Here is a 242,290-nt window from a genome sequence, read left to right on the forward strand (position 1 = left end):
ACTGTCATTTCTCTTTGCTTATTTGAGCTATTCTTACCATAATATGGACTTGGTCTTTTACCAAATAGGGACATCTTCTGTATACAACCCCTACCTTGTCACAACACAAGTGATTGCCTCAAATGCATTAAGAAGGAAATAAATTCCACAAATTAACCTTTAACAAGGCACACCTGTTAATTGATATGCATTCCAGGTGACTTCCTCATGAAGCTGGTTGAGATAATGCCAAGCGTGTGCAAAGCTGTCGGAACCAGAAGCACACGCATTTCACTACACTCGCATTAACATCTGCTAACCATGTGCATGTGACAATTACAATTTGATTTGATTTGAAGCTGACATCAAGGCAAAGGGTGGCTACTTTGAAGAATCTCAAATATAAAATGTTTTGATTTGTTTAACACGTTTGTTTACTACATGATTCCATGTGTTATTTCATTGTTTTGATGTCTTCACTATTATTCTACAATGTAGGTGTGTCCAAACGTTTGACTGGTACTGTACCTATCCCGCCTGCTGTGTAGTTAACAAGGTAGCTAGCACCAAGTGTCCTTCACTAATACCAAATGAACACATTGCTTAAAAATGGTCCAATATAAGTATAAAGAGGGGTTCTTCCAGATGCAGGAATGCCCCGGATATCCCTTCTCTGTCTTGCTACTACAGAGAAGAGTACGGTGGAGACTGGACTCTCAATTAATTGCCCTCATCCTCATTGCCCTCATCCGTCAGATGCACTCCACCCCTACGGTACATCCCAGGGACACACTGCTTCGGCTGGTGGATTGTGTTCCCTGAAATGCGTACACCAGCTATTTTTTATTTTTTTATTTAACTTGGCAAGTCAGTTCAGAGCAATTTCTTATTTATAATGACGGCCTACCCCGGCCAAACCCTAACCCAGTGCTGTCCCCTTGGTCCCAATTGATTTCCACCAAGGTGGATGACGAGGATGTCAGGGGGAGAAGTAGCACAGGCCCTCTGCTGGCGCAGAGCCACCTAATGTGACAGTAATGTGCATTATGTAAATAGTTAATGGCTAGGCTACATGTTCACTATTTGTGTATTTTCCAGGAGCTTGATAAATTGTCTTGTTAAAATATATCTTACAACAACAACAAAAAATATTCCAGATTGGTTGGTTTACTCCAGATTGGCTTAAATGGGTTTCTGATTTTTCAGCTGTTAATATATATATATATATATATATATATATATATATATATTTTTTTTTTTAAATACTAATAACTGCATTATTTCTGTTGCCATTTGTTTTACTTGACTTGTATTGCTGTGTTATGCTGTATCACAATGTTGTATAATAATGTTACATAATCACCTTCCGGTGTTCAAACCAAGGAAATGGAAAGTTTTGAATGCTAGGCAAACTGCATACACATTGTTTGAAGTACAAAAGACCAACATAAAGTTGAAGTCGGAAGTTTACACCTTTAAACCTGCATGACGGCTGTGTGGTCCCATGGTGTTTATACTTGCGTACTACTGTTTGTACAGATGAACGTGGTACCTTCATGTGTTTGGAAATTGCTCCCAAGGATGAACCAGACTTGTGGAGGTCTGCAAAAATTCCTGAGGTCTTGGCTGATTTCTTTTGATTTTCCCATGATGGGTGTTTTGGCACTAAGTTTGAAGGTAGGCCTTGAAATACATCCACAGGTACACCCCCAATTGACTCAAATGATGTCAATTAGCCTATCAGAAGCTTCTAAATCCATTACATACTTTTCTGGAATTTTCCAAGCTGTTTAAGGGCACAGTCAACTTAGTGTATGTAAACTTCTGACCCACTGGAATTGTGATACAGCGAGTTATAAGTGAAATAATCTTTCTGTAAACAATTGTTGGAAAAATGACTTGTGTGTCATGCACAAAGTAGATGTCCTAACCAAATTGCCAAACTATAGTTTGTTAACAAGACATTGGTGGAGTGGTTGAAAAACTTGCGACTTCAACTGTAACAACTGTAGTAGGTCAAAGCTCTATGCTGGCATTGTGGTGCTCATGTGGATTTCCTTTCTTTGTCGGCTTCAGACCAACGGCTATCTTTCACTTACATTTTCTTTTTCGTTTTTAATGATGGTAACATCTTAGTTGTCTTTCTGGTGTAATGTATCACATTCCCCAAATACCTTTAAGGCTTGAAAATTATGCAATGTATGCATTGAATTAAATTGTCATATATAAATAGAAAAAGTGCACCAATATTTTAGCCCACATCGTGCCAGGGTGAACATGTTTGCTGGGAAGTCTCTATCAGTGAAATAAAACAGGAAAGGATGTACAGTGCTTTCAGAAAGTATTCATACCCCTTGAGTTATTCTACATTTTGTTGTATTACAGCCTGAATTCAACATGGATTACTGTCACGCCCTGGTCAAAGTATTTTGTGTTTATTTTTATGTATTTGGTCAGGCCAGGGTGTGGCATGGGGTTTTTGTAATTGTGGTGTGTTTGTCTTGGGGTTTTGGTGGTGGTATTGGGATTGTAGCTTAATGGGTTGTCTAGCAAGGTCTATGGCTGTCTGGAGTGGTTCTCAATCAGAGGCAGGTGCTTATCGTTGTCTCTGATTGGGAACCATATTTAGGCAGCCATATTCTTTGAGTTTGTCGTGGGTGATTGTCCTTAGTGTCCTATGTGTACTCGTTGTTAGTTTGCACCAGATAGGCTGTTTCGGTTTCGTTTATTGTTTTTTTGTAAGTTCGTGTTTCTTTGGTATATTAAACATGGATCGCAATCGACACGCTGCAGTTTGGTCCGACTCTCTTTCATCACCACTAGAAAACCGTTACAGAATCACCCACCACCAACGGACCAAGCGGCGTGTCAACAGGCAGGAGCAGCCGAAAAAGGAGATGCTCACCAAGGATTTCTGGTCATGGGAGGAGATCTTCGACGGGAGAGGACCCTGGGCTAAACCAGGGGAGTGTAGCCGCCCAAAGGAGCAACAGGAGAAGAGGCAACAGAGGCAGCAGCAGCAGGAGCAGCAGCAGCTACAGTGGGAGAGGTTGCACCACCTGGAGTTATGGACATGGGAGGAGGAATTGGACGGTAAAGGACCCTGGAATGAGCCTGAGATTATTGTCGCCCCAAAGCCGAGCTGGAGGCAGCAAAAGCAGAGAGGCGGCATTATGAGGAGCTAGCACGGCAGAGCGGATGGAAGCCCGAGAGTCAGCCCCAAAATTTCTTGGGGGCTTACAGGGAGTATGGCTATGCCAGGTAGGAGACCTGCGCAAACTCCCTGTGCTTACCGGGGGCTGGAGAGACCGGGCAGGCACCGTGTTATGCTGTGGAGCGCACGGTGTCTCCAGTGCGGGTGCACAGCCCGGTTCGGTATATTCCAGCTCCGCGTATCGGCCGGGCTAGATTGAGCGTCGAGCCAAATGCCATGAAGCCGGCTCTACGCATCTGGTCCCCAGTGCGTCTCCTTGGGCCGGCTTACATGGTACCAGCCTTGCGCTCGGTGTCTCCGGTTCGCCTGCATAGCCCAGTGCAGGCTATTCCACCTCGCCGCACTGGCAGGGCAACCGGGAGCATTCAACCAGGTAAGGTTGGGCAGGCTCGGTGCTCAAGAGCCCCAGTGCGCCTGCACAGTCCGGTCTATCCAGTACAACCTCCACACCCCAGCCCTCCGGTAGCAGCTCCCCGCACCAGGCTTCCTGTGCGTGTCCTCGATCCAGTACCACCAGTTCCAGCACCACGCACCAGGCCTTCAGTGTGTCCCGCCTGTTTAGCGCAGCCAGCGCTTTTCTCCTCTCCTGCGCTGCTGGAGTCTCCCGCCTGTTTAGCGCAGCCAGAGCCTTCCTCCTCTACAGCGCTGCCGGAGCCTCCCGCCTGTTTAGCGCAGCCAGAGCCTTTCTCCTCTCCTGCGCTGCCGGAGTCTCCCGCCTGTTTAGCGCAGCCAGAGCCTTCCTCCGACACAGCGCTGCAGGAGTCTCCCGCCTGTTCAGCGCAGCCAGAGCTGCCAGTCTGCATGAAGCAGCCAGAGCTGTCAGTCTGCATGGAGCAGTCAGAGCTGTCAGTCTGCATGGAGCAGCCAGAGCTGTCAGTCTGCATGAAGCAGCCAGTCTACATGGAGCAGCCAGAGCTGTCAGTCTACATGAAGCAGCCCGAGCTGCCAGTCTGCATGAAGCAGCCAGTCTACATGGAGCAGCCAGAGCTGTCAGTCCGCATGGAGCAGCCAGAGCTGTCAGTCCGCATGGAGCAGCCAGAGCTGTCAGTCTGCATGGAGCAGCCAGAGCTGTCAGTCCGCATGGAGCAGCCAGAGCTGTCAGTCTACATGAAGCAGCCCGAGCTGCCAGTCTGCATGAAGCAGCCAGTCTACATAGAGCAGCCAGAGCTGCCAGTCTGCATGAAGCAGCCAGAGCTGTCAGTCTGCATGGAGCAGTCAGAGCTGTCAGTCTGCATGGAGGAGCCAGAGCTGTCAGTCTACAGGAAGCAGCCCGAGCTGCCAGTCTGCATGAAGCAGTCAGTCCGCATGGAGCAGCCAGAGCTGTCAGTCCGCATGGAGCAGCCAGAGCTGTCAGTCTACATGAAGCAGCCCGAGCTGTCAGTCTGCATGAAGCAGCCAGTCTACATGGAGCAGCCAGAGCTGTCAGTCTGCATGAAGCAGCCAGAGCTGTCAGTCTGCATGGAGCAGCCAGTCTGCATGGAGCAGCCAGTCTGCACGGAGCTGTCAGTCTGCACGGAGCTGTCAGTCTGCACGGAGCTGTCAGTCTGTAAGGAGCTGCCAGTCTGCAAGGAGCTGCCAGTCAGCACGGAGCCGCCAGAGCGGTCAGTCTGTAAGAAGCCGCCAGAGCTGTCAGCCTATATGGAGCAGCTAGTGCCGCCAGTCTGCCCAGCGCCGCCAGTGCCCCCAGTCTGCCCAGCATCGCCAGTCTGCCCAGCATCGCCATCAGTCTGCCCAGCATCGCCAGTCTGCCCAGCATCGCCAGTCTGCCCAGCATCGCCAGTCTGCCCAGCATCGCCAGTCTGCCCAGCACCGCCAGTCTGCCCAGCGTCGTCAGTCTGCCCAGCGTCGTCAGTCTGCCCAGCACCGCCAGTCTGCCCAGCACCGCCAGTCTGCCCAGCGTCGCCAGTCTGCCCGGCGCCGCCAGTCTGCCCGGCGCCGCCAGTCTGCCCGGCGCCGCCGGTCTGCCCAGCATCGCCAGTCTGCCAGACTCTTCCAGATCTGCCAGTCAGCCAGACTCTTCCAGATCTGCCAGTCAGCCAGACTCTTCCAGATCTGCCAGTCAACCAGACTCTTCCAGATCTGCCAGTCAACCAGACTCTTCCAGATCTGCCAGTCAACCAGACTCTTCCAGATCTGCCAGTCAACCAGACTCTTCCAGATCTGCCAGTCAACCAGACTCTTCCAGATCTGCCAGTCAACCAGACTCTTCCAGATCTGCCAGTCAGCCAGGATCTGCCAGTCAGCCAGGATCTGCTGAAACCACCAGCCAGCCAGGAGCTGGTAGAGATATCTACCTGCCTGAGCTTCCTCTCACTCCTGAGCTTCCTCTCACTCCTGAGCTTCCTCTCACTCCTGAGCTTCCTCTCACTCCTGAGCTTTCTCTCACTCCTGAGCTTTCTCTCACTCCTGAGCTTTCTCTCACTCCCGAGCTTCCCCTCAGTCCCGAGCTGCCTCGGTCCCGAGCTGTCCTTCAGTCCCGATCTGTTCCTCAGTCCAGTGGGGTTCTGGGTGAGGACTACTAGGCCATGGTCGGCGGCGAGGGTGGACTATCCAGGGACGAAGGGAGAGGGGACTAAGACATTAAAGGAGTGGGGTCCACGTCCCGCGCCGGAGCCGCCACCATGGACAGACGCCCACCCGGACCCTCCCTATTGTTTTGAGGTGCGTTCGGGAGTCCGCACCTTAGGGGGGGGGTTCTGTCACGCCCTGGTCAAAGTATTTTGTGTTTATTTTTATGTATTTGGTCAGGCCAGGGTGTGGCATGGGGTTTTTGTAATTGTGGTGTGTTTGTCTTGGGGTTTTGGTGGTGGTATTGGGATTGTAGCTTAATGGGTTGTCTAGCAAGGTCTATGGCTGTCTGGAGTGGTTCTCAATCAGAGGCAGGTGCTTATCGTTGTCTCTGATTGGGAACCATATTTAGGCAGCCATATTCTTTGAGTTTGTCGTGGGTGATTGTCCTTAGTGTCCTATGTGTACTCGTTGTTAGTTTGCACCAGATAGGCTGTTTCGGTTTCGTTTATTGTTTTTTTGTAAGTTCGTGTTTCTTTGGTATATTAAACATGGATCGCAATCGACACGCTGCAGTTTGGTCCGACTCTCTTTCATCACCACTAGAAAACCGTTACAATTACATTTATTTTTCTCTCACCCATCTGCATACAATAATTCCCCATAATGACAACGTGAAAACATGTTTGTAGACATTTTTGCCAATGTAATTAATAATTAAATACAGAAATATCTCATTTACATAGGTATTTACACTCCTGAGTCAATACATGTTAGAATCACCTTTGGCAGTGATTACAGCTGTGAGTCTTTCTGGGTACGTCTCTTTGCACACCTGGATTGTACAGTATTTGCACATTATTATAATAAAAATTATTCAAGCTCTGTCAAGTTGATTGTTGATCAAACTGGCTGGACAGCCATTTTCAAGTCTTGCCATAGATTTTCAAGACGATTTAGGTCAAAACTGTAACCAGGCCACTCAGGAACATTCATTGTTGTCTTGGTAAGCAACTATGGTGTATATTTGGCCTTGTGTCTCAGGTTATTGTCCTGCTGAAAGGAGAATTTGTCTCCCAGTGTCTTTTGGCAAGCAGACTGAACCAAGTTATACTCTAGGATTTTGCCTGTGCTCTATTCCATTTTTTTTTCATCCTAAAAAACTCCCTGGTCCTTGGCGATGACAAGCATACTCATAACATGATGCAGCCACCACCGTGCTTAACAATATGAAGAGTGGTACTCAGTGATGTGTTGTGTTGGATTTGCCCCAAACATCATGCTTTGTATTCAGGACATAAAGTTAATTGCTTTGCCACATTTTTTGCAGTTGTTCTTTAGTGCCTTATTGCAAACAGGATGCATGCTTCTTTATTTTCACTGTGTCATTTAGGTTTGTATTGTGGGGTAACTACAATGTTCTCCTATCACAGCCATTAAACTCTGTAACTGTTTTAAAGTCACCATTGGCCTCATGCTGAAATCCCTAATTGGTTTCCTTCCTCTCTGGCAACTTAGGTTAGGAAGGACACCTATATCTTTGTAGTGACTGGGTGCATTGATACACCATCCAAAGTGTAATTAATAACTTTACAATGCTGAAAGGAATATTCCATGTCGGTTTTTATTTCTTTTTTACCCATCTACCAATAAGTGCCCCTCTTTGCGAGGCATTGGAAACACTCCCTGGTCATTGTGGTTGAGTCTGTGTTTGAAATTCACTGCTCGACTGAGGGATCTTAAAGATATTTGTAAGTGTGTGGTACAGAGAGAGGTAATCATTAAAAAATCATGTTAATCACTATTGTTGCACGTAGAGTGAGTCCATGCAACTTATTATGTGAATTGTTTAGCACATTTTACTCCTGAACTTACTTAGGCTTGCTATACCAAAGGGATGATATACTTACTGACTCAAGACATTAGAGCTTTTCATTTTTAATTATTAAAAAAAACACACAAAAAACATAATTCCACTTTGACATTATGGGGTATTGTGTGTAGGCCAATGACAAAAATTCTCAATTTAATCCATTTTAAATTCAGGCTATAACAGAACAAAAAAAAGAAAGAGAGAGAAAGAGAGAGAGAAAATCATGAGAAAACAAAAAGATAATTACTTTGACACAAATAAACAGAGCAAACTAGAATGCCATTTGGCCCTAAACAGAGAGTGCACAGTGGCAGAATACCTGACCACTGTGACTGAAATGAAGGAAATCTTTGACTATGTACAGACTCAGTGAGCACAACCTCTTGAGTAGGGCTCCTGAGTGGCGCAGTGCTCTTAGGCACTCCTTCTCAGTGCTTGAGGTGTCACTACAGACACCCTGGATCGATTCCAGGCTGTATCACAACCGGATGTGATTGGGAGTCCCATAGGGCGGCACACAATTGGCCCAGCCTCCTCTGGGTTTGGCCGGTGGAGGCTGTCATTGTAAGTAAGAGTTTGTTCTTAACTGTTTTAGTTAAATTAGAACATTTTAAAACCCTTGTGATTGAGAGAGGCAGACCTGGCTCTCTAGAGAAGACAGTCTGTGTGCACACTGCTCAGAAAATGAGGTGGAAACTGAGCTGCACTTCCTAACCTCCTGCCAATTGTATGACCATAGAGACACATATTCCCCTCAGATTACACAGACCCTCAAAGAATTCGAAAACAAATCGAATTTTGATAAACTCCCATATCTAGTGGGTGAAATGCCACAGCAGCAATATTTGTGACCTGTTGCCCCAAGAAAAGGGCAACCAGTGAAGAACAAACACCATTCGTAAATACAACCTATATTTATGTTTATTTATTTTCCCTTTTGTACTTTAACTATTTTTACAACATTGTATATAGACATCTTTTGGATCTTGTGAGTGTTATGTTTACTGTTAATTTTTAATAGTTTTTTACTTTGGTTTATCATCTATTTCACTTGCTATGACAATGTAAACATGTTTCCCATGCCAATAAAGCCCTTACATTGAAGTTGAATTGAGAGAGGAAGGGGGAGGGACAGACGGAGTGATGTGGTCGGGGCAGTGAAGAGGCCTAAGGGAGGATGTCAAGGAAGCCAATAGTTTCACGGCTGTCGAATGACGAGGACCAAAGCACAGCGTGGTAAGCGTACATTTTCCTTTTATTAGAAATGACGGCGACAAAAACAATAAACAATACAAAAACAACCGTGAAGCTTAAGGGCTATGTGCCACAAACAAAGTTAACTTCCCACACTGAAAGGAGGGAAAGGGCTACCTAAGTATGGTTCATGGACAACGATAAACAGTTGTATGGACAACGATAGACAGCTGTCCCTGATTGAGAACCATACCCGGCCAAACATAGAAATACAAAATCACAGAAAACAAAAACATAGAATGCCCACCCCAAATCACACCCTGACCAAATCAAATAGAGACATAAAAAGGCTCTCTAAGGTCAGGGTGTGACAAATAGTATGTTCTCACGCTCTGCCCAAAGGGGTGCTGTTTGTAACTTATTTCATTTCAGGAAAATAAAATGAACATTGATTCCAATACTTTTCTTCTACCGCTCTGTGTCTCTGTGTCTGTCGCTCTCTCGCTCTGTTTCATTGTCTCTGTCTCTCTTTCCCACTCCGTCTCTCAATCTCTCTCTCTATCTGTCTCTCTCTCTCTATTCCCCCTTTGGCCTCTTATGTTCTTCCCTCACTCTCCTCTCTCTCCCCTCCCTGTGAGGAAAGCCTCAGCGTGTGTATGTCGAGACAATGCCAGATCTGATCTTACGTCATCTACACTCCTAACATTCGTGTCGTAATTATAATTAATAGTTTGCATTTTGTGAATCATTGTTTACTGAATGAACATTCAGGTCATAGAGAAGGGATGTCTTCAGGTACAGCATCTGCCAGAGTACTTTTATTATCACTGTAAACTGCCAATGAGCCTTAGCATTAAACCTGTTTCAAATGCCAATAAAGCCCTTAACTTGAAATGACATTGAATTGACAGCCTAGAGAGAGATTGTATGAGTAAGCATCAATAGAGATTGTATCTGTGAGAGATGATCATCTGATTGTTGTTTTATGACCCTCTCCATCTGTCTCTCAAGAGTAAAGCTGTGAGAGAATCAGCAGAAATGGCTTGACACATCACGACTCTCCCTCTAATGGTGATAGTGTCAGAGTCGTGTGTATAGGTGGCAGGGAAGTCTGGCACAGGAGAGTCTAACGGAGTGTAAATGGAGTCTTTTAATATAAGTCCACTTAACATGCTCCAAACACTAAATACGTACATACATAAACGAACATGGGTACGAGGACCCATCGCGCACCTATACAACAAAAAACAACACTTGACATAAAACAATCTCTGATAAAGACATGAGGGGAAACAGAGGGTAAAATACACAACAGGTAATGAATGGGATTGAAAATAGGTGTGTGGGAAGACAAGACAAAACCAATGGAAAATGAAAAATGGCTCAATGATGGCTATAAGGCCGGTGACGTCGACCGCCGAGCACCGCCCGAACAAGGAGAGGCAACTGAAGGTACTGAAGGCCCCTCGCCCGACGTCTCGAATCCAAAATGGATCGAACAGAGTACGCCGGGAGCCCCTCGGTGTCTAGAGGAGGCAGAGGAACATCACGTACTTCAGCCTCCTGGAGCGGGCCAGCCACCTTCGGCCTGAGGAGAGACACATGGAACGAGGGGTTAATACGGTAATTAGTGGGCAGTAGTAATCTATAACATACCTCGTTCACTCTCCTCAGGACTTTAAACGGCCCCACAAACCCGCGGACCAAGCTTCCGGCAGAGCAGGCGGAGGGGCCGGTTTCGGTCTGCGCCAATTTTCTGGCTCCTTATGGCGCGCTGAAGGTGGACGTGGGCTGCCTCCCAGGTTTCCTCAGCGCGCCGAAATCAATTGTCCATCACAGGAGCCTCGGTCTGACTCTGATGCCAAGGAGCCAGAACCGGCTGATATCCTAATACACATTGAAAAGGAGTAAGGTTAGTGGAGGAGTGACGTAGCGAGTTCTGGGCCATCTCTGCCCAGGGCACGAACTTCGCCCACTCCCCCTGCCGGTCCTGGCAATAAGACCGCAGAAACCTACCCACATCCTGGTTAACTCTCTCCACCTGCCCATTACTCTCGGGGGGGAAAACCTGAGGTAAGACTAACCGAGATCCACAGATGTTCCATGAACGCCTTCCAGACCCTTGATGTGAACTGGGGACCCCGATCAGACACTATATCCTCAGGCACCCCATAGTGCCGGAAAACGTGTGTAAACAGGGCCTCTGCCGTTTGTAAGGCCGTAGGGAGACCGGGCAAAGGGAGGAGACGACAGGACTTCAAAAACCGATCCACAACGACCAGGATCGTGGTGTAAACCCGTGAAGGTGGAAGATCAGTCAAAAAATCCACCAACAGGTGCGACCACGGCCGTTGAGGAACGGGTAGGAAGGTTGTAGCTTACCTCTGGGCGGGTGTCTAGGAGCCTTGCACTGGGCACACACCGAGCAGGAGGAAACATAAATCCTCACGTCCTTAGCTAAAGTGGGCCACCAGTACCTCCCATCAAGACAGCGCATCGTCCAACCTATCCCAGGATGACCAGAGGAGGGTGACGTGTGAGCCCAATAGATCAATCGGTCGCGGACAGCCGACAGAACGTACAGACGACCAGCTGGACACTCAGGAGGAGAGGGCTCTGCACGTGACGCCCGCTCAATGTCCGCTCAATGTCCGCGTCCACACTACTGGCGCCACCAAACACAAAATTGGGAGTATGGGAGTAGGATCCATGGATCGCTCCTCTGTGTCATACAGCCGAGACAATGCCTCTGCCTTAACGGTCTGGGAGCCTGGTCTGTAAGAAAGAGTAAACACAAAACGAGTGAAAAACATGGCCCACCTTGCCTGGCGAGGATTCAGTCTCTTCGCCTGCCGGATGTACTCCAGATTGCGGTGGTCAGTCCAGATGAGAAAAGGGTGTTTAGCCCCCTCAAGCCAATGCCTCCACGCCTTCAAGGCTTTTACAACAGCTAACAGCTCCCAGTCCCCCACATCATAGTTTCGCTCCGCCGGGCTGAGCTTCTTCGAAAATAAAGCACAGGGGCGAAATTTCAGTGGCGTACCCGAACGCTGAGAGAGCACTGCTCCTATCCCAGCTTCGGATGCGTCCAACTCCATTATGAATGGCAAAGAGAGATCCGGATGAGCCAACACAGGAACCGAGGTAAACAGTCTTCAGGTGTCCAAAAGCCCTGTACGCCTCAGCCGACCACTGCAAGCGCACCGGGTCCCCCTTTAGCAGTGAGGTAATGGGTGCAGCAACCTGACCAAAACCTTGGATAAACCTCTGGTAGTAATTGGCAAACCCTAAAAAACACTGCACCTCCTTAACCGTGGTTGGAGTCGGCCAATTACGCACGGCTGCAATGCATTCGCTCTCCATTTCCACTCCTGAAGTGGGAATCCGATGCCCTAGGAAGGAGATTGTTGGAAGAAAAAGCATTTCTCAGCCTTGACATATAGATCATGCTCCAACAGGCAACCAAGCACCCTGCGCACCAGGGACACATGCTCGGCGCGTGTAGCGGAGTACAACAGAATATCATCGATATACACCACTACACCTTGCCCGTGCAGGTCCCTGAAGATCTCATCTACAAATGATTGGAAGACTGATGGAGCATTCATCAACCCATATGGCGTGACAAGGTACTCATAATGACCTGAGGTGTTGCTAAATGCTGTCTTCCACTCGTCACCCTTCCAAATACGCACACCAGATTGCACGCACTCCTGAGATCCAATTTTGTGAAGAAGCGTGCCCCGTGCCCGTATCTATCAGAGGTAGCGGGTAACTATATTTCACTGTGATTTTATTTAGACCTCGATAATCAATGCACGGGCGTAAACCGCCATCCTTCTTTTTCACAAAAACGAAACTCGAAGAGACGGGTGAAATGAATGGCTGAATGTACCCCTGATGCAGAGATTCAGAGACATATGTCTCCATTGCCACCGTCTCCGCTTGTGACAGGGGATACACATGACTCCTGGGATATGCAGCATCTACCAGGAGATCTATCGCACCCCGTCGATGGGGTGGTAATTGAGTCGCCTTCTTTTTACAGAAGGCGAGAGCCAAATCGGCATATTCGGGGGGAATGCGCACGGTGGAGACCTGGTCTGGACTTTCCACCGTAGTAGCACCAACGGAAAACCCCTAAACACCTACCTGAGCACTCTCGCGACCACCCCGTGAGAGCCCTCTGTGGCCAAGCAACAGTGGGGTTATGACAAGCTAACCAGGGTAGGCCTAGCACCACAGAATACGCAGGAGAATCAATAAGGAAAAGACTCATCTTCTCCTTGTGACCCTCCTGTGTTATCATACACAAAGGTGAGGTTACCTCCCTGATAAACCCTGACCCTAATGGTCGACTATCTAAGGCATGAATAGGGAAAGGCATATCCACAGAAACAATAGGGATCCCAAAACTAGGAGCTAAATTTTGATTAATGAAATTCCCAGCCGCGCCTGAATCTACTAGCGCCTTATACTGGGAATACTGACAAACATTGGTGCAACAGAGGGTTCTGGATGAGAATGGGGCCTACTCACCTGGGGTGATGCCAGAGTGTCCTGCCTGCCTTCTCTATTCCCAGAGGAACCAACCCGGCACCGACCAGCAGTGTGCTCTCTGCGACCATAGATGGTGCTCCAGCGGGAACCCCCTCCGGTCTCCCTGCGCACCATCCCTCCCAATTCCATAGGTTCTGGAGAGAGGGTGCGGGAGGATGGAACAACCAGATCCCGATCTAGACGTCCACAAGTAGCCAGCATGTTGTCCAGCCTGATGGACATGTCCACCAGCTGGTCAAAGGTGAGGGTGGTGTCTCTACAGGCCAGCTCCCGACGGACGTCCTCGCGTAGACTACAACGGTAATGGTCGATCAGGGCCCTGTCGCTCCATCCAGCGCCGGCAGCCAGGGTCTTAAACTCCAGAGCAAACTCCTGTGCACTCCTTGTCTCCTGCCTCAGATGGTAGAGGCGCTCACCCGCCGCTCTGCCTTCGGTTGGGTGGTCGAATACTGTCCTGAAATGGCGGGTGAACTCCTCAAAATGGTCCAACGCCGCATCCTCCTCTCTACACACAGCGCTGGCCCACTCCAGGGCTTTCCCGGTGAGGCATGAGACGAGGGCGCAACTCTTCTCACGGTCCGATCGTACTGGGGAGAACGTGGCCAGATACAAGTTCAGTTTAAGAGGAAAACCCTGGCAGCCGGCAGTATCTCCGTTGTATCCCGTGGGTAGGGATAAATGGATCTTGTTAGGTTCAGGAGGGGGAAAAGCGTTCAAGGGAGATTCCGGTTGTGGTGGTGGAGGTGGCGCTGGAGAAACTCCCTGTCTCGCCCAGCAATCCATATTCTGGACAATGCGATCCATGACGGCGCTCAAACTGTCAATCTCCTCCGCTTGTTCCCGGACACGTTCCTCCACCTCCATGAGCGAAGTGTCTTCTCCTGCTGACTTCATATTTTTGATCAGAGATTCTGTCAGAGTCGTGTGTATAGGTGGCAGGGAAGTCAGACGCAGGAGAGTCAAACGGATTGTAAATGGAGTCTTTTAATATAAGTCCACTTAACATGCTCCAAACACTAAATACGTACATACATAAACGAACATGGGTACGAGGACCCATCGCGCACCTATACAACAAAAAACAACACTTGACATAAAACAATCTCTGATAAAGACATGAGGGGAAACAGAGGGTAAAATACACAACAGGTAATGAATGGGATTGAAAACAGGTGTGTGGGAAGACAAGACAAAACCAATGGAAAATGAAAAATGGATCAATGATGGCTAGAAGGCGGGTGACGTCGACCGAACAAGGAGAGGCAACGACTTCGGCAGAAGTCGTGACAGATAGATTGAGTATGAGCGCCCTTTAAACATAATAACATACAAAATAACTTTTACAGATGCACCATTGAGAGAATCCTGTCGGTCTGTATCACCGCCTGGTACCGCAACTGCACCACCCGCAACCGCAGGGTACTTCAGAAGGAGTGGTGGTCTGCCCAACGCGTCACTGGGGGCACACTGCTTGCCCTCCAGGACAGCTACAGCACCCGATGCCACAGGAAGGCCAAAAAGATAATCGAGGACGTCAACCACCCGATCCACGGCCTGTTCACCCCGCTATCATCCAGAGGGCGAGGTCAGTACAGGTGCATCAAAGCTGGGATCAAGAGACTGAAAAACAGATTCTATCTCAAGGCCATCAGACTGTTAAACAACCATCACTAGCCGGCCTCCAACCAGTACCATGCCCTGAACTTAGTCACAATGCCATTCTCCTACATAAATCCACTGAAAGACAGCCTCAGACAACACACACACATGCACACACACACACACACACACACGCACACACACACACGCACACACACATGCACACACGCACACACAAACACACAAACACACACACACACACACACACACACACACACACACACACACACACACACACACACACACACACACACAACCCCAATGAGTATTAAATCTCAGTCATAATAGCAGAGACAGCCATTACCAATAGATTTAATGGAGCTCTTTAGTGCTGGGTTAAGTCAGTTGGCACAGAAGGGTTTATAGTCAAACCCACGACAAAAAGACGTGGTTTGTTCTCACACACGGGGCTTGCAGTGCCCTACACCTCACGTGCAAAGCCACAAAGAGTTGGCAATGGCACAGGCACTGCATGACACGGCATCAGGGCATCAGGGCTCATTTACCAGTAATGTGTTTGGTGTTTTTTGCCTAGCCGTTGCCAATCTTTACTGTGTAGGCAATCGGTTTTGCTCTCATTGTCTGTTGTTCCTCCTTTCTATCCACTTTCTTTCTCTGTCATGTTCATTGTTTTGTGTGTTATTTTGTTTTTGAAAACTATAACAGATTTTCAAAATAGATTGACTTAATTGCCTGGGCCTGAATGGGCCTAAAGGCCCTCATCTCCAGGAGAGAAAAATATGAAATAATTGAATGAAAGTGAGAGATAGATGAAGGAGCCAGTTGGTGCGTCACTCTGTGTCATTGTCTCAAGTGAGTAACCATCCAGAAACCACATTTAGGTAATGACTGGGGCACTTAGAAAACATCACTGGTGTCCATGACACTGCTCTCATTTGAAAACAGTAATAAGATCAGGAACATTGTTTCTTTGTCATTGACATTGGATTGTTTTCTCTTTCTCGGTAAAAGACAAGGGAAAGACGTTGAAACCCACAGAGGCAGAGGGGAGGGAATAAGATTATAGCTTGGTTTGTAGAGAATTACAAGGACCACTGACTGCTGTAGTCTGTATCTTGTCTTCCATTCATCCTAGAGGGGAAAATAACACTCCTGGGCAGGAAAGCTAACATGCCCTCTCTGAGTATTCGGCCATCTTCAGAGCTGAAATACTCAAACAGAAGCTACCACATACAGTTTCAGTAAAGTCCAGTGGTAAAAGTATGTTTGTTGACACGTTCCATAATGTCCATTGTGGGAAAGGGTTAGATCAAATCAAATCAAATGTTATTTGTCACATGCACCGAATACAACAGATGTAGACCTTACCGTGAAATGCTTACTTACAAGCCCTTAACCAACAGTGCAGTTCAAGAAGAGTTAAGAAAATATTTACCAAATAAACTAAAGTAAAAAATTATAAAAAAATTAACACAATAAAATAACAATAACGAGGCTATATTCAGGGGGTACCAGTACCGAATCAGTGTGCGAGGGTACAGGTTAGTCGAGGTAATTTGTACATGTAGGTAGGGGTGAAGTGACTATCCATAGATAATAAACAGTGAGTAGCAGCAGTGTAAAAACAAATGGAGGGTGGGGGGTCAATGTAAATAGTCCGGTGGCCATTTGATTAATAGTTCAGCAGTCTTATGGCTTGGGGGTGGAAGCCGTTAAGGAGTCTTTTGGTCCTAGACTTGGCGCTTCGGTACCGCTTGCCATGCGGTAGCAGAGAAAACAATCTATGACTTAGGTGACTGGAGTCTCTGACAATTTTGGGGGCTTTCCTCTGACACCTCCTATTATATAGGTCCTGGATGGCAGGAAGCTTGGCCCCAGTGATGTACTGGCTTCACCCTGCGGATGCCCTCAGTAGCGCCTTACGGTCAGATGCCAAGCATTTGCCATAGCAGGCGGCGATGCAAATGGTCAGGATGCTCTCAATGGTGAGAGAGAGAGGGGTGGGCGGGATTAGGAAAGAGAGTGAAAAGAGAGCGATAACTAAATAATGAACACCAAATAATGCATGCAGAGCAGAATGCATGCAGAGCCATCACATCAGCAATATTTGTGACCTGTTGCCACAAGAAAAGGGCAACCAGTGAAGAACAAACACCATTGTAAATACAACGTATATTTACGTTTATTTATTTTCCCCTTTTGTTCTTTAACTATTTGCACATCATTGCAACACTGTATATAGACATAATATGACATAATGGAACTTTTGTGAGTGTAATGTTTACTGCTACATTGGTATTGTTTATTTCACTTTTGTTTATTATCTATTTCAATTGATTTAGCAATGTAAACACATGTTTCCCATTCCAATAAAGCCCCTTAAATTGATATTGAATTGAGAGAGAGAAGCTGGCAGAAGTGATAAGGAAAGAGAGCGAGATAAGGAGAAGGGGGTTTGATAAGGAGAGGGGGTTGATAAGGAGAGGGGGTTGATAAGGAGAGGGGGTTGATAAGGAGAGGGGGTTGATAAGGAGAGGGGGTTGATAAGGAAAATATAGAGAAAAGGCAAAGAGGAAAGGAAGGGAAAGGGGGATAACTAGTCAGATGTACAACTGAATGTATTCAACTGAAATGTGTCTTTCACATTTAACCCAACCCCTCTGAATCAGAGAGGTGCGGGGAAGGGGGGGATACCTAGTCAGTTGTACAACTGAATGTATTCAACTGAAATGTGTCTTTCACATTTATCCCAACCCCTCTGAATCAGAGAGGTGCGGGGAAGGGGGGATACCTAGTCAGATGTACAACTGAATGTATTCAACTGAAATGTGTCTTTCACATTTAACCCAACCCCTCTGAATCAGAGAGGTGCGGGGAAGGGGGATACCTAGTCAGTTGTACAACTGAATGTATTCAACTGAAATGTGTCTTTCACATTTATCCCAACCCCTCTGAATCAGAGAGGTGCGGGGAAGGGGGGGATACCTAGTCAGTTGTACAACTGAATGTATTAAACTGAAATGTGTCTTTCACATTTAACCCAACCCCTCTGAATCAGAGAGGTGCGGGGAAGGGGGGATACCTAGTCAGTTGTACAACTGAATGTATTAAACTGAAATGTGTCTTTCACATTTAACCCAACCCCTCTGAATCAGAGAGGTGCGGGGAAGGGGGGATACCTAGTCAGTTGTACAACTGAATGTATTAAACTGAAATGTGTCTTTCACATTTAACCCAACCCCTCTGAATCAGAGAGGTGCGGGGAAGGGGGATACCTAGTCAGTTGTACAACTGAATGTATTCAACTGAAATGTGTCTTTCACATTTAACCCAACCCCTCTGAATCAGAGAGGTGCGGGGAAGGGGGGGATACCTAGTCAGTTGTACAACTGAATGTATTAAACTGAAATGTGTCTTTCACATTTAACCCAACCCCTCTGAATCAGAGAGGTGCGGGGGGGGGGGGTCAGTTGTACAACTGAATGTATTAAACTGAAATGTGTCTTTCACATTTAACCCAACCCCTCTGAATCAGAGAGGTGCGGGGAAGGGGGGATACCTAGTCAGTTGTACAACTGAATGTATTCAACTGAAATGTGTCTTTCACATTTAACCCAACCCCTCTGAATCAGAGAGGTGCGGGGGGGGGGGGTCAGTTGTACAACTGAATGTATTAAACTGAAATGTGTCTTTCACATTTAACCCAACCCCTCTGAATCAGAGAGGTGCGGGGAAGGGGGATACCTAGTCAGTTGTACAACTGAATGTATTCAACTGAAATGTGTCTTTCACATTTATCCCAACCCCTCTGAATCAGAGAGGTGCGGGGAAGGGGGGATACCTAGTCAGTTGTACAACTGAATGTATTCAACTGAAATGTGTCTTTCACATTTATCCCAACCCCTCTGAATCAGAGAGGTGCGGGGAAGGGGGGGATACCTAGTCAGTTGTACAACTGAATGTATTCAACTGAAATGTGTCTTTCACATTTAACCCAACCCCTCTGAATCAGAGAGGTGCGGGGAAGGGGGGGATACCTAGTCAGTTGTACAACTGAATGTATTAAACTGAAATGTGTCTTTCACATTTAACCCAACCCCTCTGAATCAGAGAGGTGCGGGGAAGGGGGATACCTAGTCAGTTGTACAACTGAATGTATTCAACTGAAATGTGTCTTTCACATTTAACCCAACCCCTCTGAATCAGAGAGGTGCGGGGAAGGGGGGGATACCTAGTCAGTTGTACAACTGAATGTATTAAACTGAAATGTGTCTTTCACATTTAACCCAACCCCTCTGAATCAGAGAGGTGCGGGGAGGGGGATACCTAGTCAGATGTACAACTGAATGTATTAAACTGAAATGTGTCTTTCACATTTAACCCAACCCCTCTGAATCAGAGAGGTGCGGGGAAGGGGGGGATACCTAGTCAGTTGTACAACTGAATGTATTCAACTGAAATGTGTCTTTCACATTTAACCCAACCCCTCTGAATCAGAGAGGTACGGGGAAGGGGGGATACCTAGTTAGTTGTACAACTGAATGTATTCAACTGAAATGTGTCTTTCACATTTAACCCAACCCCTCTGAATCAGAGAGGTGCGGGGAAGGGGGGGATACCTAGTCAGTTGTACAACTGAATGTATTCAACTGAAATGTGTCTTTCACATTTAATCCAACCCCCTGAATCAGAGAGGTGCGGGGAAGGGGGGGATACCTAGTCAGTTGTACAACTGAATGTATTCAACTGAAATGTGTCTTTCACATTTAACCCAACCCCTCTGAATCAGAGAGGTGCGGGGAAGGGGGGATAACTAGTCAGTTGTACAGCTGAATGTATTCAACTGAAATGTGTCTTTCACATTTAACCCAACCCCTCTGAATCATAGAGGTGCGGGGAAGGGGGGATACCTAGTCAATTGTACAACTGAATGTATTCAACTGAAATGTGTCTTTCACATTTATCCCAACCCCTCTGAATCAGAGAGGTGCAGGGGGCTGTCTGAATCGACATCCAAGTCCTTGGCACCCGGGGAACAGTGGGTTAACTGCTAGTGGTAGGAACAACACGTTGCATGGGCCTAGGGATTTTGTGAATGAAGGAGATTGAGTCATATCATCATCTTGAATCATTGATGGTGATAGTAAAAATATTCAGATTTAAACTGTGGCGGTTTATGAATGAAACACCTCAGGCCACAGAAGAACATTGAAATGTATTATTATGTTTACATGTTATTACCTTGTTGGTACTAGCCTAACATTCATGTCATAATTATAATTAATAGTTTGCATTTTGAGAATCATTGTTTACTGAATGAACATTCAGGTCATAGAGAAGGGATGTCTTCAGGTACAGCATGTGCCAGAGTACTTTTATTATCACTGTAAACTGCCAATGAGCCTTAGCATTAAAACTGTTTCAAATGCCAATAAAGCCCTTAACTTGAAATGACATTGAATTGACAGCCTAGAGAGAGATTGTATGAGTAAGCATCAATAGAGATTGTATCTGTGAGAGATGATAATCTGATTGTTGTTTTATGACCCTCTCCATCTGTCTCTCAAAAGTAAAGCTGTGAGAGAATCAGCAGAAATGGCATGACACATCACGACTCTCCCTCTGATGGTGATAGATTGAGTATGAGGGCCCTTTAAACAAAATCACTTTTACAGATGCACCATTGAGAGAATCCTGTCGGGCTGTATCACCGCCTGGTACTGCAACTGCACCGCCCGCATCCGCAGGGTGAAGTCAGTACAGGTGCATCAAAGCTGGGATCGAGAGACTGAAAAATAGCTTCTATCTCAAGGCCATCAGACTGTTAAATACCCATCACTAGCCAGCCTCCACCCAGTACCATGCCCTGAAACTAGTCACTGTCACTAGCCGGCTACCACCTGGTTACTCTACCCTGCACCTTAGAGGCTGCTGCCCTATGTACATAGACATGGAATCACTGGTCACTTTAATAATGTTTACATACAGTTTTACTATTTTCATATGTATATACTGCATTCTACTGTATTCTAATCAATGCTACTCTGACAATGCCTGTCCTAATATTCATATATTTCTTAATTCCATTATTTTACTTTTAGATTTGTATGTATTGTTGTGAATTGTTAGATACTACTGCACTGTTGGAGCTAGGAACACAAGCATTTAGCTACACCTGCAATAACATCGGCTAAATATGTGTATACGACCAATACAATTTGATTTGAACAATGAACACAACACAGGGAAAGGGGGAACAACAGACAATGAGAGCAAAATCAGTTATCTACACAATAAAGATTGGAAACTGCTAGGCAAAAAACACAAATACATTACTGGCAATTGAGCACTTATGACAAGTGTCATGCCAGTGAGTGAGTGAGAGAGAGAGAGAGAGAGAGAGAGAGAGAGAGAGAGAGGGAGAGAGAGAGAGGGAGAGAGAGAGAGAGAGAGAGAGAGAGAGAGAGAGAGAGAGAGAGAGAGAAATACACTTTTGGCCAGGCTTCCTTGGTGTACAGGTTTCTGGCTCAGGTGTTGGCTGCAGTCCCTAAATGCACTAAACACCTCTTCCCCCTCAGAAGGCTGAAAAGATTTGGCATGGGCCCCAGGTCCTCAAACAATTCTACAGCTGCACCATTGAGAGCACCTTGACTGGCTGCATCACCACTTGGTATGGCAACTGTTTGGCATCCGACCGCAAGGCACTACAGAGGGTAGTGCATACGGCCCAGTACATCACTGGGGTCTAGCTCTCTGGCATCCAGAACCTCTGTACCAGGTGGTGTCAGAGGGAAGGCCTTAAACATTGTCAAAGACTCCAGCCACCCAAGTTATAGACTGTTCTCTCTGCTACTGCACGACAAGCGGTACCGATGCACCATGTCTGGAACCAACAGGACCCTGAACAGCTTCTACCCAAAGCTATAAGACTGCTAAATAGTTAGTTAAATAGTTAACCATTCGCTACCCGGAATATCTGCATTGACCCTTTTTGCACAAATCTCTTTTGACTCATCACATACGCTGCTGTTACTGTTTATTTTTATTTGATTTATTTAACTTGCACATATCTACCTCAATTACCTCGTACCCCCCTGCACATCAAATCAAATCAAATGTATTTGTCACATACACATGGTTAGCAGATGTTAATGCAAGTGTAGCGAAATGCTTGTGCTTCTAGTTCCGACCGTGCAGTAATATCTAACAAGTAATATAACCTAACAATTTCACAACAACTACCTTATACACACAAGTGTAAAGGAATGAATACGAATATGTATATAAAAATATATGAATGAGTGATGCCCGAACGGCACAGGCAAGATGCAGTAGATGGTATGGAGTACAATATATACATATGAGATGAGTAATGTAGGGTATGTAAGCATTATATAAAGTGGCTAGTGATAAATCGATTTCATCAATGTTAGTGGTGGCTGTTTAACAGTCTGATGGCCTTGAGATAGAAGCTGTTTTTCAGTCTCTCGGTCCCCGCTTTGATGCACCTGTACTGACTTCGCCTTCTAGCGGGGTGAACAGGCAGTGGCTCGGGTGGTTGTTGTCCTTGATGATCTTTTTGGCCTTCCTGTGACATCGGGTGGTGTAGGTGTCCTGGAGGGCAGGTAGTTTGCCCCCGGTGATGTGTTGTGCAGACCTCACTACCCTCTGGAGAGCCTTACGGTTGTGGGCGGTGCAGTTTCCATACCAGGCGGTGAGACAGCCCGACAGGATGCTCTCGATTGTTTGGTTTGTGAGTGTTTTTGGTGACACGGATTCAGTACTGGTACTCCCTGTATAAGTGTATTTATTCCTTGTGTTATTATTGTTCTATTATTTCTACTATTTCTCTTTTCTTTCTCTATGCATTGTTGGGAAAGGCCCATAAGTAAGCATTTCACTGTTATTCTACACCTATTGTTTACAAAGCATGTGACAAATAACATTTGATTTGAAATGGCTATGGTGTACTTAGCAATGTGGCCCCCGTAGAGCATCATTAATGCAACCTCATGACTACCAAACCCTCTCAACAACCTGTACTGACTTAACACTGAAGCTCTCTCACAGAGCAGGGGTGTGATGGAGGGAGAGCGAGAGAACAAGCGAGACAGACAGACAGACAGACAGACAGACAGACAGACAGACAGACAGACAGACAGACAGACAGACAGACAGACAGACAGACAGACAGACAGACAGACAGACAGACAGACAGACAGACAGACAGACAGACAGACAGACAGACAGACAGACAGACAGACAGACAGACATGGATAGAGACAGACATGGATGGAGGGATAGGGGGGTTGAGGGAGAGAGTGGTGGAGAGGGAAGGGGAAAGACAGACAGAGGATATTGCATGATTCAGTATTCAACTAATTGACCATTAGAATAAATGACCATGAGTCTTCCTGTAATTTGTGATCGGCCAGTTCTGCGGAGCATCAACAAAAACAACAACAGTGGTGGCTGGCAGACCGCCACAGTAACAACAACACCATACGGACAGGCCGAGACCATGACTTCATTAACGGTCCTTAGTTGTCATTAGTTGCTAATGCCATGGTGATGAGTCTTGAGACCCTGGGCTGGGGACTGGTGGTGATGAGTGTTGAGTCCCTGGGATGGTGGTCTTGAGTGTTGAGTCCCTGGGCTGGGGGCTGGTGGTGATGAGTGTTGAGTCCCTGGGATGGTGGTGTTGAGTTTTGAGTCCCTGGGCTGGGGGCTGGTGGTGATGAGTGTTGAGTCCCTGGGATGGTGGTCTTGAGTGTTGAGTCCCTGGGCTGGGGGCTGGTGGTGATGAGTGTTGAGTCCCTGGGATGGTGGTGTTGAGTGGTGAGTCCCTGGGCTGGTGGTGTGAGTCCCTGGGCTGGGGGCTGGTGGTGGTGAGGGTTGAGCTCCAGTGCTAATTGCTAGTGGTTATGGGTGTGTATAGCTCCTGTCTCCTGAAGTTTGCGCTCGTTCACTACTTTCCACAAATCGAAAAGGCAAGTGTTAGTGGGGGTTTCCCCCATATCTCTCATACCAGTCATTTCCTTTCAAATCAATGAAGGGAAGTGAATAAGTGAGAACAATAGGATGGAGAGATAATTGGGACATAGCTGCCCATATGAGCTGCCCACTGAGACAGCTCTTACTGGGGACTTGTTTGCATTGTTGGCCCTAGACTGTACCCCCTAGTGTTGGAAAGGTCAGCTGAGTTTAGCAAACATCACTGCAAACATAGGCAGCAACATCGATTTGTTGACATCCTATTGATTAATTGAAGTCAAAACAAAGGAGCAGATTCACTCTCTATTTCTCTCTGGCTGCCAGTATTTCTCTCTTCCGTTTCTCTCTTCACTACTGATACCTCCTTCTCTTTCATCTGCTCATTCTCTCTCTCCTCTCTGTATTCTCTCTTCCTCTCCTCCACTTCTTCTCTCTCTCCTCTCTGTATTCTCTCTTCCTCTCCTCCACTTCTTCTCTCTCTCCTCTCTGTATTCTCTCTTCCTCTCCTCCACTTCTTCTCTCTCTCCTCTCTGTATTCTCTCTTCCTCTCCTCCACTTCTTCTCTCTCTCCTCTCTGTATTCTCTCTTCCTCTCCTCCACTTCTTCTCTCTCTCCTCTCTGTATTCTCTCTTCCTCTCCTCCACTTCTTCTCTCTCTCCTCTCTGTATTCTCTCTTCCTCTCCTCCACTTCTTCTCTCTCTCCTCTCCGTATTCTCTCTTCCTCTCCTCCACTTCTTCTCTCTCTCCTCTCTGTATTCTCTCTTCCTCTCCTCCACTTCTTCTCTCTCTCCTCTCCGTATTCTCTCTTCCTCTCCTCCACTTCTTCTCTCTCTCCTCTCTGTATTCTCTCTTCCTCTCCTCCACTTCTTCTCTCTCTCCTCTCTGTATTCTCTCTTCCTCTCCTCCACTTCTTCTCTCTCTCCTCTCCGTATTCTCTCTTCCTCTCCTCCACTTCTTCTCTCTCTCCTCTCTGTATTCTCTCTTCCTCTCCTCCACTTCTTCTCTCTCTCCTCTCCGTATTCTCTCTTCCTCTCCTCCACTTCTTCTCTCTCTCCTCTCTGTATTCTCTCTTCCTCTCCTCCACTTCTTCTCTCTCTCCTCTCTGTATTCTCTCTTCCTCTCCTCCACTTCTTCTCTCTCTCCTCTCTGTATTCTCTCTTCCTCTCCTCCACTTCTTCTCTCTCTCCTCTCTGTATTCTCTCTTCCTCTCCTCCACTTCTTCTCTCTCTCCTCTCTGTATTCTCTCTTCCTCTCCTCCACTTCTTCTCTCTCTCCTCTCTGTATTCTCTCTTCCTCTCCTCCACTTCTTCTCTCTCTCCTCTCCGTATTCTCTCTTCCTCTCCTCCACTTCTTCTCTCTCTCCTCTCTGTATTCTCTCTTCCTCTCCTCCACTTCTTCTCTCTCTCCTCTCCGTATTCTCTCTTCCTCTCCTCCACTTCTTCTCTCTCTCCTCTCTGTATTCTCTCTTCCTCTCCTCCACTTCTTCTCTCTCTCCTCTCTGTATTCTCTCTTCCTCTCCTCCACTTCTTCTCTCTCTCCTCTCTGTATTCTCTCTTCCTCTCCTCCACTTCTTCTCTCTCTCCTCTCTGTATTCTCTCTTCCTCTCCTCCACTTCTTCTCTCTCTCCTCTCTGTATTCTCTCTTCCTCTCCTCCACTTCTTCTCTCTCTCCTCTCTGTATTCTCTCTTCCTCTCCTCCACTTCTTCTCTCTCTCCTCTCTGTATTCTCTCTTCCTCTCCTCCACTTTTTCTCTCTCTCCTCTCTGTATTCTCTCTTCCTCTCCTCCACTTCTTCTCTCTCTCCTCTCTGTATTCTCTCTTCCTCTCCTCCACTTCTTCTCTCTCTCCTCTCTGTATTCTCTCTTCCTCTCCTCCACTTCTTCTCTCTCTCCTCTCTGTATTCTCTCTTCCTCTCCTCCACTTCTTCTCTCTCTCCTCTCCGTATTCTCTCTTCCTCTCCTCCACTTTTTTCTCTCTCTCCTCTCTGTATTCTCTCTTCCTCTCCTCCACTTCTTCTCTCTCTCCTCTCTGTATTCTCTCTTCCTCTCCTCCACTTCTTCTCTCTCTCCTCTCTGTATTCTCTCTTCCTCTCCTCCACTTCTTCTCTCTCTCCTCTCTGTATTCTCTCTTCCTCTCCTCCACTTCTTCTCTCTCTCCTCTCCGTATTCTCTCTTCCTCTCCTCCACTTCTTCTCTCTCTCCTCTCTGTATTCTCTCTTCCTCTCCTCCACTTCTTCTCTCTCTCCTCTCTGTATTCTCTCTTCCTCTCCTCCACTTCTTCTCTCTCTCCTCTCCGTATTCTCTCTTCCTCTCCTCCACTTCTTCTCTCTCTCCTCTCTGTATTCTCTCTTCCTCTCCTCCACTTCTTCTCTCTCTCCTCTCCGTATTCTCTCTTCCTCTCCTCCACTTCTTCTCTCTCTCCTCTCTGTATTCTCTCTTCCTCTCCTCCACTTCTTCTCTCTCTCCTCTCTGTATTCTCTCTTCCTCTCCTCCACTTCTTCTCTCTCTCCTCTCTGTATTCTCTCTTCCTCTCCTCCACTTCTTCTCTCTCTCCTCTCCGTATTCTCTCTTCCTCTCCTCCACTTCTTCTCTCTCTCCTCTCTGTATTCTCTCTTCCTCTCCTCCACTTCTTCTCTCTCTCCTCTCTGTATTCTCTCTTCCTCTCCTCCACTTCTTCTCTCTCTCCTCTCTGTATTCTCTCTTCCTCTCTCCTCCACTTCTTCTCTCTCTCCTCTCTGTATTCTCTCTTCCTCTCCTCCACTTCTTCTCTCTCTCCTCTCTGTATTCTCTCTTCCTCTCCTCCACTTCTTCTCTCTCCCCTCTCTGTATTCTCTCTTCCTCTCCTCCACTTCTTCTCTCTCTCCTCTCCGTATTCTCTCTTCCTCTCCTCCACTTCTTCTCTCTCTCCTCTCTGTATTCTCTCTTCCTCTCCTCCACTTCTTCTCTCTCTCCTCTCCGTATTCTCTCTTCCTCTCCTCCACTTCTTCTCTCTCTCCTCTCTGTATTCTCTCTTCCTCTCCTCCACTTCTTCTCTCTCTCCTCTCTGTATTCTCTCTTCCTCTCCTCCACTTCTTCTCTCTCTCCTCTCTGTATTCTCTCTTCCTCTCCTCCACTTCTTCTCTCTCTCCTCTCTGTATTCTCTCTTCCTCTCCTCCACTTCTTCTCTCTCTCCTCTCTGTATTCTCTCTTCCTCTCCTCCACTTCTTCTCTCTCTCTCCTCTCTGTATTCTCTCTTCCTCTCCTCCACGTTTTCTCTCTCTCCTCTCTGTATTCTCTCTTCCTCTCCTCCACTTCTTCTCTCTCTAATCTCTGTATTCTCTCTTCCTCTCCTCCACTTCTTCTCTCTCTCCTCTCTGTATTCTCTCTTCCTCTCCTCCACTTCTTCTCTCTCTCCTCTCTGTATTCTCTCTTCCTCTCCTCCACTTCTTCTCTCTCTCCTCTCCGTATTCTCTCTTCCTCTCCTCCACTTTTTCTCTCTCTCCTCTCTGTATTCTCTCTTCCTCTCCTCCACTTCTTCTCTCTCTCCTCTCTGTATTCTCTCTTCCTCTCCTCCACTTCTTCTCTCTCTCCTCTCTGTATTCTCTCTTCCTCTCCTCCACTTCTTCTCTCTCTCCTCTCTGTATTCTCTCTTCCTCTCCTCCACTTCTTCTCTCTCTCCTCTCTGTATTCTCTCTTCCTCTCCTCCACTTCTTCTCTCTCTCCTCTCCGTATTCTCTCTTCCTCTCCTCCACTTCTTCTCTCTCTCCTCTCTGTATTCTCTCTTCCTCTCCTCCACTTCTTCTCTCTCTCCTCTCTGTATTCTCTCTTCCTCTCCTCCACTTCTTCTCTCTCTCCTCTCTGTATTCTCTCTTCCTCTCCTCCACTTCTTCTCTCTCTCCTCTCCGTATTCTCTCTTCCTCTCCTCCACTTCTTCTCTCTCTCCTCTCTGTATTCTCTCTTCCTCTCCTCCACTTCTTCTCTCTCTCCTCTCTGTATTCTCTCTTCCTCTCCTCCACTTCTTCTCTCTCTCCTCTCTGTATTCTCTCTTCCTCTCCTCCACTTCTTCTCTCTCTCCTCTCTGTATTCTCTCTTCCTCTCCTCCACTTCTTCTCTCTCTCCTCTCTGTATTCTCTCTTCCTCTCCTCCACTTCTTCTCTCTCTCCTCTCTGTATTCTCTCTTCCTCTCCTCCACGTTTTCTCTCTCTCCTCTCTGTATTCTCTCTTCCTCTCCTCCACTTCTTCTCTCTCTAATCTCTGTATTCTCTCTTCCTCTCCTCCACTTCTTCTCTCTCTCCTCTCTGTATTCTCTCTTCCTCTCCTCCACTTCTTCTCTCTCTCCTCTCTGTATTCTCTCTTCCTCTCCTCCACTTCTTCTCTCTCTCCTCTCCGTATTCTCTCTTCCTCTCCTCCACTTTTTTCTCTCTCTCCTCTCTGTATTCTCTCTTCCTCTCCTCCACTTCTTCTCTCTCTCCTCTCTGTATTCTCTCTTCCTCTCCTCCACTTCTTCTCTCTCTCCTCTCTGTATTCTCTCTTCCTCTCCTCCACTTCTTCTCTCTCTCCTCTCTGTATTCTCTCTTCCTCTCCTCCACTTCTTCTCTCTCTCCTCTCTGTATTCTCTCTTCCTCTCCTCCACTTCTTCTCTCTCTCCTCTCTGTATTCTCTCTTCCTCTCCTCCACTTCTTCTCTCTCTCCTCTCCGTATTCTCTCTTCCTCTCCTCCACTTCTTCTCTCTCTCCTCTCTGTATTCTCTCTTCCTCTCCTCCACTTCTTCTCTCTCTCCTCTCTGTATTCTCTCTTCCTCTCCTCCACTTCTTCTCTCTCTCCTCTCTGTATTCTCTCTTCCTCTCCTCCACTTCTTCTCTCTCTCCTCTCTGTATTCTCTCTTCCTCTCCTCCACTTCTTCTCTCTCTCCTCTCTGTATTCTCTCTTCCTCTCCTCCACTTCTTCTCTCTCTCCTCTCTGTATTCTCTCTTCCTCTCCTCCACTTCTTCTCTCTCTCCTCTCCGTATTCTCTCTTCCTCTCCTCCACTTCTTCTCTCTCTCCTCTCTGTATTCTCTCTTCCTCTCCTCCACTTCTTCTCTCTCTCCTCTCTGTATTCTCTCTTCCTCTCCTCCACTTCTTCTCTCTCTCCTCTCCGTATTCTCTCTTCCTCTCCTCCACTTCTTCTCTCTCTCCTCTCTGTATTCTCTCTTCCTCTCCTCCACTTCTTCTCTCTCTCCTCTCTGTATTCTCTCTCTTCCTCTCCTCCACTTCTTCTCTCTCTCCTCTCCGTATTCTCTCTTCCTCTCCTCCACTTCTTCTCTCTCTCCTCTCTGTATTCTCTCTTCCTCTCCTCCACTTCTTCTCTCTCTCCTCTCCGTATTCTCTCTTCCTCTCCTCCACTTCTTCTCTCTCTCCTCTCTGTATTCTCTCTTCCTCTCCTCCACTTCTTCTCTCTCTCCTCTCTGTATTCTCTCTTCCTCTCCTCCACTTCTTCTCTCTCTCCTCTCTGTATTCTCTCTTCCTCTCCTCCACTTCTTCTCTCTCTCCTCTCTGTATTCTCTCTTCCTCTCCTCCACTTCTTCTCTCTCTCCTCTCTGTATTCTCTCTCTTCCTATCAAGGTATCAGGTTGATTTGGCCCGTCTCATGGTTCCGCCATCCTAATGAATCTGTGTTATATTTACCTTTACCCCGGCTGTTCTGTTTCTGTATCAGTGGAGAGCTTTTCCCTCCCTGTTTCTACTGTTGTAATGAAAGATTCACAAGTCTAAAATGTGCCGTTTTGTCACAGAAAACAATGCCACATATGTCTCAAGTTTTGAGGGAGCGTGCAATTGGCATGCTGACTGAAGGAATGTCCACCAGACCTGTTGCCAGAGAATTTATTGTTCATTTCTCTTCCATAAGTCGTTTTAGAAAATTGGGCAGTACTACCAACCAGCCTCAAACCGCAGACCACGTGTAACCATGACAACCCAGGACCTCCACATACGACATCTTCACCTGAGGGATCATCTGAGACCAGCCACCCAGACAGCTGATGAAACTGAGGAGTATTTCTGTCTGTAATAAAGACCTTTTTGTGGGGAAAAACTCATTCTGATTGGCTGGGCCTGGCTCCCAGGCCCACCCCTGGCTGTGCCCCTGCTCAGTTATGTAAAATCCATAGATTAGGATCCAATGAATTTCTTTCAATTGACTGATTTCCTTAAATTAACTATAAGTCAGTAAAATTGTTGAAATTGTTGCATATTGCATTTATATTTTTGTCCACTATATATTGTCCCTGGATCAACCAATCAGCAGGTACTAGCTTAGTTACTAAAGCAGGTGCTATTTTGTCCCAGATAGAACAATGTCAAATAAAATAAAAACAATCGTATGACACAGCACATTCTGAGGCCTCGGTTTGCTACTCACCAACTGCTTAGTCAGGATCTTCACAGAGCCACTGTCTTCACAGAGCCAGGGTCTTCACACAGTCCGGCCAGTGGACAAATAGACAGGCTTGACGAGTCTGGAGAGTAAAGTAGATTTTGAGTAGTATTGATATTCAGGACAGCCAGCTGAGAGTGAAGGAAGATATGTCCCAGAGCAGGAGATGTTTGGGAGGTTTTTGTTTACGGCCTAAAAGGTGTGTAATACAACATGTGTGTAGTTCTGTTTTTGAACATATCCCCGCTTCCTCGCAGGTCGCTGGGCAAACGTACAGTTATTCTGGGAGAGAGGGACAGGAATACACACCAATCATCTGGACTGACACTGGCATGCCAGGAGGGGATGGGGGGATTTAATGGTGACTGAAAGCCAGCTCACACACACACACACACACACACACACACACACACACACACACACACACACACACACACACACACACACACACACACACACACACACACACACACACACACACACACACACACACACACACACACACACACACACACACACACACACACACACACACACACACACACACACACACACACACACAACCCCCCTACAGTTGGTCAGAATGGCAAACGTGCCAGCTTAGCAACCTGGCACCTTGGCTGCTACTGCCCTCTCCCCACCCTACCCCACCCTACCCTGGCTCATATGAGAGAGTGTTGGATAGATAGGGGGGGTTGTGTACGGGAGTTCAGGGTGGGTGGTTGGTGGTGAGCCCTAACACTCCTCTGTCCTATTGGGAGAGTGGTCACAGTAACAACAGTGTCATCTGTAGAGACATCTGTTGCTGGCCCAGAGCCCTGTTAAACTCAGCTCACCTCTCCAGTACCAGGGGGGCCAGGCAATGACTGCAAACAACACCCCCTGCCCTGAGGCCTGGGGATACTGTTTTATTTATATAATACATTTTTTTATTATTGTCTTGTTACTTATTTACAAGAAGTATAACAGCATAATTGCATTAACTTGGTTCCAGGATATGTACAGTACTGCAGCAGTGTTCAGGCTATCCCATAGTAGTCCCTACCTTTCTCAATAAAAATGATATTGTACATTAAAATAATAAAATGATGCTGAAAATGTTTCATAAGTTAATATACTTCAGTTCATTTATTTAATTCAGAGAAGATAAAAGTTCCGACAGTAGGACAACATGCAGTAACGGCACTGTACTTAATGTTCTTCAAATCTAAATCAGTCATAACCAAACATCCCCAATAACAGAAAAAGGTCCCACTAACAGCTGTTCATTTTATTTGAGAATTGTGGCAAAAGAAAATCATGAGCCAATTTCCGATAAACGTAGATGAAAGTGACTATTACTGTTAATGCCATTTATTATTGTTATTTTTCTTCTTGGCAGATGTAACTCCTCTAATCCTGTGCCATGCCTGTGAACAGACTACCAGCCAATGTGTGCCCTCCTATTCTTAGGCTTCCAGGAAGGTATCTAGCTGCAGTACACTTGGTCTTGGACCTGCAGCAGCAGCATTTTCCAATTATCACTTTCACATTTTAGGTTCTGAATCATAAGTTTATCATTCATGAATTCCCTGTAAACCGCAGACCAATCTTACTGGAAGAGATGCTATGGCAGGTTACGGTCACAAACATGGTTACAAAAAGGTTCATGTTTCCAAACGGGAGAGTTTGGACACTAAGGACCATCATGCTGAGAGAGAGACGACAGGATGGTCAGAATGTTTACAACAACACACTAACAACATCCCCGTAGATTTAGCAGACATGAGTCAGGCTCATGGTCTCGGGGTGAGGTAGCCTGTCACTTAAAAATCAGTGTCACCCTTGGCCCAAGAGTAAATTCCCTCTTGTTCAAGATGTTGTTTTTTCCTGTGGAAGGTCACGGTTCAGATCCTAGACATGCTCTTGTCTAGTCCCTACTTCCCAACAACCAGGCTCAACCATTTCTAACAGACACACTTCAGAAAGGAGTGTTTAATTGACTGGGTTCTCAGAAATACTGTGTCTCAATCTGCCCGAGTGCCAATTCTATGTTAGAAGCAGGGAGAGCTGAACCATGAGCAAATCAAATGAAAAAGTCCTCAGTGGCAGAGCAAGGAGAAGAAAAGACAAAAACCTCCAGTCTCCACAATGTCAATAACAAATGTAATTAAATTATCTGTAGTCTCTCACGACACACACTTATCTATTCAACTTAATTAAATGACCATAGGCCTTTGCTCAGGTGAGTGTGATTCGATTCAAGATGCTGAGTTGAAAACCTCTTAGATGTAAAGTCCCATTTGGGGGACCTGCGTGGTTCTGGTACCGGTTTCTGACCAACATTTTTGCATATAAATTGATCTGTGGACACTGTAGATTGAAATGGCTTGCATTGAGTGATAGTCCTGGTTTCCACGGATACAAAGTATACTGAAAAACAGCTTCTATCTCAAGGCCATCAAACGGTTTCCACCCGGTTACGTAACCCTGCACCTTAGAGGCTGCTGCCCTATGTACATAGACTTGGAATCACTGGCAACTTGAATAATGGAACACCAGTCACTTTAATAATGTTGACACATTTTTGCTTTACTCATCTCATATGTATATACTGTATTCTATTCTACTGTATTTTAATCTATGACACTGACATTGCTCATCCTCATATTTATATATTCCTTAATTCCGTTATTTTACTTTTAGGTTGTGTGTATTGTTGTGAATTGTTAGATATTACTTCACTGTTGGAGCTAGAAACACAAGCATTTCGCTGCACCCACAATAATATCTGCTAAACGTGTATGTGACAAATAAAAAGTGATTTGATTTGATTATTTTCTGAGCCTGTGTAGGATGTGAAATCTGCAACCAGCTGGGATGTCCCTCCTACAATTTCCTTCGCTCTTCCGACTGTCCATCAACTCCTGGCTGAACCCTACAGCCACTGACAAAGTACATATCTGCAATCCTTACATTGTAGCGCGGAAGGGGAGAGTGGTTTCATCACAGTAGCACATTCAGAGATCCATTTATAGACATTCATCTAAAATAATTCATAGATTTTAAGAAAGAAATACTTTCTGTTTGTCATAAAGTTGACTGACAAGATTAATATGAGATGAAAGGCAAGTTCAGGAAGCCACGCTAGAGCTCTGTGAGACGTTCACAGCAATGGGGGCAGACATTTTGTTCAAGCGAGACCTTTTTCTGTAATACTAAACACACAAATATGTATTTTACAGTTATAAGGAAGGTGAAATCTATTTTTACCAGAAAGGTGAGATTTTAATCTTTCTTTGTGTATGCAGCATTATTAGTTATTCGTTATGGCCCTCTCCTGATAAATAATTACTTTTGGGGATTATGTAGATTGTATATAGTGACATTAAACTGGTTAATGATCATCAAAAATGAATGAAGTTGACTCTAAAACCTTCTAAAGTTCTAACTTAGTACTCTGAGCTACCAGAGCTAGTAGTCGTACTAGCAGCAGCAGTAATGGCAGCACATTTTTTAAATTTAACTAGGCAAGTCAGTTAAGAACAAATTCTTATTTACAATGACGGCATACCCTGGTCAAACCCGGGCGAGGCTGGGCCAATTGTGTGCCTGCCCTATGGGACTCCCAATCATGTCCGGATGTGATTCAGCCAGGATTTGAACCAGGGACTGTGACACCTCTTGCACTGAGATGCAGTGCCTTAGACCTCTGCGCCCAATCAGTGCTAGTAGAACACTTTACGTCCTGCACAGAGCTTGGAAAGGAAGTGTTTGGTGCCCAAGACTAGTCTAGCAATGGCTCTATAACTTTATAATATTTTTTTGTATTTTCAACCCTTTTTTTCTCCCCAATTGGTAGTAGTTATAGTCTTGTTTCGTCGCTGCAACTCCCGTACAGACTCGGGAGAAGCAAAGGTCGAGAGCCAAGCGTCCTTCGAAACACAACCCAACCGCACTGCTTCTTGACACAGTGCCCATCCAACCCGGAAGCCAGCCGCACCAATGTGTCGGAGGAAACACCGTACACCTGGCGACCGTGTCAGCGTGCACTGCGCCCGGCCCAACACAGGAGTCAATAGTGTGCGATGAGACAAGGATATCCCTGCCGGCCAAACCCTCTCCAAACCCGGACAACGCTGGGCCAATTGTGCGCCGCCCCATGGGCCTCCCGGGTGCGGCCTGCTGCGACAGAGCCTGGACTCAAACCCAGAATCTCTAGTGGCACAGTTAGTACTGCGATGCAGTGCCTTAGATCACTGCGCCACCCGGGAGGCCAACTTTACAATATTCTAACTTAGTGTTCTGAGCTGAATGAATAAATAAGAAGTTGAAACCCATAACAGTAACAGTTGTTAATTGCATTGGAGGGTTTAGGGAAGGCACTTTAACTATGGGATGGTTGAGATTAACACTGCTAGAAGAACTAGCAGAGAACAAAATAAGCTCTTATTCAAAAGCAAAAGCATATTACAATCACGTAGGACTTGGATAGTTTAATTTTTTTAAGTACACAACACTCTGTTTAGCCAAATCTTTCCTTCGAAGTACGAATACGAATACATAATGTCTTTCCTTCGAAGTACGAATACATAATGTCTTTCCTTCGAAGTACGAATACGAATACATAATGTCATTCCTTCGAAGTACGAATACATAATGTCTTTCCTTCGAAGTACGAATACATAATGTCATTCCTTCGAAGTACGAATACATAATGTCTTTCCTTCGAAGTACGAATACATAATGTCTTTCCTTCGAAGTACGAATACATAATGTCTTTCCTTCGAAGTACGAATACATAATGTCTTTCCTTCGAAGTACGAATACATAATGTCTTTCCTTCGAAGTACGAATACATAATGTCTTTCCTTTACGAATACGAATACATAATGTCGAATACGAATACATAATGTCTTTCCTTCGAAGTACGAATACGAATACATAATGTCTTTCCTTCGAAGTACGAATACATAATGTCATTCCTTCGAAGTACGAATACGAATACATAATGTCTTTCCTTCGAAGTACGAATACGAATACATAATGTCTTTCCTTCGAAGTACGAATACATAATGTCATTCCTTCGAAGTACGAATACATAATGTCATTCCTTCGAAGTACGAATACATAATGTCATTCCTTCGAAGTACGAATACATAATGTCATTCCTTCGAAGTACGAATACATAATGTCATTCCTTCGAAGTACGAATACATAATGTCATTCCTTCGAAGTACGAATACATAATGTCATTCCTTCGAAGTACGAATACATAATGTCTTTCCTTCGAATAATACGAATACGAATACATAATGTCTTTCCTTCGAATGTACGAATACGAATACATAATGTCTTTCCTTCGAAGTACGAATACGAATACATAATGTCATTCCTTCGAAGTACGAATACATAATGTCATTCCTTCGAAGTACGAATACATAATGTCTTTCCTTCGAAGTACGAATACATAATGTCTTTCCTTCGAAGTACGAATACGAATACATAATGTCTTTCCTTCGAAGTACGAATACATAATGTCTTTCCTTCGAAGTACGAATACATAATGTCTTTCCTTCGAAGTACGAATACGAATACATAATGTCTTTCCTTCGAAGTACGAATACGAATACATAATGTCTTTCCTTCGAAGTACGAATACATAATGTCTTTCCTTCGAAGTACGAATACATAATGTCTTTCCTTCGAAGTACGAATACGAATACATAATGTCTTTCCTTCGAAGTACGAATACGAATACATAATGTCTTTCCTTCGAAGTACGAATACGAATACATAATGTCTTTCCTTCGAAGTACGAATACGAATACATAATGTCTTTCCTTCGAATACATAATGTACGAATACATAATGTCTTTCCTTCGAAGTACGAATACATAATGTCTTTCCTTCGAAGTACGAATACATAATGTCTTTCCTTGAAGTACGAATACATAATGTCTTTCCTTCAAGTACGAATACATAATGTCTTTCCTTCGAAGTACGAATACATAATGTCTTTCCTTGAGAAGTACGAATACGAATACATAATGTCTTTCCTTGAAGTACGAATACGAATACATAATGTCTTTCCTTCGAAGTACGAATACATAATGTCTTTCCTTCGAAGTACGAATACATAATGTCTTTCCTTCGAAGTACGAATACGAATACATAATGTCTTTCCTTCGAAGTACGAATACATAATGTCTTTCCTTCGAAGTACGAATACATAATGTCTTTCCTTCGAAGTACGAATACATAATGTCTTTCCTTCGAAGTACGAATACATAATGTCTTTCCTTCGAAGTACGAATACATAATGTCTTTCCTTCGAAGTACGAATACGAATACATAATGTCTTTCCTTCGAAGTACGAATACGAATACATAATGTCTTTCCTTCGAAGTACGAATACGAATACATAATGTCTTTCCTTCGAAGTACGAATACGAATACATAATGTCTTTCCTTCGAAGTACGAATACATAATGTCTTTCCTTCGAAGTACGAATACATAATGTCTTTCCTTCGAAGTACGAATACATAATGTCTTTCCTTCGAAGTACGAATACGAATACATAATGTCATTCCTTCGAAGTACGAATACGAATACATAATGTCATTCCTTCGAAGTACGAATACGAATACATAATGTCATTCCTTTGAAGTACGAATACATAATGTACTCAAGTACCATGCAATACATGTAGGATCTTAATTTGAACACCCTGTTGCAGGATAACTTTGATTGTATTTTAGGTTTAAAAAGGCTTCTGAAGTTTGTAATTTCCATTTTGAAATTTCAGATTGATCAACCCCTACAAAAATGGCCATTGATTAGAATCCACATAATAATTCACATTTCCTGTCTCTGCAGGATTATTTTCCTGCTGTAGGAAACTGGCTCAAATTAAGATCCTACATCAGTATATGTCCTAAAATACTAGACTAAATGACTTCTGGAGGTATGGAAATATGTCAATACGACCCTATCATTCTATCAAAATCTTGTTTCCGCCACCAATCAGAGTTCTCTGGTACTATGGTACTACCTCTGGTACTACTATTAAATACTGTCATTAAAAGCCCATTTACAAACAACCTTGAGAATGTAATTTCCATGACTGTGATTTCTGCACTCATAAAGTCCCTAATGGCCTGCACACGTGTCCACATAGAGGCTTTATGATGCCGGTGGATTTGAATCATCATTTACTGAGCAGTCGGGGTCGTGGTTATGATGGGAAAATAGTCACGCAGGGAGCGGGCCAGATGTGTAGAAGAATCCAACCATAGAGTACTTACACAGCCAAGAAACTCCTCCACAGCTCACCAAAGTGCTCTTCTGCTTCCAAACCCATAATATATCATTATATCCATATAATAAGACACTTCATTGACTGGATATGGTTTTAAATGTGTTTACTCTGTACACAGAATGAAGTGTACCACTGTGAATTAATTACTAAGCGTTGCATTAGTAGTTCATTGTAGCTCTGGTGACCATTAGCAGTAGTTACTTTTCATGTTCAAGGATGAGGAGCTATCGGAGGAGACCAAATGTCCAGGAAAGAGAACAATGGACATAGAAAATGAAGTACAAAGTGTCAGATAGTGAGTGGAAATAGTTGCTTGACAGCAAACAGAGTGAAAGGACAGGGTGAAACTGAAATGATCCATTGAAAATGTTAAGGCCACTTGAGAGCATATTGACAGTCGTTTCCCTTCCCACTTACTCTCTGTCTCTGACACACACAAACTCACCTGTATTTTCTGAAAAAATAATGAGCAAAGCAAATATTCAAAATATTAACAGAGCCAACCGTGGAAGGAGGTAATGCAGGGGAAAAACTCAGGCAGGGTCTGAGACTTCATTTTACCCCAGTCACAGGCACAACACTGATTGATGCAGTGATTGAACCACAGTCTCTGGTGGGGAGCAGCATACAGTGCATTCAGAAAGTATTCAGACCCCTTGACTTTTTCCACCTTCAATTGTTTTCCCCCCCTCATCAATCTACTCACAATACGCAATAATGACAAAGCAAAAACAGGTTTTTAGAAATGTTTGCACATTTCACATTTACATAAGTATTCAGACCCTTTACTCAGTACTATGTTGAAGCACCTTTGGCAGCAATTATAGCTTTGAGTGTTCTTGGGTAAGACGCTACAAGCTTGGCACATGTCACGAATATTACCGAAGGTGACTCCCCTTCTTGTTCGGGTGGCGCTCGGCGGTCGTCGTCGCCGGTCTACTAGCTATCACCAATCCTTTGTTCTGTGTTCATTTGGTTTTGTCTAATTGCTATCACCTGTTTCTTGTTTGGTTGTTAGGGGGGGATTATTTAAATTTGTTCAGCCCGCTTCTGTTTCGTGCGGGCTTGTTAGTCTGTTTTGTGTTAGAGTGTATTTTGTTTGCATTTTGGGTTTCGCGCTGTCCGTTAATATTTCTGTTCATTTGTTTTCCTACTTTTGTTCATGTTATTTTTCCTGGACATTAAAGCGTGTTTTTCCCCACATCCTTTTGCTCTCTGCGCCTGACTCCACACCTCTTCACTCATTGCACGTTACAGCACACCTGTATTTGGGGAGATTCTCCCATTTTTCTCTGCAGATCAAGCTCTGTCAGGCTGGATGGGGAGCGTCGCTGCACAGCTATTTTCAGGTCTCTCCAGAGACGTTTGATCAGGTTCAAGTCTGGGCTCTGGCTGGGCCAATGAAGGACATTCTGAGACTTGTCCTGAAGCCACTCCTGCATTGTCTTGACTGTGTGCTTAGGGTCGTTGTCCTGTTGGAAGGTGAACCTTCGCCTCAGTCTGAGGCGCTGAGCACTCTGGAGCAGGTTTTCATCAAGGATCTCTCTGTACTTTGCTCCGTTCATCTTTCCCTCAATCCTGAATAGTCTCTCAGTCCCTGTCGCTGAAAAACATCCCCTCAGCATGATGCTGCCACCACGCTTCACCGTAGGGATGGTGCCAGGTTTCCCCCAGAAGTGACGCTTGGCATTCAGGCTAAAGTGTTCAACCATGGTTTCATCAGTTCAGAGGATCTTGTTTCGCATGGTCTAAGAGTCCTTTAGGTGCCTTTTGGCAAGTAGCCTGTCATGTGCCTTTTACTGAGGAGTGGCTTGAGTCTGGCTACTCTACCATAAAGGCCTGATTGTTGGAGTGCTGCAGAGATGGTTGTTCTTCTGGAAGGTTATCCCATCTCCACAGAGGAACTCTGTTGCTCTGTCAGTGTGACCATCAGGTTCTTGGTCACCTCCCTGAACAAGGCCCTTCTCCCCCGATTGGTCAGTTTGGCCGGGCGGCCTGCTCTAGGAAGAGTCTTGGTGGCTCCAAACTTCTTCAATTTAAGAATGATGGAGGCCATTGTGTTCTTGGGGACCTTCAATGCTGCAGAAATATTTTGGTACCCTTCCCCAGATCTGTGCCTTGACACAATCATGTCTCGGAGATCTGCGGACAATTGGTTTTTGCTCTGACATGCATTGTCAACTGTGGGATCTTATATAGCCAGGAGTGTGCCTTTCAAAATCATGCCCAATCAATTGAATTTACCACAGGTGGAACCCAATCAAGGGTTGGGGTCTCATAGCAAAGAGGATGAAATAAATCTAAATCAAATGTTATCTGTCACATGCGCGGAATACAACAGGAGTAGTTTCACCTTACAGTGAAATGCTTACTTACAAGCCCTTAGCATACAATGCAGTTTTAAGAAAAATACCTAAAAAAAATTTAAAAAGTAACAAATAATTAAAGAGCAGCAGTAAAATAACAATAGCGAGGCTATATACAGGGGGTTCTGGTACAGAGTCAATGTGCGGGGGCACCGGTTAGTCGAGGTAATTGAGGTAATATGTACATGTAAGTAGAGTTATTAAGTGACTCTGCATAGACAATAACAGAGAGTAGGAGCAGTGTAAAAGGGAGGGGCAATGCAAATAGTCTGGGTAGCCATTTGATTAGATGTTCAGGAGTCTTATGGCCTGGGGATAGAAGCTGTTGAGAGGCCTGTTGGACCTAGACTTGGCGCTTTGGTACCGCTTGCCGTGCGGTAGCAGAGAGAACAGTCTACGACTAGGGTGGCTGGGTCTTCCTCTAACACCGCCTGGTATAGAGGTCCTGGATGGCAGGAAACTTGGTTCCAGTGAAGTACTGGGCAGTACACACTACACTCTGTAGTGCCTTGCGGTCGGAGGCCAAGCAGTTGCCATACCAGGCAGTGATGCGACCCATCAGGATGCTCTTGGTGGTGCAGCTGTAGAACCTTATGAGGATCTGAGGACCCATGCCAAATCTTTTCAGTCTCCTGAGGGGGAATAGGTTTTGTCGTGTCCTCTTCATGTCTATCTTGGTGTGCTAAGATCATGTTTGTTGGTGACGTGGACACCAAGGAACTTGAAGCTCTCAACCTGCTCCACTACAGCCCTGATGATGAGAATGTGGGCATGTTCGGTCCTCCTTTTTCTGTAGTCCACAATCATCTCCTTTGTCTTGATCATGTTGAGGGAGAGGTTGTTGTCCTGGCACGACACGGCCAGGTCTCAGACCTCCTCCCTTATAGGCTGACTGATCGTTGTCGGTGATCAGGCCTACCACTGTGTTATCAGCGAACTTAATGATGGTGTGGAATCGTGCAGTCATGAGTGAACAGGGAGTACAGGAGGGGACTGAGCACACGTTGAGGATCAGCGTGGCAGATGTGTTGTTACCCACCCTTACCACCTGGGGGTCCAGGATCCAGTTGCAGAGGGAGGTGTTTAGTCCCAGGGTCCTTAGCTTTTCATCCGGACGTGAAAATACTTTCCCCTGTCCCCAAGAAGTTAATGATGAGCTTTGAGGGCACTATGGCGTTGAATGCTGAGTTGTAGTCAATGAATAGCATTCTCACATAGGTGTTCTTTTTGTCCGTGTGTGAAAGGTGAGTGTGGAGTGCAAAAGCGATTGCATCATCTGTAGGTCTGTTGGGGCGGTATGCAAATTGGAGTGGGTCTACGGTTTCTGGGATAATGGTGTTGATGTCAGCCATGACCTGCCTTTCAAAGCACTTCATGGCTACAGATGTGAGTGCTACGTGTCGGTAGTCATTTAGGCAGGTAACATTAGTGCACTTGGGCACAGGGACTATGGTGGTATGCTTGAAACATGTTGGTATTACAGACTCAGACAGGGAGAGGTTGAAAATGTCAGTGAAGACACTTGCCAGTTGGTCAGTTCATGCTCAGAGTACACGTCCTGGTAATCCGTCTGGCCCTGTGGCCTTGTGAATGTTGACCTGTTTAAAGGTCTTCCTCACATCGGCTGTGGAGAGCGTGATCACACAGTTGTCAGGAGCCCGTGTAGTACAATTCGATATTAGTCCTGTATTGACACTTTGCCTGTTTGATGGTTCATTGTAGGGCAATTCAAGATTTCTTACATGCCTTCGGTTTAGAGTCCCGCTCCTTGAAAGTGGCAGCTCTACCCTTTAGCTCAGTGCGGATGTTGCCTGTAATCCATGGCTTCTGGTTGGGTATGTACGTACGGTCACTGTGGGGACAACATCATTGATGCACTTATTTATGAAGCCAGTGACTGATGTGGTGTACTCCTCAATGCCATTGGAAGAATCCTAGAAAATATTCCAGTCTGTGCTAGCAAAACAGTCCTGTAGCTTAGCAACTGCTTCATCTGACCACTTATTTATTGACCGAATCACTGTTGCTTCCTGCTTTAATTTTTGCTTGTAAGCAAGAATCAGGAGGATAGAATTATTTTCAGATTTGCCAAATGGAGGGCGAGGGAGAGCTTTGTATGAGTCTCTGTGTGTGGAGTAAAGGTGGTCTAGAGCTTTTTTCCCCCTCTGGTTGCACATTTAACATGCTGGTAGAATTTAGGTAAAACGGGTTTAAGTTTCCCTGCATTAAAGTCCCCGGCCACTAGGAGTGCCACCTCTGGGTGAACATATTCCTGTTTGCTTTTTGCCGTATACAGCTCATTGAGTGTGGTCTTAGTGCCAGCATTGGTTTGTGGTGGTAAATAGACAGCTATGAAGAATATATATGGAAACTCTCTGGGTAGATAGTGTGGAATGCAGCTTACCATGAGATACTCTTCCTCAGGCGAGCAAAACCTCGAGACTTCCATAGATATCATGAACCAGCTGTTGTTTACAAATATACATAAACCGCCACCCCTTGTCTTATCAGAGGCTGCTGTTCTATCCTGCATATACAGTGTATAACCTGCTGGCTGTATGTTATTCATGTCGTCGTTCAGCCACGACTTGGTTAAACATAAGATATTACAGTTTTTAATGTCCCGTTTGTAGGATATACGTGATTGTAGTTTGTCCACTTTATTATCTAGTGATTGTACGTTGGCCAATAGTACCAATGGCAAAGGCAGATTAGCCACTCGTCGCCGGATCCTCACAAGGCACCCCGATCTCCTTCTGCGAAAACCTTCGTCTCATGTGATTGAAGGGGATGAGGGCCTGTTCGGGTGTCTGGAGTAAATCCCTCTCGTCTGACTCGTTAAAGAAAAATTATTTGTCCAGTTCAAGGTGAGTAATCACTGTTCTGAAGTCCAGAAGCTATTTTCGGTCATAAGAGACGGTAGCAGCAACATTATGTACAAAATAAGCTACAAACAATGCGAAAAACCAAACAAAATAGCGAGGTTGGTTAAGAGCCAATAAAACGTCAGTCATCCCCTCCGGCGCCATCTTTGTGTTCTTATGTAAATAAGGTGTTTATTTTATATATTTTATAAATGTGCCCAAATTTCTAAAAACCTGTTTTTGCTTTGTCATTATCGGGTATTGTGTGTAGATCGATGAGGATTTTGTTTTTATTTAATAAATGTTATATTAAGGCTGTAACAAAACAAAATGTGGAATAAGTCAAGGGTTCTGAATACTTTCTGAATGCGACTGTCCAGGAGTGATACCACTAGACCACAACCCAGGCTTTGTACTGGCCCAATTCTTTTATGTGTGGATTCACTCTGATTTTCTTTTTTGCAAAACGTTATTCAAGCTACTGACGGAGTAAAGTCAATGGACAGATTGTGCAAATCCATTTCTAAATGCAAAACCATGCAGTGAGGTAAGTCCAAACACCTGTGCCTGTTTAGCCTTGTTAGCTTGAGATGCGCTCTCTCTCGTTCTCTCTCTCACAAACGCACTGCTACCTGTGGGGATGGACTGAGTCGCATAAGATGGGATCCAGCAGGAGTTCCTATGCCCTCTGCTCCTCTGATCTCATCGCTCAGTGGAGATATTATGTCTTTAGACTGAGAAATCATCTTTGCAATGTGTAACAACACCAGGGACTCAACTAGGAACATTTGGACAGACAGTGAAGGACAGGACACGGATTGGCCTTTTTTATTTTGGAAAGTCAGTTGAGAACCAATTCTTATTTACAATGACGGCCTACTCCGGCCAAACCCTAACCCGGACGACACTGGGCCAATTGTGCACCGCTCTACGGGACTCCCAATCATGGCCGGTTATGATCCAGCCTGGAATCGAACCAGGCTCTGTAGTGATGCCTCAATCTAGCACTGAGATGCAGTGCCTTAGACCGCTGCTCCACTCAGCTTTATGCCTCACAACTACAGAGTTTAGTTAGCTTCTTAGCTAGCTGTAAATATTTGTGCGTCTAACGTTCTCACTCATCATTATTCACAATTCATTCAGGGTTATCTGTAATCATGGTAGCATCGACATTAATGTAGAAATGTTTAGAAACATAGTCTATTCTTACAATAAAAGGGATTCCAAACTACAATACTTACATTCATTTTTATCGGGCACAAAATGATCTGAAACACAGACAAAACTCATCAGCAAATGCATCCAACAAGTTTGTAGAGACCCAAACTTGACATAATCATTGTGTGCTAGGAATATGGGACCGAATACACCACCTTCGACTACTTTAATACACATACATATTCATTTGTCCCAATACTTTTGGTCCCCTAAAATGGAGGGACTATACACAAAAAGTGCTTTACAAAAAGTGCTGTGAATCTCAACGGTTCACCCAATATGGATGAAAATACCCTCAAATGAAAGCTGACAATGTGCACTTTAACCTCATTGTTATTGTCAAATCCAAAGTGCTGCAGTACAGAGCCAAAACAACAACAAAAATGGTCAGTGTCCCAATACTGTTGGAGTGCACTCTAGGTAGGGGTAAAGTGACTAGGCAGCCTTTATCCATCTGATACTTTGTTTACTAAGCCTACTTGGTACCGCATGCGCAGTTGTGTCGGTATTTTAAGCTAAACTGATCTTCAGTATTTTTGTTTGTATGCATGAATAACTAGGCTACTAGTTATTCATGCACTAGTTATTATTCACTAGTTATTCATGCACAGCATTTAGGCTTGCATTATTTAAGTAAGACAGCTGTGTATGTGCGGCTGCCTTCACCTAGGGTAATTCACCAATTACAAACAGCCTATCTATCTTGTAGCCTATATTAATGGCCAAAACAGCCTTGCTTTAGTGTGGTGTGTGCTGTCCATTGTGATAATACAGAGCAGCGGAGATAGGCTACTTCATAAGCACTCTATCCATGGTCTCGGAGTCTCTGCATTTGAACTTTATGTTAATTGTGGTATAGTCTGAAGTAAGCAGAATTCAATATAATTCCAAGGCAAGAACCCACCAAAATGTATCCCCCTCAATGATTTCAACTGCCCCCTTAGTCACTTTATCCTGGCACCAGGACTGATGCAATACACAGGCTTACACAACCTTCACACAGGGCCTCTCTCCTCTGCCTGAGGATTTCTCTAAATGACTTACGCAGGCTCTGATAATGTTAATATCCATAACACTGCGCAGTGTGCTCCGGCATTGTCTAATGACGTGCTTGGTCACCATGGATCATCATTAGATCAAGATGCTATAGATCAGTGTCAGACTTAACCTCATATTTTTGTTCTCTCTGCGTGCGTAAGAATCCTTTATGACTACTGTAATGTCCCTTAGTACCTCCCCTACTACGCATCCACACTGGCACAGAGCCTCATCCGCTCTAATATGTGATTACCTGCAGCTGTGAGTGTATGTGTGTGTGTCTGTCTGTCTGTGTGTGTCTGTCTGTGTGTGTGTCTGTACGTGTGTGTGTCTGTACGTGTGTGTGTGTCTGTCTGTGTGTGTGTCTGTACGTGTGTGTGTCTGTACCTGTGTGTGTGTCTGTCTGTGTGTGTGTCTGTACGTGTGTGTGTCTGTACCTGTGTGTGTGTCTGTCTGTGTGTGTGTCTGTACGCGTGTGTGTCTGTACGTGTGTGTGTGTCTGTCTGTGTGTGTGTCTGTACGTGTGTGTGTCTGTACGTGTGTGTGTGTCTGTCTGTGTGTGTGTCTGTCTGTGTGTGTGTCTGTACCTGTGTGTGTGTCTGTCTGTGTGTGTGTCTGTACGCGTGTGTGTCTGTACGTGTGTGTGTGTGTGTCTGTCTGTGTGTGTGTCTGTACGTGTGTGTGTCTGTACGTGTGTGTGTGTGTATGTCTGTGTGTGTGTCTGTACGTGTGTGTGTCTGTACGTGTGTGTGTGTCTGTCTGTGTGTGTGTCTGTCTGTGTGTGTGTCTGTACGTGTGTGTGTGTCTGTGTGTATGTGTGTACGTGTGTGTGTGTATGTCTGTGTGTGTGTCTGTACGTGTGTGTGTCTGTACGTGTGTGTGTCTGTCTGTGTGTGTGTCTGTGTGTGTGTGTCTGTACGTGTGTGTGTGTCTGTGTGTATGTGTGTACGTGTGTGTGTGTGTGTACGTTCGTACGTGCAAGCATGCGCAAGCGTGTGTGTGCATAGGTGGCAGGACAGAAACTCAGAATGCAACCTATTAGATTAGAATCTTGCTCGATGGTGTAGGTTGTCATGACATTAGGTCGTCGTGACAAATAAGATGTCACACTGGGCAGAAGATATCATCAATCATCAGAGATTCCCCCTCCGGAAGTACATCAGGTGTGTGGAGGGGGTGAGAAATAAGACTAGGATCTGTACCCACAGCGCACGGTAAATCACATCTGGAAGTGGTGTCCTTCATTTACAACTCCCTTGTTTCTCATCTTCACTAATCACAAAATATGGGATATTTTTCATGGGTATCAGGCTGTCCTTGGTTGACAGCACAGCGTAGAAACCTCACCTATACATTCATATCAGATCAGTTACTTTAAGGAGAGACATGGTAGGAGGTTGGAACATCAAATTAATGAAGCCATAGAGGTCCATACATTCACAGCATCAGTCATATCGACACATTCACAGCATCAGTCATCAGTCATATCGACACGTTCACAGCATCAGTCATATAGACACGTTCACAGCATCAGTCATATCGACACGTTCACAGCATCAGTCATATCGACACGTTCACAGCATCAGTCATATCGACACGTTCACAGCATCAGTCATATCGACACGTTCACAGCATCAGTCATATCGACACGTTCACAGCATCAGTCATATCGACACGTTCACAGCATCAGTCATATAAACACATTCACAGCATCAGTCATATCGACACATTCACAGCATCAGTCATATCGACACATTCACAGCATCAGTCATATCGACACATTCACAGCGACACATTCACAGCATCAGTCATATCGACACATTCACAGCATCAGTCTTAACGACACATTCACAGCATCAGTCATATAAACACATTCACAGCATCAGTCATATAAACACATTCACAGCATCAGTCATATCGACACATTCACAGCATCAGTCATATAGACACATTCACAGCATCAGTCATATAGACACATTCACAGCATCAGTCATATAGACACATTCACAGCATCAGTCATATAGACACATTCACATCATCAGTCATATAGACACGCTATTATTCTAAGCGACTTACTTTAATGAGATCATACTATACATTTTATTCTTACTGGTCCCCAGTTGGAATTGAACCCACAACCTTGGTGTTGCCAGCACCATACTCTACCAACTGATCCACACGAAACCCTCAGGCAGGACAAGAAGATGGAAGAGGGTGCTCTAAACTGGCCTGCCACTGTCCTCTAGTGGTGAGCATGAATAGCTTTACTCCTTCCCAGAGCCATTGACTGTTTTTACTACAGGTATCAGACGAAAGGAAACGCCAACATAAAGTGTCTTAGTAGGACAACACCCCCAGCCAGAAGAGAGTCACTGCACCTTGGCAGTGTCTGGAACTCTATTGGAGGGATGCAACGCCGTTCTTACACGGGAAATTCCATCATTTGGTGTTTTGTTGATGGTGGTGGGAACCTCTGTCTCAGGCGCCGCTCCAGAATCTGCCATACGTGTTCAATAGCGGAGGTGAATATGGTGGCCCCCATGTACTTACCACAAATTCCTGATTTTGCTAAGTTCTCTGTATTGTACAGTGGTCTCCGTTAATCTTTTCTTGTATGGTTATTAGCATTGTTTACATGGTCTCAATTTTTGCTTCAAGACACCGCCAATTTGGAAAACTGAAAAAGTTTGTTGTGGATAGTGCTACAACAATGACGTCATATCTGAATTGTGCCATCTTTATGCGTGTTCACCGTTGGGTTGAGATCTGGTGACTGAGACAGCAACGGCATATGGTTTACATCTTTTTCCTGCTATTCAAACTATTCAGTGACCATTTATGCCCTGTGGACGGGGTCTTCGTCATCCTATGGGGGCATAACCATGGTAGCCAAAATAATGGCCTGCCCAGCATTTTTATACCCTATGACCCTACTCATGACAGGATGTTAATTGCTTAATTAACTCAGTAACCACACCATGTGTAGAAGCACCAGCTTTCAATACACTTTGTATCCCTCATTTAGTAAAGTGTTTCCATTATTTTGGCAGTTAGCTGTACATCAATGGCTCCCAGCTCCAGTCCTCCAGTACCTCTAACTGCACACATATTTTTGTTGTAGCCCCAGACAAACACTCTTGATTCAACTCATCAAAGGCTTGATGATTAGTTGACTAGTTGAATCAGGTATGCTTGCCCAGGGCTACAATGATAATGTGTACTGTTGGGGGGGGGGACACTGCTGAACAGGATGGTAATAAATGGTTCTGCTCCTTCTGACTTACACAGACTAATCATATTTCTTTAGTCTTTACAAATCTGATTTCTACATAACACACAGTAATGTCCTCATCACCTACAGCTCTTTAACATAGTAGAACCCTTCCACGATGCCATTGGCTAGATTGTGCCACTAAGAACGAAGACAGACACAGATGACGTTTGTTTGTTGTTTCTGACTTTCATCTTCTCTATTTATTTGTGCATTGCACTTATCACTTTATCAAGGGTAAACAGAACCCAGAAAGAGAAACACAGAAACCACAGGAGGTTGGTGGCACCTTAATTGGGGAGGACAGGCTCATGGTAATGGTTGGAGTGGAATAAGTGGAATGGTATCAAATACATCAAACACATGGTTTCCATGGTTTCCATGTGGTTGATACCATTCCATCTGCTCCGTTTCAGCCATTGTTATGAGCCTTCCTCCCCTCAGCAGCCTCCACTGACAGAAACGGTTTACATTTTTAGTAGTAATACTTTTACAGCCGACAAGCAAACACATACAGTAGTTGTATCCAAATCGTATCACATCCTCACGTACAACAGTTTCAACAACACTCATCCACTATATAGAGAGAGGTTAGCATTTTAACATTGCCCTAAGTTAGCAGATAGACAAGAGACTTCAGTCAGCTAGGGAGCTTATAGGGGTTCTCTCTCTCTCTCTCACACACACACACACACACACACACACACACACACACACACACACACAGTACATACATACTACACAGCCACAGCTTCTGCCATTGGTATAGTCACCAGAGAAAGCAGAGAATACAGTGGACAGACAGTCTCTTTAGTTATATACTGGTCAGTCAGTGCTCACGTTAGTCCACAACTCAGGTGTGGCCTTTTCACAGAGGAAAGGGTTGACAACAGAGTAGGCTGGTCCTCCTATAGCTCTTCCCACCAGCCTCCTCTGGTTGACATCATCAGTATGCAGGGGATAAAACCGGGCTAATGGTTGTATCAGATGAAATAGATGTGCCAGTCTACCAAATGTATTGTTTTACACAGATAAGGGTTAGAGGGGGCCTATATTAGGATCTCACAAGCTTGATAGTGGTCCAAAACACTCAAGTATAGTAATGTGTTATGGAATGATGTGCCTCCATGTGTAGCAATATAAAGTCAGTCCTGTAGTCCTTCCACTAGGTCTCCCCGTCAGTGAATGCAAAAAAGATATGCTTCAAACTAATGTAAATATAAAAGCCCTCATCAATGACAGGTTGCCTTTGATCAATCAGAATTTCATTTCAAATATTTGTCATGATTTAAAAGTAAACACTTTAGAGGATACAGCAAAGGATGAATAAGACAATACACCACCTGCATGTTACTAAACACTACCCGCAATAAAATGAAAGATTCTTCATTGGGAGGGACTGAATCATCTGAAATGAGTCAATAAATGAACATAATACAAAGTAAAACTGCACATAACAATGATGAAGCTTCAGCAGTTTAGTTGTTAGATAAGTACAGCAGTGTGATAGGGGATACTTTCTCCGATATGGATAATATCCTTTACACACGGGTTCTTTCAGACTGTAGACACTACATTTACAGGAGAAATTAGGGTTAAGTGCCTTGCTCAAGGGCACATCAACAGATTTTTTTACCTAGTCAGCTCAGGGATTTGAACCAGCAACCTTCCGGTTACTAGCACAACATGCTTAGCCACAAGGCTACCTGCCGCCCACTAGCAAGTGACTGTAAAGATGAGTGAGTACTGTATGTTTAAAGCTGGAATCCATAGCGGTCAAACTGCCATGTCTGTTTGTGATATTACAAAGACGTTACTTCGGACATGATTGCACACTCGGACATGATTACACACTCGATAGAACAGCAGAGTTTTTTAAAACCAAGATGCTAGATGCTGGATATCTCTCTCTCTGAACTCCTCTCCTCTTTTCATAACAAATGTGCCTGGGGCGACCGGTGGCGCTGTTTCACCTAATGTGGATTCCAGCTTTAAGACTGGTAATAGACTGCAGCTGAGTTTACTCTCTGTGTTAAAGCTAAACACATTTTGCACCTTTCTGAGACTGAGGGCAAGAAAACACAAGAACCAACCACCGTAGGTAGTAAAGGTGGTGGTGCAACAACGAATATCCTGCCTACCTTCACCTACTATCTGTATGTCAAGTTGAGTCTCCAGGTTGTTGTCAGAACGTAAACATGTTACCCCCTGGCTTGCAAATGTCTTGTTGTCTCCTAGAACTCTCCTGTGGAGTTCTGTGGAAGCACATTGATCTAAATTGGTCATTCAAATGACATAGATAACAGTAGCTTTTCCATGAAGATAGACAACTCAGGTGGAAACTCTGTGAGATCGCTCTATACAAATTATTTGACATGGTATTTCTGAGATCACTGTGGTGTATAGACCTTACAGTCAGTGGTACAGTGCCTAATTGAATAGGCCATCCACTCCCAACACTGACTCTAGATCTTCACTTCAAAGTCACACAGGTGACTGTGACAGGAACACTGTGGTAATGCTACTGTGTGTAAAACATTGTCATCGTCTTGACAGGTGCCTGACAGGAACACTGTGTTAATGCTACTGTGTGTAAAACATTGTCATCATCTTGACAGGTGACTGACAGGAACACTGTGTTAATGCTACTGTGTGTAAAACATTGGCATCGTCTTGACAGGTGCCTGACAGGAACACTGTGTTAATGCTACTGTGTGTAAAACATTGTCATCATCTTGACAGGTGACTGACAGGAACACTGTGTTAATGCTACTGTGTGTAAAACATTGGCATCGTCTTGCTCTATATAGCACCTGGCTAACAACACTGTGACCACAGGTATGTCATTATCACCTATGTCAGGTGTTAGGTGGACAGTATCACTCTGGCGATGTCTCCATAGACAGCTGGATGACTGCATTAATTGGTTCAGGACTCTTTGCTTGGTTCAGGGCTCGGACATGTAGGACAGGGTTGAACAGTTCTTGTTGGAGAGTTGGACAGTTCTGCCACCAGATACATAGGTAGGTGGGTGGGCAGGTATCTTTCTGTTAGTCTGGCTATTGAAGTCTCTATGGAGTAGAGTCCACAGGACAGTGACAAGAAGGGAAGGAGTGGGGAGTCAGATCTGGTGGGGGCTTGATTATTGATCACAGGGGGTCGGCAGGAACTCTTTCTCTCTCTCAGCTCAGTAGAGTGCTTTTTGTCCTTGGCTGTCAAATTCTGACCAGGCATCATTCAGTTCCATAAAAATCATCTTGGCATATTGTTCATAGGGCTGTCCAGTGGCCTGGGAGAGGGGACAAGGAGGAAAACATCAGTCAGTCACGTTGTAATTTACTGCAGAGGTGAAAAGTGTCTATTGTACAGAACCTCACTATATCATATCTAGTGTTTGTTTGCTTGTGTGTGTGTGTGTAGAAGAATTATACCCGCAGAGGGTACAGGGGCACTTTCCCCACACAGATTTGTCCTGTAAATGCTTTTTTTCTTTCTCTGCAATACTACTAGCCATATAGTAATTGTATGAAATTGTCTTTAGCTAGCCCAGATAGGTTCTCAATCTCCCAACCTCATTACTAGCTACAAAGAAGACACTTCAGGCTATCAATCAAGTTAGACAGTATATACGGTATATATGCAGCTCTGGAAAAAAAGAGCTTTGGGTAAAATTGACCATTTTGTTTTATTCTATAAACTACTGACAACATTTCTCCCAAATTCCAAATAAAAATATTGTAATTTAGAGCATTTATTTGCAGAAAATAAATAAAAAATATCACCAGTCTTAACGTCAACAGTGAAGAGTCGACTCGGGGATGCTGGCCTTCTTTTTTTATTTTTAAAAAATGTTTCACCTTTATTTAACCAGGTAGGCAAGTTGAGAACACCTTTATTTAACCAGGTAGGCAAGTTGAGAACACCTTTATTTAACCAGGTAGGCAAGTTGAGAACACCTTTATTTAACCAGGTAGGCAAGTTGAGAACAAGTTCTCATTTACAATTGCGACCTGGCCAAGATAAAGCAAAGCAGTTCGACACATACAACAACACAGAGTTACACATGGAGTAAAACAAACATACAGTCAATAATACAGTATAAACAAGTCTATATACGATGTGAGCAAATGAGGTGAGAAGGGAGGTAAAGGCAAAAAAAAGGCCATGGTGGCAAAGTAAATACAATATAGCAAGTAACACACTGGAATGGTAGATTTGCAGTGGAAGAATGTGCAAAGTAGAAATAAAAATAATGGGGTGCAAAGGAGCAAAATAAATAAATAAATAAAATAAATACAGTAGGGAAAGAGGTAGTTGTTTGGGCTAAATTATAGGTGGGCTATGTACAGGTGCAGTAATCTGTGAGCTGCTCTGACAGTTGGTGCTTAAAACTAGTGAGGGAGATAAGTGTTTCCAGTTTCAGAGATTTTTGTAGTTCATTCCAGTCATTGGCAGCAGAGAACTGGAAGGAGAGGCGGCCAAAGAAAGAATTGGTTTTGGGGGTGACCAGAGAGATATACCTGCTACCTTCTAAGCAGAGTTGCAAAGAAAAAGCCATATCTCAGACTGGCCAACAAAAGGAAAAGATTAAGATGGGCAAAAGAACACAGACACTGGACAGAGGCCAGCATCCCGGAGTCACCTCTTCACTTTTAGCGTTGAGACTGGTGTTTTGTGGGTACTATTTAATGAAGCTGCCAGTTGAGGACTTGTGAGGCGTCTGTTTCTCAAACTAGACACTCTAATGTACTTGTCCTCTTGCTCAGTTGTGCACCGGGGCCTCCCATTCCTCTTTTTATTCTAGTTAGCGCCAGTTTGTGCTGTTCTGTAAAGGGAGTAGTACACAGCTTTGACGAGATCTTCAGATTCTTGGCATTTCTTTTCATTTCTCAGAACAAGAATAGACTGACAAGTTTCAGAAGAAAGATCTTTGTTTCTGGCCAGTTGGAGCCTGTAATCAAACCCACAAATGCTGATGCTCCAGATACTCAACCAGTTTTCAGCTATGCTAACATAATTACAAAAGGGTTTTCTAATGATCAATTAGCCTTTTAAAATGATAAACTTGGATGAGCTAACACAAAGTGCCATTGGAACACAGAATTGATGGTTGTGGATGATGGGCCTCTGTACATCTATGTAGATATTCCATTCAAAATCAGCCATTTCCAGCTACAATAGTAATTTACAACATTAACAATGTCTACACTGATGTTAGTTTAATGGACAAAAAAATAGCTTTTCTTCAAAAATAAGGACATTTCTAAGTGACCCCAAACTTTTGAACGGTAGCAAATTACACTAATTATATTCACTGGAGAATCTGACAGTAGGCATTGAAAACCCCCCCACCAATACCAGTCACGGCAAGTGATGCTCCTGGCAAGCTTTCTTGGCTTGAACATTAACTTTTGTCAACACATTGCTAACTTTTGTTCAACCAGTGAAACACCTGTTATTAGTGAATGTGTTTGGAGCACAGCTATCGTATAATAATCACCATAATCGTCTTAATACATACATTTTAAGAGAAGGGGGATTCAACTTAATATTAAAGTGGATTTAGTGTACCCGAAAGTAGTGTTCCATTTTTACATGAAGTGGGTAAAGTTGGTAATCATCTCACGAGGAGAACAGCACAGTTGGGAGGAGAAGCTTCATTTCCAACAGTTCTAAGCAGTCCATTTGAGATAAACCTTTGTTATTGACCAAATACTTATTTTCCACCATAATTTGCAAATAAATTCATAAAAAATCCTACAATGTGATTTTCTGGATTTTTTTTCTCATTTTGTCTGTCATAGTTGAAGTGTACCTATGGTGAAAATTACAGGCCTCTCTCATCTTTTAAGTGGGAGAACGTGCACAATTGGTGGCTGACTAAATATTTTTTTGCCCCACTGTAAATTACACAGATACTGGAACTCATCTGGGGTGCCGACTGCCTCTGCATATTGAATTCAAGAGTTCCGGTATCTGTGTAAATATTTGACTCAATATTCCACAACAGAGGATACAGACAGCTCAAGAGGTATGCAGAAAAACACAAAATAGAATTAAGCATAGTGATTATGGCTCTAAACTCTTAGAAAAAAAGGTTCTATTTAGAACCTGAAATGGTTATTTGGAGAACACTTTCAAGTACCATTTTAAGTTCCAGGTAGAATCCCTTTGGGTTCCATGAAAAACCCTTTCCACAGAGGGTTCTATATAGAACCCAAAAGGCTTCTAACTAAAACCAAAATAGGTTCTACCTGGAACCAAAGGGTTCTCCTATGGGGACAGGCAAACTTGAGGTGTTTAAAAAATGCTAAATACTTCAACTTAAAGGATGGGGGGGGGCCTAGCCTCCAGTTCACCTCCCAGCTTTCCTCACGCACCCTCAGATTTTTGGGGTGCATGATGCCCCCTGTGTGTGTGTGTGTGTGTGTGTTCATGCGTGTTTGTGTGATTGCATGAGTATGTGTGTGTGTATGCGTGTGTATGAGGTAAGTGTACATGTGTTACACTGTGTGTAGAGTTAACCTCTTCCTTCCCTCTCACCTTGTCTGGATGGACCACCAGCACAGCTTTACGGTAGACCTTCTTGACCTGCTCTGGGGTCACCAGGTCAGCCATGCCTACAGGCTTCCAGCGGGTCTCCCCCTCCCACAGCACCGTGTGCATGGTGGACAGCAGGGCCCGGATGTTACGCTCCTTCCCCTCGATCCAGTCCAGAATCTGGTGGTAGAGGGGGGAGAGTCTGGGCCAGATACAACACTGAGCTCACAGGACTTCTTCAAAATCTTGAGATAGCTAGCTTGTTTTTCTTAGGCTGTCAAAAGACAGTCCAACATTAGTTATATCTTCACTACACTCTCCAACTCTCGGTCCAAGGCTAGTGATTGACCACTGTAAGACTACCTTGAGTTTCTCGGGGTCCATCTCTTTAGCCATCTCCTCCTTTCTCATCTCTGCTATTGTCCTGGGACCTTCCTTCTTTTTGGCTCCAGCAAAGCTTTGGCCAGACAGCAGGTCATCAAAGTTAGCCATTGCAACTTTGGGCTTGGTACCTGGGAGAGAGAAAGTAACATCTTCTCTCATCCACTTATAATACAGTATATGTGCAGTCATATCATGAATGACTACCTGCACAGATCACACACATGCAGGTCAGTTTCAAGTGGCACATTTGTACATTAATACAGAGCAACAGGAGTCATTTTGGGGGGAACACAACCCAACAGTCTATCCATCCCAGTGTGATAACAACCAGTCTCCCACTGACTCACCCATGTTGGGCTGTTGTTTCCCGGCTGCATTGGGAGCAGCTCCTCCTCCCATGGCAGAGAAGCTGATGTTGTAGTTGGGTCTGTTGGAGGGGGAGGTGTGGGGCATGGAGTGGCTGGTGCTGGGCTTGGCCTGGGGGGATGGACCACCCTGACCCTGGGGTTGGGGCTGCCACCCTGGCTGCCCTCCAACACCACCACCACCGGGCTTCCAGGAGGGGAGGCCTGTGTTGGCCTGCCAGCCCCCACCATGCTGGGGCGAGGGAGGAGGCCGTGAGGGGGAGCCCATGGGGGGGAAGGCAGGGGTGGTGCCTGTAGGGGTGGTGGGCTTACTGGAGAACCCAGATCCTCCTATAGAGAGAGATGTAAGTGGAGTGTTTACAGAAACTGTAACTCAACTATTATAACATAACAGCATGACATGACATAACCAGAGGAGGCTGGGGGGAGGATATATAGGAGGGCAGGCTCATTGTAATGGCTAGAATGGAATCAATGAAACTATCAAACACATGGAAACCACGTTTGACTCCGTTCCATTGATTCCATTCCAGCTATTACAATGAGCTCGTCCTCCTATAGCTCCTCCCAACAGCCTCCCCTGGACATAACATATTTAAAGCATCAGTTAGAACAGTACTTAAAGCCTTCACTGACCTCCCAGACTTCCCCCAAGGTTTCCGATGTCAGCAAAGGGGTCCAGGGTGTTGGGTTTGGCCTGGTGTGTGGGAGTGTTGTTGACCGACCCAGTAGGACTGGTACTGGCTGACTTGCTGCCCATACTGAAACCACCTCCTCACACAGAACACACAATAACACAGTTGAAATACTATACAATACCTTATTTTATTTAGCCTTTATATTACCAGGAAGGTCAATTAAGAGCACATTCTTATTTCCAAAGAAGTAGAAACTGTTCTATAAATATGATTCTCATAAGCACCAGCAGAGGTCCCTATTTAGTCCAATCTGATATTACACATGCTTGCTTGCTCCTGGCAGCACAGTATGCTGGATGATGGCATGCCATAGCTCTCTGTTGCTCCTGGCAGCACAGTATGCTGGATGATGGCATGCCATAGCTCTCTGTTGTTCCTGGCAGCACAGTATGCTGGATGATGGCATGCCATAGCTCTCTGTTGCTCCTGGCAGCACAGTATGCTGGATGATGGCATGCCATAGCTCTCTGTTGCTCCTGGCAGCACAGTATGCTGGATGATGGCATGCCATAGCTCTCTGTTGTTCCTGGCAGGACAGTATGCTGGATGATGGCATGCCATAGCTCTCTGTTGTTCCTGGCAGGACAGTATGCTGGATGATGGCATGCCATAGCTCTCTGTTGTTCCTGGCAGGACAGTATGCTGGATGATGGCATGCCATAGCTCTCTGTTGCTCCTGGCAGCACAGTATGCTGGATGATGGCATGCCATAGCTCTCTGTTGCTCCTGGCAGCACAGTATGCTGGATGATGGCATGCCATAGCTCTCTGTTGCTCCTGGCAGCACAGTATGCTGGATGATGGCATGCCATAGCTCTCTGTTGTTCCTGGCAGGACAGTATGCTGGATGATGGCATGCCATAGCTCTCTGTTGTTCCTGGCAGGACAGTATGCTGGATGATGGCATGCCATAGCTCTCTGTTGTTCCTGGCAGGACAGTATGCTGGATGATGGCATGCCATAGCTCTCTGTTGCTCCTGGCAGCACAGTATGCTGGATGATGGCATGCCATAGCTCTCTGTTGCTCCTGGCAGCACAGTATGCTGGATGATGACATGCCATAGCTCTCTGTTGTTCCTGGCAGGACAGTATGCTGGATGATGGCATGCCATAGCTCTCTGTTGTTCCTGGCAGGGCAGTATGCTGGATGATGGCATGCCATAGCTCTCTGTTGTTCCTGGCAGGACAGTATGCTGGATGATGGCATGCCATAGCTCTCTGTTGCTCCTGGCAGCACAGTATGCTGGATGATGGCATGCCTAGCTCTCTGTTGTTCCTGGCAGGACAGTATGCTGGATGATGGCATGCCATAGCTCTCTGTTGTTCCTGGCAGGACAGTATGCTGGATGATGGCATGCCACAGCTCTCTGTTGCTCCTGGCAGCACAGTATGCTGGATGATGGCATGCCATAGCTCTCTGTTTCTCCTGGCAGCACAGTATGCTGGATGATGGCATGCCATAGCTCTCTGTTTCTCCTGGCAGCACAGTATGCTGGATGATGGCATGCCATAGCTCTCTGTTGCTCCTGGCAGCACAGTATGCTGGATGATGGCATGCCATAGCTCTCTGTTGCTCCTGGCAGCACAGTATGCTGGATGATGGCATGCCATAGCTCTCTGTTGTTCCTGGCAGGACAGTATGCTGGATGATGGCATGCCATAGCTCTCTGTTGTTCCTGGCAGGACAGTATGCTGGATGATGGCATGCCATAGCTCTCTGTTGCTCCTGGCAGCACAGTATGCTGGATGATGGCATGCCATAGCTCTCTGTTGCTCCTGGCAGCACAGTATGCTGGATGATGGCATGCCATAGCTCTCTGTTGCTCCTGGCAGCACAGTATGCTGGATGATGGCATGCCATAGCTCTCTGTTGTTCCTGGCAGGACAGTATGCTGGATGATGGCATGCCATAGCTCTCTGTTGTTCCTGGCAGGACAGTATGCTGGATGATGGCATGCCATAGCTCTCTGTTGCTCCTGGCAGCACAGTATGCTGGATGATGGCATGCCATGGCTCTCTGTTGCTCCTGGCAGGACAGTATGCTGGATGATGGCATGCCATAGCTCTCTGTTGCTCCTGGCAGCACAGTATGCTGGATGATGGCATGCCTAGCTCTCTGTTGTTCCTGGCAGGACAGTATGCTGGATGATGGCATGCCATAGCTCTCTGTTGTTCCTGGCAGGACAGTATGCTGGATGATGGCATGCCATAGCTCTCTGTTGCTCCTGGCAGCACAGTATGCTGGATGATGGCATGCCATAGCTCTCTGTTGCTCCTGGCAGCACAGTATGCTGGATGATGGCATGTCATAGCTCTCTGTTGCTCCTGGCAGCTGGTTGTTCCTCTGTTCTCAGAACCCTGTCTCTGCAGATGTTGTCCATGAATGTTACACAGGAGTAGAACTTACCTGGAGCTGCAGGTTTGTTCCAGTCCCATCCTCCCATGGCGTTGGGAGGCTGCTGAATGGTGACTACAGGGGTGGTGTGTGGGACTGGGGAGCTGTGGCCTATCAGAACACAGAAACATCAGTGACAGACCTCACAGACAATGGGCGGAAGGAGATATGAAGTCATGCAAATCATGACCACATTATCACCAATGACCATAGTGTTGGATACTATCTGACTTGAATTCCCTTTGAGCTCCTGAATTGAGCCCCTCTGTTTGTAATTGTATAATTAGCCTAGCAGTAGTCATTATCATTGGTCTATGTGCCTTGTATTCAGGCAGAGTGAAAGTACAAAGGGAGCATGTCTCTGAGTGTAAGAACGATTCTATAAGGGTTGAATAGGAGCCATGTGTCTGGGGTTAGAGCTGACAGATCATAATTACTGTTCTACAACGCTGTCTAATATATTTACTGTTTTATATACTCTTATATACAGTTTCGATGTATTCTTAGAGATTTAAAGTAATGTTAGGTTTAAGCTCTTTGTGTATGAGAAGTGTAATTACAGTATTTAGTGGACTGCAATGGACTGTAGGAATGTGTACTCCCAAGAACTCAAGGCCTCTCCTGACTGATAAGAAGTCCTGTCAAAGGAACGGAGGAGCACGAAGGTTCCAGACTCAGGCTGGGCCACTATAACACCTGACTGATAAGAAGTCCTGTGAAAGGAACGGAGGAGCACGAAGGTTCCAGACTCAGGCTGGGCCACTATAACACCTGACTGATAAGAAGTCCTGTGAAAGGAACGGAGGAGCACGAAGGTTCCAGACTCAGGCTGGGCCACTATAACACCTGACTGATAAGAAGTCCTGTGAAAGGAATGGAGGAGCACGAAGGTTCCAGACTCAGGCTGGGCCACTATAACACCTGACTGATAAGAAGTCCTGTGAAAGGAACGGAGGAGCACGAAGGTTCCAGACTCAGGCTGGGCCACTATAACACCTGACTGATAAGAAGTCCTGTGAAAGGAACGGAGGAGCACGAAGGTTCCAGACTCAGGCTGGGCCACTATAACACCTGACTGATAAGAAGTCCTGTGAAAGGAATGGAGGAGCACGAAGGTTCCAGACTCAGGCTGGGCCACTATAACACCTGACTGATAAGAAGTCCTGTGAAAGGAATGGAGGAGCACGAAGGTTCCAGACTCAGGCTTGGCCACTATAACACCTCATTTGAGTCAATTGGAGGTGTACCTGTGGAATTATTTCAAGGCCTACCCTCAAACTCAGTGCCTCTTTGATTGACATCATGGGAAAATCAAAAGAAATCAGCCATGACCTCAGAAAAGAAATTGTAGACCTCCACAAGTCTGGTTCATCCTTGGGAGCAACTTCCAAATGCCCGAAGGTACCACGTTCATCTGTACAAACAATAGTACGCAAGTATAAACACCATGGGACCACGCAGCCGTCATACCGCTCAGGAAGAACATGCCGTTCTGTCTCCTAAAGATGAACGTACATTGGTGCGAAAAGTGCAAATCAATCCCAGACCAAAAGCAAAGGACCTTGTGAAGATGCTGGAGGAAACAGGTACAAAAGTATCTATATCCACAGTAAAATGAGTCCTATATCAACTCAGCAGGGAAGAATCCACTGCTCCAAAACTGCCATAAAAAAAGCCAGACTACGGTTTGCAACTGCACATGGGGACAAAGATTGTACTTTTTGGAGAAATGTCCTCTGGTCTGATGAAACAAAAATATAACTGTTTGGCCATAATGGCCATTGTTATGTTTGGAGGAAAAAGGGGGAGGCTTGCAAGCAAAAGAACACCATCCCAACCGTGAAGCACGGGGGTGGCAGCATCATGTTGTGGAGGTGCTTTGCTGCAGGAGGGACTGGTGCACTTCACAAAATAGATGGCATCATGAGAAAGTAAAATTATGTGGATATATTGAAGCAACATCTCAAGACATCAGTCAAATGGGTCTTTCAAATGGACAATGACCCCAAGCATACTTCCAGAGTTATGGTAAAATGGCTTAAGGACAACAAAGTCAAGGCATTGGAGTGGCCATCACAAAGCACTGACCTCAATCCTATAGAAAATGTGTGGACAGAACTGAAAAAGCGTGTGCGAGCAAGGAGGCCTACAAACCTGACTCAGATACACCAGCTCTATCAGGAGGAATGGGCCAAAATTCCCCCAACCTATAGTGGGAAGCTTGTGGAAGGCTACCCAAAACATTTGACCCAAGTCAAACAATTTAAAGGCAATGCTCCCAAATACTAATTGAGTGTATGTAAACTTCTAACCCCACTGGGAATGTGATGAAAGAATAAAAGCTGAAATAAATCATTCTCTCTACTATTATTCTGACATTTCACATTCTTAAAATAAATTGATAATCCTAGCTGACCTAAACCAGCAAATTTTTACAAGGATTAAATGTCAGGAATTGAGAAACTGAGTTTAAATGTATTTGGCTAAGGTGTATGTAAACTTCCGACTTCAACTGTATCAGTGTAAAGAAAGCAGACGTATTGTGGATAGTGGATACAGTGAAACATTAGTGGAAAGATATCAGTGTAAAGACAGCAGTCACATAGTGGATAGTGGAAAGAGTGAAACGTTAATTGGTAGACAGTGCCTCTACAGATGCAGTCTGGTCATGCCTTACACATGCCAGTGTTCTGCATGGTGGGGGATAGAGAGTGAGCTGCATGCAGGAGGGGGCCAGGCTGCCCCAGGTTACCAAGATTACCTGCTGGACCCAGGAAGGACCCCATCAGCTCCTGGGGCTTGGGCATCGGACCCGCCCCAAACGGGTCCAACGCTGGGTGGACAGAGAGAAAAGCATAAACCATTACTTTACTATTCAATTCAATACATTTTATTAATCTCCGACAGGCAATTAATTCTGGCAGTCATAGGATACGCATAGATTAACATACTATGTACACATCTGTGTTAAAATGACTTTGTAAAAAAAACAGACAAATGAACCTGAATTGAGTTGATCAGTAACTATGGCTATATGGTGTTATAGTAATAATTGACATACCTGGATAGGGGCAGGGGAGGGTGGAGGGTGGGGCTATTTTCTGTGGGGTGGACTGGGCTGAAGTGGGCCCACTCCCTGTCTGGGGGGAGGCCCCAAACAGGTCCCCCAGGAGGTCCGTGGTGGTGTTGGTGGTCGGGGGCTGGGGCGAGGGGCATGGGGTGTTCACTGCCACCCCATCCAGGCCCAGGAGGTCCACCTCTTCTGGTGGAGGAGGAGGAGCAGCGGGGGGGGCGTGGGGCTGCTCGGGTCTCTTGGGGCCCCTGGTACCAGTCTGAGCCCCTCCAGGTCTCTCTCCGCTAGCGTGGCTTTGCTGGCTGGAAAGGGACAGCATCTCGTCATCAGACGGCTCGCTGTCCTCCCCGTGAGGACGACCGTCCAGACCGCCTTGGGACCGGCTTGGCTCTACATGGGAGGGGGTAGGTCACATAAGGAAAACTTGGTCTTGATTTAGTAAATAGGTTTGCTTCCCACAAAATATTCGACAGGAGAACAGGAGATATTTTGCTAAGTTATAGGTATCAGTATTGCTAACCACCACAGCAGCGTGACAAAGCTAAACTAACACATACGTGCTGTACATCACCCAGGGGAAACTGCCTCGAACAATGTGCTGACTTCCTCTAACTACAGCAGCTAGTATCTTTACTGGTCTGTGGTCTCCTCTACTCTAGACCTACCCTCCAAGTCCAGTCCCTCCAACTCATCTTGGGAGGAGAGAATGAGAACCAACGTTAGAGTAAGAAAGACTGTTCAACAGCAGCTCTCATTAGTGGTGACCATATCAGTATCTGTGTGTGTTTAGCTGTCTGTGTGCATAGTTTCTGTGTGCGTGCCTTGGTCCATCTGGGCATTGGAGTGTGTGGACCTCTGTGTCAGTGCATGTATCTGTGCCTGTGTACCAACATGTGTGTGCTCATCTGTGTCCGTTTGTATGCGTGTGCGTGCATGTGTGTATGAGTGTGTGCATCTGTGTGGACATATTTGCCTGTGTGTGTTTGTGTGTGTCCATCTGTCCTGTATGCCTCTGCAGGTGCTTGTATGTTGACCTCCCCTCTGCCCTACCTGCTATGGCCAGTGCGTCCTGGTGTTCCTGGTGACAGGAGAACAGTACGTTGGGGATGAGGTCTTTATTAGGGAACTGTTCCCAGGGAGGGGTCAGGTCCTTCTGCTTGTCAGTGCTCTCCACCTCGATGTCCACCAACACATGGAACAACTGAGGGTACTTCTCTGGAGAGTCACACGCATCCAGCTCCGGCCTAGACAGGTGTGAGTGTGTGTGTGTGTGTCAGACAAATAGTTAGTTAGTTCTCCAATCACTATTTCAAAAAAGAGCCATGTTCCATATCATGACGTACACCAACATGTAAACATGATATAGTATTTCACATTCACGTGTTAATACTTCACATATGTACTGTACAGATATTATATGAGAGAGGGGCTCACTTCGTAAACTTTAACACAGTGGTCCCTGGAGCAATGAAGCCTGTGTGGAACTGGATCTGGAATATCTGGGTGTTGGACACCTGCAAACACCAACAAGCAATCACATAGATAGATTCAGGAATCACATAGATAGATTCAGGAATCACATAGATAGATTCAGGAATCAGATAGATTCAGGAATCACATAGATTCAGGAGGCACATAGATTCAGGAGGCACATAGATTCAGGAGGCACATAGATTCAGGAGGCACATAGATAGATTCAGGAGGCACATAGATAGATTCAGGAGGCACATAGATAGATTCAGGAGGCACATAGATAGATTCAAACAATTACACTGTGGAAATGTATGATCGTAAGGGAAGGAGATTCCATCTAGATTTTAATTTAGTCTGTGCTGTGTTTATGTTCATTCAGGGCACACAATGTACATCAATGTGTTAGTGTGACAGTATCTCCCAGAGAGCGATCTCTGTCTGTAAATAACAAGGTATCAGGACATGGTCCCATACAATCAGAGCTAACAGAATCTCTCATAGCATAGCATATCATAATATGTGTGTGTGTCAGTGTTATGTTAGCATGCTAGACTAGCCATATGCTGTACTTTGGCCTGCGTGTGACAGTGTTGTCTTAGCATGCTAGGCTAGCCCCATGCTGTACCTTGGCCTGCAGTCGTCCTCCGATGGTGTTCCTCATATGATAGACAGAAATGACCACATCACCCTGGACATTCACACCTAGAGGGAAGACAACCTTCCCCTCCTGGACCCTGTGCTCTCTGAGAGGGGGGAGGGTGAGAGAGACAGACAAGCAGAAAGGAGGAGAAGGAGAAAAAGAGAAAGGTATGGTGTCATACAGTGCACTCGGAAAGTATTCAGACCCCTTTTGTTGTTCATTAGTTTACTCCAATTAGTGGAGGGATGGTAGGGTTAGTGGTAAATAAGAAAGGAAAAAATATACTGTATATGTACAGTGGGGAGAACAAGTATTTGATACACTGCCGATTTTGCAGGTTTTCCTACTTACAAAGCATGTAGAGGTCTGTACTTTTTATCATAGGTACACTTCAACTGTGAGAGACGGAATCTAAAAAAATAATCCAGAAAAACACATTGTATGATTTTTAAGTAATTAATTAGCATTTTATTGCATGACATAAAATGAATTACTTAAAAATCATACAATGTGATTTTCTGGATTTATGTTTTAGATTCCGTCTCTCACAGTTGAAGTGTACCTATGATAAAAATGTCAGACCTCTACATGCTTTGTAAGTAGGAAAACCTGCAAAATCGGCAGTGAATCAAATACTTGTTCTCCCCACTGTATACAGTTGAAGTCGGGAGTTTACATACACCTTAGCCAAATACATTTAAACTCAGTTTTTCACAATTCCTGACATTTAATCCCAGTACAAATTCCCTGTTTTAGGTCAGTTAGGATCATCACATTATTTTAAGAATGTGAAATGTCAGAATAATAGTAGAGAGAATGATTTATTTCAGCTTTATTCTTTCATCACATTCCCAGTGGGTCAGAAGTTTACATACACTCAATTAGTATTTGGTAGCATTGCCTTTAAATTGTTTAACTTGGGTCAAACGTTTCGGGTAGCCTTCCACAAGCTTCCCACAATAAGTTGCGTGAATTTTGTTCATTCCTCGTTGATAGAGCTGGTGTAACTGAGTCAGGTTTTTAGGCCTCCTTGCTTGCACACGCTTTTTCAGTTCTGCCCACACATTTTCAATGGGATAGAGGTCAGTGCTTTGTGATGGCCACTCGAATACCTTGACTTTGTTGTCCTTAAGCCATTTTACCACAACTTTGGAAGTATGCTTGGGGTCATTGTCCATTTGGAAGACCCATTTGCGACCAAGCTTTAACTTATGTCTTGAGATGTTGCATCAATATATCCACATAATTTTACTTTCTCATGATGCCATCTATTTTGTGAAGTGCACCAGTCCCTCCTGCAGCAAAGCACCCCCACGACATGATGCTGCCACCCCCGTGCTTCACGGTTGGGATGGTGTTCTTCGGCTTGCAAGCCTCCCCCTTTTTCCTCCAAACATAACGATGGTGATTATGGCCAAACAATTCTCTTTTTGTTTCATCAGACCAGAGGACATTTCTCCAAAAAAGTATGATCTTTGTCCCCATGTGCAGTTGCAAACCGTAGTCTGGCTTTTTTATGGCAGTATTGGAGTAGTGGCTTCTTCCCTGCAGAGCTGCCTTTCAGGTTACTTTTGTACCTGTTTCCTCCAGAATTTGTTCTTAACTGACTTGCCTAGTTAAATAAAGGTTAAAAAAATGGAAATGGCAGATTATTTATGGAATATCTACATACAGAGGCCCATCATTAGCAACCATCACTCCTGTGTTCCAATGGCACTTTGTGTTAGCTAATCCAAGTTTATTATTTTAAAAGGCTAATTGATCATTAGAAAATCTTTTTGCAATTATGTTAGCACAGCTGAAAACTTTTGTTCTGATTAAAGAAGCAATACAACTGGCATTCTTTAGACTAGTTGAGTATCTGGAGCATCAGCATTTGTGGGTTTGATTACAGGCTCAAAATGGCCAGAAACAAAGACCTTTCTTCTGAAACTCGTCAGTCTATTCTTGTTCTGAGAAATGATGGCTATTCCATGCGAGAAATTGCCAAGAAACTGAAGATCTCGTACAACGCTGTGTACTACTCCCTTGACAGAACAGCACAAACTGGCTCTAACCAGAATATAAAGAGGAGTGGGAGGCCCCGGTGCACAACTGAGCAAGAGGACAATACCATTAGAGTATCTAGCTTGAGAAACAGACGCCTCACAAGTCCTCAACTGGCAGCTTCATTAAATAGTAAATAGAAGGCCAGCATCCTGGAGTCGCCTCTTCACTGTTGACGTTGAGACTGGTGTTTTGCGGGTACTATTTAATGAAGCTGCCAGTTGAGGACTTGTGAGGCGTCTGTTTCTCAGTTGTGCACCGGGGCCTCCCACTCCTCTTTCTACTCTGGTTAGAGCCAGTCTGTGCTGTTCTGTGAAGGGAGTAGTACACAGCATTGTACGAGATATTTAGTGGCCTCCAAATCATGTCCAATAAGGCTGTAATGTAACAAAATCTGGAAAAAACTCAAGGGGTCTGAATACTTCCCGAAGTATAACTCTGTGAAGCATTTATTTGGGCTGCAATTTCTGAGGCTGGTAACTCTAATGCAGCAGAGGTAACTCTGGGTCTTCCTTTCCTGTGGCGGTCCTCATGAGTGCCAGTTTCATCATAACGCTTGATGGTTTTTGCGACTGCACTTGAAGAAACTTTCAAAGTTCTTTACATTTTCCCGGATTTACTGACTTTCATGTCTTAAAGTAATAATGCACTGTCGTTTCTCTTTGCTTATTTTAGCTGTTCTTTCCATAATATGGACTTGGCCTTTTACCAAATAGGGCTGTATATCTTCTGTATACCACCCCTACCTTGTCACAACACAACTGATTGACTCAAACGCATTAAGAAGGAAAGAAATTCCAGAAATGAACTTTTAACAAGGCACACCTGTTAATTGAAATGCATTCCAGGTGACTACCTCATGAAGCTGGTTGAGAGAATGCCAAGTATGCAAATGTATTATCAAAGCCAAGAGTGGCTACTTTGAAGAATCTCAAATATAAAATATATTTTGATTTGTTTAACACTTTTTTGGTTACTACATGATTACATATGTGTTATTTCACAGTTTTGATGTCTTCACTATTACGTCTTCACAGGAACAGGAGTGGAGAAATAGGCTCTGATGATTTCTTTCTTTTAACATCTTGAGAGAATGTGAGTGTGCAGTCTGTAGAGGTGCTATCTTTATCAGTATCATAAAAGCTGATAGAATTTCAAACACATAAAATATGCATCCAAGCCGAACTGACATCTTATCAGAAACATGATGGGTTGTTTTCACAGCTTTCTATTTCCTTACAAATGGTCCAACTGGAGCATTTTCTCCCCGGTCCCTAAACGTCCTTGCTCCATGAAAGAAGCAGAGATGACAGAGAAAACTTTACCGATGTCAATTTGAAGCATTCATTCTGTCGATGTATGACATTCTGGTGAGCAGGGGTTTATTTAGTCTTCTAGGGCAACATATAATGACAGAAGAGAAGCTGCATGTATCTAATTATAGACCAGTTGACTAGCAAATAGTCTACCAAAATGCTGGAAATTATAAACAGAAACATATCTAAATAAGGCAAAAAAAAATCTGCACGGCCTGTCAAAAATAATCTGTTGTCTAACTGTAGCCTACAGCGCATTTTCTATAGAAGGTTAGGGTCGGTTGCGGGCCTCAGATGTTCACTTTATCACATATAGCAACTGCGGGTGGGTGCGTGTGAACAAACAGCTGCTAGTGTGTGTGTCAAATCAAATTTTATTTGTCACATACACATGGTTAGCAGATGTTAATGCGAGTGTAGCGAAATGCTTGGGATTTCTGTTTGTGTGTGTGTCTGCACCTACTGTACCTCATCCTCTCATAGTCCTGTGCAGTAGAGAAGATCTTGGTCTCCCCTATGAGGATCTCAGAGAAGGGTCTGCAGCCGATGCGTTGTTTGTTGAAGCAAGGTACTGGACTCATAGTGACTGCCTTGACCACCAGGGGCTTGGAGTGTGGCAGGGAGGGCTTCTCTGATACCATACTGCACACATAGCCTATGTACCTGGAGAAGAGAGGCTGAGAATGTAAGGTTACAGACACTAAACTACCATAAGCACTGAGTACTATCTAAAAATAAACATACATTGTCTTTGTACATGAATACAGAGGAGGGGAATTTTTTTTGTGCTAGAAAATATCACAAAACTATCCATCTCAAAGTTACAGTATATACTTGAAATCATATTTCCTATGTCTACAGATTCTTGCAGAAAATCGTTTGCTTTTTCAGTTTAGAGAAACCAAGATGAGGCTTGATTGTTACTGTCTTCATCCATCAGCCTCTCTGTCTGGGCTGAAGGATGAAGCAGTCTTTGTTATTATGAGAAGCAGCTGTGTGGCCAAGCGGCTGGCTGTGTTAGCGTGTGTGTGTGTGTGTGTGTGTGTGTGTGTGTGTGTGTGTGTGTGTGTTCGTGCTTGCATGTTGATTAATTGGCTGCTGTATATTTCTGGCACCTCGTTAGCATCGTGGCTAATACGCCATGTACTGCAACTCAGCCATCGGAAAATAAATAGGTTGATAAAGAATTTAGGAGAGTAATGCAGGGGGAGAAGGAAGGAGGAGGGAGCTAGGTTTTTAAGTTCATCCATCATCTAAAAATAACAAAGTCAAAGTCATGGAGGTGAAGACTGTTTATGTGTTTAATCTTTTTCTCCTGTTTTCCACTGCAATGAACAGCAATCAATATAAACACACTCACACAGACCCCACAAACACGCCCCCTGTGTTGTCCTACCTCCGGTGCGAGGGCCAGAGGCCAGAGCCGGGTCTCTTGGCACTAAGCAGCTGCATGGCGGGCACTGGGTTGGAGAAGAGGTGGCAGAAGCAGAACATGGCACAGACCAGCACACCCGACGGAGCACGGCCGTCCTTAAGGAGGGCACAGACAGTCAGTAGATAGTAGATACACATAGACAACACTAGCAAGCAAACAGCAACATGCCAACATAAACCGTTATGTAGGATAACTAACAGAAGAGAAGGAAGCTGCAGCAAGCTTACAGTACTTCAATTTACACAACTCAATGCATTGCAAAAAAAGGCAGTATAGTCTTTATGATTCCTATAAGCTAGGATAGTGTTTATGATTCCTATGAGCTAGGATAGTCTTTATGATTCTTATAAGCAAGGATAGTCTTTATGATTCTTAGAAGCAAGGATAGTCTTTATGATTCTTATAAGCAAGGATAGTCTTTATGATTCTTAGAAGCTAGGATAGTCTTTATGATTCTTAGAAGCTAGAATAGTGTTTATGATTCCTATGAGCTAGGATAGTCTTTATGATTCTTATAAGCAAGGATAGTCTTTATGATTCTTAGAAGCTAGAAGCTAGGATAGTCTTTATGATTCCTATAAGCTAGGATAGTCTTTATGATTCTTAGAAGCTAAGATAGTCTTTATGATTCTTAGAAGCTAGGATAGTCTTTATGATTCCTATAAGCTAGGATAGTTTTATGATTCCTATGAGCTAGGATAGTCTTTATGATTCCTATAAGCTAGGATAGTCTTTATGATTCCTATAAGCTAGGATAGTCGTTATGATTCTTAGAAGCTAGGATAGTCTTTATGATTCTTAGAAGCTAGGATAGTCTTTATGATTCTTAGAAGCTAGGATATGATATGATTCCTATAAGCTAGCATGGTCTTTATGATTCCTATAAGCTAGGATAGTCTTTATGATTCCTATAAGCTAGGATGGTCTTTATGATTCCTATAAGCTAGGATAGTCTTTATGATTCCTGTAAGCTAGGACGGTCTTTATGATTCCTATAAGCGAGGATAGTCTTTATGATTCCTTTTTAGCTCGGACGGTCTTTATGATTCCTATAAGCGAGGATAGTCTTTATGATTCTTAGAAGCTAGGATAGTCTTTATGATTCTTAGAAGCTAGGATAGTCTTTATGATTCTTAGAAGCTAGGATAGTCTTTATGATTCCTATAAGTGAGGATAGTCTTTATGATTCTTAGAAGCTAGGATAGTCTTTATGATTCTTAGAAGCTAGGATAGTCTTTATGATTCCTATAAGCTAGGATAGTCTTTATGATTCTTAGAAGCTAGGATAGTCTTTATGATTCTTAGAAGCTAGGATAGTCTTTATGATTCTTAGAAGCTAGGATAGTCTTTATGATTCTTAGAAGCTAGGATAGTCTTTATGATTCTTAGAAGCTAGGATAGTCTTTATGATTCTTAGAAGCTAGGGCCCTTCCATGTTCCCTGTGCATGGCCAATATTTTTGGTTTCAATCCCACGTCGCTCCAATATCACTAAACAGGGACTCTTCACACAGAGTTTGTCTGTCACTATCTGCGGCCACAGTAGCTAAATATAACTTGTGTCTCTTTTGCTTAAGAAAGTTATACAGTTATAAATACATCTGGTTGAGGTAAAGTTAAGATCATAAAACTGGGCCAAGTATTTCTAAGAAAGCAACATTCTTCCTTCAGCACAAAACGTTGAGGAAGACATTTGAGGAACTCTCATATAAACTAAAAGTAATTGCTCAACACAGATGAACTTGCCATCCACAATGAAATCACATACAGAAAGATGGAAAGCATTACATTCCAGTCATAGTGTACTGTAGTACATAACTAAAAACATGTACAGTATACTTTAAAGCATGTACAGTATACTTTGAAACATGTACAGTATACTTTGAAATATGTACAGTATACTTTTCCCTACCCATAATTATTTTGCTACAGCAAATGACAGGACCAGGACTTTTATTATATACTATTCGACTGTAGTCTATACTTCCCTCTTGAATACAGAGAACATCTGTCTTTGCTTAAGTTCTGCAATGCCAGTGAAAGAGCTCAGTGGAAACTAAAGCTGAAACAGAAACAATTGGAGCAGTATTCCAAGCTGTGTTTCTCTTGGACCCCAGGCAGTCCCACAAACCCAGAACAAACCCAGGACAACCCAGGATGGTAGAGAGGCAACAATGAGAGGGGGAGGAGGAGGAGGAGATGGAAGGAGAATGGAGTGAGAGGAATGTTGTGTAAACAAGAAAGAACTGAGGATGAGTGTGAATGATGGTTCTCAGGACCGAGGCAACAATAAGAGGGGGGAAAGAGGAGGTAGGAGATGGAGGGAGAAAGGAGAAGAGAAAGGATTGGTGTGTAAACAAGAGAGGAGGAACAGAGGAAAAAGGACAGAGTGAAGAATGTGAATGTGAATGAACACTCCTGTGGGTCTCATCTTACCGAGCAGGTGATGACACACACATTCTTGGGGTTCTGTTTGAGCCAGTTGTGCATGTTCTTACACACCGCAAACAGGTTGTGCAGGCTGGGAGCCTGGCGGGATGGCCAGTTACACTCTGAGACCTGGAAATGGGAGGGGAGGGGGGTAAGAGAGATGCGGAGGGGAGAGAGAAGAGGGGTGAAGAGAGAGAGAGAGGGGAGATGAGAGGGAGGGAGGGGGATGAGGGAGTGGGAAAGAGAGAGGGGGAGTAAGAGAGTGGGGGAGTAAGAGAGTGGGGGGAGTAAGAGGGTGGTGGGAGAAGAGGGGAGGAGAGAGAGAGAGAGAGAGAGAGAGACAGACAGACAGTCAGACAGACAGACAGACAGGAGAACGATTATAAGTAACGTCCTTGCAGTGAAAGCAACAGGTGCACAAATCACAAGTTACCATGATGAGTCATGTAATTATAATGACTTTAACAGACAAAAAAATATGGATGAATCCATCGATGACACCCCCCCATTGTTTCCTATGAGAATGCTCAGTGGCGCATTTGATGATCAGGAAGTGTCATTTCAGTGTGTCGCCATCTTTCTACATGGAGGAGTTTTTGGAAACATTGCATGCGCAGTTTGTACAACTTTAGGAAGTGAGGTTGCAGGCTAGCTCAGTACTGCCACCTCTCATGGAATATCTGAAGTTGTAGGCCAACCAGGGTACTGCAGGCTGCCATTAACAACTAAATGATCCTTATAACTTCGTCTGTGTGGGATTTCAAAGTAATCGGTTCAAAGACATACATCTGGTGAAATACAACAAATTATTTGTTACATGATTGTGTTCTAATTTTCTTTTTATATCCATCTATCCATATATCCGAATATTGACCACAAAGAGCGCCATTTCCCCATTCACTACCCCTGTCTGCACATTATGCCCTGAATCTATTCTACCACGGCTAGAAATCTGCTCCTCTCTGTCCCCAACGCACTAGACGACCAGTTTTGATAGCCTTTAGCCGTACCCTCATCCTACTCCTCCTCTGTTCCTCGGGTGATGTGGAGGTTAACCCAGGCACTGCGTGTCCCCAGGCACTCTCATTTGTTGACTGTAATAGAAAAAGCCTTAGTTTCATGCATGTTAACATCAGAAGCCTCCTCCCTAAGTTTGTTTTACTCACTGCTTTAGCACACTCCGCCAACCCTGATGTCCTTGCCATGTCTAAATCCTGGCTTAGGAAGGCCACCAAAAATTCAAAGATTTCCATACCCAACTACAACATTTTCCATCAAGATAGGACTGCCAAAGGGCGAGGAGTTGCAATATACTGCAGAGATAGCTTGCAAAGTTCTGTCATACTTTCCAGGTCTATGCCCAAACAGTTTGAGCATCTAATTTAGAAAATGAATCTCTCCAGAAATAAGTCTCTCACCGTTGCCGCCTGTTATAGACACCCCTCAGCTCCCAGCTGTGCCCTGGACACCATATGTGAATTGATTGCCCCTAATCTATCTTCAGAGTTCGTTCTGTTAGGTGACCTAAACTGGGATATGCTTAACACCCCGGCAGTCCTACAAGCTAAAATAGATGCCCTCAATCTCACACAAATTATCAAGGAACCCACCAGGTACAACCCTAAATCCGTAAACATGGGCACTCTCATAGATAAGGTGTCTGGTAACATGGCTGAATACAAACAGTGCAGCTATTCCCTCCGCAAGGCTATCAAACAAGCTAAGCGCCAGTACAGAGACAAAGTAGAATCTCAATTCAACGGCTCAGACACAAGAGGCATGTGGCAGGGTCTACAGTCAATCACAGACTACAGGAAGAAACCCAGCCCAGTCACGGACCAGGATGTCTTGCTCCCAGGCAGACTAAATAACTTTTTTGCCCGCTTTGAGGACAATACAGTGCCACTGACACGGCCTGCAACGAAAACATGCGGTCTCTCCTTCACTGCAGCCGAAGTGAGTAAGACATTTAAACGTGTTAACCCTCGCAAGGCTGCAGGCCCAGACGGCATCCCCAGCCGCGCCCTCAGAGCATGCGCAGACCAGCTGGCCGGTGTGTTTACGGACATATTCAATCAATCCCTATACCAGTCTGCTGTTCCCACATGCTTCAAGAGGGCCACCATTGTTCCTGTTCCCAAGAAAGCTAAGGTAACTGAGCTAAACGACTACCGCCCCGTAGCACTCACATCCGTCATCATGAAGTGCTTTGAGAGACTAGTCAAGGACCATATCACCTCCACCCTACCTGACACCCTAGACCCACTCCAATTTGCTTACCGCCCAAATAGGTCCACAGACGATGCAATCTCAACCACACTGCACACTGCCCTAACACATCTGGACAAGAGGAATACCTATGTGAGAATGCTGTTCATCGACTACAGCTCGGCATTCAACACCATAGTACCCTCCAAGCTCGTCATCAAGCTCGAGACCCTGGGTCTCGACCCCGCCCTGTGCAACTGGGTTCTGGACTTCCTGACGGGCCGCCCCCAGGTGGTGAGGGTAGGCAACAACATCTCCTCCCCGCTGATCCTCAACACTGGGGCCCCACAAGGGTGCGTTCTGAGCCCTCTCCTGTACTCCCTGTTCACCCACGACTGTGTGGCCATGCACGCCTCCAACTCAATCATCAAGTTTGCGGACGACACAACAGTGGTAGGCTTGATTACCAACAACGACGAGACGGCCTACAGGGAGGAGGTGAGGGCCCTCGGAGTGTGGTGTCAGGAAAATAACCTCACACTCAACGTCAACAAAACTAAGGAGATGATTGTGGACTTCAGGAAACAGCAGAGGGAACACCCCCATCCACATCGATGGAACAGTAGTGGAGAGGGTAGCAAGTTTTAAGTTCCTCGGCATACACATCACAGACAAACTGAATTGGTCCACTCACACAGACAGCATCGTGAGGAAGGCGCAGCAGCGCCTCTTCAACCTCAGGAGGCTGAAGAAATTCGGCTTGTCACCAAAAGCACTCACAAACTTCTACAGATGCACAATCGAGAGCATCCTGGCGGGCTGTATCACCGCCTGGTATGGCAACTGCACCGCCCTCAACCGTAAGGCTCTCTAGAGGGTAGTGAGGTCTGCACAACGCATCACCGGGGGCAAACTACCTGCCCTCCAGGACACCTACACCACCCGATGCTACAGGAAGGCCATAAAGATCATCAAGGACATCAACCACCTGAGCCACTGCCTGTTCACCCCGCTGTCATCCAGAAGGCGAGGTCAGTACAGGTGCATCAAAGCTGGGACCGAGAGACTGAAAAACAGCTTCTATCTCAAGGCCATCAGACTGTTAAACAGCCACCACTAACATTGAGTGGCTACTGCCAACACACTGTCAATGACACTGACTCTACTCCAGCCACTTTAATCATGGGAATTGATGGGAAATGATGTAAATATATCACTAGCCACTTTAAACAATGCTACCTTATATAATGTTACTTACCCTACATTATTCATCTCATATGCATACGTAGATACTGTACTCTATATCATCGACTGCATCCTTATGTAATACATGTATCACTAGCCACTTTAACTATGCCACTTGGTTTACATACTCATCTCATATGTATATACTGTACTCGATATCATCTACTGTATCTTGCCTATGCTGCTCTGTACCATCACTCATTCATATATCCTTATGTACATATTCTTTATCCCCTTACACTGTGTATAAGACAGTAGTTTTTTTGGAATTGTTAGTTAGATTACTTGTTCGTTATTACTGCTTTGTCGGAACTAGAAGCACAAGCATTTCGCTACACTCGCATTAACATCTGCTAACCATGTGTATGTGACAAATAAAATTTGATTTGATTTGATTTGATTTGATATTATCCTGACCAACTTGCCCTCCAAATACAATGTCTGCTGTTTTCAATCAGGATCTCAGCGATCACTGCCTCATTGCCTGCATCCACTATGGGTCCACGGTCAAACGACCACCCTTCATCACTGTCAAACGCTCCCTAAAACACTTCTGCGAGCAGGCCTTTCTAATTGACCTGGCCCGGGTATCCTGGAAGGATATTGACCTCATCCCGTCAGGGGAGGATGCCTGGTCGTTCTTTAAAAGTAATTTTCTCACCATCTTAAATAAGCATGCCCCTTTCAAAAAAATATAGAACTAAGACCAGATAGTTCACTCCAGACTTGACTGCCCTTGACCAGCACAAAAACCTCCTGTGGCAGACTGCAATAGCATCAAACAGTCCCTGTGATATGCAACTCTTTCAGGGAAGTCAGGAACCAATATACACAGTCAGTCGGGAAAGCAAAGGCTAGCGTTTTCAAACAGAAATTTGCATCCTGAAGCTCTAACTCCAAAAAGTTTTGGGACACTGTAAAGTCCATGGAGAACAAGAGCACCTTCTCCCAGCTGCCCACTGCTCTGAGGCTTGGTAACACGGTCACCCTCGCTACATACTCGTCGCCAGACCCACTGGCTCCAGGTCATCTATAAGTCTATGCTAGGTAAACCTCTGCCTTATCTCAATTCACTGGTCACGATAACAACACCCACCCGTAGCACACGTTCCAGCAGGTATACCATAATGATCATCCCCAAAGTCAACACCTCTTTGGCCGCCTTTCCTTCCAGTTCTCTGCTGCCAATGACTGGAACGATTTGCAAAAATCGCTGAAGCTGGAGACTTTTATTTCCCTCACTAACTTTAAACATCAACTATCTGAGCAGCTAACCGATCGCTGCAGCTGTACATAGTCCATCTGTAAATAGCCCACCCAATCTACCTACCTCATCCCCATATTGTTTTTATTTACTTTCTGCTCTTTTGCACACCAGTATCTCTACTTGCACATCATCATCTTCTCATTTATCACTCCAGTGTTAATCTGCTAAATTGTTATTATTTCGCTACTATGGCCAATTTATTGCCTACCTCCTCACGCCATTTGCACACACTGTATATTTACTTTTTTTCTATTTTGTTATTGACTGTACACTTGTTAATTCCATGTGTAACTCTGTGTTGTTATTTGTGTCACACTGCTTTTCTTTATCTTGGCCAGGTCGCAGTTGTAAATAAGAACTTGTTTTCAACTAGCTTACCTGGTTAAGTAAAGGTGAAATCATAAAAATAAAAATAAACTATAATGTGGATCCTGTTTTCTGGAAACGGTACCATGGTCGGCCGTCCACTTGAACACCTGAATGCGAGGGGTTCGCCCCTGGTGCATGTGTGTATAATGAAAAAGGAGTGATAATGGTAGACCCCTCAGGAAACCAACACTCGACCCCTCTGTTGGAAAAAAAACTCTGATGTAAAAAACTACAGACCAGTATCCTTTCTTTCCTTTCCAAAACACTTGAGCGTGCTGTCTCTGACCAACTCTCTCAGAATGATTTTCTTCACCCTAACAAGTCAGGCATCAAGAAGGGTCACTCAACTGAGACTGCTCTCCTCTGTCACTGTCACGCCCTGACCATAGAGAGCCTTTTATTCTCTATGGTGGTTAGGTCGGGGTGTAACTAGGGTGGGTTATCTTGGTTATTGTATGTCTATTTTGGCCTGATATGGTTCCCAATCAGAGACAGCTGTTTATTGTTGTCTCTGATTGGGGATCATATTTAGGCAGCCATTTCCCCCACTGTGTTTTGTGGGATCTTGTTTTTGTGTAGTTGCCTGGGAGCACTGCATTTACTGCACATTTTGTTTTTTGTTTATTGTTTTGTGAGTTTCATTTAATAAACTTGTGGAACTCTACGTACGCTGCGCCTTGGTCCGACATTCATTATAACGATCGTGACAGTCACGGAGGCTCTCTGCTCTGCCAAAGCTGACTCTCTCCTCTGCTCTCATCTTCCATCAGGTGAACCATCAGATCCTCCTTTCCACCCTCTCAGGGCTGGGTGGCTCAGGCTCTGCACACTCCTGGATGTCATCCTACCTGGTCGCTCCTACCAGGTTACGTGGAGAGGATCTGTGTCTGCACCACGTGCTCTCACTACTGGTGTTCGCTAGGGCTCGGTTCTAGGCCCTCTCCTCTTTATTCTTTACAACTCTTTTCTCAACTCCATCATATCCTCTCATGGTCTCTCCTATAATTGCTAGGTAGATGACACTCAACTACTTCTCATTCCCCCCTTCTGACACCCACGTGGCAACATGCATCTCTGCGTGCCTGGCAGATACCTCAGCTTGGATGTCGGCCCACCATCTCAAGCTCAACCTCGACAAGACGGAGCTACTCTTCCTCCCGGGAAAGGCCTGCCCTCTCCAAAACCTCTCCATCACGGTTGACAACTCCATGGTGTCCCCCTCCAAGAGTGTAAAGAACCAAAGCTTGAACCTGGACAACACCCTGTCATTCTCTGCGAACATCAAAGCAGTGACTCGCTCCTGCAGGTTCATGCTCCACAACATCTGTAGAGTACAACCTTTCTTCACACAGGAAGCGGCGCAGGTCCTAATCCAGACACTTGTCATATCCCGTCGGGACTACTGCAACTCCTGAGTGGCGCAGCGGTCTAAGGCATTGTATCTCTGCGCAAGAGGTGTCACTACAGTCCCTGGTTTGAATCCAGGCTGTAACACATCTGGCCGTGATTGGGTGTTCCATAGGGCGATGCACAATTAGCCCAGCGTTGTCAAGGTTTGACTGGGGTAGGCCGTCACTGTAAATAAGAATTTGTTCTTAACTGACTTGCCTAGTTAAATAAAGGTTAAAAAATATAAATGTAACTAGTAGAAAGAGGAGGAAGGGAAGCACTACTAAGGTACACAATAGTACATTTTGGTAGATAGAAGGTACTCTTTGGTAAAAGGGGTAAATTGGTCATCAAAAAGAAAGGAGGACCAAGGCACTGTATGTATGGATGTTCAATAGAAACAAAGTTTTAAGTGTCAGATTTTTAAAACTTTGTTTCTATTGAACATGCCATACAAATAAAGGCATTTTAATTCATTTAATCAAGAATTACCAGTCTTCTAATTTCCCCCCAACAATAACAAAGTGCACATCTTTTCCAACTAGCACTGACTTTGCTGATAACTTCTTTATTGAGGAAGAATGTACTCACTACGTCTGTGGTATGTGGTGGTCTCAACTAGCTATATTAAGATGAATGCACTAACTGTATCTAACTTATCTGGATAAGAGTGTTTGCTAAATGACTAACATGTTAATGTAAAATGTAACTGCTGGTGTCTTGGTGACCCATAAACTGAATGGAGCGATTGAACCAGATTAATTCCAAGGATAACATCTAGTCATTGAACAGTAAATCAGTTGAAGTGGGAAGCTGACATAGTAGTGACTGGAGTCTCACAGTGAGAGAAACTGAGCCATGTCTTACTCTCCAAGTTCAGTCTTTGATTCGGATTTAGGTCTATGCATAGGACAATGCACTTTCACAGTGTTCAGTGAGTATGCTATGTTTGCCATGAAACACAATACCTGGTGCCAATGGCACGTGTCAAACTCATTCCACGGAGGGCCTAGAATCTGCGGGTTTTCACTCCACCCTTGTACTTGATTTATGGATTAAGGTCAGTAATTAGTAAGGAACTCCCTTCACCTGGTTGTCTAGTTAATTGAAAGTAAAAACCACAAACCTGCAGACACTCGGCCCTCCATGGAATGAGTCTGACACCTGGGCTATGGGTAATGTGTTGTAATGTATTATAAATCATTGCATACATGTTGGCATAGTGTGTTTTAGCATTACCGTATAACAGAGAGTGACTGAACTGAGGCTAAGTATAGTATCTCTGTGTGTTGATCTTGGTAGGCCTTGGTAGACCTCCATCTCGTGCTCTCTGTCTCACCCGGTTGGAGAACTTCGCGCCTCGGTAGTTGCGCTGTGACAGGTTGAAGACAGTGTAGTGGTCAGCGTGCCGTGAGTCCAGAAAGGAGCGCATATCCTCCACATGGTTCTGGTTGCCGATCTGCAATGCCTCTGCAGGATATGACATCACTGGCAGGTGACAGAGAGGGAGACATTGGCAGGGGACAGAGAGGGAGACATTGGCAGAGGACAGAGAGAGGCATTGGCAGGCGACATAGAGGGAGACATTGGAAAAAGACAGAGAGGGAGACATATGGGCAATCCCAGTCACCATAGAGGTGATGATGAGGCATGCCAGGATATACAGTACTATGCTATTATTAAACACTGTCATGACGTTCCATGACAGTGTTTGATTTGATCCATACTATTAACTCCTATTTTACCAGGTAAGTTGACTGAGAACACATTCTCATTTACAGCAATGACCTAGTGAATAGTCACAGGGGAGAGGAGGGATGAACGAGCCAATTGGAAGCTGGGGATGATGAGAGCCAGATTGGGGATTTCATGTGCAGTAGGAAGGCTGTAAACATATAAAACAGACAGGGAATCATACTAAATGTCGAAAAGGTGAGAGTACAGTTTGTGATTTATGTATAGTTATATTCTTCTGTTTAAAATTGGGTTTAAAATAATATAACTGCAGGTGTTTTATAACAGGTTTGACTGGCATGTGCAGCTACATGTGGGGTGTTATAGAGAATAATTATGAGTTTTCAGTGAGAGGAGGGGTCAGAGGTGACACGCTATGCATGATGGGATAGGGGCCCCCAAGTAACGCCTGCGTGACTGTGTCCTCTGCATCTGTAGGACAGACTGCTGTTACATGCATCCTCACAACACTGAAAGAGTGTGTGTGTGTGTGTGTGTGTGTGTGTGTGTGTCAGGAGAAGGAAGAGTGAGTAGTACTGTGGTTTCCACAGCACAGCTCTCCTCTGTTTACAGCACTCAGGTGTGGGAGGTGGAAGCGTGTGTGTGTGTGTGTGTGTGTCAGGAGAAGGAAGACAGAGTAGTACTGTGGTTTGCACAGCTCTCCTCTGTTTACAGCACTCAGGTGTGGGATGTGGAGGCGTGTGTGTGTGTGTGTGTATGTGTGTGTGTGTGTGTGTGTGTTGTCTGCTATGAGGGGCCCATCACAAGGTTGGAGCATCATTTGTGTTTTTATTAGGGGTGTTTTATTTTATTAGGGGTACACCCACTCTCCCAGAAATCTCACCCTCTGTCACCTGCAGATTTAAAGTAGATGTTGTGCAGGGGAAAAAGTGAGGCAATATTTATAGGAGGCTGGAGACTGAGAGATCCAGATGTCTAACGCTGGCTAGGTTGAGAAGAAACCTTTGAAGCCCGAAGACAGGCTTACTGTTCCCCATAATGAGAAAATTAAACTACAGTTCGAGAATGATGTTTCTATACAGTACTCACCTATGATTCGTGATGTGATGTAGGCAATGTCCAGCTCTCCTTTTGTGTATCTGTAAACAGAGATGTTTTGTCAAATAACATATAATGCAATTCAGATGATGTAATTACAGTGTTTAGAACACTGTGTCGACTGTTTTGTGTTGTCACATTTGTATCTAATGTAATGGTTAAAAATGACATTGTAGCAAGCTGTAGAGGAGTAGACATACACAGACAGGGGTCAGTAGCCTACTAGCCAAAGCTACACAATTCAAGTGACAATAGAAGTAGCCTAAAGTGTATGAGGCTGGGGCCCTGTTGCTTGTGGTGTAAATGTAAATCCACTATCTAGGCCACTGGTCTGTTAGTGAAGTGCTGGGGTGGATGAGTGCCATATAGCCCTGAGGGCTTCCCATCCTGGCCTTGCATGATTACCCAACAGCCCAGCCACCTGGGTAAACTGAGGCAGGGAGAGAGGGGAGTAGGGGGAGGCAGGGAGGGAGGAGGGGAGGCAGGGAGGGAGGGAGGGCCGGCAGGGAAGCAGAGATGGAGGCACGGAGGGAAGAGGGGGAGGCAGGAAGGGAGAGCAGAGAAGGAGGTGGGGAGGAGGGGAAGCGGGAACAGGAGGAAGCATCAGTGGGCAATTCCTCTTAACGAGGTAATTGGGCCAAAAGCAGCATTTTATTTTGATCCAGTGTTTTGTTGTGCTCTCCTGCAGCGTGAACAGTGTTAGCTTATCTGGATAATATGGCTAGCGCTAGCTCTGCTAACTGTACTAGCTGCTGCTAGCGTAATCAAATCATCAAATCAAATTTTATTGGTCACATACACATGGTTAGCAGATGTTAATGTGAGTGTAGCGAAATGCTTGTACTTCTAGTTCCGACCGTGCAGTAATATCTAACAAGTAATCTAACAATTTCACAACAACTACCTTATACACACAAAGTGTAAAGGAATGAATAAGAATATATACATATAAATATATGGATGACCGATGGCCGAACGGCATAGGCAAGATGCAGTAGATGGTATGGAGTACAATATATACATATGAGATGAGTAATGTAGGGTATGTAAACATTATATAATTATATGGCATTGTTTAAAGTCACTCGTGATACATTTATTACATCCAATTTTTAATTATTAAAGTGGCTAGAGATTTGAGTCAGTATGTTGGCAGCAGCCACTCAATGTGATGGCTGTTTAAAACTTCTTATGGCTAGGCTCGACAATATTCCGCTAAAAAGGCAGCGCGCGAAATTCAAAAGTATTTTTTTTAAATATGTAACTTTAATACATTAACAAGTGCAATACACCAAATGAAAGATATACTTCTTGTTAATCTACCCATCGTGTCTGATTTCAAAAAGGCTTTACAATGAAAGCACAACAAATGATTATGTTAGGTCAGAGCCAAGTCACAAAAACACACACAGCCATTTTTCCAGCCAAAGAGGAGTCACAAAAAGCAGAAATATAGATAAAATGAATCACTAACTTTTGATGATCTTCATCAGATGACACTCATAGGACATCATGTTACACAATATATGTATGTTTTATTTGATAAAGTGCATAGTTATACCCAAAAATCTCAGTTTACATTGGCGCGTTACGTTCAGTAATGTTTTGCTTCCAAAACATCCGGTGATTTTGCAGAGAGCCACGTCAATTTACAGAAATACTCATAATAAACATTGATAAAAGATACAACTGTTATTCACAGAATTAAAGATATACTTCTCCTTAATGCAACTGCTGTGTCAGATTTCAAAAAAACTTTACAGAAAAAGCAAACCGTGCAATAATCTGAGTACGGCGCTCAGACAACAAATCAAGCAATACTGATATCCGCCATGTTGGAGTCAACAGAAGTCAGAAATAGCATTATAAATATTCACTTCCCTTTGATGATCTTCATCAGAATGCAATCCCAGGAATCCCAGGTCCACAATAAATGTTTTCTTTTGTTCGATAAATTTCATCTTTATGTCCAAATACCTCCTTGTTGTTAGCGCGTTCAGCCCAGTAACCCAAATTCATGACGCATGAGCAGATGAAAAGCCAAAAAGTTCCATTACAGTCCCTAGAAACATGTCAAACGAAGTATATAATCAATCTTTAGGATGTTTTTATCATAAATCTTCAATAATGTTCCAACCGGAGAATTCCTTTGTCTTCAGAAATGCAATGGGACCCAAGCTAACTCTTACGTGAACGTGCGGCACAAGCTCATGGCACTCTGCCAGACCACTGACTCACTCAGCCCTCATTCCCCCCTCCTTCCCAGTAGAAGCATCAAACAAGGTTCTAAAGACTGTTGACATCTAGTGGAAGCCTTAGGAAGTGCAATTTGACCCCATAGACACCGTATTCCACCCCATATTCGATAGGCAATGAGTTGAAAAACTACAAACCTCAGATTTCCCACATCCTGGTTGGATTTTTCTCAGGTTTTTCCCTGCCATGTGAGTTCTGTTATACTCACAGACATGATTCAAACAGTTTTAGAAACTACAGAGGGTTTTCTATCCAAATCGACTAATAATATGCATATATTACCAACTGGAACTGAGTAGCAGGCGGTTTAATCTGGGCACGCTTTTCATCCAAATGTGAAAATGCTGCCCCCTATCCCAAACAGGTTTTAACAGTCTGATGGCCTTGAGATAGAAGCTGTTTTTCAGTCTTTCGGTCCCAGCTTTGATGCACCTGTACTGACCTCGCCCTTCTGGATGATAGCGGGGTGAACAGGCAGTGGCTCGGGTGGCTGTTGTTCGTGATGATCTTTTTGGCCTTCCTGTGACATCGGGTGGTGTAGGGAGCCTGGAGGGCAGGTAGTTTGCCACCGGTGATGCATTTTGCAGACCTCACTACCCTCTGGAGAGCCTTACAGTTGTGGGTGGAGCAGTTGCAGTACCAGGTGGTGATACAGCCCAACAGGATGCTCTCGGTTGTGCATCTGTAAAAGTTCTTGAGTGTTTTTGGTGACAAGCCAAATTTCTTCATCCTCCTGAGGTTGAAGAGGTGCTGTCGCGCCTTCTTCACTACGCTGACTGTATGGGTGGATAGTTGTTTAGCTCAGTTACCTTAGCTTTCTTGGGAACAGGAACTATGGTGGCCTTCTTGAAGCATGTGGGAACAGCAGACGGATAGGGATTGATTGGATATGTCGGTAAACACACCAGCCAGCTTGTCTGCGCATGCTCTGAGGACGCAGCTAGGGCTGCCGTCTGGGCCGGCAGCCTTGCGAGGGTTAACACGTTTACATGTTTTACTCACGTTGGCTGCGGTGAAGGAGAGCCCGCAGGTTTTGGTAGCGGGCTGTGTCAGTGGCATTGTATTGTCCTCAAAGCGAGCAAAGAAGTTTTTTCGTTTGTCTGGGAGCAAGATGTCGGTGTCCACAACGGGGCTGCTTTTCTTTTTGCAATCTGTGATTGACTGCAGACCCTGCCACATAAGTCTTGTGTCTGTGACTCTACTTTGTCTCTATACTGACGCTTAGCTTGTTTGAGGGAACAGCTACACTGTTTGTATTCGGTCATGTTTCTGGTTGCCTTGCCATGATTAAAAGCAGTGGTTCGCGCTTTCAGTTTTGCGCAAATGCTGCCATCTATCCACGGTTTCTGGTTCTGGAAAGTTTTAATAGTCATCGTGGGTACATCACCGATGCACTTGCTAATAAACTTGCTCACAGAATCAGCGTATACACCAATGTTGTTGTCTGAGGCTATCTGGAACATATCCTAGTCCACGTGATCGAAGCAATCTTGAAGCGTGGAATCAGATTTGTCGGGCCAGCGTTGAACATACCTGAGCACAGGCGTTTCCTGTTTAAGTTTCTGTCTATAGGCTGGGAGCAACAAAATTGAGTCGTGGTCAGATTTGCCGAAAGGAGGCCGAGGGAGGGCTTTGTATGCGTAGCAGAATTTAGAGTAGCAATGATCCAGAATTTTGCCAGCCCGGGTCGCGCATTCGATATGCTGATAACATTTAGGCAGCCTTGTTTTCAGATTAGCCTTGTTAAAACCCCAGCTACAATAAATGCAGCCTCAGGATATGTGGTTTCCAGTTTACATAGAGTCCAATGAAGTTCTTTCAGGGCCGTCTAGGTGTCTGTTTGGGGGGGATATATACACGGCTGTGATTATAATCTAAGATAATTATCTTGGTAGATAACGCAGTCGGCATTTGATTGTAAGGAATTCTAGGCCAGGTAAACAAAAGGACTTGAGTTCCTGTATGTTGTTATAATCACACCATGACTCGTTAATCATAAAACATACACCCACGCCCTTCTTCTTACCAGAGAGATGTTTGTTTCTGTCGGCGCGATGCGTGAAGAAACCGGGTGGCTGTACCGACTCCGATAACGTATCTCGAGTGAGCCATGTTTCCGTGAAACAGAGAATGTTACAATCTCTGATGTCTCTCTGGTAGGCAACCCTTGCTCGAATTTTGTCTACCTTGTTGTCAAGAGACTGGCCATTGGCGAGTAGTATACTCGGGAGCGGTGTGCGATGTGCCCGTCTACGGAGCCTGACCAGAAGACCACTCCGTCTGCTCCTTCTGCGACGCCGTTGTTTTGACTAGCCTACTGGGATCCGGTCCATTGTCCTGGGTGATGGTCCAAACAGAGGATCCGCTTCAGGAAGGTCGTATTCCTGGTCGCAATGTTGGTAAGTTGACGTTGCTCTTATATCCAATAGTTCCTCCCTGCTGTATGTAATAAGACTTAAGATTTCCTGGGGTAACAGTGTAAGAAATACTACATAAAAACACAACATACTGCATAGTTAATCTCTGCTAACTGTACTAGCTGCTGCTAGCGCCAGCTCTGGTAACTGTAGTAGCAGCTGCTAGTGCTAGCTCTGCTAACTGTACTACTGTCGCTGCTGCTAGTGCTAGCTCTGCTTACTCTGGCTGCTGGTGGAGGCTCCTCAGAGGAAGGGGAGGCCCATCCTCCTCAGTGAATTTCAGAAAAACAGAAATAGTGAAATATTAAAAAAGTTATCATTTATTGATAAACTATACTAAATATTTTCACATGTCACCAAATAATTGATTAAAACACACTTTTGCAATGAAGGTCTACCTTAGCCTCAACAGCACTCTGTAGGGTAGCAACATTGTGTAGCTGGAGGACTGTTTCCATCTTCCTCTGGGTACATTGAGTTCAATACAAATCCTAGGAGGCTCATGGTTCTCACTCCCTTCCATAGACTTACACAGCAATAATTACAACTTCCAGAGGACATCCTCCAACCTATCAGAGCTTTTCCAGCATGAACTGACATGTTGCCCACCCAATCAAAGGATCAGAGAATTAATCTAGTACTGAAAGCATAAGCTGCAGCTTGCTGACTGTACACTGTACTCCATGATTGTAGCGGGTTTACTAATGCGTTAGTTTTAGTAGCTATGTTGACTATGACGTTAAATCAAATCAAATCAAATTTATTTATATAGCCCTTCGTACATCAGCTGATATCTCAAAGTGCTGTACAGAAACCCAGCCTAAAACCCCAAACAGCAAGCAATGCAGGTGTAGAAGCACGGTGGCTAGGAAAAACTCCCTAGAAAGGCCAAAACCTAGGAAGAAACCTAGAGAAGAACCAGGCTATGTGGGGTGGCCAGTCCTCTTCTGGCTGTGCCGGGTGGAGATTATAACAGAACATGGCCAAGATGTTCAAATGTTCATAAATGACCAGCATGGTCGAATAATAATAAGGCAGAACAGTTGAAACTGGAGCAGCAGCACGGCCAGGTGGACTGGGGACAGCAAGGAGTCATCATGTCAGGTAGTCCTGGGGCATGGTCCTACGGCTCAGGTCCTCCGAGAGAGAGAGAGAGAGAGAAAGAGAGAATTAGAGAATGCACACTTAGATTCACACAGGACACCGAATAGGACAGGAGAGGTACTCCAGATATAACAAACTGACCCTAGCCCCCCGACACATAAACTACTGCAGCATAAATACTGGAGGCTGAGACAGGAGGGGTCAGGAGACACTGTGGCCCCATCTGAGGACACCCCCAGACAGGGCCAAACAGGAAGGATATAACCCCACCCACTTTGCCAAAGCACAGCCCCCACACCACTAGAGGGATATCTTCAACCACCAACTTACCATCCTGAGACAAGGCTGAGTATAGCCCACAAAGATCTCCGCCATGGCACAACCCAAGGGGGGGCGCCAAACCCAGACAGGATGACCACATCAGTGAATCAACCCACTCAGGTGACGCACCCCTTCCAGGGACGGCATGAGAGAGCCCCAGTAAGCCAGTGACTCAGCCCCTGTAATAGGGTTAGAGGCAGAGAATCCCAGTGGGAAGAGGGGAATCGGCCAGGCAGAGACAGCAAGGGCGGTTCGTTGCTCCAGAGCCTTTCCGTTCACCTTCCCACTCCTGGGCCAGACTACAGTCAATCATATGACCCACTGAAGAGATAAGTCTTCAGTAAGGACTTAAAGGTTGAGACCGAGTTTGCGTCTCTGACATGGGTAGGCAGACCGTTCCATAAAAATGGAGCTCTATAGGAGAAAGCCCTGCCTCCAGCTGTTTGCTTAGAAATTCTAGGGACAATTAGGAGGCCTGCGTCTTGTGACCGTAGCGTACGTGTAGGTATGTACGGCAGGACCAAATCAGAGAGATAGGTAGGAGCAAGCCCATGTAATGCTTTGTAGGTTAGCAGTAAAACCTTGAAATCAGCCCTTGCTTTGACAGGAAGCCAGTGTAGAGAGGCTAGCACTGGAGTAATATGATCAAATTTTTTGGTTCTAGTCAGGATTCTAGCAGCCGTATTTAGCACCAAATGAAGTTTATTTAGTGCTTTATCCGGGTAGCCGGAAAGTAGAGCATTGCAGTAGTCTAACCTAGAAGTGACAAAAGCATGGATTCATTTTTCTGCATCACTTTTGGACAGAAGGTTTCTGATTTTTGCAATGTTACGTAGATGGAAAAAAGCTGTCCTTGAAATGGTCTTGATATGTTCTTCAAAAGAGAGATCAGGGTCCAGAGTAACGCCGAGGTCCTTCACAGTTTTATTTGAGACGACTGTACAACCATTAAGATTAATTGTCAGATTCAACAGAAGATCTCTTTGTTTCTTGGGACCTAGAACAAGCATCTCTGTTTTGTCCGAGTTTAAAAGTAGAAAGTTTGCAGCCATCCACTTCCTTATGTCTGAAACACATGCTTCTAGCAAGGGCAATTTTGGGGCTTCACCATGTTTCATTGAAATGTACAGCTGTGTGTCATCCGCATAGCAGTGAAAGTTAACATTATGTTTTCGAATAACATCCCCAAGAGGTAAAATATATAGTGAAAACAATAGTGGTCCCAAAACGGAACCTTGAGGAACACCGAAATTTACAGTTGATTTGTCAGAGGACAAACCATTCACAGAGACAAACTGATATCTTTCCGACAGATAAGATCTAAACCAGGCCAGAACTTGTCCGTGTAGACCAATTTGGGTTTCCAATCTCTCCAAAAGAATGTGGTGATCGATGGTATCAAAAGCAGCACTAAGGTCTAGGAGCACGAGGACAGATGCAGAGCCTCGGTCCGATGCCATTAAAATGTCATTTACCACCTTCACAAGTGCCGTCTCAGTGCTATGATGGGGTCTAAAACCAGACTGAAGCATTTCGTATACATTGTTTGTCTTCAGGAAGGCAGTAAGTTGCTACGCAACAGCCTTTTCTAACATTTTTGAGAGGAATGGAAGATTCGATATAGGCCTATTGTTTTTTATATTTTCTGGGTCAAGGTTTGGCTTTTTCAATAGAGGCTTTATTACTGCCACTTTTAGTGAGTTTGGTACACATCCGGTGGATAGAGAGCCGTTTATTATGTTCAACATAGGAGGGCCAAGCACAGGAAGCAGCTCTTTCAGTAGTTTAGTTGGAATAGGGTCCAGTATGCAGCTTGAAGGTTTAGAGGCCATGATTATTTTCATCATTGTGTCAAGAGATATAGTACTAAAACACTTGAGCGTCTCTCTTGATCCTAGGTCCTGGGAGAGTTGTGCAGACTCAGGACAACTGAGCTTTGAAGGAATACGCAGATTTAAAGAGGAGTCCGTAATTTGCTTTCTAATAATCATAATCTTTTCCTCAAAGAAGTTCATGAATTTATCACTGCTAAAGTGAAAGTCATCCTCTCTTGGGGAATGCTGCTTTTTAGTTAGCTTTGCGACAGTATCAAAAAGGAATTTCGGATTGTTCTTATTTTCCTCAATTAAGTTAGAAAAATAGGATGATCGAGCAGCAGTAAGGGCTCTTCGATACTGCACGGTACTGTCTTTCCAAGCTAGTCGGAAGACTTCCAGTTTGGTGTGGCGCCATTTCCGTTCCAATTTTCTGGAAGCTTGCTTCAGAGCTCGGGTATTTTCTGTGTACCAGGGAGCTAGTTTCTTATGAGAAATGTTTTTAGTTTTTAGGGGTGCAACTGCATCTAGGGTATTGCGCAAGGTTAAATTGAGTTCCTCAGTTAGGTGGTTAACTGATTTTTGTCCTCTGGCGTCCTTGGGTAGACAGAGGGAATCTGGAAGGACATCAAGGAATCTTTGTGTTGTCTGTGAATTTATAGCACGACTTTTGATGTTCCTTGGTTGGGGTCTGAGCAGATTATTTGTTGCAATTGCAAACGTAATGAAATAGTGGTCCGATAGTCTAGGATTATGAGGAAAAACATTAAGATCCACAACATTTATTCCATGGGACAAAACTAGATCCAGCGTATGACTGTGACAGTGAGTGGGTCCAGAGACATGTTGGACAAAACCCACTGAGTCGATGATGGCTCCGAAAGCCTTTTGGAGTGGGTCTGTGGACTTTTCCATGTGAATATTAAAGTCACCAAAGATTAGAATATTATCTGCTATGACTACAAGGTCCGATAGGAATTCAGGGAACTCAGTGAGGAACGCTGTATATGGCCCAGGAGGTCTGTAAACAGTAGCTATAAAAAGTGATTGAGTAGGCTGCATAGATTTCATGACTAGAAGCTCAAAAGACGAAAACGTCATTTTCTTTTTTGTAAATTGAAATTTGCTATCGTAAATGTTAGCAACACCTCCGCCTTTGCGGGATGCACGGGGGATATGTTCACTAGTGTAGCCAGGAGGTGAGGCCTCATTTAACACAGTAAATTCATCAGGCTTAAGCCATGTTTCAGTCAGGCCAATCACATCAAGATTATGGTCAGTGATTAGTTAATTGACTATAATTGCCTTTGAAGTAAGGGATCTAACATTAAGTAGCCCTATTTTGAGATGTGGGGTATCATGATCTCTTTCAATAATGACAGGAATGGAGGTGGTCTTTATCCTAGTGAGATTGCTAAGGCGAACACCGCCATGTTTAGTTTTGCCCAACCTAGGTCGAGGCACAGACACGGTCTCAATGGTGATAGCTGAGCTGACTACACTGACTGTGCTAGTGGCAGACTCCACTATGCTGGCAGGCTGGCTAACAGCCTGCTGCCTGGCCTGCACCCTATTTCATTGTGGAGCTAGAGGAGTTAGAGCCCTGTCTATGTTGGTAGATAAGATGAGAGCACCCCTCCAGCTAGGATGGAGTCCGTCACTCCTCAGCAGGTCAGGCTTGGTCCTGTTTGTGGGTGAGTCCCAGAAAGAGGGCCAATTATCTTCAAATTCTAACTTTTGGGAGGGGCAGAAAACAGTTTTCAACCAGCGATTGAGTTGTGAGACTCTGCTGTAGAGCTCATCACTCCCCCTAACTGGGAGGGGGCCAGAGACAATTACTCGATGCCGACACATCTTTCTAGCTGATTTACACGCAGAAGCTATGTTGCGCTTGGTGATCTCTGACTGTTTCATCCTAACATCGTTGGTGCCGACGTGGATAACAATATCTCTATACTCTCTACACTCGCCAGTTTTAGCTTTAGCCAGCACCATCTTCAGATTAGCCTTAACTTCGGTAGCCCTGCCCCCTGGTAAACAGTGTATGATCGCTGGATGATTCGTTTTAAGTCTAATACTGCGGGTAATGGAGTCACCAATGACTAGAGTTTTCAATTTGTCAGAGCTAATGGTGGGAAGCTTCGGCATCTCAGACCCTGTAACGAGAGGAGTAGAGACCAGAGAAGACTCGGCCTCTGACTCCGACTCGCTGCTTAATGGGGAAAACCGGTTGAAAGTTTCTGTCGGCTGAATGAGTGACACCGGTTGAGCATTCCTACAGCATTTCCTTCCAGAAACCGTGAGAAAGTTGTCCGGCTGCGGGGACTGTGCCAAGGGATTTATACTACTATCTGTACTTACTGGTGGCACAGACGCTGTTTCATCCTTTCCTACACTGAAATTACCCTTGCCTAACGATTGCGTCTGAAGCTGGGCTTGTAGCACAGCTATCCTCGCCGTAAGGCGAGTACAGCGACTGCAATTAGAAGGCATCATGTTAATGTTACTACTTAGCTTCGGCTGTTGGAGGTCCTGACGAATCGTGTCCAGATAAAGCGTCCGGAGTGAAAAAGTTGAGGGAAAAAAAATATATATATATATATAAACGGTAATTAAAAAGTAAAAACCGTAAAGTTGTCAGGTAGCAAAATAGCTAATATGATGACAACGCTGTAGGCTGTGTGTAGAGGTTAGCAGTTATGATATGAAGGTTTGGGTTGGAAAGTATATATTTTTTGCCTGGACACAGACAGCTGATGTGTTGTGCACTGAAGTCCACAAGCAAAGGGAAAATGTGAGAGGAGGAGAGCGTGTAGATGCGAGAAGGAATTATACAATTTTTTTATTAAAAAAAATATTTCACCTTTATTTAACCAGGTAGGCCAGTTGAGAACAAGTTCTCATTTACAACTGCGACCTGGCCAAGATAAAGCAAAGCAGTGCAACAAAAACAACAACAGAGTTACACATGGGATGAATAAACGTACAGTCAGTAACACAATAGAAAAATATATGTACAGTTTGTGCAAATGTAGTGACATTAGTGAGGTAAGGCAATAAATAGGCCACAGAGGCGAACTAATTACAATTTAGCATTAACACTGGAGTGATAGATGTGCAGATGATAATGTGCAAGTAGAGATACTGGGTTGCAAAAGAGCAAAAAAATAAATAACAATATGAGGTTGAGGTAGTTGGGTCTGCTATATACAGATGGGCTGTGTACAGGTACAGTGATCGGTAAGCTGCTCTGACAGCTGACGCTTAAAGTTAGTGAGGGAGATTTCCAGCTTCAGTGATTTTTGCAATTCGTTCCAGTCATTGGCAGCAGAGAACTGGAAGGAAAGGCGGCCAAAGGGGGTGTTGGCTTTGGGGATGACCAGTGAAATATACCTGCTCAAGCGTGTGCTAAGGGTGGGTGCTGCTATGGCAACCAGTTTGCTGAGATAAGGTGGGGCTTTACCTAACAAAGACTTATAGATGACCTGGTGCCTGTGGGTTTGGCGACAAATATGTCGCGAGGAACAGCCAACGAAAGAATACAGGTCGCAGTGGTGGGTAGTATATGGGGCTTTGTTGACAAAACGGATGGCATTGTGATAGACTTCATCCAATTTGCTGAGTGGAGTGTTGGAGGCTATTTTGTAAATGACATCGCCGAAGTCAAGGACCGGTAGGATAGTCAGTTTTACAAGGGTAAGTTTGGCAGCATGAGTGAAGGATCCTTTGTTTTGCGAAATAGGAAGCAGATTCTAGATTTAATTTTGGATTGGAGATGCTTAATGTGAGTCTGGAAGGAGAGTTTACAGTCTAACCAGATGCCTAGGTATTTATAGTTGTCCACATATTCTAAGTCAGAACTGTCCAGAGTAGTGATGCTAGGCAGGCGGGCGAGTGCAGGCAGCAATTGGTTGAAGAGCATGCATTTAGTTTTACGAGCATTTAAGAGCAGTTGGAGGCCACGGAAGGAGTGTTGTATGGCATTGAAGCTTGTTTGAAGGTTTGTTAACACAGTTTCCAAGGAAGGGCCAGATGTATACAGAATGGTGTCGTCAATGGTGTCATCAATGAGCAAAGTAATCATGCGGTTTGTATGTGGCTGCTATGAAAGTGAACTATGTTTGCTTGTGACCAGGGGTGTATTCATTCCAACGATTCTCTTGAAAAACATTTCTTAAAATGGAAACTAATGGAACGAAACAGAATCTCTCATTTGCAACTGTTGGAATAATTATTACATCCTAGATCAGCTAGATGCAGGCAAGTGTGTGCAAGGCGGTATTGAATGTGTCTGTGACCTTGACTACTCAAATGTATGCACCTACGTTGTAAACGTTGATTTCTAGGCTAGGATGTTGCAACCTCATGATGGGTATTGGGAAAATTTGAGTATCATGTAGTAGCTTAACCTATTGATGTTACATTGAGCTGAGTGAATGGAATATGAATGACAGTGATCCAATATGCTTGCTGTAATAGAAATAAGGCCATGCTCATTAAAAAAAAGAATTGTCCCTCATTGTCCATCCCTCATCTTAAAACGGCACCGACCGCCACTGATGGCTTCAGGACTGCAGATCCAGCCCAGGCAATTTTAGCAGGAGAAGCAGGTGTTGTGATGCATCGACGCATGAGGCCAGCGGTGCTATAGCGATGCAGATTAGCAGCCTCTGACTGGATGCTGGAGTGTGTGCCCCCTGACTCCCCTTGTGAAGCAGATCATTACAGTAGACACTAAACAGACTTGATAGTATCTTGGTGAGGGTAAGAGAGGTGAGGTCGATTTACACATACAAAGGTGCATAGGCTACTGTATTCTGTGCCCTGCCAGGTACACACAAAAACACAAGTATGCATTAGGCCAGGAGAGCTACAGCTGCCCTTGGCTGTATTACATTAGAGACATTAGACCTGTGCTCTAACAGTAAGTGAGTCTCCTGTGGCAATACCTCACACACTCAGCAGTGTGGTCACAACACAGCAAAGCAAACCACTGTAAGTGGGTTAAACCCCCGTTGGCCATTGCATTACAGCTCTCCTCTGAACCGGTCTCCCACTTATCATCCCGTTTATATCGGTCACCTAGATAACCCTAGCTCAACCCAGGCCACGATGGGGTCATGTGACTCCCCAGGTTTCAATATGACCTCATCATGACCAGGGAAGGGCAAAAATCTGAAAATGCTAATAGAAAATACCACAAAGATCATAATAAACTAAAAAAGCATATTTTTTATGTATTTAATTACAATACATGTATTTTGTATTTTGACATACAAAAATACATTTGCAAGTAGCCGGCCAAACAGCAACAACGTCTGCTAAATGGTCAAACGGTAAATGTGAAAATGCAGATACCAAAAGATACTTCAAGCTCTTAGTTGAATAGTCTGGGTAGCCATTTGACGAGATGTTCAGGAGTCTTATGGCTTGGGGGTAGATACCAGCAGAGCTGTTGTTGCCTACCCTTACCACCTGGAGGCGGCCCGTCAGGAAGTGTCTTCAGAGTTGGAGTGTGCTACTGGCTAAAAAACAAGAAAACGGTGCAGTCTGGTATGCTTTATGTAAGGACTTAGAAATGATTCATACATTTACTTTTAATCATGAAACTTGAGGGTGACTTTCTCTTGAGTCATTTTCTATTAAGGTATGTTTATTTTACTCAAGTATGACAATTGGGTACTTTTTCCACCACTGCAAAGGATGGGAGAAGGGAGGAGACAAGACGAGACTAGGCCAGAAACAATCTTATCAGCAGAAAATTGTGATCGACACACTGAATCAATGTGCCCTATCTCTGCCCAGTCCCTGCTCTGTGAATTACACTGTTCCAAAGGGTCCAGAGGTGTGTGTGTGTGTGTGTGTGTGTGTGTGTGTGTGTGTGTGTGTGTGTGTGTGTGTGTGTGTGTGTGTGTGTGTGTGTGTGTGTGAGAGTGTGTGTGTGTGTGTATGGCAGTGTTAAAGAGAGTGTGTGGACAAGGCGTGAGTCTCAAGAGACCTGCTGACAGTACAGGGTTTGTCTGGTGAAGACGCCTGCGCAGAAATACTCTCTCTCAGGACCCAGCGGTGCCAAACTCGACAGCCTCTCTCTCCCTCATTCCTCTCCCCTGCCTGTCCTTCATCCCTGTACACCCCTTCTACTGTTCCTCCCCTTCTCTTCCTCCACTCATCTGTTTTCCCTCTAGTCTATTATATCAGCTATCTGATTAGCTAATATTTTATCACAGATACAGTTCAAAGAATACTTATAAACTGGGTGGTTCGAGCCATGAATGCTGATTGGCTGACAGCCGTGGTATATCAGACTGTATACCGTAGGTATGACAAAGCATTTATTTGTATTACTCTAATTAGGTTGGTAACCAGGTTATAATAGCAATGAGGCACCTCGGGCTTTATGGTATATGGCCAATATACCAAGGCTAAGGGCTGTTCTTGGCACGACACAACGCGTAGCCACATACCACAGCCCCTCATGCCTTATTGCTTAAGTGTATCACAGTGGCAATATAGTCTAAAGTGTTATCTCATTGTTGCTGTAATGTAACGGTAGAACCATAGCGGTGTATCTCTGTGTATAAAACCATGTGTAATCAGCCCGGGAATTGTTACTCCATTCCATGTTTCACAGCTCAAGGAACCCTGGCAACCAAGGGATGACATGTAAAGATCTCACCTGGGTGAAAACAGTCTCCTCCTCTCATACTAGAGCCCAGCAGGCACACAGAGCGCTACTAGGCCCAGTCTCAGAGCGCTATACGGTAAGAAAGTGGCACTTCCTGGATCCTCGTTTTGTAGGCTAAGAACAAACCTCACATTTGCATCGTCAAAGTCATAAAAACATGGTCATTTAAGATACACTGTATATTAAAATGTATACGTGTTTCAGAGTGAATTTACCTACCATATGCCGGTATTAAACTAATTTGACGGCCAAGAAGAAGCACAATGCCGAAAAGTTCCAACCGTTTCATTAGAACTACACACATGAACTACAACTCCCACCAGCTGTATATCTCCCATAAGTAGACAGCTTGCCTTTTCAACAAAAAAACTATTTTTTTGCATGTTTAAAAAGTACTGGCTGGCAATGGTCAGTAAAAAAAAACATTGTAATCTAATTTACCGCCCTATGAGTCAGTCTAGCATGGGAACCATACTTGGGTCAGACTTGGGTGGGAGGGGAGGCAGTGATATTTCTAGCCTTAGCCAAAAGAAACCATTGCATGGACCCACATAAAAAAATACTTCAGTTTACTATAGAATACTAATGTACTTAATATAGAATTCTGTAGTAATGTCACGTTCTGACCTTTATTTCCTTTGTTTTGTCATTGTTTGGTATGGTCAGGGCGTGAGTTGGGGTGGGCAGTCTATGTTTGTTTTTCTATGATTTGGGTATTTCTATGTTTCGGCCTAGTATGGTTCTCAATCAGAGGCAGGTGTCATTAGTTGTCTCTGATTGAGAATCATATTTAGGTAGCCTGGGTTTCACTGTGTGTTTGTGGGTGATTGTTCCTGTCTCTGTGTTTGCACCAGATAGGACTGTTTAGGTTTTCACATTTCATTATTTTGTAGTTTATTTCATGTATAGTTTTTCCTTTATTAAACAAACATGAATCATCACAACGCTGCATTTTGGTCCGACTCTCCCTCACCTCAAGAGAACCGTTACAAGTAAACTGTAGTATACTGTAGAATACTATACTACACACTGTAGAATCTCTCGGTCATGTGTACAGTCGTGGCCAAAAGTTTTGAGAATTACACAAATATTAATTTTCACAAAGTCTGCTGCCTCAGTTTCTATGATGGCAATTTACGTATACTCCGGCATGTTATGAAGAGTGAACAAATTAATTGCAGAGTGCCACTTTGCCATGCAAATGAACTGAATCCCCAAAAAACATTTCCACTGCATTTCAACCCTGCCACAAAAGGACCAGCTGACATCATGTCAATGATTCTCTCGTTAACACAGGTATGAGTGTTGACGAGGACAAGGCTGGAGATTACTGATTGAGTTCGAACAACAGACTGGAAGCTTCAAAAGGAGGGTGGTGCTTGCAATTATTGTTCTTCCTCTGTCAACCATGGTTTCCTGCAAGGAAACATGTGCCGTGATCATTGCTTTGTACAAAAAGGGCTTCACAGGCAAGGATATTGCTGCCAGAAAGATTGCAACTAAATCAACCATTTATCGGATCATCAAGAACTTCAAGGAGAGCGGTTCAATTGTTGCGAAGAAGGCTTCAGGGCGCCCAAGAAAGTCCAGCAAGCGCCAGGACTGTCTCATAAAGTTGATTCAGCTGCGGGATCGGGGCACCACCCGTACAGAGCTTGCTCAGGAATGGCAGCAGGCAGGTGTCAAGAAGGGCAGCAAAGAAGCCACTTCTCTCCAGGAAAAACATCAGGGACAGACTGATATTCTGCAAAAGGTACAGGGATTGGACTGCTGAGGACTGGGGTAAAGTCATTTTCTCTGATGAATCACTTTTCCGATGTTTGGGGCATCCGGAAAAAAGCTTGTCCGGAGAAGACAAGGTGAGCGCTGCCATCAGTCCTGTGTCATGCCAACAGTAAATTATCCTGAGACCATTCATGTTTGGGGTTGCTTCTCAGCCAAGGGAGTGGGCTCACTCACAATTTTGTCTAAGAACACCATGAATAAAGAATGGTACCAACACATCCTCCGAGAACAACTTCTCCCAACCATCCAGGAACAGTTTGGTGACGAATAATTCCTTTTCCAGCATGATGGAGCACCTTGCCATAAGGCAAAAGTGATAACTAAGTGGCTCGGGGAACAAAACGTCGATATTTTGGGTCCATGGCCAGGAAACACCCCAGACCTTAATCCCATTGGGAACTTGTGGTCAATCCTCAAGAGGTGGGTGGACAAACAGAAACCCACAAATTCTGACAAACTCCAAGCATTGATAATGCAAGAATGGGCTGCCATCAGTCAGGATGTGGCCCAGAAGTTAATTGACATCATGCCAGGGCGGATTGCAGAGGTCTTGAAAAAGAAGGGTCAACACTGCAAATATTGACTCTTTGCATCAACTTCATGTATTGTCAATAAAAGCCTTTTGACACTTATGAAATGCTTGTAATTATACTTCAGTATTCCATAGTAACATCTGACAAAAATATCTAGAGACACTGAAGCAGCAAACTTTGGAAATTAATATTTGTGTCATTCTCAAAACTTTTGGCCACGACTGTAGTACTTCGTATTTAATTTTGTAGTATTCTGAAGAATAGTATAGTAAATACTTCAGCATTCTCTACAAAAGAATCTGTAGTAAATACTACATAAATATCTACAAAAACACAACAACAAAAATAACTATACGACAGTATTTAAATTTGCACTTTTCCCTCCACCATTTCCCAATGAGAAACCTACATGCCAAGTATAGGCCATTATTGTATTCCCTATGGTTATACAAAAAGAGCAGAAGCTATGAACTCTCCATTCAGAACCCAGTCCTACCTACCTACAGGTTATGGAACATTTGCTCTTTTAGTATTTCTCCTGTTGGCTTCCTGAAGAAGAAAGCCTCTACTTCAAGTGCGAAACATAAGAAAACAAAAACACTTTAGTAAATACTACAGTCATGTCCACAAAAACATGACATTAAATAATACAGTCATGTCCACAAAAACACTAGAATAGCAATGATCCAAGATTTACTACAGTAAATACTAGTCATGTCCACAAAAACACTACATGAAATACTACCGTCTCCAAAAACACTATATTCATTACTATAGTATATACTACTCTTTTTTTTATACTACATTATTTATACTATAGTATAAACGGACATACACCTAAGTCAGGTCTCCCTTGTAAAGGAGGTCTTCAGTCAGCAAAAACACTACAGTGGATACTATAGTATTCCTACCATAGTATACATTATAGTATTTTTTCATATGGGGAGATTAGCTATAACAGAGCTATTGGCAGGGGCAAGGGCACGTCAATTTACCCCAGCCAAGGAGCTCCAATGTGGGGCACAGTCACAACATATTCCCTTTGCCAGAGTCAGGGGATATGTAGTGTTCTGGGGTCAGGAAAGGTACGGGTAAGGGGATGGGGGTGGTTGTTGGGACTTACGTGGCCACCTGGTGCATGACTTTGGTGGAGGTGTCCTTTAGAGTGTCCTTCAGGTTATCCTTGAAGTTGCTGAAGAATTTGCCGGCTCCGCCCTTCACCATGTCCAGCAGGCCTCCGCCATAGTTTGCGTCCATATCTGGAGATGGAGGACCTTAAAATTAAGAATGAAAGGAGAAACACACAGAAACACACTGAAAATGTAGACGGAGACAGACAGAGACAGACAGAGACAGACAGACGGAAAGGAGACAGATGGAGACAGACATGTAGAGACACACTATTTGCAGTACAGCACAGACAAACAAATACAACAACATGGGCACAGAGACAACATACAACATATACAGTAACAAGCACACTACCTGGACTGATAAACTGTTAAAGTTAGAGAGCGAGAGAGAGAGAGAGAGAGAGAGAGAGAGCTGCAGTCAACTGTGGTACTGTGCTACTTCAAGAGAAAGCGCTCATCTTGGACCTCACCCAAGTCCTATGTCTGACTCAGCAACCTGGTCTAAGCACACTCCTCCCTTCCCCATCCCATCCATCTGTACAAAGCACATGGCACCGAGCTACCACAGCCGCTACCTCCACCACCACAACTATTACCACCACCACCACTACTATCACTACCACTACCACCACCACCACTACTATCACTAACACCACCACTACTACTATCACTACCACCACCACCACTACTATCACTACCACCACTACTACTATCACTACCACCACTACCACTACTACCACCACCACCACTACTACTATCACTACCACCACCACTACTACTATCACTACCGCCACCACTACTATCACTACCACCACTACTACCACCACTACTACTATCACTACCACCACTACTACCACCACCACTACTACTATCACTACCACCACCACCACCACCACTACTACTATCACTACCACCACCACTACTACTATCACTACCACCACCACTACTATCACTACCACCACCACTACTATCACTATCACCACTACTACCACCACCACTACTACTATCACTACCACAACTGCTATCACTACCACCACTACCACTACCACCACTACTACTATCACTACCACCACCACTACTACTATCACTACCACCACCACTACTACTATCACTACCACCACCACTACTACTACCACTACCGCCACCACTACTACTATCACTACCACCACCACTACTACTATCACTACCACCACCACTACTACCACTACTACCACCACCACTACTACTATCACTACCACCACTACCACTACTACCACCACCACTACTACTATCACTATTACCACCACTACTACTATCACTACCACCACCACTACTACTATCACTACCACCACCACTACTACCACTACTACCACCACCACTACTTCTATCACTACCACCACTACCACTACTACCACCACCACTACTACTATCACTATTACCACCACTACTACTATCACTACCACCACTACTACTATCACTACCACCAACACTACTACTATCACTACCACCACCACTACTACTATCACTACCACCACTACGAATACTACCACCACCACTACTACTTTCACTACCACCACCACTACTACTATCACTACCACCACTACTACTATCACTACCACCACCACTACTGCTATCACTACCACCACTACCACTACTATCACTACCACCACCACTACTATCACTAACACCACCACTACTATCACTAACACCACTACTACTATCACTAACACCACTACTACCACCACTACTATCACTACCACCACTACCACCACTACTATCACTACCACCACCACTACTACTATCACTACCACCACCACTACTACTATCACTACCACCACTACCACTACCATTATCACTACTTGCCAGCTCAGCCCTGCACTATGTCCGTCAGCAGAACTCCTCCATTGTTGGTGTACATATCTGGAGATGGAGGACATGGTCAGGTCTCCTTTATAAAAGAGGTCTCCTGATCTCGCTTGGATTTCCTTGACAAATAAAGGTTATTAAATAAAAATAAAAACTACCACCATCACTACTACCACTAATACAAGCCTCAGAGCATCAACACACATAGTGTTCCTCTATAGAAGGTCTTGGACAGTAGTTATTAAGTGCTGTAGCTCTATGGTCTTTACAGAGCAATATAAATCTAAGAGCTTATCGATCAAGCAAAGGAGAGCTTCAAGTGGGTGATTAAGCCTGAGCAGGGGCTCCATTCTGGCATCTAGGAGGCACCTGCGTGTGCACTGACTGCATTCCTTTGACTTGATTGCAACACATTTAATGGAGTCTCAGATCCATCATGATGGTAAAAGGGACATTTTGTGGGAATTCCTACTGAAATGGAGGGCTGTCTTTATGTCCTGATAAAAGTGTGTGTGTGTGGGGGTGGGGATAGTTGGGTGGGGAAAACAGCTTTACCATACCACATAAAGGCATCCACGCACGCAGACACACACAGTTAGAGTGAGAGTGAAAGCCAGCAAGCCTCTTTTCGAGACACAGGCACTTGAGACTGTCGACCGGATTCATTCAGCAATCTCATTGGGAAACGCCACTGCTAAATGAGAGAGATTGCTAACCTTCTCCTACACACTTATGATGCAGAAATATGTCTCTCCCTCTTCTCCTTCACTCTAAATTCAGACTGCCAACACTCCTAAGAGGCCTGGTATCTGACAGGCAGAATAATTTCCAATTCCACCTGAATATGCTTGTGTTTAAAGCCAAGTTGAGTAAACGCAGCATTCTATATCCTAAATGAAGGGCATGATCAAGTTCTAATTCCTAATTCTAAGGGTGTAATAGAATTCTAATTCTTAGTTCTAACGGTGTGTTCTAGTACTAGTTAAGCAAGACATGTGTCCGCGACATGGCTGGTTTTCCCTTTGTAATCCGTTATTGTCTCTAGACCCTGTCACATAGAGCTGAAGTCGGAAGTTTACATACACCTTAGCCAAATATATTTAAACTCAGATTTTCACAATTCCTGACATTTAATCCTATTAAATTCCCTGTCTTAGGTCAGTTAGGATCACCAATTATTTTAAGAATGTGAACTGTCAGAATAATAGTAGAGAATTATTTATTTCAGCTTTTATTTCTTTCATCACAATCCCAGAGGGTCAGAAGTTTACATACACTCAATTAGTATTTGGTAACATTGCCTTTAAATTGTTTGACTTGGGTCAAACATTTCGGGTAGCCTTCCACAAGCTTCCCACAATAAGTTTGGCCCATTCCTCCTGACAGAGCTGGTGTAACTGAGTCAGGTTTGTAGGCTTCCTTGCTCGCACACGCTTTTTCAGTTCTGCCCATAAATTTGATATAGGATTGAGGTCAGGGCTTTGTGATGGCCTCTCCAATACCTTTACTTTGTTGTCCTTAAGCCATTTTGCCACAACTTTGGAAGTATACTTGGGGTCATTGTCCATTTGGAAGACCCATTTGCAACCCCGCTTTAACTTCCTGACTGATGTCTTGTAATGTTGCTTCAATGTATCCACATAATTTTACTTTCTCATGATGCCATCTATTTTGTGAAGTGCACCAGTCCCTCCTGCAGCAAAGCCCTCCCACAACATGATGCTGCCACCCCCGTGCTTCACGGTTGGGATGGTGTTCTTTGGCTTGCAAGCCTCCCCCTTTTTCCTCCAAACATAACGATGGTCATTATGGCCAAACAGTTATTTTTTTGTTTCATCAGACCAGAGGACATTTCTCCAAAAAAGTACAATCTTTGTCCCCATGTGCAGTTGCAAACCGTAGTCTGGCTTTTCTTATGGCGGTTTTGGAGCAGTGGCTTCTTCCTTGCTTGGCCTTTCAGGTTATGCCGATTATAGGACTTATTTTACTGTGGATATAGATACTTTTGTACCTGTTTCCTCCAGCATCTTCACAAGGTCCTTTGCTGTTGTTCTGGGATTGATTTGCGCATTTCGCACCAAAGTACGTTAATCTCTAGGAGACAGAACGCGTCTCCTTCCTGAGCGGTATGACGGCTGCGTGTTTATACTTGCGTACAATTGTTTGTACAGATGAACGTGGTACCTTCAGGCATTTGGAAATTGCTCCCAAGGATCAACCAGACTTGTGGAGGTCTACCATTTTTTGGGCTGATTTTCTTTCGATTTTCCCATGATGCCAAGCAAAGAGGCACTGAGTTTGAAGGTAGGCCTTGAAATACATCCACAAGTACACCTCGAATTGACTCAAATTATGTCAATTAGCCTATCAGAAGCTTCTAAAGCCAGGACATTCTTTTCTGGATTTTTCCAAGATGTTTAAAGGCACAGTCAACTTAGTGTATGTAAACTTCTGACCCACTAGAATTGTGATACAGTGAATTCTAAGTGAAATAATCATTCGGTAAACAATTGTTGGGAAAATTATTTGTGTCATGCACAAAGTAGATGTCCTAACTGACTTGCCAAAACTATAGTTTGTTAACAAGAAATTTGTGGAGTGGTTGAAAAACGAGTTTTAATGGCTCCAACCTAAGTGTATGTAAACTTCCAACCTCAACTGTACGTCTATTTATGGTTTCTGGTTTGCGCAGGTTTTAACAGTCACAGTGCGAACAACATCCGCTATACACTTCCTGATGAACTCAGTCACCGTGTCCGTGTATATGTCAATGTTATTCTCAGAGGCTACCCGGAACATATCTCAGTCCGCGTGAATAAAACAATCTTGAAGCATGGATTCCATTTCATCCGACCAGAATAGACCTGAGCATGGTTACTTCCTGTTTGAGTTTCTGCCTTTAGGAAGGGAGGAGCAAAATGGAGTCGTGATCTGATTTTCCCCAGCTACAATAAATGCGGCCTCAAGTTCTGTGGTTTCCAGTTTGCATAAAGTCCAGTGTAGTTCCTTGAGGGCAGTTGTTGTATCGGATTGAGGGGGAATATACACGGCTGCGACTATTACCAAAGATAATTATCTTGGGAGGTAACATGTTTGGCATTTTATTGTAAGGTATTCTAGCTTGGGTGAACAAAAAGACTTGAGTTTCTGTATGTTATCACAATCACACCATGAGTAGTTCATCATGAAAGATACACCACCGTCTTTCTTCTTCCCGGAGAGTTCTTTACTCCTGTCTACGCAATGTACTGAGAACCCAGCTGGCTGTATAGACAGAGACAGTATATCCCGAGAGAGCCATGATTTGGTGAAACAGAGTATGTTACAGTCCCTGATGTATCTCTGGAAGGAGTTCCTCTGCCTGAGCTCGTCTATTTTATTGTCCAGAGACTGAACATTAGCAAGTAATATCCTCGGAAGCGGTGGATGGTGTGCACGTTTCCTGAGTCAGACTAGAAGTGCATTCCGAATACCTCTTCTCCGCCGGCAGCATCTTGGAGCAGCCTCTGGGATAAGTTTAGTTGCCCTCGGGGTACGAACAAAGGATCCAATTCGGGAAAGTCGTATTCCTGGTCATAATGCTGGTGAGTTACCGCTGCTCTGATATCCAAGATTTATTTCCGTCTGTATGTAATTACACAAAAAACATTGTGGGCTAATAATGTAAGATATAACACACAAAAAAACTAAATACTGCAAAGTTGCTTAGGAGCTAGAAGAGCTTCCATGTCTGTCGGCACCATCTTACATTGAGCAGGTAGCATTCTCCTGTTATCCACCAAAACCAGATTAGTCGGTCGGACTGCCAGATGGTGAAGCGTGAGTCATCACTCCAGAGAATGCGTTTCCACTGCTCCAGAGTCCAATGGCGGCAAGCCATTACACCACTCCAGCCGATGCTTGGCATTGCGCATGGTGATCTTAGGCTTGTGTGCGGCAGCTCGGCCATGGAAACCCATTTCATTAAGCTCCCGACGAAGCTGACGTTGCTTCCATAGGCAGTTTGGAACTCGGTAGTGAGTATTGCAACCGAGGACAGATGAGTTTCACACACTACGTGTTGCAGCACTCGGCGGTCCCATTCTGTGAGCATGTTTGGCCTATTACTTCGCCAGACAATTCTGTGCTTTCACATTTGCAGCAACAGTTTGGGGAAGGTCCTTTCCTGTTTCAGCATGACAATGCCCCCATGCACAAAGCGAAGCCCACACAAAAATGGTTTGTCAAGGCCAGTGTGGAAGAACTTGACTGGCCAGCACAGAGCTCTGACCTCAACCCCATCGAACACCTTTTGGATGAATTGCAACACCGACTGCGAGCCAGGTCTAATCGCCCAACATCAGTGCCCGACCTCACTAATGCTTTTGTGGCTGAATGAAAGCAAGTACCCGCAGCAATGTTCCAACATCTAGTGGAAAGCCTTCCTAGAAGAGTGGAGGCTGTTATAGCAGCAAAGGGGGGACCAACTCCATATTAATGCCCGACTTTGGAATGATGTGTTTGACAAGCTGGTGTCCACATACTCCATTTTCAACTGTTCTGCCTGCGGCTATGGAATCCTGACCTGTTCACAGGACATGCTACCTGTCCCAGACCTCCTGTTTTCAACTCTCTAGAGACAGCAGGAGCGGTAGAGATACTCTTAATGATCGGCTATGAAAAGCCAACTGACATTTACTCCTTGGCCATGTTCTGTTATAATCTCCACCCGGCACAGCCAGAAGAGGACTGGCCACCCCTCATAGCCTGGTTCCTCCCTAGGTTTCTTCTTAGGTTTTGGCCTTTCAAGGGAGTTTTTCCTAGCCACCGTGCTTTTACACCTGCATTGCTTGCTGTTTGGGGTTTTAGGCTGGGTTTCTGTACAGCACTTTGAGATATCAGCTGATGTAAGAAGGGCAATATAAATACATTTGATTTGATTTGATTTTGGTAATGTAGTGTAATTATAAAATGAGTGAAATACTTTTCCTTAGATTTTTTAAAATTAAATATGTTAAAAGCAGCTTTTCTGTGTTGGAATGGTGTGGGCATACCCCAACAACAGAATGGTGTGGGCATACCCCAACAACAGAATGGTGTGGGCATACCCCAACAACAGAATGGTGTGGGCATACCCCAACAACAGAATGGTGTGGGCATACCCCAACAACAGAATGGTGTGGGCATACCCCAACAACAGAATGGTGTGGGCATAACCCAACAACAAAAATATCCATGCGAGTAGACTGCTGATTGGCCAGCTCAGGCAATGAGGCAGGATATATGCAAGAAATAGCAAACATTTTTGAAACAGTCTATTTGAGACACAAGTTTGTAGGTTTTTTTAAAGTGTTTTTTCTCCAACTTATGCGCTGGCCACAAATACGAGTCAAGAACATTATTTGGGTATGAGTTAACAGAATATGAACTTTTAAAAATGAAGTTTTCACTGGACAGTTGCTTTAAGACTCATTGTACTTCTTGAACATTACTTAGCATCTTCCTTCAGACTATTTAACCAGTCAGCTTGTCCCTCTTTTAATGCTAGAGGAACACTTCAAAGCCTCCTCCACAGCCATCCCTTAGAGTTGGTTACTGCTCTCTGAACCCCGACCAAAACGCCCCCCTCTCACTCTCCTCCTGTTCATCCTTCCATCCTCCCTGCTCCAGTCAGGCACCTTTGATGTGAGAGAAAGGCCCAGTCAGAGAGCCGCTGGCCCAGAAAGAGACTTGGCCCCGGTCAGAAAGATCAATACAGACATAGTCTCAATGTGCCTCTCTCCTTCAACAGTCCCAACCTTCATCCTTTATACCTTCTATCCGGTGCAGGGTGAATGAGACAGACAGACAGACAGACAGACAGACAGACAGACAGACAGACAGACAGACAGACAGACAGACAGACAGACAGACAGACAGACAGACAGACAGACAGACAGACAGACAGACAGACAGACAGACAGACAGACAGACAGACAGACAGACAGACAGACAGACAGACAGACAGACAGACAGACAGACAGACAGACAGACAGACAGACAGACAGACAGACAGACAGACAGACAGACAGACAGACAGACAGACAGACAGACAGACAGACAGACAGACAGACAGACAGACAGACAGACAGACAGACAGACAGACAGACAGACAGACAGACAGACAGACAGACAGACAGACAGACAGACAGACAGACAGACAGACAGACAGACAGACAGACAGACAGACAGACAGACAGACAGACAGACAGACAGACAGACAGACAGACAGACAGACAGACAGACAGACAGACAGACAGACAGACAGACAGACAGACAGACAGACAGACAGACAGACAGACAGACAGACAGACAGACAGACAGACAGACAGACAGACAGACAGACAGACAGACAGACAGACAGACAGACAGACAGACAGACAGACAGACAGACAGACAGACAGACAGACAGACAGACAGACAGACAGACAGACAGACAGACAGACAGACAGACAGACAGACAGACAGACAGACAGACAGACAGACAGACAGACAGACAGACAGACAGACAGACAGACAGACAGACAGACAGACAGACAGACAGACAGACAGACAGACAGACAGACAGACAGACAGACAGACAGACAGACAGACAGACAGACAGACAGACAGACAGACAGACAGACAGACAGACAGACCTGTGTACTGCAGTAGTGACATATGGGTCTCTATTGTGGGTCAAACAGGAACAGGAACTTTCCCAACAAACAGGCTCTAAGCTCTTCATTATAGATGCTGCTGATAAGACAAGAGTCTATGATTAATCTGTCTGGAAGGGACAGGCAGCTTGGCATCACTACTCACTATGTGGGAGATACACACCCACCAAACATGATTGATATAGCAGCAGATATGCACAATACAAAAACTATATTTTGCAATTTGTTTCATTAGTCCATTGTTGTCAGTAATCAAGTTTCCAAGATATGTAACTTTCAAAATACAGAAATCATCCCTGTATGATGTACAATTTTCCTTTAAGACTTAAATATTTACAGAGGACTGAAGTGACGTCATCCAGCCATCTATTATTCACTTAATGTCAATAAAACAGCTCTAATGTAAGAGCGCTGCCCTGGAGTTGGGGAGATGGGAAGTTTGCATTTCCAATGGGAAATTTCTCACATAATATACATTTTCTGATGCTAAGCTGATGGTGCGCTGATGGTGCCTGGTGGTCTCACCAATCCCTTTCAAACACACTGGAGATTTACAGTGCATAGACCAGGGGTAGGTAACCCCGGTCCTGGAGTGCCGCATCACCTGGAAGACCAGGTGTGCTGAATTTAGGCAATCACTGAACTGATCAATTAGCTCAGTTGGTCAGATGTGGTGCCTAGTTGGAACAAAATCCTGCATCACCTGCAGCTCTCCACGAAGAGCGTTACCTACCCCTTACCTACCCCTTACGTAGACTCTGCTATGTGGGAAGACAATGGGAAAACCTCCAATGCAGTCTCAGACCCTAACCACTAACCAAACCCCTACTACTTAGCTGCAACATGTCTATCCACCTGTCTCTGTGTCTGCCTCTGTGTCAGTTGGTCAGTCAGTCGTTCAGTGTGCTGGCTTGCCTGCCAAACACGACTGACCAGATGGAGATGGGAGTCTGCAGAGCTCTGATGTTTACTGAGCTACACTGCACAGACACACAGAGAAGCAGAGGGAGCAGGAGATACAGACCACATACAGCCAGCCAGCCAGCACAGGCAGACTCACCTGACACTCAGCCATCTCAGAGGTCTATGTCCCCCTCTCCCTCCTCCCTTCTCTCTCCTCTCCCCTCCCCTCCACATCGTACACTTCCCCTCAGCTCAGATAGATCCAGTACCTAAGGCCAGGTCTTTCAGTGCACTGCAGTGAGCTGTGGATATATCCAACCTGTTCTCAGAGCATTTTGTATTATTCTGTACATAAATCTGAGACACTCCATTAGGTATATGCCACATTTGATATGGTTTCATAAGACAGATTGTTACTTAAGGCAAAAACAAAAGGAGGGTGGGCGTATAACGCAAATGTTTAGCAACCCAAAGGTTGAGAGTTCGTATTTCATCATGGACAACTTAGCATTTGAGCTATTTAGCAACTTTTCAACTACTTACTATTTTCTTGCTACTTTGCAACTACTTAGCATGTTAGCTAACTCTTCCCCTAACTTTAACCCTTTTAGCTAACCCTTCCCCTAATCCTAACTTTAACCTAACTCCTAAACCTAACCCTAACCCCAAGCCTAGCTAATATTAGCGAGCTAGCTAATGTTACACACCTAGCCACCTAGCTAAAATTCGTAACATGTGATTCGTTTTTGCAAATTCATAAAATATTTTACATTTTGCAAATTCGTAACAAATCATACGAAATGGGTGAAGGACTTACACAAATGAATACATACCAGACGAAACGTGATATATCATACTCAATGAAGTGTCTCAGATTTACAGTGGCAAGAAAAAGTATGTGAACCCTTTGGAATTATCTGGATTTCTGCATAAATTGGTCATCAAATTTGATCTGATCTTCATCTAAGTCACAACAATAGACAAACATAGTGTGCTTTAACTAATAACACACAAATTATTGTATTTTTCTTGTCTATATTGAATAAATCATTTAAAAATTCACAGTGTAGGTTGGGCAAAGTATGTGAACCCCCTAGGCTAATGACTTCTCCAAAAGCTAATTGGAGTCAGGAGTCAGCTAACCTGGAGTCCAATCAATGACACGAGATTGAAGATGTTGGTTAGAGCTGCCTTTCCCTATAAGAAAACACTCACAAAATGTGAGTTTGCTATTCACAAGAAGCATTGCCTGATGTGAACCATGCCTCAAACAAAAGAGATCTCAGAAGACCTAAGATTAAGAATTGTTGACTTGCATAAAGCTGGAAAGAGTTAAAAAAGTATCTCTAAAAGCCTTGATGTTCATCAGTCCATGATAAGACCAATTGTCCATAAATGGAGAAAGTTCAGCACTGTTGCTACTGTCCCTAGAAGTGGCCATCCTGCAAAGATGACTGCAAGAGCAATGCGCAGAATGCTCAATGAGGTTAAGAAGAATCCTAGAGTGTCAGCTAAAGACTTACAGAAATCTCTGGAACATGCTAACATCTCTGTTGACGAGTCTACGATAAGTAAAACACTAAACAAGAATGATGTTCATGGGAGGACACCACGGAAGAAGCCACTGCTGTCCAAAAAAAATATTGCTGCACGTCTGAAGTTTGCAAAAGTGCACCTGGATGTTCCACATACTGGCAAAATATTCTGTGGACAGATGAAACTAGTTGTTTGGAAGGAACACACAACACTATGTGTGGAGAAAAAAAGCCTCATCCCAACTGTAAAGTATAGTGGAGGGAGCATCATGGTTTGGGCCTGCTTTTCTGCCTCAGGGCCTGGACAGCTTGCTATCATCGACGGAAAAATGAATTCCCAAGTTTATCAAGACATTTTGCAGGGGAATGTAAGGCTATCTGTCCGCGATGTGTCAGTGTGCATTGCGCCCGGCCCGCCACAGGAGTCGATAGAGCGCAATGGGACAATGACAACCTGGCCAGCCAAACCCGGACGGCGATGGGCCAATTGTGCGCCGCCTCATGGGTCTCCCAGTCGCAGCAGGCTGCGACACAGCCTGGGATCAAACCAGGATCTGTAGTGATGCAGTGCCTTAGACCGCTGCGCCACCCGGGAGGCCCACAAATAAATGTATTGGAAATGTTGTTAATTCCAAGATAGCTAAACCGTTGTCTTAAACTCAGGGCAGTGAGAGAAAGCTCATGAAAGCAATTGAACATGTTGAATTGACTCACAAACTTTCTCTGAAAGTTTCAGTACGGATTATTTTAAACCCAAGAACATGTTTAGAACAGTAATCTCAGTAAGAAATATGCTAACATGATTGCCATTGCTAGCTAGATAGCTAAAACGGTTGCCTAGCAACAAACATCTTAAGAAGATTTGTAAGAAGATATTTGGGAAGTTCATTCAATCTTAAGATAGAGGAGGGCAATTGAGGAATTGCACTTAAACTATGTACTACTACATAGTACTACTACATATTGCACTTGTACTATGTACTACTATGGACTATGTAGATGGTCTAATCATAATGTGTGCATGTTCTATTACATCAATTTAAGTTTTATTAAAATATTGGTAGCTTAATAAAAGACTGTAACATGAGATCACTGCTATGATGAGATCAGCTCTACTCACACAAAATAAAAATGAAAGCAGAACAATATAGGCTACAATATAAGGAGACACCCTTATTACATGATGCAATGCGTGGAAACACTAAGACAGAAATGTCTAGATAATATATTTTAACCTATTTACACTGATCTTATTCAAATTAAATATATTTCAGGGAGTATCACACAGCGACAGGCGTGTTCTGCGTCGCATACAACAGATCAGCATTATCCCCAGCTTGGCCTTGCCTGCTGCGCGTGAGCTACACCGCCTCCCATGGTGAGCCACCGCTTACCTGAGCTGTCCATGGTGCTGCAGTCGTTCTCCCGCAGTGGGCCTGCCTTCGGTCCTCCTAGGTTTGCTGCTGATACCAAGCCGATTCCGCTGCGTCTCCCTCCTCCGTTATTGAAGCCTCCGCTGCTATCGACCAACTGTAAAGATTCATAGCCATCATAACTGCATGGCTTTTTCTTATAGCCACCAAGTAGGCTCATCTCATGAGCACTGCGCCGTGGATTTGAGAATTACATTTTAAAAAAGACAAAAACAGCTAATGAATGGCGTGAATGCACATATTCTGGACGATAAATCTCAGATATATTCTTAGAAATAATCCACCAGATATGTGTTAGTAGTTCCAGCACCGTGTCTCCCTGATTTATTTTCTCCGGGATATCAAGAGCAGGACGCTGTCATCAGGTCCGTATTCACTACACCGAACATCCACGGTTGCTCTGGCTGCCAGTCCCGGTTGAGTTAATGGGTCCTTTCCGGCTTTATGCTGGCTCCAAGCCAATCCTGACAATACCATGCCGGCAGTAGGTGACTAAATGATCGCCTGATTCATCGTTATTTATTTACAAAGCAGGAATATTTGTCAGAAAATATACATTGATGATGAATAGGCTGTTGTGATGATAGCCCACTGGATATCCTACACAGGATTCTATACGAAAATATTCACATATTTATTTCTAATAACGTATTTTCACAGGCTACAGTAGTTAACAAGATATCTTCATAACTAATTATAAGGGTTAAATTAACAATACAAACCACTTAAGAATTGCACTGTTGGTTAGAGCCTGTAAGTAAGCATTTCACTGTAAGGTCTAAACCAGTTGTATTCAGCGCACATGACAAATAAACTTTGTTTTGATATGATTTCAGTTTCTTATAATCTACATAGGCGACAGTCTCCATTGCTAAGGGGCTTTAATTCGACCCATGTATGGGCCAGCTGGAGGCTATACAGTATAGCACCTCCACAGGAGGATAATAAAGAAATTAAAGTGGTGAAGTATTTTAGTCAGCACTGTAGGACAGCATAGTTATTTATCAGGGAGGGGGAGCACTTCAGTCAGTTGATAACTAAAGATCTCGACTCTTCCCCCAGCCCCAGGCGATCCCCCCCAGCCCTCACAAAAAGAGATTCCACAAATGGCACCATATTGCCCATAGACCTCTGGTCAAAATGGCCAATGGTAAAAAGCAGTGGTGTAAAGTACTTAACAAAAATACTTGAAAGTATCACTAGTCCTTTTTTTTGGTATGATTACTTTACTATTTATATTTGTTGACAACTTTTACTTTTACTTCACTACATTCCTAAAGAAAATATGTACCTTTTACTCCATATATTTTCCCTGATACCCAAATGTACTCGTTACATTTCGAATGCTCAGCCAGGACAGCAATGTCGTCCAATTCACACACCTATCAATCATTCCTACTGCCTCTGATCTGGCGGACTCACTAAACACAAATACTGCGTTTGTAAATGATGTCTGTGTTGGAATGTGTGCCTTGCTGCCGTAAATAAAAAAAACAAGAACATTATGCCATCTGCTTTGCTTAATATAATAATTTTTGATGCATAGCATTAAGTTGAACTTTTTACTTGTACTCAAGTATAACAAGTTAGTACTTTTTCCATCACTGTACTTTAAGGAGAAGTTTACCCAAAATCCAGAAACTCCCAAGTGATTCCATACATTGAAACTAGTTCAGGGGAGTTTGCCATCTTTCCCCCTTCTCTCCTACTGTAGTGCTGTACTGAAACAGATGCAGAAATGGGTCACGTGACTCGTGACATTGCTGAATGCAGGCCTCACTCTGCTCCGTTACCAGTGAATACCTGATTCAGAAATCTGCGAAGTGGGGACAAATTCATTGTTTTATTGAAAGCATAGGAACTGCACGTTAGGCCCTTATTCACAGATGCAAGTTTTTTTCAGAGGTGAAGACATTGTTACACATTAGTTATATAAATAAACAACAAGTTATAACTATGTCTGATGACTAAATACTCGCGAGTGATGAAGAAAACTACTTGAGGGGCGCTGATGGTCTCGTCAAACCGTATTGTTTGGAGTGTGAGTATGCAGACGAAGAATTTAGGCAAAGTGAGCTTCAGATGGCCGCAGCCCCTCTAGACACCGAAGCTGCAGCAGTAGCTGGACCACAGCCCCAACCCATCCCCAGGATCAACACAGACCGGTAGTAGCTGGACCACAGCCCCAACCCATCCCCAGGATCAACACAGACTGGTGCTGCAGCAGTAGCTGGACCACAGCCCCAACCCATCCCCGGGATCAACACAGACCGGTAGTAGCTGGACCACAGCCCCAACCCATCCCCAGGATCAACACAGACTGGTGCTGCAGCAGTAGCTGGACCACAGCCCCAACCCATCCCCAGGATCAACACAGACTGGTGCTGCAGCAGTAGCTGGACCACAGCCCCAACCCATCCCCAGGATCTACACAGGCTGGTGCTGCAGTTGTGGCAATTGTGCTTCAATGCTGCAAATTATGTTTGTGCTGCAGAGATTTCAAATTTGTGAAATATGAGAATTCAAATTCCTACAAAAATGGAGGAACGTAATGATGATGAGGAGCAGTTAGTTTGCTTTTGCGACCAAGGGGATTTTGCAGCCCTATTGATCCCATGTTCCAAAAAAATGATTTGGAGATGCATCCCTGTTTCACCTGGGTCAAATGGACAGTTATCTAACGAGTAAGTGGCAACTTTACTTTATTGAATGATCGCTTATGATCAACCTCTATGAACGGGACTGTTAGTGGGTTTATGTTTTCATATTAGTCTGAAACACTATATATCCTATGTTCATTTATCACAATGTTTTGGGAGTATTCTATTCTGCAAATAAAGGTGACACAATATCTATTGTCTCTCAACCCCAGCTGTTATAAATATATAGGGAGCATATGCTAACCTGTAGAGCACCTATGCCTCTATGTCTACATTATATGATGCAATGGTACTAACACAATAAGAACACTGCAAACTTCATGAGTCAGACTGGGCTACATACCTCCGCGCCTTTGTTTTGTCGCTTTCTCTTCTCAAACACGTATTTGTATTTTGGCACTGCTCCAGATCCAGTCCATGGACATACAGTAGAAACAGCTGTATTTTAGCAGTCGGCTATATAAAATAATTATCATAAATAAATCTAAAATGTTTTAGGTGGAAAAGTACACATTTTGTGACTCAAAACATATAGTACTTCTGACCAAAATAGCTAATTTGGCCATGTGCTTTCAATAAAAAAACGATTTTGTCCATACTTTGCTGATTTCTGAATCATGAATTCACTGGCAAAGGAGGAAAGCGAGGCCTGCATCCAGCAATGTCACGAGTTATGTGACCTGCTTTTGCACCGGTTTCAGTACAGCGCTACAGGGAGAGAGGGCAAGCTCCACTGAACTAGTTTCAATGTATGGAATCACTTGGGAGTTTCTGGATTTTGGGTAAACTTATCCTTTAAGTACATTTAAAACCAGATACTTTTAGACTTTTACTCAAGTAGTATTTTACTGGGGGACTTTCACTTTTACTTGAGTTATTTTCTATTAAAAGGTATCTTTCCTTTTACTCAAGTATAATAAATGGGTGCTTTTTCTACCACTGGTCAAAAGTATTACACTATATAGGGAATGGTGTGCTATTTGGAACGCACACCAAGACAGCTACTTGGTGTTCTGCAGCATGCTTCCTTCCTTGGCCCAGTTCCCTGGCAACTAAAGGGCTGAATGGTTTCTCAAAGCTGAACCCGGGCCTGGGAAACCCTTTACAACAGGAGCCCTGGACTGAAAGCACAGCAGGCAAGGGAATGTCCAAAAGGAGAAATGATTCCAGACGTAACCGGATGCAAAGTGCCGCTCTATTGTAGGATTTAGTTTCCTCTGACAGCTAACCTCCCAACATCAGACATTTAGCCCAGATGCACTACTACTCCTGCAGTCAGTCTCCAATACAAATGGTTACACTCCTCACTCGCTGAGAGGACTGGACTTGGGCATCAAAAGCAATGTAATGTCCTGGCATTGACCTTTTGACCACTATTTTATGTCTATGGTCACAGAACTGTGTGATGCAAGAAGGGATCACTTGGATGATGAGAGTGCCCACTGTACTGTATTTGGGATCCAAGTTCGAAAAGCCGAAAAAAAATCACACTACAATGACAACTACACTTCCACATAATCCAGAATAATGGACAGATAAGCGAATATGAACAAACAGGGAGAGATTATCGTAAACCTGCTACATAAAAAACAAATGACATCCATTAAAAGAATCTATCTCTATAGCCCAGCCTACTACTACCTTTATTAACTTACTATATAGGTTTAAATGCCACATTGCATTCCTTTACAGGAGAGGTTTAAGCACAGTGGGTTAAGGAAGTTGTAGTTTAACAAAGATCTTGTGATGTTTTATAAGACCTTCGCCTCATAAACAGATGTTTATTTCACTCTTCCAGTTATGCCTCTTCAAAAACTGCTATACTTCATGATTTTTAAGACGTATGGATATTGAGGACAACAATAGGCTACTTGAATCCAGCCCAGCCATACAGCCATTATCTTCACTAAACTGACTGACCTAAAATAATATTTTCTGCTTGAATCGGTGGATTTGCCATCATATTTAATGGTGGACAGTGGATTAATGATTATCCCTACAGGTTAAAGCTTTATTGACCTGTAAAATCTGCTGGCTAGGGTTAGGGTTCACTGGCAGACAGTAGCCTAAATTACTTGATCTGTGTGTAGCCTATTGTCCATGCAGCTGTCTTTACATTTTGAACTAAATAGATTCTTGCTTAGCCTAATGAAGAATCTCTAAACATCTTTCCAATCATCATCAAAGGAATCATGATGGAATGAAAATAAAACATAGTATTGCTATATAGCACAACCCACTGGGCACAGAAGTCAATTCGATGTCTATTCCACTTCATTTCGTTGAAATGTATGCATAAGAGAAATATGCTCTTAAAAGGGTTAAAAATCAAGTTAAGCCTTCATGTGGTTATTTGCTCTTAATTAGCCTATAGGCAAGTAATATCAATACACCATATTAATAAGCTATTACACTAACACCTGCACTGAAAAATGTTGTCCTGAATGTATCTAGTTTCGATAATATAATGTAGTCGTCAGTATTAACGGTTTTACTAGTCTGGTGTGAAACGGAAACCACGCATCTCATCATGTGACACCACCGTGCGGCATAGGACAGGAGGCGGCACGACACTGCCACCATATGAAACCAGAACTGGCCATCGCTTCAGCACCTGAATCATGCAAGGGATTTCCCTACAATTTTTTCCTCAGCAAAACCCATTCCCTTTGAAATCTGAGCTAAATAATTAATTTAAGAATGATAGCAAATAATTAGTAGAATATTTAGTTGGTTTCTCTATATTGTCGTCGTCTTCTTCAACCTGCCCCTCCACTGCCAGTAAACGCGTATTCAGCAACATGAATCATCCACGGCATAGCCAGCTTTTCTTTTACTTAGCATATAGTTTTCCATTTTAATGAGTCAGTGACTTTAAAAACTATGAGAATCATTAGCTAAGCACATATTACATATTTTAGGGTTTCCCCCCATTTAAAATAGTGAGTCATTAATAATCTCAGATCATGCCTAAAAATCCCCCGGTCATATTTGTCATTCAGTGCGCTTGGTTGTTTAGGCCACGGCGGTTTCACCATTCATATGAGTGCATGTTTTTGGCTCATAATTATTAGAAAATGCATTAAAAAAAGCTTAAAGCGGCAACAGGAAAAGGTATGTAACGTCATACAGAGTCTGAACGCACAGGGCTGTTTTCCCATCGTTACGCATTTCCTCGCCTAAAGATAGGCCTGTAACCTGACAAAACACCTGCACGGAATAGAACCAAACATCATCGATGCTATGGGATATTCAAATGTCTAATATTATGGTAAAAACGCAGATAGACTTCTACTGATTGCCAAACCATGATATGCAGAATATCTTTATGCGGATCTAGCCAACATAATTCCTGGGGCAGAGAAGATAATCATTATGTAATGTTCAAATCTAATCGGGGAGAAACACATGACGACGATGCTACTCCGAAACAATAATTTCAGTGTCATTTGAAACAAAATTTATCTGGTTTAAAACGAATTATGCAAAAAAAAAAATGTATAAAAAAATACAGCCCGTTTCGCATACCTTTCAGAGCGCTCGCTGTCATTATTTCTGGAACGCGGACGTCCTCAGCCCCTGAGATCCGCGCGGGGACCCCAGCTGCGCTCTGAGAAATGCCAACCTTTTTGTCATTCGATTTGTCATTCACTGCCAGAGCAGTCAAAGGTCAAACGACCGATACTTCCTTCTGTACCTCAACCTGTAAGTGGTGGCGGTGCACGGGCGACGTGTATAATGTCAGCTCCTGCGGTTGGCTAAAATTACAATTACTAATGACTACGACATCATCATATGATCATCTTATATTTAACGTGAGCTTCACTGAAACGAATCCCGCGACCTCAATTCGCTGATCTAACAACAATATGAAGCCTATCCATGTGAGCCCAAGTGTTCCGGATGTCACATAGATCCATATACTGGAAAAATGCGCAGATTAGCGCCTCAGAATGCTGACTACACAGCGCATCACATTTTTCCGTAGCCTACTAATAAAACATAGGCAAGCAAAATCTGAGTAGGGATTTGGGGACTGGATAGATGGAAATTAAAATGAACTCACATGTGCTGACATTTACATGAGACTGCCATGCTGACCACACCACTTGTTATGTGCCCAATCGTTGAAAAATAAATGTACACATACATGTTATTCAATCATTGCATCCACACTGCTTGCGCGTGTCAAGGAGAGTCTGCATAGCTAGGCACTAAAATATACTTGATTATATTTGTGACTTGGCCGCTGCAAGCCCTGCCTTTCCCATCTCCTCCACGTGATGGAAGCAGTCTCCAAAATAAAATTTGATTTGATTTGATTGTTTTTTAGCAGCATATACCCACTGGGTGACTGAAAGGTGAACTGAGGTCCACACTCCAGTCAAGTTGGTGGTGGTAATGCAACCTAAAGTTGGTTGCCAACCACCATATAAAGTCATAAGAAGAAGCCTAACGGAGGAGAGATTACTAGAAACGAATTTGGTTTACACTCTTATCTGTGGATTAATTGTCAGAGTAGAGGACCTTGTGAATTTCAGGTAAAATAAGGGAGGGGTGCTGTAACGGTCACATTATACTTCATTAGAATGCATGGTGGACTGGATTCATACAGATGCTGCATCACCACAGTATGCCTATAGAGTTCTATGATAGCATATATAATATGTTAGCAATGGCGTTCCCACTCACCACTCACAGTAGAAACCCATCAGTCTTCTATACAGTGCCTTCATAAAGTAGTCACATGCCTCGAGTGGCGCAGCAGTCTAAGGCACTGCATCACAGTGCTTGAGGTGTCACTACAGACCTGGGTTCGATCCCAGGCTACGTTGCGACCTTGAGAACCTATGAGGTGGCACACAATTGCTAATCCCCCTCATGCTTGAGGCATCACTACAGACCTGGGTTTGATCCCAGGCTGTATCTTGAGATCGGGAGACCCATGAGGCACAATTGGCCCAGTGTCGTCAGGGATAGGGGAGGGTTTGACCAACCCTGACGACGCCTTGTCCCATTGTACTCTAGCATCTCCTTGTGGTGGGCCGGGTGCACCTTGTCCCATTGTACTCTAGCATCTCCTTGTGGTGGGCCGGGTGCACCTTGTCCCATTGTACTCTAGCATCTCCTTGTGGTGGGCTGGGTGCACCTTGTCCCATTGTACTCTAGCATCTCCTTGTGGTGGGCCGGGTGCATGCATGCTGACTTCAGTCGCCAGTTGTACTGTGTTTCTTCTGGCTGACTTCTGGGTTAAGTGGGCAGTGCAGGGTTCTGGGTATGCTTGTAATCTTTAAGGACTGACAAGGTTTTCGGGAACAGAATGGATGTAAAAATACTTCCACTGCAGAGTATTTTGTGTAAATTTAATCCCACTTTGTAACACAACAAAATGTGGGAAATGTCAAGGGATGTGAATACATTCTGTAGCACATACAAATACTATTCAGAGAATGCAACTGAAACTGAATGTAGCTTTGAATGGTAGACATTTAGTTTCTACTGTAAGCATATTCATAGTAGGCATGGTGCCTGGAACTGGTGTTTGACCTTGAGAAGTCAAAGACCTGAAAGGAAATTGTGAGAAAATATGTTTATTTTCCTTGGAATATGCCAGAGTTTGGACAGCAACATGACTTCTGGACAGAAAACATTCAGTGTGTGGTGGTGGGGTAATACACAGTGTATGAAAACATGACTTCTGGACAGTGTGTGGTGGTGGGGTAATACACAGTGTATGAAAAGCTTTCCTCATCACTCATTCACCATAATGGGCTTGTCATACTCATACTGGCCCAATTACAGTTTACACCAGCGACTGTTTGCATATTGTGTTATTGAAATCTAACAGGGAGACACATCCTCCCACAAATACTGTCCAACCACACTGACCCCTTTTCTGATACAGCCATTCAGACGTATTACACGTTCCATTGGTTAAAACACTCTTTGGTCCCTTTTAATTCAGTTATAGACCAATTCATGAGAATCATTTTACATTGTTTAGTCTTATAAGGTTATATTTGGTATAACGAAAATCAACAAAACAGTTTTAAATTGAACACAAAAACATATTAATGTAATCCAACTTTGATAAAGATTAACATCTTAATCTGACGGAACTCTAAAAGTAAACCACATTATAGGGTGTGCTGTTTAGAAGAAAACAATAGTCTTTTCAGTTTAAATGAAAGAAAAATTAGATTTCAACAGTTAGTTAATTACAAGTGCGAATTGATATACATGTGTGAATTAGAAATGTATTTTTGAGATACCTTCGGAGAGTAAGGTCATGGCCAGGGTCTGCCATTATCAACAGCAACCATGGAGCAATCAGGGTTAAGTGCCTTGCTCAAGGGCACATCAACAGATATTTCACTGTTTTGGCTCAGAGACTCGAACAAGCAACCTTTCGGTTACTGGCCCAACGCGCTAACCGCTAGGCTATCTATGTAAGAGTAATAAGAATGTAAGAGGCAAAGGTGCATGAAGATGGAGGAATTCAGGTATGACTTCATTGCTTTAGCGCTACTCACAGAGTTGTTCAACTATGGTGCCGTAATATACAGTGCACTGCGTTACACAAAACAAGAGTAATGCAGAACACTCTATAATACGGCGAAAAAAGCTAATTAGGCGTTTGCGGTAAGTACATTGGGGCCACCATCTTTATGCATGTCCGGCTATTAAAGGCATACTTAGGGTTGCACAACTCAGGCTCTCAAGTTCTGCAGTCCTGCTGATTTCCATTTCTCCCTGGGGCTTCATACTTATTATCTGGAGAGGGGAAATCAGTCTCTGGTTAACAGGTAAGGATGAAAACCGTACACTGTAGCCCTTGAGGACTGAAGGTGTGGCCCCCTGATTTATAGTTGAAGTCGAAAGTTTACATACACCTTAGCCAAATACATTTAAACTCAGTTTTTCACAATTCCTAACATTTAATCCTAGTAAAAATTCCCTGTCATAGGTCAGTTAAGATCACAACTTTATTTTATGAATGTGAAATGTCAGAATAATAGTAGAGAGAATGATTTATTTCAGCTTTTATTCCTTTCATCACATTCCCAGTGGGTCAGAAGTTTACATACACTCAATTAGTATTTGGTAGCATTGCCTTTAAAAGGTTTAACTTGGGTCAAACGATTCGGGTAGCCTTCCACAAGCTTCCCACTATAAATTGGGTGAATTTTGGCTCATTCCTCCTGACAGAGCTGCTGTAACTGAGTCAGGTTTGAAAGTCTCCTTGCTCGAACAGGCTTTTTCAGTTCTGCCCATACATTTTCTAAAGGATTGAGGTCAGGGACTTGTGATGGCCTCTCCAATACCTTGACTTTTTGCGACCCATTTGCGACCAAGATTTAACTTCCTGACTGATGTCTTGAGATGTTGCTTCAATATATGGGATGGTGTTCTTCATCCTCCAAACATAACGATGGTCATTATGGCCAAACAGTTCTATTTTTGTTTCATCAGACCAGAGGGCATTTCTTCAAAAAGTACAATCTTTATCCCCACGTGCAGTTGCAAACCGTAGTCTGGCTTTTTGTGGGCGGTTTTGGAGCAGTGGCTTCTTCCTTGCTGAGCGGCCTTTCAGGTTATGTCGATATAGGACTTGTTTTACTGTGGATATAAATACTTTTGTACCTGTTTCCTCCAGAATCTTCACAAGTTCTTTTGCTGTTGTTCTGGGATTGATTTGCACTTTTCGCACCAAAGTACGTTCATCTCTAGGAGATAGAAAGCGTCTCCTTCCTGAGCGGTATGACAGCTGCGTGGTCCCATGGTGGTTATACTTGCGTACTATTGTTTGTACAGATGAATGTGGTACCTTCAGGCATTTGGAAATTGCTCCCAAGGATGAACCAAACTTGTGGAGGTCTTCAATTTTTTTTCTGAGGTCTTGTCAAGCAAAGAGGCACTGAGTTTGAAGGTAGGCCTTGAAATACATCTACAGGTACACCTCCAATTGACTCAAATGATGTCAATTCGCCTATCAGAAGCTTCTAAAGCCATGACATCATTTTCTGGATTTTCCCAAGATGTTTAAAGGCACAGTTAACTTAGTGTATGTAAACTTCTGACCCACCTGAATTGTGATACAGTGAATTATAAGTTAGATAATCTGTCTGTAAATGATTGTTGGAAATATTACTTGTGTCATGCACAAAGTAGATGTCCTAACCGACTTGCCAAAACTATAGTTTGTTAACAAGAAATTGTGGGGTGGTTGAAAAACAAGTTTTAATGGCTCCAACCTAAGTGTATGTAAACTTTTGACTTCACCTGTATGTAGTGCATACGATTGTATTTGCAGACATGTTTTGGTAGCAACTGCCAAGCTAAAGAGGCTCCTAACAGCTCATGTGCATGGCCTGCACTCCTACTGTGTCACCTCTGCTCTGCTCAGGGCATTGGGATGTGCTGTGTGTCCATCTCAGGTCTGCTAAGGATCTTAGTGCTGAGAAGAGAGTTGATGTAAGGCCAGATCCTGTCGGTCTCTGTGCCAGAAAACGTGTGCAGGATGCCCTTTGACCTGGGGAGGAGAATAAGGTCACACTTTAGATGTATCGTTGCATTGATACCATGTAGCTTAAACACATTATATTGTAGTAACATGATAATAATATTGAAACTAAATTGTAATTACTATGTAACTGATCAGTTATGTACTTTATCTGAAATGTCCATGTAAGAATATAAAGTATGGCCAAAAACGTTAAATAAGCAATGGTGAGAGAGTACGAAGGTGGGTACAGTATTTCTGACCATGGACATTAATAATAAACTGACTACACAAGATTAGACTAGACTTTACAGGGCAAGCTATTTACACAGTGCTTTTAAAAATGTGTCAGTGATGTGAAGAGTGGACGTACTTGTACAGGTCTATGACTGGCTTGGCCACGTCCTTGTAGTGCCTCAGTCTGGCCACTAGGGCCTCTGGTTGGTCATTATCATGCTGGATCAGAGGCTCTCCGCTGAGGTCATCCCTGCCCTGGAGGGATGACACAACACAGAGAGATTCTTACAGCAATGGCGTAAACTCATGAAAACTGTACACAGAGAGTTATCTTGAACCCCCCACATTCAAATTATCCAAAGATTGTACTGATCATAAACAAATACAAGATAATCTGGTACCCTATTCTCACAGCCTTCTGTAGAAACCATTGCTTAGTGCTGGGTTCTGGGAGGAACAGACAGACTAACCAGAAGTCTAAACATGTGTAAAGGTGAGAAAATGGTGACAAACTGGTGATTAAAAGGAGAGAATCACTACATTACGGACCTGTACGCGTGGAGGGTTGAATCCCATGTTGTAGACCCTGCCGCTGGCTGGGTGGATCCAGCGGTCACTCAGCCGGTCCTTCAGGGTCTCATAAGGGATGTTGAGGCTGATGACCAGGTCCAGATCACAGGTACTGTTCAGAGCCTTGGCCTGGGCTAGGGTACAGGGAAACCCTGAGGGAGAGAAGAGAGGGATGAGGGCGACTGTGGGGAGGGTGCGAGTTTGTATGTGTGTGTCTGTCATGTCTCCCCATCAAGTCTTGTTTACAAGTGTGTGTGTGTGTGTGTGTGTGTGTGTGTGTGTGTGTGTGTGTGTGGTGTGTATATATGTGTGTGTGGTCTTACCATCCATCAGCCAGCTGTGGCGAGTCATCTCCTCCAGCCTGGGCAGTAAGAGCCGTGTCATCACATGGTCCGGCACCATCAGACCCCTCTCTATGTAGGTCTTAGCAAGAACACCAGCCTCTGTGGAGAGAGGGAGGGAGGGGAGAGAGGATGTAGAAGAAAATAAGATGATGATGATGGCAACCATACCTGATATGTAAAACACATGAATACATTTTGAAAGAATTCTGATATGAGAGCTGGACTTTAGGCTAGAGGCAGGGGGGCAGAGCAAACCAATCTAGGAATACCATTTATGGCTTTAAAGTAATTGTCCAGTGTTTCCAGATTTCTTTGAAATATGACCTATAATTACTTACAATATGAGTGAAATATTTTTCCTCCAAAGAATTGTAATTAATTATGTTAAAAAGCAACTTTTCTGTTTTGGAATCATGTGGGCGTATACTGGTCATTAAAAATATTCATGCGAGTAGACCGCTGATTGGCCAGGGGACTCCCTAAAACCACACCATTTCAATACATCTATAATTGGAAGTGACTTTTCGTAGTAAGTTAGGAGAGCATTTTCGCTAACCTAACCTTAACCCTTTTCCTAACCTTGAACTAATTCTCCTAACCTGTTACATTAAGCTGATCCTCTTCAGGAGAATGAGATCATACTTTGAGGAAATAGCAAGCATTTTTTAAACAGTCTGTTTGAGATACAAGGTTGTGTTTTTTAAGTGTATTTTCCTCCAATTTATGCTTTGGCCACAAATATAAGTATAGGACGACTCAACAAAATTATTTGGGTATGAGTTAACAGAATATTAACTTTTAAAAATGACATTTTCACTGGACAGTTACACAACACCTAAGCGATTACCCATTCACCCTGCTTTCTTTTCCTGCTTTTCCCCCTGCTTTAGTCACAGCAGTCAGTCACGTAACTTGCATCTAAGACGGATCTCCAGACAAAACTACAGTCTCTAAACTACAGTCTTCAATAATTGATTAATGTCATTGAATGACCGACTGACCAATCTGGATCACGACAATGTTGTTACAGTGGCAACAATAGAAGTACATAAAGTCAAAGCATACTATTGTTGTGTCCACAGAATTAAACGGAACATCTCTATGGTTTTTCTATGGTTCAATACAGAGTATGACGTGTTTATACAAGTGCTACTATAGGCCTATGTACTGTAAATAATTCCAGTATAGTAAATTTGGAAACTGGGTTTAGTTTAGTAAGGCATGGCCTTAAAGCAGTACTGACAACTGTAATTACAAGTATACACATGTGTTTTGGGTTTGCCCTGAATGCATCACATTTCATTTGTGGGCTAAAGAGCTGGGCACACGTTCTGATTAAAATAGGCTCCATTTAATGGACTCAGAGAAGTCAAATCAGAGAATTTACAAACATCACTCAATATAATTTAGGAGGTATTCTGATGCAGCATTGTTATAACAGCAAGGTAATTAGGAGATGAACATTATAACAGCAGTTCAACATCTTAAACACACTATAACAGGTTTTTACTTGCCACAGCCTTACACAAAGTAAACTCTTTATAGCTGGGATTTTAAAAAAAAACCTTTAATATGTGTATTTTAATGTGGACAATTCCGTAGGTTTGCCATCTCTTCTAACTTGAACTATTGTTTTAGTGGCTTGGATGATAGGAGTTTCCTGATTTGAGAAATGCTCCACTGTTATTGGATACAGTCTGGCATGGTCCCAACATGGAAGCCACTCTCTTCACTTCGCCTGAACTTGGGCCTCTGCTGGTGTTACAATATTATTGGAGTTTACAGAAGTGAAAGCTCCGACAACAGGTTTAGGCTGTTGGGGGTGAAGGTTTAGATGTGGCAAATGAAATGTGTGTGTGTATATATATATATATTATATATGTGTGTGTATATAATTATATATATATATATTTTTTTTTTAAATGTGTGTTTGTATATATTATAAATGTGTATGTATATGTATATATATATATATATATATATATATATATATATATATATATATATATATATATATAAGAAAACATAGAAAAATAATACATTAAACATTGATTGTTGAATTGTAAATGATAAGTAGATGGTGAGTAACTTATCAAGAGGCCAACCTGTATTTGCAGCTATATTCTCCCGAAGGAAGTCGCCACTGGACAAGTGTTTGAGTCCAAAGCTCTGCGCAATTCTTTCAGATATGGTCCCCTTCCCAGAACCTGGTGGACCCATGATCACAGCTCGGAACAGTTTGGCCATTATCCACTATAGCCTGAGACACCACAGACTGTATCTGTATCTGGAGGAGACAAAAGAAAAGCACAACATACTTTTTGCAATCATTGAAACATTGATAAGCATATTTCAATGTTGCCCATGGTGTGCACTGTGCAACTTATCATCAAAGTCTGTGCACAGAGACGTTCTGTTCCTTTCTGTTCCTTTGAGTGAACAGGAACATAGTTATTAAAGTGCATTATAATAGTTTCATTTAACATAGTTATTGAAGTGCATTATAATAGTTTCATTTAACATAGTTATTAAAGTGCATTATAATAGTTTCATTTAACATAGTTATTGAAGTGTATTGCAGGAGCAAACAATTTCTTTCCATATTGGTTACTTACGATTAATAAAGGCTAAAGAAAAACGAAACTTGCAGTTTGCAAGGTTGATAAAGAGCCTCATTCATCCTATCAGCGAGAGAAATTGAACTTCCTAGATTTATTTTCGTACAGATGTCGGATTTAAACTATGGAGAAAAACAACAGGGCAACAGTCACGCATAATGAGAGATACCTCGCGGATGCCTACAATCACTCCTCACCTCCGATTTCTGCGTGTGTCCTGCAAAAGTATGCGTTATAAAGCACGTCGTTCACGCAGACCAAGTCAGATTTTTTTCCTGTTTTCAAAGGACAGTATGTTGCCTGCGTCTTTAAGAAAGGGATTCTCTCTGCGAATGGATGGAGGAGCTGACACAACGCCCTATTTCTCAGCACCGCCCCGACACATCATCCAGAAAAAATGTGCGCAGGATCTATTGGTAATGCTTAGGAATCTGGTACCTGTAGTTTTCTATTGTGCGGGAGACATGAGGAATTCATTGTAGCAACCATATGTAAATCTATGGCTGAGACATGAGGACTAGAAGAGTATAGAATATAACGGATTAGAATAATAGAACCTGGATCGTCTGCACGACTGCAGATCACTTTAGCTCACTGACCTAAAGTCTACAGGCATCCGTTTATGCAGCTATCACAAGTATATAGATCTACGGTAAGGTCATCAATCATGCATAGACCTAGTTTGTGTGACCCACCTCTACTTGGTCAATACACTATTACACACTATTAGGTTAAAGGATCACTGCGTTGCCAGAAAGTTTACTTTACTGTATGAAAGGCCAACTTCGTGCATTGATGTTCCATTAGAATGCAATTAAAGCTATTCAGAACTATTTGGGAGTAATATTTATTGGCACGTCTCCAGAGGGGAGAGTAGAGAGGGGGTAGGATCTTGATCATGTCTGCTTAATGAATGGTATAAATCCGAATTAATGTTTCCAGTCATGTGTAACACAACTATTGACAAAACACTGTGAATCCCAAAATGGACACAATTGTTGACAGCAACAGTCAATACAGCTCGCGCGCAACGGTAATTCTCGCATTTCGGGTGTCCCTCTGAAACATTGGCCATCACACATTACTAGCTTAATCCTAGATCTGTTTGTGCTTTCGCCTACTCCATTGTCATTGTCAAGCCAAACATGACAATTTCATACGGAGATGGCAAGAAAACAGAAACAGACTGGCACCCAGGCTACATACCATTACGCGCAGAGACGCTGTCATTCCGCGCAACATTTGCAGACCAAGGAATGTAGCCTACTTGTTGCGAACCAGACGGCGGCGTCAGTGTCCTAAAGCTGTCAAATGCTGCGCATGCACAGCCTATTGTTGTCTTCAGTCAATGGAACCTGCCTAATCCATCAGACGAAAATACATTGGAAGATTATACATTTACTCACTAGCTGTTTTTTTTTGTCACATGGTTGAGAGATTTCAATAACAACAAAAAATGGCGACAATCACGTTGTTCTATGTGGGTCTTGCTGCGTCATAAAAAAAAATTGAAACATGGGAATGAAACGCGCAAAATGCAAGTAAGTAAGTCTAATATGTCAGATATTGTACTGCAAGTAAATATAAAAAGATAATTGCTAATGTTAATTTGGACTACATAGTACTTGTTTTTAACTAGAAAGGGGTGTGTGTAGGCTGGGCGTTAGCGTTAGCGTTTGCTGCACATTAATACGACTCAATAGAAAAGAAAGCATTGCTGTTTGACATGGTCTTCTTATTGAATATCAAAGTTATTATGGCAATTTATGTATTTTCAAATTTGTCAAATGATAGACAGCCTATTTACAAAGGTTTTTAAATAACCTTACTCTTGTTTTATTTAGGCTATATAAACAGCAACAAGCAATTGAAATGTGTTGATTGCATTCGATTTTCTTATAATAGTGATCATATGTTTTGAAAGAAAGTACGTTTATTTAATATGATGGTGGGCTCTTCACGATTATTGAAGGGTCTGATATGGCTATTATAAGAAGTACAGTCTATCTATGGTAAGTTTTGTAGCTAGGCTATTTACATTTTTACAATTGAATTATGCAACCAATGTTATGTGTTTTGCTCGATTCAACTGTTCTCTCAACATTGCGCAGCTTTTTATTTTTTAAATAATTGCTGGCAAGTGCTCGTGCAATCCTGTGATATCAAACAGAACCAGCTAATCGAGTTGTTTACATGAAGCGGAGGGCGGACAGAGCTAGGGAGGAGTCTCTGCGATCAGACTACGCGACTGGACTGCTGGAGAGGCTTCGCGCGCTGAGGGCGGAGCCCCAAGAAATCATAACAAGTCTTACGTCAGCTCTGTGGTATAAATTATGCAGTTCAAACACTGTACTGGGTAAAACAGTGCTGGCGTCGACCAATTAACACGGTGTTATACCTGTAAAAAGACATGTTCAAACAAGTTTAGGAAAAAGATGATACACTACAGCTGTTACACATGTATGATATTGGGATTACATTCATATGAGGTGAGAGACATCGTACTCATGGTAGTAAAATACCTTTCTAGAATTATGTAATGACTGTATTGAATTCATAGCACATGCAGAATTATCTCTTGTGAATAATTACAAAGATTTGCAGGTTTTGTTAAATGCAGTTCCCTGTGTAACCTATAGTATAGAGAAGCCTGTTTACATTACTTCTGCATGCGAATGTGTTCTCATTCATGTAATTCGAGACTGTGGAAAACACGAGTACAAACATGATTTATGGTTTTAGCATATTTTCATAATCTCCAAAGGCACCCCCACCTGCCGACCCTATATTATACAGCGTCTTCTCATTCTCCTGTCCCCCCTATTTATAGCATGGTTCCATCTGCAATAAAACAGTGTGACTGACTGTGGGGTATTATTGTTGCTCTGGACTCCCAGTGCTGTGTGTGTCTTTGACCCTGGCCTGGTATTATGAAGACGGATGGCATTCTGACACCTTGGCAGGGCGTTTGGTTGCACTGCCACCACCACTGCTGATGCTGTACCTTCACTGTGCTGCAACTCAGACTGACTGGGCCCCTGGCTCTTGGCTCATGTCTCCTGTCTGCTAAATCTGACATCCAGGCTGCCCTGGTTCAGTTATCACTGTGCTGATGCTGTCCATTTTAAAGGTACAGTACTGTGATAACTGAAGGATGGCTGCCATCTTGACACACCTGACCCACTGACTATGTGATGATGGATGGATGGAGGGAGGGAACTGGTGCTGCAGTGAAGGAAAAAGGAGGAACTTTTGTGTCTCTGAAATAATTACATATGGGATATTACAATGTTGTGTCTCTGACTTACATTTTTTTAAACTACATACAAATATTTGGATAATTAGAAAATGTATGATTATAGCCTAAATGTTTTTATTTTATTTGACTAAAATTTGTGTATGATGTATTATGTCATAAGTTGAAAGTGAACAAATTCTTCTTTTATAGCATTTGAGTCATTCATGTTTTTCATTAAATGCAAATAAATCAGAAAGAAACTGAAAATAATATGTAGTCATGTTATTTATAATACTCAAGTGTGGGGCCACGACAGTAATTTAATTACATTTCCAGAAATAAAATGCAATTATTAAAGACATTGTAGCCTGTGATGTTTTGTGTGAAATTATTGATAATTAAAGATATAAAATATCTAAAATAAAAACATCACATTTTCAAATTGATGAATAACTCTGATTAGATTTCTATATAATAAATAATACAAACACATTTGTAAAAGTTAATAATACATTTTTGGTATGATTGTATAATAGAAATAACAACATATAAGTAAAGGTATTTACATAAGCCTCCTGTTTGACACATGTCCTTAGAATGTTAGCAATACAGGAAGTCAATGCGGAAATCCCCTCACAGACAAACAAAAGGTCACATCACATCTTTCACCCTCACTCTGGCCCCTCCCTCCTTATCCCCTCTCTCTTACCCCTCCCTTTCTCTGTCTCTGCCCCCACCCTCCTCTCTATCCCGCTCGCTCTCCTTTCTCTGTCTCTGCCCCCACCCTCCTCTCTATCCCGCTCGCTCTCCTTTCTCTGCCCATACATGTTTTTCCACTCACTCACCACAACAGATATCAATCCACACGGTTCAGTTTAACTGGACAGATCAACGTTTTAAATGGTTTTGAGGATTAAAAAAAGGTTCCCGAATCACCCTAATCACACAATATAACTTTGGAGATATGGCAATCAGTGGAAAATCAATTCTGGTAAATAATAAAACCACTGACAGAGAAATTTGGAAACAAAGAACTGTAGTTAAAAGTCGACTTCTGTTTCACATGCCTATTTTGAAAATCAATGTTTTATTTTCTCCTATAGCTGTGAGAATGTAGTGGTTTGCTAACGGTGACCTGTGGTTTTTGCTTTTCGTTCACTACACTGTAATGGCATTCCCTTGCCTTTCAGTTTACTGGAGACCCCGAGGATATCTGTGAACCTGGAAGTTCCAGCTGAAGCTATAACAAATCATCATTCACACTTACAGCACCACAGTCTCATAATGACTACTTTATAAGCACTTCTGTGATTGACACTTTTGGGACTGTTACATATGAATGGTTCTATTAATCATATAGAATGTATTTAAAAAAAATTGTAAGCATGTATCACATACTTACTAGCCTACATACCTGTATACAGTATTTTTAAAAGTTAGTTTTAATATGGTAGGTTTGTAATACATTTGGCCTACACCTTGCACTTTCATATTGTGTCAGTGACGACAACATTCTTGGGAAATTTCTGCCCACGGTTCCTGGGAAACGAACACATTTGTAACACATCAGATATGGGACGGGAAGTCCCTCTCCTACAGACAGACTGGACCATCTTAAAAGACCTGGCTCTCTATTTCCTCCCACCTAACTACGAGGATGTCAGTTTCCATTTGACAGTTGGCCTCCTTTTTGGACTACGTGCCAATACTGTAAATAAGAAATGTTGATGATCATATTTTGAAATATGATCAGATGGGGAAAGAAATGGAGGAGCATAATTCCCTATTACATCTCAATTGCAACAGAAAAAGCCCTTTCCCATCTTTTGAACAGAGAAAGGGTTATTAATTAAAGATGTAAATCATTTATGAAGATGGTCAGAAACAAACACAATTGTGACTGGGGTGTTCCTCACCAAGGACAATCAATGTTTCCTGTAACCCACAACTGATGGATTTTTGACATGCAAATCTAAGTGATATTACTGTAACAGTTAGAAGGAATTGATTTTTCCATGTGTTGCAAATTATATAATGAAATGCTTTTAGAGTCTCGGTGCATTTGTATTGAGCTATACCAGACACTGAGTGCCTGTTAAAGAGGCAAGATATATCTACTGTATATATATATTTTTGGGTATCGAATCCACATTAGACTAATGTATGCATCAAATCAAATCAAAGTTTATTGGTCACGTCCACAGTTTTGCAGGTCCTAGCATTAGCTAGGAATACAACAACAATACACACATAATCCAACAGTTCAATTAAGACACATTAGAAGGAGCAATGTCAGAGTCCGGAATATAAATACATTTATAAACTGGATGGTTCGAGCCCTGAATGCTGATTGGCTGACAGCCGTGGTATATCAGGGCGGCAGGTAGCCTAGTGGTTAGAGTGTTGGGCCTGTAACCGAAAGGTTGCTAGGTCGAATCCCCAAGCTGACAAAGGTAAAAGTTGGTCCTTCTGCCCTCGAACAAGGCAGTTAACCCACTGTTCCAAGACTGTCATTGTAAAATAAGAATTTGTTCTTAACTGACTTGTCTAGTTAAATAAATATCAGACTGTATACCACGCATATGACAATTTTTTTTTTTTTACTGCTCTAATTACAATGGTAACCAGTTTATAATAGCAGCAAGGCCCCTCAGGGGTTTGTTGTGTATGGCCAATATACCACGGCTAAGGGATGTATAAATGAACTCTGCATTGCGTAGTGCCAAAGAATAGCCTTTAGCCGTGGTATATTGGCCCTATACCACCTTATTGCTTAAATGTATGTATGTAAATGGTGTGTATAGACAGTATGGACAGTATATGAATAGAAAAGTTATGTACAGCAGTAGCTATATAAGATGAGCCATGACTAGAATACAGTATATACATATCAAGTGGATAAAAGAGTAAACATTATTAAAGTGACCAGTGTTCAATGACTATGTACATAGGGCAGCAGTCTCTGAGGTGCAGGGCAGAGTACCGGGTGGTAGCCGGTAGTGACAGTGTCTAAGGTTCAGGGCAGGGTACTGTGCATGGTGTATTACATGAGTAATATACATAGAACATTACTATGCAAATAACTCCCAAAAGCCTACATGGCAACAGAAATTGTGACATTTATAATAACCTCACACCCTTTTGTGTGGATTTTAAGACCCATGAAAGATGAGGGAGGGTTTTATTATCTCCACACACACACACACACACACACACACACACACACACACACACACACACACACACACACACTTCAATGGATGTGAGTTGCTTCAGTTTACTGCTCCCCCAGTCTAGGGTTAACAACATATATGACAGTGTCTGTGGGCTAAAGGATCACTTGACTGAAGGAGTAATGCACCAATCAGAATGCGTGAAGCTGAGCATGATGCACTATTTTCGGGAATAGGGACGATACTTGACAGGAAGGGTTAGCTAGAAAGATTATGTATGTGCTTTCGACCAGAAAGGAAAGAAACTCGTCGGGCAAAAACAAATTCGTTTGGAATATTGACATGACTAAGGATATTGTCTTGTCAAGATCAACTCAGTCTTTATAGTTTCACAACGGATAATTATATTCTGGATCTACGAACAGAACGATACGGAAGTAAACTTGCCATCTGGCTAGCTTGCTAACGGCTAGGTGAGTAAAAACACATACAATCTGTTTTAAATTGATATTGAGTAAAATACCGGCCATCAAGCCGCTGATATTCTTTTAACTAGAATCGTTATTAGATTCACACCTGCTTATTGCGGGCTGTTACAAATGCACTGGATCTCATAGTTGAGGAACCCTCAACTCCGTTCTCTTGTATCGAGGAGGAGTTGAGTTTTGATGACTGGTCGCGGGATTTACAAGCAACAATATTGAGTCACTGTCAGTCGATTCTTGTACAGATGTCAATTCTGAAAACGCTTAACTGTACCTGTTTGTCCTGTACAACTGCGGTCCTTCCGCGGGGTACTGACATTCATACTCCCAATAAAAACTTTTAGCGAATACAACCACGGACTTTAGCTCGTTACTCGTACAACGTAAACTGAGATTCAGTTGAGTCTGTGCTATCCGGCATCCTTGGGAGGTCTCTACCCTAAACCATAGCCCTAACCTTAACCCGTACATTAAATGTGCAATATGCAGACATTGCTCCACCATTTCCACCAATTTTAATAGATCGCCAAATTAAAGTTTGTGACAAAACAAAGTGTAGAGAATCGAACCATCTAAGCCGCTGTAAAATAAAAATACATTTTTCATAACCCAAAATATTATATTTTCAGCTGTTTGAAGCTGTTGTACAAACCCGAAAGTAAAAGACGCAAAAACTGAAGAACGGAAAGCATAGAAATGGCGCACATAGAACAGTTCTACCGCTTATTGGACTTATTGGCTTTAAATGAGAATGGCAGATCTATAACGGTTCGCTCAAAAGTTACATGTTGCAGCTTTAATCTCCACTGTAACCATTTAAAATGTCAACTACAATGTATAACTAACTGTACGTGTATAACTACAACCAGTTAGAAAGTCGTACTTTTCCGAGTTTCCTTGTTCCGACGAAGGCTTGAACACAGCAAGGGACATCCCAAGGAACCCGAATAGCACGGACCCAATTGGAGTTCAGTTTACGTAGTTATGAGCAGCGAGGGAAAAGTCGGTGATTGTATTCACTTAAAGTGTATTAAAATTACGAATTTAACACCCCACGGAAGGACCGTATTTGTACAGTACAAACATAGGTACATGTTGCTAAGGGTTTTCAGAAATAGCATTTTTTTACAAGAATCAACTAATTTTGACACAATGTTGTTGTTGCTGCGACCAGTCATTAAAATCCAACTCCGCCTCGATATAAGAGAAGCGAGGGTTTATGGAGCCAGATAGCTGCCAAGAAATTGAACTTACACATCGTTAGGCTTGTAAGAAAATCCATGCATAATTTGTCAGGATCATAAGAAAAGCCATGCGTGAAACATGACATTTCATCTGTGAACATACAAATATCATTGTAGGTAATGTTTTATGAGCTAAACTATGTAGAATAGTTGGAAATGACAACTCCCTATTACATCAGACAGTTCAGGCTGTATTTGATTTATCCATAGAGAACTGTGCAATGTGTGCATTGAGCTCACAGAAAAAAACTGAACAAAATGGAATTCAAATAATTCAACAGATGTCGGTCAACTGACATTTCGGTTAGTCGCCCAGCACTATAAATCGGTTGTTGATCATTGTTAGACAGTCATTTTCAAGTCTTGCCATAGATTTTCAAGCAGATTTAAGTCAAAACTGCCCCTCAGGACCATTCACTGGCCACTCAGGACCATTCACTGTTCTTGGTAAGCAAATGCAGTATAGATTTGGCCTTGTGTTTTAGGTTATTGTCCTGCTGAAAGGGGAATTCATCTCCCAGTGTCTGGTGGAAAGCAGACTGAACCAGGTTTTCCTCTAGGATTTTGCCTGTGCTTAACTCCATTCCATTAAAAATGTTATCCTGAAAAACTCACCAGTCCATAACGATTACAAGCATACCCATAACATTATGCAGCCACCATTATGCTTGAAAAATGGAGAGTGGTACCCCGTGATGGGTTGTGTTGGATTTGACCCAAGCATAACACTTTGTATTCACAACAAAAAGTTAATTGCTTTGCCACATTTCTTTTGCAGTTTTACTTTAGCGTCTTATGGTAAACAGGATGCATGTTTTTGAATATTTTTATTCTATAGAGACTTCCTTCTTTTCACTCACACTGTCGATTAGGCCAGTATATTGTGGAGTAATTCATCCTCAGTTTTCTCCTATCACAGCTATTAAACTCTGCAACTGTTTTAAAGTCACTATTTGCCTCATGGTGAAATCCCTGAGTGGTGTCCTTCCTTTCTGGCAACTGAGTTAGGAAGGACACCTGTATCTTTGTAGTGACTGGGTGTATTGATACACCATCCAAAGTGTAATTAATAACTTCACCATGGTCAAAGGGATATTCAATATCTGTTTTTTTTTATCCATCTACTAATAGTTGCCCTTCTTTGTGAGGCATTGGAAAACCTCCCTGGTCTTTGTGTTTGAATCTGGGTTTGAAATTCACTGCTCGACTGAGCGACCTTACGTATACTTTTATGTGTGGGGTATAGAGATTAGGTAGTAATAATAAAATCGTATAACTTATTTAGGTTTGCCATAACAGAGGTTGAACAGTTATTGACTCAAGACATTTCAGCTTTTACATTTTTTATACATTTGTAAAGTTCAAAAAACATAATTCCACTTTGACATTATGGGGTATTATATGTGTGTGTGTGTGTGTAGGCCAGTGACACAATCTTAATTTAATACATTTTAAATTCAGGCTGTAACACAACAAAATGTGGAAAAAGTCAAGGGGTCTGAATACTTTCTGAAGGCACCGTATGTATTTTTTTCATGCATATAGAAACACCCCATTTTAAATGTTACCTTAAATCACACTATACACACATCAATGATTAGCCTACACCTCTCACCTTGATTGAGTGCCAACGGAAGAGGAGCAGCCTAGGCAAATTATTAGGGAAAAAGTTTCCAGTGTGCTTAAAACCTCTCTGGGATAGGGGGTGGTATTTTCACGTCCAGATGAAAAGTGTGCCCAAAGTAAACTGCCTGCTACTCAGGCACAGAAGCTGGGATATGTATATTATTTGATTAGATTTGGATAGAAAACACTCTGAAGTTTCTAAAACTGTTGGAATATTGTCTGTGAGTATAACAGAACTGATTTGGCAGGCGAAACCCCGAGCACAAACCATCCAGGGAATTTCTTTTTTTAGGTCAATCTGTTTTCCATTGGTTTCTATGGCAACCCTGTTTTAATAGAAATATGCTTGCAGTTCCTATAGCTTCCAGTAGATGTCAACAGTCTTTAGAAATTGGTTGATGTTTTTCTTTTGAGAAATGAAGAAGTAGCCATTTCCTTTCTGGGTGTATAGCCAAGTGTACTGTTTTGTTTGTCGCTCCACTTTCATTTTATCCACTATTGAACGCAGTTTATCCCGTCTTATATTTTATAGATTATTTACGTTTTAAAATACCTGAAGTTGGATTGGGAAAGTTGTTTGGACAAAGTTTGGTATTGTCATGCCAATCATCCACCACCATCACCTCATGTTTCAGAATTATAATGCACAGCTCCATGTCGCAAGGATCTTTACACAATACCTGGAAGCTGAAAATGTCCCAGTTCTTCCATGGCCTTCATACTCACCAGACATGTCACCCATTGAGCACATTTGGGATGCTCTGGATCGACGTACGACAGCGTATTCCAGTTCCCGCCAATGTCCACCAACTTCACACAGCCATTGAAGAGGAGTGGAACATTCCACAGGCCACAATCAACAGCCTGATCAACTCAATGTGAAGGAGATAGCTTGCGCTGCATGAGGCAAATGGTGGTCACACAAGATACTGACTGGTTTCTGATGCACGCACCTATTTTTTTGTTTTTAGGTATCTGTGACCAACAGATGCATACAGTGGGGCAAAAAAGTATTTAGTCAGCCACCAATTGTGCAAGTTCTCCCACTTAAAAAGATGTGAGGCCTGTAATTTTCATCATAGGTACACTTCAACTATGATAGACAAAATGTGGGGAAAAAATCCAGAAAATCACATTGTAGGATTTTTAATGAATTTATTTGCAAATTATGGTGGAAAATAAGTATTTGGTCACCTACAAACAAGCAATATTTCTGGCTCTCACAGACCTGTAACTTCTTCTTTAAGAGGCTCCTCTGTCCTCCACTCGTTACCTGTATTAATGGCACCTGTTTGAACATGTTATCAGTATAAAAGACACCTGTCCACAACCTCAAACAGTCACACTCCACTATTGCCAAGACCAAAGAGCTGTCAAAGGACACCAGAAACAAAATTGTAGACCTGCACCAGGCTGGGAAGACTGAATCTGCAATAGGTAAGCAGCTTGGTTTGAAGAAATCAACTGTGGGAGCAATTATTAGGAAATGGAAGACATACAAGACCACTGATAATCTCCGTCTATCTGGGGCTCCATGCAAGTTCTCACCCCGTGGGGTCAAAATGATCACAAGAACGGTGAGCAAAAATCCCAGAACCACACAGGGGACCTAGTGAATGACCTGCAGAGAGCTGGGACCAAAGTAACAAAGCCTACCATCAGTAACACACTACGCCGCCAGGGACTCAAATCCTGCAGTGCCAGACGTGTCCCCCTGCTTAAGCCAGTACATGTCCAGGCCCGTCTGAAGTTTGCTAGAGAGCATTTGGATGATCCAGAAGAAGATTGGGAGAATGTCATATGGTCAGATGAAAACAAAATGTAAGTTTTTGGTAAAAACTCAACTTGTCGTGTTTGGAGGACAAAGAATGCTGAATTGCATCCAAAGAACACCATACCTACTGTGAAGCATGGGGGTGGAAACATCATGCTTTGGGCTGTTTTTCTGCAAAGGGACCAGGACGACTGATCCGTGTAAAGGAAAGAATGAATGGGGCCATGTATCGTGAGATTTTGAGTGAAAACCTCCTTCCATCAGCAAGGGCATTGAAGATGAAACATGGCTGGGTCTTCCAGCATGACAATGATCCCAAACACACCGCCCGGGCAACGAAGGAGTGGCTTCGTAAGAAGCATTTCAAGATCCTGGAGTGGCCTAGCCAGTCTCCAGATCTCAACCCCATAGAAAATCTTTGGAGGGAGTTGAAAGTCCGTGTTGCCCAGCAACAGCCCCAAAACATCACTTCTCTAGAGGAGATCTGCATGGAGGAATGGGCCAAAATACCAGCAACAGTGTGTGAAAACCCTGTGAAGACTTACAGAAAACATTTGACCTCTGTCATTGCCAACAAAGGGTATAGAACAAAGTATTGAGATAAACTTTTGTTATTGACCAAATACTTATTTTCCACCATCATTTGCAAACAAATTCATTAAAAAATCCTACAATGTGATTTTCTGGATTTTTTTTCATAGTTGAAGTGTACCTATGATGAGAACTTGCACATTTGGTGGCTGACTAAATACTTTTTCCCCCCACTGTATCTGTATTCCCAGCCATGTGAAATCCATAAATTAGGGCGTAGTGAATGTATTTCATTTGTTTGATTTCCATATATGAACTGTAACTCCGTAATATTTAAAAAATTGTTGCATGTTGTATATATATAAGATGTTTTATTAACCCCTCTTTGGCGCACACAAATGTTTGTTTTTACAGCTTTGTTGCTATGTATACATACATACATTTTGCATACATAGTACTTTTATATACAGTACCAGTCAAAAGTCGACACCTACTCATTCAAGGGTTTTTCTTTATTTTTACTGTTTTCTACATTGTAGAATAATAGTGAAGACATCAAAACTATGCAATAACACATATGGAATCGTGTAGTAACCAATTTTTTAAAAAGAAATTATAATATATTTGAGATTTGAGATTCTTCAAAGTAGCCACCCTTTGCCTTGATGATAGCTTTGCACACTCTTGGCATTCTCTCAACCAGCTTCACCTGGAATTCTTTTCCAACAGTCTTGAAGGAGTTACCACATATGCTGAGCATCTGTTGGCTTCATTTCCTTTACTCTGCGGTCCAACTCATCCCAAACCATCTCAATTGGGTTGAGGTCGGGTGATTGTGGAGGCCAGGTCATCTGATGCAGCACTCCATCACTCTCCTTCTTGGTCAAATAGCCCTTACACAGCCTGGAGGTGTGTTGGGTCATTGTCCTGTTGAAAAACAAACAATAGTCCCACTAAGTGCAAACCAGATCGGATGGCGTTTCGCTGCAGAATGCTGTGGTAGCCATGCTAGTTAAGTGTGCCTTGAATTCTAAATAAATCACAGACAGTGTCACCAGCAATGCACCATCACACCTATTCCTCCATGCTTCACGGTGGGAACCTCACATGCGGAGATCATCCATTCACCTACTCTGCGTCTCACAAAGACATGGCTGTTGGAACCAAAAATTTTAAATTTGGACTCATCAGACCAAAGGACAGATTTCCACCGGTCTAATATCCATTGCTGGTGTTTTTTGGCCCAAACAAGTCTCTTCTTCTTATTGGTGTCCTTTAGTAGTGGTTTCTTTGCAACAATTCGACCATGAAGGCCTGATTCACTCAGTCTCCTCTGAAAAGTTGATGTTGAGATGCGTTATATTCCGCATAGACATATTTAATGTAATCCTTATTATGTCCTGTTATATTCCTATCAGTGGAGAGATGTAGAATTAATGTAGGCCTATTTTGTTTGTGTGTGTGTGTGTGTGTGTGTGGCAGCCCAATTCTGATATTTTTTTCCAATAATTGGTATTTTGATCAATCACATCAGATCTTTTCACATCAGATCTTTTTCAGAGCTGATCTGATTGGTCAAAAGACCAATTAGTGAAAAAAAGTTACAAATTGGCCCACTTGTGTAAATGTTGTGTGTGTGTGTACTGTGACCCCGCTGATCCCGTCATCAGGCAGTAGATCAGAGCTCCGCCGCCATGGGCGATAGGCTGATAAGGGCTGTTATGAAACAAGCTGTGTCCGAGCCACTGGGGGTGCTGCCTGCGCCACTCTAGAGGAAGGGGAAACGCTGCTGGGTGAAGTAATGGGATGATTTGCATGCAGAGGGGAACTCTCTCTCTTCCTCTCTTCCCTTTATCCTCTCTTCCTCTAGTAGGAGAGTTGGGTAAAGGGGACAGTGTATCCTCGGTCAACTCTCTTGTCCTTGGCTTGCCACGTTACGGGACCACAGAGCGCGTTGTGCTCTTAGAAATAACATGGCTAGAGTAATTATAATTCTGTGGTTGTTCTTGATGCCATCAATTCAGTGGGCATGTGTGTTATTAATAGGGTTACCTTGGTAGAGGAGTGTGTGTGTGTGTTTTGATTTAATCTATGGATGTATGTGAATGACATTTCAAGAGCTGTGTGTTTGCTTTGGTGAGATTATCTAAGTAGGTGTGTGTGTTGTGAATGACGTCGCCTCAGTAGGTGTGTGTGTGTTGGGGGCAGCCCATGTTGGAACGTGAGTCATCAGGGTATGCAGGACTCTGCATCGCTGCTACAGTGAGCTCACCTCTGGATCAATACATTACCCACTCCTGACACATTTACCCACTCCAACTCACCATCCCTCTACCTCTCCTTCCAGAGTCTGGATGCCAAGTCTGGGGGTGATGGAGCTGGGCAGGCAACTGTGTGGGAAGATGAGGAGGTCAAGGAGGGCCGAGGGCCCCGTCACTGTGACCATGAGAGGTCTGGAGATTCATTTCTACCTACCAGATACTCAACCGCTGGAGTTCCTCAAAGACCGCTTCACCGCTGAGGAGCTGTGTGTGGAGGCTGCCAAAAGATGCTGTAAGTACTGTCTCAACTCCCGCCGTGTGTGTGTGTGTGTGCCTGCCTGCCTGCCTGCCTGCCTGCGGGAATCCGAGTGTGTGCGTGCCTGTATGCCAGAGCGTTAAATAGCATAGTCTGTGTTTTTACGATTTGATTGGGGGAAGTTTTCAGAAACATTCTGGAGTTATACTCCTATCTTAAAGGTCCTGAAAAGTCATTCTGAAAAGTACTTTTTCTCTCATGGCTAACTACCAGGAAGTTTGAAACAACAGGCTGAGTGGGTGGGGAGCTTGTGTTCATGAGCTCACCTTGACTGACAGCTCTTTGAAACACCTATGTCAAGCAACTTGGATGCAGTGAGCAATGTTGCAGTAAAATCCTCTAAAGCAAACTTGGTGATACTAAAAGCAACTCAAACAACATTGAAATTGCACCAACAGTGCCCTGCGTAATTAATTATTGGGACAGTGAAGCATTTTTTTTCTTCTTTTGGCTCTATATACCAAAAGTTTGGATTTGAAAAAAAAGGCTATGACCATGAAGTTAAAGTGAAGACGGTCAGCTTTAATTTGAGGGTATTGTCATCCTTATCAGATGAACTGTTTAGAAATTACAGCAGTTTTTGTACATAGTCCCTCCATTTTAGGGGACCAAAAGTATTGAGACAAATTCACTTGTATGTGTATTAAAGTAGTTTTTTGTCCCATATTCATAGCAGACAATGATTACATCAAGCTTGTGACTCAAAGTGGCTCAAAACATTTGCTGAATGCATTTTCTGTTTGTTTTTGGTTGTTTCAGATCATTTAGTGCTCAATGGAAATGAATGGTAAAATCATGTATTGTGTCATTTTGGAGTCATTTTTATTGTAGATAAGAATAGAATGTTTCTAAACACTTACATTAATGTGAATGCTACTTTGATTACGGATAGTCCTGAATGAATCGTGAATAATGATGAGTGAGAAAGTTAGACACAAATATTATACCCCCTAATAAATGCTAACCCCCCCTGTTTGCATGTCTTAGGGGTATGATATTTGTGCGTATAACTTTCTCACTCATCATTATTCACGATTCATTCAGAATTATCCGGAATCATGGTAGAATCCACATTACTGTAGAAGTTTTGAATGACCCGTCCCACCCCCCCCATTTTGTTCCATGCTGGCTGAAGACAGAGTTGAAGTCGGAAGTTTACATACACTTAGGTTGGAGTCCTTAAAACTCATTTTTCAACCACTCCACAGATTTCTTGTTAATAAACTATAGTTTGTCGGTTAGGACGTCTACTTTGTGCATGACACACAAGTAATTTTTCCAACAATTGTTTACAGACAGATTATTTCACTTATAATTCACTATCACAATTCCAGTGGGGCAGAAGTTTACATACACTAAGTTGACTGTGGCTTTAAACAGCTTGGAAAATTCCAGAAAATTATGCCATGGCTTTAGAAGCTTCTGATGCTAATTGACACCATTTGAGTCAATTGGAGGTGTACCTGTATTTCAAGGCCTACCTTCAAACTCGGTGCCTCTTTGATTGACATCATGGGAAAATCAAAAGAAATCAGCCAAGACCTCAGAAAAAAAATTTAAGACCTCCACAAGTCTGGTTCATCCTTGGGAGCAATTTCCAAACGCCTGAAGGTACCACGTTCATCTGTACAAACAATAATACGCAAGTATGAACACCATGGGACCACGCAGCTGTCATACCACTCAGGAAGGAGACGCGGTCTGTCTCCTAGAGATTAAATCAAATCAAATCAAATTTTATTTGTCACATACACATGGTTATTAATGTACTTTAGTGCGAAAAGTGCAAATCAATCTCAGAACAACAGCAAAGGACCCTGTGAAGATGATGGAGGAAACAGGTGCAAAAATATCTATATCCAGGGTAAAAATGAGTCCTATATCGACATAATCTGAAAGGCCGCTCAACAAGGAAGAAGCCACTGCTCCAAAGCCACCATTAAAAAAGCCAAACTACGGTTTGCAACTGCACATGGGGACAAAGATCGTACTTTTTGAAGAAATGTCCTCTGGTCTGATGAAACAAAAATATACATGTTTGGCCATAATGACCATCATTATGTTTGGAGGAAAAAGGGGGAGGCTTGCAAGTCGAAGAACACCATCACAACCTTGAAGCACGGGGGTGGCAGCATCATGTTGTGGGGTGCTTTTCTACAGGAGGGACTGGCGCACTTCACAAAGTAGATGGCATCATGAGGAGGGAAATTATGTGGATATATTGAAGCAACATCTCAAGACATCCATCAGGAAGTTAAAGCTTGGTCGCAAATGGGTCTTCCAAATGGACAATGACCCCAAGCATACTTCAAAAGTTCACAAGTTCAAAATTCACCCAACTTATTGTGGGAAGCTTGTGGAAGGCTACCCGAACCGTTTGACCCAAGTTAAACAATTTTAAAGGCAATACACTCAATTAGTATTTGGTAGCATGTAAACTTCTGACCCACTGGGAATGTGATGAAAGGAATAAAAGCTGAAATAAATCATTCTCTCTACTATTATTCTGACATTTCACATTCTTAAAATAAAGAGATGATCTTAACTGACCTAAGACAGGGAATTTTTATTAGGATTAAATGTCAGGAATTAAATGTATGTAACCTCCGTCTTCAACTGTAGCTAGACTGTAACTTGTTAAAACCAGACACAGATGAAAGGGGAAACGAGGGGAAACGAGTATGTTTGCCATATATGAATAGGGTAAACTTTTAATTATATTCACTGACACCATACAGTGAATTTTTGCACCAGTAGATTAGCTATCTAGCTACTATATACCACGCACCTCTGCAAACACGCCTTCTCCGGTGTTGGTTATGAGGTGGTACTTATTTAAATTAGGTAAGAGAATATCATGTTACCATTAGTGTATTAAAATGAAAGTTCAGGTGATGTCATCTTGTTCCCTTTAATAATGAATCCAAGTGTTTGAGGGGAACAGTAACTTTATGATCAAACTATATCTTCTGCCAACAGAAGTCCACTGTGCCACTGTAAATAGGCCCTGTCACGTGAGAACTATTACCTAGGAGACAAGAAGGAGTAATACAGTAACTAAGAAATGGCTTCATAGTCGGAGATGTTTTGTCTCTTTTTGTGTGCTGCTCATTTGTGTCGTACAGTAGCTTCTAGCCTATATGATATGGGACCTGAAAATATTCCAAAGATGTAGGCCTATCTGTGTTATTTGTGGATCTTTGTTTTATTGCCAACAATCTGTTTGTCAGTGGATGCTCTTTATTACAGCTGAATCTCGATGTTTAAGATAAGAAACGCTAAATCCTAATATAAGAAATGCTTCTGATGCTAGTAGTAACCATATTAACTGGCTATTACAGTAACTGCCAGATATAAGGCACACAATACAGACTGATTGATAAAGCCCAGCTACTAACCCTCATGAGAAAGGCCACTAACATCCAGCATCTGTTTTCTTACCATTCTAAAAATCCTTGTTTGGTAGCCTTCTTCTTTGACAGACACATTTTGGATGATATTTAAAACATTTTTCTGATACTTGCTCTAAAAGTCCAGAACATCTGCCAGTGGGACCAGGGATGGATAGAAAGGGAGAGAGGGGAAGAGAAAGGAGTGAGTCTGTCCTTCCAGCTCTTGCTTTCAGCCAGACACTCCAAGACAAGATGGCGGCTGGTTGGGGTCGGGCCAGAATGGGACAGGTTCTGGAATTTCCTCTTTGTGTGAAGCCAAAACATATTTTCCCAGTACTGCAGAGCGAGAGGGGAGACCAAGGAGGAGTTCAGACCTAGGAGGAGTTCAGACCAAGGAGGAGTTCAGCTCCACAGCTACCATAGTCCATACGCAAACATTCACTAGTTAACCTTAGAGGCTAAACAAGCGAAGCAGCTGCCAACATCAATGTATGATCTGTTTATAGCAAGTGTGTCTGTGAAAGGCCTTTCTGTCTGTGTGGTCAGTGGTAGGTAGTTTGATACACACAGTAAGTCACAACAAAACAGGAGAGCTCAGATAAGAGGAAGTATCCCTGCCCCGGCATGTTCCTGTCTCTCACTATGTTCCCTTTTTTGTTTGCAACAATTAGAAAGGTTCATCTGTAAAGGCTAAAGTGTTAGCCTATAGGATATGTAGGAGTAGTAACAGTTCCTACTGTATGTTATAGGACTACTACTGCTGCCGTTACTATCACTTATAGCTTGCACTTGCCATTTCATGACAGTCTAGAGACTCTACAGTAGACTCATGACAGTCATGCTTAGTGCAATACATTAAGATGGAGTAACATCCAGATATTTTGATCTGAGTTATCGAGGTTTGGTTTACAGTACCTTCGGAAAGTATTCAGACCCCTTGACTTTTTCCACATTTTGTTACGTTATAGCCTTATTCTAAAATTGATTAAATATTAACTGTTTTCAGCTATCTACACACAATACCATATAAAGCCAAAGTGAAAACAGGTTTTTAGACATTTTTGCAAATTTATTACAAATAAAAAACTAAAATACATTATTTACATAAGTATTCAGCACCTTTGCTATGAGACTCAAAATTGAGCTCAGGTGCATCCTGTTTCCATTGATCATCCTTGAAGTTTCTACAACTTGATTGGAATCCACCTGTGGTAAATTTAATTGATTGGACATGATTTGGAAAGGCACACACCTGTCTATATAAGTTCCCCCAAAAACCAAGCCATGAGGTCAAAGGACTTGTCTGTAGAGCTCTGAGATAGGATTGTGTCGAGACACAGATCTGGGGAAGGGTACCAAAACATTTATGCAGCATTGAAGGTCCCCAAGAACACCGTGGCCTCCATTTCTTAAATGAAAAATGTTTGGAACCACCAAACTAAGCAATCGGGGGGGGAAAGGCCTTGTTCTGGGAATTGACCAAGAACCTGATGGTCACTCTGACAGAGCTCTAGAATTCCTCTGTGGAGATGGGAGAATCTTCCAGAAAGACAGCCATCTCTGCAGAACTCCACCAATCAGAGTGGCTAGTTGGAAGCCACTCCTCAGTAAAAGGCAGCCTGCTTGGAGTTTGTCAAAAGGCACCTAAAGGACTGTCGGACCATGAGAAACAAGATTCTTTGGTTTGATGAAACCAAGATTGAACTCTTTGGCCTGAATGCCAAGCATCACGTCTGGAGGAAACCTTGCACCATCCCTACGGTGAAGCACTGGGGTGGCAGCATCATGCTGTGGGGATGTTTTTCAGTGGCAGGGAGTTTGAGACTAGTCAGGATTGAGGGAAAGATGAATGAAGCAATGTACAGAGATCCTTGATGAAAATCTCCTCCAGAGCGCTCAGGACCTCAGACTCGGGCGAAGGTTCGCCTTCCAACAGGACAACAACCCTAAGCACACAACCAAGACGGACTTGAACCCGATCAAACATCGCTGGAGAGACCTGAAAATAGCTGTGCAGCAACGCTCCCCATCCAACTTGACAGAGCTTGAGAGGATCTGCAGAGAAGAATGGGAGAAACTCCCCAAATACAGGTGTGCCAAGTAGAGGTCGGCCGATTAATCGGAATGGCCGATTTTAATTAGGGCCGATTTCAGGTTTTCATAACAATCGGAAATCGGTATTTTTGGACACTGATTTAGCCTTTTTTTAAATATATTTTTTAACACCTTCATTTAACTTGGCAAGTCGGTTAAGAACACATTCTTATTTTCAATGACGGCCTAGGAACGGTGGGTTAACTGTCTCGTTCAGGGGCAGAACGACAGATTTTCACCTTGTGAGCTCGGGGGATTCTGTAACGGTCTGAGTGTAGTGGGTGAGGAGTCAGGCGCAGGAAGCAGAGAGTTCAGGGGAGTGCTATTTTAATGCACTGACACAAACGCTGAACATAAGCCAACCCTCACAAAACACAGGGCGTACTGAACAAACAAATGCCCCAAACAGGGGGACTTAAACCGTCCAGGGAAAACCCACAAAATGGGAAAACACAAAACCCAAATAGACGTGCACATAAGTACACCAAACAGACGATCACAATAATTAATCCCGCACAAGGAACCCTGCGGGCCGGCTGACTAATAAAGCCTACTACCTAACTCAAAACAGGTGCACACAATCAACACATAAGGAGGGGGAGGAAATAATCAGTAGCAGCTAGTAGGCCGGCGATGACGACGGCCGAGCGCCACCCGAACGGGAAGGGGAGTGTCCTTCGGTCGGAGTCGTGACAGTACCCCCCTTGACGCGTGGCTCCCGCAGCGCGCCGACACCGGCCTCGAGGTCGACCCGGAGGACGAGGCGCAGGGCGATCCGGATGGAGGCGATGGAAATCCCTCAACATCGACGGATCCAAAATGTCCCTGGTGGGTACCCAGCACCTCTCCTCCGGACCGTACCCCTCCCAGTCCACGAGGTACTGCAGGCCCCTCACCCGGCGTCTCGAGTCCAGAATGGCCCGTATCGTATACGCCGGGGACCCTCGATGTCCAGAGGGGGAGGGGGACCTCCAGCACCTCACCGTCCTGTAGGGGACCAGCTACCACCGGCCTGAGGAGAGACACATGAAACGAGGGGTTAATACGATAATAGGAAGGGAGTTGTAATCGATAACACACCTCGTTTATTCTCCTCAGGACTTTGAACGGCCCTACACACTGCGGCCCAAGCTTCCGGCAGGGCACGCGGAGGGGCAGGTTTCGGGTCGAGAGCCAGACCCTGTCCCCTGGTACAAACACGGGGCCTCACTGCGGTGGCGGTCAGCACTCCTTTTCTGCCGTCCACTAGCCTGTTGAAGGGATTCCTGGACGGCCCTCCAGGTTTCTTTGGAGCGCTGCACCCATTCCTCCACCGCAGGAGCCTCGGTCTGGCTCGGATGCCACGGTGCCAGGACCGGCTGGTACCCCAACACACACTGAAAGGGGGACACATTAGTAGAGGAGTGGCGCAATGAGTTCTGGGCCATTTCCGCCCAGGGGATGTATCTCGCCCACTCCCCTGGCCGGTCCTGGCAGTACGACCGCAGAAACCTACCCACCTCCTGGTTTACTCTCTCCACCTGCCCATTACTTTCAGGGTGATAACCGGAGGTCAGGCTGACCGAGACCCCCAGACGCTCCATGAACGCCCTCCATACTCGGGACGTGAACTGGGGACCCCGATCAGAAACGATGTTCTCCGGCACCCCGTAGTGCCGGAAGACGTGGGTGAATAGTCAGGCGCAGGAAGCAGAGAGTTCAGGGGAGTGCTATTTTAATGCACTGACACAAACGCTGAACATAAGCCAACCCTCACAAAACACAGGGCGTACTGAACAAACAAATGCCCCAAACAGGGGGACTTAAACCGTCCAGGGAAAACCCACAAAATGGGAAAACACAAAACCCAAATAGACGTGCACATAAGTACACCAAACAGACGATCACAATAATTAATCCCGCACAAGGAACCCTGCGGGCCGGCTGACTAATAAAGCCTACTACCTAACTCAAAACAGGTGCACACAATCAACACATAAGGAGGGGGAGGAAATAATCAGTAGCAGCTAGTAGGCCGGCGATGACGACCGCCGAGCGCCACCCGAACGGGAAGGGGAGTGTCCTTCGGTCGGAGTCGTGACAGATTCAATCTTGCAACCTTACAGTTAACTAGTCCAATGCAATAACGACCTGCCTCTTGTTGCACTCCACAAGGAGACTGCCTGTTACGCGAATGCAGTTAGCCAAGGTAAGTTGTTAGCTAGCATTAAACTTATCTTATAAAAAACAATCAATCATAATCACTAGTTAACTACACATGGTTGATGATATTACTAGATATTATCTAGCGTGTCCTGCGTTGCATATAATCTGACTGAGCATACAAGTATCTAAGTATCTGCCTGAGCGGTGGTAGGCAGAAGCAGGCGTGTAAACATTCAAACAGCATTTTCGTGCGTTTTGCCAGCAGCTCTTTGTTGTGCGTCAAGCATTGCGCTGTTTATGACTTCAAGCCTATCAACTCCCGAGATGAGGCTGGTGTGACCGAAGTGAAATGGCTGGCTAGTTAGCGCGTGCTAATAGCGTTTCAAACTTCACTCGCTCTGAGACTTGCAGTGGTTGTTTCCCTTGCTCTGCATGGGTAACGCTGCTCCGAGGGTGGCTGTTGTCGTTGTGTTCCTGGTTCGAGCCCAGAGAGGAGAGGGACGGAAGCTATACTGTTACACTGGCAATGCTAAAGTTCCTATAAGAACATCCAATAGTCAGAGGTTAATGAAATACAAATGGTATAGAGGGAAATAGTCCTATAATTCCTATAATAACTACAACCTAAAACTTTTTACCTGGGAATATTGAAGACTCCTGTTAAAAGGAACCACCAGCTTTCATATGTTCTCATGTTCTGAGCAAGGAACTTAAACGTTAGCTTTCTTACATGACACATAAGGCAACTTTTACTTTCTTCTCCACTTTTTTTTTGCATTATTTAAACCAAATTGAACATGTTTCATTATTTATTTGAGGCTAAATTGATTTTATTGATGTATTATCTTAAGTTAAAATAAGTGTTCATTCAGTATTGTTGTAATTGTCATTTATTACAAATAAAACTATTAAAAATCGGCCGACTAATCAGTATCGGCCTTTTTGGTCCTCCAATAATCGGTATCGGCGGTGAAAAATCATAATTGTTCGTGCCAAGCTTGTAGTGTCATACCCAAGAAAACTTGCTGTTATTGCTGCCAAAGGTGCTTCAACAAAGTACTGAGTAAAGGGTCTGAATACTTTATGTAAATGTGATATCAGTTTTTTTTATTTGTAATAAATTTGCAAAAAATTCTAAAAACCTGTTTTTGCTTTGTCATAAGGTTATTGTGTGTAGATTGCTGAGGAGAAAAAAAAAACAATTTAATCAATTTTGGAATAAAGCTGTAATGTAACAAAATGTGGAAAAAGTCTAGGCGCCTGAATACTTTCCGAAGGCACTGTATGTTGGGGGATTCCCTCTCTCTGTCCAAGACTGTGTGTTTTGCGGAACTAATTTCTCACAGTTCAGTTCAGTGCACCACTCCCTTCCTTCCTGCCTCCTTGGCTGCCCAGTGAATTTCTGACCCAATGAAACCTGCCCTATAAACACACAAAGACCCACTGTGACTGTGAAGATCTACACCTATTGGAGACTTTGAACATACAGTAGCTAGTATCCATAGCCAAGTCAACCACTCATCCAATATGTTGTTATTCCTCATGGGACTTTACCTCTGTTATTTTTCACACAGAAACTGTAGGCATACATGCGTGTGCTGTACTCTGCACTGCAGGGGTACTCAAACTATTTGAGAAGGTCCAGTCGTACAAATTTTCTAGATGGCAAAGGTCTGGATGGATATTATAATTTATCGGTGTAGTAACAAACCTGCAACCTATGCGACCCCAAACTGTTCACACCCCTATTGTTGGCGCAGAGAGAAAATGTTGCAGTTTTAAAGCTCATTTTCTGCCATTCTACACATTTTGCCATATGTCTTGTGTGTTCATGTGATACCGGAGTGACTCAACAAAATCAATGGGGGCTCCCTGGGTGTCGAGTCCCCTGGGCACATAATCTGGCCATGATAACTACTATTCTACAAGTCTTAGATTAGACTAGCATTACTGCTTACAGCTAGTTGATCAACTGGACATTTCTGTTTATAAATAACCCTCTAAGGTCTGTCAGTGATTGAAATAGTCTAACGAGGAAAACTGCCCTGTTCTATCAAATGTTGCACCTTGTGCATTCTACTCTTACAACTCTCAACAGAAGTAAATTGAAAGCCCAATTTTTAGTTCCTTTCACTGTATTGACTCTGTTCTGGTTCGGGATCCGGACTGCGGTCCACCTATTGAGTAGGCCTGCTGTACTGTATGTTATAGGGATGGGCGATTATGGCCTAAATCATACCTCAAATTTGTAAAATAATACATAGGCTAAATATAAGCCTTCCACAACCATAAAACCTACTAATAATGTAATTATTTTATTAAAATAGTGTAGTGTGCTTTTTTTGGCAATAATCAATGATCTAGTTTTCAAGTCTGTTTATGAAAATGCCATTTTTGTTAAAAATGTAACTAGAACCATGCACATCCACTAATAGCCCAATGACAAACTTCTTGTCACAGACATTATAGAAAATTAACACCGGTCTCATAAACAATCAAGCACAAGCCCACATGCTAGTGAGTAGCCAGCTAGTCTTTATTTAATCTAGCCAACTTGGATCTATTTGCTTGCTAAAAAGGTAGAACAGTTGAACTGTTATGAACACACCCTCTTGTCTGTCTCCAGCTGTTTGAACAACAGCCTGTTGACTGTTTACTTGTTGAAATCCAGTGGCCTACCTGGATAAGAAGAAGCTTATTTCTCAGAATGACAACGAGTTGCCAGTTCCTTAAATAAACGTCTTTTTATGCTCATTGTACATTTATAAAACACAGACTAGACAGCTAGCACATAACAGTATGTGACTAAAATGCTGCTAGCGGTACGTGGTAAATGAAAAGCCTGACAGAAACGGAGCATTCATTTTCCACAATCATGTTCATTGATGCTCTCGTTTTAGTAGGGGAAGCTCTGTTCTACGTTTTGGGAGTTAGAAAGGTTAAGTTGTCATCTATTACAGTAAAATAATGTTTCTGTCGGTAGGTGGTTAGGAGACCGGACCAAAAATACACAACACTCACTTTTTTCTTTTCTTTGTATAATATAAATTAAAAAAAACTTGATTCTTGCTATACAGGCATTATTGAACATCGCGCTAAAACATAATTTCAAATGAATTCGATATATCGCCCAGCCCTAGTATGTTATGCTATTTATACCACGACTCCTATATGAACTTTGTTACTGACGAGTCCGTGTCAAAATGAATGAAGGGATGAATACTGTTGTAATGTATCCCTTCTCTCTGTCTCTCTCAGATATCTCCCCCCTGTGCTGTAATCTGTTTGGTCTGTATGATGAGAACCAACAGCTGTGGTACGCTCCCAACCACGTCATCAAGGTTACTGACGAGACCTGCATCAAGCTGCACTACCGCATGAGGTACTGAGACAGGCCTACTGCACTGTGTGTGTTATTACATTATCAAATCATTCTAATGGATGATGAATCTCACGGACTCTCACTTACTTAGTTATCCACCACTGTTATCTGCTGCTGTTGTCGTTGTGAGCTCTCTGCATCACCTGTCACTACGTTCTAGATTATTCAACAGGGCTGATACTTAACCATCATTCATCAACCAGGATTCAGTGTAACAAGAGAGGTGGGGTGTATGAGACATTGGCACCATGCTTTGCAGAGTCAACTGGCACTTGCTGAGCTGGTAAACTAGTCTACATCAGATAAGATTAAAATACAGTAGAATGTAATTAATTAGGATTTACTTGTGAACTGTTTTTACAATCCACATGTAATCATGGATACAAGGCAGGATGAAATCCAATGCTTAAAGTATGAAGTGGATGTGTTTGTTTGGCACACCTGAGGGCATTGAAACTGGAGATATTCAGTTGCCTTGCCAGTTCCGTTGTGTATGATCCAAGAGAAACTGTTAACTCCGAGAGGAAGGATAGCAAACATGTGGTATCACACAGACATCCTCTTTCTGTTCTTTCACTAGAAAATAGAGAGCCAGGAGGGGAGGGTGAATGTGGTGAGAGCCTTAATGAGCAGGCCTATTGTTGAGTTGAATTTGCATCATACAGCCAGGGTACACTTGGTCAAACAACAGATCATGGTCAACCTTTGTATACAAATACAAACAAATGCGTATACTTACTGTAAATATGTGGACACCTCACCCACCTACTGAGTCCCGGCCATGTCTTGGTATTAACATGGTCCTGTCTCTTCTCTCCCATCCATCCATCCATCAGGTTTTACTTCACTAACTGGCATGGTACCAGTGAGCGTGAGTCTCCAGTGTGGAGACACTGTATCAGTAAGCTGAGGGGAGGTCTCGGCCCACAGAGGGCCCCTGAAGGTATACCCCTACTGGACGCGGCCTCCCTTGACTACCTGTTCGCCCAGGTACGTGTGGGTGTGTGTCTGTATGGGAGGGTGTGTACACTGTGCAGGTAAAAATGTTATTTGTCACATATGCCGACTACAACGGGTGTAGAATTTACAATGAAATGCTTTCTCAAAAATAGTAACACAAGAATGATGCTAGATACAGGGAGTACCAGTACTGGATCAATGTGCAGCTATATACAGGGAATACCAGTACCCGATCATTGTGCAGGGGGTATGAGAGGTAGATCTGTACATAAAGGCAGGGTAAAGTGACTCGGCATCCGGATAGATAATACTTAGGTATTTGAGGTAGATATGTACTTAAAGACAGGGTAAAGTGACTAGACGTCGTCAGGATAGATAATAATGAGGTAGATATGTACATAAAGACAGGGTAAAGTGACTAGGCATCAGGATAGATAATAATGAGGTAGATATGTACTTAGGGTAAAGTGACTAGGCATCAGGATAGATAATGATGTAGATATATACATAAAGACAGGGTAAAGTGACTAGACATCGTCAGGATAGATAATAATGAGGTAGATATGTACATAAAGACAGGGTAAAATGACTAGACATCGTCAGGAGAGATAATAATGAGGTAGATATGTACATAAAGACAGGGTAAAGTGACTAGATGTCGTCAGGATAGATAATAATGAGGTAGATATGTACATAAAGACAGGGTAAAGTGACTAGACGTTGTCAGGATAGATAATAATGAGGTAGATATGTACATAAAGACAGGGTAAAGTGACTAGACGTTGTCAGGATAGATAATAATGAGGTAGATATGTACATAAAGACAGGGTAAAGTGACTAGGCATCAGGATAGATAATAATAAGAGTAAGGATAAAGAGTAGCAACATTTGCCTGTGCTCCGGTACCGTTTGCCGGACGGTAGCAGAGTGAACAGTCTATGTCTTGGGTGGCTGAAGTCTTTGGGACATGGTTGGACAGCTTGATATAAAGGCCCTGGATATGATTCACTACTCTTCATTTCATTGGAACATTAGTCAGCCAATCATGTGTGGGTGTGTTTCCAGGGCCAGAATGATTTCCAGAAGGGTCTGGCTGTGGTTCGTTGCCCCCAGAGTGAGGCAGAGCAGCATGAGATAGAGAATGAGTGCCTGGGCATGGCTGTACTGGCCATCACTCACTATGCTATGACCAGAGCGATTCCCCTGTCTACTGCCTCCAATGAGATCAGGTAGAGATGTACACAGATATACACACACTAACACACAACATAGACACACACAACCAGATATACTCTGTAATCTCTACACACATATTTCACAAATGGAAAGGAATGACAATGTCCCTAATTCCTCCACTGCCTCCATCTCTGCTCCCTCTCTCTCCATCCCTGCTCCATCTATGCCCCCTCTCTTCTCCATCTCTGCTCCCTCTCTCTCCATCCCTGCTCCATCTATGCCCCCTCTCTTCTCCATCTCTGCCCCCTCTCTCTCCATCTCTGCTCTCTCTCTCCATCCCTGCTCTCTCTCTGCCCCGTCTCTTCTCCATCTCTGCCCCCTCTCTTCTCCATCTCTGCTCTCTCTCTCCATCCCTGCTCTCTCTCTGCCCCGTCTCTTCTCCATCTCTGCCCCCTCTCTTCTCCATCTCTGCCCCCTCTCTGCTCCATCTCTGCCGCCTCTCTTCTCCATCTCTGCCCCCTCTCTTCTCCATCTCTGCCCCCTCTCTTCTCCATCTCTGCCCCCTCTCTTCTCCATCTCTGCCCCCTCTCCTCCATCTCTGCCCCCTCTCTTCTCCATCTCTGCCCCCTCTCCTCCATCTCTGCCCCCTCTCTTCTCCATCTCTGCCGCCTCTCTTCTCCATCTCTGCCGCCTCTCTGCTCCATCTCTGCCCCCTCTCTGCCCCCTCTCTGCTCCATCTCTGCCCCCTCTCTGCTCCATCTCTGCCCCCTCTCTTCTCCATCTCTGCCCCTCTCTTCTCCATCTCTGCTCCATCTCTGCCCCCTCTCTTCTCCATCTCTGCCCCCTCTCTTCTCCATCTCTGCCCCCTCTCTTCTCCATCTCTGCCCCCTCTCTTCTCCATCTCTGCTCCATCTCTGCCCCCTCTCTTCTCCATCTCTGCCCCCTCTCTTCTCCATCTCTGCCCCTCTTCTCCATCTCTGCCCCCTCTCTTCTCCATCTCTGCCCCCTCTCTTCTCCATCTCTGCCCCCTCTCTTCTCCATCTCTGCCCCCTCTCTTCTCCATCTCTGCCCCCTCTCTTCTCCATCTCTGCCGCCTCTCTTCTCCCTCTCTACTGCCTCTCTTCGCCATCGCTACTCCCTCTCTCTCCAGCTACAAGCGTTTCATCCCGGAGAAACTGAACAGGCAAATCAAACAGCGAAACATTCTCACCCGGCTCCGCATCAACAACGTCTTCAAGAACTTCCTGAATGAGTTCAACAGTCGCACTGTTCAAGACAGTAACATCACACTGTACGACCTGAAGATCAAGTACCTGTCCACCCTGGAAGGCCTGACCCGGGGCCTGGGGAGGGAGATGCTGGAGCCCAGGGCCCTGGTAGTTACCCAAGAGGTAGAGACCAATGGGGAGCTGAGCCACGGGCCTGAGTCCTCCCTGGCCATGGAGGTCCAGGTTACTGGCACCACAGGGATATCATACAGGAGGAAGCCCCCTAATGTGAGTAGTCACTGGGTCCTTTTTTATGTTAAGGAGGATGTGTGGGATTTGAGTTGAGTTGGTGTGAGATGTTTGGAGATGGATTTGAATGTGTAGAACGTGGTATTTGTGTGGGTGTGATTTTGAGTTGGCTTGAGAAACTGTATATTATCTCTGAAGTTGGAGTGAATTTGGAAGGTATTGATGAAGTATCTGAATGTATTTTGAAACTCATCTAAGAGAAATCTCTTGACAATGTATTTTTCCTTTCATTGGCAATAGAATACCTTGATCCTGAAAGAGAAGAACAAGTCCAAAAAGAACAAGTTTGAGGGCAAACAGACCAAGAAGAAAGATGCCAGCGAAGGCTGGGTGACATTCTGTGACTTCCACGAGATCACACACATTGTCATCAAAGAGTCCACTGTCACCATCTTCAGACAGGATAACAAGAAGATGGTGAGACGCACGCATCTCTCCAAACACTACCTGAGCTTGGATTACTAGATTAAGCAGTGACCGTAGCATATTAATGAGTGATTAATGAACATTGTCTCTACTGTACCGTCTTAGCTCCAGCCAGAGTTCAAATGTCACCGTGCCTAACAGCCAGCCAACATAGCTAAGGGACAAATAATGTGATTAGTAGTCTGTGTTTAGATTATCGACCAGTTTCTACTGTGAAATGCTTTGTCGATACAGGCCCAGGACACTAAGGAATGGACACAAGAAAGGAAACTAGTGCAGTGTTTTGGAACAGACTAAAGGCAACAGCTAATGGGGATCTAAATAAAGAAAAAACTAATCAAATGTTTTGGTTTCTAAAGTATTTCTTACTATTGTTTAATGCTCCTATTGTCCCACAGGAGGTGCAGCTGGAGTTTAAAGGAGAGGCGCTGGCGTTCGCTGCTCTGGTGGATGGGTATTTCCGTCTGACGGTCGATGCCCATCACTACCTGTGTACAGAGGTGGCCCCTTCCTCTGTGGTGCAGAACCTACAGAACTGCTGTCATGGACCTATCTGGTCAGTACTCACTCTCTCGGTGTGAGTCCATTTCTTTTTCTCTAGCTCGCTCTCTCTCTGACTGTTTCTCTCTCTCTTTCTGTCTTTTGTTCTCTCTCTTCATACCCATTTGTATCTTCCATCACTTCTATCTGTTTAACTTCTTAATCTAGCGTTGAGTTTTGTGTTGTTGACCGTTGGTTCTGTTTGTTCGTCCTGCAGTACGGAGTATGCCAACCAGAAGCTTCGTCAGGAGGGCAACGAGGAGGGAACCTACGTCCTGCGCTGGTCCTGTACTGACTACCATTACATCATCATGACCGTGGTCTGCAGCGAGGTAACACACACACATACACACTGAGAACTAGGTCCGGGACGATACCATTATCGCGATACTCGTTAGTATTGCGGCAAGGAAATAAAAAACTAGGCTGATTTAACTTCTTTAGGAAAATGGCTCTAATGTTGGAAACAAACATCATTATGTTGTCTTCCAGAGTCAAATGTATTTATTTTCTAACCTATAGCACACAACATTTAACATACAGCAAGTTTTTAAAGGACCAAAGAGTTTGGTCTGCTTTGTGTTTTCATTTTTTGCCATGGAAAAAATATTGCGATACTGATATCGTCACAGCCCTACTGAGAACACAAACAATGCATTTCTGCAGGCAGGGAGAGTGGGGTGGAAATGACTGAAGTGGGCGAGGTGGAATAAGTGGAGAAGTCAGATAAAAGGCCAAAGTTCAGAGATCATTACACAAGGAAGTGACTAAGAACAGATATAACACAGATGATGCCAAAACATGACACACACACACACTGCTCATTGTCTGACTGTTTTGTTATTGTCTGATAAAGAGTACTGAAAACCATGATGATGATAGAAGAGCAATTAAAGTCCTTTTCAGACAATGTGTGGTTACTGTCAAAACAAGCACATATCAGGTGACACACCAGAGTAGATTTTGAGCAGAGCCTGGTGGTCTGGTCTGGTGTCTGTATCACATCATCATGGTAAGATGTCCTACATTAGTAAACACTGTTGTTCAGTGTCAACACTCTGACTGAGCAGCCTCACATGCATGCACAACACATGGTCAAACAGGCTCCAAGTGTGCGTGCCTGCGCACGAGAGAGAGTATGTGAGTGTGTTCTTGTTTGAGGCATCCATTCTCAATTAAATGAATTCAGTTTCAGTCAATATCATGTGACTTAATGTACAGGCTGATTGGGATGTGGTGTCCCAGTGGACAATTTGTTTTATCCAGCTAACTGGGGTCTAATCTAAACATAGTAGTGAAAATGGACTTAAAAGACCTGCTAGCTTTGTTCAAAGTATCGATTAGCCTTTTATTGACAGTAGTTGTAACATCTTTCACTACCAGCTAAACTCTGTGTGGTTGTTGTAACATCTTTCACTACCAGATAAACTCTGTGTGGTTGTTGTAACATCTTTCACTACCAGCTAAACTCTGTGTGGTTGTTGTAACATCTTTCACTACCAGCTAAACTCTGTGTGGTTGTTGTAACATCTTTCACTACCAGCTAAACTCTGTGTGGTAGTTGTAACATCTTTCACTACCAGATAAACTCTGTGTGGTAGTTGTAACATCTTTCACTACCAGATAAACTCTGTGTGGTTGTTGTAACATCTTTCACTACCAGATAAACTCTGTGTGGTTGTTGTAACATCTTTCACTACCAGATAAACTCTGTGTGGTTGTTGTAACATCTTTCACTACCAGATAAACTCTGTGTGGTTGTTGTAACATCTTTCACTACCAGCTAAACTCTGTGTGGTTGTTGTAACATCTTTCACTACCAGCTAAACTCTGTGTGGTTGTTGTAACATCTTTCACTACCAGATAAACTCTGTGTGGTTGTTGTAACATCTTTCACTACCAGCTAAACTCTGTGTGGTTGTTGTAACATCTTTCACTACCAGCTAAACTCTGTGTGGTTGTTGTAACATCTTTCACTACCAGCTAAACTCTGTGTGGTTGTTGTAACATCTTTCACTACCAGATAAACTCTGTGTGGTTGTTGTAACATCTTTCACTACCAGATAAACTCTGTGTGGTTGTTGTAACATCTTTCACTACCAGATAAACTCTGTGTGGTTGTTGTAACATCTTTCACTTCCTCTTCTTTTCTTCTCCTCTCTTTTGATTCCCCCAAACTGACCACTCACCTCTCCCTATGTCTCTCCCTCTATCTCCACCTCCCTTTCTTCAGTTGGATCTGTGTGAGTCGAGACAGGTGCGTCAGTATAAGAACTTCCAGATCGAGGTGGGTTCAGAGGGTTTTCGTCTGTACGGGACAGAGACCTACAGGTCATCTCTCAGAGAGCTGCTAGACCACCTGTCTGGACAGAACCTCCGTACCGACAACCTCCGCTTCCAGCTCAGCCGCTGCTGCCCCCCACAGCCCAGAGGTAGGGGGAGAGAGACACACACAGACACACATACGTATACACACCTTGGTCAGTATGAAACTCTCACTTCAGTTTTTAGTATTTTTGTTGCAGTCCCTCAGAATGTCTTTTGTATACGTGTCAAACACACACATTACCCTAAACCCTTAGTGTGATTTGGCTCTGGTCTGCTGAAAGGATGTTCCTTTGAAAGCCTGTTTACACCACGAGTTCTAGTTTCTCTTAGCGACACTGCCTCACCATGGTTACCACTCGCTTAACCATCTCAATACCTCAGCTCTGTTTTGTAGCTGTGTGCAACCGTGTGTGGATTTGGCTATGTGTTGTTGTATGTGTACACTGTAAAACCAAGTGTTTAGGATCTGAACACATAACTAAACACTTTTCTGGAACACTTTCTAAACGCATCGAGGCGTTTAGAATTTCAGTGAAAATGTGTCACAGTGTTTAGATTGTAAATATTTTTATTCACTGAAACACTTTTTAAACACGAGCACAATTATTCAGTACAAGGCATTTGGGTTTTAAACAGTGTAGGGTGTAAAGCTGTATTTGCATACTTCCCAGCATGCCTTTTGAGTGAATGTGAGAGAGACCCACCCATGACTGTATTTGTTAGTGATATACATGGTTGTTGCGTTCAATAAGGGAATGTGTTTCAATTAATATTTGACTTTAGATCATTTTGAACAATGTAAGTTATTTATCTTTGTATAGTATAACATTGGTTGATTTCAATGTGCATGAGGAAACATAGATATTAAAACAAACTATTGTAAAAATCTACCTGCAGCAAAACATGCTGGGAAATATGATAACAGAAATGAACTCACACAGTTGATTAACAAACATTTTAAAAGATTTATTGAATCAAATGTCCTGTTTAGTTGACACATTCCTAACACTGATCTAAATAAAAGGCATGGAAAGTCACATGAATATCGAATGACTAAATGCACTCTAAACAAGATGATAGGAAAGTAAAATCTGAACACTTAGGAGAAGTAGTTGTTCTCCTGGTTGGAAACTGACTGGAAATAGATGACTAACATGTTTAATCCTGCATTCTAAATGCCCGTTTTTCGGTTTTGTTTAGGTTATGAACTTGTCAAATGTTTTCATTATTTTGGTGTGTGTGTGTGTGTGTGTGTGGGCTTTTCAGTGGGAGGGAGGGGCAGTATCTACATGTGGGTGTTTTTGCAATCGTGTGTGTGTGCTTTTCTGTGAGAGAGAGGGACAGTATCTACATGTGGGTGTTTTTGCTATCGTGTGTGTGTGCATGTACTGTGTGTCTGTAAGCACCCTGTCTTGTTTATCCTCTCTGTGTGTGTGTGTGTGTGTGTCTGTAAGCACCCTGTCTTGTTTATCCTCTCTCTCTCTCTCTCTGTGTGTCTGTAAGCACCCTGTCTTGTTTATCCTCTCTCTCTCTCTCTCTCTCTCTCTCTCTGTGTGTCTGTAAGCACCCTGTCTTGTTTATCCTCTCTCTCTCTCTCTCTCTGTGTGTGTCTGTAAGCACCCTGTCTTGTTTATCCTCTCTCTCTCTCTCTCTCTGTGTGTGTCTGTAAGCACCCTGTCTTGTTTATCCTCTCTCTGTCTGTAAGCACCCTGTCTTGTTTATCCTCTCTCCCTCTCTGTGTGTGTAAGCACCCTGTCTTGTTTATCCTCTCTCTATATGTGTGTGTGTGTGTGTGTGTGTAAGCACCCTGTCTTGTTTATCCTCTCTCTCTGTGTGTCTGTAAGCACCCTGTCTTGTTTATCCTCTCTCTCTGTGTGTCTGTAAGCACCCTGTCTTGTTTATCCTCTCTCTCTGTGTGTCTGTAAGCACCCTGTCTTGTTTATCCTCTCTGTGTGTCTGTAAGCACCCTGTCTTGTTTATCCTCTCTGTGTGTCTGTAAGCACCCTGTCTTGTTTATCCTCTCTGTGTGTGTCTGTAAGCACCCTGTCTTGTTTATCCTCTGTGTGTGTGTGTGTGTGTGTGTGTGTCTGTAAGCACCCTGTCTTGTTTATCCTCTCTCTGTCTCTCTCTCTCTCTGTGTGTGTCTGTAAGCACCCTGTCTTGTTTATCCTCTCTCTCTCTCTCTCTCTGTGTGTGTCTGTAAGCACCCTGTCTTGTTTTTCCTCTCTCTCTCTGTGTCTGTAAGCACCCTGTCTTGTTTTTCCTCTCTCTCTCTGTGTCTGTAAGCACCCTGTCTTGTTTATCTCTCTCTCTCTCTCTCTCTCTCTGTGTGTGTCTGTAAGCACCCTGTCTTGTTTATCCTCTCTCTCTCTGTGTCTGTAGGCACCCTGTCTTGTTTATCCTCTCTCTGTGTGTGTGTCTGTAAGCACCCTGTCTTGTTTATCTCTCTCTCTCTCTCTCTGTCTGTGTGTGTGTGTGTCTGTAAGCACCCTGTATTGTTTATCCTCTCTCTCTGTGTGTGTGTGTCTGTAAGCACCCTGTCTTGTTTATCCTCTCTCTGTCTCTCTCTCTCTCTCTCTCTGTGTGTGTGTGTCTGTAAGCACCCTGTCTTGTTTATCCTCTCTCTGTGTGTGTGTGTCTGTAAGCACCCTGTCTTGTTTATCCTCTCTCTGTGTGTGTGTGTGTAAGCACCCTGTCTTGTTTATCCTCTCTCTCTGTGTATGTGTGTGTGTGTGTGTGTGTGTGTACGCACCCTGTCTTGTTTATCCAATCTGTGTGTGTGTGTGTGTCTGTAAGCACCCTGTCTTGTTTATCTCTCTCTGTCTCTCTCTCTGTGTGTGTGTGTGTGTGTCTGTAAGCACCCTGTCTTGTTTATCCTCTCTCTGTCTCTCTCTGTGTGTGTGTGTGTGTGTGTGTGTGTGTGTGTGTGTGTGTGTGTGTGTGTCTGTAAGCACCCTGTCTTGTTTATCCCTCTCTCTCTGTGTCTGTAAGCACCCTGTCTTGTTTATCCTCTCTCTGTGTGTGTGTCTGTAAGCACCCTGTCTTGTTTTTCCTCTCTCTCTCTGTGTCTGTAAGCACCCTGTCTTGTTTATCCTCTCTCTGTATGTGTGTCTGTAAGCACCCTGTCTTGTTTTTCCTCTCTCTGTATGTGTGTCTGTAAGCACCCTGTCTTGTTTATCCTCTCTCTCTATCTGTGTCTGTAAGCACCCTGTCTTGTTTATCCTCTCTCTGTGTGTGTGTCTGTAAGCACCCTGTCTTGTTTTTCCTCTCTCTCTCTGTGTCTGTAAGCACCCTGTCTTGTTTATCCTCTCTCTGTGTGTGTCTGTAAGCACCCTGTCTTGTTTATCCTCTCTCTGTGTGTGTCTGTAAGCACCCTGTCTTGTTTATCCTCTCTCTGTGTGTGTGTCTGTAAGCACCCTGTCTTGTTTTTCCTCTCTCTCTCTGTGTCTGTAAGCACCCTGTCTTGTTTATCCTCTCTCTGTGTGTGTGTCTGTAAGCACCCTGTCTTGTTTATCCTCTCTCTCTATCTGTGTCTGTAAGCACCCTGTCTTGTTTATCCTCTCTCTGTGTGTGTGTCTGTAAGCACCCTGTCTTGTTTTTCCTCTCTCTCTCTGTGTCTGTAAGCACCCTGTCTTGTTTATCCTCTCTGTGTGTGTCTGTAAGCACCCTGTCTTGTTTTCCTCTCTCTCTCTCTGTGTCTGTAAGCACCCTGTCTTGCTTATCCTCTCTCTCTCTCTCTGTGTGTGTGTCTGTAAGCACCCTGTCTTGTTTATCCTCTCTCTCTCTCTCTGTGTGTGTGTCTGTAAGCACCCTGTCTTGTTTATCCTCTCTCTGTGTGTGTGTCTGTAAGCACCCTGTCTTGTTTATCCTCTCTCTCTCTCTCTCTGTGTGTGTGTCTGTAAGCACCCTGTCTTGTTTATCCTCTCTCTGTGTGTGTGTCTGTAAGCACCCTGTCTTGCTTATCCTCTCTCTCTCTCTCTGTGTGTGTGTCTGTAAGCACCCTGTCTTGTTTATCCTCTCTCTGTGTGTGTGTCTGTAAGCACCCTGTCTTGTTTATCCTCTCTCTCTCTGTGTGTGTCTGTAAGCACCCTGTCTTGTTTATCCTCTCTCTCTCTGTGTGTGTGTCTGTAAGCACCCTGTCTTGTTTATCCTCTCTCTGTGTGTGTGTCTGTAAGCACCCTGTCTTGTTTATCCTCTCTCTGTGTGTGTCTGTAAGCACCCTGTCTTGTTTATCCTCTCTCTCTCTGTGTGTCTGTAAGCACCCTGTCTTGTTTATCCTCTCTCTGTGTGTGTGTCTGTAAGCACCCTGTCTTGTTTATCCTCTCTCTCTCTCTATGTGTGTCTGTAAGCACCCTGTCTTGTTTATCCTCTCTCTCTCTGTGTGTGTGTCTGTAAGCACCCTGTCTTGTTTATCCTCTCTCTCTCTGTGTGTGTGTGTCTGTAAGCACCCTGTCTTGTTTATCCTCTCTCTCTCTGTGTGTGTGTGTCTGTAAGCACCCTGTCTTGTTTATCCTCTCTCTCTGTGTGTGTGTCTGTAAGCACCCTGTCTTGTTTATCCTCTCTCTGTGTGTGTGTGTCTGTAAGCACCCTGTCTTGTTTATCCTCTCTCTGTATGTGTGTCTGTAAGCACCCTGTCTTGTTTATCCTCTCTCTGTGTGTGTGTCTGTAAGCACCCTGTCTTGTTTATCCTCTCTCTGTGTGTGTGTCTGTAAGCACCCTGTCTTGTTTATCCTCTCTCTCTCTCTATGTGTGTCTGTAAGCACCCTGTCTTGTTTATCCTCTCTCTGTGTGTGTGTCTGTAAGCACCCTGTCTTGTTTATCCTCTCTCTCTCTCTGTGTGTGTCTGTAAGCACCCTGTCTTGTTTATCCTCTCTCTGTGTGTGTGTCTGTAAGCACCCTGTCTTGTTTATCCTCTCTCTCTCTGTGTGTGTCTGTAAGCACCCTGTCTTGTTTATCCTCTCTCTCTCTGTGTGTGTCTGTAAGCACCCTGTCTTGTTTATCCTCTCTCTCTCTGTGTGTGTGTAAGCACCCTGTCTTGTTTATCTCTCTCTCTGTGTGTGTGTGTGTGTGTGTGTGTGTGTGTGTGTGTGTGTGTGTGTGTGTGTGTGTGTGTGTGTGTGTGTGTGTGTGTCTGTAAGCACCCTGTCTTGTTTATCCTCTCTCTCTCTGTGTGTGCGCATGCATCAGGAGAAGGAAGACGGTGTGGTACTGTGGTTTCCACACTCACAGCTCTCCTCTGTTTACAGTGTGAGTGTGTTACCTGCTATGAGGGGCCCATCACAAGGGTGGAACATCATCTGTGTTTTTATGGTAGGGGTGTTCGGTACGGGGACCTCGGTTCGGTCTGCACTGTGAATGAAAACAACAAGTAGAGCTTATGCTTTTTTTTTTACAAGTAGAGCTTATGCTTTTTTTTTTTTTACAAGTAGAACTTATGCTTTTTTTTTTACAAGTAGAGCTTATGCTTTTTTTTTACAAGTAGAGCTTATGCTTTTTTTTTTTACAAGTAGAGCTTATGCTTTTTTTTTTTTACAAGTAGAGCTTATGCTTTTAAAAAAACAAGTAGAGCTTATGCTTTTTTTAAACTAGAGCTTATGCTTTTTTTTTACAAAAACAAGTAGAGCTTATACTTTAAAAAAATAATAAGTAGAGCTTATGCTTTTTAAAAAACAAGTAGAGCTTATGCTTTTTAAAAAACAAGTAGAGCTTATGCTTTTTTTCAAACAACTAGAGCTTATGCTTTTTTTAACAAGTAGAGCTTATGCTCTTTTTACTAGAGCTTTTTTACTAGAGCTTACTCTTTTTTTTAACAAGTAGAGCTTATGCTTTTTCTTAAACACGTAGAGCTTATGCTTTTTTTAAACTAGAGCTTATGCTTTTTTTTTACAAAAACAAGTAGAGCTTATGCTTTTTTAAAACTAGAGCTTATGCTTTTTTACAAAAACAAGTAGAGCGTATGTTTTTTTTAAACAAGTAGACCATATGCTTTTCTTAAACAAGTAGACCTTATGCTTTTCTTAAACAAGTAGAGCTTATGCTTTTCTTAAACAAGAAGAGCTTATGCTTTAAAAAAAACAAGTAGAGCCTATGCTTAAAAAAAACAAGTAGAGCTTATGCTTTTTAAAAAAAACAAGTAGAGTTTATGCTTTTTTTAAACAACTAGAGCTTATGCTTTAAAAAACAAACAAGTAGAGCTTATGCTTTTCTTAAACAAGTAGAGCTTATGCTTTTCTTAAACAAGTAGAGCTTATGCTTTTCTTAAACAAGTAGAGCTTATGCTTTTTTTTAAACAAGTAGAGCTTATGCTTTTTTTAAACAAGTAGAGCTTATGCTTTTTTTTAAACAAGTAGAGCTTATGCTTTTTTTTTAAACAAGTAGAGCTTATGCTTTTTTTTAAACAAGTAGAGCTTATGCTTTTTTTTAAACAAGTAGAGCTTATGCTTTTTTTAAAACAAGTAGAGCTTATGCTTTAAAAAAAACAAGTAGAGCTTATGCTTTAAAAAAAACAAGTAGAGCTTATGCTTTTTTTAAACTAGAGCTTATGCTTTTTTTTTACAAAAACAAGTAGAGCTTATGCTTTTTTAAAACTAGAGCTTATGCTTTTTTACAAAAACAAGTAGAGCGTATGTTTTTTTTAAACAAGTAGAGCTTATGCTTTTCTTAAACAAGTAGAGCTTATGCTTTTCTTAAACAAGTAGAGCTTATGCTTTTCTTAAACAAGTAGAGCTTATGCTTTTCTTAAACAAGTAGAGCTTATGCTTTTCTTAAACAAGTAGAGCTTATGCTTTTCTTAAACAAGTAGAGCTTATGCTTTTCTTAAACAAGTAGAGCTTATGCTTTTCTTAAACAAGTAGAGCTTATGCTTTTCTTAAACAAGTAGAGCTTATGCTTTTCTTAAACAAGAAGAGCTTATGCTTTTCTTAAACAAGTAGAGCTTATGCTTTTCTTAAACAAGTAGAGCTTATGCTTTTTAAAAAACAAGTAGAGCTTATGCTTTTCTTAAACAAGTAGAGCTTATGCTTTTCTTAAACAAGAAGAGCTTATGCTTTTCTTAAACAAGTAGAGCTTATGCTTTTCTTAAACAAGTAGAGCTTATGCTTTTCTTAAACAAGTAGAGCTTATGCTTTTCTTAAACAAGTAGAGCTTATGCTTTTCTTAAACAAGTAGAGCTTATGCTTTTTAAAAAACAAGTAGAGCTTATGCTTTTCTTAAACAAGTAGAGCTTATGCTTTTCTTAAACAAGAAGAGCTTATGCTTTTCTTAAACAAGAAGAGCTTATGCTTTTCTTAAACAAGTAGAGCTTATGCTTTTCTTAAACAAGTAGAGCTTATGCTTTTCTTAAACAAGTAGAGCTTATGCTTTTCTTAAACAAGAAGAGCTTATGCTTTAAAAAAAACAAGTAGAGCTTATGCTTTAAAAAACAAACAAGTAGAGCTTATGCTTTTTTTCAAACAACGAGAGCTTATGCTTTTTTTTCAAACAACGAGAGCTCATGCTGTTTTGAAAAACAACAACTTGAGCTCATGCTGTTTTGAAAAACAACTCGAGTTTATGCGCATGTTACAATCAAAATTTGAATCTTAATTTGGGGCATTTCAAGCTGTTCTTTTGTGAGAGGCAGCTGGGAAATAGTTATGTACGACGACGAGTGGTGGGGTCGATAAACCAGGAGGATTCTCCATCATTGTTTAATGATGGAGAATCCCTGTAGGTTGATGGATGGAGAATCCCAGTTTCTCAGTAGATTACAATGGCGATGGACAGAGAGTTGCCTGCCCCGGTCTGCTAACTGCTAGCCCCTGCTAACTGCTTGCTTGCTAACCCGGTCTGCTAACTGCTAGCCTGCCAGCCCCGGTCTGCTAACTGCTAGCTTGTTTAGCCCAGCCTACTAACTGTTAGCGTGTTAGCATCGGCCTGCTAACTGTCTGAATCGCCGTGTCCCCAGTCAGCCCAACCACTCACTGGACCCATATGTTCACTTGGCTACGCATGCCTCTCTCTAATATCAATATGCCTTGTCCATTTACTGTCCTGGTTAGTGATTACGGTCTTATTTCACTGTAGAGCCACTAGCCCTGCTCAATATGCCTTAACCAACCATGTTGATCCACCTCCTACATATGCGACGACATCACCTGGTTTAAACTTCTCTAGAGACTATATCTCAGGTGCTCTCATTGGTTGACTTCTGTAACCATAAAAACCTTGGTTTCATGCATGTTAACATTAGAAGTCTATTCCCCAAGTTTGTTTTACTCACTGCCTTAGCACACTCTGCCAACCCGGATGTCTTAGCCGTGTCTGAATCCTAGCTTAGGAAAACCACCAAAAACCCTGAAATCTCCATCGCTAACTATGACATTTTCCGCCAAGATGCAACTGCCAAAGGGGGCGGTGTTGCAATCTACTGCAAAGATAGCCTGCAGAGTTCTGTATTACTATCCAAGTCTGTACCCAAACAATTCGAGCTTCTACTTCTAAAAATTCACCTTTCCAGAAACAAGCTCTCACTGTTGCCGCTTGCTATAGACCTCCTCCTGCCAACCCAGCTGTGCCCTCGATACCATATGTGAATTGATTGCCCCCCATCTATATTCTGAGCTCGTTCTACTAGGTTACCTAAACTGGGACATGTTTAACACCCCAGCCATCCTACAATCCAAGCTTGATGCCCTCAATCTCACAAATTATCAATGAACCTACCAGGTACAACTCTAAATCCTTAAACATGGGCACGCTCATAATGCCATCCTAACTCATTTGCCCTCCAAATACGCCTCTGCTGTTTTCAATCAAGATCTCAGCGATCACTGCCTCATTGCCTGCATCCGTAATGGGTCTGCGACCAAACGACTACCCCTCATCACTGTCAAACGCTCCCTAAAACACTTCTGCGAGCAGGCCTTTCTAATCGACCTGGCCGAGGTATCCTGGAATGATATTGACCTCATCCCGTCAGTAGATGATGCCTGGCTATTCTTTAAAAGTGCCTTCCTCACCATCTTAAATAAGCATGCCCCTACCCCTGTCAACTGCCCGGCACCCTCCACAGCAACCCGCCAAAGCCCCCACCATTTCTCCTTCACCCAACTCCAGATAGCTGATGTTTTGAAAGACCTGTCTGCCCTTGACCAGCACAAAAACATCCTGTGGCGTTCTGCATTAGCATCGATTAGCGCCCGTGATATGCAACTTTTCAGGGAAGTTAGGAACAAATATACACAGGCAGTTAGCTTTCCTAAGGCTAGCTTTTTCAAACAGAAATTTGCATCTTGTAGTACTAACTCAAAACAGTTCTGGGACACCTGTAAAGTCCATGGAGAATAAGAGCACCTCCTCCCAGCTGCCCACTGCTAGGAAACACTGTCACCACCAATAAATCCACTATAATTGAGAATTTCAATAAGCATTTCTCTACGGCTGGCCATGCTTTCCACCTGGCTACCCATACCCCGGTCAACTGCCCCCTGCACAGCAACCCGCCAAAGCCCCCACCATTTCTCCTTTACCCAAATCCAGATGGCTGATGTTCTGAAATAGCTGCAAAGTCTGGACCCCTACAAATCAGCCGGGCTAGACAATCTGGACCCTCTCTTTCTAAAATTATCTGCCGAAATTGTTGCAACCCCTATTACTAGCCTGTTCAACCTCTCTTTCGTATCGTCTGAGATTCCCAAAGATGGAAAGCTGCCGCGGTCATCCCCCTCTTCAAAGGGGGTGACACTCTAGACCCAAACTGCTACAGACCTATATCTATCCTACTCTGTCTTTCTAAGGTCTTCAAAAGCCAAGTTAACAAACAGATCACCAACCATTACGAATCCCACCGTACCTTCTCCAGTACGCAATCTGGTTTCAGAGCTGGTCATGGGTGCACCACAGCCACGCTGAAGGTCCTAAACGACATCATAACCGCCATCAATAACAGACATTACTCTGCAGCCGTATTCATCGACCTGGCCAAGGCTTTCGACTCTGTCAATCACCACATTCTTATTGGCAGACTCGATAGCCTTGGTTTCTCAAATGATTGCCTCGCCTGGTTTACCAACTACTTATCTGATAGAGTTCAGTGTCAAATCGGAGGGCCTGTTGTCCGGGACCTCTGGCAGTCTCTATGGGGTGCCACAGGGTTCAACCTCGGGCCGACTCTTTTCTCTGTATACATCAATGATGTCGCTCTTGCTGCTAGTGATTCTCTGATACACCTCTACGCAGACGACACCATTCTGTATACTTCTGGCCCCTCTTTGGACACTGTGTTAACTAACCTCCAGACGAGCTTCAATGCCATACAACTTTCCTTCCGTGGCCTCCAACTGCTCTTAAACGCAAGTAAAACTAAATGCATGCTATTCAACCGATCACTGCCCGCACCTGCTCGCCTGTTCAGCATCACTACTCTGGACGGCTCTGACTTGGAATACGTGGACAACTACAAATACCTAGGTGTCTGGTTAGACTGAAAACTCTCCTTCCAGACTCGCATTAAGCGTCTCCAATCCAAAATTAAATCTAGAATCGGCTTCCTATATCGCAACAAAGCATCCTTCACTCATGCTGACAAACATACCCTCATAAAACTGACCATCCTACCGATCCTCGACTTCGGTGATGTCATCTATTGAATAGCCTCCTACACTCTACTCAACAAATTGGATGCAGTCTATCACAGTGCCATCTGTTTTGTCACCAAAGCCCCATACACTACCCACCATTGCGACCTGTATGCTCTCGTTGCTTTGTCCTCGCTTCATACCCGTCGCCAAATCCACTGGCTACTGGTTATCTCCAAGTGTCTGCTAGGTAAAGCCCCGCCTTATCTCAGCTCACTGGTCACCATAGCAGCACCCACCCGTTGCACAAGCTCCAGCAGGTATATCTCACTGGTCACCCCCAAAGCCAATTCCTCCTTTGGTCGTCTTTCCTTCCAGTTTTCTGCTGCCAATGACTGGAACGAACTGCAAAAATCTCTGAAGCTGGAGACTCATATCTCCCTCACTAGCTTTAAGCACCAGCTGTCAGAGCAGCTCACAGATCACTGCACCTGTACATAGCCCATCTATCTACCTACCTCATCCCCATACTGTATGTATTTATTTATTTATCTTGCTCCTTTGCACCCCAGTTTCTCTACTTGCACATTCACCTACTGCATATCTACCATGCCAGTGTTTAATTGCTATATTGTAATTACTTCGTCACCATGGCCTATTTATTGCCTTAACTCCCTTATCTTACCTCAATTACACTCACTGTATATAGACTTTTTGTTTTATTTTGTTCTACTGTATTATTGACTATGTTTTGTTTATTCCATGTGTAACTCTGTGTTGTTGTATGAGTCGAATTGCTATGCTTTATCTTGGCCAGGTCGCAGTTGCAAATGAGAACTTGTTCTCAACTAGCCTACCTGGTTAAATGAAGGTGAAATAAAACAATAAAATGGTAAAACAAGGAATAATCACACAAATGTGGACATTTTTCCAGTCCCCACAAGGAAAATGTCTATTTTAGGGGTAGAATTCAGGTTAGGATTTTGAATGGGAATCAATTGTTTGGTCCCCACAAGGATAGTAAAACAAGTGTGTGTGTGTGTGTGTGTGTGTGTGTGTGTGTGTGTGTTGTCAACCACAGAGAGTTCGTATTGTCAGAACATCACTTCCTCCTCTTCACCCAGCCACATACTGCGGGGGCGTTCAAACTCCACACACACACCAACGTGCATATACTCATGTGTACTACTCGCATATACACACCCATTTTGCTTATGCAAGCAGACATACTTGTTGTTTTCAAGCCGAAACCCCCCCCCTTGCCCCATCCCCACCAAATAATAAAGAACTCAACAGCACGTGTCACAGTCAACAAATTGCGTACCTTGACCTACATTTTGTTTGTTAACATAGGCTGCATTGTCTCTTGGGTTGATATGAAACAATGTTGCTTCATCTCCACATGGTATAAGCCATTCATAGTCTTTGTTCATTCTTTACCAGCTGACAGGGAGACTGGTGTTTTGTTGCAGAAGCGTGGGTGGTGTTCATTAGGTACCAGAACTGAACATTTTAAAGGTCCCATGCAGCTGTTTTTATCTCCAACAGTTAAGTACCTTATTATGATTGTTTTTAATTAAAATGGTCAAAAAGAAACAAAAAATAGCTTCTTTGCAAATAGCAATTTCTCAGGCAATAATTTAGCTAGGACAATTTGCTGAGGTTTAGAACTCTCTTTGTTATTAACTAAAGGGACATTTCTATTTTTTTCAACTACATATTCATCACTAGCATCACCCCAACATCAACATACAGTAGCATTAAACATTTTGGACACACCTACTCATTCAAGGGTTTTTCATTATTTGTATTGTTTTCTACATTGTAGAATAATAGTGAAGACATCAATTATGAAAGAACACACATGGAATCATGTAGTAACCAAAAAAGTGTTAAAGAAATTAAAATAGATTTTAGATTCTTCAAAGTAGCCACTCTTTGCCTTGATGACAGCTTTGTACACTTTTGGCATTCTCTCAACTAGCTTCATGAGGTAGTCACCTGGAATGCATTTCAATTAACAGGTGTGCCTTGATAAAAGTTCATTTGAGGAATTTCTTTCCTTCTTAATGTGTTTGAGCCAAGCAGTTGTGTTGTGACAAGGTAGGGGTGGTAAACAGAAGATAGCCCTATTTGGTAAAAGACCAAGTCCATATTATGGCAAGAACAGCTCAAATAAGCAAAGAGAAATGACAGTCTATCATTACTTTAAGACATGAAGGTCAGTCAATCCAGAAAATGTCAAGAACTTTGTAAGTATCTTCAAGTGCAGTCGCAACCATCAGGAGCTACGATGAAACTGACTCTCATGAAGACTGCCACAGGAAAGGAAGACCCAGAGTTAACTCTGCTGCAGAGGATAAGTTCATTAGAGTTACCAGCCTCAGAAATTGCAGCCCAAATAAATGCTTCACAGAATTCAGGTAACAGACACATCTCAACATCAAATGTTCAGAGGAGACTGCGTGAATCAGGCCTTCATGGTCGAATTGCTGCAAAGAAACCATTACTAAAGGACACCAATAATAAGAAGAGACTTGCTTGGGCCAAGAAACAGCAATAGACGTTAGACCGGTGGAAATCTGTCTTTGGTCTGATTAGTCTAAATTTGAGATTTTTGGTTCCAACCTCCTCTTTGTGAGACGCAGAGTAGGTAAACGGATGATCTCTGCATGTGTGGTTCCCACTGTGAAGCATGGAGGAGGAGGTGAGGGGTGCTTTTCTGGTGACACTGTCAGTGATTTATTTAAAATTCAAGGCACACTTAACCAGCATGGCAACCACAGCATTCTGCAGCGATAAGCCATCCCATCTGGTTTGCACTTAGCGAGACAATCATTTGTTTTTCAACAGGACAATGACCCAACACACCTCCAGGCTGAGTAAGAGCTATTTGACCAAGAAGGAGAGTGATGGAGTGCTGCATCAGATGACCTGGCCTCCACAATCACCCGACCTCAACCCAATTGAGATGGTTTGGGATGAGTTGGACCGCAGAGTGAAGGAAATGAAGCCAGCAAACCATTCCAGGTGAAGCTGGTTGCTAGAATGCCAAGCTGTCATCAAGGCAAAGGGTGGCTACTTTGAAGAATCTCATATATATATTTAGCTTTGTTTTAACACATTTTTTGGTTACTACATGATTCCATATGTATAATTTCATAGATTTGATGTCTTCACTATTATTCTACAATGTAGAGAATAGTAAAATAAAGAAAAACCCTTGAATGAGTAGGTGTGTCCAAACATTTGACTGGTTCTGTATGTGTCATGGAGCTGTTCTATGTTTTGTATTAAAAAAAGAGAGGAAGTTAAGTGTTTCCAATGACATCATTAACCAATTAGTAGGCCATGCCTCATCATTTGTTAAAAGCCACTTTGCGGGCTCTACTGTTGTTGCTACGAGATGTTTCCACTTCACAATAACAACACTTGATCAGGGCAGCTCTAGCAGGGCAGAAATTTGACGAACTGACTTGTTGGAAAGGTGGCATCCTATGACTGTGTCATGTTGAAAGTCACTGAGCACTTCAGTAAGGCCATTCTACTACCAATGTTTGTCTATGGAGATTGCATGGCTGTTTGCTCAATTTTATATACCTGTCAGCAACGGGTGTGGCCACACACACTATACAGTTGAAGTCAGAAGTTTACATACACCTTAGCCAAATACATTTAAATTCAGTTTTTCACAATTCTGGACATTTAATCCTAGTATAAATTACCTGTCTTAGGTCAGTTAGGATGACCACTTTATTTTAAGAATGTGAAGTGTCAGAATAATAGTAGAGAATTTATTTAAGCTTTCATTTCTTTCATCACATTCCCAGTGGGTCAGAAGTTTACATACACTCAATTAGTATTTGGTAGCATTTCCTTTAAATTGTTTAACTTGGGTCAAACATTTCAGGTAGCCTTCCACAAGCTTCCCACAATAAGTTTGGCCCATTCCTTCTGACAGAGCTGGTGTAACTGAGTCAGGTTTGAAAGCCTCCTTGCTTGCACACAATTTTTCAGTTCTACCCACATATTTTCTATAAGATTTAGGTCATGTCTTAGTGATGGCCTCTCCAATACCTTGCCTTTGTTGTCCTTAAGCCATTTTGCCACAACTTTTGAAGTATGCTTGAGGTCATTGTCCATTTGGAAGACCCATTTGCGACCAAGCTTGAACTTCCTGACTGATGTCTTGAGATTTTGCTTCAACTTATCCACGTAATTTTCCCACCCCATGAAGCCATCTATTTTGTGAAGTGCACCAGTCCCTCCTGCAGCAAAGCACCCCCATAACATGATGCTGCCACCCCCGTGCTTCACGGTTGGGATGATGTTCTTCGGCTTGCAAGCCTCCCCCTATTTCCTCCAAACATAATGATGGTCATTAATGCCAAACAGTTATATTTTTGTTTCATCAGACCAGAGGACATTTCTCCAAAAAGTACAATCTTTGTCCCCATGTGCAGTTGCAAACTGTAGTTTGGCTTTTTTAATGGTGGCTTTGGAGCAGTGGCTTCTTCCTTGCTGAGCGGCCTTTCAGGTTATGTAGATATAGGACTCATTTTACTGTGGATATAGATACTTTTGTACCTGTTTCCTCCAGCATCTTCACAAGGTCCTTTGCTGTTGTTCTGGGATTGATTTGCACTTTTCTCACCAAAGTACAGTCATCTCTAGGAGACTCTAGGAGAATGTGTCACCATGGAAGGCCAAATCTCCATCCCACCACAACAGGCTGAAATATCAGGCGGTCTTTTCAAACAGCTCTTATACTAAAAGGGCATTATCATCATTTTCACATTTTCACAATATTATTCCAACCAAATATTGTGGACGTACATATAAAACAGGAAAATCACGTTTTGACTGCACTGGGCCTGTTGTGTGCTGCACTGGGCCTGGTGTGTGCTGCACTGGGCCTGGTGTGTGCTGCACTGGGCCTGGTGTGTGCTGCACTGGGCCTGGTGTGTGCTGCACTGGGCCTGGTGTGTGCTGCACTGGGCCTGGTGTGTGCTGCACTGGGCCTGGTGTGTGCCCTGGTGTGTGCTGCACTGGGTCTGTTGTGTGCTGCACTGGGCCTGTTGTGTGCTGCACTGGGCCTGTTGTGTGCCCTGGTGTGTGCTGCACTGGGCCTGTTGTGTGCCCTGGTGTGTGCTGCACTGGGCCTGTTGTGTGCCCTGGTGTGTGCTGCACTGGGCCTGTTGTGTGCCCTGGTGTGTGCTGCACTGGCTAACGTGTGTGCGTGTGTGTTTCAGAGGTGTCCAACCTGCTGGTGGTAACTAAGGACAGAGTGCTAGTTCCCCAGACAACCCTGCAGGAGAGTCAACTCAGCTTCCACAGGATTCTCAAGGAGGAGATCATGCAGGTGCTGTATCACAAACACACACACTGCAACACACTCACCTCTACACACACTGCGACACACACACACTCTTCGCACACTGCTACGCACACACACTCTACACACTCACACACTGCTACGCACACACCTCTACATACACTGCGACACACTGCTACACACACACTGCTGGACACAGGTTTTTTCTTTTTTTTCTCAAGAATGCATAGCAGTGCAGACGTGGTTTGTCGTCCTCTCATTTACTTTTTCTATTTTTTGTATATATTCCAATTTATTTTTCAATCTCTTTTTCCCTTTTTAAATTAAATAAATATAACTTCCAGTAACCCGCCTCACTCAATGTGACACGGATCTGCTATTTTTTAGACCTTATAGCCAAAACTTTCTTCAACAGCTAGCCAGCTAATTAGCTACTAGCTATTTAGTCATTGTTAGCCACTGCTAGCGGCCTTTACCCTCTGCTCAAGCACCAGACGTTTTTTAGCCTGGATAATACCTGCCAGCCTCGGACAGTTTTTCTCTACTACAACGCCAGATTCCTGCCGTAAACCCTTGACCATTGATCATCACAGCTAGCTAGCTGCCACTAAGTGACCCAGCCCCGAAACTAGCCCTGAGCCAGGCACATCTCCCGGCTAGCAAATGAAATTACCACAACTACAATACCTCTTTCGGCATCTGGCCCGGTCCCTTCGCCGACTAGGCACCCCGCCATACCACCACAATTGGTCCGCAGACGTAATTCTATCAGCTGTGCCTTCAACCGGCCTTTGCCGGACATTGGAGCAGACGCTTCTACTTACCCCGGCCTGCTAACTTTAAACGCTGTGTCTCCCGCGTGCTAGCGTAGCAACGACTACCCCGCGGCTTCCCTGTTCCATCTATTGCTGTACACTGGACCCTATGATCACTTGACTACATAGCTGATGCCTGCTGGACTGTTCATTTATCACGGTACTCCACTTTGTTTACCTTTTATTTATCTGTCGGCCCTAGCCCCGAACTCAGGCCCTGTGTGTAGCTAACCGACCCTCTCTGCCCATTCATCGCCATTTTACCTGTTGTTGTTGTCTTAGCTGATTAGCTGTTGTCTTACCTGTTGTTGTCTTAGCTAACTCTCCCAATCAACACCTGTGACTGCTTTATGCCTTGCTTTATGTCTCTCTCAAAAGTCAATATGCCTTTGTATACTGTTGTTTAGGATAATTATCATTGTTTTAGTTTACTGCGGAGCCCCTAGTCCCACTCAACATGCCTTAGATACCTCCTTTGTCCCACCTCCCACACATGCGGTGACCTCGCTTATCATCACTCAGTGCCTGGGCTTACCTCCATTGTACCCGCACCCCCACCATACCCCTGTCTGCACATTATGCCCTGAATCTATTCTTCTACGCCCAGAAATCTGCTCCTTTTATTCTCTGTCCCCAACGCACTAGACAACCAGTTTTGCTAAACTTTAGCCATACCCTCATCCTACTCCTCCTCTTTTCCTCTGTTGATGTGGAGGCTAACCCAGGCCCTGCGTGTCTCCGGGCACTCTCATTTGCTGACTTCTGTTATCGAAAAAGCCTTGGTTTCATGCATGTTAACATCAGAAGCCTCCTCCCTAAGTTTGTTTTACTCACTGCTTTAGCACACTCCGCCAACCCTGGTGTCCTTGCCATGTCTGAATCCTGGCTTAGAAGTCCACCAAAACTTATTAGATTTCCATACCTAACTACAACATTTTCCATCAAGATAGAACTGCCAAAAGGGGAGGAGTTAGCTTGCAAAGTTCTGTCATACTTTCCAGGTCTATGCCCAAACAGTTCCAGCTTCTAATTAAAAAAATGTATCTCTCCAGAAATAAGTCTCTCACCGTTGCCGCCTGTTATAGACCCCCCAGCTCCCAGCTGTGCCCTGGACACCATATGTGAATTGATTGTCCCTAATCTATCTTCAGAGTTCGTTCTGTTAGGTGACCTAAACTGGGATATGCTTAACACCCCGGCAGTCCTACAAGCTAAGCTAGATTCCCTCAATCTCACACAAATCATCAAGGAACCCAGCAGGTACCACCCTAAATCCGTAAACATGGGCACTCTCATAGATATTATCCTGACCAACTTGCCCTCCAAATACACCTCTGCTGTTTTCAATCAGGATCTCAGCGATCACTGCCTCATTGCCTGCATCCACTATGGGTCCGCGGTCAAACGACCACCCTTCATCACTGTCAAACGCTCCCTAAAACACTTCTGCGGGTATCCTGGAAGGATATTGACCTCATCCCGTCAGTGGAGGATGCCTGGTCGTTCTTTAAAAGTCATTTTCTCACCATCTTAAATAAGCATGCCCTTTTCAAAAAATGTAGAACTAAGAACAGATATAGCCCTTGGTTCACTTCAAACCTGACTGCCCTTGACCCGCACAAAAACATCCTGTGGCGGACTGCAATAGCATCAAATAGTCCCCGCGATATGCAACTGTTCAGGGAAGTCAGGAACCAATACACACAGTCAGGAAAGCAAAGGCTATCTTTTTCAAACAGAAATTTGCATCCTGTAGATCTAACTCCCAAAAGTTTTGGGACATTGTAAATTCCACGGAGAACAAGAGCACCTCCTCCCAGCTGCCCACTGTACTGAGGTTAGGCAACATGGTCACCGGCGATAAAACCATGATAATCGAAAATTTCAATAAGCATTTCTCTACGGCTGGCCATGCTTTCCTCCTGGCTACTCCAACCCCAGCCAACAGCTCCGCACCCCCCGCAGCTTCTTGCTCGAGCCTCTCCAGCTTCTCCTTCACCCAAATACAGATAGCAGATGTTCTGAAAGAGCTGCAAAACCTGGACCCGTACAAATCAGCTGGGCTAGACAATCTGGACCCTCTCTTTCTAAAACTATCCACCGTCATTGTTGCAACCCCTATTACCAGTCTCTTCACCCTCTTTTGTATCCTCCGAGATCCCTAAAGATTGGAAAGCTGCCACGGTCATCCCCCTCTTCAAAGGGGGTTACACTCTAGACCCAAACTGTTAGACAGTTTGGCCCTGCCCTGCCTTTCTAAAGTCTTTGAAAGCCAAGTAAATAAACAGATCACTGACCATTTCGAATCTCACCGTACCTTCTCCGCTGTGCAATCCGGTTTCCGAGCTGGTCATGGGTGCACCTCAGACACACTCAAGGTACTAAACGATATCATAACCGCCATTGATAAAAGACAGTACTGTGCAGCCGCTTCATCGACCTGGCCAAGGCTTTCGACTCTGTCACTCACCATATTCTTATCGGCAGACTCAATAGCCTTGGTTTCTCAAATGACTGCCTCGCCTAGTTCACCAACTACTTCGCAGACAAAGTTCAGTGTGTCAAATCAAAGGGCCTATTGTCCGGACCTCTGGCAGTCTCTATGGGGATTCCACAGGGTTCAATTCTTGGGCCGACTCTTTTCTCTGTATACATCAATGATGTCGCTCTTGCTGCTGGTGATTCTCTGATCCACCTCTACGCAGATGACACCATTCTATATACATCTGGCCCTTCTTTGGACACTGTGTTAACAAACCTCTAAACGAGCTTCAATGCCACACAACACTCCTTCCGTGGCCTCCAACTGCTCTTAAACGCTAGTAAAACCAAATGCATGCTTTTTAACCATTCGCTGCCTGCACCCGCACGACCGACTAGCATCACGACCCTGGATGGTTCTGACCTAGAATATGTGGACATCTACAAATACCAAGGTGTATGGCTAGATTGTAAACTCTCCTTACAGACTAATATTAAACATCTCCAATCCAAAATTAAATGCCACACAACACTCCTTCCGTGGCCTCCAACTGCTCTTAAACGCTAGCAAAAGTAAATGCATGCTTTTCAACTGTTGCCCGCACCTGCACGGCCGACTAGCATCACTACTCTGGACGGTTTGACCTTGAATACGTGGACAACTACAAATACCTAGGTGTATGGCTAGACTGTAAACTCTCCTTACAGACTAATATTAAACATCTCCAATCCAAAATTAAATCTAGAATCGTCTTTCTATTTCGCAAAAAAAGCTTCCTTCACTCACTCCGCCAAACTTACCCTAGTAAAACTGACTATCCTACCGATCCTCGACTTCGGCGATGTCATCTACAAAATAGCCTCCAACACTCTACTCAGCAAATTGGATGTAGTTTATTACAGTGCCATCCGTTTTGTTACCAAGCGCCTTATACCACCCACCACTGCGACCTGTATGCTCTAGTCGGCTGGCCCTCGCTACATATTCGTCGCCAGACCCACTGGCTCCAGGTCATCTATAAGTCTATGCTACGTAAAGCGCCGCCTTATCTCAGCTCACCCCAAATCCAACACCTCTTTGGCCGCCTTTCCTTCCAGTTCTCTGCTGCCAGTGACTGGAACGATTTGCAAAAATCGCTGAAGCTGGAGACTTTTATTTCCCTCACTAACTTTACACATCAGCTATCTGAGCAGGTAACTGATCGCTGCAGCTGTACATAGTCCATCTGTAAATAGCCCTCCCAATCTACCTACCTCATCCCCATATTGTTTCTATTTACTTTGCTGCTCTTTTGCACACCAGTATCACTACTTATACACCATCATCTGCTCATCTATCACTCCAGGGTTAATCTGCTAAATTGTAATTGCTTTTCTACTATGGCCTATTTATTGCCTTTCCACCTCATGTCAATTGCACACACTGTATATAGACTCTTTTTCCCCCCTATTGTGTTATTGACTGTACGCTTGTTTACTCCATGTGTAACTCTGTTGTTGTTTATGTCACACTGCTTTGCTTTATCTTGGCCAGGTCGCAGTTGTAAATGAGAACTTGTTCTCAACTAGCCTACCTGGTTAAATAAAGGTGAAATAAAAATAATAAAACACTTGCACTCTACACACACTGCTAGACACACTCTACACACTCTGCTAGACACACACTACACACTCTGCTAGACACACACTACACACTCTGCTAGACACACACTACACACTCTGCTACATTACACTTTGCTACACACACAAACCGTACCTCAGTCACATCCATCTATTCATCGGCTGAAAGAGACTTTGTCAATCTTTACTCTTCTAGGCACTTCAGCCCTTCAGTGTTTTCTTACTGGTGTTTGTCACCAGTGTGTATTTACGATGTGTGTATGTTATGAGTGTGTATTGACTAACTCTCTGTCCTCTTCCTCCTGTATCTATCAGGGAGAGCACCTGGGGCTGGGTACCCGGACCAACATCTATGCTGGAGTACTGAAGGTGAAGAGTGAGGAGGATGCAGGATACTATCCCTCTCAGGAGCTCAAAGTAGTGCTGAAGGTGTTGGGGTCCGGACACAGAGACATCTCCCTGGTAAGACACACCAACTCCATCTACATCATGGGATTACTTTAGGGACTCCCTCAAGAAGAGTGAAGAAGGCACAGTGATGCCGAAAAGTTGGTGTTTTTTACCCAATGCGTGTGTGTGTGTGTGTGTGTGTGTGTGTATTGTTAGGTTCTTCTTTTTCAAAGTAAATATATATCTTTCAGTAAATATCCCACGGACACTAGAGAAGCTTTAACCAAGTTTAATTCTTCGCCAAGGGTCTTTACAGCTGTAATCAGACAGCAAAACATTTCTCACATCACAGTTATATACATCCTACTTAAAACACTCCTCCTTCTCTCCAATTCTTATGTTTTATGGCTCCACAGGAAGCTAATAAAGAGGGTAACAGGATAACAAACCTTTATTACTCCCTTAAGAGAATCTGTCCTCACCTCCTGACCTCAATCCCTCCTTCATCTAATCTACAGATGTCCATCTGTCTCCCCTGTTTCACACGTTGCTCTCCTCTCATCCCCCCAACACATTCCCGAAGCCATCTGTCTTTCTTCAGAGACATAAAACGAATTCTCTTTCATTTCCTATCTCAATGATCAAAGTTCATCTGTATGTGTGTATGTAAATGTAATGTATGTATTTATACAGTTAAAGTCGTATGTTTACATACACCTTATAACCAAATACATTTAAACTCAGTTTTTCACAATTCCTGACATTTAATCCTAGTAAACATTCCCTGTTTTAGGTCAGTCAGAATAATAGCAGAGAGAATGATTTAATTCAGCTTTTATTTCTTTCATCACAATCCCAGTGGGTCAGAGGTTTACATATGCTCAATTAGTATTTGGTAGCATTGCCTTTAAATTGTTTAACTTGGGTCAAACGTTTTGGGAAGCCTTCCACAAGCTGTCCCATTCCTCCTCACAGAGCTGGTGTAACTGAGTCAAGTTTGTAGGTCTCCTTGCTCACACACGCTTTTTCAGCTCTGACCACCAATTTTCTATAGGATTGAGGTCATGGCTTTTGTAATAGCCACCTCAATACCTTGCCTTTGTTGTCCTTAAGCCATATTTAGGATGTTTTATATCAGAAATCTTCAATAATATTCCAACCGGACAATTCCGTTGTCATTAGAAAGGAAAGGGAACAGAGCTCACGCTCACGGCCGCGCGTGATAAACAACTTAGGCTTTCAGCTGAGCCACTTACCGTGAGTGGTCATATTCTCTCCCCTTTCACAATAGAAGCCTGAAACAACTTTATAAAGACTGTTGACATCTAGTGGAAGCCTTAGGAAGTGCAATCTGACCAAATTTACACTGGATATTAGATAGGCAATCACTTGAAAAACTACAAACCTCAGATTTCCCACTTCCTGGTTGGATTTTTATCAGGTTTTCACCTGCCATGAGTTCTGTTATACTCACAGACATCATTCAAACAGTTTTAGAAACTTCAGCGTGTTTTATATCCAAATCTACTAATAATATGCATATCCTAGCTTCTGGGCCTGAGTTGCAGGCAGTTTACTCTGGGCACGCTTTTCATCCGGACGTGAAAATACTGCCCCCTAGCCCAAAGAGGTTACAAGAAATTTGTGGAGTGGTTGAAAAACGAGTTTCAATGACTCCAACCTAAGTTGGATGTATGTAAAGTATGTAAACTCCTGACTTCAACTGTATATGTGGGTGTGGCTCTCTTTATTTAAATAGCTTCCAGTGTATTCTCTGTTAGTCAGCACCTCAGCACTAAATAATGTTCTCTGGGGGTGCACCAGCTCATGCTTTTTATTAGACTGTGTCAGTATTTTGCCAAGTTCCATATGACTAACTCTGACTGTCTCCCCCTCTGTCGTTCCTTCTCCTGTCTCTGTCTCTCCCTCTGCCTCCCTCTCTCTGTCCTTCCTCCCTATCTCTCCCTCTCACTCTCTCTCTCCTGTCCTCCATCTGTCTCCCCTGCTGTCTCCCCCGCTGTCTCTCCCTCTGACTCCCCTGTCCTCCATCTGTATCTGCCTCCCGCTGTCTCTCCCTCCTGTCCCCCATCTCTGTCTCTCTCTTCCCCCCCTCTCTCTCTCTCTCTCTCTTGCCCCCTCTCTCTCTTGCCCCCCTCTCTCTTGCCCCCCCTCTCTCTTGCCCCCCCCCCTCTCTCTTGCCCCCACCTCTCTCTTGCCCCCTCTCTCTTGCCCCCCCTCTCTCTTGCCCCCCTCTCTCTTGCCCCCTCTCTCTCTTGCCCCCCTCTCTCTCTCTCTTGCCCCCCTCTCTCTCTCTTGCCCCCCTCTCTCTCTCTTGCCCCCCTCTCTCTCTCTTGCCCCCTCCCCCTCTCTCTCTCTGTTTCTCCATCTCTCTCTCTCTGTCTCTCCCTCTCTCCTGTCCTCCATCTCGGTCTCTCTCCTGTCCTCCATCTGTCCCTCTCTCACTCTCACTCCTGTCTCTTCCTATCCCTCTCTCTCCTGTTATCCCTCTCTCTCCTGTTATCCCTCTATCTCCCCAGGCCTTTTTTGAGACAGCTAGTATGATGCGGCAGGTCTCCCATAAGCACATCGCCCTGCTCTATGGAGTCTGTGTACGCCACCTTGAGAGTGAGTGTACACACACACACACACACACACACACACACATGACCCTATAAACCTCTCTTCCTGTGCAGTGTTCATACAGACTCTATACTACAGTATTGCAATAGTAGATCAGCAGATATGATGGGATTTGTCATTATTTATAATTAATGAATTCCCCATGAGCTGTTGACTCAGTACTGAATAGTACGTTGACATAGGTTGAATCTCAAACCGATCACTTTGAGCAGTCGATCACTCGATAAAGGACTTAGTGTTCAGTTTGAGATTCATCTATACTGTGCTGTACCTTCTGAACACAATTTACCTGTCTAAACCAGTTAGTGGGAGATGTTTGGTATGAGGACAGTAATGTAGCTATACTGTTTCCCCCAACAAGAGACAAACCAGTCTTACTGTTGTGGTAGCCAGGCAGAATATGCTGTGTGTGTGTGTGTGTGTGTGTGTGTGTGTGTGTGTGTGTGTGTGTGTGTGTGTGTGTGTTGTTTGAGGCATCCATTCTCAGTGAAATGAATTCAGTTCCAGTCAATAGCATGTGACTTAATGTATCAATCAATCAAATGTATTTCTAAAGCCCTTTTTACATCAGCAGATGTCAGAAAGTGCTGTACAGAATCCCAGCCTAAAATCCTAAACAGCAAGCAGATGTAGAAGCACGGTGGCTAGGAAAATCTCCCTAGAAAGGCAGGAACCTAGGAATGTACAGGCTGACTGGGATGTCACTTTGTTTTATCTTGCCTAACTCTCTCCCTTCCCCTCCCTGATTTCCTATTTCGTTCATCTACCCCTTCGTGTGTGTGTGTGTGTGTCCAAATCAAATGTTATGCTTCATAAACAACAGGTGTAGATCAACAGTGAAATGCTTACCAATGGGCCCTTTCCAACAATGCAGAGTTAAAGATAAAAATAAATACAGAGTGAAATAACGAGTAATATAGGTAGGGGTAAAGTGACTTGGCGACAGGATAGAATATAGACAGTAGTAGCAACTTATGTGATGGGTGTGAAAGTGTGTGGTGTCAGTAGGCTTGTGTGCGTGCGCATGGTGTGTGTGTTGGGGTGTCAGTGTATGGGTGTGTGGGTAGAGTCCAGTGTGTGTGTACATAGTCAGTGCAAGAGAGAGAATGCCCAGCTTCGTCCGGGTTAGGGGTGGGTTTGGCCGGCAGGGATATCCTTGTCCCATCGTGCACTAGCGACTCCTGTGGCGGGCCGGGCGCAGTACTCACTGACACGGTCGCCAGGTGTACGGTGTTTCCTCCGACACATTGCGCCTGACTTCCAGGTTAAGTGGGCATTGTGTGAAAAAGCAGTGCGGCTTGGTTGGGTTGTGTTTCAGGGGAACGCACGGCTCTCGACCTTCGCCTCTCCCAAGACTGTACAGGAGTTGCAGCGATGAGACAAGACTGTAACTACCAATTGGAAACCACGAAATTGGGGATAAAGAAGGGTAAAAATAAAATTTAAATGAAGACCTTAAGCCTGCCTCATCATTGTCGGTGATCAGTCCTACCATAGCTGTGTCATCAGCAAACTTCATAAAGGTGTTGGAGGCATGCGCGGCCTTGAAGTCGTGCGTGAACAGGGAGTACGGGAAGGGACTAAGCACACACCCCTGAGGGGCACCTTTGTTGATGGTCAACGTGGCGGATGTGTTGTCTCCTACCCTCACTGCCTGGGGGAGGCCCATCAGGAAGTCCAGGATCCAGTTGCAGAGGGAGGTGTTCAGTCCCAGGGTCCTGAGAGCGCTATGGTGTTGAATGCTGAGATGTAGTCAATGAACAGCATTTTTACATACTGTTGGTAGAGTGCATTTGGAAAGTATTCAGACCCCTTCACTTTTTCCACAATTTATTAAGTTACAGCCTTATTCTATAAATGAATAAATAAATGTTTTTCCTCGTCAATCTACACACAATACCCCTTGATGACAAAGCGAAAACAGGGTTTTAGTAATTTTTGCAAAAACAAACTTACCTTATTTACATAAGTGTTCAGACCCTTTGCTATGAGACTCAAATTTGAGCTCTGGTCCATCCTGTTTCCATTGATCATCCTTGAGACAACTTCAATTGATTGGACATGATTTGGAAAGGCACATACCTCCCTATATAAGGTCCCACAGTTGACGGTGCATGTCAGAGCAAAAACCAAACCATGAAGTCAAAGGAATTGTCCGTAGAGCTCTGAGACAGGGTTGTGTCGAGGCACAGATCTGGGGAAGGGTACCAAAAAATGTCTGCAGCATTGAAGGTCCCCAAGAACACAGTGGCCTCCATCATTCTTAAATGGAAGAAGTTTAGAACCACCAAGTGTCTTCCTAGAGCTGGCTGCCCGGCCAAACTGAGCAATCGGGGAGCAGGGCCTTGAACAGGGAGGTGATCAAGAACCCAATGATCCCTCTGAAACAGTTCCTCTGTGGAGATGGGAGAACCTTCCAGAAAAACAACCATCTGTGCAGCACTCCACCAATCAGGCCTTTATGGTAGAGTGGCCAGACAGAAGCCCCTCCTCAGTAAAAGGCACAGTCTGCTTGGATTTTGCCAAAAGGCACCTAAACGACTGTTAGACCATAAGAAACAAGATTCTCTGATCTGAAACGAAGATTGTACTCTTTTGGCCTGAATGCCAAGCATCACGTCTGGAGGAAACCTGGCACCATCCCTGGTGAAGCATGGTGAAGAATGGTGGTGGCAGCATCATGCTGTGGGGATGTTTTTCAGCAGTAGGGACTGGGAGTCTAGTCGTGATCAAGGGAAAGATGAACGGAGAAATGTACAGAGAGATCCTTGATGAAAATCTGCTCCAGAATGCTCAGGACCTCAGACTGGGGTGAAGGTTCACCTCCAAACAGGACAACAACCCTGAGCACACCACAATGCAGAAGTGGCTTCGGGACAAGTCTCTGAATGTCCTTGACTTGAACCCAATCAAACATCTCTGGAGAGACCTGAAAATAGCTGTGCAGCGACTCTTCTCTCCAACCTGACAGAGCTTGAGAGGATCAGCAGAGAAGAATGGGAGAAACTCCCCAAATACAGGTGTGCCAAGCTTTAAGCGTCATACACAAGAAGACTTGAGGCTGTAATCGCTGCCAAAGGTGCTTCAACAAAGAACTGAGTAAAGGGTCTGAATACTTATGTTACTTTAAAAAATAAAAAAAAGTTTTTGCAAAAAATTCTAAAAAACAATTTTTGTTTTGTCATTAGGGGGTATAGTGTGTAAATTGATAAGCGGGATTTTAAAAAATACATTTTAGAATAAGGCTGTAACGTGTAACAAAATATGGAAAAAGTATTTCAGAATGCACTGTATTCCTTTTGTCCAGGTGGGTGAGGGCAGTGTGGAGTGCAATAGAAATTTCATCCTCTGTGGATCTGTTGGGGCAGTATGCAAATTGGAGTTGGTCCAAGGAGTCTGTGAATAATGGTGTTGATGTGAGCCATGACCCTGCTTTCAAAGCATTTCATGGCTATAGATGTGAGTGATACAGGGAAATAGTCATTTAGGCAGATTACCCTGGCGTTCTTTGGTACTGGCACTATTGTGGTCTGCTTGAAACAACTTGGTATTACAGACCCGGTCAGGGATAGGTTGAAGGTGTCAGTGAAGACACATGCCAGCTGGTCAAAGCTCTGAGTTTGCGTCCTGGTTTTCTGTCTGGCCCTGCAACCTTGAGAATGTTTAAAGGTCTTACTCACATCGGGTATGGAGGGCGAGATCACACTTTTGCCTGGAACAGCTGGTGCTCTCATGTGTGGTTTAGTGTTGCTTGCCTCGAAGTGTGTATGTACATGTGTATTGACTATCTAGCACAGGAGATTGGTGGTACCTTAACCTCTGGGATATGTGGGACGGTAGCGTCCCACCTGGCCAACATCCAGTGAAAATGCAGAGCGCTAAATTAAAATAAATTACCAAAAAAATTCAACTTTGATAATCACACAATCAATATACCAAATTAAAGCTACACTTGTTGTGAATCCAGCCAACGTGTCAGATTTAAAAAATGCTTTTACGGCGAAAGCAAACAATGCTATTATCTGAGAATTTTAGCAAATATCCACCCCTGTCAACTTACATGACAAACCACAGATCTCAGGAAATCTTCACAAAGGGCCTTTTACTTAAAAAAGGAGTATCCCATAGCCAGATAGCATTAGCTATAAATTGTCGTTCAGTTTGGTCTCTAAAACGAGATTCTAATCTTGTTCCTGGTACTTCATAGTACCAAAACATTACCTCACTATCTGGAATGCTCTTTAGGCTTTATTGGCCAAAGACATCGTAAATCTCCTGTCAGTGTTATCTCATAGAGGCCCATCCTCAGTGGAACACACACAATATTCAACTGATTCTATTCTGTCGAATAAAACAACCATTCTAATGCAATACAAAGATTATAAAATAATCTTACAAGCACCATAACATAATCTTGCAATTCTCCACGACATGTCCCCATCACATAGTTTAACAGATACATTCACATATGAAGACAATGTTCAATTCTGACTTCTCCCTTTCTGATATTCTGGATATTACCAGACGTAAAAGACAAGCCTGACCTCTCCCCTCTCTGGGCCCCAAGTGACTTTTCCCTAGAGAAGAAAGGAAAATGCAACTGCCGACAGTATAGTCCAAAAAAAGACATCCTAATGACAAGTATCTCACATAAGCATATTATGAAAGTAAATAAAACATCTTATTTATCAATGTTACCTAACTAATTCTGTATCTGCTACGACAAAGCATTGTCCAAACATTTCAAATGACTTTTGTAATACAACTTTAGGTATTTTTTTAACGTAAATAATCAATATAATTTAAGACGGGATGATCTGTGTTCAATACCGGAGGAAAACACAAGTGGAGCGTGCTTTCAGGTCACACGCCTATAACAAAGAGTACACTTCCCTCGAGCCTCATTACTTCTTCATTTCTCAAAGGAAAAACCTCAACCAATTTCTAAAGACTGTTGACATCCAGTGGAAGCGATAGGAACTGCAGGAAAGTTGATTAGAAATCTGGATTCCCAATGAAAACCCATTGAATAGAGTGACCTCAAAAAAACTAATCTGAACGGTTTGTCCTCTGAGTTTCGTCTGCCAAATAAGTTATGTTATACTCACAGACATGATTCAAACAGTTTTAGAAACTTCAGAGTGTTTTCTATCCACACTGACTAATAATATGCATATCTTAGCTTCTGGGTCTGAGTAGCAGGCTGTTTACTTTGGACACACTTTTCATCCGGACGTAAAAATACTGCCCCCTGTCCCAAAGAAGATAATTGGGGAGGACAGGCTCATGGTAATGGCGTGAGCGGAATAGGTGGAATGGTATCATTCGCTCGATGTCCATGTCTAGGGTTGCACATTTCAGAGGTGGAAACTTTCCATGGGAATTAACGGAAATATATGCAAATTAATGTTAATACCATTTAAATGTAGATGTTTTTTGCATGGATTATATTACCATATCAAATGGAGACAGAAACATAAACCTTTTACCTTATCATAAGTAGACATGATTAAATCCTTCCAATAGAAATAAACAATTTAGTGAACTTTAATTAAATGAATTGACTCTTCACATGGGATGATTACACTGGAACAACAAAAGAAAGGGAATATTGAATGATCCCCAATGATCCATCACATCTCCCAAAAACGTACATCTGTAAAATGATAGTCTAGAAACTAAAGCTTTGGTGGTCTTCCTCTCAGGCTTCCATGTCTTCTCCTGGACCTCCTCAATGTCCATCTCTTGAACATTAGACTCTAAGGCCTCATTTTCACTGTCACTTTCCAACCTTGTTGAGGCTGGCACGTTGTCAGGCTCAAAAAGCCTCAAATTTGCCCGGATGGCCACCCATTTTTCAACCTTTGTATTGGTCAGCCTGTTGCGTGCTTTGGTGTGTATTCCCAAACAAGGATCAGTTGCGCTCTGCGGCGGCTGATGTTGGTGGGATTTGGAGGATGATGGAGGCAACAGGGGAAAGAGCCTCAGATCCACAAAGTCCCTTCCACCAGGTGGCTGATGAGATATGACTGCCATATTGCATCTCCATCCCAAAGCCCTTGCTTGGAAGTGTACTTCGCCAGACTGCCAAGAACCTTGCCCTCATCCAGGCCAAGGTGGCGAGATACGGTAGTGATGACACCAAAGGCCTTGTTGATCTCTGCACCAGACAGGATGCTCTTGCCAGCATACTTGGGGTCCAACATGTAAGCTGTTGCGTGTATGGGCTTCAGGCAGAAGTCTTCACGCTTTTTGATGTATTTCAGAACTGCAGTTTCCTCTGCTTGGAGCAACAGTGAAGTGGTCAGGGCAGTACGGATTTCTTCTCTTACATCTGCAAGCAGAGTCTGAACATCACACAGGATGGCATTGTCTCCCTCAATCCGTGCAATGACTACTGCTATAGTTTTCAGGAGTTTCAGGCTGCTTACCACTCTCTCCCAAAATACATCATCCAGGAGGATCCTCTTGATGGGGCTGTCCATATCAGCAGACTGTGATATGGCCATTTCTTGGAGAGACTCCTTCCCCTCCAGGAGACTGTCAAACATGATGGCAACACCACCCCAACAGGTGTTGCTGGGCAGCTTAAATGTGGTGCTCTTATTCTTCTCACTTTGCTTGGTGAGGTAGATTGCTGCTATAACTTGATGGCCCTTCACATACCTAACCATTTCCTTTGCTCTCTTGTAGAGTGTATCCATTGTTTTCAATGCCATAATGTCCTAGAGAAGCAGATTCAATGGGTGGGATGTGAGGGTAGGACTCCTCCACTTTAGACCAAGCAGCCTTCATGTTCGCAGCATTGTCTGTCACCAGTGCAAATACCTTCTGTGGTCCAAGTTAATTGATGACTGCCTTCAGCTCATCTGCAATGTAGAGACCGGTGTGTCTGTTGTCCCTTGTGTCTGTGTATTGTTAAGCACATGTCTACTCCTGAATACTGGTTGAGGGGTGGAGATGATGTAGTTAATTATTCCTTGCCCAAGAACATTCAACCACCCATCAGAAATGATTGCAATACAGTCTGCTTTCTCTATGATTTGCTTGACCTTCACTTGAACTCAGTTGAACTCTGCATCCAGCAAATGAGTAGATAAAGCATGTCTGGTTAGATGAGTGTATGCTGGGTGAAGAACATTCAGAAATCTCTTCCAATGCACAATGCCTGTGAGCATCAGAGGTGAACCAGTTGCATACACAGCTCGAGCAAGACATTCATCAGCATTTCTCTGACTACGTTCCTCCATTGAGTAAAAAAAAACGACTGATTCCAGGAGGACATGAGCTGTTGTTATCGATAAGGTGTCTGATTCCAGTAGGACCATGGAGCTGTTGTTATCGATAAGGTGTCTGATTCCAGGAGGACCATGAGCTGTTGTTATCGATAAGGTGTCTGATTCATCATTTTCACCTCGAATAGAAGTAGAGGGACTTTTGTCAGAGGTTGCTTGTTGTGAGCGCTGAGGGAACTTTATAAACTTGGCCAGATGATTCTGCATCTTTGTTGCATTCTTCACATATGATATGGCATAGTATTTGCAAATGTACACAGATTGTCCTTCTACATTAGCTGCAGTGAAATGTCTCCACACATCAGATAATGCCCATGGAATTTTCCTGTAAATATCAGAAAAAAAATTGTAAAAAACCCCAAATATAATTCCATGTACAGATAAATAGTTAAGCAGTTCGATTTAACAACTCATTTGTAAGATACATTTTTTAAATGAAACATGTATGGAAACAGGTGAATTAACAGTCTCAAGCAAGCTAAAACCCACATTGTAGCAAAAACTAAATAGCAGAAATTGTTAACGATGTAGAACTGATTTAAACACACTTTGCTGTACTCTATTTACTAGTTAACAAAAAATAATGTATGTCATATAAAATATATTCACCCCACCCAGTATTATAATCAAAATTTACCAGAAAGCATGTCGTCCTTGGCTCAGACAGTGTAGTAGTGTGGGCTCAATAGCTTCTCATTAGTGTGCAAGATCTTGAGACTCAGCTGTACATGTGATGGCTACCCCACATAGCCTGGTTCCTCTCTAGGTTTCTTCCTAGGTTTTGGCCTTTCTAGGGAGTTTTTCCTAGCCACCGTCCTTCTACACCTGCATTGCTTGCTGTTTGGGGTTTTAGGCTGGGTTTCTGTACAGCACTTTGAGATATCAGCTGATGTACGAAGGGCTATATAAATACATTTGATTTGATTTTGATTTGATGGAAGAGTGCACTGCAAGAATGCACTGCGCATGCAGAGGGTTGCAGTTCCATTGAATTGGGGATAGTTTAACCAAAATATGCTACAAGACCTAGAATTGCCTTATGAGTATCCCACAAAAAGGTTCACGGTTATTAGCTAACTTTTTTGATGAATTTATGCTAAATTCCCCAAATTCCTGGGTTTGAATTCCCATGGAAATTTACCGGAAGGTTTTTTGACCCTTTGCAACCCTGTCCATGTCTCTCTCTCTCTCTCCCTCCCAGATATCATGGTGGAGGAGTTTGTCCAGTTAGGTCCGTTGGATGTGTTCATGCGGAGACAACACAGTCCTCTCAGTACACCATGGAAGTTCCAGGTGGCCAAACAACTGGCCAGCGCTCTCAGCTACCTGGTGAGAAAAACACACTCTGAAATGTCTTCAATCTCTTTGTTACGGCAAGCCTAAATAAGTTCAGGAGTAAAAATGTGCTTAACAAGTCACATAATAATTGCATGGACTCTGTGTTTAACATTAGTTTTTATGACTACATCTCTGTACCCCACACATACACTCATCTGTAAGGTCCCTCAGTTCGAGTTGTGGATTTCAAACACAGATTCAACCATAAAGACCAGGGAGGTTTCCCAATGCCTCCCAAATAAGGGCACCTATTGGTAGATGTTGGAAAAAAAGCAGACATTGAATGTCCCTTTGCACATGGTGAAGTTATTAATTTACAGTTTGGGTGGTGTATCAAAACAGCTAGTCACCAGAAAGATACAGGCATCCTTCCTAACTCAGTTGCCAGAGAGGAAGAAAAACACTCAGTGATTTCACCATGAAGCCAACGGTGGCTTTAAAAAAGTTTGAGTTGAATGGCTGTGATAGGAGGAAACTGAGGATGGATCCACAAAATTGTAGTTACTTCACAATACTAACCTGCATCACAAAGTGAAAAGAAGGAAGTCTGAACAGAATAAAAATATTCTAAAACATGCATCCTGTTTGCAATAAGGCACTAAAGTAAAACTGTAAAGAAATTGTTAAAGAAATGTCCTGAATACAAAGTGTTATGTTTGGGGTAAATCCAACATAATACATCACTGAGTACCACTCTTCATATTTTCAAGCATGATGGTGGCTGCATTAGGTTATGGATATGCTTGTCATTGGCAAGGATAATAAGCGGAATGGAGCTAAGCACAGGCAAAATCCGAGAGGAAAATCTGTTTTCCAACAGACATTGGGAGACAATTTCACCTTTCAGCAGGACAATAACCTAAAACACAAGCCAAGTATACACTGGAGTTGCTTACCAAGGTAACATTAAATGTTTCTGAGTGGCTTAGTTTTGACTTAAATCGTCTTGAAAATCTATGGCAACAACCAACTTGACAGAGCTTGAAGAATTTCTTTAAGAATAATGTGCAAATATTGTACAATCCAGGTGTGCAAAGCTCTTAGAGACTCTCTGTCTCTGTCTCTGTAGGAGGATAAGAAGCTAGTGCATGGCTTTGTGTGTACCAAGAACATCCTGCTGGCCAGAGACGGAGTGGACAGTGAGGGAGGACCCTTCATCAAGCTCAGCGACCCCGGCATACCCATCACTGTGTTGACCAGAGAGGGTAAGACTTCACTGAATCATTTTGTTTGGCAAATTATGCACATTGAGTGCAAGACAACCATCATGTTCCATTTCAATTTGTGTTGTTATCCAGAGCAACGTATCTTATAGGACAGATAGGACAAGGGCCCAATTTGAGATTGTAGAATTTATTGTACAGTATGTTGAGTTCTGAAAGGTTTGTGGCCCAGGAGAATGTTTTTGGGAACAAGACTATACAAATGCACAGCTCACATTCCATTTCCCCCCCAATGGCATATTTATGTTTGGTAAACATTTACTGTGTCTGTGGCTGAGTGAAGACAGTTAAACAGACCAAACAGTGTTAATGTCCACTGGGACCACTGGATCTGACAGATGGGAACACTCTCCCTCCCTCTCTTTATGTTACTGGCATGGCAGGGCTGTGGATTCCTGTCAGCTGGAAGTGACGTGAGGGCTTGTGGGAAGAACTTGAAGACAGTCAGAGGGAGAGGGGGTTAGAGATGGACAGTCAGAGAGAGAGGGGGTTAGAGATGGACAGAGAGAGAGAGGGGGTTAAAGATGGACAGTCAGAGAGAGAGGGGGTTAGAGATGGAGACAGTGAGAGAGGGTTAGAGATGGAGACAGTCAGAGAGAGGGTTAGAGGTGGAGACAGTCAGAGAGGGGGTTAGAGATGGAGACGGTTAGAGATGGAGAGAGAGGGTTAGAGATGGATAGAGGGGTTAGAGATGGAGCCAGTCAGAGAGAGAGGGTTAGAGATGGAGCCAGACAGAGAGAGGGTTAGAGATGGAGACAGACAGAGGGTTAGAGATGGAGCCAGTCAGAGAGAGGGTTAGAGACAGAGAGAGAGAGGGTTAGAGATGGAGCCAGTCAGAGAGAGGGTTAAAGATGGAGACAGTCAGAGAGGGGGTTAGAGATGGAGACAGTCAGAGAGAGGGGGTTAGAGATGGAGACAGTCAGAGAGAGGGTTAAAGATGGAGACAGAGAGAGAGGGTTAAAGATGGAGACAGTCAGAGAGAGAGGGTTAGAGATGGAGACAGTCAGAGAGAGAGGGTTAAAGATGGAGACAGTCAGAGAGAGGGTTAGAGATGGAGACAGTCGGAGAGGGGGTTAGAGATGGAGACAGTCGGAGAGAGGGGGTTAGAGATGGAGACAGTCAGAGAGAAGGGGTTAGAGATGGAGACAGTCAGAGAGAGGGGGTTAGAGATGGAGACAGTCAGAGAGAGGGGGTTAGAGATGGAGACAGTCAGAGAGAGAGGGTTAGAGATGGAGACAGTCAGAGAGGGGGTTAGAGATGGAGAGAGAGGGTTAGAGATGGAGAGAGGGGTTAGAGATGGAGCCAGTCAGAGAGAGAAGGTTAGAGATGGAGCCAGTCAGAGAGAGGGTTAGAGATGGAGACAGTCAGAGAGCCTCATGGAACTGTAATACAGTAAAGGTGTCAGTGAGGAAAGACAGGACTACAGACATATTAAAAATGACAAATTCCTTCCCCAAACAGTTGAGGGTTCATTATCTTGTGTTCACTATAATAGTGTTTTGGTTTCTGCACCGCAGGTGACTGTTTGTTTGTGTTATGACTAAATGTTTGTACTGTGTTTACATACGTGTGTGTGTGTGTGTGTGTGTGTGTGTGTGTGTGTGTGTGTGTGTGTGTGTGTGTGTGTGTGTGTGTGTGTGTGTGTGTGTGTGTGTGTGTGTGTGTGTGTGTGTCTCAACCTGCAGAGTGTGTGGACCGGATCCCCTGGATTGCTCCAGAGTGTGTGAAGGACTCTGCCAACCTGAGTGTAGCAGCTGATAAATGGGGATTCGGCACAACACTGTGGGAGATCTGCTATGACGGAGAAGTGCCCCTTAAAGACAAGAAACTCACAGAGGTACATACTGTATACACACACACACCTTAATCCACTTTATCCTACACCCTCACACATCTCTATGCCATGTATTGCCAGTTTGGACACAAAGTATCAGATACCCTTAAGCTACTCTTTCTCTCTCTTTCCCCACTCCCTCCCTCTCCCCATCCCCCCTCTCGCCCCCACTGTCCCTACCCCTCCCTCCCTCCCTCACCTCCCTCTCTCTCTCCCTGAGCAGAAAGAAAGGTTCTATGCAGCAGAGTGTCAGCTAGCTACTCCAGACTGCAAAGAGCTGGCTGAACTGATGACCCATTGTATGACCTTCGACCCCCGTAAACGCCCGTTCTTCAGGGCCATCGTCAGAGACATAGACACCCTTGAGGAACAGAGTACGTGTGTGTGTCAGTGAGCAGTAGCAGTGCATGGGTAAAATCACTGGGGAAGTGAAAAAAAAACATGCTGACTCACCCTACTTGTAGAGAAACACCAATGACAACCTCCTTTCATGTTGCCGAAACATTTAGCTTTTGTTGTCCTAAGATACCTGGCTAAAATGCTTGCTAGCTATCCTAACTTCCTTTCATTACCTGGCAACGATTCGCTAGGCCAGCTAGTTAACGTTAGTCTAAATAACTAGCTAGCTACATTGAACTTCCATCCTCTCAGGCCAGGGGCACAATTATGGTTGGATCATTGGCCAGAATGAAGTAAAACCAAATCCCTATCTCCATCCATGGCTAATTGAAGAAAGGGACACTTGTCATTAGCTAGCTAGCCACCGGAGGACCACAACACAAGGAGATGCAACAATTATATATGATTTTGTAAATTACGTTCTGCTTTTGGTGTGAAGCCGAATCCAAACTGGCTTCCCTTGACACTTGTTTTTGGTGTGCCAGGACCATTCACAGTTAACCTCACTCAGTTTAGCTCAACGCTGATTGGCTAATATTACTTGAAAAATGTAATCAAGGGAGGCCAAATGCTCGCTGGCTTCCCTTGCATTCAATGCTACGGGTTACAACGATGTCATTCTCTTTTTGCCCAGACAGCATCAGATAGATGGCCTACATATACTGAGAGAGAGGGCCGCTGTTGTGTTCGCTCGGATGCTTTCTCCAGTGAGATACATTCAGCCTCTTTCGAATTGAAGGAAAATGATGAAACACAGAGACGGCAGTTGTTTCTCAGCGCTAGCTAGAGAGAGAGATTGCAAGAGTGTGTGTATGAGTGTTGTGGAGTTCACTGGGTTCATGCTCCACAGCTCCCCCTTAACTGGGCCCCATGGATATAAATCTGCCCTCAATACTGCCACACGGTGGCTAGAATGAGGTACTGCCGTCATGTCGCAGTTAGACATCCATCATACTGGTGCTGTTGCTTTGCTGAATAAACCCACTGGGTATGTTGTCAGTGTGTATGTTGTCAGTGTGCAACAATGTGCGTGTATGTTGTCAGTGTGTAACTGAGTGTGTATATGTTGTCAGCGTGTGGGTTGTCAGTGTGTAACAGTGTGTATCCCTCTATCAGACCCCTCTATCAAGCCTGTACCCACTCTGGAGGTCGACCCCACTGTGTTCGAGAAGAGGTTCCTCAAGAAGATTCGAGATTTAGGAGAGGTAACACACTTGTGTGTTTGACCATGCCAGAGACCGTGTGCATATGCAAGTAATGTTAATGTTTGTCAGTATTATGTGATATGAATGTTCTCTCTGTGTGTGTGTGTGTGTGTGTGTGTGTGTGTGTGTGTGTGTGTGTGTGTGTGTGTGTGTGTGTAGGGTCACTTTGGCAAGGTGGAGCTGTGTCGGTATGACCCCAGAGGGGACCGGACAGGGGAGCTGGTTGCAGTGAAGAGTTTAAAGCCAGAGAACAGAGAGGAACAGAGCAGCAACCTCTGGTGTGAGATAGGAATCCTTAAAGAACTTTACCACCACAACATTGTCAAGTACAAAGGCATCTGTCAGGAGGAGGGTGAGCAGAGTATACGCAAGCATGCACACACATGTATACACACACCTACCTACTGAACACACACCTTCTGCTTTGCCTCACTCCATCCTCTCTATCTGTATGTGTGCAGGAGGCAGAGCCATCAAGTTGATCATGGAGTACCTGCCTGCTGGCAGTCTGAAGGAGTACCTCCCTCGCAACAAAAGCCAGACCAGCCTGAAGACTCTGCTCAGTTATGCTGTCCAGATCTGTCAGGTACTGTAACACTAGCACTGCTACCTAACATACCCCTAACACTAGCACCGCTACCTAACATACCCCTAACACTAGCACCGCTACCTAACATACCCCTAACACTAGCACCGCTACCTAACATACCCCTAACACTAGCACCGCTGCCTAACATACCCCTAACACTAGCACCGCTACCTAACATACCCTAACACTAGCACCGCTACCTAACACACCCCTAACACACCACTAACACTAGCACCGCTACCTAACATACCCCTAACACACCCCTAACACTAGCACCGCTACCTAACATACCCCTAACACACCCCTAACACTAGCACCGCTACCTAACATACCCCTAACACTAGCACCGCTGCCTAACATATCCCTAACACTAGCACCGCTACTTAACATACCCCTAACACTAGCTCCGCTGCCAAACATACCCCTAACACTAGCACTGCTACCTAACATACCCCTAACACTAGCACCGCTACCTAACATATCCCTAACACTAGCACCACTGCCTAACATATCCCTAACACTAGCACCGCTGCCTAACACACCCCTAACACTAGCACCGCTGCCTAACATATCCCTAACACTAGCACCGCTACCTAACATATCCCTAACACTAGCACCGCTACCTAACATACCCTAACACTAGCACCGCTGCCTAACATATCCCTAACACTAGCACCGCTACCTAACATACCCCTAACACACCACTAACACTAGCACCGCTACCTAACATACCCTAACACACCCCTAACACTAGCACCGCTACCTAACATACCCCTAACACACCCCTAACACTAGCACCGCTACCTAACATACCCCTAACACACCCCTAGCACCGCTACCTAACATACCCTAACACTAGCACCGCTACCTAACATACCCCTAACACTAGCACCGCTGCCTAACATACCCCTAACACTAGCACCGCTGCCTAACACACCCCTAACACTAGCACCGCTACCTAACATACCCTTAACACACCCCTAACACTAGCACCGCTACCTAACATACCCCTAACACTAGCACCGCTACCTAACATATCCCTAACACTAGCACCGCTACTTAACATACCCCTAACACTAGCTCCACTGCCAAACATACCCCTAACACTAGCACCGCTACCTAACATACCCCTAACACTAGCACCGCTACCTAACATACCCCTAACACACCCCTAACACTAGCACCGCTACCTAACATACCCCTAACACTAGCACCGCTACCTAACATACCCTAACACTAGCACCGCTGCCTAACATATCCCTAACACTAGCACCGCTACCTAACATACCCCTAACACACCACTAACACCAGCACCGCTACCTAACATACCCCTAACACACCCCTAACACTAGCACCGCTACCTAACATACCCCTAACACTAGCACCGCTACCTAACATACCCTAACACTAGCACCGCTGCCTAACATATCCCTAACACTAGCACCGCTACCTAACATACCCCTAACACTAGCACCGCTGCCTAACATATCCCTAACACTAGCACCGCTACCTAACATACCCCTAACACTAGCACCGCTACCTAACATACCCCTAACACACCCCTAACACTAGCACCGCTACCTAACATACCCCTAACACACCCCTAGCACCGCTACCTAACATACCCCTAACACACCCCTAGCACCGCTACCTAACATACCCCTAACACTAGCACCGCTGCCTAACATACCCTAACACTAGCACCGCTGCCTAACACACCCCTAACACTAGCACCGCTACCTAACATACCCTTAACATACCCCTAACACTAGCACCGCTACCTAACATATCCCTAACACTAGCACCGCTGCCAAACATACCCCTAACACTAGCACCGCTACCTAACATATCCCTAACACTAGCTCCGCTGCCAAACATACCCCTAACACTAGCACCGCTACCTAACATACCCCTAACACACCACTAACACTAGCACCGCTACCTAACATACCCCTAACACACCCTAACACTAGCACCGCTACCTAACATACCCCTAACACTAGCACCGCTACCTAACATACCCTAACACTAGCACCGCTACCTAACATACCCTAACACTAGCACCGCTACCTAACATACCCCTAACACTAGCACCGCTGCCTAACATACCCCTAACACACCCCTAACACTAGCACCGCTACCTAACATACCCTTAACTCTGACCATTAACCCTGGTTGAACAGATCCCTAGACCTGACAGTGTTATAGATATGTGGTGGGAACGTTATGGAAAAATGTTGGGACCATTATGGCGGTGTTATGGGAATATTATTGGGATATATATATATTTTTTGGGATAGGATAAATTCCAACCATCTCTGTGTCTCCCCTCTGTCCAGGGAATGGACTATCTGGGATCTCGGAATTACATCCACCGGGATCTGGCGGCCCGGAACGTTCTGGTGGAGAACGAGAGCACGGTGAAGATCGGAGATTTTGGACTGACCAAGAGCATCAAGGACAACGAGGGATATTACACGGTCAAAGATGACCTGGACAGCCCTGTGTTCTGGTGAGGGAGGGAGGGAGAGAGAGAAAATAAGACAGTGTAGTACAGAGAGGGGAAGAGATATGAGAGGGAAAGGAAAAAAGCTGCTCTTTGAAAATGATAATGACTTCATTTTGAATTTGCATTGACATGCGTGTCCTCTCTCCTGTTCGCCTGTGCCAGGTATGCCCCAGAGTGTCTGGTCCACTGTAAGTTCTACCTGGCCTCTGATGTCTGGTCCTTCGGTGTCACCATGTATGAACTACTGACCTACTGTGACTCTGCCATCAGCCCCATGACGGTCAGTACACACACAGGCCTGACAGCACTGCACAGCACGGCCTCCTGATTGAGGCAGATGGCGCCAGTCAATGCCCAGGGTGACTCTGCCCACTCCCACCAGCCCGTGCCATAATACACACACATGTGCAACTCCCTGATTGCTCAGACGAACTGTCACAATATGTCCTCCCTCATCCACATCAAGTAGCCATGATTAGTACATATCCATTGGGTCTTTTTGAAACCCTTTACCACCCTGTTCAATTCACAGTAAAGTAACAAGTAGTCTCTCATCTGATCTGACTTAATATCAATTAGCTATTACTGTCTTAATACTTCAGAAAGTATTCACACCCCTTGTCTTTTTCTGTATTTTGTTGCGTTACAACCTGAATTTGACACACAATACCACATAATGTCAAGTTGGAATTATATATTTTTAGAAATGTTTACAAATTAATAAAAAATTGAGTCCGTAAGTATTCAACCCCTTTGTTATGGCAAGGCTAAAGTTCAGGAGTAAAAATGTGCTTAACAAGTAACATAAGTTGCATGGACTCACTCTGTGTGCAATAATAGTGTTTAACATAATTTTGGAATGAGTACCTCATCTCTGTACCCCACACATACAATTATTTGTAAGGTCCCTTAGTCGAGCAGTGAATTTCAAACACAGATTCAATCACAAAGACCAAGGAGGTTTTCCAATGGCTTGCAAAGAAGGAGACATTGAATATCCCTTTGAGCATGATGAAGATGTAAATTACACTTTGGATGGTGTATTAATACACCCAGTCACTACAAAGATACAGGTGTCCTTCTCAGTTGCCGGAGAGGAAGGAAACCGCTCAGTCATTTCACCATGAGGCAAATGGTGACTTTAAAACTGAGGATGGATCAACAGCATTGTACTTACTCCACAATACTAACCTAAATGACAGAGTGAAAAGAAGGAAGCCTGTACAGAATAAATATATTCCAAAACATGCATCCTGTTTGCGACAAGGCTGGGATCGGAGGGAAGTAAAACTGCAAAAAATGTGGCAAAGAAATTAAAAATATGTCCTGAATTCAAAGTGTTGTGTTGTTTGATTTGTCCCAAACATATCACTGAGTACCACTCTTTATATTTGACTGGTGACTGCATTAGGTTATGGATAGGCTGTCTAGCAATAATCAGCAACAAACTTGACAAAGCTTGAAGAATTTAAAAATAATAATGTGCAAATATTTTACAATCCAGATGTGCAAACCTCTTAGACATACCCAGAAAAACTCACAGCCCAAGGTGATTCTAACATGTATTGACTCAGGGGGTTGAATACTTATCTAAAGAAGATATATTACTGTTTTATAAATGTTAGACATTTTCTTCCACTTTGACATTAGTTTTTTGTATAGATCATTGTCAAAACAACGACAAATAAATCCATTGTAATCACACCTTGTAACACAACAAAAGTGTGTGAAGTGTGAATACTTTCTGAAGGCATTGTATGTTTTTTTTCAAAGACTGTTTTGAAATAGATTATAGAATGTTAAATGTAGTGTAGAGGTAAGGTTCGATGACTAATGTCTTCTGAATGTTGGTGACAACAATACAACTAAGTCACTCCAGTCCTCACTGGCTAGATTTCAGGGGTCATTTCATTACGTCTCCATGGTGACTTATCTCTGCTATTCCCTCCCCCCGACCTGTCCCCACAGGTGTTCTTGAAGATGATTGGTCCCACTCAGGGTCAGATGACTGTGACGCGATTGGTCAAGGCGCTGGAGGAGGGAAAGAGGCTGCCCCGCCCTGAGAGCTGTCCTGGAACGGTAGGATCTACATACCTACCTGCCTACCTACATGCCTGCCTACCTCATGCTGTTCAGAGTCACCCCATCACATACAACATGCTCTCTCTCTTTAAACTCTTTCTCCACCATAAAGAGGAATCCTCAATAGGTCACTCAAATCACCATCCTATGAGATAATTTATGGAGCTAGAAAAGTGCCTTTTGATATATTTTTTTATTCACCTACAGGGTTTTTCACATTGACTAGAATAATTTAATAATCCTAGAAATATCATGTCTAGAACTCATTTGCATCTGCCTGTGGGCGTTGTTCGTCTGGCAGGTGTATGAAATATTTTCTTTAACTAACGTTAGTTATGATAACAATTAATATTTCTCATGCATGTAAACATGGTAGCTGTTCAATAGACAACTTTCCAAGTGAAATTTGCTCTCATTCAGTGCTGTATTGTCCCGCCTGAGAAAAATGTATACAGTTCCAAGTTTTTTGATGTTGTGACTATTGTAATCGGCTCTAAGGCAAGTGGGCTCAGACACCAAAAACTGTCATTTTTTCGTATCAAAGGTTTGTCTGTAGATTTTATATGTTTAGCCCCTACTCTTGCAATTACATTACCCCCCCCAGATTTGACTCCAAATCCAATATGGCTGCCAAATTACAGTTAAACTGTGGTTTAATCAGCTGTATAAGTACACTACCGGTCAAAAGTTTTAGAACACCTACTCATTCAAGGGTTTTTCTTTAGTTGTACTATTTTCTACATTGTAGAATAGTGAAGACATCAAAACTATGAAATAACACATATGGAATCATGTAGTTAGTAACCAAAAAAAGCCTTGACAGCTTTGCACACTCTTGGCATTCTCTCAACCAGCTTCATGAGGTAGTCACCTGGAATGCATTTCAATTAACAGGTGTGCCTTGTTAATTTGTGGAATTTCTTTCCTTCTTAATGTGTTTGAGCCAATCAGTTGTGTTGTGACAAGGTAGGGGTGGTATACAGAAAATAGCCCTATTTGGTAAAAGACCAAGTCCATATTATGGCAAGAACAACTCAATTAAGCAAAGAGAAACAACAGTCCATCATTACTTTAAGACAATCCCGAAAATGTCAAGAACTTTGAAAGTTTCTTCAAGTGCAGTCGGAAAAACCACCAAGCACTATGATGAAACTGGCTCTCATGAGGACCACCACAGGAAAGGAAGACCCAGAGTTACATCTGCTGCAGAGAATAAGTTCAGGTAACAGACACATCTCAACATCAACTTTTCAGAGGGGACTGCGTGAAATCAGGCCTTCGTGGTCGAATTGCTGCAAAGAAACCACTACTAAAGGACACCAATAAGAAGAAGAGACTTGCTTGGGCCAAGAAACATGAGCGATGGACTTTAGACCGGTGGAAATTTGTCCTTTGGTCTGGAGTCTAAATGGGAGATTTTTGGTTCCAACCGCTGTGTCTTTGTGAGATGCGATGTGGGTGAACATGTGTATTCCCCACCGTAAAGCATGAAGGAGGAGGTGTTATTGTGTTGGGGTGCTTTGCTGGTGACACTGTCTGATTTATTTAGAATTCAAGGCGCACTTAACCAGCATGGCTACCACAGCATTCTGCAGCGTTATGCCATCCCATCTGGTTTGGACTTAGTGGGACTATGATTTGTTTTTCAACAGGACATTGACCCAGCACACCTCTAGGCTGTGTATGGGCTATTTTACCAAGAAGGAGAGTGATGGAGTGCTGCATCAGATGACCTGGCCTCCACAATCCCCCGACCTTAACCAAATTGAGATGGTTTGGGATGAGTCGGTCCACAGAGTGTAGGAAAAGCAGCAAACAAGTGCTCAGCACATGTGGGAACTCCTTCAAGACTGTTGGAAAAGCATTCCAGGTGAAGCTGGTTGAGAGCATGCCAAGAGTGTGCAAAGCTGTCATCAAGGCAAAGGCTGGCTATTTTGAAGAATGTCAAAATATAAAATATATTGTTTAACACTTTTTGGTTACTACATGATTCCATATGTGTTATTTCATAGTTTTGATGTCTTCACTATTATTCTGCAATGTAGAAAATAGTAAAATCCTTGAATGAGTAGGTGTTCTAAAACTTTTTACCGGTAGTCTACATGTTTTAAATAAAACATTTCTGATACCCACCATATACACTCAAACACCTTTGTCTGGATATAGAAAAAGCAGCAGATTGCGTTTACACCGGCAGCCCAATTCTGATCTTTTTTTCACTATATGGTCTTTTGACTAATCAGATCAGCTCTAAAAGAAAATCTGATATGATTGGTCAAAAGACCAATTAGTGAAAAAAATATAGGTTTGGGCGGCCTGTGTAAACGCAGCCTTAGAGGATCAATGAGTCAACTGGGAGGCTCCAACGAAAGGAAAACGAATTCAACCATGGACTTTGACACCCTCTCACTAGCTTTAGAACTTTCCCCCACTGTGATATAATTTACACCTCCAGGATTGGGCTCTTAAGTCACCTCCTAATCATTTAGATGTGAGCTTTGATTCATTGCTAGTCCAATATGTCTGCCTGAATCCAACAAGACCTGGTGCTTCACTACATTGGTGATGCACATTGGGATGTTCTGGTGCACTCTTATCTTGTTTGGGTTGAGATGGCACATTACTTCTTCCAGACAATAATGTCCACCTTCCTGGCTGTCTGCCCTGGAGTTGCTGTACATGTTAACTTGGGGACATTATGGTGCATGGGGTGGATGCAACCACACATGATGACAAGCTACAATAAACCTACTCAACCTGACACTCATTGACAAGAAACTCCATCAACTTCACATCATAGGAGGAATTGCATCTCTCCAATGTCAATGCCATCTTGAATGTGGAGGCTGCTGAGGGGTGGACGGCTCATAATAATGGCTGGAACGGAGCGAAATCAATCACATGGGAACCATGTATTTTTATACCATTCCAATAATTCCGCTCCAGCAATTACCACGAGCCTGTTCTCCCCAATTAAGGTACCAACCTCCTGTACTTGAATCTTCCAGAACTGTTCTTGATAGGCCCACTCCACCATCAGTCCTCCCCTCAGGCAGTTACTAGAGACAGAGACACCATGGAACTGGACTGCCACATATCAGGAGGCCGTCTGGAAATTGATGGCTTGCATTTTCCTCATATGTACCTATTTGGCTACCAACCATGCTTGGCCAGCCCGTGTGACACCTGAACTGGACTCATGTGAAGAATGTGCTTTCGTGGTGTGGTGACTAATGCATTGGCCTGGGAAACTGCAGTAACCCCAACATGCCTATAAGGACATATGCCATTTATGGCTGTATATGATCATTTATGGTGGCTGGGAATTGACAGTGACATAGTGATCTTTGTGCACCATGCTTGATCAGCTCTACCTCCTCTGAAACCCTTTTACTGAACATCAAACCCCACAACCAACTCTTCTTCGTCATAGTCTATGACCTAGCTACACTCTAACCAACCTCTGAGTAACCTGAGGTCCCCCTCGCAGGTTCTGTCACTCTCCACATATCCTGCTGGGTGGGCCCCAATCCGGAATCAATGCCAACCACACAAAGTTAATATTGTCCAAATTATAATCCTACCTGACATCCAAAGGAAAATAAAGAAATATGACTTTGACACATTCAACCCACAGGCCAATTAGGCGTTGGAAGGAACTCAAGACTGTTTGTGACAGCCCTTTCTTCACAAGCAGACAACCAACCATTCCACTACTGGAGTATCCCCAGCATCATTCAGGCTGGGCTAACATTACAGTTTGGTATACAAGCTGCATCTTTTGACTGCCTATAGCAAACTGTAGAAATGGAAACTGATCACCCCACAGCCCCATTACCCCGCCAGTCATACAGGAAGGATACTACCATTATCACTGCAGCTTGCCCAGAATGACCAGTTAGCTGTGCCACAGAACTACAACCACTACTGGCTACTGGTCAGGCCCCAGAACTACAACCACTACTGGTCAGGCCCCAGAACTACAACCACTACTGGTCAGGTCCCAGAACTACAACCACTACTGGTCAGGCCCCAGAACTACAACCACTACTGGTCAGGCCCCAGAACTACAACCACTACTGGTCAGGCCCCAGAACTACAACCACTACTGGTCAGTCCCCAGAACTATAACGACTACTGGTCAGGCCCCAGAACTATAACCACTACTGGTCAGGCCCCAGAACTACAACCACTACTGGTCAGGCCCCAGAACTACAACCACTACTGGTCAGGCCCCAGAACTACAACCACTACTGGTCAGTCCCCAGAACTATAACCACTACTGGTCAGTCCCCAGAACTACAACCACTACTGGTCAGGCCCAAGAACTACAACCACTACTGGTCAGGCCCAAGAACTACAACCACTACTGGTCAGGCCCAAGAACTACAACCACTACTGGTCAGGCCCCAGAACTACAACCACTACTGGTCAGGCCCCAGAACTACAACCACTACTGGTCAGGCCCCAGAAATACAACCACTACTGGTCAGGCCCCAGAACTACAACCACTACTGGTCAGGCCCCAGAACTACAACCACTACTGGTCAGGCCCCAGAACTACAACCACTACTGGTCAGGCCCAAGAACTACAACCACTACTGGTCAGGCCCAAGAACTACAACCACTACTGGTCAGGCCCCAGTACTACAACCACTACTGGTCAGGCCCCAGAACTACAACCACTACTGGTCAGGCCCCAGAACTATAACCACTACTGGTCAGGCCCCAGAACTATAACCACTACTGGTCAGGCCCCAGAACTACAAACAATACTGGTCAGGTCCCAGAACTACAAACACGACTGGTCAGGCCCCAGAACCACAAACACGACTGGTCAGGCCCCAGAACCACTACTGGCTACTGGTCAGGCCCCAGAACTACAACCACTACTGGTCAGGCCCCAGAACTACAACCACTACTCGTCAGGCCCAAGAACTACAACCACTACTGGTCAGGCCCCAGAACTACAACCACTACTGGTCAGGCCCCAGAACTACAACCACTACTAGTCAGGCCCCAGAACTACAACCAATACTGGTCAGGCCCCAGAACTGTAACCACTACTGGTCAGGCCCCAGAACTACAACCACTACTGGTCAGGCCCAAGAACTACAACCACTACTGGTCAGGCCCAAGAACTACAACCACTACTGGTCAGGCCCAAGAACTACAACCACTACTGGTCAGGCCCCAGAACTACAACCACTACTGGTCAGGCCCCAGAACTACAACCACTACTGGTCAGGCCCCAGAACTACAACCACTACTGGTCAGGCCCCAGAACTACAACCACTACTGGTCAGGCCCCAGAACTACAACCACTACTGGTCAGGCCCCAGAACTACAACCACTACTGGTCAGGTCCCAGAACTACAACCACTACTGGTCAGGTCCCAGAACTACAACCACTACTGGTCAGGTCCCAGAACTACAAACACTACTGGTCAGGCCCCAGAACCACTACTGGCTACTGGTCAGGCCCCAGAACTACAACCACTACTGGCTACTGGTCAGGCCCCAGAACTACAACCACTACTGGCTACTGGTCAGGTCCCAGAACTACAACCACTACTGGTCAGGTCCCAGAACTACAACCACTACTGGTCAGGCCCCAGAACTACAACCATTACTGGTCAGGCCCCAGAACTACAACCACTACTGGTCAGGCCCCAGAACTACAACCACTACTGGTCAGGCCCCAGAACTACAACCACTACTGGTCAGGCCCCAGAACTACAACCACTACTGGTCAGGCCCCAGAACTACAACCACTACTGGTCAGGCCCCAGAACTACAACCACTACTGGTCAGGCCCCAGAACTACAACCACTACTGGTCAGGCCCCAGAACTACAACCACTACTGGTCAGGCCCCAGAACTACAACCACTACTGGTCAGGACCCAGAACTACAACCACTACTGGTCAGGTCCTAGAACTACAACCACTACTGGTCAGGCCCCAGAACTACAACCACTACTGGTCAGGTCCCAGAACCACTACTGGCTACTGGTCAGGCCCCAGAACTACAACCACTACTGGTCAGGCCCCAGAACTACAACCACTACTGGTCAGGCCCCAGAACTACAACCACTACTGGTCAGGCCCCAGAACTACAACCACTACTGGTCAGGTCCCAGAACTACAAACACTACTGGTCAGGTCCCAGAACTACAAACACGATTGGTCAGGCCCCAGAACCACTACTGGCTACTGGTCAGGCCCCAGAACTACAACCACTACTGGTCAGGCCCCAGAACTACAACCACTACTGGTCAGGCCCCAGAACTACAACCACTACTGGTCAGGCCCCAGAACTACAACCAATACTGGTCAGGCCCCAGAACTACAACCAATACTGGTCAGGCCCCAGAACTTCAACCACTACTGGCTACTGGTCAGGTCCCAGAACTACAACCACTACTGGTCAGGCCCCGGAACTACAACCACTACTGGTCAGGCCCCAGAACTACAACCACTACTGGTCAGGCCCCAGAACTACAACCACTACTGGTCAGGCCCCAGAACTACAACCACTACTGGTCAGGCCCCAGAACTACAACCACTACTGGTCAGGCCCCAGAACTACAACCACTACTGGTCAGGCCCCAGAACTACAACCACTACTGGTCAGGCCCCAGAACTACAACCACTACTGGTCAGGCCCCAGAACTACAACCACTACTGGTCAGGCCCCAGAACTACAACCACTACTGGTCAGGCCCCAGAACTACAACCACTACTGGTCAGGCCCCAGAACTACAACCACTACTGGTCAGGCCCCAGAACTACAACCACTACTGGTCAGGCCCCAGAACTACAACCACTACTGGCTACTGGTCAGGTCCCAGAACTACAACCACTACTGGTCAGGTCCCAGAACCACTACTGGCTACTGGTCAGGCCCCAGAATTATATCCACTACTGGTCAGGCCCCAGAACTACAACGCTACTGGTCAGGCCCCAGAACTACAACCACTACTGGTCAGGCCCCAGAACTACAACCACTACTGGTCAGGCCCCAGAACTATAACCACTACTGGTCAGGCCCCAGAACTACAACGCTACTGGCTACTTTGTCTCCTCACCCTGTTAGGACACAATGATGTCCTGGTCACCTTCAAAAGACTTTGAATCAACCTTCAACACTTAGTTTTAGTGGGGAAAAGAGGGCTGTACATATACACTACTAGAGTAGCTGACTGTTGTATTATGGTTGCTCTCCTATAACTTGGTTACGCTACTGTAGTGCTTGTGTCGTGAAAACCTTATTATATTTCGTGGAATTGCCCATTATTGATATGCTGTCTGTGTGTGAATGAGATTTTAACACAATTTGAAAAACTAGTTGGCTTCGACTATTCAAACACAACAGAGGCATGGCAATGCCACTCATAGTGCTAGAAATACCAAGAGCCTTATGAAACTATTTTAAAGACAGAATAACACAATCAAAATGAACGAGGGCTACTTATATGCAGGCTAAAGTGTTTGTGTAATCATGTTGGCCATATTGGATTCAGAACACAGGAGGTTGGTGGCACCTTAATTGGGGAGGACGGGCTCAGGGTATTGGCTGGAACGGAATAAGTGGAAAGATATCAAACACATGGTTTCCATTATTATGAGCTGTCCTCCCATCAGCAGCCTCCACTGATTCCGAATAAAATGTATACACACCAACAGTCTTTATAGGCATGACTATTGTACACAATAAAAATATATACTAAAATACTAAATTCATATTTACAGGTGATTTTAACCTCCTTCAAATGTTATTATGGCAGCCATATTTGATTTTGGATGCCATATTGGATTTGAGACTAAATATAATCAGTGATTGCCCCTTTGACTTAATTGCAAGACTTGGGGCTAAAGATACAAAATCCTTTAAGTTATCTTGGACCCCAATTTTTTTTCGATGTCTGAGCCCACTTGTTTTCCTTAGAGACAATTACAATAGCCACAACATTAAAAAGGCAGAACCATACAGCCCTGAATGAGAGCAATATTTTGAACAGTTACCAAAAAGTGAAGTTTACATTATATTCATAGTTGATATTTCCACCTATTGTATCTGTGTGTTTCCAGGTATATATTTCCAAGACTAATAAATATTGTAATGCTGATTGTTTATGTACATTCGGAAAGTATTCAGACCTCTTCACTTTTTCCACATTTTCTTACATTACTGCCTTAATCTAAAATGGATTCAATAACATTTCAAGGGTACCAAAAAAGGTCTGCAGCATTGAAGGTCCCCATCATTCTTAAATGGAAGAAGTTTGGAACGACCAAGACTCTGCATAGACCAAGACTCTGCATAGTCCGCCCAGCCAAACTGAGCAATCGGGGGAAAAGGTCCTTGGTCAGGGAGGTGACCAAAACCCAATGGTGACTCTGACAGATCTCTCGAGTTCCTCTGTGGAGATGGGAGAACCTTCCAGAAGGACAGCCATCTCTGCAGCACGTCACCAATCAGGCCTTTATGGTAGAGTGGCTAGACGGAAGCTACTCCTCAGTAAAAGGCACGTGACAGGCCGCTTGGAGTTTGCCAAAAGGCACCAAAAGATTCTCAGACCATGAGTAACAAGATTCTCTGGTCTGATGAAACCAAGATTGTACTCTTTGACCTGAATGCCAAGTGTCACATTTGGAGGAATTCTGGCACCATCCCTATGGTGAAGCATGGTGGTAGCAGCATCATGCTGTGGGGATGTTGTTTATTGGCAGGGAGTGGGAGACTAGTCAGGATCGAGGCAAAGATGAACAGAGAAAAGTACAGAGAGATCCTTGATGAAAACCTGCTCCAGAGTGCTCAGGACCTCAGATTGGACAACGACCCTAAGCACACAGCCAAGACAATGCAGGAATGGTTTCGGGACAAGTCCTTGAGTGGCCCAGCCAGAGCCCGGGCTTGAATCCGATTGAACATCCATGGAGAGACGTGAAATTAGCTGTCCAACCTGACAGCACTTTAGAGGATCTGCAGAGAAGAATGGGAGAAACTCCCCAAATACAGGTGTGCCAAGCTTTTAGCGTCATACCCAAGAAGACTTGCGGCTGTAATTGCTGCTTAAGGTGCATAAACATAGTATTGAGTAATGCTTACATGCACTTAGGTTGGAGTCATTAAAACTCGTTTTTCAACCAATCCACAAATTTCTTGTTAACAAACTATAGTTTTGGCAAGTCGGTTAGGACATCTACTTTGTGCATGACACAAGTATTTTCTCCAACAATTGTTTACAGGCAGATTATTTGACTTATAATTCACTGTATCACAATTCCAGTGGGTCAGAAGTTTACATACACTAAGTTGACTGTGCCTTTAAACAGCTTGGAAAATTCCAGAAAGTGATGTCATGGATTTAGAAGCTTCTGATAGGCTACTAGAAGCACAAGCATTTCGCTACACTCGCATTAACATCTGCTAACCATGTGTATGTGACAAATAAAATTTGATTTGATTTGATTTGAATAATTGACATATTGAGTCAATTGGAGGTGAACCTGTGGATGTATTTCAAGGCCTACCTTCAAACTCAGTGCCTCTTTGCTTGACATGGGAAAATCAAAAGAAATCAGTCAAGACTTCAGAAAAAAAATTGTAGACCTCCACAAGTCTGGTTCATCCTTGGGAGCAATTTCCAAACGCCTGAAGGTACCACGTTCATCTGTACAAACAATAGTACGCGAGTATAAACACCATGGGACCACACAGCAGTCATACCGCTCAGAAAGGAGATGCATTTTGTCTCCTAGAGATGAACATACTTTGGTGCGAAAAGTGCAAATCAATCCCAGAACAACAGCAAAGGACCTTGTGAAGATGCTGGATGAAACGGGTACAAAAGTATCTACGGTTGAAGTCGGAGGTTTACATACACCTTATCCAAATACATTTAAACTCAGTTTTTCAGAATTCCTGACATTTATTCCTAGTAAAAATTAAAACAAATCCTATATCGACATAACCTGAAAGGCCGCTCAGCAAGGAAGAAGCCACTGCTCCAAAACCGCCATAAAAAAGCCAGACTATGTTTTGCAACTGCACATGGGGACAAAGATCGTACTTTTTGGAGAAATGTCCTCTGGTCTGATGAAACAAAAATATAACTATTTGGCCATAATGATCATCGTTATGTTTGGAGGAAAAAGGGGGATGCTTGCAAGTCGAAGAACACCATCCCAACCATGAAGCACAGGGGTGGCAGCATTTTGTTGTGGGGGTGCTTTGCTGCAGGAGGGACTGGTGCACTTCACAATATAGATAATCCCCCCCCCTCATGATTCTATGTGGATATATTGAGGCAACATCTCAAGACATCAGTCAGGAAGCTAAAGCTTGGTCGCAAATGGGTCTTCCAAATGGACAATGACCCCAAGCATACTTCCAAAGTTGTGGCAAAATGGCTTCAGGACAACAAAGTCAAGGTATTGGAGTGGCCATCACAAAGCCATGACCTCAATCCCATCGAAAATGTGTTGGCAGAACTGAAAAAGCATGTGCGAGCATGGAGGCCTACAAACCTGACTCAGTTACACCAGCTCTGTCAGGTGGAATGTGACAAAATTCACCCAACTTATTATGGGAAGCTTGTAGAAGGCTACCTGAAACGTTTTACCCAAGTTAACAATTTAAAGGCAATGCTACCAAATACTAATTGAGTGTATGTAAACTTCTGACCAACTGGGAATGTGATGAAAGAAATAAAAGCTTAAATAAATCTCTCTACTATTATTCTGACATTTCACATTCTTAAAATAAAGTGGTGATCCTAACTGACCTAAGACAGGGAATTGTTACTCGGATGAAATGGCAGGAATTGTGAAAAACTGAGTTTAAATGTATTTGGCTAAGGTTTATGTAAACTTCCAACTTCAACTGTATGTAAATGTTATAGTTCAGTTTTACATTTTTAATAAATGTGAAACAAATTCTAAAAACGTGTTTTTGCTTTGTCATTATGGAGTATTGTGTGTAGTTTGAAGAGGCTGTAACGTAACAAAATGTGGAAAGAGTGAAGGGGTCAGAATACTTTCTAAATGCACTGACTACTTGTATTCTGAATTTGAGCAATACCATAGCTTGCAATATTGGGTTACATGAGCTTACGTGCCCCTGTCCCCCAGGCATTCTTCTGCACTGTTCAAGTTAAGGGTGTGTGTCACAATATCTAGAAATTTAACCACTTTTGCATAAAAACATTTTCACACAACCATCCATTTCATATATGGAAGACATGTTTGTGTTTTGTTATACCTCGGGTAGGGGTTTTTAGCCTAGTTGTCTAGCAGGTGTTAAAATAGTTTCTGTAACTCACATTAGTTATGATCATGTTGTCTTGCAGGTGTATGAGCTGATGAGGAAGTGTTGGGAGAGCACCCCCGACAGGAGGATCACCTTCAAGAGCCTCATCGACGAGTTCACCCGCATGCTTGCCAACAACAGCTTGTAACCACAGCAACCACCCTCTACGCAAAGCCTTACCTACCACTGATACAATCCCAGGGGTCAAGGGTGAAAGGTTAAGGGTCACAGACTATGGTGACCTGGACCAAAAAAACAACAAAATCAGTGCTGCTGCAAGACACTTTCTTTCACGCAGTTTTTGACATCCTCTATATTTACACTTCTGTTTTTTCCCGAGAGATATTATACTAGAGATATCAACTATAAGGATGAATATCATCAAATCAAATGTATTTATATAGCCCTTCTTACATCAGCTGATATCTCAAAGTGCTGTACAGAAATCCGGCCTAAAACCCCAAACAGCAAGCAATGCAGATGTAGAAGCATGAATACATACATAGCATATGGAATGAAATATGTGCGAACACGTAGCGTTGACCCCTTGCTGAATGTGACACTGAGCTGTGTACACCTCTGTCACCTGGGGCCCACCACTCAGTCTGACCTTTTCACCTTTTATCAAAATGTATCAGCTCTGCCATGTATGTGTGGACCTGTATCCTTATAATCAGTTCTAAAATGGAGAAAAGGGTTGAAGAAAAAGCGGGAGAGAGGCCCTTGATTGGACCTGTGCAAGATGGACTCTGGAAAAGGATTGCTACGGCCACTGTGAAGATGTCACAGTGACAAAGCCAACAACATGTTAGTGAACAGGATTCTAACCATGTACTGACTGCATGAGGCCACCTCCCTGTGAGTGGTGACAGATGTGTAGGATATAGGATACTGGTGAAATATCAAATCACATTTTATTCTGCACATTGTTCATAAACAACAGGTGTAGACTAACAGTGAAATGCTTATATTCGGGCCCTTCCCAACAATGCAGCGAGTAAAATAATAGAAAGGTAAAACAAGAAATAATAAATACACAATGAGCAACGATGTATGGGATATAGTATACTGTTAGCAGTGGGTTGGATTACTGTTTACATTGAAGGGAGGAGGATGGGAAAGTAGTACCTGTGATGGACAATGGAGGGCAGTATAGCTTTACTGTAAACCGCTTGTATTTCAAAACAGCTTCTTAAGTACAGCCATAATGTGTATGTCCAATATTTCATGTCTTTATTTGAATATACAATATTGGGGGTGTGAGGACAGAAGGAAGGAGATGAAGAACAGAGCCTTAAAAAGGTGTTATTTGAGACAGTCTAAAAGGGTAAACCACAGAAAAATAATTAGCGGAACAGACATTGTTGTATAGCTCATGAAATGCATATGCCAGTAAGGTCTACAGCACATACAGCAGTGGAGGCTGGTGGGAGGAGCTATAGGAGGACGGACTGGGATGGAGTAAATGGAACGGTATCAAACACAAAGATATGGAAACCACGTTTGACTCTGTTCCATTAATTCCATTGTGGTCATTACAATGAGCCCATCCTCCTATAGCTCCTCCCACCAGCCTCCACTGACTTACAGGTATCTTTACCGTAGGCAAACACAGTTGAAAAGGGAAAATGTGATATTGAGAACATATGTAAAGAAGGTGCTGGACAGACAATGTGTGGATGAGATAGTCAATGCAAGAAGAAGACAACACAGAATAGTTTCAGTTTACAGTTCATGTTTATTCTGGAATGTAAAAGACCATTCTTTCTGCTCATAAAGAAGAGAAAACAAATACATTTTTCAGAGGAATAATGACTCTCGGAAACATTTACATAAATACACAATTAAAATAAATAAAATCTCAAATGTATTTTTTTGCCTTCTGTGTCAAATTCCAAAGTGTCAAACGCAATATTAATTGTTGAAAACATATGTATATTACAGCAGTAAATATGCATGCTAAAATTCGATTGCATCTAGAAATAGCTTATTCACAGTAAAGCAATATCAACGTAGTTGTAATATAAAATATTGCAAAATCTACGGTAGAGATTTCATGTCAGAAAGAATCCACATACTTTAAAAAAAAACACACCCAATCTGGGTCTACAGTCATGGCCAAAAGTTTTGAATGACACAAATATTAATTTTCACAAAGTCTGCTGCCTCAGTTTGTATGATGGAAATTTGCATATATTCCTGAATGTTATGAAGAGTGATCAGATGAATTGCAAAGTCCCTCTTTGCCATGCAAATGAACTGAATCCCCAAAAAACATTTCCACTGCATTTTAACCCTGCCACAAAAGGACCAGCTGACATCATGTCAGTGATTCTCTTGTTAACACAGGTGTGAGTGTTGACGAGGACAAGGCTGAAGATCACTCTGTCATGCTGATCGAGTTCGAATAACAGACTGGAAGCTTCAAAAGGAGGGTGGTGATTGGAATCATTGTTCTTCCTCTGTCAACCATGGTTACCTGCAAGGAAACACGTGCCGTCATCATTGCTTTGCACAAAAAGGGCTTCACAGGCAAGGATATTGCTGCCAGTAAGATTGCACCTAAATCAACCATTTATCGGATCATCAAGAACTTCAAGGAGAGCGGTTCAATTGTTGTGAAGAAGGCTTCAGGGCGCCCAAGAAAGTCCAGCAAGCGCCAGGACCGTCTCCTAAGGTTGATTCAGCTGCGGGATCGGAGCACCACCAGTACAGAGCTTGCTCAGGAAGGGCAGCAGGCAGGTGTGAGTGCATTTGCACGCACAGTGAGGCGAAGACTTTTGGAGGATGGCCTGGTGTCAAGAAGGGCAGCAAAGAAGCCACTTCTCTCCATGAAAAACATCAGGGACAGACTGATATTCTGCAAAAGGTACAGGGATTGGACCGCTGAAGACTGGGGTAAAGTCATTTTCTCTGAATCCCCTTTCCAATTGTTTGGGGCATCCGGAAAAAAAGCTTGTCCGGAGAAGACAAGGTGAGCGCTTACCATCAGTCCTGTGTCATGCCAACAGTAAAGCATCCTGAGACCATTCATGTTTGGGGTTGCTTCTCAGCCAAGGGAGTGGGATCACTCACAGTTTTGCCTAAGAACACAGCCATGAATAAAGAATGGTATCAACACATCCTCCGAGAGCAACTTCTCCCAACCATCCAGGAACAATTTGGTGACGAACAATGCCTTCTCCAGCAAGATGGAGCACCTTGCCATAAGGCAAAAGCGATAACTAAGTGGCTCGGGGAACAAAACATCGATATTTTGGGTCCATGGTCAGGGAACTCCCCAGAACTTAATCCCATTGAGAACTTGTGGTCAATCCTCAAGAGGTGGGTGGACAAACAAAAATCCACAAATTCTGACAAACTCCAAGCATTGATTATGCAAGAATGGGCTGCCATCAGTCAGGATTTCCCAGAAGTTAATTGACAGCATGCCAGGGCGGAATGCAGAGGTCTTGAAAAAGAAGGGTCAACACTGCAAATATTGACTCTTTGAATCAACTTAATGTAATTGTCAATAAAAGGCTTTGACACACTGTAATTATACTTCAGTATTCCATAGTAACATCTGACAAAAATATCTAAAGACACTGAAGCAGCAAACTTTGAGAATTACAAAAATGAATTTCCACAAAACTTTTGGCCATGACTGTAAAGCCTTTAAATAGCCTTTTATATTCTGTTCAGTCGTAAACACTTCAGTATTGCAAAGCTCTCTCTCTCTCTCTCACACACACACACACACACACACACACACACGGTTCAGTACCCTAGGCACAGGCTCACTCTTTGTGCTCACCCAGTGTAGTACCAACATTGTTGTGTCAACGCAGCCTACAGACACATCAAACTAGCTGATTCTCCTACAACACTGACCGTGTACCTTGTTTCCAATGAATATAACAATACACCTAGATGTCAACATGCAAAGATGGGCACAACGATATACAGTACCAGTCGAAAGTTGACACACCTACTCGATGTTTTTTTGTTGTTGTTTTTACTGTTTTCTACATTGTAGAATAATTATCAAATAACGCATAAGGAATCATGTAGTAACCAAAATAGTGTTAAACTAATCAAAATACAGTGGGGCAAAAAAGTATTTAGTCAGCCACCAATTGTGCAAGTTCTTCCACTTAAAAAGATGAGGCCTGTAATTTTCATCATAGGTACACTTCAACTATGATAGACAAAATGAGAAATATATTTATATATATATGTATATATTTAGATTCTTCAAAGTAGCCACCCTTTGCCTTGATAACAGCTTTGCACACTCTTGGCATTCTCTCAACCAGCTTCACCTGGAATGCTTTACCAACAGTCTTGAAGGACTTCCCACATATGCTGAGCACTTGTTGGCTGCTTTTCCTTCACTCTGCGGTCCAACTCATCCCAAACCATCCCAATTGGGTTGAGGTCGGGTGATTGTGGAGGCCAGGTCAACTGATGCAGCACTCCATCACTCTCCTTCTTGGTCAAATATCCTGTACACAGCCTGGAGGTGTGTTGGCTTATTGTCCTGTTGAAAAACAAATGATAGTCCCACTAAGCGCAAACCAGATGGGATGGCTTATCGCTGCTGGTTAAGTGTTCCTTGAATTTTAAATAAATCACTGACAGTGTCACTAGCAAAGCACCCCCACACCATCACATCTCCTCCATGCTTCACTGTGGGAACCACACTTGCGGAGATCATCCGTTCACCTATTCTGCGCCTCACAAAGACACAGCGGTTGAAAACAAAATTCTCAAATTTGGACTAATCAGACCAAAGGACAGATTTCCACCAGTCTAATGTCCATTGCTCATGTTTCTTGGTCCAAGCAAGTCTCTTCTTCTTGTTGGTGTCCTTTAGTAGTGGTTTCTTTGCAGCGATTTGACCATGAAGGCCTGATTCACGCAGTCTCCTCTGAACAGTTGATGTTGATGTGTCTGTTACTTGAACTCTGTGAAGCATTTATTTGGGCTGCAGTCTGAGGCTGGTAACTCAAATGAACTTATCTGCTGCAGCAGATGTAACTCTGGGTCTTCCTTTCCTGTGGCGGTCCTCATGAGAGCCAGTTTAATCATAGCGCTTGATGGTTTTTGCGACTGCACTTGAAGACACTTTCAAAGTTCTTGTAATTTTCTGGATTGACTGACCTTCATGTCTTAATGTAATGGACTGTCATTTCTCTTTGCTTATTTGAGCTATTCTTACCATAATATGGACTTGGTCTTTTACCAAATAGGGCTATCTTCTGTATACCACCTCCACCTTGTCACAGCACAACTGATCGTCTCAAATGCATTAATTTGTGGAAGTTATTTCCTTCTTAACTTTTAACAAGGCACACCTGTTAATTGAAATGCATTCCAGGTGACTACCTCATGAAGCTAGTTGAGAGAATGCCAAGAGTGTGCAAAGCTGTTATTAAAGGCAAAGGGTGGCTACAGTAAAGAATCTCAAATATAAAATAAATGTTGATTTGTTTAACACTTTTTTGGTTACTACATGATACCATATGTGTTATTTCATAGTTGTGATGTCGTCACTATTATAAAAAATAAAGAAAAACCCTTGAATGAGTAGGTGTCTAAATTTTTGATTGTTACTGTAGATGGGAAATCCCTTAACCCTTCAACCTCTGGTCAGGTCACTGGTTCTAGCAAAACTAAAAGCACTCTGGCCCTTGACGCCAATTCCACTGCTGATTCTCATTCTCCCCTTTAACCAGGGCTTGCTTTAAAACCTGTAACATCATCAACGCTATACACCAAGTGTACAAAACACTGCTCTTTCAATCAGTGTAGATGAAGGGGAGGAGACGGGAGATTTAAGCTTTGCTACAGTTGAGACATGGATTGTGTATGTGTGCCATTCAGAGGGTGAATGGGCAAAACCAAAATATTTAAGTGTCTTTGAACTGATTATGGTAGTAGGTGCCAGGCGCACAAGTTTTATTGTGTCAAAAAAACATGTGTATCAAGAATGGTCCACTACCCAAAACATCCAGCCAATTTGACACAACTGTGGGAAGCATTGGAGTCAACATGGGCCATTATCCCTGTGGAACGCTTTCAACACCTTGTAGAGTCCTGTTCTGAGGGGGGTGCAAGTCATTATTTGGAAGGTGTTCCTAATGTCTGGTATACTCAGTGTACATGCAATACTAAAGGGAACACTTCTAAGAGGAGACAGAGAGATGTCATGCAGAGGTAATGAGGTATCTGTGCTGACTATCATCACAATATTATATGGTAACAGACCTGGAGCATACCATAAGAGACCTCCGCTAAATGCACGCATGCACGTGTGCACACAGAGGCAGGGGAAAAAAAGACGCATCAAAATGGAACGCCAAATTAATAAACACAGACTGTGCTAGCAGCTGGAGTGGTTCTCTCTCTCGCTCTCCCACTGTCCTCTCTTTCTCTCTCCCACTCTCCTCTCTCTCTCTCCCACTCCTCTCTTTCTCTCTCCCACTCCTCTCTCCCACTCCTCTTTCTCTACTCTCTCTCCTGTCTCCCACTCTCCTCTCTTTCTCTCTCTCCCACTCTCCTTTCTTTCTCTCTCTCCCATTCTCCTCTTTCTTTCCTTTCTCTCTCCCACTCTCCTCTCTTTCTCCCTCTCTGCTGTCTGTTCCCCTCATACCTGCCAAAAGCAGGTTATTAACGCACACACAACTTATTCATACACAAACTCAGACTACATAGAGTACACTGAATTCCTATAAAAACATATGGACCTGCTATTAGGCAAAGAAGGAATATGAGCAGGTCAGAAAACACACAGGCACAGCTCTGCATAGCACTGTGGCACACCCGGTAATGGCTTAGAGAAAAAAGGCTAATTAAATCATCAGAGGGCCATTAAAACAACACAGACTGGCTTAAAGTGCCTGACTACAGACAGACATTATGACCTGCCTGGGTCTGCCTTTTACAGACACTGACTGAGACAGCTTCCTACAGTCTCTCTCTCACACACACACACACACACACACACACACACACACACACACACACACACACACACACACACACACACACACACACACACACACACATAAAGAAGCTACACACACTTCTAAGCATTGCCTTTTAAAGATGTGGTTGAAGCTAGCAATCAACTGGCTGGAAAAGCCAAGTCCAACATCCACACACACAGTACAAGTAAAAGTATGGCTCTAAGCCAGTGTAACACAGCACTGAAAGGGTTTGAAATATGTTACAGCTTTGCCCGTTAAGAGCATGATATAGGACACCACTAAAAACATCAGTACTTCAAGTCACGTGACACAGGAGAACGCTGCTTTTTCAACTCAGAGTGGAGGATCAAAACGGATAGATTAGAGAGAGATTAGGGATCAGAGAGAGAAGGAGAGGAAGAAAGATGGAGAGAAATTAACTGACAGTTTGATTGTAGCACACTACACATTGAGCGGCAATGCCCTTGTATGCCCTCATGTTGGCATTGTGATATTAATTGGTACAGTAGCTGTTATTGCCTGGGTCTAAGGCTGAAGACCTGTGCCAGTACTTAACATGGTGCTAAAGCCCTCATCCCATGCCCTTCGTACCTCTAAACCCCCCCCCCGTCAGTCCACAAAGGTTGGGTTTCAGTGCTTTTTCACTGTACCACAGGGGTAGTAGGCAAGCCTGGTCCTGAAGTGCCGCAGGCACGTTTTTGATGTAAACGACCTGCAAGACCAGGTGTGTTTAATTTAGTCAATCACTGAACTGATCAATTAGCTCAGTTGGTCAGGTGTGGTGCCTACTTGGAATAAAATCCTACAATACCTTTAGCACTCCAGGAACAGGGTTGCCTACCCCTGCTGTACCACGTGAATCTCAAGGTGATTCATTTAAATTCGATTCATGGCTTGATGAAAATTGACAGTCATCTTTTACTTTCTGAATTGACTGAATCAAAATTACTCTGAGATAATTCAACATGGCTACTCTCCTGAATTGTTCTGTTTAATTTCTAATGGCAGTTTATGAAGCAGTATTAAAGTTGGTTGTTTTTTTTGTCTCCACAGCGCTTCCCATACAGAAAAGTCATTTAAAAAACACGCAGAAAAAGAAGAGGGGAGCCTGGGAACCTCTTCTGTTCCTCAACTGAGCCACTGTTCAATGGCCCCTACAGAAAACGACAGCCATTATAAACAGTAAAAAGGTTTCCACCCTGTGGCTATCATACACAGAGCCATAAGAAGAAGGCCTAGGTCTTGGAAATGTCCATCCACTAGCTAGTTATAATAAATGGCTATATCGACCCAAAGAAGTGTCCGCTCAGTGACTATTGTCATGTCTATAAGGTACCAAGTTAGGTGTCCATTCATTTCCTAGTACACCACACCAATAGGAGTCTATAAGTGTCCATTGTTCAAGGTTAAAAGCAGTGATGAGACATCCCTCTCCCTGTGTCTGAGTTTCCAGGGTAGCCCTGCCTTCTTCTACCCTGCGAATGGCTGATCACTCCTACACTTACGACAACACGCACACACTAGATCAAGGTCTCCACAAAGAGAGAGATAAAAGGAGAGCTTAGGCAATCAGAAAAAGAGAAAGACACTGAAGAGAAAAACACGTCAGTTAAAGTGAGTCATCAAATCAACTCTGTCTGCAACACTGGCCAGTTTCCCCCGTTTGTAGAAAAGCGCACAGAGAGATTAGAAACAGAGTGATAGAAACAGAGAGGGAAACCTGACTACACACTGGCTGGCCTTCAACAAGGCAGACTGACTGACCCTAAAATACAGAAGCAGCTCACATACATTAGAAACAATGTACATTATTAGTCAAGAAACATTTACACCAACTGAGTTAAGAGTTAAGGCTTGAACAGGACAAAAGCAACACAGTGTGTGTGTGTGTGTGTGTCAGTCTGCCTTGTGTGTGTGTGTGTATACCAACATCATACAACACTAAAGCTGAGACTGTGTATGTACTGTATAGTTTAGGAGATAGGGTGCAGGGGTTCAGAGGTCATCTCTAGATCCTCTTCTTCTTGAAGTAGTCAGCGTACTGACCCCCCAGCCCCTGGGAGTGCTGACCCACGTACGCCCCCTCTGATGTCATATTATGCACGGCCAAGTGAGGGTACTCCCGCTTCTGCCCCCGAGTTGTCTGATTCTGAGAGAGAGAGAGAGAGAAGATCATCAAAGATCTCATTCACCCGAGCCACAGCCTTTTCACCCTGCTACCATCAAGAAGGTGGAGAAAGTACAGATGCATCAAAGCTGGGACTGAGAGACTGAAAAACAGCTTAATCACTACCGGCTACCACCCGGTACTCTGCCCTGCACCTCAGAGACTGCTGCCCTATGTACATAGTCATTGAACACTGGTCACTTTAATAATGTTTACTCTTTTATCCACTTGATATGTATATACTGTATTCTAGTCATGGCTCATCTTATATAGCTACTGCTGTACATAACTTTTCTATTCATATACTGTCTATACACACCATTTATACATGTTTACTTCTATTCCAGACTCTGACATTGCTCGTTCTGATATTTCTTCTTTATGTAAATGTTTGGAAGGGGTATTGCTAGATATTACTGCACTGTTGGAGCTGGAAACACAAGCATTTCACTGCACCTGAGATAACATCTGCAAATCTGTGTACAGGACCAATACACTTTGATTGTTTTGATTTGAGAGAGAGGGTAATGGAGAGAGAAAGAAAGAGAGATATGAGAGAGAGCGAGAGAGAGAGGAAAAAGATGATGATAGTGAAGGATGAAGAGAGATTGAGTATAGTATCGCAGAAGTTCAACGCTATAGCACTATTTATATTTACTTAAAGCAATGTTCCCCCCAATTGATGCACAGACAATGCCACCCCAATATATCCAGACGATACCGCCCCAATAGATCTACAGACGATACCGCCCCAATAGATCTACAGACGATACCGCCCCAGTAGATCCACAGATGATACCGCCCCAATATATCCAGACGATACCGCCCCAACATATCCAGACGATACCGCCCCAGTAGATCCACAGACGATACCGCACCAAAATATTCAGACCATACCGCCCCAATATATCCAGATGATACCGTCCCAGTAGATCCACAGACGATACCGCCCCAATATATCCAGTATATATATCCAATATATTCTAAAGACCAATCCATTCTAAATAATAGCGGGGCGATGTCATTGGAATACGCTGTCTTGCCTAAATAGCCCGCTGGAACAACGTATTGGGAATGGAGTCGTATTTAAAATGCTGAATCATAGAAGAGACAGTTACCTAAATCTAATGAATTCTAAATAATAACGAAGAGATAATTACGATAGAGTTGTGCCCATCGAAATGTTTGACTGACATACATTATACATTTAGTGAAGTACATGGTATATTTACATTTTGGAGTAGAGAAAGTTGGAAAGTTTGGTTTTACTTTTACGATAGAATTCAAGCAGAACTCAATCCGAGTAGAGGGTATATCTTTGCCTAGAGGCAGTTTGAATTGTTGCGAGATAACGTAAAACTGCGTCATTACGTTGAATACACAATAACGTTACTCAAATTGATTTGACCGTTGTTCAGGTACACTCTTTTCTGTACTTCAGGCAGTACAATTTTCATTAAGAGATGTTGTAAGTTCTATTCAAGATCCAACATTTGTGATAAATTGGATTTGGCTTATCGAACCCGTACTACTGCTGCGTCGCAGCCAAAAATGATTTGCAATTCGCTGAAGTTACTGCTGCCTGGGCTGAGCGCCTGTTGCTGACCTCACACACAATGCACATTTGCAGCCAGGCAATGAGGTTGTGACTGAGGGTGACAGAGAAAATTGTTTGTGTCATTTAGAGGCAGTTAACCCACTGTTCCTAGGCCGTCAATGTAAATAAGAATTTGTTCTTAACTGACTTGCCTAGTAAAATAAAAGGTAAAAAAATATTATTTTTTTAAAAGATGGAAAATGCATGCATTATAGCTTTGAGTCACTTTTCAAAAGTTGCTAAAAGTTCCAAATACATTTTTAAAAGTAGCTGAATATCGTCAGGGTAGTCTGAAAAGATGCTAAAACTAGCAACAAAATTGCTAGGTGGCCATCACTGATTGGTGGCGTTCACTGGGCTATATTTGGCTATAAGAAAGGGAGATCTGAATAGTTGTATCGTAAACGTTTTGTCATATTTCCCGGTTATTGATTTTTGGTTTGATTGTTTAGGTAACAGTGAATTTGAACAAGAAGTTAACGTATCCGTTTCCATTACGGGGAACCATGTCCGGTTGGTAAAGGGGATTGCAGGTTAGTTCATTTTATTTTAAAGGGACAGTGCACGTTAATCACAGTTGTGGGTATCTAATGACAGGATATTCCTATTAAGAATTTTGGGGGACTGACTGCAGACGGACTGTAATCTTGACTCCTTGGCAGTCTAGGACTATGAGCCATTATGGAACATATCTGTGCAAGTCCCTGTGTAGTTCATGGAAACAGGTTATAGCTCACACAGAGAGAGAGGGCAACATAAATCCACATACCCTGTATGGAAGACGATGGAGTATAGTGAAAGTAAGGGTATCAGTTGATAACCTAGTGCCATTCAGGATAGAAGAAGTTAGGACAGATGAAATCGCTATAGTCAGCCAGAATACAAGCAGACTGGAACATGTTCTGGGATTCTTCCGATGGCATTGAGGAGTACACCACATCAGTTACGGGCTTCATAAATAAGTTCATCGAGGATGTTGTCCCCACAGTGGTTGTACGTACATCCCCCAACCAGAAGCCATGGATTACAGGCAACATTCACACTGAGCTAAAGGGTAGAGCTGCCGCTTTCAAGGTGCAGGACTCTAACCCGGAAGCTGACAAGAAATCCTGCTATGCCTTGCGACAAACCATCACAGGCAAAGCGTCAATATAGGGCTAAGAATGAATCATACTACACTGGCTCCGATGCTTGTCTTATGTGGCAGGGCTTGCAAACTATTACAGACTACAAAGGGATGCACAGCCGCGAGCTGCGCAGTGACACGAGCCTGCCAGACAAGCTAAATCACTTCTATGCTTGCTTCGAGGCAAGCAACACTGAGGCATGCATGAGAGCATCAGCTGTTCCGGATGACTGTGTGATCATGCTCTCCGTAGCCGACGTGAGTATGACCTTTAAACAGGTCAACATGCACAAGGCTGCGGGGCCAGATGGATTACCAGGACGTGTGCTCTGGGCATGTGCTGACCAACTTCAGGTGTCTTCACTGACATTTTCAACATGTCCCTGATTGAGTCTGTAATACCAACATGTTTCAATCAGACCACCATAGTCCCTGTGCCCAAGAACACAAAGGCAACCTGCCTAAATGACTACAGACAAGTAGCACTCACGTCCGTAGCCATGAAGCGCTTTGAAAGGCTGGTAATGGCTCACATCAACACCATTATCCCAGAAACCCTAGACCCACTCTGATTTGCATACCGCCCAAACAGATCCACAGATGATGCAATCTCTATTGCACTCCACACTGCCCTTTCCCACCTGGACAAAAGGAACACCTATGTGAGAATGCTATTCATTGACTACAGCTCAGCGTTCAACACCATAGTACCCTCAAAGCTCATCACTAAGCTAAGGATCCTGGGACTAAACACCTCCCTCTGCAACTGGATCTTGAACTTCCTGACGGACCACCCCCAGGTGGTGAGGGTAGGTAGCAACATATCTGCCACGCTGATCCTCAACACTGGAGCTCCCCAGGGGTGCGTGCTCAGCCCCTCCTGTACTCCCCGTTCACCCATGACTGCATGGCCAGGCAGGACTCCAATACCATCATTAAGTTTGAAGATGACACAGTGGTAGGCTTGATCACCGACAACGACGAGACAGCCTATAGGGAGGAGGTCAGAGACCTGGCTGGGTGGTGCCAGAATAACAACCTATCCCTCAATGTAACCAAGACTAAGGAGATGATTGTGGACTACAGGAAAAGGAGGACTGAGCACGCCCCCATTCTCATCAACAGGGCTGTAGTGGAGCAGGTTGAGAGCTTCAACTTCCTTGGTGTCCACATCAACAACGAACTAGAATGGTCCAAACACACCAAGACAGTCGTGAAGAGGGCACGACAAAGCCTATTCCCCCTCAGGAAACTAAAAAGATTTGGCATGGGTCCTGAGATCCTCAAAAGGTTCTACAGCTGCAACATCGAGAGCATCCTGACTGGTTGCATCACTGCCTGGTACGGCAATTGCTCGGCCTCCGACCGCAGGGCACTACAGAGGGTAGTGTGTACGGCCCAGTACATCACTGGGGCTAAGCTGCCTGCCATCCAGGACCTCTACACCAGGCGGTGTCAGAAGAAAGCCCTAAAAATTGTCAAAGACCCCAGCCACCCCAGTCATAGACTGTTCTCTCTACTACCGCATGGCAAGCGATACCGGAGTGCCAAGTCTAGGACAAAAAGGCTTCTCAACAGTTTTTACCCCCAAGCCATAAGATTCCTGAACAGGTAATCAAATGGCTACCCAGACTATTTGCTTTGTGTGCCCCCCAACCCCTCTTTTACGCCGCTGCTTATCATGTATGCATAGTCACTTTAACTATACATTCATGTACATACTATCTCAATTGGGCCGACCAACCAGTGCTCCCGCACATAGGCTAACCGGGAAGTCTGCATTGTGTCCCGCCACCCCCAACCCTTCTTTTACACTTCTGCTACTCTCTGTTCATCATATATGCATAGTCACTTTAACCATATCTACATACTACCTCAATCAGCCTGACTAACTGGTGTCTGTATGTAGCCTCACTACTTTTATAGCCTCGCTACTGTATATAGCCCCGCTACTGTTATCTTTCACTGTCTTTTTACTGTTTTATTTCTTTACTTACCTATTGTTCACCTAATACCTTTTTTGCACTATTGGTTAGAGCCTGTAAATAAGAATTTCACTGTAAGGTCTACACCTGTTGTATTCAGGGCGCACGTGACAAATAAACTTTGATTTGATTTGCCTGCCTTGACCTGTCATTTACCTGCCCTGGTGGTTACAATAAACATTGTTACTTCACACAGTCTGCACCTGCGTCTTACCTTGATTCCTGACAATTAACTTATTCGAGATAGGGGGCGCTCTTTTAATTTTTGGATAAAAAACGTTCCCGTTTTAAACAAGATATTTTGTCACGAAAAGATGCTCGACTATGCATGTAATTGACAGCTTTGGAAAGGAAAAACTCTGACGTTTCCAAAACTGCAAAGATATTATCTGTGGGTGCCCCAGAACTAATGCTACAGGTGAAACCAAGATGAAATTTCATACAGGAAATGGTCCAGATTTGGAATGCGCTGTGTTCCAATGTCTCCTTATATGGCTGTGAATGCGCCAGGAATGAGCCTGCACTTTCTGTCGTTTGCCCAAGGTGTCTGCAGCATTGTGACGTATTTGTAGGCATATCATTGGAAGATTGACCATAAGAGACTACATTTACCAGGTGTCCGCCCGGTGTCCTCCGTCGAAATTATTGCGTAATCTCCAGCTCCATGCTCTTTTCCATTTTCTTCAGAGGAGAAAGTCAACTGCCACGAATGATTTATCATCGATAGATATGTGAAAAACACATTGAGGATTGATTCTAAACGTTTGCCATGTTTCTGTCGATATTATGGAGTTAATTTGGAAAAAAGTTTGCCTTGCAATGACTTAATTTTCGGGTTTTTTTCTTACCCAAACGTGATGAACAAAACAGAGTGATTTGTCCTACATAAATAATCTTTTTGGAAAAACTGGACATTTGCTATCTAACTGGGATTCTCCTCATTGAAAACATCTGAAGTTCTTCAAAGGTAAATGATTTTATTTGAATGCTTTTCTTGTTTTTGTGAAAATGTTGCATGCTGAATGCTAGGCTTAATGGTATGCTAGCTATCAATACTCTTATACAAATGCTTGTTTAGCTATGGTTCAAAAGCATATTTTGAAAATCTGAGATGACAGTGTTGTTAACAAAAGGCTAAGCTTGAGAGCTAATATATTTATTTCATTTCATTTGCGATTTTCATGAATAGTTAACGTTGCGTTATGCTAATGAGCTTGAGGCTATAAATAGGATCCCGGATACGGGATTGCTCGTCGCAACAGGTTAAGAAGGAAAGAAATTCCACAAAATATCTTTTAACAAGGCACACCTGCTAATTGTAATGCATTCCAGGGGACTACCTCATGAAGCTGGTTGAGAGAATGGCAAAAGTGTGCAAAGCTGTCAAGGCAAAGGGTTACTACATGATATATTTTAATTTGTTTAAAACTTTTTTGGGCTACTTCATGGTTCTATGTGTTATTTCATCGTGTTGATGTCTTCACTATTATTTAACAATGAAGAAAATAGTAAAAATAAAGAAAAACCCTTGAATGAGTAGGTGTCTAAACATTTCACTGGTACTGTAGATGTAAATCTTTAAAAGACATGAGTCCAACTCAAGTCTCTGAGTAAATCCTCCCACTAGGCTGTCTGCTCATCTCAGCTCATTTTCCTAATCTCCCTCGCCCAAACGTCACACACTGCTACTACAGCCGTCCATGATAATGCATCTAGTACCACTACAAATCTCTTGTCAACAAATGCAGGTAACATAAATGGTAGTAGCATCTGTCGACAGACTGTGGGATGGACAACTTATGTCACTGATTATTTGGACAAATCACAATTTCACAGGTGTTTGCATCTTTCGTATTTCGTAAGGGGACATTTGGCCTCTAGACTTACCAGATCCTGGGTGAGAGTCTATGTTTAGAGGGATGGAGACTTTGCTAGTCTCATTAGTATATTTTCTAAAACGTCTCACCCAGAACTTAATCTAGCATCTGAAGCAATTACGCAATATTTTAGTTCTTGGTGTCCGAGATTAAGAAACTACTAATAGTACTAATCATATGATAGTACTGGCTCTACACTGGGACTACTCCTAGTACTGGCTCTACACAGGCAAAACTATTAGTACTGGTTCTAGACTGGGACTACTCCTAGTACTGGTTCTAGACTGGGACTACTCCTAGTACTGGCTCTACACTGACTAATCTGAGGACTGGCTCTACATTGGGACTACTCCTAGTACTGGCTCTACACTGGGACTACTCTGAGGACTGGCTCTACACTGGGACTACTCCGAGGACTGGCTCTACACTGGGACTACTACGAGGACTGGCTCTACACTGGGACTACTACAAGTACTGGCTCTACACTGGGACTACTCCTAGTACTGGCTCTACACTGGGACTACTCCTAGTACTGGCTGTACACTGGGACTACTCCTAGTACTGGCTCTACTCCTAGTACTGGCTCTTCACTGGGACTACTCCTAGTACTGGCTCAACAAAGGCACTACTCCTAGTACTGGCTCTTCACTGGGACTACTATTACTGGGACTACTCCTAGTACTGGCTCTTCACTGGGACTACTCCTAGTACTGGCACTTCACTGGGACTACTCCTAGTACTAGCTCTTCCTTCACTGGGACTACTCCTAGTACAGGCTCTACACTGGGACTACTCCTAGTACAGGCTCTACACTGGGACTACTCCTAGTACTAGCTCTTCCTTCACTGGGCTACTCCTAGTACAGGCTCCACACCGGGACTACTCCTAGTACAGGCTCCACACCGGGACTACTCCTAGTACAGGCTCTACACCGGGACTACTCCTAGTACAGGCTCTACACCGGGACTACTCCTAGTACAGGCTCTACACCGGGACTACTCCTAGTACTGGCTCTACACCGGGACTACTCCTAGTACAGGCTCTACACCGGGACTACTCCTAGTACTGGCTCTACACCGGGACTACTCCTAGTACAGGCTCTACACCGGGACTACTCCTAGTACTGGCTCTACACCGGGACTACTCCTAGTACTGGCTCTACACCGGGACTACTCCTAGTACTGGCTCTACACCGGGACTACTCCTAGTACTGGCTCTACACGGGGACTACTCCTAGTACTGGCTCTACACGGGGACTACTCCTAGTACTGGCTCTACACGGGGACTACTCCTAGTACTGGCTCTTCCCTGGGACTACTCCTAGTACTGGCTCTTCCCTGGGACTACTCCTAGTACTGCCCCTTCAACGTGCTACTCCTAGTACTGGCTCTTCCCTGGGACTACTCCTAGTACTGGCTCTTCCCTGGGACTACTCCTAGTACTGGCTCTTCCCTGGGACTACTAGTACTGGCCCTTCACTGGGACTACTCCTAGTACTGGCTCTTCACTGGGACTACTAGTACTGGCTCTTCACTGGGACTACTCCTGGTACTGGCTCTACAATGGGACTATTCCTAGTACTGGCTCTTCACTGGGACTACTCCTAGTACTGGCTCTTCACTGGGACCACTACTAGTACTGGCTCTTCACTGGGACCACTACTAGTACTAGCTCTTCACTGGGACTACTCCTGGTACTGGCTCTACAATGGGACTACTCCTGGTACTGGCTCTACAATGGGACTACTCCTGGTACTGGCTATTCACTGGGACTACTCCTAGGACTGGCTATTCACTGGGACTACTCCTAGGACTGGCTCTACTCCTAGGACTTGCTCTAAACTGGGACTAATCCGTGGACTTGCTCTACTCTGAGGACTGGCTCTACACTGTGACTAATCCAAGGACTGGCTCTACACCGGGACTACTCCTAGTACTGGCTCTACACTGGGACTACTCCGAGGACTGGCTCTCCACAGGGACTACTCCTAGTACTGGCTCTCCACAGGGACTACTCCTAGTACTGGCTCTTCACTGGGACTACTACTAGTACTGGCTCTTCACTGGGACTACTAGTACTGGCTCTTCACTGGGACTACTAGTACTGGCTCTTCACTGGGACCACTCCTGGTACTGGCTCTTCACTGGGACTACTCCTAGTACTGGCCCTTCACGGACTACTCCTAGTACTGGCCCTTCACGGACTACTCCTAGTACTGGCTCAACAAAGGCACTACTCCTAGTACTGGCTCTTCACTGGGACTACTAGTACTGGCTCTTCACTGGGACCACTCCTGGTACTGGCTCTTCACTGGGACTACTCCTAGTACTGGCTCTACACTGGGACTACTCTGAGGACTGGCTCTACACTGGGACTACTCCGAGGACTGGCTCTACACTGGGACTACTACGAGGACTGGCTCTACACTGGGACTACTACAAGTACTGGCTCTACACTGGGACTACTCCTAGTACTGGCTCTACACTGGGACTACTCCTAGTACTGGCTGTACACTGGGACTACTCCTAGTACTGGCTCTACTCCTAGTACTGGCTCTTCACTGGGACTACTCCTAGTACTGGCTCAACAAAGGCACTACTCCTAGTACTGGCTCTTCACTGGGACTACTATTACTGGGACTACTCCTAGTACTGGCTCTTCACTGGGACTACTCCTAGTACTGGCACTTCACTGGGACTACTCCTAGTACTAGCTCTTCCTTCACTGGGACTACTCCTAGTACAGGCTCTACACTGGGACTACTCCTAGTACAGGCTCTACACTGGGACTACTCCTAGTACTAGCTCTTCCTTCACTGGGCTACTCCTAGTACAGGCTCCACACCGGGACTACTCTAGTACAGGCTCCACACCGGGACTACTCCTAGTACAGGCTCTACACCGGGACTACTCCTAGTACAGGCTCTACACCGGGACTACTCCTAGTACAGGCTCTACACCGGGACTACTCCTAGTACTGGCTCTACACCGGGACTACTCCTAGTACAGGCTCTACACCGGGACTACTCCTAGTACTGGCTCTACACCGGGACTACTCCTAGTACAGGCTCTACACCGGGACTACTCCTAGTACTGGCTCTACACCGGGACTACTCCTAGTACTGGCTCTACACCGGGACTACTCCTAGTACTGGCTCTACACGGGACTACTCCTAGTACTGGCTCTACACCGGGACTACTCCTAGTACTGGCTCTACACGGGGACTACTCCTAGTACTGGCTCTACACGGGGACTACTCCTAGTACTGGCTCTTCCCTGGGACTACTCCTAGTACTGGCTCTTCCCTGGGACTACTCCTAGTACTGCCCCTTCAACGTGCTACTCCTAGTACTGGCTCTTCCCTGGGACTACTCCTAGTACTGGCTCTTCCCTGGGACTACTCCTAGTACTGGCTCTTCCCTGGGACTACTAGTACTGGCCCTTCACTGGGACTACTCCTAGTACTGGCTCTTCACTGGGACTACTAGTACTGGCTCTTCACTGGGACTACTCCTGGTACTGGCTCTACAATGGGACTATTCCTAGTACTGGCTCTTCACTGGGACTACTCCTAGTACTGGCTCTTCACTGGGACCACTACTAGTACTGGCTCTTCACTGGGACCACTACTAGTACTAGCTCTTCACTGGGACTACTCCTGGTACTGGCTCTACAATGGGACTACTCCTGGTACTGGCTCTACAATGGGACTACTCCTGGTACTGGCTATTCACTGGGACTACTCCTAGGACTGGCTATTCACTGGGACTACTCCTAGGACTGGCTCTACTCCTAGGACTTGCTCTAAACTGGGACTAATCCGTGGACTTGCTCTACTCTGAGGACTGGCTCTACACTGTGACTAATCCAAGGACTGGCTCTACACCGGGACTACTCCTAGTACTGGCTCTACACTGGGACTACTCCGAGGACTGGCTCTCCACAGGGACTACTCCTAGTACTGGCTCTCCACAGGGACTACTCCTAGTACTGGCTCTTCACTGGGACTACTACTAGTACTGGCTCTTCACTGGGACTACTAGTACTGGCTCTTCACTGGGACTACTAGTACTGGCTCTTCACTGGGACCACTCCTGGTACTGGCTCTTCACTGGGACTACTCCTAGTACTGGCCCTTCACGGACTACTCCTAGTACTGGCCCTTCACGGACTACTCCTAGTACTGGCTCAACAAAGGCACTACTCCTAGTACTGGCTCTTCACTGGGACTACTAGTACTGGCTCTTCACTGGGACCACTCCTGGTACTGGCTCTTCACTGGGACTACTCCTAGTACTGGCCCTTCACGGACTACTCCTAGTACTGGCTCAACAAAGGCACTACTCCTAGTACTGGCTCTTCACTGGGACTACTAGTACTGGCTCTTCACTGGGACTACTCCTAGTACAGGCTCTACACTGGGACTACTCCTAGTACAGGCTCTACACTGGGACTACTCCTAGTACTAGCTCTTCCTTCACTGGGCTACTCCTAGTACAGGCTCCACACCGGGACTACTCCTAGTACAGGCTCTACACCGGGACTACTCCTAGTACAGGCTCTACACCGGGACTACTCCTAGTACAGGCTCTACACCGGGACTACTCCTAGTACAGGCTCTACACCGGGACTACTCCTAGTACTGGCTCTACACCGGGACTACTCCTAGTACAGGCTCTACACCGGGACTACTCCTAGTACTGGCTCTACACCGGGACTACTCCTAGTACAGGCTCTACACCGGGACTACTCCTAGTACTGGCTCTACACCGGGACTACTCTAGTACTGGCTCTACACCGGGACTACTCCTAGTACTGGCTCTATACCGGGACTACTCCTAGTACTGGCTCTACACCGGGACTACTCCTAGTACTGGCTCTACACCGGGACTACTCCTAGTACTGGCTCTACACCGGGACTACTCCTAGTACTGGCTCTACACCGGGACTACTCCTAGTACTGGCTCTACACCGGGACTACTCCTAGTACTGGCTCTACACGGGGACTACTCCTAGTACTGGCTCTTCCCTGGGACTACTCCTAGTACTGCCCCTTCAACGTGCTACTCCTAGTACTGGCTCTTCCCTGGGACTACTCCTAGTACTGGCTCTTCCCTGGGACTACTCCTAGTACTGGCTCTTCCCTGGGACTACTAGTACTGGCCCTTCACTGGGACTACTCCTAGTACTGGCTCTTCACTGGGACTACTAGTACTGGCTCTTCACTGGGACTACTAGTACTGGCTCTTCACTGGGACTACTCCTAGTACTGGCTCTTCACTGGGACCACTACTAGTACTGGCTCTTCACTGGGACCACTACTAGTACTGGCTCTTCACTGGGACTACTCCTGGTACTGGCTCTACAATGGGACTACTCCTGGTACTGGCTATTCACTGGGACTACTCCTAGGACTGGCTATTCACTGGGACTACTCCTAGGACTGGCTCTACTCCTAGGACTTGCTCTAAACTGGGACTAATCCGTGGACTTGCTCTACTCTGAGGACTGGCTCTACACTGTGACTAATCCAAGGACTGGCTCTACACCGGGACTACTCCTAGTACTGGCTCTACACTGGGACTACTCCGAGGACTGGCTCTCCACAGGGACTACTCCTAGTACTGGCTCTCCACAGGGACTACTCCTAGTACTGGCTCTTCACTGGGACTACTACTAGTACTGGCTCTTCACTGGGACTACTAGTACTGGCTCTTCACTGGGACTACTAGTACTGGCTCTTCACTGGGACCACTCCTGGTACTGGCTCTTCACTGGGACTACTCCTAGTACTGGCCCTTCACGGACTACTCCTAGTACTGGCCCTTCACGGACTACTCCTAGTACTGGCTCAACAAAGGCACTACTCCTAGTACTGGCTCTTCACTGGGACTACTAGTACTGGCTCTTCACTGGGACCACTCCTGGTACTGGCTCTTCACTGGGACTACTCCTAGTACTGGCCCTTCACGGACTACTCCTAGTACTGGCTCAACAAAGGCACTACTCCTAGTACTGGCTCTTCACTGGGACTACTAGTACTGGCTCTTCACTGGGACTACTCCTAGTACAGGCTCTACACTGGGACTACTCCTAGTACAGGCTCTACACTGGGACTACTCCTAGTACTAGCTCTTCCTTCACTGGGCTACTCCTAGTACAGGCTCCACACCGGGACTACTCCTAGTACAGGCTCTACACCGGGACTACTCCTAGTACAGGCTCTACACCGGGACTACTCCTAGTACAGGCTCTACACCGGGACTACTCCTAGTACAGGCTCTACACCGGGACTACTCCTAGTACTGGCTCTACACCGGGACTACTCCTAGTACAGGCTCTACACCGGGACTACTCCTAGTACAGGCTCTACACCGGGACTACTCCTAGTACTGGCTCTACACCGGGACTACTCCTAGTACTGGCTCTACACCGGGACTACTCCTAGTACTGGCTCTACACCGGGACTACTCCTAGTACTGGCTCTACACCGGGACTACTCCTAGTACTGGCTCTACACCGGGACTACTCCTAGTACTGGCTCTACACCGGGACTACTCCTAGTACTGGCTCTACACCGGGACTACTCCTAGTACTGGCTCTACACGGGGACTACTCCTAGTACTGGCTCTTCCCTGGGACTACTCCTAGTACTGGCTCTTCCCTGGGACTACTCCTAGTACTGCCCCTTCAACGTGCTACTCCTAGTACTGGCTCTTCCCTGGGACTACTCCTAGTACTGGCTCTTCCCTGGGACTACTCCTAGTACTGGCTCTTCCCTGGGACTACTAGTACTGGCCCTTCACTGGGACTACTCCTAGTACTGGCTCTTCACTGGGACTACTAGTACTGGCTCTTCACTGGGACTACTAGTACTGGCTCTTCACTGGGACTACTCCTAGTACTGGCTCTTCACTGGGACCACTACTAGTACTGGCTCTTCACTGGGACTACTCCTGGTACTGGCTCTACAATGGGACTACTCCTGGTACTGGCTATTCACTGGGACTACTCCTAGGACTGGCTATTCACTGGGACTACTCCTAGGACTGGCTCTACTCCTAGGACTTGCTCTAAACTGGGACTAATCCGTGGACTTGCTCTACTCTGAGGACTGGCTCTACACTGTGACTAATCCAAGGACTGGCTCTACACCGGGACTACTCCTAGTACTGGCTCTACACTGGGACTACTCCGAGGACTGGCTCTCCACAGGGACTACTTCTAGTACTGGCTCTCCACAGGGACTACTCCTAGTACTGGCTCTTCACTGGGACTACTACTAGTACTGGCTCTTCACTGGGACTACTAGTACTGGCTCTTCACTGGGACTACTAGTACTGGCTCTTCACTGGGACCACTCCTGGTACTGGCTCTTCACTGGGACTACTCCTAGTACTGGCCCTTCACGGACTACTCCTAGTACTGGCTCAACAAAGGCACTACTCCTAGTACTGGCTCTTCACTGGGACTACTATTACTGGGACTACTCCTAGTACTAGCTCTTCCTTCACTGGGACTTCTCCTAGTACAGGCTCTACTTCTGGGACTACTCCTAGTACTGGCTCTTCCCTGGGTCTACTCCTAGTACTGGCTCTTCCCTGGGACTACTCCTAGCACTGGCCCTTCCCTGGGACTACTCCTAGCACTGGCCCTTCAACGTACTACTCCTAGTACTGGCCCTTCAACGTACTACTCCTAGTACTGGCTCTTCAACGTACTACTCCTAGTACTGGCCCTTCAACGTACTACTCCTAGTACTGGCCCTTCAACGTACTACTCCTAGTACTGGCCCTTCAACGTACTACTCCTAGTACTGGCTCTTCATTGGGACTACTCCTTACTTATATCACTGTAGAACGTTTAAATATAGCAGTTGGTTCTCCAACTTCCATGGTGTTCCTGGAGTTTGGCCATAATGAGTACGGTGTCTCTAATGGAAAGTTCATCACCATCAACATCATGTGACTTACGTAGTAGTACTGGTTCCATTCATTGGTGGCGTGGGCACTCTGGATGTGTGTGGTGGAGCTGGGTGGGTGTGTGGCGTGAGGTGGCGCAGCTATGAAGCCTGACATCATAGGCATGGTGCTGTAGGCTGGCAGGACCGCGGCGGGCAGCACCGACTGGGCACCGCCGTTACTGACTGCATGGAGAGACACACCCAGCGACTTACACACATCAGCCTCCTAGCAGACAGAGAGAAAGAGAGAGAGAGAGAGAAAACGAACACACAAACAGTTAATGAATGCATGGAGAAGCTCACTCAGGGGCTTTATTCACCTCCAACTCCTATTATTACACACACACACCGGCCTTCCTTAGTCTTATGACGCGACACCTGCTCTGGTGTGGACAGACAATCTCTCCCAGCAGGATATCTGTGTCCTGGGTTGGGGTGAGGAGTGTCATGCTCTCCAAATAAACACACCAGCATCTAAATACCACAGGCCTTCCACACCGGGGGGTCACTGACATACTACTACGATAGATTACACACCAGGAGGGAGCATAAGAAGGGTACAGGGAGGGTTTATAGGAAGGGGTAGCTTGGGTAGGAGAGCGGGGGTCACTAAAGTCAACCAGAGAGAGACGTGACAAGAATGGGATATAGTGTGAGCTGGGGTATGAGGTTACAGCCAGGGATTGGACAGTGTTGGATGAAAGCTGGGACATGGGAGTCCAAGGTACAGGCTAAGTGATGATGTTAATGTGTATTACATCTTGAGAAAGAAGGGGGAGTAGGGAGTGTTTCGGTGGGCACTGTTGTACCCTTATGGTGTACCCTAATAGTGTACCCTTATGGTGTACGCTTATACATAGAGAAGATAGATTGGAGTTGTGAAGTCTCTGGGACATTGGGTTGGAGGTGTTGACAAACTAGGGTTTGGACATCTGGGGTGTGGCTTTTGGAGGCTTGGTATTCTCTCAAGACCCGGTTCCGATATTAGAGGCTTGATATGTGACTGTGTGTCTTAACAGTGACATTGTGCGCTGTCTTAATTAACAGTGACATTGTGCGCTGAGTCTTAACAGTGACATTGTGCGCTGAGTCTTAACAGTGACATTGTGCGCTGAGTCTTAACAGTGACATTGTGCGCTGTCTTAATTAACAGTGACATTGTGCGCTGAGTCTTAACAGTGACATTGTGCGCTGAGTCTTAACAGTGACATTGTGCGCCGAGTCTTAACAGTGACATTGTGCGCTGAGTCTTAACAGTGACATTGTGCGCTGAGTCTTAACAGTGACATTGTGCGCTGAGTCTTAACAGTGACATTGTGCGCCGAGTCTTAACAGTGACATTGTGCGCTGAGTCTTAACAGTGACATTGTGCGCTGAGTCTTAACAGTGACATTGTGTACCTTGGTAGGGTCTCTGTGCTGGTAGACCTGGGGAGGTGGCTGGGTCATCGGAGGCTGACAATAGTATTGACTGACAGCCTGCATGTAGGAGCTGTAATCCCCATAGGATGGCACCACCGCTGCCACAGCCTGCTGGAACACAACATGGATATGTTGCTGTTACGTTCCCCAGTTTCTGTGTTGTAGATTGTGTATTTGAGTGTGTTTCGGGAGCAGCTGATTGGTCGACTCCACGATTAATTGGAGAGCTGACCCAGCCCCCTCGTCAGGGCGCAGCTGTCTCCAATTTCCAATGCCTTCTGAAGCTACAGTATATAAAAGCCAGTGTTCTGTTCAGAAGAGAGAACATTGCTGGGAGGTCATTGCAGAGAGATTGATTGTGATATAGAGGTTGATGGCTGAGGGGTATAGCATGTTGGTCGTTGGTATGTACTATGTTAGTTGTTGTTGGTAGCAGCTTTCGTGCTTCTACACCTGCATTGCTTGCTGTTTGGGGTTTTAGGCTGGGTTTCTGTACAGCACTTTGAGATATAAGCTGATGTACGAAGGGCTATATAAATACATTTGATTTGATTTGGTATGTTCTGTGTTTGTTGCTTTGTCAGAGCTTCTTTAATGGCCTGAGTTAGTTTTTTCAGTTTTGTTGTGAAGTGGATTGTTTAATATTCTGTTTCATTTGTTCCCAGGGGGGAAGGGGAAGGCACCTTGGGAGTGCTTAGGCAAGAGGCCCGCGGGCATACATATACCCGTAGTATATTCACTGTTTAGGCACACTAGGTAAGACCTGAGCGGACCACACCCTGTATTTTGGTTAGGGCACCAGGTGGTGCTAAATTAGGTAAGTAGTGGGTAGGCAGGTAAGATAGGAGAGGGGGCTTTGATATTTACTTTCTTTGCTTTACTTCCGTCCAGCCCCTTTTCCCCATATTACCGTGTAAAGGAATAAAGTCCTAGTAAACGGTAAATTCTCTGCCTTTTGTCATCCTTACTCGCATCTACAGTCCATACCTCTTTCACTTCACGGAGAGTTGAGTTGTAGCAGGGTGTTGCGTTCCCTCTTCCTAGAGGTGTAACATAATGGGGGCTCATCTGGGATCCTTCCATTAAACCCACCAGACCCTGCTGCTCTCTGTGGTTAGTGATTGAGGTGTGACTGTAGGTTGTGAGTTTGGGTGACTTGTTTAGTTTGTGTGTTCAGTAGACTGCTGTGTACAAGATGGCCACACATGTTTCCCTACGCAGGCAGGTGGATAATTGGGAGTCAGTGGGCATGAGGCAGTCATATGCAGACACACACAAGCTTCTAAGACTGAACTCCGTGAAGTGCGATAGTTCTGCTTCACGGGTACCGTTTCATGTCGGATGACAGCATATGTGAGATGTGCATGTGTGTTGAAGGCAGTTATTGTATCACCTGTGTGTCTTGACCCTGAGGTACCGCGTGTATCGTGACCCTGACATGCCAGGTACCGCGTGTGTCATGACACTGACGTGCCCCTGACGTGCCCCTGACGTGCCAGGTACCGTGTGTGTTGTGACCCTGACGTGCCCTTGACGTGCCAGGTACCGTGTGTGTCGTGACCCTGACGTGCCAGGTACCGCGTGTGACGTGACCCTGAGGTGACATATCGTGTGTGTCGTGACTCTGACGTGCCAGGTACCGCGTGTGTCGTGACTCTGACGTGCCAGGTACTGCGTGTGTTGTGACCCTGACGTGCCCCTGACGTGCCAGGTACCGTGTGGGTCGTGACCCTGACGTGCCAGGTACCGCGTGTGTCGTGCCCCTGACGTGCCAGGTACCGTGTGGGTCGTGACCCTGACGTGCCAGGTACCGCGTGTCGTGCCCCTGACGTGCCAGGTACCCGTGTGTCGTGACCCTGAGGTGATAGGTACCGCGTGTGTCGTGACCCTGAGGTGATAGGTACCGCGTGTGTCGTGACCCAGACGTGCCAGGTACCGCGTGTGTCGTGACCCTGACGTGCCAGGTACCGCGTGTGTCGTGACCCTGACGTGCCAGGTACCGCGTGTGTCGTGACCCTGACGTGCCAGGTACCGCGTGTGTCGTGACCCTGAGGTGCCAGGTACAGCGTGTGTAGTGACCCTGAGGTGCCAGGTACCACGTGTGTAGTGACCCTGACGTGCCCCTGATGTGCCAGGTACCGCGTGTGTCGTGCCCCTGATGTGCCAGGTACCGCGTGTGTCGTGCCCCTGACGTACCAGGTACCGTGTCTGTACATGTAAACTTAACTGATCAGTGTTCCCCTGGGGGATAATACAGTAACTGAGAACACCCTCCACTGACCTGTGTTATGATTCTGATCAGTGTTCCCCTGGGGGATAATACAGTAACTGAGAACACCCTCCACTGACCTGTGTTATGGTTCTGATCAGTGTTCCCCTGGGGGATAATACAGTAACTGAGAACACACTACACTGACCTGTGTTATGATTCTGATCAGTGTTCCCCTGGGGGATAATACAGTAACTGAGAACACCCTCCACTGACCTGTGTTATGGTTCTGATCAGTGTTCCCCTGGGGGATAATACAGTAACTGAGAACACCCTCCACTGACCTGTGTTATGATTCTGATCAGTGTTCCCCTGGGGGATAATACAGTAACTGAGAACACCCTCCACTGACCTGTGTTATGATTCTGATCAGTGTTCCCCTGGGGGATAATACAGTAACTGAGAACACACTACACTGACCTGTGTTATGATTCTGATCAGTGTTCCCCTGGGGGATAATACAGTAACTGAGAACACCCTCCACTGACCTGTGTTATGATTCTGATCAGTGTTCCCCTGGGGGATAATACAGTAACTGAGAACACCCTCCACTGACCTGTGTTATGATTCTGATCAGTGTTCCCCTGGGGGATAATACAGTAACTGAGAACACACTGCACTGACCTGTGTTATGATTCTGATCGGGGGATAATACAGTAACTGAGAACACACTACACTGACCTGTGTTATGATTCTGATCAGTGTTCCCCTGGGGGATAATACAGTAACTGAGAACACACTCCACTGACCTGTGTTATGATTCTGATCAGTGCTCTCCTGGGGGATAATACAGTAACTGAGAACACACTCCACTGACCTGTGTTATGATTCTGATCAGTGTTCCCCTGGGGGATAATACAGTAACTGAGAACATCCTCCACTGACCTGTGTTATGATTCTGATCAGTGTTCCCCTGGGGGATAATACAGTAACTGAGAACACACTCCACTGAACTGTGTTATGATTCTGATCGGTGTTCCCCTGGGGGATAATACAGTAACTGAGAACACACTCCACTGACCTGTGTTATGATTCTGATCAGTGTTCCCCTGGGGGATAATACAGTAACTGAGAACACACTCCACTGACCTGTGTTATGATTCTGATCAGTGTTCCCCTGGGGGATAATACAGTAACTAAGAACACACTACACTGACCTGTGTTATGGTTCTGATCAGTGTTCCCCTGGGGATAATACAGTAACTAAGAACACACTCCACTGACCTGTGTTATGATTCTGATCAGTGTTCCCCTGGGGGATAATACAGTAACTGAGAACACACTACACTGACCTGTGTTATGATTCTGATCAGTGTTCCCCTGGGGGATAATACAGTAACTGAGAACACACTACACTGACCTGTGTTATGATTCTGATCAGTGTTCCCCTGGGGGATAATACAGTAACTGAGAACACACTACACTGACCTGTGTTATGATTCTGATCAGTGTTCCCCTGGGGGATAATACAGTAACTGAGAACACACTACACTGACCTGTGTTATGATTCTGATCAGTGTTCCCCTGGGGGATAATACAGTAACTGAGAACACACTACACTGACCTGTGTTATGATTCTGATCAGTGTTCCCCTGGGGGATAATACAGTAACTGAGAACACACTCCACTGACCTGTGTTATGATTCTGATCAGTGTTCCCCTGGGGGATAATACAGTAACTGAGAACACACTCCACTGACCTGTGTTATGATTCTGATCAGTGTTCCCCTGGGGGATAATACAGTAACTGAGAACACACTACACTGACCTGTGTTATGATTCTGATCAGTGTTCCCCTGGGGGTAATACAGTAACTGAGAACACACTCCACTGACCTGTGTTATGATTCTGATCAGTGTTCCCCTGGGGATAATACAGTAACTAAGAACACACTCCACTGACCTGTGTTATGGTTCTGATCAGTGCTCTCCTGGGGATAATACAGTAACTAAGAACACACTCCACTGACCTGTGTGTGCTCCTTGCTATAGTCCTTAGCTTGGCTCTCCTGTGGGGCGGTGCTGTAGCTCTGGGCTTGGTAGTGCTGGTACCACTGCTGCATAGCCTCCTACAATACAATCACGCCCACATTACATTACAATGACATTACAATCATATTGCCTTAATCACATTACGTTACAATCATATTACAATACCATTACAATCACATTAAGTTACAATCACATCACTTTACACTACAATCACATTACGTTACAATCACATTACACTACAATAACTTTACACTACAATCACATTACGTTACAATCACATTACGCTACAATAACTTTACACTACAATCACATTATGTTACAATCACATTACGCTACAATAACTTTACACTACAATCACATTACGTTACAATCACATTACGCTACAATAACTTTACACTACAATCACATTACGTTACAATCACATTACGCTACAATAACTTTACACTACAATCACATTACGTTACAATCACACGGCATTACGTTACAACGGCGTTACGTGACAACGGCGTTACGTTACAACGGCGTTACGTGACAACGGCGTTACAACGATGTTACGTGACAACGGCGTTACGTGACAACGGCGTTACGTTACAACGATGTTACGTGACAACGGCGTTACGTTACAGCGGCGTTACGTGACAACGATGTTACGTTACAACGGCGTTACGTGACAACGGCGTTACAACGATGTTACGTGACAACGGCGTTACGTTACAACGGCGTTACGTGACAACGGCGTTACAACGATGTTACGTTACAACGGCGTTACGTTACAACGGCGTTACGTTACAGAAAGATGGAAACTGATGGTACTGTAGAAGTAGTTGTGTAGTATGGTGGTTTGGAGCGAGAGAGA

General features: G+C 44.1%; 4 protein-coding genes across 13 annotated transcripts in view; 1 reads left to right on the plus strand and 3 right to left on the minus strand.

Moving 5' to 3' along the window:
* Nucleotides 1-50,423: 50,423 nt before the first annotated feature.
* Nucleotides 50,424-117,452, minus strand: dnajc6 (DnaJ (Hsp40) homolog, subfamily C, member 6). 6 transcript variants are annotated; one of them, XM_042322364.1, is made up of 20 exons: nt 117,087-117,452; nt 110,860-110,995; nt 98,496-98,646; nt 80,449-80,498; nt 79,004-79,152; nt 71,193-71,315; nt 68,719-68,852; nt 67,791-67,985; nt 63,946-64,063; nt 63,282-63,361; nt 62,898-63,091; nt 62,513-62,539; nt 61,836-62,237; nt 61,536-61,607; nt 58,787-58,885; nt 56,319-56,456; nt 55,665-56,012; nt 55,297-55,445; nt 54,937-55,113; nt 50,424-51,682 (listed from the first exon to the last, which is right to left on the minus strand). In XM_042322364.1, the coding sequence occupies exons 2-20, from the start codon at nt 110,870-110,872 to the stop codon at nt 51,581-51,583; spliced, it is 2,721 nt and encodes a 906-aa protein (XP_042178298.1). In that variant the 5' UTR covers nt 110,873-110,995; nt 117,087-117,452; the 3' UTR covers nt 50,424-51,580. The 6 variants fall into 6 exon arrangements, with proteins under 6 accessions (XP_042178298.1, XP_042178300.1, XP_042178299.1 ...); XM_042322366.1 differs by having other exon boundaries at nt 98,496-98,631; nt 117,087-117,451; XM_042322365.1 differs by lacking the exon at nt 110,860-110,995 and having other exon boundaries at nt 98,496-98,631.
* A 4,220-nt stretch (nt 117,453-121,672) lies between these two features.
* ak4 (adenylate kinase 4) lies at nt 121,673-133,090 on the minus strand. 4 transcript variants are annotated; one of them, XM_024403077.2, is made up of 6 exons: nt 133,001-133,090; nt 125,318-125,499; nt 123,192-123,311; nt 122,848-123,020; nt 122,435-122,553; nt 121,673-122,091 (listed from the first exon to the last, which is right to left on the minus strand). In XM_024403077.2, the coding sequence occupies exons 2-6, from the start codon at nt 125,457-125,459 to the stop codon at nt 121,962-121,964; spliced, it is 684 nt and encodes a 227-aa protein (XP_024258845.1). In that variant the 5' UTR covers nt 125,460-125,499; nt 133,001-133,090; the 3' UTR covers nt 121,673-121,961. The 4 variants fall into 4 exon arrangements, with proteins under 4 accessions (XP_024258845.1, XP_024258843.1, XP_024258842.1 ...); XM_024403075.2 differs by lacking the exon at nt 133,001-133,090 and adding an exon at nt 127,037-127,384; XM_024403074.2 differs by lacking the exon at nt 133,001-133,090 and adding an exon at nt 126,028-126,175.
* On the plus strand, nt 132,455-213,934 carry jak1 (Janus kinase 1). Its single transcript, XM_042322367.1, has 24 exons — nt 132,455-132,714; nt 140,249-140,454; nt 151,368-151,491; nt 152,328-152,481; nt 153,517-153,680; nt 154,778-155,123; nt 155,385-155,561; nt 155,969-156,126; nt 156,328-156,442; nt 158,344-158,542; nt 174,247-174,356; nt 179,561-179,707; nt 182,173-182,260; nt 190,772-190,899; nt 191,978-192,113; nt 193,817-193,968; nt 194,189-194,339; nt 195,481-195,569; nt 195,729-195,921; nt 196,031-196,155; nt 198,498-198,670; nt 198,830-198,947; nt 200,636-200,746; nt 212,105-213,934. Exons 2-24 carry the CDS (start codon nt 140,256-140,258, stop codon nt 212,210-212,212), a joined length of 3,465 nt encoding a protein of 1,154 aa, XP_042178301.1. The 5' UTR covers nt 132,455-132,714; nt 140,249-140,255; the 3' UTR covers nt 212,213-213,934.
* Nucleotides 213,935-218,583: 4,649 nt separating this feature from the next.
* raver2 (ribonucleoprotein, PTB-binding 2) overlaps nt 218,584-242,290 on the minus strand; it is a 158,496-nt gene continuing 134,789 nt past the window's right edge. Inside the window, exons 12-15 of one of the 2 annotated variants that reach the window (XM_042322368.1) lie at nt 241,413-241,511; nt 237,154-237,285; nt 235,764-235,979; nt 218,584-221,187 (exon numbers count right to left, since the gene is read on the minus strand). In XM_042322368.1, the coding sequence (XP_042178302.1) occupies nt 221,047-221,187; nt 235,764-235,979; nt 237,154-237,285; nt 241,413-241,511 (588 nt within the window). In that variant the 3' untranslated portion in view covers nt 218,584-221,046. The remainder of the gene's footprint in view (nt 221,188-235,763; nt 235,980-237,153; nt 237,286-241,412; nt 241,512-242,290) is intronic. The other variant, XM_042322369.1, reaches the window with a different exon arrangement.

This window comes from Oncorhynchus tshawytscha, linkage group LG05 (genome assembly GCF_018296145.1).
Source record: "Oncorhynchus tshawytscha isolate Ot180627B linkage group LG05, Otsh_v2.0, whole genome shotgun sequence".
NCBI classification, from domain to species: domain Eukaryota; kingdom Metazoa; phylum Chordata; class Actinopteri; order Salmoniformes; family Salmonidae; genus Oncorhynchus; species Oncorhynchus tshawytscha.

Excerpts from the sequence above, each read along its gene's own strand:
- dnajc6 (XM_042322361.1), bottom strand. The coding sequence starts at position 111,058 with ATGAGCCTACTTGGTGGCTATAAGAAAAAGCCATGCAGTTATGATGGC. Across the intron at positions 61,608-61,835 it reads CCTCCCCTGCCCCTATCCAG|CGTTGGACCCGTTTGGGGCG; the intron begins GTATGTCAATTA and ends CTGTCCACCCAG. Across the intron at positions 55,114-55,296 it reads TGGACCCCGAGAAACTCAAG|ATTCTGGACTGGATCGAGGG; the intron begins GTAGTCTTACAG and ends CTCTACCACCAG.
- ak4 (XM_024403077.2), bottom strand. The coding sequence starts at position 125,459 with ATGGCCAAACTGTTCCGAGCTGTGATCATGGGTCCACCAGGTTCTGGG. Across the intron at positions 123,312-125,317 it reads GAATATAGCTGCAAATACAG|AGGCTGGTGTTCTTGCTAAG; the intron begins GTTGGCCTCTTG and ends CTCTCTCCACAG. Across the intron at positions 122,554-122,847 it reads TCAACCCTCCACGCGTACAG|GGCAGGGATGACCTCAGCGG; the intron begins GTCCGTAATGTA and ends TCATCCCTCCAG.
- jak1 (XM_042322367.1), top strand. The coding sequence starts at position 140,256 with ATGCCAAGTCTGGGGGTGATGGAGCTGGGCAGGCAACTGTGTGGGAAG. Across the intron at positions 182,261-190,771 it reads CTGTGTACGCCACCTTGAGA|ATATCATGGTGGAGGAGTTT; the intron begins GTGAGTGTACAC and ends TCTCCCTCCCAG. Across the intron at positions 195,570-195,728 it reads AGATTCGAGATTTAGGAGAG|GGTCACTTTGGCAAGGTGGA; the intron begins GTAACACACTTG and ends GTGTGTGTGTAG.